Source organism: Ptychodera flava, assembly GCF_041260155.1.
Source record: "Ptychodera flava strain L36383 chromosome 3 unlocalized genomic scaffold, AS_Pfla_20210202 Scaffold_25__1_contigs__length_14229661_pilon, whole genome shotgun sequence".
Taxonomy (NCBI): domain Eukaryota; kingdom Metazoa; phylum Hemichordata; class Enteropneusta; family Ptychoderidae; genus Ptychodera; species Ptychodera flava.
In genome coordinates this window covers 9,206,278-9,494,635 of record NW_027248279.1, presented here as the reverse complement: position 1 = coordinate 9,494,635, position 288,358 = coordinate 9,206,278, and the positions used below count along the sequence as shown (strand labels likewise).

Here is a 288,358-nt window from a genome sequence, read left to right as displayed (position 1 = left end):
ACAGTTTCTTTTTCATGTTCGTATCATTGTTCGTTCTTTGAACATAGAAAGACAATAAACTTGATTTCATATTGGTGAACATTGTCATACCACATGAGGGTAGCCCCCTCTGTACTCTACCCTGACAATTCTCTTTTTTTGTCTTAATCTTTGAAAACAGAATACACGTGTCAACAATTTCCTTTCTGATCTTGCTCACAAGTGGTTTACATTTTTGATTGCCATATAACAGGAGCATCCCTGATTTAAACTCCCAAACTGTGCCTCGATGCCGACCCGTGCCTATTCACCATCCATATTACAACATGCATTACGTTACAATGCACATATAGTCTCCGCCAACAGAAAAAATCCTTTTAAGACCTGCAATTTAGTTTTTTGTGTTAGCAAACCATTACAGTTCTTAGCTTGTGTGATAACGCCTTTCCAAGAAACACATGGCGATTGCTACGAATTTAATGGGCCTTTATACCTCCCCATTCTTACCACAGAATCATGATTGCCACAGCCATTATTCACAGTTTTCATTTTGATTCAAGCACACAATGACATTTGACAAAAATGTATAACATTCAAGTTCAAGCGAAACAAGTATGACGGCAGGTATCAAAACTCGAAGGTAATCATTAATTTACACTGGAACTTGCCAGTAACTAAGCTGACAGTAAAATTAAAGGTCTGATATCATACCATAGGGTAGTTTTTCCAAGAAGATATACAAATTGTAATAGGTCCTGATGATTTATAAATAAAGTTTTCTCTTAAAGACGAAGATTTCTTTTCTTTCGGAAAGGGAAGTAATGAAAACAATGGAGACGATACTTAACAAAGATGATTATTGTCAGAAAAAGAATGAGCAAGAACTATTATTTACAATTGTTACACTGGAAGAAAGTCTGAATAGAGATAATTATATGAATAATCCACAAAGAATACAATATTTCTTGGTAGTTATTGTGATATGATACTACAAGGAAAAAGTACAGTCGATACACTTCGGAAACAAAACTGAGGCGATCGGTGCATATGCACAAAGAATGGCACGGAAACAGACGGGTCAATATGTATTAATTTGACCACGGGAAGAAATTATCTGCTGAATGTAAATGAGTATGGGACACAAAGCACCAGCTTAGACGATAAGGATTGCCAAGAAAACCAAAGGCATCATTTGTCTTTCCGTCAAGCTTTTGTCATCTTTTTTTCTGTGAGTCTGTCTGTCTGCCTGTGTGTCCGTCGGAGTTTAAGTCTCTCTTTGTCCGACTCTGCCGAAATTTCTGAAATATAACTGTATTTTTTTCAAAACATTATTCATAAAACTCACCTATAGTCGCGCCCACGAGGCTATTCACTTAATATATCTACCGCGAAACAGTATTAATCTTCTTAGTAAAGTACGCGAGTAAGACAGTTTTGACTCACAAAATTGTTTATCTTTCTAATATAACGATGCTAACCATGTTCATCCCAAAAATCATGAATTTCAAATCATTGGAATGATCGCTACAGGACTGCAATGTAAATTAGACTGACTACAACTGTAAGATTGGAGTAAAACTTTATATGTCACGTGACTAACATTCAAGGCCTCTATAACTCTTTCACATGATACCAGTAAGTGCATTCGAGGTCAATGAGGAAGGTCAATCGTCGTGAACTCTGAGGAAATCTTATAGCTGGTATAACAAGGTTTCTGAAGTAAGCTTTCCGTGTCCTTCCATAAAACATGACGTTGACAGGTTATAATGATCATGGAATTACTGCCGATGACGACGATACCTCACAAGTGTCATCGTAGTCGTTATAAACGATGGTACAGGTTGCTGTGCTAGCACATTGAAGCGCAAGAACAGATATCATTACTACTGCAACGTCAAACATCACCAATCTAGGGAATACTCGCAACGTCTTCAGAGTCTTTAATTCAACAAAGACTTTTCAGTGACACCAAAGCAAACTTCAACGAAAGCAACCATGCCAGCCAACAAGACGCATAGTCTGATAGTCATTGGAGGCGAGTCAGCTGGTTCGTCGGGTCTTATGCGCCGCTACACGTTCAACAAATGCAGTCGTCATTCACACAGCACTGAAGAAGACAGAAGCTTGCATATTGTACAAAGATCAGGTAATGGCGTATTTTATAGCATATCGAGTGCATAGCTTATTGGCTTAGAAAATACCTGCATTGCTGCAAGATTTTAAAAACTTGTTGAACCCTTGATCTTCTTGATCTACACAATATATCAATTTTCGATCAGTGATATCTGATAAATATTATGTCATGCATTGTTTGGTTCAATACAATCTGATTAAAATCAGATGTAGAGTACGGCGACGTCTCTGTACTTGCACGGTTTTCTCTTGCTGTCGCCTCTCACTACAGCAAGAGAATACCGCGCAAGTACAGAGACGTCGCTGTACTCTACATCTGATTTTAATCAGATTGGGTTCAATATTGACGCTATCATCCTTTCATTAATGCGAAAAGCACTGTTTTACTTCTAGAACGTCGGTTTCAACTGAAGGCAGACAATACAACCAGTATGGTGGAGTTCCGTGGCTTAAGGAAGTTCTGGATTACCAGATTCAAACTGTTCATGGTGTGGTTTACAGTTGACAACATCAAATCACTGGAAGTCGCCATAGAAACATGCATGGCCATCAAAAGACTCAAAGGTAGGCCATCTTTCCAACGTTTTTCCTGGTTAGTCCTTACTAAGTAAGATAAGTTTGCATGTTTGTAGTTCTGCGATAAGGCGACAAGAAAATATTCTTAAAATTCAAAAACTGATATCATCACTCGTTGATCCTGTAAGTTGTGGTGTGTGTTTTTGAGGAACACGTACAATACAATTGTGTCTGTATGATGAGTTTTAATTACTGAGTATTCAAGTGTTTGTGTGTGACAAAGACAATTTAAGGATACTTATTTGTTGTTTTACTTAGTTATTTCAATATTGCTATGAGGGCAAAGATACGTTTGAGAACGTCATAATTTGATTTCCTGAATACATCAAACCCGTAGAGGGTACACCTTGAATACCTAACACTACCTCCACGGAAGTTATGTTATACACACGCCTTACAATAGTATTGTACATGTCTTACCTTGTGCAACCACGTCAATATCGTGACCTCAAACATGAAAAAAATAACGACAAATTTCCCGTAATTTGGTTTACTACCAATCTGATTAAAATCAGATGTAGAGTACGGCAACGTCCATACTTAGGCGGTATTTTCTTGCTGGCGCCATTCGCTACTCGTGAGAGGCAACAACAAGAAAATACCGCCGTACTCTACATCTGATTTTAATCAGATTGGTTTACTAAAAACTACACGAAGGATGCCACATTAATTTCTTGCGTTACAAAAAGTATCGTTGCATTCTATGGTTCGTAAAGGATGGATAATATTGGGCGGTTAAGAGTTAGTTGTAGCAAGAGTTGAAAAGCCCGGCTCCTGTCGTACCTACCAAATTGACGATGTTATGGCCTTACCATGGCCGTACGTACCAAATTGACGATGTTATGGCCTTACCATGGCCGTACCTACCAAATTGACGATGTTATGGCCTTACCATGGCCGTACGTACCAAATTGACGATGTTATGGCCTTACCATGGCCGTACGTACCAAATTGACGATGTTATGGCCTTACCATGGCCGTACGTACCAAATTGACGATGTTATGGCCTTACCATGGCAGTACGTACCAAATTGACGATGTTATGGCCTTACCATGGCCGTACCTACCAAATTGACGATGTTATGGCCTTACCATGGCCGCGTTATCTACAGTTCAAAAACAATTTCTTTCTGGTTTATTCACAGGAAACAGACACTACAATATAATTTTTGGTTGGTAACCAAAGCAACAGTCCACGAAGGGAGATCACACCAAAAGATATGAAAGGATCATGGAAGGATAATAGACTGGTTTGAAACGAGCGCCCTCACTGAAAACAATATCACAGAGTTGCTTTTTAGATATTTTGAAGACAGCCTCTGTGACGATGACGTCATCGATACAAAGAAGAAGTCTTTAATTAAAAGACTTTCGCTTAAGGCAAAATACAACAAAACCAAACAAAGATACTACCATTCTCAAAGAGAAGATAATTTTTATTGCAACGTAGTACTTACTCGTAAACGATTTTGAATATGAATTAGTTAGCGTGATCAGTGAATACGTAAATTTTGACATAAATACACAGCCATAATTTTCCATGGAATGTGCAAAACACAAAGGCGAAATAAAAATGTACAAAGAACTATCTGATATCTAGTGCATCGCATATTAATGATATCCTATGAGTATATTTCTTGTGTGATTGTCACAAGAAATGTCTTGGGTGTCTTTGTTTGTTTGTTTGTTTGTTTGTTTGTTTGTTTTTTGTTTCTTTGTTTGTTTTTGTGACGTCTGTTACGACAGAAAAAGGCGGTGAAGCTGGCGATATTCTTTAAAATAAATTTATTAAAATGAAAATAAAGTCAAGTGAAATATAAAAACCACAAGGCACTTATCTTAGCTTGGACGGTATAAATCTATCAAATTACAGTCCCCACAAGAGGGAAGTCTCTGGCTGCAGACTTGATATTGGTCCGAACCTGGCAGAGTTCACAGAGCATAATTCTCAGCGTGGAAGTCTTGACGTGAATCCCAAATAGTCTAACTAAAAATCTGTACCTTCCTGTATTTATACTAAAGACGCTCCAGTGAACACAAGAACAACAATCTAGAATAATTACTGTTCTAAAAATATCTTCATTTGTAGTAAACATGACTTCCAGAAAGTTCTACATTTGACTAATTCAGCTGCAGGAGAACGACGTACATCTCACGTCCCTCGTATAAACAATGTGACAGATACTTGTATAAATCGTGTGACAGATATTTGTATATTCCCTGAACACTGTGGAAGAATTTGAGCATAATAATGTTGGCTGAGAATTTCTGATATCATATAAGGGTTGAGAAGAGTCAACTGAAGAGATATGCTTATTCATTGCAGCAACGCTCAGACTATTATCAGGAAAGCTGTGGCACAATGTATTCGAGATAATGTTTTACATTGCTGATTTGTCTCCTAATTAAGAACGTTATCCCTGAAGTAACACGTCAGTCGATGAGATTTCATGGTTCTGTCTCCTCGCACAACAGACTGTAGATAACCACTTGGACCATTCTAGGCTTTTGTTCGTTAAAGTGAGACAGTCGTCGGAACTACGCTCGAATGTCGTGTTGGACCCATACGACCAATGAAAACACTGCATCCAAGGTACGATGGTGATTGATGAAAGTTAAAACATGTTTGTCATAATCTACATCGTGTAATTTACTAGTAAATGTTTGCAGCTATAGTGATGAGGTCGTCTAGATATCGTGCACTAATATACTTTTTTTGTAAAAAAAAATAAGAAACTCGCACAGGCGCAGTTCAAATGACCGTTTTCCTTAATCTGGGGATGAAAATTCAGCAAGAACGCTGGCCATACTCTACAGTACTCAGGAGATGTGCATGCAACACGTGGCTGCACATTGTCAGCGCAGATTAGTACATTGTCACTTGTATAAATCAACGAAATAGGGACAAGTTACTGTCGGAAATATTATAGAATAAATGCAAGATTATAATGAGGATGCAAAAGATGTGAAAAGTTGAATAAGTCATTCATTTTACAATTCAGCATGTAGAAAACAATGCATAATATTGAGAGATAAAGATAGTGATAAAGATAGTGGCGACAAAGTGAAGGTACCTGATGAAGGTGATAGTTTTCTATCTGAGTTCCCCTTCCGTGAGGCGGTGTTTGCGACTTAAATGTTGCACTATGACCCAAAGCTGGTTTTATTAAAGGTTTGTGGGTAAACTTTTAAAGGGTTAAGGTGATTTGTTATAAATACCAATATGACTACAATAAGAATTAAATATGAAAGTTAACCAATTAAATCCCTGGTTGGTAAAACAACACAATGGTACGGTGACTTCTGACATTAACCGTGTATGATTCAAAAAGGAAGACTCTATCTGTAAGGTCAAAAGTTGATATAAGAAATCACTTTGGAATTGTATGACTTTGCCATGACAACACGACATGGTTATAATTATTGGCATTGCTATGGTTACCGCCACTTCGTCATCGTTTATAATCTATTTTTTCACTCTTCGAAATCTAGAATCCCTTTTGTCTTATAGATACGTCATGCAAAGTCCCGTCCAGTTCTCTTGAAATGTTTATAAAAGTGTAATTACCAGCCTCACATTGGTGGAAATATTTTTAAAAGAAGCAATATTTGACTAGTGTGAAATTAAAACTGGAATTTTCCGCCAGATGAGAGCTCGCGCACGATCCAAGAGCGTTATATTAGTAATATAGCACTGTTATTTTCGCATCTAGGCTAAGCAGCCGAACAAAGGTGGTATAATATAATATAATATAATATAATATAATATAATATAATATAATATAATATAATATAATATAATATAATATAATATAATATAATATAATATAATATAATATAATATAATATAATATAATATAATATAATATAATATAATATAATATAACAATATAATATATAATATAATATAATAATATAATATAATATATAAATATAATAATATAATAATATAATATAATATAATATAATATAATATAAATATAATATAATATAATATAATATAATATAATGTATATAATATAATATAATATAATATAATATAATATAATATAATATAATATAATATAATATAATATAATATAATATAATATAATATAATATAATATAATATAATATAATCTCTGACAATCGACAACACGGTCCAGTTGCACTTAGGTCAATAAACAGAGGTTATTACAAGCGTGTCATTGCGATCAGGTTTTCGTCTAACAGACGTCGAAATCCAAAGCGTACATGGTTTCTCTGTGATATCAGGTTTCTAAACCAAGAACACGGAAGGTAGCTTATGACGGAAAACTTGTTAATGATTTCACATGAAACCCGCTGATATTTTACGGATAATTAGTAATGTGTACGTGTGTACAATGTCATTTAAACTTTTAATGATGAAGTTTTTCTGATCTTGTTCATAAAATAAGCATAAATGTGATGATTGGACGAGCGTGCCTTTACGTACCATTCATCCTCTGTTCAGTGTCAAGTTAGTTTAAACTTTGTGTGGTAGCGACAGATCTTCAAGGACAGTAACGTGAAATATAATCATGGTAGGATAGCGTGTAAAGTTCAGGGAAGTAATATTTGAACTAATGGCAACATGGTCGCGTTAACATTTGTGTCATGTGATAATGGCCCTGCAAGAAATTTTATATAAACTGATTTGATAAAAGTAGTTGGTGATCGATTCGTAATGCCAAGTTCTGTATTCGAGTGCTTTATGAACTCTACAGCGTATAGAGGGATTGCAGTTAGAAAAACTGTAACAGATAAAGCTCGGTTATTGAGCCACTCTTTTTAAGATCGGGGGATTTAGCCAGGCGGTTTTCACTACAAAACACTTGTGCGATAAAGCATTAACTTGCAAAGTTTAGAAGACTACGACGTTTATGATGTGATGCGGACCACAAATCCTTAATACATATTACACTCAACGCTGAAATTTCATGAATTTTAATACTCATTCTCAAGGGGTACGATTTTTACCATGGCGCTTTTACAAGTCTAACCAACACTTTGAAATCCCATGCAGCTGTCCCTTGTTACGCTTCGATGCATGTCGCGGTATTCAAAGATTATAAAGGAAGTAAGCGGGCTTGTGGCGCAACGGATAACGCGTCTGACTACGGATCAGAAGATTCCAGGGTCGAATCCTGGCAAGTTCGGATATGCTCACGTTTTTTGACAAAAACCGCAATTTTTCTTCAATAAAAAAAAACATGGAGTCACCGACTTCAGAAGGCTTTCAATGAGGTGTCTCAATCAAGGTTCAGGCAATCAGTAATAATTTGGAAACACCAATGTTTCAGTACGAATTCACGTTTATATTTTTCACATAGTTTAAAATGTTGTATTCACTTTCCTATCATCTTCCCACACAAACTTCTGAAATAGCTATGCTGCTATCCCTGACACACAGTGTTAAATACTATATAGGTCATAGACAAGAATTGACCTAGTTAAGCGTTATTACATTATCGGCTGAAGGTTGCATCCCCTGGTCACGTTAACATATTCCCATGTGATGTATGCCCTTGTTTGAACAGAAACGAAGAACTCGATATCTGGGTTTGTTTTTTCAAGCTAAAAGAAGTAAGAAGGAAGGTTTCTAAACTGGCTGTGTCCCGTGATATGTTACCTTTTAACCCTTTGACTGGATAACAATAATGCCAAAATGAGCCGACGACTTATAGCACTACATTTCAGGAGAAAAAATACAAATAATTTTGACCGTATCCGGACCTAAATTGCCCAAGGGAGGCATAAGCTACTTTTGCTATGATTTGGGTACTTTGCATAAATTTACATATTGTGCATACTTGCTGTATTTAACTATCAAACACCACTGAATGTAGCAACTATTGTATTTATGCATCGTCTGAATATACGTCCTGGTCATTGAGATAACTAAGCTATAACAAGGATAATAGTTTATTTTGTGATAAGAGTAAAACCCTAATATTTCGTATTCAATATTTTTGACCAAAATTTATAAATCTCACACTTCAATGACTTTGATTTGGCATCCTATCTCTATGTCTATTATGATTATAGACTTATTCATATTTTTGTTTCTTTTTCTCATTGAAAATATCAATAGAGTGATATAATACAGTAATAATAATATTTTATTGCTTGCTTGTAAATATAGGATTTACATCACATTTGTGGCAATAAAAGTGTGATACAAAAATAAGTTCAAATTTTTCTCCAATAAAGATAAAGTAATACAGTATAATAATAGTAGCTGATAATAAATATAACTAGACATTTCTTTGTTTATATAAAATAAAAATATAATCTGCAAGTTGTTCATTAAAAGATAACTCTTGTTTTGTTAGTAGAGAAATAAGCTGATTTTCAGTTGTATCGTTTTGGAAATTGATTTTACTGAAAAAGTTCTTTCTTTGGACTTTGTATTTCTGACAGACTAATAAAAAGTGTGTTTCATCATCAATACTGTTGGTGTTACACTGATTGCAGTATATTTCAGTAATTGGGGTTTTTGGAACAGTGTGTCTCCCTTTTTCAATTGCTAGATCATGATTGCTAATGCGAAGTTTGGTGAGTAATTTTCCTTTTCTCACCTTGTGACGTGTTAAGTAGGGTTCTAATCTAAAATTATGTGTTTTTTGGGCGTACATTCTTAGTTTACTCTTTTCATCTGTGGTCACATTTTTCCAAAAGTGTTATTTAGCAGGACTAAAATGACAAATAAAACAAAGACTCACTGATCACTTTAAATGATGATGAAGTTGGATATCGACTTACTTTATGTGCATGTGATGTCCCTCACATTTAAAAAACGTCCTACAGTCTCTCTCTCTCTGAGTATTAATATTCAAGGGACTTTGTTTTTGATGACATTTTAGACCACGACACATTGTTTTTGGTAAAAGCCTGAGTAAACATACAAGCTGCCAATGTCTTCAGTTTGAACAATGATATAGAGACTCGTGGCACAGTATGCACAGTGCTGACCGTGACAACACTTAATTTAGGCTCAGTCAATAATACATGTGATATCGAAATTTTGCTCTTTCCCAAAGTGAACAATTCTAAATTAAGTTATATATTAATAAACGAAATAATGCTGCCACATTAAAGGGAGTAAATTTCAGGTAAATTTTGATTTGTATAGTTGATTCTAAAGATGGACATTATTTAAAGTTTCCTCGAGGGAAATCTGAAGAAATTTGAAATCCTTCTGATTCGTTGAGCGTGCTAAAACATTTTAAAGAATATGAGTTTTCATTGAGTTGGAGTAACATTTCACTTGCCTCAATAATATTTTTATTTGTCAGTGTGTAACAGGACAACGTCAACCAGTGAAGAGGATTCAGGTTTACATATCTGTATAGCCGAATTGTACGTGAATACCTGACGATGCTACTGCTTTCTAGGAAAAGAATCGACACGAATGAAAATATTATCATTATTGTATTCTGTCTTGTGGGCGCATATCTATCGGTGAATTTTGTCGGGGCAGCGGAGACGAATGTGGCGAGCCTCGTTTTCGGAGAGACTGTGCTGAGAAGGGAGCCAGATACTTTATCTATTCCAACGTTACCACCCTGGCGAGAAAAATTCATAGCAAGTATGGTTTCGTTAATCTTCAGTTTCTAAACTTCGCATAAATTAACATTACTAAAAGATGGATTTGCAATGTTCAGTGTTTTGGTAAGCTGGTATTACCACAGGTTCTTTTCATTACCAGCGATATTGAATCCTACAGACATCTAATAGAGTGGAATCCTTCTTTGAACGTGGCGCTGCAAGAGTTTGGTGTGGAGAACGCAATGCAGTATGGGTAGGTTGTTTACTACAGGTTTATACTTAATCGCTCACTTCTTATCGATTGGTTCTTGAAAAACGAACACATTCCTGTATTTATCACAGAGGCAGACGCATTTTGGGTCAACAATCCTTTGACATCACTATCTAAATCTCAGGATTTCGATATGATAGCCATGCATAACTGTGATGGCCTTAAACCATCCTACAACGTGACAGGCGGATTTCTATATCTGAATGTTACATCCGGGACACTCAAAGTTTGGGATGAACTCATCAAGCGGCTGCAATCAATTTTGGATCAATACAATTCAAACACTGAAGACATCAACCACAAGGGTTCAGAACAAATCTTACTCAGCCAAACGTACACGAAGATACGTACAACTTGAAGATACAATGGCTTCCAATTGAACAGTTTGTCGTCGGAACGTGGTATTCATGTATCGAGGTTCAGGCGAAGGCAAAACCTGTCATAATTTTGAACAATCACATACGCGGAAACGAAGCCAAGATTGAGCGTGCAAAGAAGTGCGGCCATTGGGCACTATCTGAAGACTACAACGTGTGCCTCGAAAGCGCGTGCACAAAATCAAAATATAAACTTAAACGTTTATGTGCTTACTTCGCCAATTTGAGCAACAAGTGTACTAACATGGATAGCGAATTATCGTTGATAATTATTTGTTCTGTAGATTCTGTTTTCAACTTTTGACAGGGGAAATTCTATTTTTGATTCTGAAAGGGCATAAATAATATTCACAAATCATTCTACAGTGTTGAGATGTGTAGGCTGGCCTTGATGTACTCACAAGGCTGACTTGCCACATGTCAGTCTTCACGGCGGCCAGAGAAAAGTGTTTCGTCCGATGTAGAATTCAATGAAAGGCAAGGGCAATTGATAAGGGGCCACTACTGTGACGTTTGAATATTTAATCGACATCTTCCATTATTGACACTTGTTCCAACATAAAATGTATTAGGAAAACCGGTGTAGAAATGCAATCAAGATCAATGAATGTTCTTGACACCGAACCAAGATAAGTGACATGTGTACCTAGCTGCATAAATAAGTATTGATATTAAAATGAATTTCTCAGTAGCCTTGACACAAATTACAAGTAAATGGTGGATTTATTGACCTGTGGCTGGAAGTTGAACGAATGGACTAACTGATTAGATGTATGATGAATTGATATTGAATTGATCTACCAGCAAACTGTTTATTTGTCTATATATCAACATCTTTTTCCGACATAAACCCACTTGTCCTATTATCACGAATGCAAAAAGCGCTTATCGGGCAGATTGTGAGGTCCTTTTGAACGAGGGCGCTGTTACACTCGTCCGAGGAAGATGGCTCCATTGTCTCAGATAGGAAGAAAGACGTGATTTTACAAAAAGAGACGGATATAGCCAATCATATATTTTCGCGAAATATCAAAAACCATATTTTGCTTATGAATATGTTTTGCGAATAAATTTCAAACTAAAGAAAGTTTTCTAAGGAAAATTAAGAGATGTTCGTAACTGCCTAATCAAAACTTTGAAGCCATCTCTCTCAGCTATTTTTTGGTCATGTTGAAGCTATCTGTTACACAATCAAATGGATTTAAGATTAAAACTCAAATTATTGATTACATTATCATTGTTCTTCAGAAACACTTGCAGTAAGAACGGTTTTGTACATAGGTTGAAATGTTATTAATTTGTATTCGGAATTTCATAAACTGAGCGAGAGTAAATGAAATATGTTCTATGCCTGTACACGTAACCAATTCAATAAACGAGTCTTTCGTACATATTATTCGAAGGCTAGTTTTCTTAATGCTTTTCAAAGATAGACAAAACGATTGCAAAATCTCATTGATGCATGTTCAGTGGTATATTATTACTGTTTACTGGCATGTCTTTCTCACTTTGATGTAATTTCATTGTAAGGTATAAAACAGTGTTTTTATCGGTTTTTCCATTTATTCCATCAATGCTACTGATCTTAAAATATTCATTAATGTCTTAAACTACCTTTAGCTCACACTTGTCATATTCGGGCCCAGTGTTTACAATTGTTCTGTTTTTCTGCATCGCACAGCATCAAACGATTACAGATCAAAATAACGACCCAAAAAAATGAGCAATTACGACGATGTCATGATTTTGATTTTACTAGAATGTTGTAAACAATTGTGAACAGAAAATATATTCAAAATGTATACTTAATTCAAAGCCTTTTCGTAATTTTTATGTATTCTGCACAGCATTGTAATTGAGGAAATTCTTGTGCTCGATGTCAATTTTAATTTTTTATTCTGATCAATTGTCATCATACATGTGATTTTTACACTATGAGAAATACTGACATTATTTGAATGAATAAAATTTAATAAAGATTATTTTTGCAAGAGATTTCGAATTAACTTGCTAACGGCTAAATTCCACAATTTGTTTGGTTGCCGACACTTCATGATTTACCGTAGAGCTTCACGCTTAAATATAAAATATCCTCCATGTTACAATCCTTTGGTAAATTTGCACTCTACTTGTGTCTATGAGCGGACGATACAACTTGTTATTCTAATGAGTCTGCGCAAAGCGATCTCTTCGGTACATCAGTAAATCATATCACTGGTCATTTGTAAAACCGTTAGAAAATACTATTTAATAACAAATGTCAAGGGAAACCATTCCTTTAGTGTGTGACTTTTAAAACGGATGCAAATGAAATGCTTCTAAGAAACTGAATATGTTGACACAAATATTAAAGAATCACATATGTTGACACAAATATTAGAGAATCACGTGACTGATACACCACTTCACAGAAATTCAGCTTTTCGTAAATTTGTTTGCAAAAGTATGGCGAAATAAAATGCAATCCACAAACTACCTTGCGATAAAAAATTAAAATCTGCTGCCTAATGAATACAATTGAATTGAATTGAGTTCATTGACAGTTAATTTTTATAGCTATATTCAATTAAATTTCGTCCAATGGGAACTTATCTTTTCGATGACGAATCAACAAAGAAGATTATTGTTTAATGGACAGAATATGTAGGAGTTATTTTGCTCGTCAACATGTAAGTGACTATTGTGTGACAGTACGTCCATCTTTAGCCAACACCTCACTCAGTAGGTAGCTTTCTTTACATGTAATGGTCAAAATCAATGAAATCACACATGATTTTTCCTAGAGTTCCTTGGGATTTGCCAGTAGTTGCCTATACGAAAAATAAAAAGCTTTAAAATCAGGATAGTTTAACTAAATTCACCAATCATGATGTTGCCGGAAGCCCCTTTTTTCATTATTTTTTGTCGGTTTCGTTGTTTAAAAGACAACAAACCAGACGCATATTTTGCTGTCTATCCTGTTCTACATTGACTTGCAATTGTAGACAGTGTCACCACGAATGTCTCCGTAACTGTGTATGTAGTGCAAACCAACCTTACATGTTTACATCCAATCGTGATCATGGTATAGCAAGAATGTATAGAGTACACGTCAGATTTGTTTTTTTTAAGAAGGAAGAATGCAGTCGAACGCCTTGTGCTACTTAGCGGTCTGCCTTACTTTTTCAGTATGGCTCTAATGAATCAAGCTACTGATATAGTGACGCTCAGTTTTCAAATGATTCAAAATTTGTCGCTTGCTTTCTACTTTTCGATTACGCGCTCCCTAGTACATCATGCACACATAATATGCTGACCATTGTCGCCAAATGTCAACAAGGAAAATTCCCCGTTTTTTTATTTTAACATTGCGTACACTGACTTAAATGTGCATACACGGTTCTGTGTCCTTATCAGCTTGATGTACATTATGTCTCAGTACGAAAGATTTCTGGAGCTATGAAAGTAATGTTACAGCGCTCTTTCTACCCCTTATATTACAAACGGATATGTGGCATACTACCTATTAAGAAAACAAGCTCATGCACCCACTTAATCTCAAGACACATACTTTTAATGTTGTTTTTTCTTGTTTGTTGCTCTAAGTTCTTCCGAAAAATATTTAAATACCTGAGGATAATTGTTTGGAGGAACGGGAACTTAATTATTGGGTTTGAAATTTAGCAAATTTACGATTTGCGGTCAATGGCCGATATAAAATCTGATCGACGTTCGAATATTAATTTATCCCATCAAGTTATATATCAATGAAAAGCCATGATCTTGGCTTTCTAAAATATAACGTTTATAGTATTTATTGTTTCTGTTTCCGTCGAGTGGTAAATATGTGACCCCCAGCCCATTGTTGAAATCCAAGATGGCGGCCAAGATGGCGGCCAAGATGGCGCCAAATGAACCCCATGGGGCAATATTTGATTTTTGGAACATCAAAATTCATTAACTATAGACCCTAAGGGTTACAAATATGTAGGTTAAAAAAATATCCATGGGGTGCATGGGAACCCTACCTGCGACCCGACTACATGTGGAGGTTGCCAAGAAATACAATTTTAACTGATGGCGCGCTAATAATAGGAAGAAAATGTTATGTTATAGCGTCGTCAATTTTGGAAATGACCGGACTGTTAATTCCCACTGTTGGACTTGTACTAGGGACATTAGTTGCCGTCTACCTTTCCAAATTTGCATTTGGCATCAATGTGAAATCTAGATATTTGATAATATATCATTATTAACACTAAGTTGAAATATTGTAGTATAAGAAGCCGTATGGCGCTCCTTAGCTGGTTAGTCTGCTGAGTAGGTCGATTTTCGGCTCGATCTACCGATCCCGTAGTCGATATGCCCACCACTACTACCTAAATACTCACAAGTTTGTGCAACAACTTGTCCAAGGATTTGTGAACCCATAGGACACATGGTTAATTTTCAGAGTGAGCAATGATGGTATACCTCAATTTTAATTAAAATGCTAGTTCGCTTCTCTCTATCAAGCATACTTTTCAAAATCATTTTAAATGGGAATTCAGATTTGTGAGCTTTTAGAGGTAATTTTCACATGTGTTAACAACAAGTCCAGAGATTTCTTTACACATGAGACGCATGGAAGCTCAAAAGTTGCACATAATATCATAAGTGCAAGTACTCTCAACCTTGGAAACTGCGTATGGGTCCCGCCAACGCTGCTTGCAGCTTTAATTGAGTTAGTTTCAGTGGATTCCGAGTGAAAAACCCCGTATCGCGTTCACCCAACTGATCCCTTGCATCCATTCATATTTTTTGTATGTAACGAGAACACAAATCATTGCGTTCACCCAACTCATACGTTAACAAACAAAGACTTGACCCAAGTCTAGGGTATATGCTAATGAAGAGAAATGTACTCTGAAAATTACATATCACATGAAACTTTTCTCTGAAACAATCGGACGTTCACTCTGTACTAATTACCTTCAGATATACCCTTCAAATGAAAGGAGCATGCAATGTCTACACAATTACACGAATTTATCTACATCTGCACGGCATCAATCCATGAACTATTGACCGATTGCGATATGCAATACAAATATCAATATCAAAGTAACCATAGGCTACACGCGCTTGCTCCTTCCCCATTTTATTTTTATTTATTGACTTGACACAAACATACTGAAAGTCGATGATTTAACTACAGAATAACGAAATTTATGGGGAAGTTTTTCTAATTTTGTCCATCTTACAAGTCACGAGTATTGTTTCAATCAACAAGTCATGAACCCGGATATCCTTGCTTATACCGGTACACACTGATGATGTCACGTTGAGTTGGGCTGCTGCGCCATCATGTCAGTCGTTATAACATCGTCCGTAATTGTGTTGTGCGGTGAGTACAGATTGTGCATTAGTGTGATTTTATAAACGACTGTCTGTTTTGTTTGTTTGAATATTATATATGGTAAGTCTACTTGAACTTGTCACAGGCTAAATTTACACAAATTGTACCCGTTTCTTGTTCGTCTCAGTGTACATGGAACTCTAGGTTATTGTAAGGTACAGTAAGGTACATGGGTGATATTATTTATTCTACAGATACGATTTCTCACTTCATGGTGAAATTCCATGATACGACTTTACAAATTGAGTAATCGATGAGTTACAGAGACGAGGCTAATTTTGTCGTACGCTCATAACATAATTTACCGACAAGCCCAATTGTTGACTTCTAGTATTAGCGTCACCAAAGTGTACTTATTGTTGTTAAAGATCTTCCCTTTAGGTCATCCTCACTGAGCAAAAATTTGAATGAGTTTTTTGTGTTGCCCCACATTGTAAATCATACTGTGTCATGACCGAACTTTGTACGCATATAATGTGGTGGAATATTCAAGTAGATTGATCCGATTCCCTTGGTATACCTACATGAGAAGACATCCGCGTTGAGAGTCAGACGATCAGGCAATACGCCTATTATATTGAAAAGTAAACAATTGTCCAAGAGCTGATATAGCTTTTTATTTCCGAATATTGATTAAGTAGTATGCATAAATTATATTAACCCTCAAACAGACACGATTTTAATATTTTCACAAGTCAAAGGCATCATTTTAATGCCCATAATTCCGGCCAAATTGTGCATTCTTATTGAAATAGTATCCCGTTCTTTAAACACAGGAGAGTTTCATTTTTAAAGACAACCGAAGAAATGGGTATGTTAGGGAGGTTCCCATCAGGACAACTTCGTTCAATTGTGTCTCAGCAAATATATACAAGCGTCGATTATCATGTCTTTGTAATATTTTGGACAATAAATTATCAAGAATCATTGCTTTTACCCAATCAATACTAAACACGCAATAGCAGATCAATTTTGCTAAATATTTAATTGATGTGACAATTCTGGTATTTCTGTAGTTGTTCTTCATTCGGACGCCCAAACGACTGTTGTCGGACTGACAGACACTGTCTATGTGAGCCCAGGAGAGCCTGCATCTTTCAACTGCACTGTTACCTTGGATACTAGTGGTGGTATTCAATCGATACAATGGGGAAGAAGCAGGGATGATGGAGGCATTTGGGACAACATAGCAGTTTGTTATAATTATGGAAGCTGTACTTTTACTAAAAACTATGGAAATGTGTATTCTTATGAAAGTAGCGGGCAGAACAATGATTTCTTCAAACTCACTGTAGACTCGGCAACATTGGATGAAGATGCACACTATGACTGCTGGCCTGCTACAGCAAGTAGTCCTGCAGCACCTCATGCAAGACTATATGTTTTATGTGAGTTCAGTGTCTGATTTTTTTTTATTTTGTAATTTCGAACAATATATTATTGCTCTCAACTCTGCCATTTTAACGAGATGTGTGCAGAATAGTTGTCTCAATGACTCAATTTAATTGTTGTCTGGCAGGATAAATCTATAATCACAACTGTTTACTTCCATGAAAGTCGATGTCTGTACATTCCCATCCACCCTGTTATATTGTAATTATATTTCAGATCAAGTGACAAGTGTTACCATCAATGAATCTGAGGATCCAAAAACCGTCGAAGCCGGTACTCCAGTGATCATTACATGCACAGCAACATCCGGGAACCCTCCAGCTGATCTATTGTGGACAATAGGAGACAATGACATCACACGTTTTAGTGACAACACAACGACAGAAACTGGAGACGACACCAGACTCTACGACACACAAAGTCGTCTTCTTTATTCATTCAATGCTTCTGATGACCAACAGTATCTGAAGTGTCAATCATTTCAACATGAAAGGTTTACACCAAGAAGTGCACAGATTTTGATGAATGTGGAACGTAAGTTGACATGTGCTTCTTGCATAGATTTTTATTTTGAAATCATTCTGCGTGACGTGAATAAACTCACAAGCATTTTTAATTCCTTATCTCCTAAACAATCGAAAAAATAGACAATATTTCATGACGTAAAGCGTCATTGTCTGAAGGCCGACAAAGTGTGTTTGCTTTGTTTTTTTTGTACAAATTTTGCTCATTCATAACTAAAGTTGTTTTTAAAATTTTTAAGCTCTGTCATTATGCATTATAAATTATTGTATATTTCTATTTCCGTTCATATCCGGATGGTAATTACGTGGTTGACCTTTACATGCCACTGGGAAACTATGTACAAGTCTGATCAATTAGAGTTCGAGCAAGCTTTGAGATGGGATATAAACAATCAAAGGCAGAAAAGGTATAAGCATAAACTGATACAAAGAAGCATGGCTTCCTGTTCCTCCATAAATAAATGACAATTCAAAATTTCAGATGCCCTGTAATCCACGCCATTGGTATTGAAAGCTGGAAAGGCAGCACAGTAACTGTGAAATGTGATGCGCGTGCTAATCCTGATGAGATTACATATTCCTGGGAAAGTGATGATGGTCAGACTGGAGGTAATTCCAGGACATGGACATTGACAGATGAAGATGAAGATGATGAAGTCACTGTGACTTGTAATGCAAGTAATGTGAAGGGAGAAACATCACTGACAGAAGTCGTGAAAAAAACATGTGAGTAATCATTTCTTCATAATCGGGGATCCCCAACCATGACAGGCTATTGTCCTTATGTTATATTAGCTTGAGAGATATCATGAATTATAACACACCACATGCTCATTCCGTGTCGCGATTCGCCAGAATACGTCACGTGACGAGAAAATAGATACGTCTAGTCCCCACCAGATCGACAAAAGTGACGTCAGAGGGTATTTTTTGAAAAGCTATTTCCCTAGGGAAATAGTTCTGCCCAAATTTGGAAAAGTGCCCGGTCACGTGACCGTAGTGTCGTCTGCAGCTTTGCAACAATGGCGGGTGACTAGAACGTGATGTGCGACTGGGCCCGGATAGGTGACGACACATTCTCTGAAACAGATTTTCCAACATTTTCCAACATTCCAACAGCGTAGGAAATTGAACAGCTCATCGACGGAAAAGATTAAAGTGCAACTAAGGATGTCGCTAGGTATGCTTAGCATATTTTTTGAAAGATAGTGGTACCACGTACAACTGAAACCGCTGTGGAAACATCGCCCAGTAAACTTTTCACAATGGATTGCTGCGGTGCAAAATATCAAAACACATTAAAAACTATGTAACAATACAACATGAGCATGTGGTGTGTTATAAAACACCTATAGCCTGGTCTTTATTCAGGCTATAGCGCTCGTCTATTACCCCTCGTGGCCGTGTGTTACCAGAAACACATCGCTATACCCCTCGGCCTACGGCCTCGGGGAATAGCGATCTGTTTCTGGTAACACACGGTCCCTCTGGGTAATAGACGAGCGCTATAGCCCTCATGACCCGGCAATAGGTGTTTACTATTACACACGAACTCAAAATACAGACAAAGGAAAATTATCAATGTTTAAGTGAGAGACATTCTAAGCACGATTCTTTAATTGTGTTGTGGTGCGCAGTTGCTTTTTTTAAAAAACTGTTAGATGTGTAATGTAAGACATTACCATTTCGTTCAGCTAATAAAGTGTTTCATGGCCTTTTAGCGAAGTCCTGATTGTCTAAAGTGAGGTACGTAAGGTTATTACATCAGCCTTACTCATGAAGGAGAACGTCACAATATCTTATTTTACTTTGTTCGTCCTTGGCAGATGTGTATTATTTAGGGTTGTTACACGAAGTTTGGGCGATACCGCGTTGTATTCGAGTGATGGGTCCAATGACGAGTTGCGCAGCAACAAGTCAAAATGCGGACACATCACGAGAATACGACGTGGTATCGCCCAAACTTCGTGTAATAACCCCTTTATCATACATGGATGCGGACGTACCGGACGTTCCGAAATTAGCGACGAAATCAACTGAAATCGACGTTGCTTGCTCATTGCTGTACTGTTAAAAAGTTGGTTGATAAGAGTAATGACAATCGTATCACTTCTTGTTATTATTCCGCTGTTGGGCCATTCCACTTCAAAGGAGGGTTTGTGGCACACTTTAAAGCGAACAATTTAATATTAAAATGTCGACACAGGTTTTCACACTTTGAAGAAGATTAATTTTCAGTTTGAAAATGGCGGTGGACGTAAAAAAATAGGCTTGGGTGTGTAAAATGAGTGTGTTGTCGTGTTTTGAAACATAAACTCATCCCTTCACGAAAGTTATGAGGCCGGCCAAAATCGGGTCAAAATACTCGCGCCGCGCCAACGTTCGATTTCAACTCGATCGAGCAGCTGAGAGCACAGAGCAAGCAGCTCTGCGACATCTATGAATGCACAGTGGATATAATAGCCGTACCAGTCAGTTTATCTCCAAGAATTATACATGTCCTCAGTCGTCAAATATGCCGAATTTACCATCTTAGAAAGGAATTTGTGAGCGGATTAGGGAAAACGTGAAGTGAGTTGCCTGTAAGCTGAAGCGTTGTAACTCGATTGTGATTTTGTTGCTGTACGAATAAAACATTTCAAAGGTATTGTCATCGTCTGCTCGTATATTTTCGTGACTGGCTTGCCTAAACAGACATTAACTTCTTTCACAACAACCTCAACGAAAGCTATTTCCCTAGTATCTTACATTGTCTCCGAAACCTGCACCGGTGCCACCGGACACGATGACCTGTGAATCTTACTGATATGACAGGTAAAAATCGGAAATAGAATATATGCACCTTGTCTGTCGCGAGTATTTTCAGTGCGGTTGGATTTTGTAGCTTATTTATGGCTTTAAACGATGTATCTCACCAATTAGATACTTAAACTCGTCAATATAGGGAACTTTTCCGAGTCGTATAGCAGTTCTGTCAACCCAGATCGTATTAATCTTCAGCAGCGCAGCGTACATGACATGAAAACACACCGTATAGGACTGGCCGTGCGTGAATGATGACAGGTGTTGGGGTTGCAAAACATACAAATTTTCAATGCGTTTGTTTGTTTGGTTTTGGTAAAACTGTACTTGTACCTAAGTGTCATGCCCATGGACTGACTGCAAACAACAAAAGTTTGGCCATAATCACATTCACAATGACGTTTCGGAGTGTCACAAGTCTATTCGCGCAGCAGTTTTACAAAATGTGCGTGAACATACCACGAAGGTCACACGTATGCGTAGTTGTAAGTAGTTCGATTACAGTGAAAATATTATTCGTATTTTCACTAGTTAAAAACTATCTACTGTTGATTGACCAATCAGAGTGCTCAATTCAGGGTGTTTTATCTGCTCGTAAAGCCTTGGTCACCAAATTCCAGAAACGAATGACAGCGCCATAGTAAAGTACTGTCCAATCAAAAGTGAACATGTCATATTCTGTAGACATCTGGTACGTTTTAATATTCAAATTTGGTAACACAGCGGAAACCAGCTGCAACACAAAATCTGCTGTGGTACAAACATAAACTAATGTGCCCTAGGGCATTTAAACTAATGTGCCCTAGGGCATTTATAGGATGTTCCATTACATTGGAAGGCTATTTCACAAATAAAAGTTTTAATTCATATTCTAAACATGTTACATTGACAAAGGGGATGGTTGACGTAATAATAATAATAATAATATTTATTTCTTTTAAAGCGCACTACACATACGTCTCAGTGCGCTTTACACATTTAAAATTGATAAAACACCAGCAAAGCATGACAAACTAAAATGTTAAAACAATCAAAATAGGCTAAAAACATAAATGGTTAAAAATGATGAAATTTCTGCAGAGTAAAAACAGTCAAAATACAAAACACATTATTAAAATTATACAGAGTAAGTAGCAGAAAACGTAAAATAAATCAAGCATCAGCGGTTCCGGTAAAATGGTGACCTTCCAAAACATTAGTAATAGTGCTTTGCAAAAAGGTGAGTCTTTAAAACGCGCTTAATACAGTCAACGGAGCTGGCATTACGAATATCAGGAGGCAATGAGTTCCATAGAGAAGGTGCGCAGACAGAGAAAGCTATATGCCTTGTTGAACATTCCACGCGGTGGCACGTAAACACATTGAAAACGAAAATATATCAGTTTAGTTCACACAGTCTAGTTAGGGGCGATAGTTTTTAAGTCGGATAAAACCCTCGTACTCGGGCTCTTCTGGTATATAAAGTCCAACCCTACGATAAAATGTCTCGGCCTGCGGCCTCGACATTTTATCGTTGCGTTTGACTTTAGCCTATATACCAGAAGAGCCCTCGTACTCGGGCTTTATCCTATACTTAAAATACCGATTCATACTAGTACCGTCTAAACAATAGGAGAATGGCAATACAGGCATAGCATGTATGATAATGATTGAATTGATTTCAAGCAACTTCTATTGCAATGTTCTTCATTAACTATACGGGTACCGAGCCATTTAAGATAAGAGGTGCATTTTACCAATATCGCAATTCTTGATGATGTCATATGAATAGTTTTGTTTATCTACGTACAAATCAGTGTGCGGTACCATTATTTGTGTCACCTCTCATCCAGGTCAGATTTTGTACAACCCAGATACTAGTACTGTAATTCATCCAGAAACTATAAAAGTAATGCTTTAGAGTAGAGTAGATTGTTTATAAAGCAGTGAAAAGTGTCCTACCATTAAAACAAGTCATTCAGTTCTTTTTTTCTGATAAACCGCAGGTATCTTTATAGTACGCACTATAGAGTGCCTGTTGGCATACATCATGTTAAGTATGCTTAGTTTTGCACTCTTAACAGATATCGGTTGAACTTCAATCTGATTTCCTTGGTGAGGTCATTGACCACTTCTTCTTTGTCAAACAGAAACTTTTATCAGTATAATGGTTATCCATATGTGCCTGCCAGGCTGCATTGTATGTATGTATGTATGTATGTATGTATGTATGTATGTATGTATGTATGTATGTATGTTTGTATGTATGTATGTATGTATGTATGTGTGTGTGTGTGGATGGATGGATGGATGGATGGATGGATGCATGCATGCATGCATGCATGCATGCATGCATGCATGTATGTATGTATGTATGTATGTATGTATGTATGTATGTATGTATGTATCTATGTATCTATGTATCTATCTATGTATCTATCTTTGTATGTATCTATGTGTCTTTGTATGTATCTATGTATGTGTTAACGTAAGTGGTTATGTGTGTGGGTATAAACTAGTGTATCTTGAACTGGTGTGCTTGATTTTTAAATAGTGTAATTGTGTACTAACCTTATAAAGGAATGCTTGAGTGCAAACGTTTTAATCGAAACATGAATTGAAATATTAACAGTAGATAATAAACGATCAGGTAAATTATAAATGAATTTGATTTGTCACATTCATTTTTCAATCGACCGCGGTTTGCATGTTTTATTACTGCTGCCTGCCAGGTAAAGCTTACAATACTCTTCCTTTATACTCATCATTGATGGAGAAATATGAAGCTCGTGTACACAGAGTCTTGCTTCTAATTGAATTGCCTTTTCACCCCACAAGAGAAATATGTCACTCGTTCTTAACGTTTATGTTCAATTTTCTTTGATATTTCAAAACTGCAGTGTATACCAAATGCTTAACTCTAACTGATTTGTTTACAGATATACCAACGGTAGCCAATGCGACGGAAAAACCCTATACCGGTAAGAAAACTGACGCTTAGCCGTCACAACCAGAAAGAATCCAGATATGATTCGATTAAGAGCAAGATAGCTTTCCTCCTGTTAATAAGTTGATAAGTATGTCATTACTTCAGAGAAAGAGGTTCTTGATCGTTAGAACTTGCGACCGATATCGCCTGTCTATTTGCCGAATATTTTTTTTTCATTTTGTTATGTTTAGTTCACAACTGCAACTACCACCCCACAAGAAATTTATGTCACTCGTTCTTAAAGTTTATGTTCAATTTTCTTTGATATTGCAAAACTGCAGTGTATACTGAATGCACATCTCTAACTGATTTGTTTACAGATATACCAACGGTAGCCAATGCGACGGGAAATCCCTATACCGGTAAGAAAATTGACGCTTAGCCGTTACAACCAGAAAGAATTCAGATATGATTCGATTAAGAGCAAGATAGCTTTCCTCCTGTTAATAAGTTTGATGAGTATGTTTAGTTCCCAACTGAAACTACCCGAAAATACTTTAAGGCTCATATATTTCATCTCACTAAAATACCTTTAATTTAAAAATTATGAGGCTAATATTCAGGAGTTGCCAACTCAACACCGAAGTCATTTTATAGTTTACCGTTGTTCAGAGGATTTTCAATGTTGTTTTACATTCAGGTCTTTCCACGGTGGCAGCAACTTCGGATTATCCGGTGACCTTGAAAACAGGTGAGAACAAATGTACTCAACTTTTCGCTAAATTTGTTTGATACAGGAAGGAGCTAAAGCAAAAGTCGATTTACATCTCAAAGTAAGTAAGAGACGGTATTAAGTGTTGACATTCATCCTGAACTGACAAAATGGAATGCTGACGGCCACCTTCTATTTTTCTGTTTTTCGAAATATGTAGTTTTTCCCCATCAGCCTTGTGAGTGCAGTAATACGTTGTCCATCGTCTTCGGCTGCCTATTTGCTATGACACTGGCACTACTCATCTTGACGCTCACCTTAATGTTTGTCAAAGGCCGTGACTTAAAAGCTCTATCGAAAAAGGTAAGGCTTAACTAACTAATTTTATGGCACAGTCTATATTGACAACATCGCAGTAACGGTTCAAGTATTGTACCTGGTACGGAAATCATTTAAACTAGGTCTTGTATTGGGTAAACGTTGTTCAAATTGCATTGAAGGGAAGTAAATCTTTAGGGAATTTTTTATATAGGTTTGAAAGAATTTAGTTTGATATCGGGATAAAGCATGTCATGCCTATAACATCAACGCGGTAGGTCCTAATTTATTTGCAATGTACAGGGTACATATTCCGAGTCACATTTGCAACAAAGATCGACTTATCAGTCGTCACCAACATTCTCTTCTTTCGGCAAAATAGTTGTATCTGGCAAGATAATCTTCCAATATAAGAAGTTACTTTTTTTAGTTTTACTTCAGGACGATCGCAGTGGTTTAAATATTGTGTCTAAAACTTTTCTATAATTCGATTTCCCTGCAGTCACACATTGGCAATACTAAGGAAGCCGAAGGTCCTGAGTATATCGACCTTGACATAGAGCCTACGCATGCAAGTCTTGAAGAAGATAAGAAGAGCAAAGACAATATGTATTTGAAGTTTGGAGATGTTATGCGGGAATTCCCTAGAAGTCGTCTTTACTTGAAGGACATTCTTTGTGAGGGACGTTTCAGTAAGACAATGACAGGGGAGGCCTGGTTTATTGGCGGGAAAGATGGAGTAAGTGACGTCATCGTGACAGTTGCCATAGGTAGGCAGAAAGAGATTGTTTTTTGATAAGCTCAATCTGCAAAAGGAACGAAAGGGATAAGTCCGTACCAATATGAATGAAAAATCGACATACACATGCAAAATATCTCAATAGGATAATATATTTTAAAACAATCGTATAATGTACTCTTTGACATCATTTTAATTTTGCAGAAGACAAAGGTGACTTCAAACGAGAAGTTGAGGTTATGGTGTCATCGTCCAAGTTGAAGGGAGTAGTGGAATACCTTGGATGTTGCATTACGGAAGGTGAGAAATAAGGATATGCAGCCCATTTCTAAACGTATTTATCACGTCATTTTTTAAAAATTTCAGTTTTACTCCCCGTCAATTTGAGACGTGTGCCATATTCTCACAATCCATAGTGCACCCATATGGTATGAATAAAGATTTGGTAGGTTTTCCTGCCTGTCATCAACTTTTTTAAGCTTCCACCAACCGTCTTTTTGCTGAGTGCTTGATGTTACGTCCACTGAGTGCATCACTTGCAATGTTGAGTCCAGTTTTCGACATCTTTCTCCCTAGGACTTTGGCACCTTGTTTTAGCAGTGGTGTGGCTGCACGGAAGAGGCCCCCTAAGATACCACCCAAGCGTATCTTGTCTGCACGGCTGCTCCCTGGAATGATGCTCCATTTCCCACCTGATCCAAATAAAACTTATTGTATGTGGCTCGGTTGCTTTCATAGAGTTTACGTCTATACGGCATGGTTCAGGCTACAATAGTGTAGGGCGCCGTTTTTTGAAGGCTAGTGTCACGATCAATTTCCCACCTTGAAATGACACTTTCTGACCCATGTCGTCTCTTATGTAGACTTCTACCGTATCAAATTCACGGTTTCTCAGGGGAAGAAAGTATGGCGTGTGGAAGGTGAATTGATCATCTGTCCATGGATCCCTTCCACATTTTCTATTCTCAACAGGGGTGCAAAGGTATCTCCTACCAACTGGGCGTCCACTAGGTTGCAATACACATACAGAAAAGAGAGGTTTCGAACACTGAACATCAAAGGTGCATCGTTCTTCTGCCTCAAGATGGTATTTGGATAAATCCCATGATTTCAGCCAGACCTTGTAGAAAGTAGAGGCTGGTACCCTCACTCACATCAACGGCTACTTTCCTAGACACTGGACGAAAGTCAACTCGATGTTGTCGGGTAAACCTTGCTCTCTCAGAGTGATCAGCATTGTTCTAAAACCATCATAGTATCCTGCAGGTATTTTGACAAGTCTTTGTCTATGATCCTGATTTGCGAATGCGAGCAGGTTTCTGTCCTCGACCACATTGTACCCAGAAAAAGGGTAGTGTATGTCCATCAATGCCACTTCCCAGTCGCCCCGCAAAGAAATGTGATTGGGTAATTTCACAGTGTAGCCTGTCACTGCATTGTCTGGGAAAACGTCAACGCATGCATTGCTTCGTAGCATCATGAAAAATGGATGTTCAGCCATGATGAAAGTTGGGGTCAGACTGTCACTGTCCGGACAGAGTCACCCCTCTTATAGTTTTGCCAGATCCCTTACTCAACTATTGAATTTGGATGGCCAACCATACCACTTGACCAGATATTCATATTTGCCCTTTCTCTTTCTTGTTTTGAGTACTTTTCTACTCTGAAGACGTCATCCTCTTTCTTGACGACTTTTTGTAGTTCTTGTTCATAGAAAGTACCTTCTAATTCCCCCTCATCAAAATCTTTCAGCTTGTAAAGAGGTGGTCGATCGGAGGTCCTTTTCGACACAGGAAGATTTCTTCTGTCCAATTTGGCAGTTAACCCTTCTTGAACATATGTTTAGTTTTGCAGATTCTCACCTGTTCTCCCACGGTTTCACGGTTTTCTGTTCATGGTCACTCTACAGAGATCCCACAACTCGTTTTCATTGGTCTTGTTGACAGACACTGGTTTTCTCTTGATGCTGCGGTGCCAAGTGTTGTTGTAAGATTGCATTAGCTAAGGAAGAACCGACAGGTAGCCTAGGGTATTGTTTCTGGTAAAGTACTTCCACATTTTAGTTTTCAGGGTATGATTGAAACGCTCAACCACAGAAGCTCTCGTTTCATTTCCGGTTGTGAAAAATTCAATGTCTTCACTCTTCAGAATATTCTGAAAAAGGTGGTCCACAAATTCTTTGCCTTGATCCGTTTGTAGTTTTTCTGGTTTTTGTCCAGTCTTCAAAATCTGTTGAAAAAGTGGTCCCTCTTTTGTCTTTCAAAGGAATGGCCCAGGCATTCTTGGATAAATGTCAATGCAGGTTAGGATGTATCGGAATCCTGAATTGTATTTTGCTAGTGAACTCACATCAGCAAGATCTGCTTGCCACTGTTGATCTATTCCACCTCACTGATTTGTGTAATGTCTACATGTCCTGATGTAGCATCCATTCTCTCACTTTTTGACGGGTGGTTGTTATTCCCTTCTCTTTTGCAGCACGGTAAACAGCATCGATTCCTCCAAAACTTGCAGAATGACTTGGATCATAATACACCTGGCTTAGGTGATCCAAGTCCATCAATTTGGCCTATCCAGAGAGGACAGCATCTTAGTCACGGGGTTTGTTGTTTGATTCTGCTGTTGTTGTATTGTATCTGGTAATTCATGTGGCACAAGTGCCGTCTTCTTGGCATGTTCACTTAAAAAGGAGACTTTCCAACACAGACAGCACAGCCCTAGGATGACTGAGAGAAATCCACCCTTTTGTACAGGTATCTTGGAGAGGACCGATGTAATCTTGATTCTCCGCTGTGTTGAAGAAATGCAGAAAGTAAACTTCGTGCAGTTCAGCCAGTTCAAACATGTCGGGAGGTTGAGCCAAAGCCACAGGGAGGAAATTGTAGGAGTCGATGAATTTAATGTTTAAACTGGGGATGGAAATCCACATGATTTTGGTTCCATTGATAATGAATTCATGTTGAACATTATTCTCATGGCAGTACTGCAAAATGAACTGACCATCGTATCCTTGAAGATTATATTGTGTGCTATGAAAGTGCCAGGGGAGTTTCCTTCAGAAAGTGCCCAATCACAAAATCCTTGTGTAGTATTAGGACCATGGAAAACTTGCTCTGAACAAGACTCTGACTGGACTATGCAAAAATTGGGAACATGGACTCCACTATCTTGGGTACATTCAAAGTCGAAGAAATAATACTTCATTTCTTCTTCACTATCTTCTTCATCTCCTTTTTGGACTTCAAAGTTAAACACAGCACCCTGATCATGACTGTTATCTACTCTGCCAGTGCTCTTCTTATTTTTCTTGCCAGTAGGCTGAATAAAACACAAGTGGTCGCTGTCTTCGTATTGTTTCAGACTCTGCAATATTTCTCACCACGATGATGTTCCTTCTTTTTACTTCTCTTTTCCCATTGATGGTTACACCACACAACTTGCATCGACGGATGACCTGACATACAGTGTTTTCAATGTGACGACTGGTTGCATCGAGATTGTTAAAACACTGTTGACCAAGTAAGTAACCTGGTGGAATACCTGCCAGAGTGATGAGTTCAGCTGAACGTCTTGTCTGTGCCTGCCGTCCCCTTCGTACTGAGTCCCATTCAGGATCACTGTTGCGATGAATGTGAGCAATTGCTGTCACTATTGCCCTAGCACAGCACAGTTCATAGGTGTTAGTGATGCGGATGACACTCCTCATCAATCGGAGTCGACGGGCAATGTTAACAGGTCTCCTTCTCCAATCCTTTCCTGCCCCTTGAGGTATGTGTACATGAATGAAGTTGATGTCAATATTTTCACCAAGAGTGAACTCTGCATACGTTTGCAGCACTCCTTCGATTTCATCCAATACCCTGTTGACTGTAAGCTCTTGCACAGGTGAAAAAGGTAACCAAATTTGTTAGGGGAGTGATGGACTTTCCAGTGTTATTCGCACATTGTCTCTTTCAGGGATACAGTTAGTCTGCTGTCAAGGATGCTTCGAAAGAGGTCTTGTAGAACTGACATGACTTGTATGAAGCCAATAACTGGTTTGATATCATTGAATTTGATTTCATAATCATGCGCTAAAGCATTGAATTTTTGTACTTGACGTTCTGGGATGCGTATGATTTGATAGTACTGAGCTCAAACATCTTCATCTGCTGGCGAGTCATCTGGTCGCATGTCATCTGTTGACTCCTGACCAATTTGACTTATTGGCTGTGATGGAGATGATGATGATGATGTAGTGGTGGTGGCACTTTGTGAAGAAGGAGGGCAAGCGTTATTTGAAATAAGAATCTGCCATTTTGCATTGAATTCTTGGGTATTTATGGGGTGGAGAATCCTTTGAATTTTCACAAACGTCAGTATTTAAGGGGAATGGGGAGTATATTGATTGAGTAGAGTTTGTAATTTGTCATTGGAACTTTGAGTGCCTAAATAATTACTGTCATAACTACTACTACTACTACTACTACTACTACTACTACTACTACTAATGTGTACACGTTGTGGTAGTGTGCTCCGAGTTTTCCTAGTTTTGAGCCTTCAGTGATTTCCGGACTTAGATCGTTGTCTGATCTGTTTTTGCTCCGGTTGTGGACTGCTGCTGTCAAATTTTTACGGATTCCCTCAGTGGTTTCCGTGTGCTGTTTCCCAGACCAAGATGGCCGCGCCATTCATTGACAATGGACACTTACCTACGTTTGCCGGTAACACGAGGAAACATGGTGTCAAGTGTGAATCCATGGAAGGAGTCTCTGTTGAAAGGTATCTACAAGCTATTTTATCGATTACTGGTCCACAGAATATCATTGCTGCTTCAAGAGTTTACGGTTCAGTTATCGTTTATTTCAACTCAGTTACCTGGGTGGAAAACGTGTGTGTCAATGGTTTTGAACTGAACGGCTACTCCATTCAAGTTGAACCTGTTGTGAAACCAGCGACAAAAGTCATTGTGTCAGGGGTTCCACAGTTTATTCCCAATCATGTGATTGAAACTGAACTTCTTACATTTGGTAAACTTGTCAGCAAAATCAAAACGATTCCTCTCGGATGCAAGAGTGAACAGTTAAAGCATGTAAGATCTTTCCGAAGACAAGCTCTAGTACTGATTGATGCTGACTTTCACGGTACATGGGAAGGACCTTTGACTGTAGAGTATGAAGGTAAAAGATACAGAATTTTTCTTTCAACCAAAGAAATGAAATGTTTCAAGTACGGCTAGTTTTCAATCGGATTCGAACCCACAACATACGGCATCAGTCGCCTAGCTGAGAGGCCACAGACAGAACCGCTCGGCTAAATCTCCACTCCCAAAAAAGAGTGGTTTCAAGTGCGGTCAAGAGGGACATGTTCAGCATGATTGTCAACAATGACCCCAAAACGAACCATCTGCTGCATTGCAAGAAAAAGACAATACCACTGTAATTAATGACGGTCAAATTGAAAGAGGTGTCAAAGTTCCGACCAACAAGGATGAATCTGCTCAACGTCCGATGGAACCAATCTGTGGTGATTCGTCGACTGTCTCCAATCAGGACAAAGTTGTTCAACAACGTGAAAATGAAAACACAACGATGGCTGATAATGTTGATGGTCATAACGTCGCGGACTTTTCTGGTGTAAACGTTATTGATACTCACAGTAGCTCGCAACAGCACAGTGATGGCCATGGTAATGAGGAACAAGAAAGTATAGTTTGTAATAACGAAACTGACATTGTTCAACGTGAACCGTCTTCAAAAGTTGATACAGAAACTGTCTTGAACACTGACAGAACGAACGACAACGGAATTTCAAAGGTAGATGATGTTACTGATGATGAGAGGGTACGAACCCCTCCATCGCCTTTCCCCACTTCTCCGGACCTGTGTTTTAGGCACGCTTTGGAATCCTCAGTTTCTTCTCCAGTCGCTTGTTCTTTCCCTGACTTTCTGTCTGATTTCGTTCCGGATTCTCAAGACTTTGCAGACAAGACCAATGCATCGATGGATATGGATTTGTCTACAGATGATTCTCAGAGCATCTCATTCTCACCGCTTTCTTCTCAACATATTGCTAGCCAGTCGACAGGAGACAGTTTGAAAGATTCAACGCCAAAGGAAACTGATGACAATGAATCTGTGCTGTCGGACATTTCAGATTCTTTGTTTTTCCAAGATGTATCGACTCAATCGATTGCAGACTTCTTGGAAAATACAAAGCATTCAAAGAAGTTTATTCAGGATTGTTTTGACTTTCATCCAAATTTGAAAGAGCTTGCGAAAATGTTGCTGGGATATCGCTTCTTCACAGCCTGTGAACAGTGCAACGAGAGCCCGCATCTACAAACTGGTTCGTAAAATCAAAGACTATGTCAGAACTACTGGTAGGTCAACTGCGATTGAGTCTTCACTTTAATTCACTTTCGTTATGTGGCAGCATCTTCTCTCAATCCTATTTACAGGCATGGCTCTGTCCTGTGTAACGCTTAATGTTCGTGGGTGTCGAGACTCGATGAAACGCTTCCAAGTTTTTGATTTTCTCAAGCATTCCAACCCGGCTTCTTGTTACCTTTTACAAGAAACTCACAGCATACCCAGTGATGAAAAAGTATGGCCTTTGATTTGGAGAGGACGTTGTATTTTGTCACATGGTTCAACAAACAGTGCAGGCATCGCTATTTTGTTTTCGCCTTCCTCTACAATTCACATCATTCGTACATCAGAACCAATTCCTGGACATTTACTGCACGTGCAAGCAAACGTTGATGGCAGCCTAGTCAACATTATTAATGTGTATGGACATACTACTTCCAATGAACGGTTGTGGTGTTTTACCAAGTTGAATGATCTGCTATCAAGTTTAGATGTTGATAGTGTAATTATCCTTACGTGGAGACTTTAATTGTACTCCGAATGAAGAATTGGATAGAGTCAATTGTAAGGAGTCTGACATGTGTGCAGTTCGCTATTTTACTAATTTAATCCACAAGCACAGGCTTGTTGACAGTTGGCGTCACTATCATGGGGACAACCGTAATTACACCTGGCACAGAAATGATAAAAAGGCTCGTCTTGACAGGATTTACGTCAACAAGTGGATGAAATCACGCATTACGATGGCTTCAATTCATCATTCTGCGCTCACGTTTTCTGACCATTCATTGGTAAAGTTAAAAGTAACTCAGAAAGAAGTCAAACATCGCAATCCAATATGGTGCCTCAATACAAGCATTTTAAAGCATGAGCTGTATAGAGAAATCATTACACATTTTTGGTCAAACTGGAGACAGCAGCAGAATCAATATTGTGATTTGTGGACATGGTGGGAAATTGGAAAATGGAAAATCAAACTTTTAACTCAGCAGTATTGTGCTTCGAACCAGTACAACCTGAAATGGGATAAATTGCGTTTAGAGAAGGAAATTCAAGAACTTGAGAAAAGTTTACATGAAGATAAAAGTGTCTTCGATGAAAACCAACAAAAGAAAAGTTCTCTGGCTCAGTTGGTAGACCTAGAGAGCAGAGGTGCAGCTGTACGATCTCGTCATCAATTACTTACTCACAGTGATGTTTCGAACAGTTTCTTCTTTTCCCTTGAGCGAGAGAGGGGAAGGTCAAAGCCCATTATTCACATGAAACGTGCTGACGGATCAATAACGGAAAATCCTGATGAAATTCGTGACATTTTTTACAATTTCTACAAGGATCTTTATTCTGCTGAAAATGTTGACTTTGATGCTCAGTCGGCAATTCTCGACAATTTGCCGCAATTAAATAAGGAAGATCGTGATTATCTTGATGGTGAAATTACACATGATGAACTTACCTTTGCTGTAAAACATTTTTCAACTGACCGTACTCCAGGAATGGATGGTTTGCCTAATGAATTTTACAAAACGTTTTGGTCTGTTATTGGTCAAGACCTTCATAAGGTATTCATTGAGTGTTTTCGTAATGATCAGCTTCCTATTTCTTGTCGGAGAGCAGTGCTAAGTCTTCACCCGAAAGCTGGAGACAACACTTTAGTCAAGAACTGGAGACCCATTAGCTTGTTATGTAGTGATTATAAAATTGTCACGAAAGCTCTCTCAATTCGTTTACGTAATGTTCTTTCCAAAATAATTCATGTTGATCAGTCCTGCTCTATTCCAAATCGCCACATATTTGACAATGTGAATTTATTACAGGATAGTATTTTCTATGCCAATGACACAAACTCACCTCTGGGAATTGTTGCTCTAAACCAGGAAAAGGCTTTTGACCGTGTCAGTCATGATTACCTTTTTAAAACTCTGAGCTCTTTTGGTTTTGGCCCCCACTTTATTAATTACATTAAAACACTCTATACAGATATTCAGTCAGTGTTAAAGATAAATAGTTCCATTACCGCTCCAATTTCAATTAATCGTGGGATTAGACAAGGTTGCTCACTTTCTGCTCAACTTTATGTGATTGCCTTCGAAACATTTTTAGATAAGATTAGGAATAACAGTATCATAAGAGGATTGGTAATACCAGAAGCTCCTAGTTGCAGTACCTGCCTTTCTGCATATGCCGATGACGTTGAAGTTTTTATTACTAGAGATGAAGATTTTAGTAATTTAAAGTCCACTCTTGAGTTATATGAAAATGCGTCTAATGCAAAACTGAAGTTAGCCCATTCTGCAGAGAGAAGAATATAAAAATATATAAACACTCTTATCCGCCGGGGAGGTGATCATTGATTTAGGTCATTTTTTCAATTACAGGTTCCAAAGTTCACTTTGACCTTTTTATCATTTTTTTGTTTACATTCTTTTTTTTTGCTGCTCGGCCGGGGAGCAGAAAGCAGTTCGCAGACTATACAACAAAGGTCATGCAGACATTTGCACCCAGCACAAGCTATGACTGTCAATCAAAAAAAATGTTACATTGTTTCTACATCTTTCGATCACGATCTCAGCCGTCGATTGCATTGATCACGCATCCAGCTAATGACACGAACAGTGACTCACACGGGCAGAGAGTGCATGCACCTTGCATGTCACGCATTGTTTACATGTTTTGAAATTAGTTACTGAGGAGAAATTCCAACATCGGTAATGTTGAATTTGATTCCTGTTTTCCCTCTCCAGTGAACAATATAATATTTTTTCAAGTGGAAGAAAATATCACAGAGCCTATGACTTATCTCTTACAGGATCAGGATCACAATTCGAGGGGACCCCGGCACCGGTTGTTGCCGTTGGTCGTCAACGTTCTCAAATCGTTAACAAAATGATTATTTTGACCAGATAGATTACAAAAGTTTTCAATTATTGTAGAATTTATTCATGTGATGACAAATATTAATTGTTATTCATACATTACGAGGATGAACCCCCCCCCCCATCAAAAAAATTGGTTTCTGACATGATGACGTAATTTCAAATTACCCCGACCGATAATAGGCAATCGAATCACTGGGACCAGCCACACCTCCAAAAGCCGGGTTGTCATGCAGACTGATGTAAAGGTTACTCACATCAAGATCGTCATTATGCGGAGCATGCAGGGTTTGACCATTGGCTTTACCATAGCATGGCTGCAAAGTCGACGCATTCTGTAGAGGTAAAAAACATTCAGAAATGATATGAGATATACTCCATAACCATGATGAACTGAAAGACAATTTAGAAAAAAAATTTTTAAAAATTGTATCACTTACGGTATAATCAAAGTACTGGTCAGCCCAACCAAACACCTCATTCAACTCAGAATTGGTTAAACACAAATCGTCCCACTCCTTATCATCCATGGTGGTTGACGGTGAAGCCACACCAACGGAGAATGGTCCAACAGTAGTCAGTGCGACATCAGGATCACCGAGGCTGACACACAAAAATGCGAAAATGGCCCTGGCATTGCCCCGCTACTTATAGTCTTGCCTCATTTGCATGAACCAATCAGAGTGTGTTGTGTTGACGTTGTATATTCTCATTTCGCCAGGGGTCCTTGAGGTTCAGGGGGTTCTTCGGGGCGGGGGCATCTAATCATGGACCAACTGCCAAATTTAGAGTCCACAAGTCTCGCGAGATTTTGTACTCTCGCATTTTGAGAGATGTTTGGACTATCCATCAGCCATTACTACTAATCGAAAATTGGCACTTTCAGATTTTACCACTGCAAAAATTACTTTTTGTTCCAGATCCAATGTATCTGATCACAGAGTACGCCCCTTATGGCACTTTGCTTCAAGTTATAGAAAACATCAAGGATGCCGACGCTTGGAAAAGAAAGGACCCTGACCTACTGACCTTTGCCCTGGATGTGGCTGAATGTCTGCAGACTCTTTCCGAGAATAAGGTACTATTGAACTATCACATGCCACCAGCATGGGAGCAATTCTAATTTAAAGTCTATGGATAGTTTTGGTTTGTTTTGTTTGGCTATCGGAGGCTACACAATTGTAATAATAATTTTTTTCAAGGTCAGTATGGCAAAATATTTTAAATATGAATCTTTATTACTATTAAATGTTGCTGCGTATCTCCAATGGCTACTGCTGATTTTGAAATATCCTTAATTTCACAACTGACATGTTTTCTATTTTCAGATCATTCACAGAGAGATTATGGCAAAGAATATCGTTGTTGACAGTCAGTGGAAGTGTAAACTCTCGTGTCTTGGTTCGTCAAGTGCAGTTCTTACTAATCAAAGATACAGACAAAAGATGAAGGTAACGCCGTCTGGAGCGTTATGATGCATTTCTCAGTCCATCTACATTCGTTACAGATTGTTCTTCTGATTCCATATAAATAGCTGCATTAAGGTATTGTACGCCTCGAAAGTGAAAGACTTAAATGTTTGCTCAAACTTTGCTGAATGAACTTTCAACCATTCTCTTAACAAATCAACAATAAAAATCGGGGGTCACCGTGGAAAGTTTGGAACTAGCGAAACAAATTATGCAACATTTTGCAATATTTGAAATTAAAAATGGCCGCCATTCCTGTGTTAACTCTATAGACAAAATATAAACTTTGGATTTTCGAAAAACTAAGCCGGTGAAAGTTTTTCTTTTTCCAAAAGCTTTAAAATGAGCCCCAACAGTGGAAGATCAGAACAGAATGTAGAAATTTGAGAGTCCGACTATCTGTCCCCGAGGTGCGTACTACCTTAAGCACCGTTCAGTGAGTTTTATTTGTTTTGTTGCTGATAGTAACGACTCTTTTTATTTACCTGTCGATGCTTCTGATGATAGTTATAATGACTTGGGGAATAAAATCAACATGACTAAGAAAAACATTGCATGTGCTAAGCTATTGTATAACTAAATATTAGCGTGAATTTTGTGTTTAAGCATAATGATCTCTTTAGAAGTGATTTTTCTCTATAAAAATGAGCGTGTGGTCAAGTGACTAATTTTCAAACGGACCAAGTATAGTTGGCTATATCCTTTGCTGTTTACAAACTCTTATCTCTATTTGCACAGGGACACTTACCTCTCCGGTGGATGGCGCCGGAAGTATTATCAGGAAACGTGTACACCACCGGAAGTGACATGTGGTCGTTTGGTGTACTTCTTTGGGAGGTATATTCGTTAGGTAAGTTGGCTTATCTCGTCAAATAATTTCAAAATATAGTATGTGGTATATTCCCTGAAATCAGTGATTTCCGTATCATAATTTATATGGACACAAAGAGCAGAAATTAAAAAAATATTTTAGACTCAAAGTGACAGCGCAAACATTCCGCGCTCAGAATAATATTCCGTATAATAGGTTCACGCATTTGTTCAGGAACCAGGATAGAAGTAGAGAATGACCACATCGTTGGTCTTGCCTTATTATATTGGCATCCATGCTCTATTGACAGTGTCTCTCGCGACATGTAATGAATTCCGAGCTAACTGAGAACTAAGAGACAAAGTTTAAAAATACAAAAACCATACAATATCCTGCAATAATGTGTAAATCAATGCAGATGAAGGCATCATTTTTGTAATGTGTTTTGTAGGTTGTACTCCTTATGAAACCCTGCTAGAAGATGACGTCAGAGATTTTGTTCAAGGTGGAAAGCGTTTAGGCATTCCGCAAGGATGCGCAGTAACCCTGTAAGTTAGAAGTCAAATGACATCGTATATATTTGTGCAAACAGGGCCATTTATATATGTTCTGTATGTTAGACATCACGTCCATCAATCGTTGGCTGTGGGTGAAACAAACGTGCCAAACGATTAAAATACTTGACATTGCGCAATGTATCTATCGCAGGGCATCAAATGATACCAAATACATTATTACTGAAGTGATTGCTTGCATTAACATCGCCTAACAAAGCATGTCCGTTGTTTGCAAAACACTCTGTAGTCTTACAAAAAATGTCTGTGTTCTTTGTACAGTTACCAAATTATGACGTCATGCTGGATCGAAATACCTGATGAAAGGTTAAAAGTCGATGACCTCATCAACAGCCTACGACAGTTTCAGGCAGAAGGCGGGAATAATATGATGAAAGAAATTAATCTGATTGATGTCGATATTTATGTAAAAATAACTTAACTGACTTAAGTTCAGAGATAATAGTTTCCATAGAGTTTTTGAATGATCGCACAGAGAAGTAATGATACATATGCCGATAAGATATCCAGCATCACATCAGCATTACACCGTAATAATCACTTCAACTTCAATTTTATATGCATAGATTATTAATTAATGTGTAGCACTAAAGAAAATATGTATACAGTATTGTTGTTATGATTTTTGTATGCATGTAGAATTTTACGTTACTATACTTTACTGTACTTTACTTTACTTTATTGCTCAACAACACACTCAAAGAGAGTGGTAAGGCAAAAATTACAAAACTCAGTTAACACTGGATGAAACTGCTGCTGGGGGAGGAACTAAAGTACAAGAAATAAATTTGGCAAGAGGTAGTTTATCTTTGCGAGTAAAGATATACATGAACTTTTCTCTGTCATTCACATCAAGAAAGCCTGGATTATACAAACTTGTGGATGAAAATAGAGTATCTCGATAAGTTCTGTATTTTGAACATTCTATTACAAAGTGAAATTCATCCTCAACTATAGACTTACAATACTTGCAGAATCTTTCATTTGCAGGAACTTTTGGAATTGACCTTCTACCCAATTCTATTTGTAGGTTGTGATCCGAAATCTTAGTTTTGTCAGCCACCTCCTATAGGTATTTGATCTTATATCTAGCAAGTAACTTTCAAATTCAAATTTTGTCTTAAATAGTCTGTAAGTTCGGAGCTTATTCCTCTGCATTCTACACTTCCGTGTATCATTATGAATGTTTCTCAGCCATGTTTGTTCATAAATTTTGCATAAACTATCATATACATTATTAACTGTGGAATTGATATTGCAAACACAAGACCATATATCACTCCCACTGTAAGAGTTCAAAATACTTTGTATATAATTAGATCAATCTGAATTCAACCTGGATGTATAAGCAGATCTCAGTAAGATGTCATCTGATAAAACCAATCTATGCCAGTATTTGAGCATGTGCTTTATCACCGTAAAGTGAATTGGATATCTACCCAGCTCTCCAACAACACCATCAGATGGTGCATATTTAGAGACTCCTAGGATAAATCTATAAAAGATATACTAACATCATTGAGAAAGTTACACTTGTCATTAATTTCATGTCCCCATATTTCGCAGCAATATGTCATAATAGGAACAATTAAACTATCAAGAGTGAAAATGCAATTTTTACAGAAAGTGAACCATTCTGAAGGCCCTTACAAAGGCTGATAAGAGCTTTCATTGCCTTCAATTTAAGATTGTGAAAATTACCTTTGAATTTACCATTTGGGTAATGACAAAACCAAGGTAACAGTACTCTTTCACTAAGTCAAGAGACACTCCATTGTAAGTGAGTGTAACTCCTTTTACAAGATGATTACTTTTGTTGAACACAATAACTTTCGTTTTCTTTATGTTAATAGATAATTTCCATTCACGACAAAAACTATGAACTGAAGTTTATCTAAGCAGCTTTGTAAGCCTGTTTCAAATTCTGAAACCAATAAACGATCATTGGCATACATTAGACAATTGATAAGGAGTTTACCAAGTTTGATAGGACAGTCCTGACTGGAACCAAATGTACTGGGAAGATCATTTATAAAAATATTTAACAAAGTTGGACTTAAATTACACCCTTAAATTGGAGTCAAATTCTTCAGTAAAGCAATTGTTACTTTTCACACAATACTTAATGTTGTCGTACATGGACTTAATTAAGCTATAAAAATTACCATTAATGCCGTATTTCTGTAATTTCGAAAGTAAACCTGTACGCCAAACCCTGTCATATGCTTTCTGAAAATCTACAAAACAACAATAAAGGTACCTACGACTGGGACTATAGCTTGACTGAGGAAATTTCGCATAGACATGCTGATCGATAGCAGAACGCAAAACAAGAAGATTATCTGAAAGAAAACAATTGCTATTAAGAATGTTTATAAGCCTATTATTCAACACAGAGGTAAACAGTTTTGCAAGGCAAGTATTTATAGAAATCCCTCTGTAATTTGACGGATCACATGTATCACCTGATTTGAACACACGGACCAAATATGCTTTTTTCCAAGCATTTCGAAATGTTCCTGATCTGAGGATGACATCGAATAATGAACACAATGGAGTAAGTTCAACTGCTCACGTAATCCTGTTAACACTGTCAACATTGGTTCTACTACCATCACACCTATCTCATCTGCGTGCAACATTGGTATGATCTTCGACAATAAACACATGTTCAGTCAGCACATCAGGCAAACTTGCAAATCAATCTACAGTCACCTCCGCCGGATTGGTTCTATACGACGCTATCTCAGTAACGAGACAATTCAAATTATCATACATGCAACATTATCTGCCAAACTCAACTACTACAACTCCCTTCTGTACCTTCCGGATAACACTATTTCTTTACTACAACGAGTGCAAACTGCTGCAGCCAAGATAATCACACGCACCAGGAAATTCACACCAATCACTCCAGTTCTGGCCCATCTCCATTGGTTACCAGTTCGTCTCAGGATTGACTACAAGATTTTGTTGTTAACGTTCAAAGCTATCCACAACCAAACGCCTGCATACATCAGTGATCTACTCCAGCCTTATATTCCCACACGCACACTGCGCTCCTCTACCAAGAAACTTTTAACTTGCACAACCTACAAAAACATAACCTATGGTGGCCGTGCCTTCTCTCACGCTGGCCCTAAACTATGGAATGCACTACCACTTGACATCAGAGAATCTACAAACTTAGAAACTTTCAAAAGAAAGCTGAAAACTCACATTTCACCAGAGCATACAGTGTGGCTTAACCATTGAGCGTCACAAAGCAAAACTTCTTTTGGATTTTGGCGCTATATAAACTAAAATTGCTGATTGATTGATTGATTGATTGATTCATACACAAATCACTTCAAGTACAAATAACAATAAACTGTTACTTACGTTTCATGCATTCCGCAATCTTCAGACAGAATTGAAAGGATTCTTAACCCAACACTCTTGTTTATATGTTTGGGACGTACCATTCTATTTGTAGGTGGTGTTAAAATTTGATAAATAATATTTGTTTTGGTGGCGACATTTTGAAACCAACTCCGAGCGTTTGTTGAACAGCGTGGATTTGTCAGCATTGATAAAACCAAAAAGAGATTGTTTCTGTTTTTTGGTTGTTTGTTTGGTTTTTTTTGTTTGTTTAGGGGTACATACTCATCAGTACAGCTATCCTTGATATCCCTGTTTACATGTCCGAAAATGTTAAAAAGAAAACGAAAGTATTATGTAACCAGTGAGAAAAGACAATAACTATTGCGTCAATAGTACCGAACAGTATTGGTAAAAAAGAAAGAAAAGAATAAAAAAAATAAAAGAAAACCGCGTCGCCGCATCACTTTTGCTGAATATCAAGGACCAGAAACAATTTTTGGTCTGTTACTAATTTGTGGCTTTTCTGGTGTGCAAACATTGCATAACGTGTTTACGTCAGAGTAGCCCGATGCTTTGCCAATAATTGACCATGAAATATCAAAGACGTGGTTCTTGCTTTTTAAGTTCCATACAAACTTTGACAAGTCTGTACTAATTTGTATTTCTCGTTACGGAACGATTGCATGTAGTTAGTATAGCGTGTCTTCAAAGTGTTATCAGTGAAGCTTATATAAACAGACAGACAGACAGACAAACGCACGCACACACACACACACACACACACACACACACACACACACACACACACACACACACACACACACACACACACATATATATATATATATATATATATATATATATATATATATATATATATATATATATATATATATATTATATATATAGCCTATCGGGGAATTTTACATTTGTGTCTATGCAATGTCAAATCCTCATCCATATGCTACAAAGATATGTCAAATACCAAAGATGGTGATATCAGTCGAAATTAAAACTCCGCAAGAACACATCATGTATCATTTCAAAATTAATGTATTGATTAAAAGACGTTTCCATAGTTTATTATTACTCAGAATTACTTGATCGTAAAATGGATTTTTCAGTATTTCCTATGCTTCGTGATTTTTTTCAAGATGAATTTCACAAGCAGTTACGTCATCTTTGCTACAAGCTAAATCCACAATCTATTTTTTAAGATTGAATCATTTACCTCACCTTCACACCTCATTGTCGTCTAAAGGTATCTGGACAGTTTTATGTAAGAAGCACGTGTTCATTTCTCCGAGTCTTTGTACAGGGAGTAAATCGATCAGTTGCATTTTGTCTGGAATTAAAAACTGTCATTTCTTGTGTTTGGATTACGGTCACCCAACAAACGGACCTTGTTCGGATAAGCATTTTCAATTCATTCAACTCGACAGTGTGTGCACATTCAACAAAGAGCGCCCTCATTGAATGAATCTATCAATCAGCCGATCAATCGGTTGTTGAGCTGAGAATTGAGTAAGCCACTCCAGTCGATCGGTTATAATCAGTGTATTAGTTGTCCGTCAGTAAGATAATGAGTCAATTTGTCAGCCATTTTCTAAGAAATTCAGTGAGCCATACAGTCAATCAGGTATTCCATGCCTATTTTTTATTAAATACTGATATTACAGACTACTAATGTTTGGAGGATCACGTGACAGATTCTGCTATAAGATTTACAAACAGTTCAGCAAACAGATCAGCTATGATCCATAAAATCTTTGGCGTTATATAGTACAATGCAAATCTGAATAAATTCCTTTTTTGAGAATTAAGCATATGCAAATAACGGTAACGCCAATTTTTGTCGCTTGCAATATGATTGTTAATATTATTTAAACCTTTTGCTGTAAATATTACGCAAATTAATCCGTGAAAAATGGTAACATAGTATGAGGTTTCATCATTTGTTTTAAAAGGACAAAATAATGAACACACGTCAGCCATGTCTTCCATGTAAGAATTCATGAAGTCAAAATATCTGAGACAAAATGCTATTTGCTCATTAAAGCGTGTTTATCATCTTGGAACTCGGTGTTTATTTCACTCCCCGATTCAGACATAACTTTTTTCCGAAATAATATTCCTCGGAAACTTCTAAATCGATCATGAGTTTGAATGTTGTTGAGCGACTGGTGGTTCTTGGTGGGAAAAGTGTCGGCAAATCGGCAATTCTGCGCCGTTATTTATTTCAAAAGGATACATTATATCCATCAAACACCATTGAAGATTTATTTCTGCATTTGGTGAAAAGGCCAGGTGAGATCAATTGTTTTTCCAAACTGCTATTTAAAGTTCGTGTAAATTTTTATTTTTGAAACTTTCACTCTAATTATCTCGTTTGCAAACAAACCCGCCACATTGAAAATAGGGGCTATAAACAAAAAATGTGATATTGAATGAGTTGAACCGAATGGTAGAAAATACATTCAAATAAAGTTGTGCTTTATGGTAGTATGCGTCTCGAAAACGAAAAACTTGAACTTTTGCTCAAACTTTGCTCAATGAAACTTTAAACCATTCTCTTACCAAATCAAGAATAAAAATTTGGGGTAACTGTTCAAAATTTTTACGAGAGGAACAAATTTCCTGATATTTGCAGAAAATTGGGAAAATAAAACTTTCGATTATTGAAAAAACTAAGATGGTGACAATTTTTATTACTCAATGAGCCACCGTAAATGGTAGATCAGAAAACAATAACAAAAATTGAGACTTCTAAAGGGGCATTATTCTACCTTAATGACGACACAGTTATCCCACTGAAATCACTGGCTTGGCGCTTTGACATTGAACTCATTCCAGAAGTTTCCAGAAACTCTACACTAAATACGCTCAACAAACATCTTAAAGTTTCAGACGCCATCATTCGAAGGTAACGTCTGTCACTCAAGGATGTACTTTTTTCTGCGAAACTAAAAATTTGACGACACGAAAACTAACGAACTTTCATAAGTTTTCTTAAACTGCTAAAAATAATTAAATAATGTAAACATACATTAACAATCACATCTATGGCGAGGTCTATTTTTCCGAGAAAGCTAAAAGTTTCCCTTTATTTCAAATTCTTACTGCAACCAAAAAGCTACAGAAAATCTCTTTTCAAACATATTAAATATTATTGTTTATTATCTCTATCAAGGCACAGGCCTAGACAAGAGTTAGTGTTTGGTGGACGTGTCACCTTTGTTTTCATTCTTAAATCTCCAAAACAACATTCACTTCGTTATGTTTTAGCTGAGTAAAGTTTAGATAACTTCGAAATCAATGCCACAACATTTGTACTCTGCTTCCAGTCTAATTCACATGCTGTGAACCATACAGTTAATTGCCAACAACTGAAAACGTAGTGGTTTACTTGTTTATCCTTGTTTTAATACTCAAAGCCACGTGATAATGAGATGTAATTCGGCGGCATCAGTCTTTTTACTGTTGAAAAGCGCCCTCACAACGATTTGTGTCAAGTATAAATCTTTCACACAGGTTGTTTTATATCTATAACAGAAAGGTGGTTCGGAGTCGAGATTGTTGAAACAGCTGGGAGTGAAGAATTTCTTTAAATGAAGAAATCCAGGATCAATAAATCGAAATATTTCATGATTGTTTTCGCACTGAATGGTTTGAAATCACTGGGCGACGCCATCGACGCATGCGCTCTGATTAAAAACCTCAAAGGTAAGATCGTATTTTTTGAACTCTGAATTATCAGTAATAAAATTGTAGCAGCACAGAAGACATCAGTTACAGCTGTCAAAGATGAATATTCAGAACCTTAATTATTAAATAAAGGTTTACATACCCTCTTAATTAGCTTGTTTGTATTTGTAATTTTGATCGATGAGTTACATGAATGCAAATTGTCTGTTGAAATTTTCACGTCACAAAATAAAGAGGTAAAAGACAGATATCTGTTGTGAAGACAAATTGAATTGTCTATTATTTCAAATGTTCTCAGTCTTGTGTGATCTCACATTGTCCAGACTGATACAAATATACATCATGTAGTATACATGTATATCCTTACATATCCATTTATCTCCAAGTACACATTTAGTGCAATATAGTTGTATGTTTGTATACACGCAAAGACTTGTATCAATAAGATGATTAAATAGAAGCCTATTATATCTGCGAACTAGTGTTACAAATAATAATTTGAGTCATCTCGAGAACTAGTTCACGTGACATAGAATATGAAAATGAATGCATCATTAGACAGTACATGGACGGTAACACCACAATATAAATAAAAAAGTTAATTTTAACATTATGAAAACAACCTTTACCTAAGACACTGTTGATAATCATAAATTTAGTAAAATCACCACAATTGGGGAGTTTTCCTGTTCCTCAACATTAGATAAACTTCAGAAAAAAGATAGGAAGTCTCGAATATTTTGCTGAAAACCGGCAGAAAGTCATGATGACATTATGTTCTATCTTGCAGGTAGCAGACGATACAGTGTCACTCTGGTCGGTAACAAAACAGACAGACCTGACAGAGTCGTCATGACTGAAGAAATTCATAGACTTAGGGGATCCATTATCGACAAGACCAGCGCCCTCAACGACGATAATGTGATAAAGCTTTTGGACACCGTCTTTGGGGAGATGAGTCGCAGCAACTACTATGACGACGGCAGCGCTGAAGATATCACAAGAAAGAAAAACAAACCACTTCTGAGAAAAATCTTCAGTTGTCGGCGAACATCAAACGAGTTTAAGAACTCTCTTCCTTCAGGAGCACCAAGCGTATATTATCTGCGTGCTAATAGGAGTAGAGATAACTCTGCCTATTTACCGACTAGTCGACGCACCGACCGATCTACATACATACATACATACATACATACATACATACATACATACATACATACATACATACATACATACGTACGTACATACATACGTACATACATACATACATACATACATACATACATACATACATACATACATACATACATACATACATACATACATACCCATCCACCTTGACCCTACATATCTACCAACCTGTTGATGCTGGTCTTGTGTATTTAATTCATATTTTATTTCGGAATAAATAAATGTTATTATTTGTATTTGTTCGTGCCAATATCAAAATAATTGTAAATAGAAGAAAGGTCATTGTACCTACAACACGAGCTGAACTTTTCGTAAATTATTGCATGGGTAGGAGAGGCGAAAAATCAAAATTGAACTGTGTCGAATTTTTAAGACCGAAATGGTATCTATATGTACATTGTAACCTGTCCTGCCCATACGTGTCCAACATATTATAACCAAATATATTACTTCCCAGCACTTTGCAATAATTTTTTTTTCTTGACATTACATATTTTTGACGTGACTGGTTTATTTTTGTCTCGAACTCGCTTTCAGCATGGTCGTTTCGTGCAAAACAGACACACACTCCCTCTCTCTCCCTCTCTCTCTCTCTCTCTCTCTCTCTCTCTCTCTCTCTCTCTCTCTCTCTCTGTTTTAGCTACTTTTCGGTAGCAATAAAAAGTTGTCCACACATCCAACATAGGACCTAACATTGAGTCTTTTTAAGCGGAGCAAGTATCGATAAGGACTTTAAAAGATTTTATTTTGTCATCTGTATTTCATCAACAGTTTGCTCCTCGCACTGACATTTCACTTTTGAGGTATAGAGATAGGATACATGCAAAAAAATTTAAAAACATGGAAAATTTAATTTCTCTTCCAATGAATTCACGGTTCAAGATCTGTTATTAATTTCCCATAGGCCACCACAAAAACAAAAGCGTTGAGTTAACAAATGTACTTAGAACATTCAGCGATTGTGATGTTTTTGGATTGTAAAAGAAATCTTATCGCAAGGATGGAAGCGATGCATTTACCGGTACGCATTCTTATCATGCTAAGGTTAAGCAAATGTTATTTGTTTGATTGTAAGTAAGTGGTTTTTGCAATGCATGATCAATTGTCTGCGTAATCCATTGTGACCAGATTTTACAATAATTGACCGTTGCTTTTAAAGGTTTGATAGTGATACTCAACAAAATCAGTGGTGGATAATAATTAGTCAGAAATGTTGGTTTTCTCGCGTCTAAATTTTCACGTAAAACTTGGTACACATTACCGGAGTTGAAGGTGTTTCTTTTTATGATTTGTTTAAGTATATTACAATCGCAACTAAACTGTCATTTTTACTGTCTTGAGTATGACGTACAGAAAAAATAGATCATTTTGCTTGAAAACTTGTAAGTATAAATACTGGCTTTTCTTGCATTGAATCTTACCGACAGTTTTTTTCATGTTCGTTTCACTGTTCATTCTCTCAATGTAGAAGGGCAATAAACTTGATTTAATATTCGTGAACATTGTCATAACACATGACGGTAGCCCCCTCTGTACTTACCTAGACAATTCTCTTGTTTTTGTCTTAATCTTTGAAAACAGAATACACGTGTCAACAATTTCCTTTCTGATCTTGCTCACAAGTGGTTTACATTTTTAATTGCTGTACAACAGGAACATCCCTGATTTAAACTCCCAAACTGTGCCTCGATGCCGACCTGTGCCTATATTCACCATCCATATTACAACATGCATTACGTTACAATGCACATAGTCTCCGCCAACAGAAAAAATCCTTTTAATACCTTGCAATTTAGTTTTTTGTGTTAGCAAACCATTACAGTTCTTAGCTTGTGTGATAACGCCTTTCCAAGAAACACATGGCGATTGCTACGAATTTAATGGGCCTTATACCTCCCCATTCTTACCACAGAATCATGATTGTTACAGCCATTATTCACAGTTTTCATTTTGATTCAAGCACACAATGACATTTGACAAAAAGTGTTTCACATTCAAGTTCAAGCGAAACAAGTATGAGGGCAGGTATCAAACTCAAAGGTAATCATTACTTTACTATGGAACGTGCTTGTAACTAAGCTGACAGTAAAATTAAAGGTCTGACATCATACCATAGGGAAGTGTTTTCCAAGAAGATATACAAATTGTAAGAGGTCCTGGTGATATATAAATAAAGTTTTCTCTTAAAGACGAAAATTTCTTTTTCTTTCGGAAAGACAAGTAATGAAAACGATAGAGACGATACTTAACAAAGATGATCAATGTCAGAAAAAGAATGGGCAAGAACTATAATTTACAATTGTTACACAGGAAGAAAGTCTGGATAGAGATAATAATATTAATAACCAACAAAGAATACAATATTTCTTGGTAGATATTGTGATATGATAAGAACTAAGGGGAAAGTACAGTCGATATACTTCGGAAACAAAACTGAGAAGATCGGTGCATATGCTCAAAGAATGACACGGAAACAGACGGGTCAATATGTATTAATTAAACCACGGGAAGAAATTATCTGCTGAATGTAAATGAGTATGGGACACAAAGCACCAGCTTAGACGATATGGATTGCCAAGAAAACCAAAGGCATCATTTGTCTTTCCGTCCAGCTTTTTGTCTTTTTGTCTATGGGCCTGTCTGTCTGTCTGTCAGTCTGTCTGTGAGTCTGTCTGTCTGTCTGTGTGTCCATCTGCGTTTAAGTCTCTCTTTGTCTGACTCTGCCGAAATTTCTTGAAATATAACTGTGTTTTTTTCAAAACACAATTCATAAAGGATACCCTGTAGTCACGTCCACGAGGCTATTTACTTAAAATATCTACTGCGAAATAGAATTAATCTTCTTTGTAAAGTACGCGTGTAAGAAAGTTTTGACTCAACAAAAAAATATTTATCTTTCTGATATAACGATGCTAATCATGTTCATCCCGAAAATCATGAATTTCAAATCATTGGAATGATGGCTACAGGAATTCAATTTAAATCGGACTGACTAACAAGATAAGATTGAAGTAAAACTTTATAAGTCACGTGCCTAACATTCAAGGCCTCTATAACTCTTTTACATGATACCAGTAAGTGCATTCGAGGTCACTGAGGAAGGTCAATCGTTGTGAACTCTGAGGAAATCTTATAGCTGGTATAACAAGGTTTCTGAAGTAAGCTTTCTGTGTCCTTCCACAAAACATGACGTTGACAGGTAATAATGATCATGGAATTACTGCCGATGACGACGATACCTCACAAGTGTCACCATAGTCGTTATAAACGATGATACAGGTTGCTGTGCTAACACATTGAAGCGCAAGAACAGATATCATTACTACTGCAACGTCAAACATCACCAATCTAGGGAATACTCGCAACGTCTTCAGAGCCCTTTAATTCAACAAAGACTTTTCAGTGACACCAAAGCAAACTTCAACGAAAGCAACCATGCCAGCCAACAAGACGCATAGTCTGATAGTCATAGGAGGCGAGTCAGCTGGTTCGTCGGGTCTTATGCGCCGCTACACGTTCAACAAATGCAGTCGTCATTCACACAGCACTGAAGAAGACAGAAGCTTGCATCTTGAGCAAAGATCAGGTAATGACGTTATATTTTATAGCATATCGAGTGCATAGCTTATTGGCTTGGAAAACACCTGCATTGCTGCAAGATTTTAAACAATTGTTGAACCCTTGACCTTCTTGATCGACACAATATATCAACAACATTGATCATTGCAATTTTCGATAGGTGATATCTGATAAATATTATGTCATGAATTGTTTGGTTCAATATTGACGCTATCATCCTTTCATTAATGCGAAAAGCACTGTTTTACTTCCAGAACGTCGGTTTCAACTGAAGGCAGACAATACAACCAGTATGGTGGAGTTCCGTGGGTTAAGGAAGTTCTGGATTACCAGATGCAAACTGTTCATGGTGTGGTTTACAGTTGACAACATCAAATCACTGGAAGTCGCCATAGAAACATGCATGGCCATCAAAAGACTCAAAGGTAGGCCATCTTTCCAACGTGTTTGCTGGTTAGTCCTTAAGATAAGTTTGCATGTTGGTAGTTCTGCGATAAGGCGACAAGAAAATGTTCTTAAAATTCAAAAACTGATATCATCACTCCTTGATCTTGTAAGTTGTGGTGTGTGTTTTTGAGGAACACGTACAATACAATTGTGTCTGTATGATGAGTTTTAAATTACTAAGTATTCAAGTCTTTGTGCGTGACAAAGACAATTCTAGGATACTTATTTGTTGTATTTTGTACTGTTGTTGTTTTACTTAGTTACTTCAATATTGTTATGAGGGCAAAGATACCTTTTAGAGCGACATAATTTGATTTCCTGAATACATCAAAGCCGTAGAGGATACACCTTGAATTCCTACCACTACCTCCACGGAAGTAATGTTATACACACGCCTTTACAATAGTATTGTACATGTCTTACCTTGTGCAACCACGTCAATATCGTGACCGCAAAAATGAAAAAATAACGACAATTTCCCGTAATTTGGTTTACTACCAATCTTATTAAAATCAGATGTAGAGTACGGCAACGTCTATACTTAGGCGGTATTTTCTTGCTGGCGCCATTCGCTACTCGTGAGAGGCGACAACAAGAAAATACCGCCGTACTCTACATCTGATTTTAATCAGATTGGTTTACTACAAACTACACGAAGGATGCCACCTTAATTTCTTGCGTTACAAATAATATCGTCGCATCTATGGTTTGTAAAGGATGGATAATATTGGGCAGTTCAGAGTTAGTTGTAACAAGAGTTGAAAAGCCCGGCTCCTGCCGTACGTACCAAATTGACGATGTTATGGCCTTACCATGGCCGTACGTACCAAATTGACGATGTTATGGCCTTACCATGGCCGTACCTACCAAATTGACGATGTTATGGCCTTACCATGGCCGTACGTACCAAATTGACGATGTTATGGCCTTACCATGGCCGTACGTACCAAATTGACGATGTTATGGCCTTACTATGGCCGTACGTACCAAATTGACGATGTTATGGCCTTACTATGGCCGTACGTACCAATTGACGATGTTATAACCTTACCATGGCCGTGGTACCAAATTGACGATGTTATGGCCTTACCATGGCCGTACGTACCAAATTGATGATGTTATGGCCTTACCATGGCCGTGCGTACCAAATTGACGATGTTATGGCCTTACCATGGCCGTACGTACCAAATTGACAATGTTATGGCCTTACCATGGCCGTACGTACCAAATTGACGATGTTATGGCCTTACCATGGCCGTACCTACCAAATTGACGATGTTATGGCCTTACCATGGCCGTACGTACCAAATTGACGATGTTATGGCCTTACCATGGCCGTACGTACCAAATTGACGATGTTATGGCCTTACTATGGCCGTACCTACCAAATTGACGATGTTATGGCCTTACCATGGCCGTACGTACCAAATTGACGATGTTATGGCCTTACTATGGCCGTACGTACCAAATTGACGATGTTATGGCCTTACTATGGCCGTACGTACCAAATTGACGATGTTATGGCCTTACTATGGCCGTACGTACCAAATTGACGATGTTATGGCCTTACTATGGCCGTACCTACCAAATTGACGATGTTATGGCCTTACCATGGCCGTACGTACCAAATTGACGATGTTATGGCCTTACCATGGCCGTACGTACCAAATTGACGATGTTATGGCCTTACCATGGCCGTACGTACCAAATTGACGATGTTATGGCCTTACCATGGCCGTACGTACCAAATTGACGATGTTATGGCCTTACCATGGCCGTACGTACCAAATTGACGATGTTATGGCCTTACCATGGCCGTACCTACCAAATTGACGATGTTATGGCCTTACCATGGCCGTACGTACCAAATTGACGATGTTATGGCCTTACCATGGCCGTACCTACCAAATTGACGATGTTATGGCCTTACCATGGCCGCGTTATCTACAGTTCAAAAACAATTTCTTTCTGGTTTATTCACAGGAAACAGACACTACAATATAATTCTGGTTGGTAACAAAAGCAACAGTCCATGCAGGGAGGTCACACCTGAAGATATGCAGAGGATCATGGGAAGGATAATAGACTGGTATCCATATCTTGAAACGAGCGCCCTCACTGAAAAAAATATCACAAAGTTGCTTTTAAGATATTTTGAAGACAGCCTCTGTGACGATGACGTCATCGATACAAAGAAGAAGTCTTTAATTAAAAGACTTTCGCTTAAGGCAAAATACAACAAAACCAAACAAAGATACTACCATTCTCAAAGAGAAGATAATTTTTATTGCAATGTAGTACTTACTCGTAAACGATTTTGAATATGAATTAGTTAGCGTGATCAGTGAATACGTAAATTTTGACATAAATACACAGCCATAATTTTCCATGCAATGTACAAAACACAAAGGCGAAATAAAAATGTACAAAGAACTATCTGGTATCTAGCGCATCGCATATTAATGATATCCCTTGAGTAGATTTCTTGTGTGATTGTCACAAGAAATGTCTTGAGTGTCTTCGTTTGTTTGTTTGTTTGTTTTTGTGACGTCTGTTACGACAGAAAAGGCGGTGAAGCTGGCTATATTCTTTAAAATAAATTCATTAAAATGAAAATTAAGTCAAGTGAAATATGAAAAACACAGGGCACTTATCTTAGCTGGGACGGTATAAAACTATCAAATTACAATCCCCACAAGAGGGAAGTCTCTGGCTGCAGGTTTGATATTGGTCCAAACCTTGCAGAGTTCACAGAGCATAATTCTCAGCGTGGAAGTCTTGACGTGAATCCCAAATAGTCTAACTAAAAATCTGTACCTTCCTGTATTTATACTAAAGACGCTCCAGTGAACACAAGAACAACAATCTAGAATAATTACTGTTCTAAAAATATCTTCATTTGTAGTAAACATGACTTCCAGAAAGTTCTATCTGGTTAAGGTAGAACGCACCTCGGGGACAGACATTCGGACTCTCAAACTTTTACAATTCTCTTCTGATATACCACATGTGGGGGTTCATTTTAAAGCTCTTGGGGAAAGAAAACTTTTAACCGGCTTAGTTTTTCTAAATTCGAATATTTTTATTTTTCTCCATAGAGTTAACACAGGGATGGCGGCCATTTTGAATTTCTAATATGGGTAAATCTTGGGTAATTTGTTTCTCTAGTACCAAAATTTGCACGGTGACCCCTATTTTTATTCTTGATTTTGAAAGAGAATGATTGAAAGATTCATTAAGGAAAGTTAGAGAAAAAGTTTAAGTCTTTCACTTTCGAGGTGCATACTACCTTAAGGAGGAGAACGACGTACATCTTACGTCCCTTGTATAAATCATGTGACAGATATTGTATATTCCGTGATCACTGTGGAAGAATTTGAGCATAATAATGTTGGCTGAGAATTTCTGATATCATATAAGGGTTGAGAAGAGTCAACTGAAGAGATATGCTTATTCATTGCAGCAACGCTCAGACTATTATCAGGAAAGCTGTGGCACAATGTATTAAAGATAATGTTTTACATTGCTGATTTGTCTCCTAATTAAGAAAGTAACACGTCAGTCGATGGAATTTCATGATTCTGTCTCCTCGCACAACAGACTGTAGCTAACCACTTGGACCATTCTAGCCTTTGTGTTCGTTAAAGTGACACAGTCGTCGGAACTGCGCTCAAATGTCATATGGGACCCATACGACCAATGTAAACACTGCATCCAAGGTACGATGGTAATTGATGAAAGTTAAAACATGTCTGTCATAATCTACATCGTATAATTTACCAGTAAATGTTGCAGCTATGATGATGAGGTCGTCTAGATATCGTGCACGAAATACATTTTTTGTAAATAAGAAACTCGCACAGGCGCAGTTCAAATGACCGTTTTCCTTTAATCTAGGGATGAAAATTCAGCAAGAACGCTGGCCATACTCTACAGTACTCAGAAGGTGTGCATGCAACACGTGGCTGCACCTTGTTAGCGAAGATTAGTACATTTTCACTTGTATAAATCAACGAAATGGGGACGAGTTACTGTCGGAAATATTACAGAATAAATGGTGAGGATGCGACAGATGTGAAAGGTTGAATACGTCATTCATTTTACAATTCAGCCTGTAGAAAACAATGAATAATATTGAGAGATAAAGATAGTGATAAAGATAGTGGCGACAGAGTGAAGGTACATGAAGGTAATAGTTTTTGATCTGAGTTCCCCTTCCGTGAGGCGGTGTTTGCGACTTAAATGTTGCACTATGACCCATAGCTGGTTTAATGAAAGGTTTAATTTAGTAAACTTTGAAACGGTTAAGGTGATTTATTATAAATACCAATGTGATTAAAATAAGAATTAAATAGAAAAATTAACCAATTAAATCCCTGGCACGGTGACTTCTGACATTAAGCGTATATGATTCAAAAAGGGAGACTATATGTAAGGTCAAAAGTTGATATAAGACATCACTTTGGAATTGTATGACTTTGCTATGACAACACCACTTGGTTATATTTACTAGCGATGCCATGGTTACCGCAACTTCGTCATCGTTTATAATCTATTTTTTCACTCTTCGAAATCTAGAATCCCTTTTGTCGTATAGATGCGTCATGCGAAGTCCCGTCTGGTTCTCTTGAAATGTTTCTAAGTAATTACCAGCCTCACATTGGTGGAAATATTTTTAAAAGGAGCAATATTTGACTAGGGGACGTACGGTATTCTAGAGTTAGACATATTCAATTGGATGTACCTTCAGCGTACCAAAGGATAACAAGGGAAAATATCAGCAAAGAGATGAACAGATAAAGACAGAGAATTCGACACATCATACAGATAAGCAGAAAGACAGACAGACAGACAGACAATGAGAAATCGTCTATCGTTTCTGAATATCGTTTCTGGATTATCTGCTATATTCCTGGCGAAACTTTTTAAATTTGTAAATTTTGTCATCGTTACTGCAACGTTGGTTTACAGAAACCATGAATATTGTGCTTCTGTTAAATTGTTGATGGCTGTACGGCAAGTCTATTCTCCAAGACATTCCGCTATTTCGTCTCAACCAAATATCCCTAGTTCTCACCATCACGTGACAGTATATTCACACTTAGTCACTGACGACGGATGACTTATCATAGCCATATACTTTTTTGCTTTCCTGTGGATATCATAGTTATATATGCCTTGCATTTTGTGTGAATAAATTTATTTGAGCAATATATAAAAAAGACGCTACAAGAACCGTGGCATATTGGCGATATACCACGGCTGGTATACGCGCGAGCTCTCAGCTTGAGCAAAAATCCGTTTTTGACGTTCCACGCCAGAATTTCAATATACTGTTATGATATAATAGCAATAAATCACACCCAGCGACTATATACCACTCGATTTGGACCATCTTCACTTCATATATGCACTCGCTATCACTCGTGCATATGTGTCGTGAACTGGTCAAAATCTCGTGGTATACCGTCGCTGGCTGTGCTTTATTGCTTAAATGCATTACTTATTTTCCGTTGTAAAATAATCGATTATTTTTTCATCAAATGAATCCAAATGTTGCACAGGTAGTAAAATTATCTGATTTTGTTTTTGTCATTTGAAAATTTTACTTTTCGGAGAAATGTTGAACTCTGGCAGCACAATTCAATTGACAACACAGTCCAATTGCACTTACGTCAATAAACAGAGGTTATTTCAAGCATGCCATGGCCATCAGGTTTTTGTCTAACAGACGTCGAAATCCAAAGCGTACGTGGTTTCTCTGTGATATCAGGTTTCTAAACCAAGAACACGGAACACAGCTTATGACAGAAACCGTTGTAATGATTTCACATGAAACCCGCCGATATTTTACGGATAATTAGTAGTGTGTACGTGTAACACATTACAATATCATTAAAACTTTTAATGATGAAGTTTTTCTGTTCTTGTTCATGAAAAAAGCATAAATGTGATGATTTGACGAGCGTGCCTTTACGTACCATTCATCCTCTGTTCAGTGTCAAGTTGGTTCAAATATTGTGTGGTAGCGACAGATCCAAGGACAGTAACGTGAAATACAATCCTGATAGGATAGTGTGTAAAGTTCAGGGAAGTAATATTTGAACTAATGACAACATAATTAACATTTGTGTCATGTGACAATGGCCCTGCAGGAGATTTGAAAGTCACTGATTTGATAAAAGTAGCTGGTGAGCGATTCGTAATAGCGAGTTGTGTGTGAGAGTGCTTCATGAACTCCACAGGGTATAGAGGGATTGCAGTCAGAAAAACTGATTTTTGATAGTTTGGTGAAGCAATTGATAAGATATCAATCTGGCATTTGTAAAGTCTCGTTACTGTTGATTTGTAAAAAATTTTGAAAGTCATTTCCATTGATTTGTTTTTGAAGATCTGCAGCAAATATGCAATATTTGCAGCAGTTACTATAAATTCTTATATTATGTGGAAAAGACATGAGGTAAACTTTTAAAGCTAAATTAGCTGTAACGTGTGTAAACTTTCCAGTTTTCCTTATTTTATGTTTGTGAAATGTGTTTTATTTGGTTGAGTCAAACAATCGTATCAAAATACTTCAATGCTCGGCGTGCCAGTATGTGAGTGTATATGGATGTAATGTCGAGTGAAATGTTAACAACAGAATCCACACGAGTTCGTTTGACAAGAATAATGATGTGTCTTGTGAACTATAAGTGGAAAGGTTCAATTTATAGAGTATACTGTCATTAAGAATCGTATAATTTATATTGAGCCAAAAGTGATAGTGAACTTTAATTTCTCGTGATGAGACGTGATTAGTCGGTGAATATCGAGTGGAATTTTGTCACAATGACAGACTATTATCCCATTCCCGCCCTAATCACAGAAGCCTCAGACTAGATCACAGACAGACCGTAGACAGACAACAAGCAGTCACATTTCTACCCGTCTATTGGCAGGCAGGTATACTATAAATTCAATTCAATTCAGTTTCAATTCAAAACCTTTATTGTCTGTTAATGAAACAAGTACAAATAGAAACTTTTTTCCGGGCGATACAAAGCCCCGACACACAGTTATTAAAGACATTGAAAGACACATACACACAATCTGTTAAAGGGACAAAGTCGGCCATTTTTCATGAATTTTGTTTGATACGAGATACTACTGATATTGTTTGACATGTTAAAATATAATGAATGGGTGACCATGCATATATTCGACCCCGGTTTTAGACACGATAATGAAACCATCGTGAAAATGAATTAAAGATCATGACGAATAATTCATTTTCGCAATGGTTTTATTCAATTTGTCTAAAACAGGGGTCGAATATATGCATGGTCACCCATTCATTCAGTATATTTCAACGTGTCAAACAATAAGTAGTATCTTGCATCAAACAAAATTCATGAAAAATGGCCGACTTTGTCCCTTTAATGTAAATGAATTACGTTGCACACAGACAAATGAAAGAGGTATTATTGAGATTAAAAAGACATGATAATTTAAGTGTCTTTTTTTTCTTCATTTAAAAATCTCTTAAGCTGTTTATAGCCTTAGATTTCTCATGATGTCTTCGTGCAGGTTCGTTTCTAAGCTACATGAAGCAAGCGATTTTCTAGTGAATTTCATTGCTGTGGACCTGTATCGACTGTTAGCTTGTTAGTTTGAGTAGATAACCATACGTCTAGCAATGCTTACTTCAGATTTTGCTGTAAGATTTATATCTTCTATGTTACATGAATTCCAGATACTTATCAAGGATATCACGGATACATGTGGTTTCCAACTTTTCATTTGCCAAGCCCCTCATCTTCACTCGAGATGGACTGCGAAGCACTGTCAGGTCTATTTTACACTCTGATCGAACAGCCGTTTGGTTTCACAGATTCGAAAAATTCCGCTTATAGCAAAATGCAAAATGTCATGGAGAAAAGCATTACATTTTATAATTGTATGTAAATAGGCTTCAAAAGAGGTCACTTAGGAAGGTATTTTAAAGAAACGTAAATTACTAATCTAGGTCGCATTTCATGCTTTGACCCAACACTTTACCAACAGGCTCTAAATTCAAAAGTGCATTCTGCTTGGGTATATTTACCTAAGGTCACCTTAGGTAAATAAACCGTGGTATTAGCGCCACAAGAGATTTAAACTTTCGCTCAACCTTTTCTGAGGAAAAATCAAATAATTATTTTGAAATCAAGAAAACATCAGAGGTCATCGTGCATTTGACAATACCGTCAATGCACCTCTGTGTACTTATAAGAGAGAATAATAGAATCTCACGCCCCAAAGGACCTGGGATCAGATTTCTCACACGAGTTGGGGATATTTTGTCTCACACGAGCCGCAGGCGAGTGTGAGACAAAATATCCCCAACGAGTGTGAGAAATATGATCCCAGGTCCTTGGTGTGTGAGATTCTTTTTCTCACATGACCACAAAATATTATCAAAAGTCGTGACAACTCTGTCGCCTGACGCTGTACTTTAACATGCTTACTTTGTAGTTCTGGTCCGTGTGCTACTCGTCGTGTCATTGGATAACATTTTGCGCGTGGAACAAAACAGACTGTTTATCATCCAATCAGAGCTTGTGTAATATTTACTGCAGAGTGTGGGACGATTTCTGAGAGTGTAGGTCATGGCACTGTCGATCCCGCACTCCCAGCGGCCAGGAATGTGAGAAAATTATTTTCCCTATTCTACAAGGAAGACGTAAAAATAAGTCTCAGGAGCCTCAAAACGACCCTGAAGAAGTGGTAGACTTGAAAAGTATTGTAAATATTTGAAAGTCTGAAAATCTTTCCCCATGCTACATACTGCTTTGAAACGAACACTTATCGTTTTTCTCCCTTAGATGTTGATATGAGACGTATCAGCCTCGTCGCATCATTGTTTTATTTACAATCCCAGTCCAGACAACAATTTCTGTCAATAACGATAACATTAGACGGTCCATTAGACCGGTCAATACCTCTGGTAAATACTGCTACAAACACTTGTGCGATAAAGCATTAACTTGCAAAGTTTAGAAGACTACGACGTTTATGATGTGATGCGGACCACAAATCCTTAATACATATTACACTCAACGCTGAAATTTCATGAATTTCAATACTAATTCTAAAGGGGTAAGATTTGTACCATGGCGCTTTTACAACTCTAACTAACACTTTGAAATCCCATGTAGCTGTCTCTTGTCACGCCTCCATGCATGTCACTGTGGTACCGTATTCAAAAATTATACCGCTTTCTTGTGACAGTTGGTAAGCGGGCTTGTGGCGCAACGGATAACGCGTCTGACTACGGATCAGAAGATTCCAAGTTCGAATCCTGGCAAGCTCGAAAACGCTCACCGTTTTGACAAAAATCTCAATATTTCTCCAATGAAATTACATGGAGTCACCGATTTCAGAAAGCTTTCAAGGTCTATCTCAATCATCCCAACAGGAAGGTTCAGGCAATCAGGAATAAGTTGGAAAACCCAATGTTTCAGTACGAATTCACGTTTATTTTCTTCACACAGTTTAGAATGTTGTGTTCACTTTCCTATCATCTGATGATCATCTTCCCACACGAAACTTCTGAAATAAATAATGCTATTATCACAGATCGACTCACAGTGTTCAATACTACATAGGTCATGGACAAGAATTGACCAGCTTACAGTGTAAGTGCTATCACATTATTGGCTGTAGGTTAGATACCTTGGTCACGTTTACTTGAATCACGTTTAAATGGTAACATATTTCCATGTGACGTATGCCCTTGTTTATACAGAAACGAAGGACGGCGCATGTCCAGGGTTGTTTTCAAATTCAAAGAAGTCAGATGAAAGGTTTCTACACTTGCTTATCAAATCAAAAGTTAAAAGGTAACATATCACGTGACAAATAATGCCACAAGAAGCCGACGAGTAATGACACTGTATGTTTCAGGAGAAACATGTCAAATAATATTGTGTATGCAAACCAGGACAGTAGGGAGGACCAAAGGGAGGCATAAGTTAGCTTTGCTAGGAGTTTTGTAATTTGCATAAATTTACATATTTTTGGATATTTGTTGCATTTAACTATCAAACAACAGCGAAAGTAGCAATCATTATACGTACGTATCCGATATATACGTATACGTCCTGGTCATTGTGAAAACTAAGCTATAACTTAACAATGATACAGTTTATGTGTGTGATATAAAGTATCCAATATTTTTGGCTAAAGTTTATAAAACTCAAACTTCAATGACTTTGATCTGGCATCCTATCTCTATTGGCTATTATGATTATAAACATATTCATCGCGATTTTTTGTTTTCTCTAATTCTGATTAGAATTCGTGATAAGGAAATTTCAAAACTAAGTAAAACAATAGTGGTTGTATAATCTTAGATTGAACTGATACGTTCAATATCTTGGTGTCCCTCACCAATTTTTAATTCTCAAAGTTGCTTTAGCATGTTATGCATGAAAATGTTCAAAGAATAATCCCTCATAACTATATTGATAAAAAAAGATTGTCAATATCAGAGTACAGGCACAACTTTTGAGTCCAATTTTCTAAATACCTACTTAGCTTAATACTTTTCTCTGGTTGGTTTTTCTTGAATAAATTACCTCAGGGTTTGGGCTTGGAATATGTATCGTATTAAAGTTTATATATTTCAAAAGAATTGTGCAACTCAACACCAGGTGTTATCACTATAATATTACCTACGTTGACCGACTTCATTTACCTCCATTTGTGATGAGATATGTCCTAAAGTTTGGACAGTTTCAAAGATAATAGCCAAGATCGCTGCTCATGGACGATTGTACCGTGTGCCATTGCTTGTGCATGCCGTATCTTGTAGAATCGTCAGCAGCTACTGTTCCCATACCATGGCATATGACCGTTCCTGAAATAAGTATGACAATTTAGAGAAAATGACTAGAATGTTAAGAATTTGCATTGTTAATTTGCATTGTTAATTTGCACTGCACGAACCCAATTTTACTGTAGCCGGTGAGTTTTACTTGTGGCGGCAATTACTGGCTAAACATATTGATCTGATTATTTTTATCTCTGCTTTCAATAAAAGTTTTGATCTTCAGGATGAGTTTATCGATCGGCGAAGTAAATTTTACGTTTCTGCCAAACATGTTCTCGCAAATGGTCGATTTTGTATCAATCATTTATTACTAGATAGAGTCCATTGCAGGGTATGGTTGATTACAATTGTGCTTCCCTAAAAGTGTTTCCAACAACCTTACATACAATGTTCAATATATTGAGCCACCGTAGTCCCGTAATGAAGGGACCGCGGCTTAATAGAAAATCAAATCCTGCGAAAATGTTGCACATAGGCACAGATTTCAATTCGTAAATGTACAGTGGTATCTAAAAAAAACGACCATTCACTGTGCAGTGACTAGAAAACCGAACAAACAAACAAACAGACAACACTCAAATCGTTGTCATTAGCCACATTGTCAGTGACTAGTTGGTTACTTCATTGGACAAAGTTGATGAACTACCTTCACAATGAGTTCGAGTTCGTTCCTTTTCCTTCAAGTCTCACCAGATTTGAAAGTTAACCCCATATATCAACTCTGTTTTTCATCTTACAAATGTGTGAAGTCATTATCATTGAAGACAAATCTTTTTTTTTGAAAAGATAAATTTATTTCCACATAGTCACAAATAAAACAAATCTACATAACTGTGAATGCATTAAAATTACAATGCGTCTTGTCTGGAGACAAAAAACATAGGGCCAAAGTCCCTGAAGCTACTATAGACATGGATACAAAATTAAGTATTTCCTGACTGTATGAAATTATCTCACTAAGGTCATCCTAGGGACATGTAAACCAAATATTAAAGCTGTCTGACCAGCGGTTTTGAAAAAACAAGCGACTCAACAGTTGACAGAGCTCTGCTGTGTTATGTAGAGAATAACCTTTTGTGACACATGTATTGATGAAGAAGGTGGATATCTTTGATAGCTCATTTCAGCATGGCCTGACCAAAAATGGAAAAAAATTCTGTAAAAATACAGATCTGCATATTTCATCAGACTATATTAGTCTATAACAGCAAATAAACGAGAGTCAATTACATTCTAATTAAAGTAAACAAGACTTGCTTAAATCAAGATTTACGTCATAAAAAAACAGCATATCTGTCAGGTTATAAAGAATCTTAAGCTGCTTATCTTTTAATATCAGTATTTTCATCCTATTAACCAAGCACATTTTAACTTTCAAATTAACATTGTAAGTAAGTTCTGTTGAATAAGTTGAGACTGTACATACTCAGAGAAAGCACACTGAAGAGACAAATGTTTGAAACTTAAGAAGTTCAAGGTCATCAAAAGCATTATAAGGAATCATGTTACACTTTCATTGCACTGTTTACACAGATTGCATAATTGCTATAAATAGCACGAGGAATCTTACAGCCCAGCTTTACCATAAAAACTCTATCACTTTGACCACTCTTTTAATTGACCACTCTATTTTTTTCTCAAAAAGTAATCTTACTTTATCCTTACCAAGTCAACCATAAATTGAAATTAGAACTTTCTCTATCTCTATTTATTTGACCACCCTATCATGACAAACTATTATGAGCAATTTCTTTTAGATAACATAAATGGTGGTTCAGAATATATCAACGTTGGGATTCAGGAAAGTTGCCTTTACATGTTTTAATCCTCAATTCACTATGAACTACCAAAAAAAGTTGAACTTTCTGATAATTCCACACTAAAATTATTTTGGCTTTGATGATTTCCTAATTAATTCAATTATTTAAAATCATATTAATTATTTTTTCCTGGGTGGATTGATAGGGTTATACAGTACAAGAATTACATACAATGTAAGTCAAACTTTGACCAAAAATGACAAAAAAATTCCTTAAAAATACACATTTGCATATTTCATCACAATTTGAACAAATCTAAGTTGGGTTATCCCTAGGGACCTGTATACCAAATAACAAAGCTGTCTGACCAGCGGTTATGAAGAAGAAGATTTTTTACCAAAAACACCTTTTTTGGCATTAATTTGCCTATTTTCAATAATATCAAAAAATTAAAAAAATAGTTTCTCAAAATCATATTTTTCATCTACACAACAAATATCAAATCAGTAAGTACTGCGGTTCTCAAGATATTTGAGTGGACGGACGCCTCACAAACGGACATACATACATACATACATACATACATACATACATACATACATACATACATACATACATACAGACTGACGACGGACGCCGGACGGATACCCATCCCAATAGCTTCTATAGACTATAGTCTATAGTAGCTAAAAACAACAATAATTACAAAGATCATCATATGAATGCATTCAGGATGCATTCTTCTCCTTCAAGTCTTACAAGGCTTGAAACTTTGTGATAAATCCTCAGTTTTGTTCGTCATCTTATAAGTGAAATACAATGTATTCATCCATGAGGAGAGATAACATTCAATTGCATGACATAGGATTGAAGGGAAACTTTAATCCCATCAAGAGTACCGAATTTCGAATATTCCAAACTGTATATTTTACAAAGGAAATAATTACAGTAAATAATGTCAGATGTTTGTATTATTATCATTTTCGATTCCTGCAATTGCTAATCTTTTGATATTGATATTATTATCAAAGATGTGTTTCTGACAAAGAAACAAATACATTTCTGCCAGATTTCTTTAACATATTTACACTCAAATAAGATGTGTTCCTGTGTTTCTTCTTGGCCACAAATATGACATTTCCCATCACTTAAATTGAAAGTTTTGGCCAAGCTTCCTGTGACTAGGCCTCGATGGAAAATCTTCCAATTTAAATCATTTACTGAATTGCTGACAATTCCTGTTGAATTAAGACGGCTGAATAGAGTAGCTTTGTAACTGTCAGTGAGACTTAGATTCTCAGCCCATTTTTGACCAATCTGACCTCTGACTGCATGCCATTTCTTATCAACTAATTTCCAATAAAGTGACTTGGTTTTGACATCACTTTTTGTCAGACCATAATTCTCTAAGTCTAAAATATCATAGTTTTCTTCATTTGGATGTTTGAAGTGATGATTTGTTTCCAGGAATCTGGAATAGCATGGAGGAGTGTTTCATACTCTGTCTTGATTTCCTCTTGCACATGTCTAATTGTACCTCCTCTAATTTTTGCAATTATTTCCCATGGTTGAAGCCAGTCATTTCTGTCATCATTCCAGATGTCTTTAAGCCTTAAAATTCTACTCTTTGACCATTTTTCATAAAAGAGGACACTTCCTTCATTCTTAATATTGTCATTATACCACAGAACTTCTCTAAGAAGATTCTGTTTTGATGTTGGTAGATTCACTCTTGTAAGTCTAAGTGACTTCCAGATATTCAACATATCCCCATACACCATGATTGGAATTCGGTTGTTGTCGACTTTGAAATTGAGATGGAGATAGCGATAATCACTATTCAGTTTATTGTCAAAATTCGCTATGAAATACTTTCATCAGCTAGCCCATTTAGGGGTCCCTTTATCTGGATTTTTTTCAAATGATTTCATAAGCCACTTTAATTGGAGTGCATTAATTTTTTCTTCAATGTCGACAACTTTTTTGCCACAGTAATCATATCTTTGAATGAAAATGCCCCTTTTTATAACTTCTCGTTTGCCTCTCCAAGTAAATTTCCATAATTTACTATTTGCTTCATTAATAATTTCCTTAGGTACGTGATCAAATGATGCCAGGTACCATAATTTTGATGCAGCCAGCATATTAGCTACAATTGCCCTGCCTTTAAAAGACAGATTTCTAGTATTCCAGATCTTAAGACAATTCGTAAATTTTCCATCAAAGTTTTCCAGTTTTCTCTAGATGTGTTACTGTTTCCAAACCCAACTCCCAAGATCTGTAAAACCTTGTTTGAAAAATCGATCCCTTCCACTGATCAGTGCGGTTTTTAAAACTCCCAGCCCATAAACCTTTGGATTTCTTTTTGTTCAGCTTTGCACCTGTTGCTTTTTCATATTTGTTGAACATTTTCAACGACTGAGTAATGCTTTTCAAATTTCTCAGTAAAGAGTCGTATCATCTGCAAAACTCTTAATTTTTTCTCTTGTTTGTCTGGTAGTATGAATCCTGATATGCTGTCATCTTTACGAATATTTTCAGCTAGCACTTCTGCTGCCATAATATACAGTAACGGTGATAAGGGGCACCCTTGTCTCACACCCTTATGAAGATGAATATTGCGAGAAAGAAAGCCATTACACTTAATTTTGCAAGTAGTATTATTATAAAGAATTTTTATCCACTTGATAAAGTCAGTGCCAAAGTTGAATTTGTCAAGGACTTGAAAAAGAAAATCTCTGTTTAACCTGTCAAAAGCTTTTGTTTGGTCAAGACTTATGACAATAAGAGGTTTATCAGTAAAATTAGCATAATTTAATAATATCTCTAGTAAAGACAATATTATCACCTATCTCTCGCCCGGGATGTATCCACACTGATCTAGGCTACATATTTTGCCAATTACCTTCCGCACCCTATTAGCAATTACTTTTGCAAGAATCTTATAGTCTACATTGAAGAGACTTATTGGTCTCCAATTGTTTAAGTCTGCCCTATCTCCCTTTTTATAGAGCAAAGAAACTAAACCAAGTTTCTGGCCATTCGTCAATTCCCCTGAATTAAAGCAAGCGTTAAATGTTTCAATTAGGTCAGACCCTAAAATATGCCAGAAGCATTTATAGAATTCCACTGAAAGGCCATCAGAACCTGGTGACTTGTTTTTGGCCATTGACTTTAAAGCGTTGAGAGCTTCTTCCTGTGTAATTTGACCTTCACAACATTGAAGACAAATCCCCATACCAAACTAATGTTAAAGCGCCCTCGAACGTATCCTTAAAGCACAATACTCGCTTTTGTTTTTTAAAATGACGGACTAACAATACACGCGGTTGGGCTTTCATAAAAGTTCAAAGTACATTGACCCCGTAACTTTGTGCGTATACTCTTATTTTCGGTCTGGTCAACCATATGGGACCGCTGCTTTCCCGCCTTCAGGCAGTTTAGCACTGGTGAAATAACCCTGACGAACTCTCGTCAAAGCCAAGCGGGTATATTACGGTTTGAAAGTCGACAGTCGGTTTATAGTGATACACTGACATTCGAAAGTTTCTGTCGTCAAACGTCACATACTAATTCAGTACTGATTTAGTATTTAACGAAATTATGGTATATAAATAACAAATTTGATACTAGTGTCGTCAAGAAAGCGGGTTGTGGCGCAACGGATAACGCGTCTGACTACGGATCAGAAGATTCCAGGTTCGAATCCTGGCAAGCTCGTAACACTGTATTTTGTCACTGGTATTGGTCGCATTGTACATTCCTACTGGTGACCTTGAACACCGTCCCTCCACAGTGCCTTAAACCTTTTCGTTGGGACAGTTGAAATAAGAAGATCCCGCAACTATCGACGGCAGTTTGAGATCTATGGAAAACCATGAAGCTACCACTATCTGGCACTATACCTAGGGTATAACGAAGCAAAAGCAGAATAAATCGTCTTTTGCTCACAAAAACCTTGCGATGGCATATTCCTTTTCATCTGACAGACATTAGCATTTTTTGCCAAACAAAACTACATAGTAACATGTGTCAAAGCTATTCAAGTAAATTTAGTAGCTGTCAGTTGCATGGATTGGGAGAAAGAAGCGGTGTTGTTTTCCACAGTACAATATTGCCCTTTAGCCAGCCTACGGTATAGTATACTATGTCAACAAGCTAGTAACACTAGGCATTGGGATATACCTTTAACCCATTCACCATCATGGTAGACCTCTACAAAGGAAAATTTGATATTACAGAACAAAAAATAACGGAGACTTTGTAGTATCAGAAATTATAGGTCTTCTCTCTTAAAGGAGAACTAAGTTTAACTCCGTGTTTTTCCTGTTACTGTTTAATGACAGGTTCAGAAACTTTATGAAGGAAATTGTCAATACCAGTTGTATTAACAAAACTACAATCATATCTTTATTTAACAAAAGAATGGACACTGAAAAGCAAAGAAAATGGGGCTTTTGCTTGTTCCAGTTACACCTGAAAAGGCCTGGAAGAGCTAGCTTGAAATGTTGTAGCTGAATCCGTTGTGCACCGTGAGAGGACCTTTAATTTCACCGTTTAAACCAAACCATCATCAAGTCGATTCAACCTGCAAACTTTGTGGAGATGGAGCAGAAGATAGGCTACATTTAGTGTGCCATTGTACCCATATGAACCACTTGAGAGATAAATATTTTCCACTTTTATGGATATCCTTGCTGCTAACAATTACCCAACACTCATTGGCTCCCTCAAATCATCCAACAAAGATATGCTCCTATTCAGTGTATTCATACTGGACGCTTCTCACTTCATTTCACCAAACCACATGGAAGTCATTTGCAAAGTTGAAGATATTTCCAGGCGCTACTTATTTGCATGTCACGTCCTACGCATGCGCACTTTGAGCAATACTGATAACCTTTTATTTACCTCATCAGAGGGTGCTCCTACATAACAGGAGGGATTTGTATCAACCAACCAACCACCAACCATGGCGCACATTATGATGACAAAATCTGCTTTTTGTTAAAATAGGCCACTGTATCAATGTGTTGTGGGCGCATGTGATGCGCTTACTCATGCTGAGTACTCGTAGGAAAAACAGCCTAAAGGATCAGGTTTTGTCATGCTTTGTAAAGGATGCAGATTTCATAATGATTAGTATGCTTTGCAGAACAGACTTTAAATTTGCAAACATGCAAATATATGACAGATATGTATCTCCGATATATTAAAGTTACGCGCACGAGGGGAGCGCCGAAAACGAACATGAATAATACAATTCGTGGCGGTTATGATGTTAATTCAAAATCACACGCCTCCCCCCCCCCCCCCCCGCATTGAGCATTTCAAAAACATGCCCCCATCGCCAAAGTCTTAAAGAGGGTGACCCCCCCCCCCTATTAATTCACTGCCCCAGGCTGAAGAAACTGAGCATTCTCTAAAGAAAGTCCATGAGAAATTTCTATGCCAGTATTTTGACCCGAAAGCTTTTAGAAGCGTTTCAATAGACCCTGTGAACACCGTAAAACATTTCCAGTTTTACTCAGTGTGAACATGTACAGTGTGAGAGTGTTATCTTAAATCTGACAGTCCCTGTCCAACGACTCAACATAGAAGTAGACGTGGATACAACACTGTCTCAGTCACAGTTACTCCATAGACTCTACAAAAGGACGGTCTATGGTTGCTCTGCCCAATATTAGGGTAGAGTAAACCACTGTCTTAATTTTATACAAGTACTTATGTTTGTCACTCCGAATTCGTCCTAGTGACCTCAATATCTTGTAATATATCTTGGCAGGGAGCCAATAGCTAAATGGGAAGATCACTATAATGCCATTTTCGCGCCATTTAGCTCAATGCATGGAATTAAGAACTTACGTCATAATGCACGGCAGATTTGCAAACAAAGAAAACAGCAATTGGCGCAGTCATCATCATTGAAACCCGTTCACATCTGAATGAAAGAGACTTCTACATATGACGCGTCCAAATATTTGTAAGTAGAAGGTTATGAGACTTTTGGGAGAAGCATGAGTTTAAAAGTTGAGAGGGAAGTTGAAATATGAGCGAAGCATATTTCCTCGTATCTTGTTGTAACGTTAATTTATGCTAGCCTGGTAATGACTTAATCATAAAAATTTTAAGCAACTGCAACAATGTTTTTTCCTACCAGTAAAACTTAAGAAAGAATCCCAGACCTCTAGCCCCTCATTGATAAATCCACAGGCACGAATTATTGTTGATATTATTATTTATTATTATTATTATTATTATATTATTATTATTAAAGCGAACACGTGCTACATGTACCTCTCAGTCCCTTTTACACTAATAAGAAAGGAAAATAGAAAGTATTTTTTTAACATCCATGGTAGTACTGAGTAAGATGGGTTTTCAATCCCTGTAAAGACTTGCTCCAAGAAACAAACAATAGCGTTAGAGCGTGGATGTATTTTTTTTTACATTCATGATTAGAGGTAGGCTTTGTGTAGACAGTTGGGTGAACGCATGGCCAGCTAGTAACTGCCGCCGAGAAAAGCCAAGCGATTGGGCACCAATCTAAAGCCTAATTAGCCAACAGTTCTAGCGTTGCGAGCTTCAGATGGCAGCAAATTTCACAGAGTACGCGAACAAACAGGAAAGGCTCGCCGGCTATATTTCTGATTCCATATTCGCCATGCGCCGGTATCAAATGAAAAGTACTAGTTGAGCGGAGATTGCCAGTCGAAACATACAACTCGATAAAATATATAAATTTTATTCGATGAATTGTATTTGGATTTTTTGGACCTGAAAAATTATATATTATTCACGTCAACTCCTCGTCCGGTTAATTATCGTTTGTGAGTGCAGCCTATTTTTTACACGAAGCTGTGCATGGTAATTTCATTATGAGGTGTTAATCGAGCGTGGGTTCAAGTTAGAGCGAGAATCTAATTACCCCCCCCCCCCCCCCCCAACAAGTATTTTGTTCTGTCACGGTGTGAATTGACGGGGAATAACATGAATAATGACGCTTAATTACAGCTATCAACGTAGACAGTGGATGAGTCATTTCAATATACAGCAACGACACAAAGTCTATAATACTGTGCCCGTGAAGCCAGGAGACTTATACAGATTTCTGAACTCCTGCTGTCTTATTGAGGTTTCGAAATTGCTGAACTTGGATTGCAGATAAGGAGGTAAGACCTGTATTAAACATCCATCAGTTAATATTGCAGATTCACAATTGCCGGTACGATTACTCGTCCTTCTTGGCGAGCTTTGCATTCACACAGACATATATATTTCTTCCCAGGAGAAAAAGCTTCGGAAAACAACAGAGTTTCATCTAGCCACTGTTTTTATTTATTTTCTGTTATTCATTTTCTGTTCCTTTTATTTCCCGAAATTCAAAAAACCAACCAAACGAAAATGATCACCGATAAATTTCAAATACTTTTCGACTACTCGCATTAACTGAGCATTTATATTTATTATTAAAAACCTTCCGACTGTCTGTGCAATGCCTTTGATATTATATATGTTATTATGAAATGCCATTAGTTATCATCATCAAGTTGAATACTGCTATGCCATGTATGGGCTGACGCAGTTTATGTTTATAGTGCTTGTTGCATGGATATACAATTACGTGTTGTAATATTTTGCCATGAGGAATTACTTTTGTGTCAGTTGATTTTGATTTTGCCAGTCGGTTGATAATCTCTGGTCTGGTATATTTTTCCCGGTTCGAACAAGTTATTTGAAAAACGGTATTAATGTACATGGTAGAAGTCTCGCTTCTATTGCTAGAAGGCCAGTCATATTGCGTACGAACTGCGTACCGTCCACTGTTATGAATAGATGGGCGCCCCCATGTGCCAGCAACTGCAAAGAAAACGTATAGGGAACAAATTGAAGCAAAAAGTTAAAATTCCCGTTTATTTCACAAGATTGTCCGATTTATTCTCAATGACTCAAAATTACACGTATTCATCAGTGCAAGCATTATTGGTGTTATTCCAGGGAGTAGGAACGCTCAGTCTAGGTTTGAATTAACCTGTATATTAACGGTCATTTCATGAACCCATTCACAAATTTAGGCTATTATATTTCTGACTTGGTAAAGAGCCTATTTTACAATATATCTTTGCTCAATGTTTTGATATCGCTAGGAATTTATTGTCTTGTCAAATAGCTGCCTAGTTACTTGGATTTATTTAGGGTAGTAATCGACACATTTTCACAATATACTCCACGTATGGATTTTATGAAGTAAAGTGAAGAGTTCATGATATTTCGTCATTGAATGACATCAGTCCGTTGTTACCGCGCGACTTGGCCTAAATTCTGAACATAATCTTAATTCCAAGGTAGTTGGGTCTTCTGTTTAAGTACATGTATACAATAATGGCATAAATATTATTTTCATCAACAATATTCGTGATTAAATTTATTAATACCACGTTATTATTACCAGTAACGTCTTGCCCCACGTGGCAAAAAGCCTCACAGGTACAAGCGGCTTTCGACAAATTGTTACACCCTTGCGTGCACATGCATGATATATGCAATATCTCAAACTCCAGTCTGTAAATAAAACTTGACAAATCAGTTTGATCAACTTGTCGATCAGGAAAACGACAAACTATTATTCGTTCCTTGGTTGTTCGCAGCACTGTTGAAAATTTACTAAGAGTGATGATATCACTCCTATGTCACGTGACGTTCAGAATCTTTATTTTTATAATACGGAGAACCATTATGTTTTGATAACTGACCTTTCAAATTGCTAGGAGACAGCGTATGGCGCCAAACAGGTTGCGAGATATGGATCGAATCCGGCAGTACTGTTTACATACAGAGAGACTTACATGTATCTATGTCGCGAAGCATTTCCACAAACCTTGAGTCCAAAGAAGCATTTGGAAAAATTAAATTACTGTGCTTGTGTGTGTAAACAATAGTCTCTGAAGCTTTCAAGTTTTTTTTGCTGTACCAACTTAGGGCATATTGTATTTACAACGACCATGTATAAATTAACCGCCGAAGCCCTTCAAGTGCACCATATATGGAGGTGTGGGAGTGGCCCAACAAATATTGCACCATGGGAATTTGCTGCCACTATATCGTAGGAGCAACACATGTTCGGTGTGACAGCTAACGTAACGATTTCAAATTTTTCGTTGTATTTTGTCAGCTTTTGGTCCATATTTAAAGGAGATCGCGTTTCCTGTAAAGGGTTATTTATATTGATTTTGAAAACAAGTATCAGAAATGGTTGCAAGGAAAATATCAGTGTATACAGCGATATTTTAATCACCTGGTCGACAGGTAAGTTTCAAATTTTTTAACGTTAGGCCAATCGGCCTGGGGTGTGTGCTTCTGATGCCGTTTCCGCAATGCAATGGCGGATAATTTTGCTCCTGTTGATCGAAGACAGCAACATGATAATTATCTTTATCATTTACATTAGAAATCAACACATAATTTTAAGTAAACGTGCTTTTATGATGAAACTACCACACACGCCAAGTTGACGGCCATAGATTGCACACCAGACTTCTGTTAAAGTTCGGGCTCGCTCGATGTTCTTGTTTAGCCATTATGATTGCAGATTTTTTTAGCCATATTAATATTGGACCAGGTTGTAGATTCGATTCAGGCTATTTTGTCGCCTGCCTGTGTCCCGCATACATGGTTTTACCATAAAATCCAAGTTTATGTATTTATAAAGTACATCAGACTACGGTCACGTAGCTCTGCGTGGCAGGGCCGTGTGTTACCGGCGTTATACGGCCTTGTGGAAGGCCGTATATGCCGGTAACACACAGCCCTGCCATGCAGAGCTAACGGTCACCAAGGCGTACTATGACCATGGTCAGGTGATTTGAGACTTAGTCTCGAAATCTTCATATACCAACACATTCATGCCACAGAGCATGGATGTTCTTGTGCAGGTAGGTACTGATAGATTGAGGTTGAGTGGTCGCAAAGTCTACATGAAGTAAGGCAACCTTTCTTTCTGTTACGCTAATTAGGGAGGATATCACCGTGTATTTTGACGAGGTATTATTCCTGGCAAAAGGGGGCTCTGCTTGACTGAAAATGTTGTTTGTAGAATGAACGGCAAAAGACATACAAGACAATGAAATTTGCATGGAGTGAATGTGTCTTTCACATTTTCAGAAATAAATATCACTTCATCGATAGTGGTATTCTTGCAGTAATTTGAAAGAAACAAACTGTCCTATGGTCTTTTTTCAATCCTCCAAAAAGATATACAATTAAAAACACAACTACTGCCACCAGCGCATTACTGCTAGTCCTAATCTTCCATTATCACTTGTATTCAGCCCCTCACAACTGTCTGTTACCCCTAAAAATAATGGTACAGCCTGCACCATGGATTTTGACTTGGTATTATTCTGTGGCAGCATACTTGACAAGTGCAATATAGATAAGCTTGTACTTAAAACCATTTATGCTATCTTAATATCCCCATATAGCTGTGGGTTCATAGCTGTGGTGTTTTTGGATGGGATTTCTGCCTTTACAGGCTGGTTTGACTTTTACATTTTAACCCTGCCCACCAGACCTAAAAGTCAAAACCAGCACGTAAAAGGCAGAAATCCCGTCTGAAAACACCACAGCTATGGACCCACAGCTAATCCCAATGGAACTTGGAAACTTAAGGAAGATCATTTTAAAACATACGAATAAATTTTAGGAAGTTTGTAATTTTACACTGACAGTTCTAAAATAGCCTTATTGAAATTTAGTTTTGCAGGAATGTAGCTCACAGAACACTGTAGTAGATGGACCGACAGACACAGGGTATGTAAATCCAGGAGTATCTGCATCATTTAACTGTACTGTTACCTGGAGTACTAGTGGACGTCCATCAATATTTTGGGAAGAAGTCGTGACGACGGTGCTACCTGGACTAATATTGCACAGTGTTATGACGATGGAATCTGTACATTTATTGCTGGCGCAGAAAATGAATACTCAGTTGAGACCACAGATCCTTACACCTTCTTTAAGTTGATGGTAACATCCCATCTCTCAGTGAGGATGGCCATTATGATTGCTGGCAGGGGGAAAATCCTGCTCCTGAAGCTCCGCATGCTAGATTGTATGTTTTAAGTAAGTACAGCACACTCACTATACCCATTTCAATACGATTAAAAGTACATGATAAAATAGAAGTACGGACTAATCTCTGAGATACCAAAGCCTATGTTATTTAAGGACATAGCCCAGTAAATTATGTTTTTTGTGAGTAACACATGTACAGAGTTGAATTTTGTGAGCACAATGTAAATATAGTAAAGCCTGTCTGAACTGAACCGTTCAGGGACTGGGGAAATGTTCAGTTTTGAGAGGTGTTTGGTGTAAACTTGATTTTTTTGGACTAAAGATGCTATAACATACCAAGCCAAGTGGGTGAAAATACGTCATGTTTGGCCTCAATACTGCTTTTTACTGACTTGGCTGATGGGGAAGTAATAGTCTTAACCCTTTTCGGTGAAAATCCGCTCAGAATTCGGTGTAGCCAGATTCTAAGCACTGGTGACCGTTATTCTACCAACTCGGTGGAAATCGGACCCTTTTTGGGTACCCTCTTTCCTGCCAAGTTGACGGCACTCAGTTTTGCTAGCCCCTCTGCGTTTAGGGGTCATCGAGGACAGGTTTTCTGACAAGGAACACCTTTTCCCCTCGAAATGGGTTTGCAGGGAGTTGATAGACAGGGACAGGTGCAGAAACCTGTCCGCCAGTCCCCACACCCGAGGGGGGTGGTTTTTTTTACCGCTTTTTAGCGGACTTGGCAGGATAGCATGGTGACGTTTTCTGGCGGAGTTGGACGTACTTGGCTGCCTGGCACTATAGAGATTGCTGCCGAACTTGACCAACTCGGCAATGCTAATCTAGAAGGCTACCTCTTGCAAACGACTTGGCAGATATGCCGATGGTGCGAGACGAAAGTCACTTATTCAGTTGTGCGTGACTGAAAATGAGAACGTATTTTTGACGGGACGGCTCGACTTGTTCCTCCGATGGAACGGATATGAACGACTCGGAAATACCATTACAAACTGGTGTCCGACGTACTAAGCTGGGCTTCAGCTCTGCAAGTTCAAGCCAGGCAACGTCCTTCACCGCCTTGGCCGTGCCATTCAATGGACGTAGCTTTGGATTTTTTATTTATTCCATCGTCCGAAGTATTGGCTCTGGTTTGCAGGCAAACGTATCCTCTTGCCGACGCATTGGTAACTACGTACGCTGTTTGCGTACAGAGAATTCAAAAGGTGACATAAGGTCAATATGCTACGGGGATACCACCTGCAGTTAGCAGGGACTGCTTTTGTTATGCAAACCAGCTAGCAGTACAATATGGCTGCCAGGCATGTGGACACGTCGATGGCTAGAACAATGGAAGCATATTGCGTTGCACCCGTGCATCGCAAAAGTGAACTGAAGACTTGGGTGTAGTGACTGGTTATCACTGGTTAGCTGCAGCCCAAGCCATGTCGGTACAAACCCGTACCTGACTGAGGACCACTTGATTAAGTCAGTAATGAACGGTAACACTCGTAAGCCAACTCCCAACTGAGCTGGCTAAACTATGTTGAGCTGTGCTTCAATGGCTCAGCCATGTCGTTAATACAACGGCAAAAACGTAGTTTTTGTGCTACACTGCCAGTCGTTTAAGTAGGGGGGTCACAGAAACAAAGGCAAATCATTACTTTAACTACTTCCATGTCCTTTAATAGAGATTTGAAAAAGAAATTGAAATGCCATTTAAATTATGTGGATTGGTTGTTGCGTTCTCAAGATATGTGGATTTGAAATTCTCAAATTTTAGCATATTTTCCGGCAAAAATCCACAAAAATAGCTATTTGAACAATTTTACAAGTTTAGAAGTCAATAAAAATACTAATGAAAATGTTAAAAACTTATTTCAGTTTGTTATTTTGTTGAAATGACTCATGTTTTCAGGAAAAAGAGTGTGAAAGGTAGGTCGCACTGATTTGGAGTGAATAAACAGACCTCAAAATCTGACAAAAGTCCAAAAATCACCCTCTGTCGTTGATTTGCATACAACGAAATTGTCAAAGTCCAGCACCAAAACAGAAAGACTGACTTTATAATACCTAGTTGTACAGTAAATTGGCCATTTGGCACACCTAGTAGGGAGTTTTTGGAGTAGAATTCATTTCTGGTATTACTTTTTGCATATTGTCACCGGAAATGTAAGTTACCATGGCGACGGTTGTCAAATAGAAGACATAACAACAGCAAACTTCACAGAAGTGCTATATAAATTGACATATGTTTGGGAAGTTTTGCCATGAGAAAGCAGGTATTCTAATCACACATGGATAAGATTTAGTGATTATCTCTTGCCGTGGCAACCGTCTAAGCCATACCATAGCAACAGTTGATTTTCAAACGTCCATAGCAACAGCAGACTTACGCAATGAAAACAACAATTTTATGAATATATAAAGGTTTTTAGGGATGCTGATTTCAATGATATTATCAGCTTACCTCAATCTACTCAAGAAAAGTTAATGTTTGCAAATACCCATAAAGAAGCCAAATCCTATAGCAACTATCAAACGTAACTATCAAAGCTGTGGGTTTCGCGCATTGTTTGTCAAGTTGAAGAAATTTTAGAGAGAGAGAGAGGAGAGAGAAATTGAGTGTGAGAGACAGACAGAGGGGAGAGAGTCAGACAGAAAGACAGAGAGACAGAGAAAGAAAAATGATTGGTATGATATTTGTGAAAGAAAACCTACAAGAACTTGATATATTGAAGGTTATATTTTATTAAATTTATGTAAGATAATATACAAGGACAAAACAAATTCAAAAAATTATTTTAATTAATAGCAATTGTTACATGATAATTGAGCAAAGTAAATATATTTTTAAAAATGCACACACATAAAAAAGAGAATGAAATTAATTTCAGTGTACCAGCTTCAGTATATTCCATAATTTATAATCTGAAAAGCAAAAAAAATATCATCAGAAAAACTTAACATAGATTCATAGAACATGCTTGTAAAAAATCAACCAAAAATCACAACACAAGTTTGAGTGAAGCCTGAAAAAAAATAAAACCAAGAGAACTGATAATCACTGCACACTGAAAGTTATACAAAATAAATTGATTACTAAAAATAGTAAAGCATAAAAAGATATTAAAAATTGTACACAGCAGTTTATCTAAAATAAAAACTGGGGAAATTGATAACTAAACGCAGAAAATCAGTTGCCGGTACTCGATATTCAAAATGTAGTAACAATTTACCCGTTACGGTTGAAGTCAGGGCAACGTGTATACATACAAACTTACGCCGCGTAAACCAAGCAGTAGCGGCTGACGAAATTTCTTGACAATATCTTTAATATTAACAGAAGACACTATTCGAAATTCAAAGTTTACAATGTAAAATGCTTACCCGGACGAACGCCGTCAGTTATCAGGCGGCGCGCGTCGTCTGAAGACAGCGATGTCACACTTCCGCATAGCTTGAGTACGATCGGCACATGCCATTTTGACCTCAATGCGTTGTAAGCCTGACGTTAGCATGTAATTCCGTGCGCCGCATTCGACCATACTACATTTAATTTATTATCATTTAAAAGCCCTAATTCTGAATTTTTTCATGATATAGCTGCTTTTTTACTTTCATATCGAACGATTTTTTGTAAAACGCATTTTATCTCATGCAATAATTACCGTAGACTTTTTCCTTAATAATTAGGCCATCCCAGTACAAATTTCTCTGTATTTCTGAATTGATCATAATTGATACAGTCAATTGAAACAAACAATACTAGTACGTTCATAAGTTTGAACTTTTAAAGTCAGATATCTTTATTTCCATTGAAAATACTGAAATGTAAGACAGTGAAAGTAACAATATAGACCTGCTTTTCATTATTTTGTTCTGTGCAGCAATGTTGTCCAGTTATATATAAAATACCAGGTATTATGGCAAGAAAATTAAGTTTGTTTCTCATACTCGGTTGCTGACAAAAAGATGCGGTGATGTGCTTTTTATATCATATTCAGGGTTTTTTTTTTGAGCTTTGATGTTACTATGATAGCAGTCCGATTACTACCCACTCAACATTGGGTCAAAAATATGACAACTTTGACCTCCTAAATACCATTTCCGTCCTGTTATTAATTTTAGGATAAACACAATAAAGTTTTGAAGGGTGTGGTAATAAGATTTCATACAGCTCGTCATTTATGAAACTGCTTTTGGGCAAAATTCACTGCCCTGTCCGAAAACTGTCACACTGAGTGTATCTAAAACTGCGTGCCGTCCATATTCGAATCATGTTACTGAATGAGATTTGAGTTACGGAAATGGTATGACCATTTTTAAAATTATTTTCAACTTCGATTTCAAACGTAGGTAGCTCTCTATGACGTTCAAATCTGCTGCACAGGGACAACTTCATCTTGTCGAGCTCACGTAGTTCAAAACAGTAAATGCTCTTTTTTGCGAAGACTCCAGCAATTTCGCAGTTTATGGCTTTTGGCAGCTGAAGCTACTTGATCTCTTTCTTTGTCTGATAAAGCTTACTGCCTGTAATGCCTTATTAAAGTTTCGGAGATCGGACCTCTTACTAGTTTAGTCATCGTCGATCGCAAGCAGTATCGACCGCTCCGTATCTGAATAACTGCCATGTGCCTTCTGCTTTGTGTCTGCCTTTCAAATGCATTGTCCAATAAAAGACGGCTTTCATGACAAAAGTGGTCCCAACATCAAAACCTGTGCATTACAAGTGCAGATACTTATCTATAGTTGATACAGCGTCATTGATTGGTCGAAGATTTTGGACAATGTCATTTTAGTAGAGGGACTTAGTTGTGTTCTATTGCGTGTAAAACCATGCAGTTTCCAGGCCAGGTTCGCGTTACCAACTCGGCAAAATGAAAAGTTTGGCATAAAAGCAATGTTTACATTTCCTTTGAACGTTTTTTCATAGTGGTTAGTGGTCAAATATCTTCGCAAAATGTACGAATACTAACTCTTATTTTTCGTAATCATCTGATTTTCTTCTGAAAATGTGAAAAAATGAGCGGCAGCGGAAACACAGTCAATAATCAAAATGTGTTTTTCAAAAAAGTAATAATAACATTACGTTTGATTTTTCTTCTATTTACATAAATCTGTAGGGTCAAGTGTCACACAGTGTCAATTAATACTCAAAGTTATTGGATAATACTATTACCACACTTTCTATTCGCGGTAATTCCTGTAACTCAGAGCTATTTTGCATTCGGTAGAATATTTCGACTGAATCACTCAGCCTTCATCAGCTGTTGTGTCATTGTGAATAGTAGGATGACGTAACCGGTCTGCTGACCGCAGGAGGGCATTGTAAACTGCTGGAATTTCCATCCCTTCATCCCTATTGAGGGCTGGCCGTTGTGCTTTGATTTCAATAGCCTCTTCCACTCTGCGTTTGATGCAATGATCTTCACATGAGATGATCTTGACATTGTCAGGATTGATTGAATGTCCTGTCTTCTTGCAGTTTTCATAAATTGCAGAGGTTTCTCGACTCTGATGTTCCGCGAGTCTCGTTCCTAGTTGTCTAGCAGTTTCCCCGATATAATCCTGGTTACAGACTTCACACTTAACACGATAAATTACACCACACTTTTTAGCTTTTCCGTTCTGTCTTTGACGTGGGTAAGTATTTGTCGCAAGGAGTTGAATGGCCTATGTTACATGTTGATGCCATGGGATTTAAAAGCCCTCTGTAACACTTCAGAAGTGCCTCTCACATACGGAATGCCTACATTGATGTTGACTTTCTTTGATTTGTCTGTGCCCTTGGTTCTATACTTCCTTGGGGGACACTGAACATCCACTCTGGGTATCCATTGGTCCTGAGAGCTCTCTTGACGTGTTCAACTTCTTTTTGCTTATCTTGTGTTTCTGTGACTATTGATTGAGCCCTGTGAAACAATGTCCTGACCACTGATCTTTTGTGTTCGAGATGATGATTGGATTTAAAATTGAGATATTGATCTGTGTGGGTAGGTTTTCTGTACACTGTAACTTTAGTGGAGCCATCATCATTGATGTGAATACACGTATCCAGAAACGGTAGTCTTCTGTCCTGTTCCTGTTCAGATGTAAATTTAATATGTGAATCTATGGAATTCAGATGTTGGGAAAATTCATCCACGTCAATTTCGCCTAGACGGGTGAATGTGTCATCAACATACCTGTACCATAATGATGGTGGGTTACATGCTGTTTCCAGGGCTCTCCTTTCAAAATGCTCCATGTACAAGTTGGCAACAATTGGAGAAACTGGAGAACCCATCGCCGCCCCTTGTTTTTGTTGGAAAAACTGGCCATCATAGATGAAATATGTACTATTCAGGCACAGGCGTAGTAGTTCTCAATTTGTTCCACACTCAGGTCACATCTGTCACTCAAGGTGTTATCCCTCTCTAACCTGTCTTTAATAACATGTAGGGCTTGGTCTACTGGAATGCTAGTAAATAGGGCTGACACATCATATGAGATTAGCTTCTGTCCTGGTGGAACCTCCAACCCTTTAATTTTTTGAACAAAGTCAGTGCTGTTAATGATGTGGTGTTCAGTTTTTCCAGCCAAAGGGCCGATGACAGTGGCTAGGTATTTTGCCGTACTATACATAACACCACCAATGCTGGAAACTATAGGGCGGAGAGGTGAATCCTTCTTGTGAATCTTCGGAAGGCCATACAATTTAGGCACTACCTCTGATGTAGGATACAATTTGTTGTACAATTTAGAGTCGATTTTATTGTCTTTCTTCCATCTCTTCAAGGTGTTGACTAACTTGTTTTTTACTCTTCTTGTGGGGTCATTTCTGAGTCTTACATACGTGGTCTCGTCGTTCACTAACCCGCTCATTTTAGATTTATATTCTTCTTTATTCAAAATAACAGTAGACCTACCCTTGTCTGCTGGTAAAATCACGATGTTACGGTCTCTAGACAACTGTGCGATGGCGTTCCTTTCTTCTGTTGTTATGTTACTCTTTGGGGGTTTACTATTCTTTAATATCTTTACAACATCTGCTCGTAAACTGTCCGCTTCCGACTTATCTTTCATTTGATTACACACAACTTCAGTAGATGCAACGATCTCTTGAACAGGCACAGACAGTGGAGTAACGCAGAAATTCATACCTTTTTGAAGTACGGTGATCTCGGCCGGTGATAACTGTCTATTTGAAAGATTGACAACCCACTTATCCGGATTGATGTGGGTGGTAAGGTAGTTCTCCCCGTTCCGGTCATCTCCATTCCGTTGGGCTACCAGATGGTCATACTTCTGTTGTTGGCGATATCTACACTCGGTGAACTGTTTTTCGTACGCATTGTCATAGGCCGTGCGAATTCTTTCCCATATTTCCGGTTCCAATTCCGTCACTAGCTGTGTCTTGATGTTCTCAATCTCTTCCTTAATCTTCTTCACTGTGAAGTTACACTGCCGTATTCGTTCATTCAATAAGCGTTTCTCAGCTCTGTGGATGATGACGTTTGCATTTGTGCCCTTAACGGTTGTCTTCAACTTTAGGCTGTTCGGCATAATATTACCATTGCAGCAACGGATGTTGAAATGTCTGTGGTTCGACCAACGGGCAAGTTTTACATGTAGTTTTTCGCCTCTCCTGACTTGATGTAGGGCTTCACGCCCAAGTTGGCGTAGGATACAACTAAAAATATTGTTTCCTTGCTCTGGAATCATATTCTATTCGCGGTAATTCGGTTACGTCATCGTACTATTCACAATGACACAACAGCTGATGAAGGCTGAGTGATTCAGTCGAAATATTCTACCGAATGCAAAAATAGCTCTGAGTTACAAGAATTACCGCGAATAGAATATGATTCCAGAGCAAGGAAACAATATTTTTAGTTGTATTACCACACTGTTATTTGGTTGGTATCCACCACCCACTGTATTGAAACTTATAGTAAGATTGAATATGTTACTAATTAAGCATGTACCCTATATTTACATTTAGTACTCTTGTGAAGTTGCCTATATTTGATTACTCTCATAAATTTTACCAAAAAATTGTCCCAAAATCCTATTTTAAAGGGACAAAGTCGGCCATTTTTCATGAATTTTGTTTGATAAGAGATACTACTTATATTGTTTGACATGTTGAAAGATACTGAATGAATGGGTGACCATGCATATATTCGACCCAGGTTTTAGACAAATTAAATGAAACCATGGCGAAAATGAATTAATGGTCATGACCATTAATTCATTTTCGCGATGGTTTCATGTATCGTGTCTAAAACTGGGGTGGAATATACGCTTTCAAAATGCAATAAATGAACAATTGAATGCGGCGGAAAATTCTATCAAAACAATTCTCCACGCTTGCGAATATGACGTGAAATTCGGTTTCGCCAGCCAAAGGTACAAGTTTTGCCGATTGATTGAAGCGTCTTGCCGTCGGGGGCAAAAAATCGCCATTCGCTCATTCTTGCCCTCCATATATCCAATCATAAAATATACAATGTATGTATTGTATTCTGTTGTTTGTTTGTTTACAGCTCCGACATGTATCAGCTGCTCTGATTCGATCGCTAAAATTTTTAACGCCAATTGCCTTTCACAAAGGCATCGTGAAGTTCATACCGTTGTCTATCCGGTTTTTACAAGGGATAATTACCGATACTAGATTATTTGTTTTTGTTCGAAAAAAGCAATGAAACACAGAGAAGTACGTTCGGTTGTTGTATCTCGATTCTAGTTGTGAATTTCCGCCTAAACGTGGTCTGTCTAGGAGAGCAGACAAGTCGATACTAACCGTGCCTAATATGCTATTCTTATGTGGACATGTGTGCATCGTATACATTGCTGGCACAGAGTCATTACTGATCCGATTTACGTGAACGGGCAAAGCCGACCTTCATTGAGCGTGGATTTTGTTTAACAAAGCAGACAGCGCTTGTAATATTCTTTTGGTCGAGCAATTCTCTGACAGGCGTAGCGCTAGTGGGAGGGAGAGTCTGCTGGTGAGAAACAGAGGGCTAGCGTCGGTTGGCCCTTGTTGTATGAGCGGATACGGGGCAGAGATTAGGGTGGCGTGGGACCGCTATTCGATGTAAGTGATCAGCATTGTGATGTCAGAGTGTACCAACCATGACCAAACTGAGGGTGTGGCCTAAGTTTAGCGAGTTGACCCCGAATTGACCCCGCACATAGAAATATAAAAATTAGCAGTCGGCACATACTTTTTTGTAGAAATTCTGTTGCAAGTGTAACATATTGCCACCCGGTAGCTAATAGCTCAGCAGTACATGTTGATTTCACCAGACCTTTAAAAGGGAGGGTGTTGTAAACACTGTATCCAAGGTATATTGATGAGTGATGGAAGTTAAAGATATTTTGTTGTAATGTACGTCATAAGATTTGAATGTTGCAGCTCTGTTGATAAGAGGCATTAAGAGATGACATCTAAGTGCATTGTTCGTAGCAAGAAAATCACCCAGGTACTGAGTTCTGATGACAGCCTTTCTCACAATGTAATAATCTATGATGATGTCAACTTTGTTGATGCATACAGGTATCTATTTTTCAGAAGTCCTTGCTACGTCATCTTATGTCCACTTTAATCTTTATAACCAAATTTGAACCGTTGAATTGAAATGTTTCAAAAAACCTGTTCTAACTCAATAATTCTGAAGTACCCCCCCCTAAAAAAAAAGAAAAGCAAGAAATTATTATGTTGCTGTGAGAAGCTTCAAATTTGAATATTTTTCTACCTCTGAAAACAGGAGTGACCTTGTGTAAAAAACTGTAATCACTAATATCAGTAGAAGAAAATTGGAAATGTTATAGACTTCTAAGCTCTTATGCCTAAAAAGCTACATGACATTTCGTTCAAATGTAGCATATTAATATGATAATTTTCCGACAGGTCTAGTCACCAGTGTGACAATCACTGGCTATAGCAAAGGACAGACGAAGACTGTTACAGCCGGTGATCCAGAGACATTTGAATGTGTTGCATTATCAGGGAACCCTCCAGCTGATCTTATATGGACAATAGGAAACAATGACATCACAAACTCCAGTGAAATCAGAGACATTTCAGAAACCGGAACTGACACCAGATTGTATGACACCACTGGAGCCCTTCTCTACAGATTCAATGCCTCTGACGACCAACAATATCTGAAGTGTCAGTCGTTTCAACATGACAGTTTGACACTAGTAGCTTGGCAGATCCTCATGGATGTTTTACGTAAGTATATGTCATAATTGTATAATTTTGTTATAGTAAATGTCAAGTGTATTGCCATGTAACTAATGCATACTAACTTAATACATAAGTTAGGCCCCTAGAGACTGGTCAGTTTCTTTGGCTTGGGGATTGTTTTTTGCAGAAATCAAAAAGTGGCTGACCCCCTACTTCCATCCTTTGAAAACAGGGTTAACACCCCTGAGCTAAGAGTGTCCTAATGAGGATGACATTTTTCTAATGTGTGTGTATTACGCAGATGTGGATTTTTTGCATATTTAAGAACAATAAAGCGTAAAACTAGGCAGAATTTGCATTAACAGAACCTATACAGTATATATACACACATACCGGTACAACATCAATACAATATACCGCATATGCCGTATATTACAATATAAATGAGAATATGTCAAGTATGTTTGGTAACTTTTACTCGAGTTTTACATATTCACGCAATTGTCCGGTAGATTTTGTTGACGGAAATTCGCTTAAAATGGTTAGTATCAAGTTTGGTCAAACTATCCATTGTGATTGGTTTGATGGAAATTGCGCCCAGTAAAGACAGTTTGTTTTTGTATCTGCAACAGTGCAAGTGAAAACTAACTGAATGATGCAATTCATGTCAGGTATGAATGATGCTTTTCAAAGCAAATGTTCAATGTACAAACATCGTGATATGAAAGATTGGTTTAGATGTGACAGATAATGATTATTTAAAAGAAGGATTTAGGAAAAAAGCCAAAAAAGGCATGAATTAATTAATTATTAATGTTTAGCATTAATTTAATATTCAGTTAAGTCTAATGACCGTATTTGGTACACCTTTTCACATGCAATGCACAGTGTCAATATTTGCAATTCCATTCGATTTTGATGTTAAATATGTGCTTTTTCATGATGTTTCAAAACAATAGATGCTCCTGTAATCCAGGCCATAGTTGCAGAAGCTGGGAAGGTAACACAGTTGTAGTGGAATGTCTGGCCACTGCCAATCCTGATGACATCACATATATCTGGGAGAGTGGTGATCAGACTGGAGACACCGGTAACTCCAACAAATGGACATTGATAGATGAAGATGGTGATGATGAAGTCACTGTGACGTGTAATGCAAGTAATAATGAAGGAGAAACATCACTGACAGAAGTCGTGAAAAAACCATGTGAGTACAATACAGTTCATTCTTTGTTGTTCGTTGGTGTCATACACTGAAATTACAATGTTTTCACCTGCCAACAAGAAGTGTGGATTGATGTAACTTGTCAGAAGAAAAACTCACAAAAGTGTCCCCAAAAACAAGGTAGCTGTGTTGAATACTTCTTGCTTGGCCATATCGTCTCGTTTTTTTCCATTCATCTTACATGTATCTAATATGAAACAAATTGGACCCTGGTCTGTGGCAATTATATATTTGTCTGTCACTCAAGAATCCATTCTCCATTGTGTTCATAAAGCCAGTCAACACTATTGACCAGTTTAACAGCACACTTCCCACAGCTATGGCTTTATTTATTGACATATGTGTCAAAAATGACAGCATTTTTGTTTATCATTCATATTGACTATTTTTGCATGTTGTCTTGTCTTGTCTAATATCTGTACATGGTTCTACTTGTAAGGTTGTGTGTTGTCTTTCTATCTCCCTTGACTTAACCCTAAAACAATCAACAATTTTTTTTCCAACTGACCCTTTTCTTCCCAGTTTTCCTTTGTGTTCAGTTTCCTGGTATGACACTAGGCCATGGGTCTTTGCCATTGTACACATTTCCCTCTTTTACCCAACACAATTCTTCACAGAATCACAGTTCAATTCATAACTTCCTGTAGTCAGTTTTCAAAGCATCTCAATGTCAACAAAAAAGATGACTCCATTAAGACAACCTATATCCTCACTTTATGTTCAGATGAATTTATCCAGATCAGAAAGAATGCAATTTAAGCTGGATTTAGCATCTGAGAGCACAAAATGTAAATTCAAATTATTGTGTCAATGAAGACAGCACCACTGGACACTTGCACACTTCAGATTATGTTCTGTACACATTAAATGCTGCATTGCACTGAATCACAAATGCAGTGACTCACCAATCAAATACACACTGAAATATCAGCCCAATGAAAATATCAATGAATTCTTCATAGCTTGTACCGGTACAGTTTACTGTAATATTCTAATACCAGACTATATATACACTTCTGATTCAAAAGGAGAATGGACTTTGTATATCAATCATAGCAACAGAATATTGCTAATATGATAAGAATGCAAGCATTGTGTAGTATTAATAACTGTACATTACAAAGTGCAAAAGAGATGAAATATTTGAATTTCAGAATTAATTTTGTGATTACCAATCTTGGTTACCATTATTTTGCATGTGAAGACCAATGCTTGATTGCAAAGTAAAAACAAATTGTTCATGTTGTATGGCTTCTTAAAATTGGCTTGATGGCTTCGTAATTTTATTTACGTTGTTGTTTAGGATTGTCTACTTAAACATGAAAAGTAATAATCAGGCAGACTTACTTGCAGTTTTGCATGAATACCTCAAGGTAGAGAAGAAAAGTTTAGAACTGTCTATGTTGATTAGAAATAGAGGAGATTGAATCATAAACACGCAGTGTTTTGAAATTCGTTAAGCTATGAAGACAAGTTTGAAATTCTTGAGCTATGAAGCCAAGTTTGAAATTTGTTGAGCTATGAAGCCAAGTTTGAAATTTGTTGAGCTATGAAGCCAAGTTTGAAATTTGTTGAGATCTGAAGGCAAGTTCCTTGAAATTTGTTGAGCTATGAAGCCAAGTTTGAAATTTGTTGAGCTATGAAGCCAAGTTTGAAATTTGTTGAGCTATGAAGGCAAGTTTGAAATTTCTTGAGCTATGAAGGCAAGTTTGAAATTTGTTGAGCTATGAAGGCAAGTTTGAAATTTGTTGAGCTATGAAGCCAAGTTTGAAATTCTTGAGCTATGAAGCCAAGTTTGAAATTTGTTGAGCTATGAAGCCAGTTTGAAATTTGTTGAGCTATGAATAAGCCAAGTTTGAAATTTGTTGAGCTATGGAGGCAAGTTTGAAATTTGTTGAGCTATGAAGGCAAGTTTGAAATTTGTTGAGCTATATATGAAGGCAAGTTTGAAATTTGTTGAGCTATGGAAGGCAATTGCTATTTGTTCACCAGGAAATTATAGTGAATTCCATTGTCTGTGAAATGTACAGGAAGTTGAGTCTTACTCTGAGTGGAATAACTCATCCTACTTCAATGAAAGAAGTGTGATTTCCTGTAATTTTAACATACTTATGTGCCTAGTAATTGCAACTATTATCTTCATTAATTAAAGTATGAAATCCATATCTCTGGTCAGGTAGAATTCCCTTTATTCATAGAGGTTGAGTCTGTATAATTGGGACTATAAATGCCAGGAGTTCTGGCAAATATTTTAAGTCATATGTTTCCTGTGACGTGATGTAATTGTATTGGACAGGTCAGGCATGTCCTAATTGTTGTCTATGCAAATGAGATATGGTAAACCAGGAGGTTAGGTTGGCTGTATATTGATTTGAAGTTGTGTTGGTGTGTTATAGTAGTTAAAATCTAGTAAAAATAGCCAGCATAGTTGAAGCAGCATATAACATTCTGGTGAAGACCTATATGGAATTGCCATATCCTTTAAAACTTCATCTTGACAAAATGTTGCCTTTATTTCCAGCTTTTTGATTTTGACAACAAATTTTCAATTTGCATGGTTGCAAAGGTATTTCATGTCAGCATTAAACATTAGCCATTCAGTAGAACCAACACCAGTGGAAATGTATTAATGTACTGCTTTCATATCGCTTAATGTGAAAAACTCTGACATTCAGCACCAAAAACACTGTGATAATTTCAACTTTGTAAGTCATAGGGTTGAATGACAACTAGGCTCTGTCTGTAAATTCTATGGTATCCTTGTAGATACCATTGTATGGATAAGTGTACAATGTGCACAGCAGTGGAGGCTGATGTGTGTCTGTGCTGACCCTGTTATCAAAGACGTCATCAAAACTAATTAACAATCAAGTAATGGGGTTAACCTTTCATTAAAATCACTGGTAATCAACTGTGAAATTCAACAGTGTTCAACAGACTGCAATAAACTCATGTTTGACTTTGTGGTTTTAGGTTCCCAGTATGGGTGTGGCTCCATGATTCTCATGAACTTTGTGTTTGTAAAATGAAGCTTTTAGGCTTTGTTCCTTGGTTTCAAACCAGTCAGGTATAAATTTCTTAAAAGTTAACGTTTGCTGTGACTGTGTGAATAACCAAGCTTAGGGTTAATTTTTGTGCCAAGTTGCTAGCTTCACCATGACATCATAATGTAACAGTTTATACAGAAAACAATAGTATCTGTGTGTTCATGGTAAATAAATAATGTTGTACAGACATTAGACACACTAAACAGTGAATATAACTCAAAGCTGATTCCACAAAACATAAATAGAATTCCTGCACGGTACTCATTCTGCCTAGCACGTACGGTGACAGTTACTGCAACACTTGATGCAAATAACTGCAAGGCTGTTGTTTGTTTGAGGTTTTGCCTGTGAGTGTATGGTATATGGATGGGACTGCGATACCCAGATTAAAACTTCGATCATACAGCATTGCAGCTATGATGCCATGTGCTCTATCAAATCTAATTTTATTGCACTTTAGAAACACTGTGTAAAACGTATCAACTTGTTGTTTCTGTAGCAGGATTGACAATGTTTTACTCAGTACATCTAGTTATTAAACATGATGTACACAGAGCCAAATTTAGTTGAATTGTAACATAGACCTTAAAAACGGAGATCTGTGTCGCCTTCAATGGAGTCCATACACCAGACATATACTGCCATTTGAAATATTGATAATCAAATTTTGTTATTGTTAACATGACAGTGATTACTATAACCACATAAATTAATATTCTCTTTATCGCAACTGACCATTTAATAAAAACCTGTCATGATAGCATTTTCATGATATCCACTATGGTATACTTACTGCATGAACATTTTACAGCAAAAAAGTCAGAAATTTGTAAAAATTCAATGTTGCAAAGTTTCAATGTCAATGTTGATTATCTTGTCTGTGTTACTGTCTTATAATATTATTCATCATAACCTGAATATTAATCAACCGTTTCTGAAAAATAACATGTATTTGAAAACAGACTGTAGTCTTTTAATCCATGTGCAAAACTTGCTAGTGTTTTCTCTGTATCGGTGACTTGTGTGGCACTATGACAGATTAGTGTGATATTTTGCTGATAATTCACAGGTTGATGTAATGATGAGACATTGTATGGTATGTTGTTGTTGTTGTTTTAGTGAAATCTGTACCAGGGCAGTATATGGTACCACTATCTATGTGATCCGTCTCCAATGTCTGACCTGGTACAACTACAAACCAGATATTGTAACTCTTTGATTAGTACCTGTCTGACCACAGTACCATAAAGTCAATTTAACCGAAAAGCTTTCTATATTTAGATCAAGAAGTGGGATGGGCTTCTGTACCCAGTCAAGTCAGATAAATAGCTTGGCATGTTCTTGCATACAACAACATCACAATTAATTCCGACATTTTGCATGCATTAACTGCAGAGACAATTGTACAATTGCCAACACTTGGTGAACTTTGCCCCCTGTTTGTTTGGCAGTCGTGTTTGCATGCATGCTAAACCATGCATATCCTGGTTGAATATTGATCTGATATCGTCGTTGTCAACAAAATATTTCAGCTGTTCATTCTGTTGCATTACCGGTAGTTCCATAAAGGATAGGATGTGTATCCCAGTCACTGCTAAATTGATTGCATGCATTGATGTACACTAGGAACACAACTTATTTTTTGAACAATTTGTGCTAAAATGCCAAACACAAAAACAAAATTGGCCTCAGGTGAGTTTGGAATGGTGCACCATTGTGAAATCAGCCAAGCTGATCAAGGCAAACAAAAGAGACGGTCGTTTCTGGTAATTTATTGATGAGGGTCACTTGTAGGCAGCAGTTGAATTCTCTTCAAAGAGTGACTATGCATTCTGTCTTGGGACAAATTGCCATAGACAGTCGAGAAAGGCTATCCATGTTTACGCACTTCAACTTGGCCATGAAGAAAGTTCAACAGGATGTTATATCATTATCTATAGATACGCTTAAACATATGAACTTGACTATAACACCAAATAGACTATCAAAGTTACTGTAGTACATTTTAGATACCAGTTTAACACAAAAGGAACACACTGGTCCTACCATCAACGTCATAGCTGACAAAACAGGTTGTATTGATCAAAGAATTATTCATAAGACCTTCAGCATTTACAATGAAATAAATTATTCATCACCATGGGATGGTTGTTGGTGGCAATTAATCAATGCTGTTATGTACAGATGAAGACAACTGTAGTACCTTTATTTTCTCCAAATCTCCCTGCCACCAACCCCTCCCCACCCATCCCAACAGCCCCTGTCACCACCCCCTACACATCCCACTTGCTAATATATATTATTGTAGATCCATCTCTGTTATTGAAAAATATAAGACTTTTACCAACCTTTGGTGGTGACAGGATATAATTTCTATATATATTGGAAGTTGGTAATGTCCCACTAGTTCTAGAGCAAATTTCTCGAAGTGTGGAGCAGAGATTTTTCCATGAGTTTATTCCATTGTAAAACCGTAATGGATACAAAAACTGTCCGTCATATGAAAATCCTGGATGAGTATGCAATTGCTGAGTATTTTGTTGACTGGAATTTTATCATTCCAAATTGAACACCATGACTGATACATGTTGCATGTGAGTACTTTTAATAACTTTTCAGACTGCCGTAGTTTGTAGAAATGGCTGCTCTACTAACAATAGCTGATATACTGACTAACCTGTGCCTAAGTAATTGTGTGTCAAAATGGCTGTCAGGTTTTCAGCATGTGGTTTTGGCTTCTTATGTTTTACTAATAAGACTTAGCAGCAAATCTAACAATATGCAACTTAGATTCCTTATACTCTGTTTGTTATGACACAGTTTTATCTGTTGTTCATATAGTTGAATGTTTTATATTCACAGTGAGTTATTTTTTATGTAGAAAAGATTCTGTATTCTTGATAAATAACAACAGCTATAGAGATGGAAAATAGGCGTTTCTCTAAAACTATCTCAAAAGGAAAATTTAATTGATATAAAGATTCATAAAGTCAACTAATTGCAGGACACATGTGAAATCAGTGCAATTGCAACGGCTCTCATGTCTTGAAAATTCTGGGTCTTAGGAAAATGTTGAAGTAGCATCATGTAAACAAAATAATACTGTATCATTACAATGACTAGCAACTAATACACAATGATTCTTTGCTTGGAAACGTCTAGGTAGCTGTGAGTATGGTGTAAAATATGAGAATAATTTTAATAATACAACATGGTAAGGCTGTACTTGAAAAGCATTAAAAACTGTATGATGAGAAATAATTATGATTTATTGTTATGAGTAATAAGTGCAACCACACCCTTGTCAGGCCAACACAGATATTATAATATGTACACATAATATCTGCACAAGATGTTAATAAGAAATTGTAACACCTTAGTCATACAAAAATCCACCTCTGCATTTTTAAAAATATGCATGATATCAAATATTGTGATTTTGTTTGTTAAATGCTGACAACCACACCCACTCAGAATGTGTAATTTTCGGTTTATGAATTCAGCTTCTGGCGTGGGTGTTCCTGCATGTCCAACTTTTATCGTACTGATATCTGTGTACGGTATGTTGACATGGTCCATCATGGTGTAGCAAAGCATTAAATACTGAGTATTCCCAACCACATAGAGGTAAGACGGTGATATCTGCTGACAAATATGTGTTTCCTGCATGCAATTATTATCACCCATCCTAGATGAATAATCATTAAAAAAATATGAAAGTAATTTGTTCACATCGAAATCACTAGAGTTTATGTATGCTGCCTGGCAACCATTTGTTTCCATGTCCTTATTACCCACAATGCACTTAGTGATGAAAATGAATTATGCAAATCAAGATGAATGTCTAATTAACAATCATTCAAATTGCAATAACTGTATGAATAGTCAACCTAATCAAAGTATTATATGTCCTCCAAATAGCTCATCACCATCATGTTAAGCCAGTACATCATTTGTAAAATTTGAACACATCATTACCGTATATTGACATTAGTGTCACATTTAAAATCTAGAGATGTCATTCAGTAATTATGTTTGTAAAATTACTATGGCAGCAATCTTAAGCTTTCTCTAAGCTGTGTTATGTGATTTTCTGCTAAAATGACAAGCCATGATGATAACAATTGCATTTAATTGCAAAAATTACAAATTGTTTGATGTAGGTTGCTGTGTTTTTTAAAGTAAACAACAAAATCTAATGGAAAATGACATGACATGGCTTAGCACATTGTGATGTCATGTTTAGAATTGCTAGATATAATGTCTAGAATTGCTAGATATAATGTCTAGAATTGCTAGATATAATGTTTAGAATTGCTAGTTATAATGTTTAGAATTGCTAGTTATAATTTTTTATTTACTTCCATTTCTCAGAACTGGAATGACGCAAGTCTGAGGAGCACACCATGCGTTACAAATCTGGCAAAAATTCTGTCCATCACCAAATACATTAATGAAATGAAATATTGATGATTACCTGGTTTCGCATGTGAAATTTCAAACAAACTCAGATGAGGTGTTTTTGAAACATAATTAACCCTTTGAACCCGGCTTGGACAAAAATTTCTGCATGATGTCTTAGGGTACCAAGGGGTCAGGGTGCAAAGGGTTAAAGGCCAGAGACTCTGTGGTTATAAATTGTGTCTCATTTAACAATTTATCCTTTAATGAAATATGTCTGAAATGATTGCAAAATTTAAACCAAACTGTAGCAGTGAATGTATCCAGCAAATTTTGTTTTAGAAGATATGTGAACATATGCATTTAATTCTTGATTGTGTAAACACTTTAGTGTATAGGAAGTATAATCAAATATGTATGTAGCCAGGTAATATGATAGTACCATGATCTCATTGGTCAATACCAACAGACATTACATCATCTTGGAAAAATTGAAGATGTAATTATGTACATTAAGGCTTTGTTTAGAACTGTGATTAGCTTTATTACTCGTTGGTTACAGAAGAGTTGAATTACAGGGCAGAACTAGCAAAATAGAAATAATGAAAATTAATGCCGAAATATTGCCCTGTTCATTTCACATTCATATTTCCATGTAATTCATGGGAGGGTGATGAGGAGGGTTGGGTGTAAGATCAATCTTAGCCATGTACGTGAAGTTCAGGATAATTCATTTTGTGTTTTGTTTGAAAATTTTTTTAAAAATTCAAAGTAAATCCTTTGGGTTAAAGATATATAGATAGATAGATCAGAGTTTGAGCATCATCTCTCAGGCCACGTTGTTGAATCTGCATACAGAAGTTCATACTTGAAAAATTGTAAATTGTACATCATGACATGTGATCAATAGTTGGGAACCCTACACAAGTGATTGTGTTGCAATCGTGTACAGAGTAAACAAACCATAAATTAGTATAAAATAGTTAAGCACATTGGCCACTTTGTTGAAACCATCTCAGAGGAATAGGAAAGATTTTGTAAAGGAGTGTAGTTTGGAGTCAAATCAAGTGTATTTGTTGTAAGGGCTTCTTATCAAGACTCAGTACTCAAGACTTTTATGATTTTATGATAAGAAATCACATAATCCTTTCTGAATGGTATTTTAATGTAAAATTTTGCTAGAAATCAGATATTTTGATATGAATGTTGATAACTGCAGTGTTTGCAAAGCAATTTATATTAACATTTGCAAATAATTTTAGCATCAGTTAAAGTAAATATAAACAGAGCTGTGTGTTCAACTCAAAAGAATATTTGACAGGTTGCAAGAATTGACACAGGTTATTTTCAACACCTAAGGGTTTTTTAGCTTCTATGCTTTGCAGTTCCATCCATGCCATCTGTTTTAACAATGGGTTGGTGTATGTTATTTACAAGAATGTAGTGAGCTAAGATTATATATGCAGGGTAAAGATTTCTATAGTATTATTGGTACTGATGTGTCAGTAGTTTAGAGTTTATCTTTGAATGTTCATGTCCAAGTTTTATTGTGGAGGCTGAGAAACATTCAAGATAAAATCTTTATTCATGAGAATGAAATATATACAGCATTGGAAGCAGCAACAGGGGTTTTATGGAGTGTGGTCAGAAATTAACTTTAAACATCAGCAAACAAAAATTTTGACAGTAATCGTACCTTTGCATAATAGATTATTCTAGTTGCACTATATCCAGGCAGTGTTGTTTTGGTAAATATCCAGTTTTTCTGCTTCCCTACTGATGACAATCACTTTTAAGTTTTTCATAAACTTATACTTTTTATCTTCTTTTTAAGGTAGTGTGCACCTTGAAAGTGAAAGACTTACATCTGTGCTCAAACTTTCCTCAAGGAAACATTCAACCATTCTTTTGACAAATGAAAAATAAAATTGGTAATGAAGAAATTGTTATAAGATTTACTGATATTTGAAAATCAATATGGCCACCATCCGAGTGTTAACTCTGTGTGAAAAACTACATTTTTTTGTGTTCAAAACACCTAAAGCTGAAAACTTCACATACATGTACGAAGGACTTCAAAATGGGTCCCCACAAGTGATAGATCAGAAAAGTATTGTAAAACTGAGATTCAAAATATCTGTCCCGGAGGTGCATTCTACCTTCAATCTATTTTTATATCGTAATGAAGATAATTCTATTTAATTTATAGATTAATGATTAATACAAACACTTTTAGACTTAGATGCACAAACCTTCTGAATATCCAAAATGGATACCAATTCAGTTTCCATCCAACAGTCTGTAAAAGCAAGATATAATGAGAGTAATACTTCTGTACATTTATGATTCACCATGCACATAAATGTAAAATGATATTTGTGTCAAGTTTCTGTCATCTCTGATAACTCTCTGTAATCTTGTTGTACAATACAATACTATAGCTCCTCATCTCAGTGTTGACATCAATAATTTATATTTCATATGTCAGGTTGTTCACCTGTGTACACATATCTGTTGTAAATAAAGTTTGTATGCGCTTTGTATAACATCTCCACACTGTGCTATTGTTGTTTTTAGCACACACATGTACATCAAAAAACGCAATACAAGTTCTGTCCATATTTCTGTGGTAAAAACTCTTCTTAACTCTTTTCCTGCCAGACATTGTCAATTTCTCATCTGCCGAGTCAGTAAAAAGTGGTATTGAACCAAAACTATATGTTGTTTCACACACTTGACTTGGTATGTTGTAGCAGCTTTTGTCTGTAAAAATCATCTTTACAGTATCTCTGTTTTCAGGGGACTTCCAACATTCAATTTTTTGTCTATTAAATGTAACATGTGTTACAGTTAGTGCTTCATTGGTCTTTGAGCAACTTGACCTGATACTGACATATGAACTTGGCAGGACAGGGGGATATACTTGTCAATGTTGTTTGACACAACTGAAAGATATAACTGACCATGCACTTGATATATGTAAAGCTAGAGGTTCTGAATGATAGATGTGTGTATTACAGGGAACTCTGATTGAATAATAGTAAACAAGTAAATAAAATAGAAAAAAATAGAAAAACAAGACAAACAAGAAAAAAACAATAAACAAAACAGTAAAAGAAAACAAACAAGCAAACAAACAAACGACTGACGGATCAATAGTGAGACTTCCATGAAATAGATCACATTCCCTGGATTGGAATGGTAGAACTGTATCTTCCAATACACTAACAGTGGGACAGTCCACTGTTTATGGATTGTTATTACACATGGTGATAGAGCTAGACAGAGTTTATTACAAGAGTTCCCGTCTGTGACAAACCTGTTATAGGACAATTATGTCAAACACTCAAACCTCAATGAGTTGCCAAACACTACATGTTTGAAAGGTCTTAATCAGAGAAATTGATCAAATACTATTGAATAACTCTTATACAATAGCTGTCAAGGCATAACCCAGTGGTCCAAGTCAGTGAACACACTGAAATTATACAGCAATGTACTTTCATAAATTGTAGTATTTATAGCAGGGTAATTTATAACAGTTGTTTCAGTGGAATTGCTTCTGCTTGTTAGAAATGTTTTATCACCAGTTGAGGCCTTTGAAACGTTTTGACCTCCTGCCCTTTAAAGCACAGAAATTGTTTGTTTCGGTTGGCTTGTTTTCCATTGACTGTTGTTTGTCCAGACATGTCTTGTTTCTTCAAGTGAGTTCAGACATGGCTAATGTGGTTTTTGATGTAAAGATTGAAAGTAGTTTAGCATAACCATGCATTAGAGCTTGTCCTTCAAGTTCAGAATTAAAAAATCATAACATTTAGAGAGGAACTGAAGCTCCAGTTATGTGCACAGTCATTGAGAATACAATGCAATATTCTGACACGTATTGAGTTCACATTAAATTTTCAAATTTTCAACATTATGAATTTAGGCATTCCACCAATGGTGAGTGGTGTATCAGAACATTTTAGGTTTTGAACAATTAAACTCTGTGTTTAAAGCAAAATACTGTTAATTACTTGATCCTAGCGATACTGATAAATTGCATAGGTCACACCTACTGACCTGTTTGCAATATACTTTCAGAGTTGCAATTTTCAGTGTTAGTTCCTTTGTCAGTCTGGTGTCTTTCTCTCAATGTACACATTTGATTCACTGGAACAAATTATTCTTTCAAAGTTAGGGATCAACAAAGTGTGGTTTATTTCCATGGACAAAGTCTTTACTCAATGAAAATCAGAAAACTTGCAAAAAGTTCTCTGTCTATGATCAACAGGTGGTGTCAAATACTGTGGGTAGATGTTCTAGACTTTATCTGGCTACAGAGCACACTGTAGCCAAGTACTGTTTTACACTGCTTATAGAAAGGTATTACAACAGCCTGTAAACAGACAGATTTGTCATGAAGGCATTGACGTGCCCTTCACCTGCCAACACCATATAAGGTAATAATAGGTGTGTTCCTGGTCATAACCTGCCTCACCCTGAATACATCAGTACCTGACTGTGTTTCCTGGACTCAAATTGTTCATTGTTGGAAATTAGCTTCAACTTCCTTAAATCTACTTGTTACTTTCACAATGAGTTTCCTGTGTGACTTACATACTGTCAGTGTCCTGTTTAAATAAGGGTGGTCATCATGACCTTTTCCTTGTTGTCATGGTGATAAGTAATTTACGTGGTTGTAAATTTTGACATCACTGCATGTCATGACACTGTAAACACATTTAGTGAATACAGTCAATGACATTGAGATCATAGTGTGAAATTCAAGGCACACCAATCTAATGAATCTTAAGTATCAGGTATTTGAACTTACAGAAAAGTGAACTGATCTAAGACTTAAACCACAGTTAGTGGGTACAGAGTAACTATGCTTTAACAGATATTTGACCTGTCTGGAATTGCAGTATATTAAGTAACTATCTGATGGCATGGATATTTTGTACTATATGTCTCAGGATACACAGCACTTGAATGCTACAATCAGTATAAATCATATTGTGGAGTTCTATACTTTCTCCAACATGGCTGTAAAGCAGTCACCACTAGCCGTACATCCAAGCCATCATTGCTAGACTGTGTGTCAATCACCTACAGCTAGTGTGTGCGTTGTATTGTCTCTGTTCATAGAACAACCCAACTGCTGCACACACTGTTATTTACACATTTGTCATAAAACCAGGTCAGCCATTGTCTGCGCTGTGTTAAGAGAAGCTTGCAGCATTCACACACTGTAACCAGGCTTTTTTATGGCTTCCATTGACCTCATCTATGCTCAACTCAGAGTATGTTGTGTCACCAACTGTGGATTTCTATTCCACAGCTCAAATCAAATCTCAAAATCGAAGATATACCTAATGACAGAAACATTCTTACTGCAACATAAGTCAAATTGTAATTTAGTTACAGGCAAACAAACACATAAATAATTGCAAACCAGAATTCCTAAAAAATTCAGATGAAAATTGCTCTTTCATGGAGACTTCCACAGCCTTTGTAAGTGATAATTTCACAGTGCCAATATGCCATATTAAATTTCCCACTGGCTCTACAGATCCATAGTCATCAACATTGACAATAGAGTTAATGATTAAACACTCACAGAATATAATTACAAATTAATCGAAGAGTGCTTGGCAGTGTACAGCTAATAATGATTCATATCAAACAATGTCTGGTATTTCTGAATTGTGTAATCAACACACAGATTTCATTCACATAATAATCTACTTATCAGTGTGGTCTTTTAAAACATTTTTATAGTCATTCTCTGTTTAATTAGTCTCATGATGACTTTGATTGGAATATTTGTATGAAATAAGGCAGCAATATCAGAGTACTATTGTATGAATTTTGGTTGCTTTTCCAAGGGTGCTGCTCTTTGACCAACATGGCGGTCAGTCAAATTTATAAAGACAGTGAAACTAAATGTCAGCTTCTAAAATTCCTTGTACTAATCCTTCAGTTCTCTCTGTGTAACTTGAGTTTCCCGGTCATTTTGATGGATTGTCATTGATAGAAGCAGGAAATATCCTGAATGTCAAACATGTAAATTATGTACAGCTTTATGTAATGAAAGATTGCAAAGTTCCTTTGAATTCCATAATTTTCATGGTGAAATGAATCACAACGTCAAGATGTGTTCAATTTTTGCCACAAGACACCAAGTCTTCTCAGCAGATCTGAGATCTAGGTCCAGGCAGGGTGGAGGGACCGTGGTCCAGGCCAGTCATTAGAAATTCAACACAAGTATCGATACATCCAGGGTAACAACAACAAAGTCAGTGACACACACAATACTGACATGGAAAAATAATCAATAATAAACCTTGTTCACACAGAAACAAGTTCATCAAGTCTCCATTTTTCAATTGTAAACACCAAGCTGCATTGATTATTTCAGACTTTGTATTGAAATCAGACAATGTTAAAACTTTGACAACCCTCTAATTCTTCTTAATGTCTCTACCACCACTTTCATTGTTTCTTGTCAACATTGTTTTATTTGAATACATATCTCATGATAGTCAGGATTACATAGGGTGGACATTATATTGGCATTGTATGGCAGACACATGTCTGTTGATAGAATTGTCTCATGTGCGATCATGTGAAATTCTTGGTAGATGATTCATTATGTCAGAGATTTCCTCTATGAAACTGAGAGTTGACAAAAATAACCATCTCAGTGATCAGAAATTTAAATTTAGTAACAGTTGGTGGTGATAAAAATATGCCACACATTTGGTATTTGATTGTCGTGGCAACCACAGTTTACTGGTATTTGTCTTTGACATTGGAAGAGTGCATAGATTGATCATAAAAATATCTCTCTTCCTCCAGCTAAAATGATGCAAATGTTTAAATAACCATTTACATAATGTTTCATTAATCTTAGCACTAGTCAGGGCCTCATTTCCTGTTTTACAGTTTAACATGATTGATAACATTTTCCCAAGCTATGTTTCAGCATCGATGTGATTGCTGGCTGTCTGGTTATTAATTTCCCAGAGATAGAACCAACTAGATGATATTACCATGGAGGTACCTCCATGATATTACATAGGTCTCTTCTTGCCCCTGTTTAACTTAATCTGTGTTTTAGAAACAAAAGATAGTAGTAATAGAATTCATGGCTTTCATTCAACTCTGCATGGTTTGATATTCAAGGGTTAGTTTGGTGAATGAAACCTGTAGGCATGATAACATCTCAGTTGTCCATTTTCTGTGCCATGGCAGATTCATTCTCAGACTGAATATCAGGAACTGAATCCAAAATTTATTTAGTAGAAAAGAAACGCTTTGTGTTGATAGGACCAGTATTGGATAAAATTACCAAAGACTGACGTTGGCAGCTGTTCAAATTTCCTGCCCTAGGTCAGAAAACTTCATTTGCATATCCATGCACCCATTCCAAATTTGTCATGTGGTTCTTTGTAAAACTCTATTCATTGTTCTCCTTCCGTGATTATCAGTAATTTCCTGTCCTGAATTTACATCTGTCTTTGGAAGTAAACTGTCTTTTGTTGGTCTGTACAGCTCTGTGTGTTCAGTAGTTCCTTGTAGTGGAATTTAACTCAATATAAAGACAATGAACCCAAGATTAATTTGCATAAAAAAATGCTGATTTGAACAGTTTTGAAAAAAGAGTGAAACACAAATATAAATTCAATTAAAATTTCAGAGAAATCAAATAGTATTTGAATTGTTATTTATCCTGGGTGTAATTAAAATTTTAGATTTTGTGTACCAATAGATCATTATATCTATCATGTGATATATCTTAATACTTGTATACAGCCGTCATCATAGTGCATTATTTTGACGCTGCCTTCTCAGAAAAGCCATGTCTGCCCTGATATGGTTTTGTTTACTCTGAAAGCTAATGAGTCATTGTTAGAGCATGGTACCGCAGATACCAGTGAATACATGAGTGATCTGACCGACTGCTGTCACGTCTGACCTCACATACGTCATCAGCATACACACCTTGATGAACTGATAAACCCCCCTTCACCTCTCCCTCTTTGAAAATTGAGGGCAGTATAACTGTAGCCAGAGCTTCTTTTGTTGCAGTGGGAGTTGTTTATGCAGAATGCTCAGTTGTTTATTGATTAACCGATGTGCAGGAAGTGTCATGCTGCTACACTGGGCATAGTTGTCATATGAAGCAACAATTAATTATATTTTATCATGAATCAATACAATGTAATTTGTAGTCTGGATAGAGGGTAAAAACTAGTTCAGTCTTTAAAAACCTTTGGTTTGCTTGTGCCAGGGATTGTGTCAATCTCAGTTCTGCTAGAGAGATTTAATCCAGTGTATCACTTCCACATTTGATTCTGTGGTGTTCAAACCACATTTTGCTGAATTTGACAACTTTCTGAGATGATCAAGATCACATTGTCTTTCAAAACTTGTAAATAACATATATCTAACCTACCAAAAGCAATTATTATGTAATCTTACTATTAATTTTATCAACCTTAAGTTTGAGATTCCACAGGGAGTGTGTTTCTGTAAAGTGGCTTGGCTTTGGAAGACATAAATTACCTCTCTGTAATATTTCTACAACAAGGGTTCTATACACTGATACGTTATAGCATGTACATCACAGATAAAATATTTGAAAAAGCATGTCTTTTGTTACACCGTTTCATGACCAGAATTTATTGATTATTAAATATCAGTAATTTTCAGTTTTTCACCATTTGAAATGTTGAACCATCAATAGATGTGATTTACCAAGGTCACTGCAAGGTCAGTACATGGATCAAGCAATCAAATGAGTGAGTTTATGTTTTGAAAGATTAGTAAAATTGATAGGTGAATGGTTTCAATGAATATGACAATATCAATAATTGATCAATGCCATATCCTATACTAGCAGTTATTGAATTTGAAATGGATGGATTTGATGTGCATATGGTGATTCTTTCCAATGTTATGGCTGGCATCCAATTTCAGATTTTAATTACATTGCACTTGAAACAACAGTTAAAGGTTAAATCAATCATGGCAGCTAAGGACATTACATAGTTTGTATGTCAGAGTTGCTATTATGACAATCATGGCAAGGCACAGAATGTGGCAAGTTGAACAGATAAGACTGTCTAGCTATAAATAAACAATGCCCTTTGCAATCATGACTTCTTTCTGGAAGTGTATGTCATTACGTAACATTAGTATGATGTTTGCTAATATTTTACACACGCTTTAATATTCTGTTTAATTAATAAATCAAGCACATAACTCACATATCATTATGTTTATTTTGTGTTTGTGTATGTTTTACTCAATTTTTAACAACATACAGCAAATCATGTATAAGATACTATTATTGCGCTAAGTCGACATGTATGTCCTTGAGACAAAATATTTATGAATTACAATTGCCCAATGGGTCAGTCCCTGTTGTCCAATGTATCAGTCCCTGTTGTTCAGGAAGCTGATCACAAATGTGAGAAATCAATTCAAGATAAGTCTGGAGTTCCTATGCTGTCACTTCGTTATGTCAGAACTTTGACAATCTCCACCGTGATTTCACAATTATATCTTGTCACTCAAGCCTGACATGAATGTTTGTCATCAGTTGGAAATGGTCAATCCTTAGAAAGCCATTTTGTTATGTCACTAATCGTCTCACACTTTACCATAGTGCATTGATATTTGTAGAAGCAGCATGTTCCAGCATGCACTGCTAAAGCCACTCTGTGTATATATTGCCACCACTATTGTGTAAAGTGTTTTGTCCAAAGAAACTATACACATGCTGAATTGACTCAAACGCCCCTTGTATTGGATACACAAGACTCTAAGTGGGTCTGTATGTACCCCCACTCCATGTCTAAACTGGCTGACCTTTTAGTGACTGCAAACAACTTTGCCAAATAAAGTATTCTATAATTCCTTTCTATCTTGATGCAAATCTTTCTGTTTAATTCACTCAACTTTCTAACAATATCATATACTAACCCTATTTCCTTGGGGTTCTTTGTGGAATGGGGCACTGTGATATTAGTGTCAATTATGACTGACAAATTTCACAGTACAAGCTTTGCACAACTTTCCTGTATATTTCAGTGTGTCCTTCATGAAGCCTGTCTTTTTCAAAGGAATTCTGATTACTAATGTTGAGTTGGAGAGAGAGAGAGAGAGAGAGAGAGAGAGAGAGAGAGAGAGAGAGAGAGAGAGAGAGAGAGAGAGAGAGAGAGAGAGAGAGAGAGAGAGAGAGAGAGAGAGAGAGAGAGACAGAGAGAGAGAGAGAGAGAGAGAGAGAGAGAGAGAGAGTGAATTTGCAAATCTTGAATACCATATTTAAAAAACAGAAGAATAAATGATAATGTAATTCAGGAAATGAATGCACAAGTTCAAGTTGATAGGTCACAGGTTGTATGTGTCTATATTGCTCTTGCATGCATGCTTTCAGTAATCGTGTTGAAAGGTGGCATGATGATGTCATGATGATGTCATCCCTGTGTAATATACCGTATAGCACCATGTGATAATTTATTTACATACACTGATCATATTATTTAAACTCTCATTGATTTGCATGGATCTCGAAATTGCATACTACAATTAAATGAAGGCACTCATTGTTACATATGCAGTTTCTAATCATCTGTATTGACAGTTTTACAATTATGCTACTTTCATTTCAATTTGATTCTATGCAAGATTGCAAATGCAAGTATCAAATTGATCTTGATTTAAATACCATTTAAAAAATCTGTAAACATTGCTGAAAATACTGTTGAAGAAATCTTATATCGTGAAGACACAGTATTATCCTCAAACTCTAATTGAAACATTTAGTAGGAAATACAAACAAAAAGATTTCAATTTTCCTAACACATCTGAGTATGTATTGTTATACTTTGAAGGATACAAGTGAAAAATAAATGAAATCCATTATGACTCTAAGCTTTATCTCTGTCAATTTACAAAGCAGTAATGACTAATTAAATACTGATATTAAAGTAATTGATATCAATGTGGTCATTTTGTGTTTTCTATGTTTTGTTCTGTTGCTGGAATACTGACATTGTTGGCTCTCTCTCAGCGTAGCAATTCTGCTTGTATTTTCACCAAACCATTGAAATCCATGGGTGTCATTGTTGGACATGTGAATTCACTGTGCAGACACAAGCTGTCATGTATTCAATGTGAAATATCACAGCTTTCAGTAGAAATTTTCTGAATCAACAACAACAGATTTTAGGTCCATAGGTTATCCACATTCAGCCTGACCCATGCATAGCAGTTTCATTCCATTGATAAATGTTTAATCATGAAATGTAACATTGTAGATCAACAGAATGATCCATACATTTGTATCTTTGAACAGTTACAGTCCAGTATCCAATATTGCCAGCAGTAAACCTCTTTTTTAGGAAATTCACAAATGTCTGCTTTTTCAACTTCATGAAAATTTTGTTTGAACATTGTTAAGTTACTCCGTGGTCATTTTGATACTACCAATAGTTAGCTTCAAAAGTAAACAGTTTGTGTTATCATGTCAAATTTGTGTAGATTTTTAATAGCTTTGAGAGAGTCAACAGCATCTATTGATTTTTTTTGTTTTGTTGAAGTTTCTTTATTTTTATTTTACTTTTAATGAGTTGTACAACTTGCTCATAGATTGAGAAAGTTCTTGCGATTCTCCTATTTCAAATTTCTTTTATCAAGGAGTCCACAAGATTGGATCTTGTCAGTGATAAAGTATACCTTTCTCAGTGTATTTCTGAAATCATAAAGTGGATTTTTGTTCTATTGTTGTGTTGTCTGTTTTGTTTTTCTTCTTTTAACAAGTTTTGTCTTGGAATTTTTTATTTGTTTTGATTCTGCAAGCATTTATATCCAATCTGCACCACACATTGTTTTGTTTACAGATGTGCCGACAGTAATGACTACCACGGATAATCCGTATACGGCAAATGAAGGTGATAAAGTTGAGCTCTCTTGTGAAACTGATGCTGAGCCTCCATTCCCAGATGGAATTATCTGGGAATGGTTAGAACAAGGGCAAGATGGTTTTGTCCCTGTTAACACATCTTCTGATATATATGAAATTACTCCAGAGAGTGGTGATGAAAAAGAAACAACACTAACGATATCTAGTGTCCAAATTATTCATGCCAACACCTACGTCTGCAAGCTTGGAGAGTCGGCCGTAAATATTTCAGTCATTGTTACAGGTCAGAGTTCAACTCTCAAATGAATTCTATAGATTATTAGTTTGGCTTTGGTTAAATTTTTTTGCATAGCAGTATTTGGAGTACCATCCATTAGATTGTAAAAGTCATATTTCATACGGCTTCCATTTTAAGTGGTAATGTAAACGCATGGTCCAAATTTCACCAATACAACAGCCCACAGTACAGCTTGACAGACCACCAATCCACTCAGATGATGTAATTATCATGTCATATCATATCATGCTTTGCTTTCACTTTTATCCTTGGTATCTTAATTTGTGTTCTCTTTTATTCCCTGTCTCTGTTAACTAACAAATTTCACTAACCCATAATCTAACCCTGGAAGACTTCTCAGTTTTTCTCCAGTAGCAGCCAAGCAGACAGCTTTCAAACAAAATTACGCATATTATTGACTTGTTTGACAGAAAGAAGGTGGCTTTCTCCATGGTTGATTATAGCAATCAATTTGATTGCTGGTTGTATAAAGTAGTAATCCTGATAGGCATTTATTATGTAAATGATCTAAATGGATTCATTTACAAATACCTCTGTCAAATTGATTTATGGATTAGTTTAGTGATTGATTGATTGATTGATTGATTGACTGATTGATCAGAGAAAAGTTTTTGTTTACTCCAGTGTTACATTGGATAGATCCAAGTCTGTGTGTAAAATAATAGCTGATAGATTGGCCATTGATTTGCTGAGTGAAGATGATAATTTCAGATTGTGTACCTGCTCATTAGCTTTATTTATTTATTTATTTATTTATTTTTTTATTGGGAAAACCTACGGGATCTAGTCCCATTTACAGGTTTCAAAAATAAACTCAAAACACAAAACTACGATTACAGACAAAACAACACAGAATAAATGGTTTACAAAAAGAACAAAACAAACAAAAAACAGAGACTAGAGCTTTTGTGACGCAAACAAGCAACAGTGGAATAGATAATTCAGTGGACCCAGTGTTATGCAGTCTTGCCTCAAGAATGAATACGTTGAACCTGGAGAAAGCATTGAAACTGTTTGAATGAATCTATTGCCATAAATGTACAAACTTATAATCATATCAACATGCATCGTAATCTCCCATCATGCATTGCCAGTGCCACACTTTGTAAAGTTAACCTGTGTAATTTAACAGAATTAAAGTCACAAGACAGTGTAAAGTCACAAGACAGCCTGTAAATGCTATGTAATTTCTATTATCCAATCCCAATCATAACTCTCAATATTACTGCTTATGTCCAAATGAAATTTGATGAGAACAGTGCTTTTCCAATGATGTGGTCCCATGAAATCTATGATTTGCAGAATTAGTAGTAAATGTTTGATATTTAGATAATTGAAGACTTGGTGAATACAGTTCTGGTGAAGATTTCCTGTGAGTTTCAAGACTTGGGAAAATAGATTGTATAAGACAAATTACTTCATCATTGTTGATTGGATAATAACATAGAAAGTAGCATTTCTCTAAACTTTATCTTAGAATTTAGAGTAGCTCAGATACTCCAAGGAAATATAAACCCCTCTCAGATGAATGACTAAACGAGATTTCAGGATTTAAGCAAAATCAGGATCAAAAATAAAAGTAGATTTTGAAGTTGATAGAATCTCTGCAAATACTTGAAACAGTCCAGTGTAGATTGACTGTGTATCTCAGAGTATTGACTTGATATTCAACGGATCGGCAAGGCGTTGATCATTGAAGTATTCGCATCATGGCAAACATTTATTGTCATGCTGTAGTGCCCACACACATGCATACCTACCCCTACCTTGGCCAGAGTGTGCTAGCCCCACCTGCATTACCCTTCCACAACAGCAGCAGACCATTCCATTGTTGGTTATGGGTATTCCAGGTGTCCATGTAGTGTGTACCAGTTCTGTAAATGATGTGTCACTTTCACTGTCATGTCTGCGTAGACATCAGTTCATATGTGATGTAGTGTTGTAACCTGCCCATCCCTGAACATTCTTGTGGAATCACCCATCCTTCCTTTAAAGTATTTGGATGATTCCATGGGAGAAAAGAATGAAGGGATGAGCAGCCTGTTGAAATGCTTTGGTGTCCTGTTTGCTGGGTTGCTGTGTTATTTTTATTTTTTTGCTTGTATATAATAATATTTGGTGTTTGGTGCATGTATTGCTTCTTCCTATGGCAAATAACTGGACTTTGCTAACTATATACTAACAATTATTAACGTTATTTTATAACAGCTTTTTCCAGAGTTTTAACCCTTTTCCTGCCAGGTCCATATTTCACCACCAGGTCAAGATGTTTAAAATTAATGAAACACAACGTATTCCATATGATTTATTTTAACATAATACTGTATATTTGAAGGCTGTTGAAAACGTGACTGTAAAGTTGACTTTTTTTGGACTAAAGATGCTATCACATACCAAACCAAGTGGGTGAAAATACGTCATGTTTTGGCTCAATACCGCTTTTTACTGACTTGGCTGATGGGGAAGTGATACAGTTATTACTGTCTGGCAGGAAAAGGGTTAATTTACTGTTTGATCATTTGAAAATCTGAATAAACCCAGTTGCAAGTTCTGTGTGTGTTTCTACTCTACCAGTAGTATAGCTTGGGTCTGTTCATCCATTTTACAATGCTGTAGTTTTGTTTTATCATGGATCAAAGTCAACACCAAAATGTTCACAATTGGACATTATTTGAACTCCTAGACACTGAAAAATTTCTGTAATTTTTTTGCTCTCATCGAAAAATTGATGTATTAATTGGTGTTGTCCAAATGTGTGTAGGGTTTGGCAGGACATATTTGTACATATACATGTATGTCAGGTACAAACTCTCTGTCCACATTGCCATAGCGTATTCTTGTTTTTCTGCACGCTAGTGTCGGAACCAATAACAAATATAAAAGGTGAGAGAGTAAACCTGTAGTGGAAGAATGGCCACGCTAAAACTGTTTCATCTTGATTGTTGTCCCTGTACACTCTGATGGAATGCGATAATGATATACCGGTATATAGCGTGGAACTTGCATCTTGGTTTGATCAGATTTTAAAGAATCACTTTTTTACCAGTGCTGCTTTTATTTTAAGTTACAGTTGATTTTTCAAAATTTGGCAACGAAACTTTTCAAAAGAAGTATGGAATCTGAACAAACAGGGAAAATGTTTGAAAAAGACTTGTTTTGTTGGAAAAGTTTCAAATAAGATATTGTTGTCCCTCATTCAGATTATTAAAATAAAGATGAAAATTACTGAAATAATAATATTTTTGCATAATGTATTGACAAGCAGTTTGTATATATTTTTGTCTTGCAATTTACAGCGGCAGTGGTTGGTACGTCAGGCTGTGATACAGGTTGTATCATTGGTATCAGTGTTGGCTGTTCAGTGGTTGTACTTCTTGTTGTTATCTTGGTACTCTGGTGGTGGCTTCGTAGAAGAAACGACGACAAAGAAGGTAGTTGTTGGAGAAAACGTATGTCCACAAAATTGTGGTTTAAACCCCGCTGTTTTCATTGCTTAAAGGCCTTAGAACTCCATCTCTTTGGATTTAGCTGAAAAGGAAATTCTTGTACAATTTTCTCATATTTGTTGAACCCAACTCATTAAATGAAATATCCATATACTATAACAATAATATTACAAGAATTTTCATTTGTGACGGAATGGGCAACCTAATTTACCAATTTTTGCTTTATTTAAAAATTCCCTGCCACTTTCAAAAACTGGTCACATCACAAAGAAACACCCAAGATACAACAGCCAAGTGATAAAACATTCAGTGATTTGAGTTGTTGTAATAGGATTGCTGTCTTACATGTGGAACATATTTGAGTGCAGCACATCTTGTTCAAAACAGCATATGGTTCCTGTGTGTCTAATATTTGAATAAAATCTTCTAATAGGTACATTTACAGGTATTTGTTAAAATTAACCCAAAAGTAGTTATTAAAAATACTACAAAAATTACAGCTTCTGGGCCTTTAAGCTTTGATGTATACGCTGTAAGTTGGGGTTCAAGGTTGCTCATGGCCATTGCTTGGCTGTGTCTACAGCTCTATAGCTGTGTCTACAGCTCTATAGCTGTGTCTACAGCTCTATAGCTGTGTCTACAGCTCTATAGCTGTTAAAAACAATTTAAGCTGCCAGAAAATTTTGAAGTAATCATGAAAGGAAAATAAAGAAAATCAACATAATATTCAACTTTTTATTCTTATTTGAGTGAAAAGATGACTTGTAGATCAAAACCAAATGAAATGACTCAGTGAAAAGATGACTTGTAGATCAAAACCAAATGAAATGACTCAATGAAAAGATGACTTGTAGATCACAACCAAATGAAATGACTCAATGAAAAGATGACTTGTAGATCAAAACCAAATGAAATGACTCAGTGAAAAGATGACTTGTAGATCAAAACCAAATGAAATGACTCAATGAAAAGATGACTTGTAGATCACAACCAAATGAAATGACTCAGTGAAAAGATGACTTGTAGATCAAAACCAAATGAAATGACTCAGTGAAAAGATGACTTGTAGATCACAACCAAATGAAATGACTCAGTGAAAAGATGACTTGTAGATCACAACCAAATGAAATGACTCAATGAAAAGATGACTTGTAGATCACAACCAAATGAAATGACTCAGTGAAAAGATGACTTGTAGATCACAACCAAATGAAATGACTCAGTGAAAAGATGACTTGTAGATCAAAACCAAATGAAATGACTCAATGAAAAGATGACTTGTAGATCAAAACCAAATGAAATGACTCAGTGAAAAGATGACTTGTAGATCAAAACCAAATGAAATGACTCAATGGAAAGATGACTTGTAGATCACAACCAATGAAATGACTCAATGAAAAGATGACTTGTAGATCAAAACCAAATGAAATGACTCAGTGAAAAGATGACTTGTAGATCAAAACCAAATGAAATGACTCAGTGAAAAGATGACTTGTAGATCAAAACCAAATGAAATGACTCAATGAAAAGTTGACTTGTAGATCACAACCAAATGAAATGACTCAATGAAAAGATGACTTGTAGATCACAACCAAATGAAATGACTCAATGAAAAGATGACTTGTAGATCACAACCAAATGAAATGACTCAATGAAAAGATGACTTGTAGATCAAAACCAAATGAAATGACTCAATGAAAAGATGACTTGTAGATCAAAACCAAATGAAATGACTCAGTGAAAAGATGACTTGTAGATCAAAACCAAATGAAATGACTCAATGAAAAGATGACTTGTAGATCAAAACCAAATGAAATGACTCAGTGAAAAGATGACTTGTAGATCAAAACCAAATGAAATGACTCAGTGAAAAGATGACTTGTAGATCAAAACCAATGAAATGACTCAATGAAAAGATGACTTGTAGATCAAAACCAAATGAAATGACTCAATGAAAAGATGACTTGTAGATCACAACCAAATGAAATGACTCAGTGAAAAGATGATGTAGATCAAAACCAATGAAATGACTCAATGAAAAGATGACTTGTAGATCAAAACCAAATGAAATGACTCAATGAAAAGATGACTTGTAGATCAAAACCAAATGAAATGACTCCATGAAAAGATGACTTGTAGATCACAACCAAGTGAAATGACTCAATGGAAAGATGACTTGTAGATCAAAACCAAATGAAATGACTCAGTGAAAAGATGACTTGTAGATCAAAACCAAATGAAATGACTCAATGAAAAGATGACTTGTAGATCAAAACCAAATGAAATGACTCAATGAAAAGATGACTTGTAGATCAAACCAAATGAAATGACTCAATGAAAAGATGACTTGTAGATCACAACCAAGTGAAATGACTCAATGGAAAGATGACTTGTAGATCAAAACCAAATGAAATGACTCAATGAAAAGATGACTTGTAGATCAAAACCAAATGAAATGACTCAATGAAAAGATGACTTGTAGATCAAAACCAAATGAAATGACTCAATGAAAAGATGACTTGTAGATCACAACCAAATGAAATGACTCAATGAAAAGATGACTTGTAGATCACAACCAAATGAAATGACTCAATGAAAAGATGACTTGTAGATCACAACCAAATGAAATGACTCGATGAAAAGATGACTTGTAGATCACAACCAAATGAAATGACTCAGTGAAAAGATGACTTGTAGATCACAACCAAATGAAATGACTCAATGAAAAGATGACTTGTAGATCACAACCAAATGAAATGACTCAATGAAAAGATGACTTGTAGATCACAACCAAATGAAATGACTCAGTGAAAAGATGACTTGTAGATCAAAACCAAATGAAATGACTCAGTGAAAAGATGACTTGTAGATCAAAACCAAATGAAATGACTCAATGAAAAGATGACTTGTAGATCAAAACCAAATGAAATGACTCAGTGAAAAGATGACTTGTAGATCAAAACCAAATGAAATGACTCAATGAAAAGATGACTTGTAGATCAAAACCAAATGAAATGACTCTGTGCTTGACAGTAGCTTAATTAGCATTGTTCAACAAAATTATAACCAGATCTCACATGTCAGCTATTTTATCATTTTTCAGTTTCATTAAATCAGGTGAACTTACTAAAATTTACTCAAATCATCAAAATGAAGTATATGTGTGACATCTAAAGTGAAGTTCCAAAATCTTAGAAATTATCCCAGGTTTGTAGTATTGAGTTCATTTTTCCTAATCTGCAAGCAGAGAAGTTTATAAAGAAGTTTAAAGAATCTTGCAGATCTTTTAATATTTCAGTCATTTTAATCAACTGTCTTCTTTCCTTTTCAGATGACTATACTAAGGCAGCTAGCAGCAACCACAGGTAAAATGTATATGCAGACCCACAGCCATGACTACCAGTGTATCCTCTAAGCCTATTTGGGGCACCATGACCCATCAAGGAAATTTTCAGTTAATAGGAAATTATACATTTTGACTCAAGAAAATTTCACAAGTTTTTTTCAATTGACTCAAAATTTTCCTGAAATCTCTTTTGTTAGAGGGTGCACTGATGAGTACACAGGGCATAAAGTGCCTTGTAGCAATATTTCTATCCAATCAGAGAAACCTAATTCAATGTGAAAGCAAACATGCATTGAGTGCCTTGTAGCAATATTTCAATCAAATCAGAGAAACCTAATTCATTGTGACAGCAAACATGCATTGAGTGCCTTGTAGCAATATTTCTATCCAATCAGAGAAACCTTATTCAATGTGACAGCAAACATGCATTGAGTGCCTTGTAGCAATATTTCTATCCAATCAGAGAAACCTTATTCAATGTGACAGCAAACCTGAGAATGCTGTCAATGAGTGTTTTTGATAAAAACATAAAAAGAGAGTCCTTGTACATGATGTAGCGTTACTTTTAACAGTACAGGACACACTTTGCTGTAAATACATGGATCACCAGTATCTGTAAACTGCCTGCAATGATGGAGTTTGGGAAGTGAAGCTATTCTGTTTGGCATTTATGTAAATTTAAAAAAATGTGTTTTTTAGTGTGACCATAAAGTAAAGCTAACTAACTTGTAAATTGTTTTCACTGTGAACCAGACCGAACACCCGTGATGCTCCAGCTGACGTTGAAATGACGACAGCCAGCGGCATGACGACTGCAGCGCCACCAAGTGATGATGTAGACAGCAGCAAGTATAGCGATCGTGGGTATGACGATAGGTATGATGATAGATATGCAAATAACCCACGTCATCGCTATGACGAACCACCTGAGGATTATAGATACAATGAACCACCAATAGATGAAGGGGACGGCTATCCAAATTACTCCAATCCCAGCTCACCAAACTATGACAGTTATGACAGACGACAGGTTGGCATCCAATTCCTTTTATTTTTGTCTTGGTGGTGGGATTTGTTTTTTCATTTCTGTTCAATTTTACGTTCGGGTATTTACTTTTCATGATTAATCAGTAAATTTGACATTTGTAGCTAACCCTCTCATCTTTCCTTTCATCTTGCTCCTCCCCCACATTGCACTGCTCAAAGTGGTATAGTCCTGTAGTCAAGTAGAGAGTTAAGACTGTACAACTTTTGAGCTATCGGGGAGTTTGATGATTAGACAGAAAGATGACAGAAATGCTACAATTTTTGTTTTGTGAAAGATTATGTTTCTCAATGATGTTGACTGTTTTCCATGAAAAGAACCTACCACCATCCCAGCATAAAAAAGACTCAACTTTTGCAAACAGAATTTTTAAATAATTGAACCACTACAGATACAGTATGTAAACATATGTTTAAACGTTTCCGGTGTATCTGGTTTGAAAGTGATAACTTCTACAAGTCCTGGTGTAAAATAACCATGGGGTGTAAATTTTGAGAAAAAGCCGTGTCCTCACACACACTTATGCACATCTCTCTGTAAGACAAATACAGACAAGCAGTACAGTGTGTTTCACCTAGGTACCGTAACTCAGCGTATGAGACGGACACAATCCATGTACAAAACACACGATTAGCATGGGTATCACAGACACATTTCAAAGCCACCGACTCGTCGATTAATTACACTAAACCAGCATAGGGCAGCCACTGACTGGATTGAGAGATAAACAGTTGACTAGACTTGATCTACAATGTAACTGTTTCTTTTACAATTTCAGCTAAGAGTTCAAGAGGTGAAGGTATTCTCAACAGAAATTATCTAAAAAGCCACACATTGTAGATCAAGTGTATCTCTCAGTCTAGACAGAGCGGCGGCCCCATGCTGGTTTACTGTAATTAATCAATGAGTCGGTGACTTTCAAATGTGTCGATACCTAAGCTGTTGTAGGTGAAATGTGTGCGTCTCATACGCGGAGTTGCGGTACCTAGGTGAAACGCACTGTAGATAGAACACAGTACACTAGAGACGTATAGGCAATGGCTTGACTGTATGGCATAGTACTGGTACACAATATAGTTAGAATAATTCATTAGCTCAGCATGTTAGTAATGAACTTAACACTAAATAAGATGACATTGTACAATGCCCATTAGTGACACCACAGTAACTCACAGTATACACAGTACAGTAACTTGCAGCACAGTATCTCACAGCACAGTAACTCAAAGCACATGACACTATGTGTATGAATGACACAGATCAGTGGGTAGTTAAAAGACAGACCCAATATCACAGCACCAAAGTTTAATTGCTTGCAGACTTAGGGCTGTCACAATGCTGTTGGTGCAGTTCTTAAAGGTCTGGTGAAATGGTCCCGTTCGTGTGACTGAATATCTTCCAGGGGGTCAATATTATTACACTCGCAACAGAATTGCAACCTAAAAGTACGCGCAAGTGTTAATTTTTTGATATTTCTATGCGCGGCTTTCATGGGGTCATTTTGCGACACTCAGGTCACGCCCATAGCGGGGATAATAGTTGGCCGTCTGTGACGTCACAGGTGTGTTCATTTACATCGAATAGCGGTCCAACGCCGCCTTATCTCTGCCCGGTATCCGCTAACAAAACAGCCAGGGTCAAGTGTTCGCGCTGCCCATTCGCCACGTTCGCCAATGTGAATCGAAATCCGAAGTGGCGAAAAAAAATCGATCCTAATTCGCCACAGCGGCGAAACTGATTTTTGTTTAAAAAATATGGTAAAATAAAGAAAAAACGTGGGTTTTTTAGTCTTTTGTTTAATCTGCGCTTCTCTCTCGGCGATTCGCAAAAACTGTGTCTACTTCCGTATTATTGCGTTCTTTCCGTCATACGTATTTGCAATCGAGCCAAGTCTCGCGAGAGATTTGACGTCATTCAGTCTAGTGTACAGCATGCATAAATGGCTCTCGCGAGAATTGAAACTTAGACACACGCAATCGAGCCCTCGCGATAAATTTGACGTCATTTTGTCTAGTGTACAGCGGGCATAGGGGCATAGGAACGCTCGCTCGCGAGAATTGAAACTTTTGCTATACATAGCAGACATACGCATTTTAATCGAGGCAACAAGGATCGGTGTTGCAGTTGATTTACATTGCGGTCTCGATGTTCTGTGTTGTGCATTTTAATCACAGTCTTCAACATTCCATGTTGCGGCCGATTTGCATCGCATCGCGGTCCTCGTGGCCCGGTATTCCCCGTTGTTCTTCAATTGCCGTCCCAACGACGCGTTCCGTGTTGCTGTCGATTTGTATCATGAAGGACTCTACCTCCATGATTTGTATCGCGATCTCTACGTTCCGTATTGTTGTTCGTTTTAATGGTAGTCTATTCAGTGTTGCTGTTCATGCAGCTGATTTGTAGATAGTGCATTTTAATCACGGTCCCATTTACGTTTTAAGTTACTGTCGATTTGCATTGCGTTCCCGACGTTCCGTGTTGAAGACAAGTGCATTTTAATGGCAGTCACAACGTTCAGTGTTGGTGTTCATGCTGTTGATTTGCATTGCGGTCCCAACCTTCTGTGTAGCGAGTAGCGAGGCAGGCTCAGCCGAGGGACCGTGGCCGATCGTACGAACCAGCAGAGACAAGCACATTATGGTTCAAACACTCAACACTTGACGGGAACTTGAAAAAGTTTACAGTTGAGCCGTTCATGTTCTTGCCGCTGTCACAGGCACCAAAAGAACAACGTAACGTTCTCCCATAGTGAAGGAGGACACTGTCCTGATCATGTAAGCGGAAACCCTAGAAGTTACCCCCGTAGGGAGCTTACGGAGGTGTGAAATACTTTAATTCCCGTTATGAGATACGGCGTCGGGCAAACTTCGGAAAGCCGAAAAAAAGTCGACTGGAGAGGCTCGGGGGACACGCCCACATTGCATTTTTCTTTTGCCATATTTCATAATCACGCGCGCTAAACGAAAAAAGAAATGAATGTAACTGTTTTATAGACCATCAACTGTATTTCTGTGATTTTGCAACATGGGCATTTCACCAGACCTTTAAGGTTACCCATAATTCAACATGATTGAGGACACAGGTATTGGAGTCTTGGGCGAACATTGTCTGTAGAAATTAAATTCAGATAGTTTGAATTATTTTGAGAATTTAGACTTGATGCTTCTCACATGTTTTAGAATGAACTACAAAATGCCTGCAGTGTTTTTGCTAAGGTTTGGGAACATTGGTAAATGATTTGGGAACCAACATTTCTACTGTCCCCTGATCTGATTGCATTGATATACCCAGGGGAACCCCGGTAAAATGACTGGGGAACCCCGGTAAATGTTACCAAGGTACCTGTCTTAACAAAAACACTGGACTGGCTTCTGGAGGCATTTTTGTGATAGTTGCAGCAGTTTGTAGTTGTTTATACAGAATGGAATGAAAATAGGGATATCAATGTATTTTTCTACAATATTGTTTGATGATTATTTTAATTTTAAAATATGAACTAATCCTGCAAAGTATAAGTCCGACTTCAAATATCTGTTGTTTCAAATCAAGGTGACTTGTGGGTAATATCTGTTGGTACTAATCAAGATTTTACATCGCTACAGTTTGCTAGATGAATGGTTTGCAGAACCATGACAAATATATCAGCAACAGACATAGTTTGTGTTTGGTGTCAATGACATTGACAACTGATTGGTTGTTTGGTACAGACCAAATTTGTCTGCACAGCTATACATGGTCACACAGATACTTGGAAGTGACTGAATTCTCCTATCTGATGATATTCAATATTCAAACACACATTGTATATTTTGCTGTAAACTGTTTTTGTTCATTGGTGTTATCAAGGTTGTCCATTGTCAAATACAAAAAACAGAATTTTGTTTCATTTTGAATTCATTGATGGCACTGGTGGATGTGATAGCCAGCTGTCATTATCACAAACAATCCATCTGTTTTGTGTTATATTGGTATCTACATTCAATCATTTATACACTCACATAGACATACTCTGATGGTCTAGATTTGACTGTTTCTGTAGGACGCCTATAGAAAGCATAATGACACTTACCATGCAGTGTTTCTCTCTTTTTTCAAAAAATAGAAATAATGATAAGAAAGGAAAATTTTGTTGATATGTTGGCAAGTGAAAACAATTTCCTAACTATGGCTTTACCTGTGATGTTTTGACCGGAGTTACCAGAAACACGTCAACACTGGTTTCATTTTTAGCCACGTAAAACAATCTGCTTATTAGTTCCCACGTAAATTAGCCTAGAATCCTATTCCGTCCGCTTGCCTCCGTACCTCTGACCCGGTTCGGAGGTACAGAGGCAAGCGGACGGAATAGGATTCTAGGCTACACGGAAATGTACCATATTAATATATCAGCTGCTTAGTTGCCATGGAAATGCCCTAAATTGATTCAACTATCAACTTTGTTAGTCAATTATCTCATCCAGCATAGATACACAGAAGTAAAGCTGGGCAGAACCACATGATGAAAAATGCAGCAATTTTAATTTAAATGACGTGTATTTCCATGTTTTACTTCCATATCATTCTAACATAAAATAATATCTATTTCCTACAAGTATTGATTTGACATGACATTCAATAGGCATATGAAATGATGAGATGCAAAATAGAAAACAAATTGTTTTAGCTGATTAAAATGCAATAGACAGAGAATTACAAAGTGTGAATTCTACAAGTACACGCGCAGAACTAAAAGTACATCATAGCATGTCCCTTTAATTGTACAATTCAGTAGTAAGAATATTGTTTTTTTCATGTTTATTTTGTAGATAGCATTGAGTAGACATAAACATGATGTGATTGACATGAATGCATTGTACTTCCTGCTTTCAATGTTGATTTATATCTTATGAAAATATATCTGATGTGTATCAGCCCAATCAACTACCTCATTGCTATTTGAATTCTGAGAAAATTAATTATTTATATTAAACTTTCAGTGTGGCATCACATGAGATACCAAAACACCGTACTCATGTAATATATGTCTTGAAAATTTCATTATATTTAACCCATTACCATCAAATAAGAAAATTAAACACCAACAATATCCTGTTCTATAATGAGATCAGTGAAATGATAGCAAATAATTACCAGAGTGTCTGTGTGTATGCATTGCATGTAGTGTGTCCTGCCCAAATGTATTTTAATTTTGGTTTAAATTTATCCACTGTGACTTGCATTAAAGCTAAAGAGAAGTGCAAATGAAAGCATTGCAGAAACTTGCTGTCTAATCTGGATTTCAAATCAGTGACATATATACGATCTTGTTTATTTTGGTAAATGTGTGTTTTTAATTCGTGTGTAGTGCAGTCTTGACACAGACAAAACATACACATGGTTGGTCTAACGTAGGTAGTGGCAGATAAAAGAACACTGAAATGAAACCAAGAAAAAGTTTCAGCAAAAATGGAATAAATATTTGTCTAGCTGTCAATTGTCAGTCATAATATCACTAATGTCATGTGTGTTTTAATGGCAGTGAATACATTGTTCATTGGTACACATTGTGTATTTGTGCTTTGCCAAAGAGATTATGACAGCTATAAGTACACTTGAATTCTAAAACTAGACATCAAAAATTCACAGATTTAATTCTAATGTAGTGTTTTTATGTGGTTTAGTTTTAACCTTGTCATTCACTTGAATTCAGTGATGTTTAGCTGTTAATACATTTCATTTAGTTTGTTTTGCTAGTTTGGTCATTGTCAAACCATAGAGTTTGCAAAGGTGCAATTCTGCATGGTCTTTCAATATCACACCATAGACGTAAATTAATGTTCTAAATTGTCTCTGGATCGGTAGTCGGGTCAGATTTGACCCAAGTGTAATGCCAGGACCAAGCCATGAATCAGTCCATTGTAACTCAGACTGGGTCACTATAAAGCTGGCCTTAGAAAATTTCAAACTGAGTGTCCAGTGAGTGGTGTGTTAGGGCAATGAGACAGTGGCATTGATTACAGTTGAGCTGTGGTCAGTGTTTTGTTAATGCTTGAATGCACACTGGATAGGTTTTGCATAGATTACACAACAACTCCTTTGATGGTTTCACCATACTTTGAATTACAAAGTCAACATGCAGTGAGTTTGACATCTCATGAATGGACTCTTTCCAACCTCATTTAGAGATCTGTCTTTACATGTGACCTTCAGAGAATTACAAAGATGTCTTGCCAGACAAAGTCTCCTTTCATCTTGGCCAGTTACCTACCACAACAAACCTGATCTGTTCAGCTGGTCTACACAATGAATTATTAATTTCTTTGGGGAATTAACAGGATGTCTGCTGTCTGAACTGTTCAAAATCAAGACAAGAAAAGCTATTTATACTCTTCCATCACATTTAGATAAAACCTTTTGTAACATCATCATGCAAATGCAAATCAAATGAGAAGAAATTGTAAATCATTGGTTTAATTGTTGTGTGGTATCTAGCCATCATTTCAAACTTAAAAAGTTAAAACTTCATAGCTTTAACTCAATGAAATTTGAAATTTGGGCTCAACATGCTGTACAACAGTGTATTACTAAATTAAATTTCGACCCGTGTTGGTCTCCTGCAATTACAAAGACTGAGAAAACAACACAAGGCCTGTACAATCAAGTCATAGCCCTATGGGGTTTATGGTCATGCACTACACATTTCAGATTGATTGTAATTCGTACAAACATTCCAATAAACTGTGAATTAAAAACTGAGGACTTTGGCACCAAACTAGTCTAGAAACTCTCTGTTGTCTTAGAGTACTGTACCTCAAGTAAGTATTTTGGTACCATACTCTGAAACTAGGGAGAGTTTCTAGATTGGCATCAAGTTTAAACTGGTTCCATATTATGGTCATCTCTACATGGTTGGTTTCTTTAAATGGGGTCTGTGGTGAATCCTTAAAAACATATTAAACCAGAAATGCTTTGTGGTGTATTGTGTTGTGCTGTCTATGCCACAGAAATCCACAGGGATAAACAGAATTATTGGATTTCTAATCTGCAGTATTTATAGCTTTACTGCATTATCCACTGAAAGAAACTGACAAGAAGTCCTTGAAATATTGTTTTCTTGGGCAAATGAGAACATGGGATTGTGTCACTAAGAATGATAAGGTACTTTGTGAAAGCTATGAGTAGGATAAATGCTTTCTTTGAAGACAAATGTTTGTTTCTTCTTTATTTAACTTTGTTTCAATGTGATGTCAATTTTTCCAATATCTGGCATGTTCAATCCTTGTTGGCCACAAACCATGGTGCGATTTCACTCCTGGTATTAAAATCATGTTAAAGTGTGTAGAACTGGATAATACTTGAAGTCCAGAGAATTGACAACAAAACACGACGAACACAAAGAAAGATGTGAGCAGGAAATGTCGACAAACCTTACGAAAACGGCAAAATAATGGCAATATATACTTACAAATTGAACAAAAATACAAATTGCATTTCTCTCAACTGAACTGTTGAGGGCGCATGTCATGCCAGGCATTGTACAGTGTGCCAACAAGGGGCTGTATCAGTTTCATCATATAAACCTAGTATGATATGACATTGTGTGGTATCAATTCTTTCATTGTTTTCTGTCTTTCTTTACAGCAATCACCTCAACTCCACTACGCTGATCTGGATCTAAACCCACAAGGTCAGAATTACCAGCCACCACCACGCGAACACACGGAATATACAACGATAACACCAACCATTGTCTAATTACAACTGTACACAGCTATCTCTACATTCCAAACAGTTCAAACACTTCAATCTGATTTCCACAAGGGTGAATACTTTGAAATTCCTGAGAACATGAAGAGGATTTGAACGTTACACCACAAAACATGAATAGATAAGTTGAGGATTTGAACGTAACACCACAAAACATGAATGGATAAGTTGAATACCGCTGATAAATGAGGACCAAATTAAGATAGCATTGATAAAATGTCCAATTGATGAAATTCTATCATTATTGCAGAAATGGTGATACTGAATTTCATGACTCAAATTTTATGAAAAAATTAATTTTCAGGCAATGATACTTTTATATCCTAACAAAAATAGTCAGTTTGTTCATGTGTAGAACTGTACATTAAAAAAAAAGTAAATTAAAAGGATGGAAAAGTGGGTAGAAAGTGATCCAAAAGATATCATGGGATATTTTGAAAGTTTTGATTTTTATGAAACAAAAATGGTTTCAATTGTAAAGTTACAATTGTGATAACTGTGACAATGATATTGCTTAAGATGATAATTACATGATAATGATAATAATGATAATAATGATAATAACTGTGATGATAATGATAATGATGATGGTGACGTTGATGCCTGGTGCACCAGAACTTTCAGACACTGTGACCTTTGACCTGTGTCTATCTTTTGGGACTCATCAAAGTAGTGCATGAGTGTCATTTTTCAAAATGTAACTCTTGTATCAAGTCAAGCAAATTTTTACCTTTTTTAACGGTAAAAGTAGGAAATTATGTCTGATAATAACACTTAATGTACAGCATTACTCATTGTACATATCTAAGAAAAAACAAAGATCATAAAAATTGTTTAAATATCTCAGTCAGTTTTTCTATTATTTTAGTTGTTCATTTGCTCATTAGATGAAATGTTGTATGTGTCTACTATCTCTGTAGCCTTTTAGAATCTACCATGCCGACTAAATTCAGTAAAAAGATCCAAAAATAAAGCAAAAAGCAAAAGATAAACCGTATATTTCTGTATAGCATATATGCACTGCCATGAAATGAAAGTTAAACCCAATAATGTGTAAAGCAATCAGATCTTGTCAACTATTATGATTTTAAATAATGTTTTTGTTTTAACATTGGTTGTCTATCTGCTGTTATAGCAAATCTCCCACCAATAAGTTGCCTCAATTTTTACTGAGCTCATCAATGTGGCATCTGTCTTCCCCGTAACATTAATAGAATGTGCCAAAGACCTCAGAAAACAAGCTCATTGTAAATTTGGAAAATGTCGGGGCTGTTTGTTGTGAGATCTTATGTCAGATTTGAAACTGAAGGCAATTTTCTTGCAAATGTTACAATAATGAAACTTTAATGTAAATGAAGTACAAAGACTTAATATCAAAATGATGTTGAGTTTAGATGTAGTAAAATTAAGTTGAAAATGTATAAAGATTTTTTTAAGTTGGTAACATTTAGTATTGAGGCAATCTTTGTAGACTACAATCCTGTGAGGTTCTTGTCATGTGTATGACAATCAACAGTGTAAGGTATGATACAAGACAAGTTTCTGGTATAATAACATACTGACAGATTTCAGGAAAAACCTTGAATATTTGATGTATATATGTGTACTAATTTGTGTCAACATAGGGAGTGAGCAGTACTAAAAATCCCTACAATTATGCTTGCTTGAAACTTAAATTTGTAATCGTTATAAGTTGCAAAATTATTCCCTATTGCTTCTCATATGGCATTTATTTTTATCTCTTGTTTTGTCTGTGTGAAAGTATTGTCTAGAACTTCACGAGCTGTACTTCACAATCTCAAAAATCTACACCTAACACTCCTGTTTGCTCAGAACACATTAAGATAAGAGAATTTTTTTTAAATATCAACATTTCCAACTGTAGAGGGCGTACTTTTCATGCTCAACTGTGCTGTTCCATCTTCATGAAGTCTACAGGGATTTTTAATTTACCAGAAACTTGTTACTAATATTAATCAGCAGCCATCAGCTTATACCAGCACTAACCAGCAACCATCAGCTTATACCAGCACTAACCAGCAACCATCAGCTTATACCAGCTTATACCAAAATAACCAGCAGCCATCAGCTTATACCAGCACTAACCAGCAACCATCAGCTTATACCAGCACTAACCAGCAACCATCAGCTTATACCAGCACTAACCAGCAACCATCAGCTTATACCAGCACTAACCAGCAACCTGTAAGTAACAAGTCTGACCAAAAAATTGGCTTGAATGTGAAAATTGTGAAATAGATAAAACTAATCAAACTGAACAATTGAATGAAGAGATTGTAACTAACTCTGTAGGTTTGGATAGGTTAATTGAAATGTAGAGAGTTTACCAATGAAGCCTTGTGTGGAAAGTGATTTTAGCTTAGATTTTAAAAATTTATTGATAAGAACTTTTTTCAAAAGTGCAGCTAGCACATTCAGTGTGGAAGGCAGTCTGTTATTTGTGTTGAAGTACCCCACTGTAGGTACACTTCAGAATATACCAATGACTTCAAATGCCAATAATGTGATTCAAAATAAAATGAAGTTGGGGGCTTCTTACAATTGTCTTCACTCTCATCGGCCAATGGCTTATCAGATGTGGATGGATGAGTCAAAGAGCCCTTTAACTCACTTGTAAAAGACACCTTTGTTCTTTGTAATGCCTTGTTAGTTTAGAGTGAGGGGGGGAGTGGGTGGAGAAGATGTTCATTTTTCCTCTCTGAGGTGTTGATTTCTCAGTGATAGTCAAAGTTTATCACTTATCCCTGGATATTAACTTCAAGTGAGATTAGAAAGTACATCTATTCTGATACTTGATATGCTGACTATGATGGATTCATAGAGAAGTATCAAGTAAAATTCTCTGTCCGTCATTTATCTGACAATGACATAAATATCCCAGGGATACGACACTACAGTCTGTCAGGGTGTCTCTGTGATACACACATGGTGTATAGCCTGCAGACAGTGGCCTTTGATGTAGTCTTTCTACACAGCAGACATTACACTGTATTGAGTCCGTAGCAATGGTGTTGTCAGCAATCCAAATATGTCATCTATTTTATATACATATGTAATATTGTTGTCCATCCTTTGAATCATTTTTCAAAGTATGGTAAAAAAATGAATGCAGTTGTCAATGTAATTTATATTGTTCATGACTGTTTTACTTTTTATAAAGTTTGAAATGAAATGTTAGCTGGGTGTGTTGTTCAGTAGCTTTTGCAGACAGTTTTTGATGTATACATCTGTCTTTTCAGTTGAATATATTAACTGTTCTTTACAATATCTACAGACATGATATTTGCATGCCTTGTTGCTTCAGCTAATAGTGACAGACAGTGTTTCTTTGTAATTCAATGTTGATTTGAATTAGTCTCATCGAATACAAAGTAGAAGACTTGAAAGAAAAATGTAATCAAAATAGTGTAAATAATGATGATGTAATTTTTGAGATGATTCAGATATCAAAGTCTGTATATTTGGCTGTCATTATTTTTCAATTTTTATTCTGTAAGTTTTTAACCTCCTTTGTTTCTTTCACAGTTATGAAAAGGAAGTTGTAAACTTCTGGAGTTGTTTTTTTAGCTATTTGGACATTTAAACTATTTTACAAACTTAATCTTTTGTTTTGAAATGTAGATTTAGAATAGTTTAGATTTTGTTCCTAGATACAGAATCATGGCATCATGTGAATTTCAACTGTTACCATGGTGAATATTGTTGCCATAGCGACATTCAGTTTGTGTGAGTTCCATAAGATTGCAATGCAGCATGGAGAGGTACCATCAGTCCAAGATTTTAACGAAATTTGAGGAAATGTAAGATTTAGTGCTCTCCATGTTCCCATTGCTAAGATTCTGACATCCATCTTCGTAACCCTCAATTCAGTTACAGTAGTATTTGCATCTCTTAAGTCACTACAATTTGATCTCTCTCAAGTTCAAGAAGAGGGCAGGAGAATACTTTACAAGTACCTTTGTAGATATTCTTAGAGTGTCAAACCCTTGAGCCATACTTTACTAGAGCAGACAATATTGAATTCAAATATTGTAAATATGGTTTGTATCCCGATGCAATGAACAGAAAAGTCACATAAGTTATGTATGACCCTTTGCCAGTTGACTGACCAGTATATATCAATTTAACCTCAAAATATTTCAAATATAAAGTACATGATGTATATCAATTTACTTTCTGTCATTTTATCCTGTAGAAAAATTACTCATATTCCCAGATTTCCTGACCTGTTTTTTAAATGAAACACTATTTTACAATATACTATAAGTATATGGCATTTCATCTATTTTATAAATGATTGTCAAATTCAAATAAAAAAATGACAAAATATCATGGTCATTGTCCGACTTATTATTGTTGTTTGTGTTCAGAGAGTAATTTCACTTTGCAGTCAAGTTGCAGCTATATCAACTATGTGTGTGGCTAGCTACCTCATTTGTATATTCATCAATTATATTACAACTTTGTCAATACCAGTGAATTTTGTAAAGTCTCACCCCCAGATTATTACTAATAATGTATCTGATAATTCACTTTTGTGGCCTAAGATGTTTTCTACATCTCTACAAATTCACTAGCATGGCAAAAAATATATGATAATAGCAATAATGTACCCCCTGCCGGTCCATAATGGACTCAAGCAAACTTTCCACTCTATGATGTACTGGCTTCATCTCGTACATTATAATGATGGTCCTGGAATAGGTAAATTGTTCAGATATTATCATTTTTTGCAAAAAGTATTACTTATTTACTTGGATATAATTACCCATTTTAATTGAATGATATGTCACTAATTGAAACCCAGAGTAAATATTACATAACAAGCAATTCTGAAGTTTTACTGGAAATTGAAAACTTTAAACCTCAGTGAAAATGGACCAGATACATCAATAGTTTTCATTGATTGGATCAAGGATGTCTGTACTTTTCATTGGTTAAAACAGACAATAGTTCACATTGTCATTGGTTGAGACTTGCGTTATTTTCTTTCGTTGGACCAGAGACCTCTATACTTTTCATTGGTTTCCACCCATATTGGAAAGAAGTTCAGACAGGGCACAAAAACAAAACACGCAAACAAACCATTCTCTGCACTTTGGATTGACAAGCGGTCATTCAGGGTCATTGACCTCAGAAGTACCGGTACACTGGAGTAAAAGAGTTTGAGGAATGCAAGGCTTTGCTGCTTTTGGTCCTGAATAATTTGGGGAATATGCCCAATGTTCTGTAGCTAAATGTCTTCTACAAAGAATATTAAACTTACTCTTTGACTGCATTAAAGCTTACCTATCTGTGGAGGCTTTCATCCAAAAATTTACCTGCCAGGTGGCTGTATGTCGGGAAAATGCCAATTCTAGGCTTGGATATCAGCTAAATTTACAAAGAAAGTTTATTTATTCAAATTTCAAAAAAATTCGGCCATTTTGGGACTTTTACCTACGGAGGCGGAGCTTTTTTTCCCTTCGGGGTACCCCAAAATGGCCTCACAGGACGGGTACCCCAAAATGCCCTCACAGGACGGGTACCCCAAAATGGCCTCACAGGACGGGTACCCCAAAATGCCCTCACAGGACTGAGTATTCACTTCTCAGTGCTTCCTTGAGAAGACATTTTTTTACACTAGTTCCTTGCCTCACTTTATACATTTGTAGGTGTATGAAACTTTTTATCACGTATCTTTTACATGTCAATCTCAAATTAAACAAGAATTTCTGCATGTCAGAAGGTAGACCTCAGGTGCAACTTAGCCTGCTGACTATGGATAACCAAAGTACTCCACATGACAGTGAAGTAACTAATCTCCACAAAGTTTCCACTGACATTGAATATCACATTGGCAGCTAAAACTGCTTTCTCACCAACCTTTCGAATCTGAATTTCAATTTGCAAGTTGGGAAAGCATTGCTCGGCTTAGAAAACTCAAAATCAGGTACTGCTTTCTTCACAGACTATCTTCCAGGGTAAGCAAAGTACTCCGCATGACAGGCAACAAAATCATGCCACACGACAGTGAACTAATCTCTATAAAGTTTCCACCGACACTGCAAAACACATACAGAGCTATTGATTTCTCATGAATCATTCACATCGATAGATCAGATTAAGCAAGTATTGCCCAGGCTAGGAAACCCCACAAACCCATTTCTAAGAAGCTGATATCCATATTGTAACCCTAAATTCAGTTATAGTAATTTTTGTACCGGGTATCTCTTCAGTCGTTACAATATTTCCTCTCTGAAGTGTAAGAAGGCGCGGAAGAATTCTTTACAAGCAAGTTTGTAGATGTTTTCGTAATGTCAAAGCTCCTCTGCTGTTTCATCTATATGTCATAAATCATTTTCAAATTCAAATAAAAAGAAAATACAAAATATCATGGTCATTCTCTGAGTAATTTCACTCATTCAGTGATGTACTGGTAAATTTATTTTCAAAAATTGCAGATACGATAACTGTGTGTCCAGCTGCCTCCTCATTTGTCAATCATGAATACATTACAGCTTTGTTAATACTAGTGAATGCTGTGCAGCCATCCCATAATATTACTGATATTGTATCTGATTATCCAGTACTGTGTCCCATAATGACTTTCACATCTAAAAACTCACTGGCATGACCAAAACTGTAAAGTATCAGCAATAACGTCCCCTTCCTGTCCAATAATGGACTCTAGCAAACTTTGTTGCAAAATATAGTGAACTTGGCTTCGATTTGTACATTATGTTGTGCAAACTTTCCTTTCATCTTTAATGGTCCAGGAGGGGGTAAATTGTTGAGTAATTATCATTTTGTGCAAAGCATTATACCACTAATTGCCCATTATCACTGGTGGATACGTCACTGATTGAATCTCTGGGAAAATATTCTGTAGTGTTATTTAAAAAAAATAGAAAACCCTAATCCCAAGTGAAAATGGACAAGACACATCAATAATTTCATTGGTTGGACCAGATTACATCAACAGTTTTCATTGGTTGGACCAGGTCCTACCTCTCCAATCACATCCAGAATTTTGAGCATATTGTTTTTTCAACATGTTGGACTTATCCACCACATTCAGGGATGTGCGTGAAAATGTGAAGGAAACCCATATCTAAAAAATTTGTCATATGATTGTAAAATTAAATGCAATCCATCTATATTTTAAATACAAGTCATGAGAATTTGCATCAAACACTGCATTTTAAGAAAGTACAGTGAAGGTAAATTTTGGTTGAACAGGTAGCCTCCAGAGGGCGCAATTCATTGAACTTCGAGCAAACCGTTTTCCAGTCAACACACACAAAAGCCACTTCAGGACAAATTCGAGACATCAGGAAATGAAGAGGGCCCCCTTGAAAAACTTTAAGATTTTGACTTTTCCAATTTTGTCATGAGAAATCTACTTGGGATAACTTCCCTACTATCTCATTGATCAGGAACTGCAATTGGTGGACACATAGAGACGTAATCATTCATTTTCAATCACTACTTAATTACGAAATCATGAAACAAGAAACCTTCCTGTGTTTGAAGTAAAGCAGTGTTAGTTGGTTATTTAAGGCTAACAAGTTTTTTTATGTGGATGAACTAGGGTCCACGTATTGTTGAAAAAGTCACATGACTGATGCCTGGTATCACTGTACAAGAGTTTCTATCCCTTTTAATCTTTCCACACATACATGAAATAATGAAAGCCTCATGTTTTCAGTGACATCACTAGAAATCTCAACATGGATATTGGGGTCACAAAGGTCAAATTATTTGTTGACAACACTAAAGGTTTAAAAGACCTACAGCAACAGAAGTTTTTGTCCATAGGTTAAAAGTCAAAGCAACTGTCTAGAGGTTAAAGGTCAAAAGCAATAGTTGTCAAGCGGTTAGAAGTCAAAGCAAATCCTTACCCAGAGGTTAAAGGTGAAAACAATTAACACTCATACAGTTGTTAGTAAAGTCAACTTTTATTTTAATCCTGAGTATAATGATGGACTGATACAACAAATCACTGAAGAGAGTCAAAGACAGGATATGGATTGGTTTCAAAAATCATAGCATTTTAATTATTTTTACTGAATAATCAACAAAGAATGTGACCAGGGCACTTGTGTCAAATGTAAAAGACTAGAGTGAGCCCACAGAGCGGGTCCCACAAAAACTGATGAACTCTTATACCATTATTCAGTTACATTTACGCTTTGATTTTCATTATCTACTACCTACCATCTTAAAACTATGATAATTATTTTCCAAAGATTTTTGAAGTCACAGTTAGAGATATTCAAATGGTAATGCTTACAGATTCTGCTAAGTACAGTGAAAATTTACAAGCCTTATACACGTTCACTGGGCATAACAATGGTTATGGGGAGGGGGCTTTGTTGAAACCAATAAATAAAAAGTCAATGCTAGGAATTCAAGAAAGAGAAGAGAGCTGATCTGTCATGGAAAGACAATATACTCTCATGAAAAATTTTGTGAAATTGAAAACTATAAATTTCACATCTGACACAGAACTGGCAGTTGCCATAGTATTTTTCAGCCTAGTTTCTGTACGGTTAGCTCCAATCCTGAATATTGGCAAGAACTAGACCAGAAATGTTGGAAGCAGTGAGCTGAATGGATAATTAAAACAATGCCCTCTCCCCTGCCACACATTGACACAGTGTTCAATTACTGAAGAGACCACAGTGGAACTGAGCCTGGCTTTTAAACACCAACTTACAACAATTGCGATTTCACCACCAATGTGACAAATAAAAAAATCATGAGTGCGCCCCCAAAGAATGGCACTGAGAGTTCCTTTGTTTCAATGTTAAAGTTCTACATTGCTGAAAACAGCCCAATTGACAAACACATTGATTTGGTAAACATTCAAATAGCAGAATTCTAGGACTGATATGGTCAGTATAAGATTCATATGTACTACTTACTACAGTGAGAATGCACACTACAAAAATAGAGAATTTTACAAACCATGACAAGTCACCTCCATTACCCAAACTATGTGAAAAAACAATGTTTTAATAAACAATCAAGAACTCTGAGGAAGATTGAAATGGCAAATTCATCACATACTTTTTGCAAAAAAAAGGCGATCAAGTCAATTCAAAAAAGTACAATTTTAAAGGTTTTGTTTGTCAGTTGCATCTAGTATGCATATCTTCTTTGCAAGCTAATTCCTTCAGTGCATTGACTGAAATTATTAGCTTCAATGAAAGATATTAGTTACTTGTACCACTCTTTCCAGCACCAGGCTAAAAATTGCTTTTGTTCTCATCCTTGCACATAACTTTAAATATGACTTGAAGATTACCAAACACACTTTGTAACCAGGAAATAAATATTGTTTTCATCCTAACTGCTTTCAACTCAAGGTTGACTGTTTGGGGAAAAAAACAAGCTATATTACTGCACCATCAAAAATCATATAGCAACAAGATACAATAGAAAATTTTTGGCCTGGTTTTTAAATAAATGAAAGGTTGGCTGTTTATGCATACTGGTTCGCAAAAGTTGAAAAGGAAATGAATTAAAAGATCCTTGCACACATTTGAAACGCACGACTTTTCCTTCAATGACAGTTGACTAACCTTCACCTTTGTTTCCCATTGACTGACCTTTCAAGGCCAAAGGTCAGAGGTTGGCACATTCCATTTTCAATCCACTCACAAAAAAGCCACAAACTGGAAGTTTGGCAGTGAAAAAAATGACGCATGGTTTTAAGCAAATTGATGGCAACTGTTAAACTACAAAACCAACTCATTTCTCTAATTTCTGCAACGACAAAAACAAAACTATAGAAGGTATCGTATGGTACACTGTAGTAATCTGACGCAATAGTTTTCAAAATATACAAAACAGTAAGAAAATGAACTCTTTGTCTCCCAATCATGATATTTTGACCCAGTCAAAATCTTGGCAGATATATTTGTATTTTCTCACCATGTCAAATTGGCATATGGATGGTGTATGACTTTGTCCTTGTACAATGCCATTTGACATTTCCATATCACACAGAACAGGACTTAAAAATATGCATGGATTTTGCTTACTTCGTCATGAATTTATATTTTTAGAAATCATCTGACACGACTTTGATGGGACTCTTCCCTCAGAGGGAAAAAAACAGCAAATTCATAACTAAAAGTTTCAAAAACAATCATGAAAATTTATTTTCTTTGCTAAAACAACATTACTCTTAAAAAAATTAATCACTTTCAACAAGCACAGATACTTAGTAAGTCAGCACATCAAGATGCATGATCAACCCCCTCTCCAATAATGGAACAATCCAGTTTCGTATTTATTAGACTACACCACCGATGCATTGAGGGAGGTTAGGTTCCCCTGAATCAAGAAGATAGATATCTACATTGGGATTGGTTTCAATCCCTTCCTTACAGAATGGTTTGTTCTGGATAAAGGCTGTTTCCATTCTGCAGCCAAGGGTGGAATATATTGTTTCATGTGATAAAAGATATGTTTCCTAAAATGACTCCTTAAAGAATTGTTCTGTGGTTCAAATTGCTTTACATCTCACTTCCCTATCGTAACAGATTTTCTTCAGTGCATCATAAACTGCTGAAGCTAAAAACATTTCTTTTTTTCTTGTTTTGGGAATAAAGCACTTAATTTCATCAAAAAAAACAAACATTCAATTTTATACTTATCTGTAAGACTTACTTTCAAAACTACTTTACAAACTCCAACGTGAACACTGATAAGATGCAAGTTTTTGTTTAAAGTTTTGACTACAGCTAAATTTTAAACACTGTTTACAGCTACATATTTCATGGACAGCATTGCCATTCAAAAACAGCCTCATATCCTACATTTAAATCAACAGATTACATTTGTTTCAAAAATTTAATTTTTGTATTTTTTTAATTTTTTTTCCGGATTTTCGTCAATAATCTCAACATGAGATGTGGGATAGAAGGAAAGAAAAATGTTTTGAACTTTCAGCCAACTTACGTGAGTGGGCTTCTGTAAAAGCCCCAGAGTGCTGATAATTTTCAGAGCCCTAAATACGACAGCCATTTTGTTTGGAATAAACCACTGTTACAGTGGGGTTGGTACACTAAAACAGATGTGCTTACTACTCTGTTAAAACATGCCCACAATTCATTTCAACTGGTACAAAACTACTCGCTACGAAATCAATATATACAAAATACAATGATTAAAAAAAAATATTTCAGTATGTGCAACAGGGAGTAATGGTGTCCCTCTCATTTGGCCTGCACATCCCTTCATTATGAATGGAATTGCCAAAACAGACCTATCCTATCAAATTGAGCACAACTACATTCATGCAGAAAGTATGGAGGTGATTGGTGCACGCCTTTGTGATATGCAAGATTTTGCAAAGATTTGGAAGAGACCAGACAATTATTACAGTGATTCTAAGTATTTGGTTTGCTATATATAGTGTTGGTTCAAAATTACGGCTCAACCACTTAGTTTGAAAACTATATGAAACGTGAGAACAGCACAGCATGCTCTGATCACCGTAGTCATGGCAACATGTCTTGTCTCAAATTGAAACTTGACAGCAAATAAACAGGCCATCATTCACAGAAAGACAATCTTCTTTGAAGTGAGGTGTTTTTCTTCTGTGTCATCTGTGAGGGCTCTCTCTCACTGACAACATATCCAGGATGCTATATCATCCCGACAGAAACCTCTCTTCACTAGTGCAGGGTCTAATCTACTCTACTCTACTGATAATATCAGCAAACTATTATCTAACTTGACATCATTTGCATTTTCTGGTGAACAGGCACACATGAAACATTGATATTCAGTGACAGATGAACACAAAAGCCAAATGTTTCTTGTTGAATAAACTAGACAGCAAGATTAACGATGAGAAACATGGGGTGTATTTTTGACTTTCTGACCATAATAACGGTCAGTTGGTGCAGTGTTGTGTGTATCTGTTACATGGAATTTCTTTCATCAGCTATTTTGTTCTCCTCTTCCGAGGAATAGAATGGGGTGGGAGAGTAGATGTTACACAGTGCTATAAAACAAAATAGAATGCCAACCGGCTTACAGACTGGTTGGCTGGCCTGGTCTCTGCGAAGTCCTTGCAAAATCTATGGTGGCATATTGTGTAGGTTCTTTGACTGGAGTGGCTGTGTCTTCCTTTGGTTTACCGTGATCAAGTTCAGCGTAGACCACTTCATCGTTTGTCTTCTTTCCCTGTTATTACAAAAAGGATTCAACCCAAAGTGTCCAAAAAAAAACAAACTACATCTTGTTTGTCCTTGTTCAGCCTCTCTTCAAGCCCATCACTTGGTACATTGATAGAACAAACACAGCCTTTCCTGTTAGCTTTACCGCTTTTAAAAAGACTGTTAACGAAAATAAACTTCAAGCCTAGTGTCAGTATCATTTGTTCAGCTGTCATCATTGTCAGACAACTTATGCAGATTTGAGCAGTTGATTTTGCAAATTTGCCAAACAAAAGCTTCATAATGAAATGATAGCGGCATAAAATCTGATATTTTGTGTCATTTTTTTCATATGAACTGGGGAAAGGCGTACGTTTTCTCCATTCAATGTTTTAAAAGTTTTTCCTCTACACAATGAAAGATGTAAGCACTGCCAGTTTACAAGCTATTTAAAAGCAATGGGCATTCCTGTTACAGGCAAATGTCCTGCTATAAGCCAATCAGCATTCCTGTTATTTAGCAATGTTTAATTATCAGCCAATCAGCATTTTTGTTACTTAGCGATGTTCAGTTATCAGCCAATCAGCATTCTTGTTACTGTGCACTGTTTGCGTTTTAGGACATCATGAAGCAGATAAAGATGGACAATTTGCAGTTTGATGAAGACACCATCGTGAAAACAGATGAAGTGAAATTCATTTGGGGCTTATTTAGATCATGAAAACAGGAATTGAATAGTTGAAAATGTCAACTCCTTGAACTGCTAGAAGATGTCCTAAAAGTTTATAAAAATGGTGATATTTGAAATTGTTTAAGAGTCAACAGCGTAGGAACTTACATTACCTTTGGTTATATCATTAGTTGGTTTATCCAAAAACTGTCAAGTAAAAGCTATCATGTATGTATGTACAAACACACATTGTTTTGAGGTAGCCCACTCCGGAAAGTTCACTGACCTGTAAGGGGTCAGTGCCCTTTTACAGAGCCAGAGAAATGAAAACCCCAACATAAGAAGTTAGAGAACGCTGGTGAATTTGCATTTCCAGTTCACAAAATGATAAAGCTGTTTGAAAAAAAAACTATAGAACTAGGGTGCAGGGACCTTGCAGGTAAGATGGAACAGACTGCATTCACCACATGGTTAACCTCAGAGTCTGGGCATGAAGTTAAAATTATCAGTGCTTAAAATTCTCAAAGCCTGCTACACAACTAATTAATTCTTTAAAAAAGTAATATTCAAGGAATAACATCGTCAAGTTAAAAATTCTGCAACCAAGTAAAGCAAGTCTTCAAGAAGATTGCTTTGGTTTTTGCAACATCAAAACACCACCATATAAGGTATCACCACTTCCAAATATGGTAATTCTGGATTGACCAGTATGGCAATTAATTAATACACTTCCATATATGGCATTCGTCTCATTGAAATTATGTTAAGAAGCAATTTATTTCAAAAAACTCTCTAGTATGGGCAATAACAGCCTAAAATTCCTTATATGGCAAACAACAGCCTAAAATTCCTTATATGGCAAACTCCATGCCCAAACATGGTATTCCATGGTCAAAGTTCTTGTTCAATTCAGCCGTCAAAATCTTCTTCGTAAGTCTTTGGTCCCCGTTTTATGTTTTATTCTGAAACTGAACTTCTTTTGTTTTTATTCTTGTGCAGGTTCGGTGGCAGGTTCTTTTGGTTCCTCGCTTACCTTCTCTTCTGTTGGTGATTTATCTTTGCTGTCAGAATCTTGCGGCTCTTCAATTTTGGTCTCCTCTGGAGCATCAGACTCTGTGATGAAAAAAACACAGACACAGAATTCAGCAATGAAATCCTATAGAACCAGCAATGAAATCCTTCAGAGGAACTATACAAAAGAACCAGCCACAAAATCCTGCGTGGGAACAAAGTTTGATATCCTGTATAGAAACTAGCATAAAAATCCTGCATAAGAACTAGCCTTGAAATCCTCTATAGGAACTTGCCTTGAAATCCTCTATAGGAACTAGCCTTGAAATCCTCTATAGGAACTAGCCTTGAAATCCTCTATAGGAACTAGCCTTGAAATCCTCTATAGGAACTAGCCTTGAAATCCTCTATAAGAACTAGCCTGGAAATCCTCTATAGGAACTAGCCTGGAAATCCTCTATAGGAACTAGCCTTGAAATCCTCTATAAGAACTAGCCTTGAAATCCTCTATAGGAACTAGCCTTGAAATCCTCTATAAGAACTAGCCTGGAAATCCTCTATAGGAACTAGCCTGGAAATCCTCTATAGGAACTAGCCTTGAAATCCTCTATAGGAACTAGCCTTGAAATCCTCTATAGGAACTAGCCTTGAAATCCTCTATAGGAACTAGCCTTGAAATCCTCTATAAGAACTAGCCTGGAAATCCTCTATAGGAACTAGCCTGGAAATCCTCTATAGGAACTAGCCTTGAAATCCTCTATAGGAACTAGCCTTGAAATCCTCTATAGGAACTAGCCTTGAAATCCTCTATAGGAACTAGCCTTGAAATCCTCTATAGGAACTAGCCTGGAAATCCTCTATAAGTAGCCTTGAAATCCTCTATAAGAACTAGCCTTGAAATCCTCTATAAGAACTAGCCTTGAAATCCTCTATAGGAACTAACCTTGAAATCCTCTATAGGAACTAGCCTTGAAATCCTCTATAGGAACTAGCCTGAAATCCTCTATAGGAACTAGCCTGGAAATCCTCTATAAGTAGCCTTGAAATCCTCTATAAGAACTAGCCTGGAAATCCTCTATAGGAACTAGCCTGGAAATCCTCTATAGGAACTAGCCTTGAAATCCTCTATAGGAACTAGCCTTGAAATCCTCTATAGGAACTAGCCTTGAAATCCTCTATAGGAACTAGCCTTGAAATCCTCTATAGGAACTAGCCTTGAAATCCTCTATAGGAACTAGCCTTGAAATCCTCTATAGGAACTAGCCTTGAAATCCTCTATAGGAACTAGCCTGAAATCCTCTATAAGAACTAGCCTTGAAATCCGCTATAGGAACTAGCCTTGAAATCCTCTATAGGAACTAACCTTGAAATCCTCTATAAGAACTAGCCTGGAAATCCTCTATAGGAACTAGCCTGGAAATCCTCTATAGGAACTAGCCTTGAAATCCTCTATAGGAACTAGCCTTGAAATCCTCTATAGGAACTAGCCTTGAAATCCTCGATAAGAACTAGCCTGGAAATCCTCTATAAAACTAGCCTTGATATCCTCTATAGGAACTAGCCTTGAAATCCTCTATAGGAAGTAGCCTTGAAATCCTCTATAGGAACTAGCCTGGAAATCCTCTATAGGAACTAGCCTTGAAATCCTCTATAGGAACTAACCTTGAAATCCTCGATAAGAACTAGCTGGAAATCCTCTATAAGAACTAGCCTGGAAATCCTCTATAGGAACTAGCCTTGAAATCCTCTATAGGAACTAACCTTGAAATCCTCTATAAGAACTAGCCTGGAAATCCTCTATAGGAACTAGCCTTGAAATCCTCTATAGGAACTAGCCTTGAAATCCTCTATAGGAACTAGCCTTGAAATCCTCTATAGGAACTAGCCTTGAAATCCTCTATAGGAACTAGCCTTGAAATCCTCTATAAGAACTAGCCTGGAAATCCTCTATAGGAACTAGCCTTGAAATCCTCTATAGGAACTAGCCACTAGTGACTGACTGACATTGATGTTGGCTATTGACATGGTATTGACAAAACCTTCATAAATTCACTTCTACAACAGATATAAATGTCATCTAATTGGAGGTATCCTATGTATTACTAGAGTTTGACAACAAAGGATAAAAACCGTGACAATCTTTGTACTTTACTTCCTATTAAGAAATGTAATCTTCTGCTGCTAATATCAAAGCACACCAAAAGGTAACTGAGAATAATCTAGAGAATTCATGATGGATAATTTGTCCTCAGCTCCCCAATGCATGTTCTTAAATATCCCTGTAAATATCAATTGGAGATATACAAACAAAGACGGTAATATGCACCACTGTACTACAGGAAAAACACTTGCAGTGACTTGGCTGAAGGAAACTTGAGAGATTTGTTTTTCAAATATATAAGAGACAAAATCCTGATTGCAGCAGTGTTTTTGCTAAGGTTTGGGAATATAAGTAAATGATTTGGGAACCCCGGTAGTATTTCTGCTTTCCCCTAATCAGTAATCTGATTGCATTGATATACCAAGGGGAACCCCAATAAAATGACTGGGGAACCCTGGTAACATTTACCGGGGTACCGCCCTCAGCAAAAACACTGTAACCCTGGTAACATCTACCTGCGTACCGCCCTCAGCAAAAACACTGTGCATATATTATTTGTGATTCTTTGTTGATATTTGCGTAGCAAACCAGTGCAAGACTGAAGAATGATGCCCCAACACTGAACTGCTTTTACTGACAGCCATGTTGCCAACAAGTTATCCATGATTTTCAAAAACATTTGTTGATCTGTTCTTAGCTCTATTTGCAGTTTGTCCATGCAGCCAGTACATGCATTGACAAGGGAAATATCAATCTGACAGAGGTGCATATAACCCGCAGCAAATACTCCCATAGATTCAAGACTGAGGCACATTAGTAGCTTGCTTTTAGGTTTTGCTTTCTGTCACTAAAACACGCCCATTGCCTACAAAAGTAGTTTAACCCAGTAACTCAAACAATGGGGACTGTACCAAAGCTAGAGGCAGACAGGGTTACATTTTAATGATGAATGTTAGAATACATGATCAAAGAAATGATAATGAATATTATTATTAAGAAAAACAAAGAAATATCTATGAACCAGAGAGTGAGACACATAACATATTAATAGCGAACAATGAAATTAGGTCTTTGCATCCCTACTTCAGAATGGTACGGCCTACAGAGACAAAGGCTGTACCAAATTTGTCATGAAGTCAGGGAGTTATATCCTGCAACTCAGGGTGTTATTATGGAGTGAGCTGTAAGACACGTGTAAATCAGCTTGTGATTGACAGTCAGTCAGTCTGTGCATGTTATGAGTGATGTTGTGCTCTGCCATTGTGTTATCACATCTGATACAGTGTTTGGACTGACAGTCATAATAACCGTACTGTCAGATTGCTGGAAATGAAAAGTTAGATACCTAAATCAGATACTAATACAGATGCTACAGGAGAGACAAATAGTACATTAGTATTGCAATATGTATTTTACTTCAAAAAAGGCAAGAAAAGATAGAGACATTGAGAGAACAGACACTTGTGTCCAGGTTGCAACAAGGTCAAGGCATATTTCTAAGAATACATGTCAAATTTGATTAATTTTCACTGTAACTGGGACCCCTCCCTTTTCTGCTTGGAGAACATTAGAAATAAGCTTATCATTTTTTGGATGACATGTGTCATGGATTTCAAGCACCTTAATATTGAGAGACATTGAAATATTGAAAATAAAGTGTGGGTATAAACTTTGAATGAAACATGACTGATCAGGTTTAAGCAGTGCTATGTACAAACCCTTAACACTCATTTAAATATAAAGAATATTTTCTGAAATAACGTAAATAGTATATTGTACGTTTTACATTTTTGGTGAAAAAAACTTACATCATAGATATGAGTTTGTGGGAATTAATTTCAAACCATACAAAGTTCTGCAGAGTAATGTAATGCTACTGTAATGCCATTCAGCAAAGAGAGCCCTCTCGTGTCCAAAATACCTTTATGCATGCCCACCTTGTGACAGGAAGGTAGAGTTAAATGTCAAAGGTGAAAGGTGAGAGGTCATTACAGAGATGACAAGACAGAGAAGGAATTTAAATTTAGAAGTATGAAGCTTTATTACCATTATGTTTGACCATAAAATGAAGTTTTATTTATCGTTAGATTAAAAACAGTGATGTCATCCAATACATTTTACAATGAGAAAATGCTGATGTCATGTTGTTGTGAAAAAGTGTGCCTGTATTTGGCAGATTTGCCCCTCAGACCATCTTTTTCATGTCAAAATAACCTATATGTGACAGTCATTTTATTTTTGCCAGAATTCATGACCTGGTTTGGACTTCTGTGTTACCTTGAGGTTGTCCGTTTATCATAAAGGGTGGTTCGTCGGGCCGAGGGGCATTCACATAAGTGGATTCTGGTTCGTCTGTGTTAAACAAAAGAAACAACAACAAGGAGTGGTTACATGAAAAAAGGTTGATGGAAGGGGATACCCAAACATGCTCAGAAAAACAGGCAGACTACAAGACGCACAGACAAGACATTTGGAGAGGGAAAACTAACATGCTGAGAAATATGAACACTTTTCCAGACATATAGACAAGACATTGGGAAGGGAGTACCAACATGCTGAATAATACAGGCAGACTAGAAGACAAACAGACATTTTACAAAGAAATAAAGTAAGACACTAAAGGATGTGCAATTTCATGGAAAAATAAATCAATAACAGAATTAATATTTGCTTGGAATGTAAAATTATATCCTAAGTCTTGACACTTTCAAAGAAAAGTATTTGGTGGACATGTTTTTAAAAGAAAATCTGACAGACTTGGCTATATAAACAAGAAAAATGACAAAGGGCAATAATTTTAGAGGTCATATGTTATACTACCATCATTAAAACTAACTTTTGAGCAGAACAAGGAAACAATAGTCCAGTGGTTTGTAATCCTCTTTGTCAATCAATTGTTGGTGTTGACAGATTTCTATGTCAAGTTGTCTGTCAACAATATTTTGGTGAAATTATAATTACTCTAATAATGTAACAGGAAGTCTTCATTTGTGTCTTGGAATAAAAGATTCCTACATGCTCAGTATAGAATTACTATCATATTGTTTGGTAAGAACAATTCCACAATTATTTTGAATCAGAAATGCAAAAGGCCTTTACAGATACCATTAACCCTCAGAGTGCCGTCATTTTTCCAAACCAAATTTTAATTCAACATCTTACCAATTTTCATGTTTTTTTCAATAATTTTTTAATATTTTGGACCAAATGGATGTCACTTTTCATTAGCTACAGTTTTTGATCAAAATTATTGAAAAACTTTGAAACAAAATGACTGGGTGACAAGAAGTGACTTTGGCACTCAAAGGGTTCAAATCACTAAGTGTTCCTAGAGTTAGTCAAACAGCAGAATAAGTCACTCTGACATGCTGGTTAGCGACAGCTTCAAACCATACAGACGATGGCAGGGTTTCTTCAACACTGCTTTCCATCACTCTTCACATTTGGTGCAAAAAAGGAAGATATTTTCCACCAAAAACCGCAATGAAATATTGCATAAGGTACTGCTGTCACTTCAAGGTACACTGCCATCAACGGGAATAAAAATTGATTTGAAACAAATATTTTTAAAATTCTGCTGGGGCATAAGTCAATAAATTTGGCAGAGAGTAAAATCTGTCACCAGCAGACAATATTTCATGTAACAGATTCTATGTGAAGGTGACTGCCTTGTGTAATTACATAATTTGTACTTGTCAAGGCTATGGCTGGATGTAACATTCATATTGTAGGAAGAGAAACTATAAACACATTGATTAAACAGCCGGGTTTGTCAACATTATGCAGTTATTGAGTTATGCGTACAGTACTGTTTGTTTGAAAGTTGATAAATATTGTGTATCTATCAAGAGGGCACTGTCAAGTCTTTAGACAATCATTGGTGTACCATGTTCTTAGAGATGAGTGACAACAGTGTGCCTTCAAGTTCAAGTGCAGATAATCTGTCCCTGATACAAAGTGAAAAGCCACACAGAGGGCTGATAACCACACTTGCATGCTGCTAGTTCTAAGACACACCCATCTGCTTTGTTGTTGCTTCTTGGATGTCCATGTCAGTTCCGTGGAAATGGTTGTCATGGAGACATCCATCAAAGTGCATGACATGACCATTTTGATGTCAAAGAGAAAGTCGCGAGATTGTATATCGCTACGGAAACAGTGTGTTTGGCATCAATTTGTAGCATGTGTGAAGTGAGATATTTTTGTTAGCGATGTGCATGAGAGATGTGCATGTTACTGGCATTAGTATTATCACATGACATAATAGATATTGTGATCAAAGTTCTATGATGCACTTAAACTTTTAAAATTTTCCAAAATTTCTTGAATCTTCTTGTTCACATCATGACATTTGGAATGAATCAAATACATTACGTCTAGATATAAACAACTTTAAAGTCAATTCTTTAATGATGGAAAACTTAAAATTAAGCTCAAAAGCCCAGTACAACAATGAATTTAACATGAAGTGACTTCTTATAAGAAATTTGAACATGAATCAAATGGATAATGTTTTTGGTATCATTAAGGGCCACCATTCTTTGCAGTGTGTTGTACTGTATCAGAATGGGTCTCCTGTTGTAATGAAAACAACTCCAGAGGGCGCTATACTCCACTTGGCACAAAAAACTGGGGCTATGGAAAAGCAACAGTTGCTCCAACATCCAAATAATAACTTTCAGACAGTACATGCTTTTGTCATAGAAATTTCCCCTCTCTTTTTCTAATTGTAGCATTGTTCATGACTCTTCTAGCTGAGATTACAGCTAGAAAGTCAATTCATGACTCTTCTAGCTGAGATTACAGCTAGAAAGTCAATTCATGACATCATTCTTACCTTTCTTGACATCGTCTTCAGGTGTTTGTTCACTTCCCTTCAAAGGCTGGGCTTCCTCTCCCTTGCCTTTGTTCTTCTTGTTCTTTTCATTTTCATCCAACGCAAACTCAGACACTCCTGTAACATACACAACATCAACATTCAACATTTTACTTTGACGGGCTTCAATACGCATGCATTTACAAACACCTTTCTTTGGCAACAGAAAGCTAGGGTAATTTATCAGGCACCCTAGGCTATTGCAAAAGCTAGGGTAATTTATCAGGCACCCTAGGCTATTGCAAAAGCAAAGAACATCACATCTGCAGTAGAAAACAACATCCCCCAAATATTTCATAATGGAAATAGCTGACATTGTAGCACTGAGCAACTAGCAATTGAATTCTGACTGGGATCTGATTCCGGCACTACAAACAAATCCTGGCAAAAAACCCACTACACTGCTGGAACTTCACAGAGGACTAAATCCAGTCTCAGTTTGTGACCATGAATTTCATTACTGAGACCACAAAATGTACAGTTGTACATGTCAAGATTTCACAACTGTAAGGATTTGTCAAGACAAAGTCTTAAATTTCAAAGCAAAGTTTTACACCAAAGCCAACTAATATCAGCTTCACAACTCTTATCCTTTGCACTGATAACATCTGACAACCAATACCTGGTGTTATCCTTTGCACTGATAACATCTGACAACCAATACCTGGTGTTATCTTTAAGGTAGTGACTGGGGTTCCTTTGTAAATTTTAGCGATTTTGTGATTATTTCATATTCTGAACCCCTGAAATATGATCTTTTTATTAGAGAAAACTGTGAGGTAACATTGTACTGGAAAATGTCTTAAATTTTAGTGAAAACACGGCCTTCTAACCACTGCGCGAGTTATTATTTTCTTTTTGTTTTAACGGTCCGGATTACTGTCAGCGTTATCGTTATACCTTGAGGAGATTATGTAAATTTTTACGCACGATGTTGCGCATGCGCGCACGTCTTCATAAGAGACGCTATCCAACATGGCTGATGACTGCCGGCAGTATAAGCAGTGCAGAAAACGCAAACGGGGGCCGAAGAAGCAAATGGAAAGCTGATGGACGCGATGTTGTGTGTTGGCCGCTACAGCTAACACACAGCATCGTACACAGGGCTAGCGAGAGAGTTGCCGACATCGACGGTTATTTACGAAAAGTGAATAAAAGACTGGCATTTTTGGAAGCGATCGAGTAGCTGAGGTCGGCAGGGATACGACTTGGGCCCAAGAACGCTGAATTTCGACAGTAATTTGGCTTTTTACGTCAAGTCCCAAAATGGATTTGAAGTCACCGACCCTACGTACGGGTCTTTGCAGGGTTGTGGTGAGCGAGGCGATTAGCTGTAGCGGAACACATAGCATCGTACGCGGGCTATAGATTACACTGCCGTCCAAAGAGAATCTATTTAATCTTCACTGGAAAATATGGTTCTATAACAGCAGCCCATATCTTGGACAGGTGCAGCCAACGAACAATGCAGTTTTAAAAAGGTCCTTACTATGATAAGATACATTGTGCATGACAAATAATGTGAACTGACTAAATTTAAGTCAAGAGGGTAATTAATTAGCTGTTCATAATTTGCCCTCCCACAGAAAATTTTTCGACTTACTCTCCCACTCTCAAACTTCATTTTTACCCACTCCCCACTTATTTTTGCCTGTTTCCCCTTCCCACTGTGAATTTTTGAAGCTCCCTCGCCCTGTGGCGAAAAAAAATTGCCAATTTCCCCTGCCCTGGAAACAATTCCCCTCAAAATATTTTTCGCCAAGCCCTGTCCCCAGGACAATCAACCGATATCCGCCCTGCCCTACAAAACAAACTAAAATTTGCTCCCCTACCACCTAAAAACATGTCCCCTGCCCTAGCAAAATTAAAATTTCCCCTGCCCTCAAAAATTGCTCCTGGAATAGCTTTTTCGATGAATAGCTCCGTTGGCTGCACCTGTCTTGGACTTAGTTTGTCCATGGATGTAGGAAGCATGGTTTTTCCAATTTGTCAATCCGACACTGTTATGTCGGTCTAGAGCACAGCAACCTACGCGAAACGTCGCTTCACGATCGTTGCCTGCCAATTTCTATCTGTGGTCAAGAGAGTGTCGCTGGGTGTCGCGATATGTCGCCGTTTCAATTTTACAATGAGTGAATCTGTCGAGTATCGCCTCAGTCGTTTATTTTAAGTCATGAAGAATCGCTTTTACGTGTAACTGAAGTTGATTTTGGTTTCATACTATACCGAGGCCATAATAGTACATGTCACAGTGGAAAGTGAAATTAATAGCGCACGAAAACCCGGTCATTTTTTATGGTGAGCAAAAGGACTGCAGCAGATCACATGTGAAAACCACAAAAACAAGTGCGACTTTCCTGCATTCCTTGAACTTCTCAACTACAGAATTTTTTAGAGCATCGAGAGTTGGTCGTCTCATCTCCGAAAGCAAGCAAGCAAGCAAGTGACGTCTTGTACTATAGGCACAAAATCGGCACTAAAATGAACTGGGCAACCATTTCACACTTGGTACGTGCATAAATTACGGGATGTGAGACCGGAAGTCGAGTGCTAGCGAGAGAGCGAGCGCGCGTCGTCGGCAGAACGCAGACCTGTAAACCATTCCGGCTGTATGATTTTTTTAAACTTTTCTCGTCTTGTAACCAGACTCTAACCGTTACCAAACAGTGTACAGTTAATACAATTATAAGCTAGATACGTATTTGACAAACAGATTATGCCCTGAATTATCTCTCTAGTGTTTATCGTGTAAATAGTACCCACCGCTTACGCTGACCAGCCTCACGTTTCTACGCACAATTTTCATCATTTTTAGGCGAACTAATGTTTAGGACTTGTCAGAAATTCTCTAACCTGATGCCCAATATTTAACCTAGACCCAAATCGAATAATTTTTTTGAAACGCACAAAAATCCGACTTTTTTCGGCGATTTTGTGTGAAAAATGGGACGTTTACACAAATCGTCGATTTTCTCAGTTCTGATTTTTGCTATGTATCCGCACCTTCAAATGAGTGTAAGTCGGCGACGCGTGGGCGGATTTCCCCGATTCTTCGCATGCTAACACTTCATCAATAGACCTGAAAAACCGTGTCTTAGATTTTTGATAAACCCCCTGAAGTGACGATAACTTGACAAACGTGAAACAAAAGCCGATAATTTATGCGAAAATCCGACAGTTCACACTTCGAAGGCTTACTGTGCAGAAACAACAGTGAATTTCAAAAATCCAAAACACGGTTTTTCCCCCTGTATATCCAGATGTCTAGTGCCGTTAACAGATCACTTAGGGGTGCTGCCAATTCTTACTTATACTCTTTTAAGTGAAAAAATTCAAAATCACATGTTTTTGACTTAAACAAACATACCAATGCATGTTTTGACAACTAAACAAAATTTTTACCTTCTTCAAATATAGACCTATTAGAAAATGTACCACATGTTGGTGTGAGACCCTGTTTTCTATGTGAAACTTTTGATTGAAATATGTGTCAACCAAACTGAGTCACTACCTTAAAGTAGAATGTACTGTGGTGACAGATTTTTGGACTAAAATTTTTGCAATTCTTTTCTGATCTACAACTTGAGGGGGTTCTATTTAGAGGTGTTGGACTAAGAAAATTTTCCATCATCTTAGTGTTTCAAAAACCAAAATTTATATTTTTCCTTATTGAATAAACACAAGGTTAGCACCAAGGGCTGTCAATTATAGCCGGTCACCGGCGGCAAATCGCCGTCTGACACAGGTCTTGCCGCCGCCTGTTTTCCCTATTCAAGGCCTGCAATATTAAATGATCTTTACACACGTTATGAATTCTTTCCTGTCCAAATTCTACCGTTGGCTGCGCTGTGCTACAGAGGCGCAGCCCCTAAGGCTCGTTGGTAGCCGATTTCTGATTGGTTTTAATCGGTACTGTCAAAAAGCTTTACGTGTTCTGATTGGTTTTTGGACGTACACGATCGATATGGCTACGAAAGTCGACAGCCTCGTTGGATTTATGGGTCAAAAAAAGACCCCCGAGAGGCTCACACTAGCTCTGGATATAAAAATAATGTCAATATTTGTAAATCATTTTATTTTCCTGATGAATTTCAGTGATCGGGGTTTCAATCCATCAATGGTATAGCATGCAATGCAGATTTCACGCCGCGTCTGAGCAAAATGCCATAGCATTACGCCTTACGTGTATTTAGCGACTGGAATTTTTGATTTGTTTTCCCGTTTGCAGATCGTGAACGCTCTTTACAATGAGTAAGAATCGTTTACTCAACGCAAAACAAACTTTGTGGGGATTGACATAATTTTTAGTGAGTTTTGACTACCACTGAATTTGTTTGCACCAAGCCGCCGTTCTATGAAATGTATTCATACGGTAGTACATGCTGTGTACTGTGATTGTTTCGAAGGCCCGAGTATTGAAGTTTGATAAATATTTTCCGACATCCGAAATCTTTCCTCAAAAGCAAATATCGGTATTCCGATCCTTCAAAATCATTACCAAGACCAACATTTTTTAATGTTTAGGGCAATCACAAAATTTAGCTAGGCTTGACTATATACTTTCGCGGTATCTTGCACGTACGTGCGGCGCGGCGGTAAACCATGTTTTGGATATGGATATAACATGTAGTTTGCTGCGAAACGAGCCCTACCACTCCTTGACGTGTTCTGCCTACGACTCCAATGACCAAGCTACCCGAGTGGCAGAGGCTACGGATTCGCAGCAAGCATGTAGTGAGCCTACCCACTTGGCAGGCGTGGGGTTTCGACAAAACTCTGACTATTGTGAGGGATATCAGAATAGATACTATGATAGTCATCAGAAGAAATATTTGATCGTTAACTTTAATGCGCAAGGATTTACTACGTAAATAAATCAACATACTCTCAATCTTGTCAACTGAGAGGCCGACGGACAACGAAGGCACGCAATTTCATTAGTGGATGTAAACTTGAGTATTGTAATTGTTTGTATGACGTAGCGTCTACTCAAATTGTCTCTGGTAATGGTCTCGTATTTACCCCATTACATTTGTAAATTTTCACACTGGAAATTCATAGCCGGTAACTCTGAGGAGAGGTCTTGAAACAGACAAAATAAAATTACAGCAGTATCAACCAGACGCAGATCGGAATTTTTTGTCGTGACGTTATGACATCAGTTTTACAGTGGGGACAAGATTTTTTTAGATTCTAATACGATTAGCTGTTTTGAATGGGAACGTATTACAATTATTGAATTACTTTCTGCAGATGTTGTTTCTTGAGAAATAGTTTCTGCAGGTGTAGTTTCTAAAGCTACATCTGAACACGGTCTTTTGTGGAGGGACCGTGATCTGAAGAAATAGTTTTTGCAGATGTAGTTTCTGAAGCTACTGTTTCATCAGCCTGAGAATCACACAATATTGAGGTATTGTCAGCTGGTACTGCTATACCGATACAAGTCTTGGGCTTAGATAAGTACTCCTGGCCAGTGATTCTGATTATGGTTCAGATTATGATCTTTATTAAGCAGGTTGTAATTCAACACAATTTGTAGGCAAATAATAATAATAACCTGGTGTATCAATAAACATATAAACTCTGTAATACTTGTTTGTCTTCCATAATTTATTTCACAAGATTCAATTTCATGTTACTCTTTATACTTCAGTTATAATAAACTTGACAGTAAATTGCCCTCAAAAGTGCCACCACAGGCCACCAATTGAAGATGAATAATTAGAAAAGCTTCAGCTTCACGAGGGGGGCACCCCCTCCTGGCCTCCCCCCGCGTGCGCTTGCGCGCACGCCTTGCTCCGCTTCGCTCCGCACAAGGCTGTACCCTCCTGTTCTTTCACTTGTACCCTTCTATTCTGAAAAACATTGACAGCCCTGAGCACCATTTTGAATTTCTAATGTCAGTAGATGTCCGGTAATTTATTTCTGGAATGCAAAACTTTGCACCATGAGCCCTGATTTTAATTCTTAATTTGGTGAAAGAAAGGTTGTAAGTTTCATTTAGAAAAGTCATTGACAATGACATAGTCCCCACTTGTAATAGGAGTATTAGTCTTGATGGGGCAGGGAAATGTGGTCATTAAGAAGTATCACTGGAGTGTATATGTTGAGATCTATGGGCACATAGGTCTATGTCGTTGTTCCCAATGTGAAACCCATGAGGCATGTCTAAGTTATGGTTCTAAATCGGGAAAAAAGATCAGACCTCTAGCTGTATTGGCCAGCCAAGAAATACATATGTGCATAATAAATGAGGTACAAGATGTGACATCTTAAGGTCTAATATCCTATCAAAATTGAAGGGTATAGAACTAGTGGTTACTGAGTTATGCATATATATGTATAATCAATGTCAAAGGTCATCAAGGTCACGTGGCATTGTGAAAAAAAAAATTGTATTGCTAATTAATCCCTATATGCCAAAAATCAGACCTCTAGCTCTATTTGCTTGCCAAGAATTAGATATGTGCAAAATTAATGACTTAAAGCGTGTGTTGTCATAAGGTCTCCCATCATACTAAATATAAAAGACATGGCACTTGTGGTTACTTATATTTATTGACATAAACATATATTTTAGGTAACAGGTCATCGAGGTTTTGTCAAAAAATTTCTATCCTATAGTTATCCCTATATACCAAAAATTAGACATCCAGCTCTACTGGCTTGCTCAGAATTAGATATGCACATAATTAATGAGGTACAGTATGTGGCGTCATAAGGTCTCCCATCATACCAAATACGAAGGGTGTAGCACTTGTGGTTACTGAGTTATGGACAAATATGTATATTCGAGGTCAAAGGTCATTGAGGTCAGGTAACATTTTGTCAAAAAAAATTGTATTGCTAAGTTATCCCTATATACTAAAAATCAGACCTCTAGCTCTATTGGCTCGCTCAAAATTATATATGTGTATAATTAATGAGGTACAATATGTGGCGTCCAGGGTTTACATGACGCGCATTTCTGCGTCCTTTACGCATAAAACCGGACGCAGGACCCCTCAAAAACTGAACTACGCGTCCCTTCGGACGCAGAAATATCTGTTGCTGGTGTATATTTTGTGAGCTGCTGAACACGCAAAACACATCCCAGTAAACCTTACCGACCCATACTTTAATGGAATGCTCCGTAGTGCATTGGCCTCCACTGTTTGATGACCAATGGTACCCGCGGAAACAATTTTACTACCGTAAAAAGTGACTTTCAAAATGTAAACTGATTCTTAATTGGTCGATTTCTTGTTTGCGGCGATCAACACATATTTATGCATCATGGCGGGTCGTGTCAAACACCCAAAACAAGCCGATCTGCGAAAGTTTTTCGGCGGCTGCGGCAACAAGCACGATGCCAGGTTTGGTCGAGGCCGAAACAGCAGCTACGCATGCGATACTGATACATCAGGTCCCCCGGCCAAGTCAGCAAAATTACGAACATTCAACAGAAGTTGGCTCGATAGATTTAAATGGCTTCGATATTCTGAAGAGCGAAACATCATGGAATGCGATGCATGTTTGAAAGCGAATGATACATGCCCGTTCACGGAAGGTTGTTCTAATTTTCAACATTCAACTCTCACTCGTCATCAGGACTCGAAAAGTCATCTCACAAGTGTTAAAATCCTAAGCGTGAGGTCACAATTTACTACTGCTCGCAAATCTGCAGAGGACCGGCAGTTGCAGGGTAAGAGTAAACGAACTCGAGGCGTACGCTGCACAATTACGTACTGTTTATCTGATCACTAAATGTGACCTTCCATGCAATGTATTCACTGACATTATGCATCAACAGAATCTTAACGGCTTAGACATTGAATATTACAAACGTCCTCAGATAGTTATGGAGTTTGAAGAGTGTATTCAACGTGTGATCGAGAAGTCCCTGATTGATAGCATACATGCAAGTGATTTCATCGGCCTATAATGTTGGATGAGACTTGTGACATAACCATTCATAAGAAACTTGCCATATATGTTCGATATATTCAGAATGGCGAGGCGAATGTTTATTTCCTCGGTAACCAGCAAATTACAGATGCCACTGCTGCAGGGATCGAAAATGCCTTGATTGAATTTTTGACTAGGAAAGAAATCTGTGACGTGGCCGTAGACAAAATATATGGACCAGGAACAGATGGGGCGGCCGTTTTGAACGGGTACGGGTTGGGTGCAAAATTCAAAGCCAGAAATCCCAACCTTGTTCAAGTGCATTGTGTTGCACATCGATTGAATCTTGCTGCTTCTCAAGCAGGCAGAGATATTGAATATTGCAAAGAATATCATAATATAATCCATTCATTGTATAAATACTTTAATGACTCTAGTGTGAGATATGACAAACTTAGAGAAATTCAAACTCTGTTGAATTGGAAGGCAAAACACATTACTCAGCCTACATCTGTTCGCTGGTTGTCGGTTGAATCAGCTGTCAAGATGATTTTCATCAGTTTTGAGCCAATTGCCTTGGCACTTGCAAGTGACAAAAAAGGGGGAAAGGCTGATCGGCTGTTGAAATTTGTCTCCAATTCATTGTTTCTGCTATTCACCCGCCTTATTGAATTATGTCCTTACTGTGATTGGAATTTGAGCCTTTTACATTTCACAAAGATTCTACTAAGGGCACATTGAATACAATGACTAATGATTCACACACTGTCAGAGAAGTCTTTAATGATTTGGGTGATGTTCCTGGCAATGGTCAGAAAAACACATACAAAAACATTCAAATCACTTACAATCAGCCACTCAGACAGAGGTTCTGTACTGTGAGAGAAATTATATCAACAAACTGCTGCATAATTTAGATAGCAGATTTCAAAATGATGAGATGAATATTCTGGAATGTTTTGATGTGATTCTCAACCCACACAGATATCCTGAAAATGTGGCCAACCTACCTGACTATGGGGTCAACCAGCTCGATCAACTGTTGAATCATTATACAATACACCAGGTATTGATGCTAATAGAGCTAGGGCACACTTTCTGTTTTACAAACACTTCACAAGATCTCATAGGGACGCACTGAATTTTGATATGTATATCAAGCTGTTGCTGACTGATTTTACAGAGGAGTATCCTGATTTTGCCATTCTTGCTAAAATTGCTCTTGTCATACCAGTGTCCTCTGCCCCATGTGAGAGGGGCTTTTCAGTACAAATGCCATCAAACAGAGGGCACAAAATACGTAGACTCAATCCTCAAAGGCTTAATAGACTAATGTTCATCAAACTGGTTGGCCCCATCATAGATGATTTTGACTTCATGAACACTGCTAGGTTATTTGCTGAAGGAGCTGTTGGCAGAGTGTGAACTCAAACCTACTGGACTTGCTAGGTGAATGCCATTTCAGAGTATGAAATTACTTACCTTCTTGTCAATTTGACAAATTTGAATACTTGTTCAAATTTCACAACATTGTGAACTTGTCATTAAAGTTATGAGATCATTATAGTGTTCTTTGAATTGATCAATGAGGGCCCTGAGCAGTATGAACTAGAATTTTCATGTAAGAATTATTTTAAGAAATGTGCAACCATTTGCCGTGTGTTATAACACTAATTGAACACAGTGAAGACCATGGCATGGATAAACAATAAAATATTCTTTCGAAATAAATTGGGACCCCCATATTTTGATGTAGGACTCCCATTTTCTAACACCAGGGGTCCCAGGGGCTCTCAAAAGTAAAAGTGATGTAAAACCCTGGGCGTCATAAGGTGTCCCACCATACCATACATGAAGGGTGTAGCACTTGTGGTTACTGAGTTATGGACAAATATGTATATTTGAGGTCAAAGGTCACCGAGGTCACGTGACATTTTGTAAAAAAAATTGAATTGCTAAGTTATCATATAGGAAGGGTGCAGCACTTGTGGTTACTGAGTTATGGACAAATATGTATATTTGAGGTCAAGGGTGCCCGAGGTCACGTGACAGTTTGTCAAAATATCTGAGATATCTGCGTGAACAGATGGACTCACGGATGGACGAACGACGGACATGACCCAATCTATAAGCCCCCTGGACTTCATCCGTGGGATGAGAAACTAAATTTTTATTTGTCTTGGCCTTATACATGGGAGTCAATGGAGAACTGCCTTATACATGGGAGTCAATGGAGAACTGACTTATACATGGGAGTCTATGGAGAACTGACTTATACATGGGAGTCTATGGAGGTGTAAACTAAAAAGTCCTCAAACACGGCCAAATTTGATCGCATTGTGAAACAAATTGACGTGCATCTGTATGGGGTAGGGTACTATCCTTGTGCAGAGTTTGAAAAAAATTGACCGGGGCATGTCTGAGATATCTGCATGAACGGACGGACAGACATGACCCAATCTTTAAGTCCCCCCCCACCCCACTTCGTCCGTGGGGACTAAAAAGTCTGAGCTAATGCTGAAGGCTCTCACTTTCAAGACACATATACTAGCTGAATGTGATTAAAAACACACTAACCTTTGTCATTCTCCTTGGGTTCATTCAGCGGAACCTCTTCATCTAAACGTCTAAAATGAAAATGAAAAATAAAAATTCAATGTCACATGTCAGTGAAGATTAAATACACCAACGTCTCTATAAACTGCCAGGCTTTGACAATCAACCCGGACGAAATTTAGAAAAGTAAAGAAATAATACAGCAAAATTATCTTTATATGCTGAATGATCACTATGATCAGAACAAACAATATGATTCAAATATTGAAATTTGTATTTGCTTTGTCTGGTTACATTAATTGCAATACAGAAATAATACAATTTGTGGCAACACAAACACACTGATTCAAGGATGATATACAATGACATACAGGTAGATACATAGATACTGACATACAGGTAGATACATAGATACTGACATACAGGTAGATACATAGATACTGACATACAGGTAGATACATAGATACTGACATACAGGTAGATACATAGATACTGACATACAGGTAGATACATAGATACTGACATACAGGTAGATACATAGATACTGACATACAGGTAGATACATAGATACTGACATACAGGTAGATACATAGATACTGACATACAGGTAGATACATAGATACTGACATACAGGTAGACACATAGATACTGACATACAGGTAGACACATAGATACTGACATACAGGTAGATACATAGATACTGACATACAGGTAGATACATAGATACTGACATACAGGTAGATACATAGATACTGACATACAGGTAGATACATAGATACTGACATACAGGTAGATACATAGATACTGACATACAGGTAGATACATAGATACTGACATACAGGTAGATACATAGATACTGACATACAGGTAGATACATAGATACTGACATACAGGTAGATACATAGATACTGACATACAGGTAGACACATAGATACTGACATACAGGTAGATACATAGATACTGACATACAGGTAGATACATAGATACTGACATACAGGTAGATACATAGATACTGACATACAGGTAGATACATAGATACTGACATACAGGTAGATACATAGATACTGACATACAGGTAGATACATAGATACTGACAGGTAGATACATAGATACTGACATACAGGTAGATACATAGATACTGACATATAGGTAGATACATAGATACTGACAGGTAGATACATAGATACTGACATACAGGTAGATACATAGATACTGACATACAGGTAGATACATACTGACATACAGGTAGATACATACATACTGACATACAGGTAGATACATAGATACTGACATACAGGTAGATACATAGATACTGACATACAGGTAGATACATAGATACTGACATACAGGTAGATACATAGATACTGACATACAGGTAGATACATAGATACTGACATACAGGTAGATACATAGATACTGACATACAGGTAGATACATAGATACTGACATACAGGTAGATACATACATACTGACATACAGGTAGATACATACATACTGACATACAGGTACTGACATACAGGTAGATACATAGATACTGACATACAGGTAGATACATAGATACTGACACACAGGTAGATACATACATAGTGACATACAGGTAGATACATACATACTGACATACAGGTAGATACATAGATACTGACATACAGGTAGATACATAGATACTGACATACAGGTAGATACATAGATACTGACATACAGGTAGATACATAGATACTGACATACAGGTAGATACATAGATACTGACATACAGGTAGATATGCACTGGCATATACATGCACTGAGTGACATACCAACATACACAAGGAATGACACAAATAGATACCCATTGACGTGCACACATACACACACACACACACTCACACACGGGCAATACATAAGTACTATCATACAGGAACACCAGAAATAATTGATTAAACACAAATTGTTACAGACCAGAAGAGGCAGAGAGAGACGGGGTACAGACAGAGACAGATTGACAGATCAAGATGAGATACAGACAGAGAGACGGAGTACAGATTAGACAGATGGTCAGAGAGAAAAGAGACAATGATACAGATAGATAAACATAGTCATGGGTACAGATAGACAGATAGACAATCAGACAGAGAGTTAAGCCACTGACAGATAGACAATCAGACAGAGAGAGTTACGGCACTGACAGACAGACTCAAACTTTGTTACTTACTGTGGAGCCTGTTCACCTGTTAAAAGAAAAATAAAGAAAAATATATATTTTGAATTTTGAATCTTTCAGTGATGAAATTATGGTGTTATTCACACAACACAAATCTGTTGTAGAGTTTTGTCCATACCATCCTTTTAGATTTAAAACTCGTTTGTAAAACTTAAATCATAAAAGCTTTCACAACAGTCACTTATGGTTTTACCATGCATGGAAAATAGTACTGGAAGTTAATATGCTATGGCTCAATTAATGAACAAATTATACTAACAGTAACACAGGGACAACATTTTATGATTTTAAGTTTGCATACAATTAATTTTTTTACCAAAACATTTTGCTGTTGAGTGTTCACTAATAATGGAAAAATACAGACTGGGTTGACAAGTAACCATGAATTGGAGTGTATGGCCTTCCTTTTTAACCGTGAATTGGACTGTGTGGCCTTGCTTTGTAACCATGAATTGAACTGTGTGGCCTTGCTTTGTAACCATGAATTGAACTGTGTGGCATTGCTTTGTAAATACAAATTGGACTGCGTGGCCTTGCTTTAAAATCATGAATTGGACTGTTGCCTTGCTTTGTAACCATGAATTGGACTGTTGCCTTGCTTTGTAACCATGAATTGGACTGTTGCCTTGCTTTGTAACCATGAATTGGACTGTGTGGCCTTGCTTTGTAACCATGAATTGGACTGTGTGGCCTTGCTTTGTAACCAAGAATTGGACTGTGTGGCCTTGCTTTGTAAACATGGATTGGACTGTGTGGCCTTGCTTTGTAACCATGAATTGGACTGCTGTCTTGCTTTGTAACCATGAACTGGACTGCTACCTTGCTTTGTAAGCATAAATTGGACCATGTGGCCTTGCTTTGTAACCTACCTTTCTGCGTGTTGTAACTGCTGCTTCTCTTTCTTCTGACCAAAACCAGGATAACAATACCCAAGATGATAATTAACAAGAGGATGACCACGACAACAGCTATGACCACAGTACTAGAACTGCTCCCACCTCTCTTGCCTGCACTTGGTGGCACTGCATGTATCCAGCAAATAGGAAATAAAATGAATTTGTTTGTCATACAGCATCAAATAAACTTCATTTAGGTAACATGGTGACAAAAACTATCTGACTTTGTGTCATTTTTCAAACAAACTTGACCTGATCATGGTGATGAACTTGGCAGGATAAGGGTTGAAACATATGACACCAAATTTTAATTTTGCTCAGAATACAACTATTGCGTCCATTACAGATCAGCTTGGTCGGTTGAAAACGACTGAAATGACCCATATGCATAGGGTAGTGACAACAACTTTTCACTCCGCGTGTGTAAACATAACATGGCCAAAACAGACTGGCTGTGAATTTCAGTATGACATCTTGGTACAGTCATGTTCCTAATACTTAAGTGGCAATTTTGGCAATATTTCTCCACCATAGTACACTATCATGGGATGATCTCGTACACATGGGAAAGCGTAATTTGTGGATGGCCAGACAGCTTTTTCTTTGCAGTTTGAATAGTTTTGTGTTTTATTGTAATTGATACATTGTGATTAAATAACTATGAAAATGAATTTTCATTGGCCATCATTTCCCGAGCCTGCCATCCAAGTACATCACTTCAGATAATGCTATTTTTGAAAGTTTGTCCCAACAAATTCGACTGCACTGTCGCCTTTTAATTTGCATAACAAAATCATAGTCTGTCCTTTCTTTGTCTAGCTTGGTTGACTGTATGAGCGTCGGTCATCTCACAGCAATCAACATCATGTCGCCCACTAAGTACTTTCATGTCCTAGGCTTTGGTAGTCCATGCCGGCTACCATTTCATGGGTTTTGGTAGCCCCAGAGAAAAGTTGGTAGTCTGTGGACGCGGGACTACCGCTAATTTCGAGCCCTGCCAATGATAACCTTTTGACACTAATTTCAGCAAATCACAGATTCACACCAAACCACACACCTGCTGTTTTAACTTCTTGCGTTGACGGTTCAGACTCTCCCTTGGTGTTCTTGGCAACAACAGATATCAGATAATCCACGTTAGGATCAAGACCAGTAAAAGTATGTGTAAAGACATCCCTTCCATCATCTTCAATTGTATCAGAAAGCCTCTCTGATGTCAATTTCTCATTTTCCAGTTTCACAATGAAAGTCTGCTTCTCTCCGCCATTGAATCCAGCTTTCCATGTCACTGTCAGGGAATGATGGGTTTCTTTGACATTCACATCAACTGGTGGTCCCGGAGCAGCTGCAAAATTCATCAAGAAATATTGAGAATTGAAATGGTTGCTGGGTAGGTGAAGACAATGGAATTATGGGGTCGTATTTGAACACAATGCGAGCAAATGGAAATGCTGGATGAATATGACTAAACTGTCATTGGTTCATTGATCAAAGGATTTGATAGACTGATCCATGGATATGATTGACTGATTTATGGATTTGATTGATTGGTCCACGGATTTGACTGACTGATTCATGGATTTTGATTAATCCATGGATTTGATTGACTGATTCATGGATTTGATTGACTGATTCATGGATTTGATTGACTGGTTCATGGATTTGATTGACTGGTTCATGGATTTTGATTAATCCATGGATTTGATTGACTGATTCATGGATTTGATTGACTGATCCATGGATTTGATTGACTGGTTCATGGATTTGGTATACCCTTTCACAAAGGACTATGCTTGCACAAATGTATAAGCAAACTGCATGGTGGGTTTTGTGCTGAGATTATCAGGAAATGCTATGCAAATGGTTGATATCAAATTTCAAAATATAATATTACAATACCAGTCATTTGTTTTTTCAACAGACTGCTTCATCTGCCATGGTAAAAACCCATTGTCAAAAAGTATTTTGCAAATACTTACTGATTGGTGACAGTTCAACTTTGACATTATCCATTCCAATGCCATTGTCAGCGTTGCACTCATAGGAAGCATAGTCTGCCTCAACGACATCACTGATGGTCAAAGTGTAGACGAAAACGCCATCTTCATATTTCTCCTCAATTGTGTACTTGTTCTCTTTGTTCTTAATCTCACCTCCCGTTGCATTTAGCCATTTGAACGTTGGATCAGGTTCAGCCGTTGCTTTGCATATCAGCTTAGCCTCGCTTCCAATCTCTGCAGCAACCATGTTATCATCCTTATCCATGATATCAGGTGCATCTGAAGGAGACAAGGAAATTACACCCAAATAAATTAACTGAAGATACATTCGGGTTAACCAAGTACACTGCCAAATATACTGTCAATACTTTATCAGCAAAGGAATATCCAAAACTATCTCCTTCATTGTTTAAGTCTTAGAGTAAGACACAGCTCAAACTTTCTGTCAGGAAATATTAAATCTTTTGAAATCAAAAATATAAATCAGGAGTCTTCATACAAATTTTGCATAACAGAAAAAAGCTATGACCCGCATTTCAAACAACTGAAATTCAAAATGGCCACAATCAATGTGTTAACTCTATGTGCAAATATCAAATTTTCAATATTCACAAAAATAAGCCGGTGAAAACTTAAGTTACTTCACCAGCTTCAAAATGAGCCCCCTACAAGTGCTAGCTTAGAAAAGCATTGTATAACTTTGAATGTCTGCATATCTGTCCCCTTACACATTTCCTACCTTAGGTAAACTTTCCGTGCATTTTCACTGAGGGTGATATCACATTTGCAAACATAATCTGTTGAGGTAAAACTAGAAGAGATTTACTTACAGTTAACTGAAACAACAATGGATGCTGAGCTTTTTCCCATAGTGCCATCATAGAAGGTGTTTGTGGCTGTACAGGTGTAATTTCCAGCATGTTCCCGAGACGCCACTCCACGATCCAACATCATCGATGTCTCTGTGAGAACAGTCATCTCACCAGCTTTGTTCACAAACTCCCACTTATACGAATTTGGTTTGGGTTCACTTTCAACAGAGCAGTTCAATACAATATTCTTATCACCTTCGCCGACAGGGACTGTGGGTCCATTGAGGGTTGCACTTGCCATAACTGTAAAAAAAAAACCCACAATATCAATTGATACAATGTTTCTCAGAAGTTTACGCTCTACATAAAATACAACAAACATTTAACATTACAGAAACAAATTCATTAAATCAAGTTTTACGCCAAGCCGTTTTCTAAAGACTTCACTACCAACATCAAATAAGGTCAATAATAACACTTCATATATGAAATTTCACAATACACATGGGATAAATTGACACCATAGAACCACTTCACAACTCTTACAAAAGACTAAAAAATTCTACATTTGTTTCTCAAACTCAGTGTCTTTAAAGTTAACAAGGTTTATATTTCATTGTGGTTGGCTTTTTGAGCTCACATGATAAAACTGGTGATATGAAAATGAGAAACACAGGAATGTTTACATGATAAGTTGCAGTTATGATTCTGACACTATCTGATTGAACGATTCTACAGATGTTCACCTTCTCTGCCAAAAGGGTGGGGAAAAATAGTGGCAGCCAGTGTGCGAAATTAAGAGAAAATAGCTTCAGGTCATAAGGGCCTGCACCAAGCCAAAGCTTCAGGTCCTTACAGAAAACCGCCGGTCCTCAATAAATGCAGTTGTTAACGACCGTTAAAGTCAACTTCTCCATCAATACTATGCTTTTGAATGTTGTAATCCTTAATTTTTCATGTCCTTTTATCAATAGAGTCAGTAAGTATTCAATCAAAAGGACTATTGTTCACATAGATTGCAGAATAGTGTAAGTGAATGATCATGAATCATTCAGTTCATGATGTGGAATCTGAAAAAATCACAGCCCTCATCTTCTCATTGTCATGCGCACACATTTATCAATTTTTTCCACCACGGGGGGGGGGGAACTATGGGACTAACAGGAGAATTTGACATATTTTTCTAGCCATGTCAAATCCCCGGCCACTCTCAGACTATAAAATGATGTCAAACACCCAGGGGCCGGGGAATACAGGCTCATACACTGGCTACATGTGACTGATGAAAGCGAGAAAATTTGTCTTTCATGACTTTCTGTGGGGAATGGTGTTCTCTACATTGCTGTGTACAAATGTACAATACATCAGCGCATATGATATTGTGATTTGAAAATGGTTGGCGAGCTGAAAATTCACTTCTGAAATTAGCCAACGCGACTGGTAGAAGAGTGAGTGAATAACTTAGTCCCTTGAAAACAGTCATAAAAGTATAAATAATGATATGCAAACATTGATCACTATGTCTTTTTTATTGTAATGTAAAACAGAAGGGAGAAAATACCTGTATGTATTTTGATATGACGTATGGATTACTTTCAATTTTTTTCAAAAAATAAATATGCTTAAATGTGGCCTCTGTTGCATTCATGAAGAAACAGATGAAGTCATACTTTTAATTAGAAGGACAAGTATCGTAACTTTTTCTCGATTATAGAAATTGCAGACAACATGAATGGCAAACGTCGCCACTCACGGAAATGAATGCATATTTTCTGATCGAAAAGTTTTGCCTGAGCGATTGCTAGGTCTCATCACCCTTTGAAAGCTTAAATTTGTTAAAATGACTCTTAAAAGTTTGACAGACACTCGATACTGCTGAAAACCATCGACACGATCAGTTAATGATACCGTAAAATCTTAAAAGACGTATTTTTTGCGACATTTAGGCCTACAGCCCAGGATGACGGTGAGTTTTGCATGCCTGTCGTAAAACCGTACATATCGAAACAATCTGAAGCCCTATACTCTCGGCCTCAGAGAGTATACACGACGGATCGTGCAACACGACAAAACTGTTATGTTAAGGCCGCTCTGTTTTATAAAATGTACACTTATTATCACGTCGATATATCGTGGTAACAGTCGGCCTTGTGAACTTTGGTTGAAGACCAACGAGCAAGCAAGATGTTCTAGCGGTCCACAAACAAACGCAGCGAAACGTGAACTTCACTGTCGACTGCAGGTAGCACAATTGGGCTGTCGTGTAACATCTAGTCCTTGTATCGGGCGTAGTTCAAAACCACAGAGGTAAAAAAATACCTCCATGTTCAAAACCAAAATTCAACAGCACTGTTCGTAGTAGATTTTTGTCTTAAACTCTTCTATGAACCGTTTATGTTTTGAACGCTTCAATGGAAAATCAAAGCAAAGAAAACGGAGTCAGTTTGATAAAATAATGAGCTGTATTAGTACATTTGTGTAATTGTAAATTCCGAACACTTAAAGTGTGAAATTAGTGAAGTGATACTGGGTGTTGTTATCATATGACACATATATGCTAACATTACCAGGGTTACACTCACTAGTCGAGTATTATTATAATATTATATCGCATTATTGCACCAGAAGCAATCAATTCCATTGCTAGAATCTGCATGCACGGACGTAATTCATACTGATCTGAATGTAATCAGCTGCACCGTGCTCTGCGCGTCGATCGGAGGGATTAGACTTCGTAAATGTAAAAAGTCGCAAGACAAAAAATTACCATGTTGCGACATTGTCACACCCCCCCACCGGTCTGGCGTACCATAGAGATCGAATTCCCCACTACCAGGACTCGAAGTGCGATCAATATCCCCTGTTGCCCCGCACTCCCACGGTGGAAAACATTGATAGGTGCATAAACATTCAAGTCTGAATCACATGATTCAGTGAGAGTCAGTCATCATCTGCATCTGTAGCAGGTCTTGACAGTGAAATTTTCATCATTTAGGCTATTTCAAATTTCAGTCGGTCATAAGGACTGACATGTTGCTAAAAACTTGCGACCCGACGAGAAATCTGTCGGTCTCGGACCGTCGGACCGACGTTAATTTCGCACACTGGTGGCAGCATGAAGATAATTTAGGAAATTCTGGAGATGGTGCAAAGCCAGTCTTCCTATGAGTCGCCACCATCAACATACGCGACATACACTAGTGTCTGTCAATATCTTGAAATAGTTTGCCTGGCTAATATACAGAAAGCAGCATCCAATCACTTACATTGTACAACAACTTGAGAGATACCATTGTCTTCATCATTAGTTGCAACTTCTCCATCATAAAATGTGTTGCTGGCCTCACATCTGTACTCGCCAGCATCATCTAAAGTGACGTCAGTCAGGGTCAGTGTTTCAGTTTCTGACAGTGCGTCTGTTCCAGGCAGTTTGATCCACTTGACTGTAGAGGGCGCTGGATCTGCTTCAACGTTACAGACCACATCTCTTGATTCACCTTCCTTCAGTGCAACAACAGCTGGTGTTTTAGCATCAGGTTTGTCTGTGGAGTAAAAAACGTTTTGAACTTTAAAAACTTTGTATGTGTGGCTGCAAGACTTGTACCTTCTGAAACTCACATTTTTTACAGGTTTCGCTTTTTCCTACCTAATTTGCATATTTTCAACTCTTAACATCTTCATTTGAACAATTCACATGTCCAACAAATAACACATCTGCATGCCAAATACTACAATTGTCGGCACTGTAATTCTACAGTTTTTGATGTGTATGGACACACACACACACACACACACAGACACTCAAACCTATAAGAATAGCTTATATTGGCACACATATATATTGCCATATGGGAACTAATGATATCATTTGTATAGGATAATGACAACAAGACTGTAGTGGCTCTGATTGCGGCAAGTATCTGATAGCTTATTGTGAAATATCAATAACACAACTGTGATACCGGTAACTACACAACGTTTTATCAGCTTTAACTTTTGTAATATTGTTCATCACTACTGTTCTCTCTGTCAAATACAGTCATATGTTCAACATCAGAAATTGCATCAGGATGGGCAGCGCCCTTGGAAGATAATATCTGATTGGTCGATTGTCACTATTCACAGCAACCTAGGGAGCCTATTTATACTATTCAAGTGTAACGGTAAGATACAGCCAACCAATTGGATAACAGCTTCTGAAATGCTGCATATTAGCCTAGAAATTTTGTCAGCCTGCATGCGTGTAATATTCAACCATTGTCCTGCCAAGTTCATATTTCATTGTCAGCTCAAGTTGGTTAAAACTAGTGAAGCATATGTTACATGTGTTGCATTTTAACAAACAATCAGACATTTGAAAGCCCTGAACACGAAAGGCTCTGAAATCTTGATGTTTAAAGATTAATGCCGCTACAACAGTCAAAGCCAAGTGGGTTAAAAAGATGTGTGGTTTTCCCTCAAACCACTTTTAGCTGTCTGGCAGGAAATGTGTTGAAGACCGTTTTTTTTACTAGGGTAAACATTCTTGATGAAGACTGAATTTTACTCCTAACTAGAATTCATTTGTCAACAGTAAGATTGCATATGTTACACAATGAGTAGTTTATTGGAAGAGCTGCTAATTTGTATTTTAACATGCTATTTGTATTTTAACATGCTACTAGTATTTCAACATGCTACTTTGTATTTCAACATGCTACTTTGTATTTTAACATGCTACTTTGACATGCTACTTTGTATTTTAACATGCTACTTTGTATTTTAACATGCTACTTTGTATTTTTACATGCTACTTTGTATTTCAACATGCTACTTTGTATTTTTACATGCTACTTTGTATTTTAACATGCTCCAGTACAGAGAAGAAAATTTTCTTGTTTTCTGATAATGAAATTATTAGAAGTTACAGCCAAAATACTTCCAAAATAATGGCACTGGCTTAATAACCTTTCCTTTTTCACTTACATTGCACCACAAATTCAGTGTTGGATTCTGCTTTGTCTTCAGAGCCATCATAGAAGACACTTTTTGCCTCACAAGTAAACCTTCCGTGGTCTTCCCTGGTGATCGCGTCAATCGTCAAGACTTCTCCCGTCTGGAAAACATCATTATGCCTTTTCCAGGTGAACTCTGAGACCGGTGGATTGGCTTCAGTGACTTTCTCACTGCAGTTGATAGACACAGCATCACCGACTTTGAATGTGTAGTTTTGAGGCAATGAAAGAACAGGCGGATCTGTGTGTAACGGAATAAAATTTGGAAAAATCATCAGTTTCTAATTTTTTCATGTCAGGTGATAAACAAAGGACTTAAAATACAATATGGCGTGATAAAAAAAATTAAAATACATCTTTAGCATAACTGGCTGCAAATGGCCTTGGCTCTTGCTACACATGTAAATGGCCCTGCCTCTTGCTATGGGTGTAAATGGCTCTGCCTATTGCTATGTGTGTACACCACATCAATTACAAATCAAACATCACAGATTTACAACACTGCAATGTTAATTTTGTTAATGAACTTATGCAGCAGCTGGTGATATTTCATATTCTGCGCAAGTCAATTATCAGCATCATTCTATAAAATTATATAAGGTGACTTGGGTCATAAGGAATCAATGATGTATTTACTTTGAATCATTCTACTTGACAATAGTGACACAGCAGTGTTCAGGAAAAAATAAGATTCTGTGATTGCTCAGTTTATTACATACACAAATGAAAGTTCAAATATCACTGCATTCAATTCTGTTGTCACTCAGAAATTATTTTCAAAGGTCAAATCAGTTCAATTATACAAAATCAATCAATCATCTGTTTCAGACTATTGTATTCAGTGTGGTGTTCAAGCCACTTAGATTATGTCAAACATCCGTCTTCTAATGTTGCATCTCTGACAACATTACAAATTTAACTTCAAAAGAACAAACAACAGGATGCATAGTTTTTGATGTTTAAAAAATAACCAATCTGTATGTTCAGGCCGTTGACTGCCTTTGAAGAGGTGAATTATCATAAGCACGTCCATAAATATTCAGAATTCTTTCTACTCAATTCAACCTAGATTCAATTTTGTAACCGCTTGACACAGAGATGGTTGTAAAATGGAATTTCTCGACACTAATCAGCTAGACTTTACTTGGCACATCTCCAGAACAAAACCTAGCCTAATCTCTGTTATGAACACAATTTTAAAACAAATGTAAATCGTAAAGTGTGGGCCAACTTATTCTTCTGGCTTTGCCATCACAAGACAAGATTAAAACTCTTACATTGTACTTCCAGCGTCACAGTTTCTTCTGATTTTCCAGTACTTCCATCAAAGAACACATTCTCAGCAGAACAGACATAGTCACCAGCCTGACTTCTCAGCACTGCAGGCATGTTTAGTGAGGAGCTGTCACCAACATCAGCGCCCTCTACAGTTGTACTCCAGGTGGGACCACTGCCCTCTATAGGTGGCTTGGCACGTACAACCATGCAGTCGGCAGAGAAACTCTTTCCCTCAAGCACTTTGCCGTCTTTGTTCTCGGGGTTGATATCAACTTTTATAACTGGTTTGTCTGTGATCAGAATGAAGAAGGTAAATTGTGTAATTGACACAAGCATGCTTTGTGAAAATAATGTGAAAACAAAATAACCACCCAGAACTTTCACAGTCTTTGTTGGATGAAAGACTACAGCCCTTAAATGATTACAAATATTGTGGAAATAGAAGTCGAAATATCTGTCCCACCAGGAAATTCTACCTCCATTCATCTGAGAATTCCTTGCAACAAATCGATATCGTCTGAATCTATGGCATCAAAGCAGGACCAATTAACATAAGCTACTTGATTACTTACACTGGACATCAAATGAGATAGTGTTTTCACATGATATCGGTTCTGCAAGCGTCTCGTGACGAAGTTCACAATCGTAGACAAGGTTAGAATCTGCATCAGCAAAGGTTGGTTCCCATACAAGTGGTGAATCCCCCGTCGACTCAGAATCTACGCCATCTCTGATCCAGGTCAGAGAACCAGGTGGAGCTCCGTCAGAAAGACAATTTAGTTTCTTGGTGTTGCCTTCAATAACTTGATAAAGACCTTCATTCTGAGTGCCATCTTCTACCGAACAGTCAAGGTCATCTGCAGACAAAGAAATAACAAATTCAGTTCCTGTTGAATTGACCTCACCAAATTTTGCATACTACAAAGTTCCTTTGAATCAACTGAAATGTAGCTGTATTTTACTCAAGGAAGCTAATAATTGTCAGTTGGTCTACGATTGGTCCAAATCAATGTTTAGATTTTACTGTTGTCTTGAAGGATAAACCAGATCATATTTTATGAGGTGCTAATCTTCAATTAGCAATTTCACTGTTGACAACCCAAAGAGGCATGTTAAACTTTGGGATTAATTCCCAGACACCACTTCTGATGTGTAAAATGCTGCTGACAAACGGCCCTTCAACTTTGTGAAAAAAATTGTGAATAAAACAGTGTTTACAACAAATTCTGATTTCATGAAAAGTTCATACTAAAATAATGAAAGTGAGAGTGTAAGAACAATACAGTCTACACATGTACAGGCTGTGTTGACAAACTGAATACTGTGTATCTCAACATAGTTTGGGCAATAGTACAAGAAAGTGTAGTTGACATTAAAAACAAAAATAGTGAAAAATCATCAAAAAGTTACTGCTTCTGGTCCTTTTATCATTCTAAATAAACAACAGTGAAATGAGTTCCATTTACAATTATTTCAAGAAAATACAAATAAATATTGAGTTGACAAACAAATGCATTGTTGTAGACATCTAGGCGTTATTTGTTTTCTTCCTGTAATTTATGTCATTATTATTTTTGGACAAATTTTATTAATACAAGCAGAGCTGCATAGAATTCTATTTCTGTGTTTTCAATGTTCATTATTCTCACATTTCTATTTTAGTTTTTTCCGCTAATCCATTGCATACATTCAGCATCCTTGTAGGGGACTGACTTAGTGTACACATATTTGCACCTGTTTCAGTCACCAAATTCTCTTTAGACTAATCTTGATATGTACAATGAAATAAAAATAAATACGATGGAGTGAGTCACAAACATTTTACGATAAAATGTCGTCCATCTTTGTAGAGTAGCATGGATAGGATGTACCTTGGGAGTTTTAGATAAAAGAATTAATTGATTGACAGATTGACCCATATCTAGCTGTCACTAAGAATTTTACTTTCAATAGATTACTTGGCTTTGCTCTTATGGTGAACTAATATTCCATGAATTATCTCGGGGAAAAAAATTCTGAAAATGTGATAAAAAGGACAATAAAATGCAGGCCTCTTGGCAAGGTAGTTTGTCACAGAATGCTTTCATTGGATGACCTAAATACAAGCTGTCCAGGTTTGACACAGGCATAGACAAGTCCGTTTACAGATGATGTGGATGATAATGCCATCTAACAGCACCCAGTGCAATACAAATTCTGCGTAAACAAAGCAATAAATCTGCTCTTTAAGTCTCTGGGCTTGCTAACATCAGTGAGTGAGACAGCATTGTGGATTTTGCACACAGTATTATAAGCAAGTCTTATGTGCCGTACATCAGGAAAGTGATACAAAACACTTTCAACCATCAGTTTTAGATATTTTCATTTTGTGAAATTCCAAGAAAACAAAAATGTGGATGCGGTTAGTACTGTGGAAATTCAGCTAGGTCTTTCCTGTTACTATGACAACAGAATAAATATCTTGCAGACAGAGCAATGCTCATTAAATAGTTGTTTTGACTACTTCCAATTTACAAGACTCTGATGAGACTGACATGAGAGGGCCTAACATTGCATAGAGTGACATCATCAGTGTGCAGTCACCCATAGTGATAAGAACAACTCATGGACATCAAATGTCATTATAGTATCTATGACAGGTATTTTTGTCAATTATGTAGCCACTACAGTTGTGTTTGAAATGCTTGTGAGTAAATTATGCGTTTTTATGCCTATCAGTGCAAACGTGATTCTGTGTGTATGCTGAATTTTTTACTTTTTCAATGGGATGATCTTTGGCAACAAATGACAACCACTCCAAAAACATCAAATGTTATAGTATTGTAACTGTGGTGTTTTAATATCCACTAAGAGGATAATGACAGCTTGCAAACCTTGCACACACAGCAAGACGGCAGTATCTTAGTACATATGCTATTTATTTGATAGGGGTTTTGCTGTATGAGAACATAGTAGCATTTACTGTATCAGGATCACATTACATATTCTAATTTCACTGAGCATGTACAGGGAGTGGCCATAAGGCGGATAGCATGGATGTTGCATAGCAACTGTGACTGAGGTACCAGATATATCATCAAAACCATGGCAACGCACTGGTAAAAGAAGGGTTGAAAAAGTATGGATCTCTCTATTTAAGAGATTTCCTATTTCCTAGTTTTATGTTTACTCTTCACTGATACTGAATGAAACACATTTCAAATCAACATTTTCCCAGTTTATTCAACATTTCCTACTGTCGTTTTACCAGGAAAAAGTCTGGAAAAAATACAAACATAAAATTGGGCAAAATGGTCATTTATCAATACAAAACTGCTTCACAAAATGAAACAATAATTTAATGTAGTCACAGTCATATTATGATCTAAATTTCAATGCAGTATTTTAAATATACAGCCATGCTAGAAATTCCTTATCAGAGAATGGCCCCAACTTTTTACGACATTTTAATGTTCCTGCCAGACCATAATAGGTTGGTTAATTCAAGCTTCTGAACTGACACAAATTACAACTATAGTAAGCATAAATCAAATCAGTCTGTCCTGAGTAATGTCAAATAGTCAATCATGTTTTGTGGATATGTCTAACTCTGCTACCTTTATTTTCTGTGTACTATCTAACGTCTTTTATTCTGTTGTAAAATATTGTCTTGCTTTTACTCTCCATGTCGTGTTGGAATGTCCTGTATTCAACTTGTTAAACACACCCTGTATCTGTATGATGTCCCATGTTATGGCTGAATATTGGATTTTAGTTTGAACTCTTTCAGATGTCATCGCATATTTTACACGATGTGTTTGCTTCAAAGACAAGGTAGCAGTTTAGATTCAAACATGAATATCTTTGATGGTATCAAAACATATCATTGGATTTTGGGTGGTGAAGTCATTTTATTTTTGCAAGAATTTCTCAATGCAACAACTGAGGCACACACATAGACTGAGTGTCCTTTGACTTGTGATATTTTCCATCCCTTGGCGTCCATACAGGAATTTCTGGAAATATATCCTTCCATCAGGCTATGCCAGTCAACATACTGCAAACAACTTTTCACAAGTCAAAGACAATGTTGAGTCAGTTTAACTTTGAGGTAAAATACAAGAATTTCACCCTTAGCCGTCTGCCAACTCATCCAGCTTCAGTGCAGACAGTACACATACTCGTTCACAACTCTTTGCTTGGAGACTCGGCGCCATATTTCACTCTTATTTTATTTTTAGAAGCAGACTGGCTTGCATCCTTGTCTAATTTTGATTCACTGCATGTGTGGTAACACCAAGGGCCGTGTCCTCCAGCTATGATTATCAGTCAATCATTTCAACCTGGGCATGTATCTTTCTCTGGTCTCAGTCAGAAAGCATAGCATCATGACACAGCGTTATCTACGAACTTATCCATGGAAACCAATTGAAAAGATATCTGTCATAACTTAGCTCTGAACAACTTTATTTTATCAGAGATAAGTACACAGTAATATGGATTATATAAAATCTTGGAAGAACCGGTTGTAACTTTTGAATGATTTCTTCCCAATTTACTACGGTACAAACAACATTTTTATCAAATTATGTTTTTTTGATCAAGTTGGTGGCACTTCTCAGTATTTGAACATTCTGGATATTCCTGAAGCCAATGGTATGAATGCATGATGAACTAACTGTCAAGAATACACAGTTATCACCACTGTCCCTTCTAAAGTGAGATGACTGAATTTTTTAGAAGACATCACCTACACAATGAAAGAAGTATTCTCAGGACTAGACACCTGGACAAGGGGTCATTGCAGAAACTGACCAACCTTGGTGGGTATTAAATGTTAGAATAAGGAATGACCACACAAGGGGACAAGATACTTCTTTGAGATTCAGGGGTTATCTCACAACTTGTTTTGGGCTGTTCAGGGGTCATCTCCAAACTTAACAGGAGCAACTGGGACAGCCATGGATTTGATACTGCCTGTCAACTACCTGTTTGTGACCATGATGTAAATAAATTTCTTGAAAAACTTTACAAACACTGGTGAGAGTGCAGTCATGACATAAAGAGGGACAGAAAAGAAAGGAAGCAATCATGTCACTGTGGATGTGTGTCTGACAAAACAAAAACAAGGACTGAGAGGTGAAGGCATGCATTGAGAGAAGGACAGGAACTGTGTCATCTGAAGGAAGACACAGCAATTGAAACAAACAATGTCACAGAAATAGCAACAACACTCAAAATATCTGTAACTGATACGATATTATTATAATTTAAAAATTGTCTTCCTGTTGGTATGAATGATACGCTGTAACGAATGACAAATCAAAACTACAACCCCTGATTAGTTTTCAAATAATTATCACTGCATCTTCCGGGTACCATGTTGAGCAGTTCAAATACAAAATAATATAAATTTGGGAAGTTCAGGGGCTAATGAAATGCATTAATATTCTGAAAAATCATTTCAATGCTGGGATATGCTGCTGTTAAATAGAAGACAATATTGGAGATTAGTTTATAAATACTCTTGAGTTTCAATAGTTTTCCACCAAATAATTTTTAAACATAGAGTCTCTTTGTTTGGACAGTTACCACTCTGAATCACTTCCTACACAAACTTGCTACAGCCCTGCCAACCCTCCTGTCACATTGGTTTAGTCCAATCCTGTTATGATACCTTGGGGAGGGAGGACGTGGAAAGCGGTTTCAGTTCACAAACATAAATAATCACACATAAACAAACAAAATCCCTACTTGAGTGTATAATTAACTTTGTGGCATCTACTTCATGATGTAAAATGTGGAAATTCATTCATTATCCGTGTTTTGTGGCATCTACTTCATGATGTAAAATGTGGAAATTCATTCATTATCCGTGTTTATATCCATCCACTTCCTTGACAACAGACTCCGACATTTTTAGACCTGCCACGCTATCAGAGTTCAGACATGGATAAAGTATGTCTGAACCCAAGACAACGTCTCAAGTAACACAACATGTGAAGGAGCTTGAAGATTTCACTTCACACTACTCACATGAATTCCAATAATTTCTACTTATCTCAGAATGCTACACTAGCAAAACACTAGTAAACGCTATCACCATTATGGACAATACAGTGCTTTCACCTGAATTGACCTGATGCAAGTTACAGAAATTCTCCAGACCAGAGTATGCAACAGCAATTACATTACTTTCAAATATTCCTTGTGTATCCAGGATAATCCCCTCAGGACAGAAATCTAGATAAATCTCTGCCATCTTTCAGCTGGCAGAGTTACTGACCTAGGGGATGTACTGGATACACTAGTACACAGGATAGAAATCTAGGTAAATCTCTGCCATCTTTCAGCTGGCAGAGTTACTGACCTAGGGGATGTACTGGATGCACTAGTACACAGGATAGAAATCTAGATAAATCTCTGCCATCTTTCAGCTGGCAGAGTTACTGACCTAGGGGATGTACTGGATGCACTAGTACACAGGATAGAAATCTAGATAAATCTCTGCCATCTTTCAGCTGGCAGAGTTACTGACCTAGGGGATGTACTGGATGCACTAGTACACAGGATAGAAATCTAGATAAATCTCTGCCGTCTTGCAGCTGGCAGAGTTACTGACCTAGGGGATGTACTGGATGCACTAGTACACAGGATAGAAATCTAGATAAATCTCTGCCATCTTTCAGCTGGCAGAGTTACTGACCTAGGGGATGTACTGGATGCACTAGTACACAGGATAGAAATCTAGATAAATCTCTGCCGTCTTTCAGCTGGCAGAGTTACTGACCTAGGGGATGTACTGGATACACTAGTACACAGGATAGAAATCTAGGTAAATCTCTGCCATCTTTCAGCTGGCAGAGTTACTGACCTAGGGGATGTACTGGATGCACTAGTACACAGCACATATTGCTTTGGGGTCTGGCCACATTTCAAGCAGGATGCACAGGGCAAATCTGGAGAGCTCTGATACTTGGTGTAAATTTCATATCTACGCAAGGAAAAAATGTTAATTGTAGCCTTTGCAGTGACTTCTTGTCTCGTGTTTGGAATTGAAAACATTCACTTGAATTTATCAATCTATGGAGTGGGGAGAGAATTCATCAATCTTTAGAGTCATGGACTGCCTAAGTTGAAACCTTTGAAACATGGTTCATTCCGGTATGAGCTTATCAGGATGGTCAAAGGGAAGTCTTTTTAAGGATTACTTCAGGAAGGATGTTAATTGGGAAACAGCTTCTTAAATCCTGAACTCTTGGAGAGATTAATATCGGACTGGGAAAGCTGAAACTCCAATATACATCTTCTACTTTAGCATTAAAGTCACACTGAGTTTCATTGCAGCGGATAATAAAATACTGCGGTGGCAGATATTAATTTGGACAAAACAAGATCTATTTTTGTCACATATTCAGATCTAGGTAACCTACAGATGTCAGGTTGGTTGCAGACAGACAAGTCAGCTGCTCAGAAACATCCAGCATGGATAAAGCATCTATGGAATGTTTTCAACAACTTTTTTTCCTGTATCATCTCTGTGACTTCCAACACCAAGTTTAACCTTTGCATCATCATGACTTAACCAAACTCTAATAATCTGCAAAACAGCATGTGTACACCTAGTTCAGGGAAAACTAGCATGTATCAGCCATACTTGGTAACCAACATACAGCATGGTCCATCACACTGGTGCCAATCCACTGACTTTAACAAACCTCTCCATGATTTCACAAGCAATATTATAGCAAAACTTGCATGATAGAACACTATGACTATAAATCAGGGCCTGAAAATTTCCCCTTCTATCCACTGCTCAAAGGACCAGGGACCTGTATTTTTTCATTGGTCCCAAAGTAAAATCCACTGGTTCACAAAAATGTGCACAACAATACATGAATGATTCATTTCTCTAACTCATGTTATATTTGCCAGGGATGTACATACAAAACAGACTTTGTCAATTTTTGTAATGCAAACACATTGGCAGATTTCTCAAGTTCTTGTTCAGTAATTTCATCTGTCCATTTGCTCTGGTCCACAGACTTTTGAGGGATAATTTTATACTGGTCCTTGGCAAATAAAATCACTGGTCCTGGACCTCAGACCAGTGTTATTTTCAAGCCCTGCAAATTATACCCTTCTCTTGAGGGTAGATATTATATTTAAATACAAATCTTTACAACATGTACACATAGTACGGGCTGGGGATATTGGTCATTATGATCCGATTTACTGTCCATATCCACTGTGGTCGTAATGATCTGATTTACTGTCCATATCCACCAGTTGATACATCAATTGGCAGCCGCCTCTCTTTTAATGAGGCAACAAAGTTCTAATCTGACACAATATGTAGAGCCAATAAACTGTACTACAGAATGACCTTATCATCTGGCCGGTGTGTATGGAATAACGCTGGCCATTCCTGGCATGTTGGATGTTGGAGTTGGATTACAGTGCGCTAGATGTGTTATTAGACACAAATTCCAGGCACATGTTACCCACAAGACCACAGAATCCAGCAAAGAAGGCTGTGAAACCATGAAATGCAAATATCCATTGAACTTCAAGCAAAGCTACCGCTACACCTTGAACTGTCTCTTCTTGGGATGTTTTTACACTGGAAGACAAATTTGTACTGAAAATCTTTAAACCATAATATTTGAGTATTTGTTTCCACCTGAAAAGTTATTTAAGCAAGTGCAAAAATGCATAAGTAGATGATTATTTGTGTAACCAAGATGGCTGTCAAAGATTTGCCTGGTTCAAGGATCTGTCAATCATCTTACTCCTTGAATGGAATGAGTGAAATTGAAATTTTTATGTTTAAAAAGTAGATTATTTACTATAAAAATTGTAGACAGGTAATGATTCTAATAATTTATTTACTTGTAGAGTATTTGTCAAATGCACACCCTAGGACAGATGGCTGCTCCTGTATGTCCCTGGACAAGAGGTCACAAGTTGAGCCATGCCAGAAAGATCTGAACCAAATCTTTTCATAACCTAATCATGTGTTCTCGTCTTTTGTAAAGGTGAACCCCTGCATGCCTAGCTTCACCACTAATCCCAGTGTTTGGTCTGCTGTGACCCTGTGAGGCTACAGCACCTATTGAAAATTACAACAACTCTCTGTTGATGCAAGGTGGGTTGTGTGTTTGTAAGACACATCTCACTGTCAAATCATCTAACTACACTGTGCACATGACCTGAGTGTAAGACCTGTTTTGCCTGGAGGCTACGACTACATACACCCTGGCTTGTTGTATAATCTTGAAATAGAATCAAGACAATGATGTTATTCTACTTTGGAGGACAGTACTACAAACAAACACACCTGACTAGAATATCAATGTAGGGAGAGGCAGACTGGTTTAGGGCGACCATTTTGAATTCACGTGCCAGCTGCCACAAACAGAGACGTACATTGTCTAGCAGAATTAAATCCACACACCGTCACAAAAGCAAGTGGACAGAGGCCAAGGCAAACACATGCAACGAGGAAAAAGCATTATTAGATTGTTAGAAACAGCATAGCTATAAAACTGCCAGAATAGATTGTCGGTAAAGCCTGTTTTGTAAAAACTAGTCATACATACAACATGGTAAACATGCCAATAGAAACGTATCATGGGATAAATGTCAGTCAGAGGCCTGGACAAGGAATTTCTCATTTCCTTTCACTTCTTGTGAACAATATTTGCATCAATTCAAAGACATTATACCACTGAAAAATTATCTTTGAAATGATCTAGTATCTCTTTACATTTATTACTATCAAAACATTTGTCACTAATTTGGTAGGGGGAGTTTTTAAAGATCTGTTTGCAAAATGAAAATGGAATGCGATGAAATGACGGTTTCTTAAACACTTGGTTGTGATACAGTAGGAGTTGTGGGAGTGGTCGTTGTTTAATAGACATCTAGGGTCCCCACACTTCTATTACGGCCTTTGAAATAAATGTTTTCACTTTGAAATGAGGAATGCCATATCAGCAGGCAGACAATTCACTATCCACTTTCAAATAAGTAGGACAAGTTTCAAGAAACATGCACTTTCATTTATTTTACATTTTTTTCACATTTTCTTACAGTTCAATAAAAAAATTTACAAAATAGCATTCCCTCCAGCATCTGATTCAATTTAAAATTCTGATGAAACACTGACTTTCTGTAAAAGTCATGTCACAACCAAACAGAGCTGTTGTTTTAACAATATCAATTTTGTGTAAATCAGCCAGTGTTTTACTCCTCAAAGGAATTCTACAAATCACTAATGCCTGCACAGAAGTGATAGCAAAGGGAAGGACAAGACAGCTAGGTTAGAATAAGATCAGAATAAGACGGTTGGATAGCCACACCCTTTACAACATGGAACATGCCATTTGAAAGCTCTGTCCTTGAGTTGTCAGACATATTATGTAACTTGTTTACAAAATTTTCATCAAATTATAACCGCAAAATTCATAAGGTGATTTCATCAGCAGTCCAGAAGTAGTTGAGTTTGCCTAATTTTCAACCACAAACTAAGATTTGATATCATTTATAGATGCTATATTCCCTATGGAAAACAATGACATTGGAAGAGATGAAAGCAAAACATTTTCTGATGTACATGAACCCTAGGATTAAGCTAAGAAAAAGGCTGCACGGATCTTGAATTTCATGGGAAAGGAGAAAGAAAGGATGGAATGATTGAAGAATGAATGAACAACTCGTCTGTAGAAGCCATTAAAATCCTAATTGAGATCAAATCAACCTAGGATGTGATTCAAAAGGCCTACAGCCCATCCCCCCACTGGCGATAATAGTTTTAACTTTGGCAAAAAATCCTGGTATTTTGTGACGTGAAAAGTGAGATTGTGGAATTAGCCAGTGGGGAGTCTGATTCTGCAATGGAGCTTACAATTCATAATTCACACTTCTTTCTAGCATTGATACTCACTACCTGTATATTATGATGTTACAATTCAATTTACAAGATAAATTACTGGTTGGATACTAGTATTTTTGGAAGCATTTATCAATAAATCTTGGTAAATTCCAATGGATCCTCTATCATACCACTACTAACCATTTTGCATTCATGAGAATGAAATTCTGAACTCCAGTGCCTCCATTGTTAGTTTGCTGGTTGTAAAAGTATTGTAGATATACATCATAGGATGCACATAAAAATATGGGTGAACATTTAATATTTTTTATTACCTTCTCAAACTCAAATAATTGTCAAGGTACAAAAACACAAATTTTTGGATCTTCTCATATCACAAACATAACGCGCAATATTGTGGTTATGTATGGATTGAAACCACTTATATTTCATCTATTGATAAATTCTTGCACTGCACCATAACTGTCTTGTCCTTTTTTTTTAATTGATTTCTAAATTATGTTTGATAAAGGAGTTTTTTCTCGTCCTTCCATCCTTGAATGGTAAAAATAGAACTTCACTTTCACCATGGAATATTCAGAATATTAAAAGTTGGACATATGGCAGCAATTTTTCCACCTGCTGGCTGTTTTAATTTTGCAAATTTTACCAGATGCGAATGTTACTGAGTCTTAGCAGGACAATTAATTACCGTTGTTTGTTTGAGAAGCAAGAACCATTAAAATTGTTAGAATTGCTGTATAGGCCTCAAAAATTTGCTAAGTAATTGTGACCTGGGGGGGGGGGGGCAAAAAGTAGTACAAGGATTACCGTACATAGAAATTGGAGCAAGTAACGAATTCTGCTATTTTTTAACAGTTTTGATTAAAAAATTTGGAACAAAAAAAAAGCAAATACGCTGAAGAACATTTTATTTGTTTTTCTGGCGAAATTGTGTTCATCATGGTGTCGTCATACTATACCCAAAATAAAGACTTACATGGGTGTATGATGGGATACAATCACTGACAGAGTAACATGATTGTGTCCAACTGCAAGAGTTGATATGGCCTATTGACCCCATGTTTGTTTGTTTTTCGCGGTCATTTATTTACATTTAAGTCTGAACAAGGTAAATTGATTTACCATTGAGTGTTGCTGTTACCAGGTCAAAGGTAATAACATTACTATGATTACAGTGGACAACTCCTCAGACTAGGGTGTGTGTATTGTATGGCATCAGACTTGGTTGAACTCTTTGAGTCCTGTAATTTTTTCCATCAAAATGTCAGTGTTACATTTTACCAATTTTTGTGAACTTTCTGTAATTTCCTTGATACTTTTGGACCAAATGCACATAACTTTTCAATGACTGTCAGTTTTGACCAAAATTTTGAGGAAAATCTTAAAAAAAATTGTCTAGATCTGAAACACATTGCTGGCTGTGTTATACTCTTATAAAGGCAACAAAAGTTGACTTTGGCTCTCAAAGGGTTTTAATAGGTTAAAACAAAGACAACTGACATACCTAACACAGAAAGGCTGCCGTGTTCCTCAAAGATAACTCCACCACCACTGTATTTACATTTCCATGCAGCAGCATCCTCATATTTTGCACTTTTGATTTTCATGGAAAAATCACCGCTTGCAGTATCTCCAGTAAGCTCACAGCATTCCTTGAACGCATCAGATTCGTATAGGTCAGGAATTGTTGCTATGCCCCTGTAGAGGTCTTCTTCGCCTTTGAGCCATGATACTGCTCCACCGCCCACATTTTCCAACACACAGTCAAAGATAACCTCATTCCCGACTTTTACAAGTGTGTCAACAGGATGGCTGATAAATTGAGCATCCTGTGAAAAGACTGTAACAAGAAGAAGTCATGTAGTTGACATTCAACTGAAAAATGAAAATTACTCAGCTAGCAAAAGTTGGTTGATGTATTACGATTACTTTTCACCCCAATGATGGATAAGTATTTGATGGCGTTGATAATTTCCACATACCATGTATTTGAACTGCACTTTCCGACCTGACTTTCTGATAACTTACCACACCTGACTTTCTGATAACTTACAAGACCTGACTTTCTGATAACTTACCAGACCTGACTTTCTGATAACTTACCAGACCTGACTTTCTGATAACTTACCAGACCTGACTTTCTGATAACTTACCAGACCTGACTTTCTGATAACTTACCAGACCTGACTTTCTGATAACTTACCAGACCTGACTTCCTGATAACTTACCAGGCCTGAATAACTTACCAGACCTGACTTTCTGATAACTTACCAGACCTGACTTTCTGATAACTTACCAGACCTGACTTTCTGATAACTTCCAAGAGCTACCCTAATACACAGGGACACAACCCTGATGGGGTTAGACTATGAATCATCTTGGTAATGCTATGTTCAAAACAAAGATAATTTATTTGGAGAGTGTTTTAAGGCAATCATAAAAGCTTGAATAATCTGGGATGGCGTAGTCATACACAATTAACGGAAGTAGGCAACATTATAATTAGGATCCTTTCCTTTATCAAGTTTAGGTGACACTGTTCAACACATTAGATCTCAAACAAGTCATCGTTGATGACACAGTCCCCACTTGTTAATGGGTACTTGATTACAGGTCCTCAGAGAGGATAGAGTCCTCTTCATTAAATCTGTGATAAAAATACTTTTGAAAAAATTCGCTGGATACATGTCTGAGTTATCGTTCAGGACATAAAAAAAAATCGTAATAAATGGCCACACGGCGGACCATATTGGATTGTATCACAAAACAAATTAACGTGCATATGTATGACATTAATCAATCTCCTAGCTTGTACCAACTTTTAATAAATTTGCTTGATACATGTCTGAGTTATGGTTCCAGACATGAAAAAAACGTAACAAAATGGCCACACCGCAGCCATATTGGATTGTATCACAAAACAAATCAATGTGCATGTGTATGACATAGGTCAATGTCCTTGTACCAACTTTGAATAAAGTCGGTTGAGATATGCCAGAGTTATGGCCCTGTACATGAAAAAATCATGACAAAATGGACGCACGGTGGCCATATTGGATCGTATCATAAACAAATTGATGTGCATGGCTATGATATTGGTCAATGTCCTTGTACCAATTTGAATAAAATCGGTTGAAACATGCCTGAGTAATGGCTCTGTACATGAAAAAATCGTAATGAGATGGCCGCTTGGCGGCCATATTGGATCATATCACAAAACAAATTGATGTGCATATGTATGACATAGGTCAATGTCCTTGTACCAACTTTGAATAAAACCGGTTGAGATATGCCTGAGTTATGGCTCTGTACATGAAAAAAATCGTAACAAAATGGCCGCACGGCGGCTATATTGGATTGTATCACAAAACAAATTGACGTGCATATCTATGACATTGGTCAATGTCCTTGTACCACTTTGAATAAAATCGGTTGAAACATGCCTGAGTAATGGCTCTGTACATGAAAAAAATCGTAATAAAATGGCCGCCTGGCGGCCATATTGGATCGTATCACAAAACAAATTGACGTGCATATGTATGACATAGGTCAATGTCCTTGTACCAACTTTGAATAAAATCAGTTGAGATATGCCTGAGTTATGGCTCTGTACATGAAAAAAATTGTAACAAAATGGCCTCACGGCAGCCATATTGGATCGTATCACAAAACAAATTGACGTGCATATCTATGACATGGGTCAATGTCCTTGTACCAACTTTGAATAAAATCGGTTGAAACATGCCTGAGTTACGGCTCTGTACATGAAAAAATCATAATAAAATGGCCGCCTGGCAGCCATATTGGATCGTATCACAAAACAAATTGACGTGCATCTGTATGACATATGAAGTAATCCTTGTACCAAGTTTGAATGAAATCGCTCCAGGCATCTCTGAGATATCTGCGTGAACGGACGGACGGACGCACGCACGGACACACGCACGGACATGACCAAACCTATAAGTCCCCCCGGACGGTGTCCGTGGGGACTAACAATACAAGATATCCAGGTAATTTGGATATTTCAAAAGCAAACAGTAATATTGCCACTATTGACAGGTACTGAACAGATGGCTTATCAAATAAATGAAATTTAGGAATTCAGTTTGATTTGTTGATGTATGGTCCATACTACTAAACTGGTAATAGCTAAGAATTATAGTTTTATTCCAAATAATAATTTTAACAGGATACCAAGTATCACTGACTACTTACCTACAATTGGTAGCAAACACAAGACAAGTATCTTCAGATTATCCATGCTGATATCTCTTATCTGAACAATCTGAAAATGGGAACAAAATTGAGATGTTACATTATGCTGGTAGAAATACTGGATTTAACCTGTTCACCCCCAAAATCCAAGTAAACAGATCCACAGTCATCATTGATAACAATGGGTTTGGGCTAAACCATTTTGATGAGATACATTGTGATGGTGGAAATACTGGATTTAACAAGACTGGGATGAGTTGAGAAAATTGACTTTACATTAACAAGTCTTATATCATTAATTATCAAACAAGACCAATGAAACTGTCATGTTGATAACAATTGATGCTGGAACAGGGACAGTGCAATCACATTCCGTCAAAGGAAAGTGACAATGAATCTATCATACTGTATCTTTGAAATTGTTCTGAATGATAAATAGAGCATATATACTGGATGATCATCGTGATTAATGTGCAAAAATAAATAATAAGAGTCCAAAAATCTTCACAAGATCTGCACAGCCGAATTTTGTTCTTTTGTAGCGATGTTTGTTACAAGCATTCATTCATAGACTGTCAATGTTTTGATGATAATGTATCAAATGTAAGGACCAGGTCTGTGGAAAATACAGTTTACAAATCCACAAAATATTTCTATAATACCATAGTTACTTTATTTAGAAACAGAAGTAGCATGGCTACACTGTGTTACTCAGTGGTGACTGGCACTGTGGTGAGTGATCCACAACATGAAATAGCTTACACAGCATGTACATCACCAAACCACTAAAACTGATACAACTTTCCCTGAGGAATATCTTCATTTCCTAACGCCTGTAATGATGCTTGGGAAATTTTAGCAAGCACCAAGGACCTAAACGACTCCAGACCAAACTGACAATCTAATGACTTGGAGAACTTTCCCTAAAGGAAATTACGCATGACTGCATTGTTGTAAGTAACTTCCTTGATGAAACCCTTCATTTCAAACTCATGAAATTATGCTTGGATCAAGGCCCATGGAACGGTGTCAGTCCAGGCCAAACTCATTGACACGCCAAAGTCTAAAGAAAATCCCCCATCCAAATATAAAGGTATTTACTCAGTACATGTACTGATAGAGGACTGGTGCAAAGAAATTCCTAAATTGACACACAGAGTGTTTGTGGTATTAGGATGTAACACTGTCCCTGAAACATTGTGTTACTTTCATCACAAGTTTGTGACAGATTGAAGTCTATTAGAAGAGAATTGAGATCATCAATACAAGGACAGACACGTCAATGTAATACATACTGACATCGCCAAGGTTAGTGATAGCTTCTTTAAACACAAGTCAACTTCTATGCTTCAACATTACCAAGTTTTTCTAAACTTCAAAGATATCTTTGATGTTAAAAATGAGGATGCAGCAAACAGTAAGAGTAATTGTGCTGAAGCAATTAACAGGTATATTGTGTGTAGCATCTTTTCATCTTAGCCATCCATATATGAAATTATTTAGGCTATTACTATTTATTTGCACAATTTTGATTTCATTTTAAAATTTCTGCTCAGAATTATGACAACAAGGAAACACTGAGCACAACGAGGCACACGTTGAGAGTCACTGAACATGTATTCTTCATTACAATGAGTCAGAGATGGAGTAATAAATCCCTAGATCTGATCTGTGTAACGTTGTTGGAATACTACATCCACAACCTATACCTCGTCATGGGAAAATGAACACCACACTATCAGTCCTTTACTGATAAATTTACACACTATGATCTCAGACAGATTTGTCTACGTTGTCATGTCAGCTTCCAAAGAAACATGGTTTAGTTTTTATCCCAGTTGCTATAAACAGCTGCATCTACTTGAATTGCAGCCAGACTTCCACATTGATAGTAACCTTGACAACAAAGATTTCACACACTTTCCATCCCATCTAATGGCTGTCTGTCTTTTCACTCTGCCTTGAAAAATGACAAGTGTTACAGTAATTCAAAACATGTTCTTCTCTATGCATATTAATATTTTATGAATGCATTTTGAAAGGCACAGAGTTGGAAATACATTAATCGATACGTAAATAAGATTTGATGAAGACTGCAAAGTGTCTTTGAATTTGCACTTGTCACTTACCCTCCCAGTGCACAGCATTGGTACAGCCTTTTTGTCCTCAATTGAGTGGGTAAAACCATTTAAACAGTATGGGGTGGAGGGTCTTTTTAGAACGTGCAGGCTTTGTTACTGTCTGTTTGCATTCAGATTTACGGATATGTATTGAGCTTGAAGTGATTGTTGGTGGTTCTATGTACATGTAAGATTCCATGTTGAAATATTTGTCGATGTAACTTAAATATACCAAAGATTTTTTTGCTTAGGATTATACCGATAACATTAAAACTTCACAGAATTTAACAAGTCAATAGATAGCTTTACAAGACTAGACCAGAGATTGATTTGCTTGTGATGACTTCTGTACAAAATGGTGACACATCTTGGCAGGTAAAATGTCCAGCAGTATATTGTGATGACAAATTTAGTTATATCTGACTCTGCCCTAGGCTAAATGTTAACAAGGGGTTCAGTTGAACTGTACTATTTTGTCCTGTAAGACTGGATCAAGACACTCATTGTTGAAAGTTCTGCCTGGACAATCACAAGACACTGCAGTATGTTGAACTCTGGTGAGAGAAAATTGAACTTTGTATGAACTTTCTATGTCACCTTACACCCTTCTTCATAAAGTGTAGTTGTTAGTTTTACTCCTACGCCTTGTTTCAGACTGTGAGTATGTGTGAATACAGCAGATACATTATCTGTACAGAAAACACTACTACAAACAATTTTATCTAAATTTGATAATTACTAGGACAATAGCTGTCACTCTTCATCAAATATGCAAAATTTTCATTCCACAAAATTGACGCCTTTCCTTTCTCTTCCCAAAGGACGATGGAAAACACACATAAAGTAGCAATTCTAACCAAAACAATATCATGATATATGGTATTGCAGACATATTAATTCTTCCAAACTAAAATTCAACTGATAGCACCATTACATGTTACACATTAAGGTAGCGGTAAAGGCTATTTTTGCACCAATTCTTTTCTCAGAGTTAATGTCAAGTTTCAAGTGTTAGAATCAAGATATTTAGTTCAAATTTTCAGGATAACTCCCTTAGTTAATACTTTCTCCAAAGAATATAAAAATTGTATATTTGTAGCCATGATTTTGAAATATGACACCAATCAATATTAAAATTTAATTTTTCATATTTTTTTACATCTTTGAATTTAATAATAAATTAATATTACCAAATTAGTTATAAATATGTTGACACTATTAATTGTAAGATTTGTACGGCAGGATTTGTAAATAAATTTGTTTTATGATTTTACATGGGTTTACATATCAAAAAATTATTAAAAATCTCTTTCAAATTTCAAAATGTGATTTTTCAAAAAGTACTTCAAATACAGGAAAATTGTGCCGTACAAATCTTATCTGTAACCTTGTTAATAGGCTGTAAAAATTCCATGTCCATATCTCATTTCAAAGGTTGGATTTAATTGGTATAAAATTATGTAGGAAAACTCTTATTCTGTCAAAATTGGTGAAAACAAGCTATATTTGCACCCCTCTTTTGAAGTCAAAGAGCAATCTTTTTGGTTAATCTCACTTTTGACACCTCTTTGACACTCAAAGAATCTAAAAATGCATTTATACTAGCAGTCACGCATTCTGGATGCAAGCACTGCCTTGTCAAACTTTCCTAAAAAACAGTAAAAAATGACTTTCCCTTTTCAAACATTTTTTAAAAGCTAGGGGACCTCTACCATAGTTAATACACTAAGGACTCCCCAACTTCCTCTTATTTGGTCAGTTTTTCAGAAGTTTCAATGGGCTATAACTCTGCAATGCCTTTGTGCCCAAATGTCTAGTTTTTTTTATTCCACAGAGACTGTTGACTACTTTTATGTTTTAATAGTTTTATTGAAGTTTATAACTGACGCTCTAGCCTTTACCGCTACATTAACCCTTTTAATGCCAAGTCCATATTTCACCATCAGGTCAAGATGGTTAAAACTACAACTAATGAAACACAACATATTCCATATGGTGTATTTTAACATAATACTGTACATTTGAAGGCTGTTGAAAACATGAAATACTGTAAACTTGATTTTTTTGGACTAAATATGCTAAACAGACCAAACCAAGTGGGTGAAAATACGTCATGTTTTGGCTCAATACTGCTTTTTACTGACTTGGCTGATGGGGAAGTGATACTGTCTGGCAGGAAAATGGTTAAAGTTGTATTGATAAGTTGAACAAGACACTGTACAGACAGGACAGAAATACTGGAAAATCAACCAAAGGTAACAGCTTTTGAAAAAGTTAAAATATTCTAGTATGGGGTATATTCTTCTAGTATGGGGTATATTCTTCTAGTATGGAGTATATTCTTCTAGTATGGGGTATATTCTTCTAGTATGGAGTATATTCTTCTAGTATGGGGTATATTCTTCTAGTATGGAGTATATTCAACATCAGATGAGGTCAAAGGAAGGTTACACATCCATTACGTTTATTCTCTCTATTCTCCGAAAATCTACATCTACATTGATTTGATCTGTTCCTGCACCTTGGATGTTATTGGTCTCATCAACTCTCTTACAGCCCTTCGCACATAGTGAGCTGGTCAAGCCAACAGCTATGCCAGCTCACTGAGCCAGGCTACACAAGCCACAGTGCGTAGGCAGCAAGGGGCTATGAGAGAGTCTATGGTCTGATGAACTGAATTGTAAAATGCTTCATCATTCACAAATAAATTTAGCTTTCACTTTTGTTTCCTCCCAGACTGTACAGCCAAGTGGTTGAAACATATTGACAGGATGCAGATTATAATATACCTTTGAGTGCCAGAGTAAAGTTTGGTTGCCTTTATTAAATATAACACAAATAATTTTTTTCACTTCCAGGCAATTTTTTTCAGATTTTCCCAAAATTTTAAACAAAAACTGTAGCCAATAAAAATTCATGTCCATTTGGTCCAAAAGTACAAAAAAATACACAAAAATTCATACAAATTGGAAAACATGAGCACAAAACTTTTGGTGGGAAAAATTACAACACTTAAAGGGTTAAGACAACTATTCTTAGTATTGAAACCAGTAACAACATTGGAAAGATACCTGTTTCTGGCAAATCAAGATTGTCTATTTTTAAACGTGCTCACCTGGATACCTTAAGTAGCAAACAAGCACATTTCCAGGAACTGCCAGGAAGGTATTCTCTCAGATTTTTCAAATTTGTTGAGATTCAAGTCAAAATGTCACATTCCAAGTTTGTATTGGACCATGGTGTAATTTGGTAGTTTCTGTAATGTGCTGTACATTATTTCAATACCTTCATTTTATTGAGATTTTAACACCTGAACAATTAAACAATTCCAACATAAATTATCAATACAGTTACAGACTGAGTTCTATATTCAAAAACACATTTTTATTGCTAAATCTTTTTTCATAGTCTTTTTTGATATCTGGTGGAACATCACCATGACGACAAGCTCACTTTTCAAGTAGTTTCACTCAAATATTTGTTAAATCCTGATCTGCGCATTCAAAATATGTTCAATGGTTTATCTTGATTGAAAACAACCAATAAAGACATCAAAAAATATGAGACATGTCATCAACATATGATTTTATTACAATTTTCTGAAGTCATAACATTTTGGTGAAATCATTCCACAGCTGTCATTCAGCAAAGCTGTTTAACATAAACTGTATGAGTTGTTTTTCTATCAGACAGCTGTAGATGTATTGTCCCATATTCTGATTCTATGTTCCATTTAGTAGATTGTAATTATTTTCTTCAACAATGATGGATCAGTCAGATAACCAAGCAAGCCATTATATTTATCTAATCAGGCCAGCCATGTGAACCTAAATGCATTTTGCAATGATTAGTGGAACTGGAAAGTTTTAGTGAGGAATGAACGACTTTATTGACACCATAAAGGAATTGTTACGTCCTTCCTGTAAAATTCCCTTCCCTCATTCAAGGCCATAGATCAAAACTACTAGGTTGTGTACATGTGTATTACACAAGGGGTCCAACATTCAATGAATTGTGTTTCTAAACACCCCTTGTGAATTTTATCTGTGGTACTCTAGGAATTATTAATTGGTAATCTGAACAATATGGAAATGTAGGTTTCAAATGTTAAATTTACAAGATTTGGCAGCTGACCAGAATTCATTCTTTTTAAGGTGTCTTAATTGAACTTACACAAGCTTTTCCATTATATCCATCTTTGCTGGCACAGTTTTTCACTCAAACCCTTACAAAGTAATCTGTATATTCCACAAGCACAGCCAGCAGTCCAGTATTTCAGTGTTACAAGGTGACCATATGCACACCCTGACTTGAAGTGGCATAAAATTCCGTACTTCGCCAGCATGGCATTAAATATGTGAAAGAGTGCGTTGCAATAAAATTTTAATTGCAGGACACAACGTGTTTCAACTCTGGCTCACCTCTGCACAAGGTGAAATTTCACATATAGCGAAAAATATTTATTCAGCTTTGCAGACAAAATATCAGACATTCATTTACATTTTTGCATTGGTTCCTATTCATGGTGATAACAGTCAATCACAAAGTATTATTTCATTTATCAGATTCTATCAGTGAGTCAGCATTGCAAACAAAACGAGTCGGGCATGTTATTTATATTCTGTCCGTGTTCAACGACTCAGACACTGAGACAGTACAATCTGAGGCCAATTTACAATCTCTCTTCAAACTCCCTCACAGAGAGCATTTTGTTGACAAATTTACAACATGAACATGACAAACTCCCCTTTGCAAACAGCTACATTATCTTTCTTATCTTGTCTTGTAGACAGGGGTTATGGACTGTGATACAATGCACACACAGCTTTACACTCTGCAAGTTTCTGAGAGGTGAAACAAGGAAATTTGAAGGTCAACACTTCACAGAGGTAGGATACTGTCCTTGAAGCAAAACAATAAATTGAATGAATACTTGACATGAATTTGGCTGTATAAATTCCATGTTAGATAGTGTTGAAGTTTGTGGGCATGCCTGTGTAATTGAACGCAAACTTTCCACAATAATACCAAGAGCTTGTTTGTCTTATGTAATGGAGGGAGATGATTGTCTTTCTGACCGCTGTGGTTTCAAGACAACCCAGTTCAATGGCAGTAAATACAGATTCCAAAGTCACACATGCAATGAAATCAATCATCAAATTGGTCAGTGACTGTTACCGATACTATTTCGTTTGAGTGGATTTTAACATGTTCTGTTGTCCAACAATGATCATTTAACATGACTGGATAGGCAAGCCATATTGTGTGCCTACACACTGGAGAGATGTTTGACAAAGCCATCTTGTCTGTCTGGATGTACAATACAACACATATTCTGTTGATTCAATGATTCCTACAAAAGACTGAGTGGGAGGTATAGAAACTGAAAAAACATTTCTTGCCCTGGTTGAGTAGGATGTGTCACTGGTACAGTACAGTCATAAATCCTAAAAGATAGACCTGTCTCCTTGCCGGTAAAGTTTAGCAAAAAACCAGCACTATAGTGCAAACATGTTATTCAGGTACAACAGAGGTTACTATTGGTCAAGTGACAGAGCATACAAACCCTGGCCAGACCGCAGCAATGGGGCTTTACAACAAAAGCCTAACACGGAGAGAGGTTACTCGGTGTGACAAAACTGGAACTACATGAATGAATTCAGTTGATGAGAGTTACCTGTTGAACTGGAGAGTGTATGTACACCACAAACTGGTTTGGCAGCACCAGCACTGACTCTAAACAAGTCAGGCTTGTTGTATGTTCATCTGTCTCACTCCAACTCACAGTGTAGGCAGTGTAGTCTAACTGACTTTCAATTCAATTCAATTCAAGCTTAACAATGTACAGTGACAGCATCACAGTAATTCACCTCAGATTTGCATATGAAAGGTTCAAGTAGGTGTAATTAGCATAATAAAAGGAGACGATAAAAAGTGTTGATTTTATCTGATTCCTTGATTTCATGGTCAAAATACTTGAGTACACATGTTCTGGTCATTATAGCAAGTTGTTTAAGTCTGATCTGTTGACAAATTGCCACAGTCTCTCTTGAAACAAGGTAGTAACTGAGACGAATGTAACACTTCTACTCCTGACATCTACTCAATGCACCACCCATTATTATTAGTCACCCTCCTCTGCTTGTAAGCATGCACCCACACTGCTGTGTGCGTACCACTGAGGGACAGGTGGGGGGAAATAAACAAAATATGCATTCCTGATGATATGTTATGTACACACTCATTTCACCCAATCATCACCAATGGATTTGATCAAATCTCATTTCCTACATCAACATTCCATCACAAATCAGGATAACAAAACTGAAACTGAGAGAGAAATTCTGACAAGAGAGTGTCCAGACACTTTACTGTAAGATTAGAAAAGAAAGACAAAACAACGCCAGTATCTATCGCATCTCATCCCAGAGCATTGAAAGACAAAACAACGCCAGTATCTATCGCATCTCGTCCCAGAGCATTGAAGTGGAGTGAATATTGAAGCGATTCCAAATAGGATTTGACCATAACTACTTGAAACTCTCAAAGTTTCACCCCAAAAATACACTGACTGATATTTAAAGATCTGTACACGGTTTTTATTATGCAGTGGAGTTTATCAGTTTGTCACTACTTGTAGTCTGTATATCCTTTACAGTTTCTATTTTTTCTATTGATAAGGGACACGCAATGGCACAGAAACTGGATACAATAATACACGTATCATATCTCTAGTTGTTACTGATAAATGAAATGGAATTTCAAATCAAATTGTCGTTAAACAATACATTGAAAAACCGATCATTCATATCCTGTGTTTGTTATTGCAAGTCAATGCATGCCAACAAAATACATGTTTAACAGTTTATTGAAACAGTCTTTGTACAAGTTCTTTATCTTATTTACTCCAATGAGTTATAAACCAACTTATTGGTTGAATTCAGTACAAAGTTTGATGAGTAACAATTCTGTCAAACAAAATTTGAAGTTGAAACAATTTTCTATTAGTTCAAATGGGACAAAATAAGATGCAATGGTTTTCATATCATCCTAGAAACAGATGACATAAGTACTAGACTATAGAAACTATAAAATAATCATTTATACGTCATATATGCTGACCAGATTTAGTTTATTGACAACTCTTCTTTCGTAGCTGAGAAAGACATGTTGTGCACCATCACAATTTTTTTCCAAAAATGGACATTTAATCAAAATGTCACATAAACAAGTAGATGTGATTATTGACATTGTCAATGTGTAGTTGTAAGAACAAGGTTAATTCCTCTTCTCATATAGCACAGGTCTATGCTAGCCACACCATCAGCCTTCATTGTAACTCTTACTTGAAATAAGTAAGTTTTAAGAAATTGACAATGTTTCAGTTTATAGAGTTTAAATAATTGAAGTTGGTGTTGCCATATGTATAACATGCAGAGCAAATGTTAGCCACTTTGCTATATCAGTGGAACTTGTTGGCTGGTATAGAGGGTCTTTGTTCACTGTATCAAAAATTACCTTTCTGCATATCAGAATTAGTTTTGCATTCCAATATTCATGTTCCATTCATACCAGACTCTATCCTATTTGTGGTTGAAATCAGTGTTTGTGATATTACCTGCGCGTACCATTGACAGTATATGAATACAGACACACAATTTGATGAAGTGTTGCGTTTACCCGGTATAATTTTAGTCTTGCCTTCTTTGTCAAAATGCCTGACACAACACTAGTCCATCATTTAAATTTTCCTCAGTCAATCATTCGATTTTCTCGTATCAGAGACTGACTTGAAGGTTTCACTGCGAAGTCTGTTTTGTGAACGAGCTAAAAAAGATAATTTAAGTGACACAGTAAACAACTCCATCACAACAAAATCAGTAAATTATTCACAACAAGACAGTGTGTGGGAATATGGAAGGTCTATACAATATTTTCTGGTACACAAAACATCCCACCACTGTCTCTCATTGACCTTTTCACCCCTAATGAATAGTGGTTTGACCCAGTTGCCACTGATAACTTTTAATTCAAATTTTTAAAAGTCTAACGATATTCAGGCGTGACATATCAAACAGACTTTTCAAAGCTAACTCCAAATTGTTAGAACTAAGGAACATAAAACGCTAAAGTCAGCTGGTCTGTCTCTCCATACTTTTTGGAATAGTACCCAGAAACTTGGCATGCCAAGATAAGGAACACTATCTAGACTAGATCATGACTGAATATGTTGAATAAACCACACGGTATTAGGGCTTGCATGACTTTCATCTGTACATGGCAGTCGTCTGTTCATGGGTATCCTAATAAATATGTGACATTATGCCACTATGACAGAGTCTATGAGCAGTCTTGCACAGCATGTGATCCATCGCCAAATTGCCAGCACTTACACTTGTCTGCATGATTGTTACAGACGGATATTCCACACAGTAGACTTCCGTCTATGGCTCAATATGGACATCAAAATGTAACAACGCCACTGAAGTAACATCAATTAGCTCAACATAATTCACAAATCATTCAAGTTAAACATCATTGTGTTCAAAATGGTTTTAACTCACATGATCAAAGTAGATTCTTCAAACATCAACGTGAAAGTCTGGAAACAGGAGATACTGTAAATGCACTCCAAACTCAAGGCTACCCAGGGAGGTGGTCGGAGTGGCAACGCTTTCCGCTTTCCACGTAGCACCACTGACTAGCCTCGCCCACTTACTAGAAGCAAATAATTTCACTCTCACATCATGATAAGCTAACCCTACACTTAGCTGTTAGCCTGGAACAGCGTGACTGGAATGCTAGAGCAGTTTTCCCATTCAATTTTCAAGACTCAGATAAAATGTGGGTCATCGTGTTTGCTTGAAGGGATAAAGCCGTGGTAAATGGCAGTTTATCAACTGTGTGTTTTTTGCCGTCAATGAACAGTGGTACTCAACAGTAGAATTTCCATGATTAATGGCTGGAAAAATTACCATGGTAACCAGAACATTGACCATTCAGCTACAGTCATACAATCAATACGGGATCTTTCAGTTTCCATCTAATTGTCAAAGTATTTCAGATCTACAAGCATTTTATGTCATATTTTCAAGGTAGCTAATTTCCAAGTTACACATAGAAAATATGAGATTTTGACATTCATGTTTAGTGTAATTGTTATGTTAGCAAGTGTGTACTGCAATGAAACTGATGACAAACTAAAATCTGAATGACCTGACTGGAGAGATGGATTTGATGATGAGATCTGAGTTACATGCAATGCATCCTGACATTTGCATACAAGTTTAACATGACAATGAACTATAAAAAGGCATTATTTTTTTGTCAAGCAGCAATGTAGATGTATCTCACTAATCACACTCTCAACAATGAAGTAAAAGTTACATGTATGTTTAAGTCTTTCACCCTGTTGAGATCCAACTTTGCCATAGAAAACGATGAGATTGGGTGAAACCATTGTGGTAAAAGGGTTAAGGCAATCTACATGTGTATGACCAAACAGACAGACAGATAAATACAAGGTCACAGAATAGGCCTGACAATTCAAACTGGAGATTATTCAGTTGAGCTTTCATACGTGTCAAAGTTCAACAGACAATGTCAAAGGTCAAGAGCACTGTTGTTCACATCACATTATACTAGTGCACGACAGCACAAAGTATACTTGGTACTAGTAGTATCATACAGTACATAGAATCACCACCAACTTCAAGATCAAGTGGTACACACAAGTTAAATTTGTTTGCAAACGTACAACAAAATGTGGGGTACGATTTAGCCTGCTTCCAACTTTACATCTCCAATTGGCAATATTTGCATGTAGAAGGCCACGGTAAGACACGCAATACTGAATTGGTCAGTCTGACATTTTGTGCATGGCTGACCAATAATGACACTGTGGACTGTCAGCAATGTGTCCAAGCAGATGGAATTTCATTATCCAAGCCATTAGACAAAACTGGCCCACCCCCTATCAACACCAGTGTACCATGGCAGGACAGAAAACAGGTTGCAGACTGAGTGATCTTTATGGTCTAATGATACTTAATTACTCAAATGACCTCATGCAGGTTTGTAACACAAACAAATAAACATCATAATTTACTAGTATCTGCTTGTTAATTGGATTATGACCACAGGACACCGTATCCATGACAAAATATACCCTAAAACACTTTGAATTACTAGCTACATGTTATTTTTAATGTTTCTCAAATTGTGACTAAAATTAGAAGGTTTTTAATTTAGCTGAAAATACATCCTAGCCATTGTAAATACAGGACAAAGTTAAAATAAGCCGAATCATAAATTAGCAAATCAACAGACATTGCTAAATTTGCCAAAAATTATGCTATCCAAAAAGACATGTTTTACAGGACTCTCCTACAATCCTAATCCTCCAAGTACAGCTACACCTCATAACACCCACAGACTCACTTTCATTTAAAATACGCTCAATTTTTATTGAACTAAAAAATTAACATACCTTTGACATGTTCCATTTAATTTGATATGTCATCTGTACAATACTCATTAACAGTATCAATATGGAGGATTTATTTTGCAGTGTCAAGTTACACTCACTGTTGCAAAGCATTTGCAAGGTGATTTTCTGATCTCTTTGGAGATGTCACGGGTGAAAATGACAAATTCTTCAAAATTTAAAATTGGAAAATGGAGGGTGAAGCTTGTCTCACATTTTTCACAAAAAGTAAAATGTCAGTAATACAAGTTATGCTTTTTAAAAGCGTCGTACAGACAAATTCATTTTCAATTTTCATTTTTATTTTAATCGGATGATAAAAATTTGGAAGTATAAGCTTGGCATTAAAGGAGAATTTCACCATGAAAAATAAAAGAAATTGCCCTTTGGCATGCTTTCATTAAGTTTGTGGATTATCGCAAGAAAGCATCAACTGCACTGACGACAATCACCTTTTCCACTTGTCCAATCCAATCAATGATGTGTGTTGTGCCGTGAAAATGTGACCTAGATAATCCCTCACAATGAAATAAAAGATGTAGTCAACGCAGTCTTTTCATGGAAAGCAAACCTCTGATGAAAACTGCACAAAAAAATACACATTTTTTCTGGAGAGGTAATTTTACCAAATTATTTTATGAAAATTTACCATTTTATTCATCAGACTAATACAATACCTAGTAACCTGTAGTCTCTTAGTAACCAACTGAAGATATTACAACAAATTTGACATCATACTTTCACACCAGTTTCACAGATGAAGAAATACAGATAATGATAAAAACACACAATCTGACTACATTCATCTCATCTTTCCCTTTATGTCAGAAAAACCCTTTATTGTACCTTAACCGTTCTCTCCTTTGGCTCTGCTGCAATTTTTATGCAAAACATACTCTCCGACATAAATAAACTTGTTGACAGTTGATGCAGGATTATTTTGTATGCTGGAAATATCCACTGTTGTCTCGGAATTATTGCTAATTCATTGTTCTGTGAAGTGATAGTGCCAGCAAAATAGAAATGGTGGACAGATACCAGTGTTGAGTTACCATACTACAGCTATTCTGTCATCCACTAATTAATACAAGCCATAAAACATATTTGCGCACACACACTGTCTGGAAAGTATTTCACAAATAGGACAATGGTAGGTTATTTTGAAAAAAGGCGACCTTGTGATAAGCTGGTTTGGAAATATTCAAATGCGTTGACAATGCCTTCTAGCAATGCCAGATAATGAACTCTATTATATCCAGGGTTCAGTGACATCGCACGGCAAAATTTCACAAAGGTCACTTGGAATTTGTCTGTAGAATTTTCCCATACTAGGGAGGCAGACATTTTTATTGACTGAGCTGCAGCAATCTCCAGCCATTGCTGGCCAATGGGTCTGAAACGACTGAGATGTGAATGTGGACGGCAGGGTCATGCATGTTGGAAATAAAGAGATGCTGTACACGTGTGCATACACGCTACCGAGTAGAAGCAGTGAAATACATCTAGCAAAGCTTAGAGTCACACTGATCATGTCACTGCAGTAATCTGTTCAAATAGAAACTTAATATAGGAGTACACTAAGATAATGTACAGCATAGCAGCACACATTTATTAACTGACAACAAGATATTTTTTCAGCATAGAAAATAATTCTGTGGAAATAAAGGGCACCCCCTCAATTGGCAATATTTTGAAATCCAAACCTGCACAACACGTGCAAAAAATAAACTCATGGCAAAAATTGTCGACAACAAACAAAACAGTCTCGCACTAAAATCTCAAACATTTACAAATCCGAAATTGATTCACTTGTATCCTTCCAATATTGATTTTCCTTTCCAGCATTGTCGGAACTAGTTTTTCCGTCTGCTTGAAAAGCCATTCCATTTGTTTTGGTCAAACGCAAAATTTGCCCATTCTGCTTGCTACTATTACTAGAATAAACTGTTTAATTTACCACTTTCAGTAAAGTTTTACTCAACAAACATCTGGACAAACAAAATTTACAAAGTCATCAGACTGACCACCCAGCAGCTTTCTGCGCAGGTCATTGAAAATTTTGTAATATAAATTATTTAAATATTGTGATATTTCTCTCCACAGATGTATGTAGAGACATGAATTCACTACATTGAAAGTCAATGCCATGATTCAACACAAAAAGCATGACTTACTGAACAGTATTCCGTGCCAGCAATCGGCTACAACGGAACGATGATGGATATTCCAGGGGGAAGTGCAGTGGTTCCTGTATCCAAAGGAGTGGATAGATATGCCACTGGCTACAAACACTGTGTACACATGGTGCACAAAACAGTCTATAAAAATCCACACATTAAATATGCATTCATGTGCTAGGGATGCCAATCATGATGAACTGCCATACCGTAATATTGCACAATTTGAATATTCAAATTTCCTCACTTAAACGGCCATTTGTACACAATGGAATCAGTAATGCTAACATTTATTTTTATCATACGGTTTCAAAAATTTATTCAAATTAATGTGGTCACTTGAAATTTACCATGATCAAACTCACTGTATATCTGGCTTTACACATTTCAGAAACCATTGCTTTAACTTGTTCTCTGTCAAGGAAACAGATTTCATGTAAGCACATCATTATTTTGTAGAAGTTTCTAATCTTGCTTGGTCAGTAGTTGAAACACTGCTCTTGTCAGTTATTGGTGTAAAAATTTATGATATTTCTCCAGGAAATCCTGCCACATGCATTGTTACAAGATAGTTTCCTAATGATGAAAATAGTTGCCAGACAACCCTTGATTTTACTGTGAATCATTTGCCTTCATTGAATTATCCCTCCTCAACTGCCAATGTGTTCTTACCAGCTAAACCCTATGGAACTTCAAGACCTGCGACTGCCCAAGAAACTTTTGAAGAGCAATAGGTTCACACAGTGTGATATTCAAAACAGGCCAAACAAGATAGATAGAATGGCTGTGTGATCATATCAGTCCGATCATAGAGACATTGCCAATTAGACTGCGAAAGCTGGGAATACATACACTACTTCTTAGAGACACACAGAAAGGACTGCATCCTTACTAATCCTTACTAGTATAGTAAGCTATATCTTATGAAATGCTGCACAATGTCAAAGACTAGCCATGAGAGTTGGACATGTTCCCTCATACACTGCATAGCTGACTGTATCAAGTCCAGTCAGCCCTTTTTAGTAATTATCTCATTACTAGCGAGCAAAAGCAATTCAACTTTCATCACATGACAGATATTTTTCAAATAATATTCATACTTTATAAATATTATATGCCTTGTGAACCGGTGACCAAAATGGTCCTTGGAGAGTTAGACAAAATGGGAATAGGTGGGCTCTCTGATGTTGCCATAGATACAAGGCAGCATTTTCAGAATAACAATCATTGTGTTACAGACACTGCCCTCTACAGGGTAAAGGCTGTAACATCAATCATGACTCGGTAAACGTGCAGTTTCTTGGAAAAAACAACTGTTTGATAAAATTCGGGTGAAAAAGCCAAATGTCACAACGTGAATAAGGCAGTTAAAATTTAATACTTAAAATCTGACGCAGGATGTGTGTAGTGTTTCTCTATAAGTTGTCAATATGACTCTTACATAAAGAGGTTATATTCATAAATTGTCATAAATTTGCTGAGCAGGAATGAAAATATCCTCCAAACTGCTATCACAAAGATTACACTGCAACACAGTAAAACAAAAATTTTGCCATCAATTATATATCATTGGAGCAGATAATCGCCAATTTGACTTACTTCCGTCATACTACATTGAGTCCTTCCACAGAGCATAATTTATGAACGTAAGCTCTGATAGTCTTCAACTCGTAAGGCAGACATGACATGAGATATTCTCATTAATTCAACCAGCAAGGGCATTGTCTCTGGCAAGTACTACCAACAATGTGAAATTATCTCCACTTGGTAAAAGTATCAGATTGCTAGAGTATCAATGAAACAAGTATTATAATTACACAGTGGAATGACTGGAAATATAATGCTTGAAAAATTGTTGTGAAAATGATCTCCCCTGGCATTTGAACACACCTTTCAGAATTTGTAGACAGCATGTCAATGTTTATCAGCCATAGGTCACAAGGTAATCTTGTCTGAAGGGTTGCCTCTTGCAGAATTTTTAAGCAAAATTTATGACTTTGACCTTTGACCCCGTTAACAAGTGGTTTGTTCATAGTTTGAAACATAACAACTGTTGATATACTATTATACTGATAAGAGGTTGGAATTCCTAGGAGTACACTAACTCCATTAATTCAAGCCACCCACTCACACATTAAATATTATTAGATTACCATAAACTGCAAATTTAAATCGCTAATGATACACCATTCAACTGTTCACGTCAACAATTTTCAATCAATTAAAAACACTTTTTAAAAGCTATCTTTTATTGATTTACTTTATCAAATAACCTTGTGAGTGCATAGGCAAATCAATATTGGTAACGAATTAAAAAAAAATTTGGAATTTAAAATTTGTGTGTACTCAAAGTATGAAATCATTGTCCACCATTTATTGTAGAGTGGCTAAACCTTTCAGTTGGGGCGGTGATTTATACATGTCCATATTTTGAAATATGGTTTTCTTGTGAGGGAATGCATTAGCCTAGGCCAAACCAGCGTGGGATGTACATGAATGCTGATGCATTGTCAGCAGAACACTGAACAATGAGATTTCAAATACAGATGATAATGCAAAAACACAAATTACGCAGTGTTATGCAACACATACATCACTACAGCAGATATTGTCACTTGGATTTACCTTTCAAATGGAAGGAACCATTTTGTGAGAAATGTCATTCCTCAACCCACCATAGACTGCAGAAATGACACTCATACTGATGAAACGGTCAATACAATGGAATCTACTGCATGCAGAGGCTTGAAGCATTTGACATACAGGCCACTGACCTTTGACCTCAAACAATCATCAGCAGACTGCAAACCAATCCTATGCTAACATTAGATAAAATTTTAACACTTCTACACCAAGCAGTAAAACAGGTCTTTAAATTAAAAATGTGACGGCATATGGGTATCATTAAATATTGTGTCTTGATATTAAACCACACTGAGTAACTTTTAAATTCCTTCCCGGGATAATTTCCATAACAGCAGCTGTTGTACATGTTGAATTGTGTCCTTTGATAGCTGGAAAGTATTTCTTTGGTATTTTTGCATTTAATTCCCTATTTCTTAACACTGATGCATCAGCCTGCGTGTTTATACAGGTGTGAATGGCAAAGCCTCAGAATTGCTATGCTCTAACTCACCATGGTTTATTTTTCTGATTCTACTGGTGGGCAGCCATCATACTTCAAATCTTAGTGGACAAACTGCCTCTTGTTCTGTTATCACAAGATTTTAACAACATAAGGGAAGGACACTGCAGTGTCTGAATTTTTTGCAACAAAAACTATACACAAAACTGATTACTGGTAATAAGTTTCTTTCAAATCATGTACTTGTGCCGTTGGACTTCTCATATGCACCAGACACAAGGTTTGGAAGGTTTTTCTAAATTTTTTATATTTTCAACAAATGTTCATTCCTCAATTCTCATAATACTTTGTACATGTTGTACAAATAGTATTTTAGAATTCCATCAGAAATTTTGGACGTCAATCAAAAAATAATACCTTGACTAAAATGCATTCCATAGATAGTGTTCACTGTCAAACAAAAATAATGTCAGTTTTATGAATTTAGTCGATAATCATCATTGCCGAAGTTAAAGCAATGCCTAAGGCCAGATAAATTCATACAGTGACAAGCAGTAACTGAAATAATATCAAACATTCAGGTGTAAATGAATTCAATGACAAACACAAATAATATCTTAGCTTGATGTCTAGGAATATTTTCATTAACAGATGTTTTCATTTGACCCATTCCTTGACCCCCCTCAGCAGCCAGTCTCCACCAAATTTAAAACAAATAACTTTCACATTGCTTTTCATTTGCACTTAAATTCAGTCTTATACAGTATACCATGGAATTCAGGACAATATGTTTCCACTAATGTGTCCTTATTGTCAGAGGATGTTACAATTGTTATGATGACTTGAGTTTCCTTAGGAGTTTCTCACAGACACACATTGAAAGAAGACGGAGTAAAATGTGTTAGGCTGTTAACAAACAGTGACACCATTCTCAGATTTGTTCAAGTTGTGGTTCTAATGTACAGCTGTTTTAAATTACTCACAAATACAGTGGATCTCTGTTGTAACTTAGGATTTGAAATTGAAGAGGAATCAGATGATAGCCTTACACTCACAAACTTTCTGACAAATTGATTCAAAATAGCTTTACATTTTTCTGCAATATATGCCGAGACGTCTAGCTCTCACTATGATAAGAATTCTTGTCCACAAACACATTCTCATCTAATTTATTGCTTTCCATAAAGTATATCTCAGAACTCCTGACATAATGAACCTAGTCATCAGTAAACTGCATGAAACATCTGCATTTATTGGCTGAGCCATGACATGAACCCTGGGACTTGATCTCCTGGGAATTCTCTAAGTGATAAAGATTCTGAGAAGATTTCCAGCATCTGGCTGAGGTTACAACAGAAACATGTCAATAGATGATAACAGACTCACATCTAAATTGTCTATTTCTTGACTGCAATATTTAATATTTCAAAAACAAATCCTACAGTGACCATGATTCATACATTTACAAAACCTTGTTTCTTCCTTGAAGCTTGCAATGATAATAATAAGCTCTCTTATGACTAAGTCTAAGATGACTAGAAAGCAGTCAAAACAAAAGACCCGGGAAGTTGTCATTCAGATCTGTCCCGGCTGTTCCAGAACTCATAAATTTTCCCCTGATGAATCTTCACATACAGAAACGTAACACACAGATGGAACACAGAAGGCATATTGATGAAGCATTGCTGACTATTCCATGGTCTATGGATGTCTTTGCATTGTCCATGCTACTTTCTGACAATAGTGTTCAACAAACCAGCAAAGTCATCAATATTTGATGACAAGATAAAGCTACATTGATTATTTATTCATAAGATTTCCCAAAGCAATAATTGGCAAGTATGTTTGTTTGAAACTGTCAGTCCATCCTAACTCTTACCTGATATTCTGTCAGCATGTTGTGTGTAGAGCTGTGACAAAAGACAACATTATGCAAAAGCATTTTTTTTTCCCAAGTTGTAAAATTTCATTCCTGCAAAAATTTCAAATCTAGTCAGTTTGAAATGTTTTCCTCAGTTACGCCTTATGTCACCATCAGGTAAAGTTGGTTAAAACCAGTGAAGCATAACATTTGAAGGCCTTTCTTTGAAGACATGCTTACATTATTTCAACAGATAAAAAAAGCTGCCACAACATACTAAACAAGTGAGAAATGTGTATGGCTCAGCTCTATGCTGTTTTCTCCTGATTTTGCAGATAAGGAGGTGATACTGTCTGGTAGGAAAGGATTAATAAGAAATTAGTTGAAAAAATACAAAGAAATAGTCATCATATATTGACAGCCATACCTTCATTTGTTTCAAAGCACAATGAAAATAAATATTTCACATAAATTTCACTATCCTTATATTCAGAGTCACCTCACACTAGGACAGCACTATTTATTGTTAGACTGTTAAGACAATACAATGGCATTAACTGTTATGTTAATTTATACTGCAAGATATGTGACATTTGATGACAAGGTACAGCACATAATTCACAGAAAATGGAAGCCTTACTCACATTAATGACATATAAGATTAATTTACAGTAGAATCGAAAACTGCGACCTCGTAGTACTCGTTTGCATGCTATAAATATTTGCAGTCGATCTCTCCAGTTGTGAGATGTAAAACCTGATCATTTACAGCTTGTTTTTGACGTGGGAGTTGCCACGGTGACATATTGGATAGCGGCAATTTACTGTTTCCTACAAGCTTCAATGATGTTAGCCAGTCCCCTGTGCATAATTCACAAACACTAAGCAGTTCAGAGTGAGACAAGACATGAATTTCAATCAACCAAATTACGTGTTCGTGACTAAGATGTCCTGTAGAAATCAATTTGACATAAGCAGACAACATGGACAGACGACGATGACGTAAGGTTTAATTGTTGCTCCACAATGTCATATATATAAGTATGTAAATACAAGTTGCCATGGAAACAGGCTATATTGATGGAAATGGCAGCAGATGTACTCCTTTACTACATCATTATCTGTGTTGAAATCAGTCTATGGTATGGTACATATGTATCTGTGTTGAAATCTGTCCATGGTAATGGTACATATGTATGGTATGTCACTTTCCTTTCACAGTCACATCAGTAGAAATGTGAACTAAATCTTAGGTCAGCTGTCCAGTGTTATATCTAGAGGTGATTGATAATATACCATGGACAATCCCATCGTCTATATTAACCCCTCCACCCCAATTACAATCTGCAAAGATACACTTGTATCAGTGAAAACAACACTGGCAATGCAGTCAATCTGATGTGTAATTACGAATCAAAAAACTACCAATCGCTGATCTGAATGTAAAAACCTATGCAATGGATTGAGGTCAATTATATTGCCCAGTCTAAGAATAGGTTGACATTCTCTCTCAAGAGTTTCTGCAAAGTGTCACCCCTACCTGAAACAAATGAAATATTCCTAAATTGTGACATATCATCCAAACCCTACTTGACATGCAAAATGGAATAATCATGTGTGATAGGTACTCTTCCCACCCCTTAAATAATAGTATGTTCTTACATAGCTCTGTAATTTATCATCTATTCCTGCAAATTACCCGTGGAATATAAAACAATATACAAACTAAATGTGTCAATTGTCTGTTGCACAACGTGTACTCATTTGGATATTGGCAAGTTGATTATAATATTCACACTTTTGCTCGACATCAAGCAATCTGAGGTGTGACACATGCTACACAAGATTATTTGACCTTTAAACAGTACTTGTGGCAAAATATAAAGAATTTTTAATTAAACCTTCTGACCAAATGTCTCTCCGAAGACATCAATGTTTGTTATGGAAAAAATAGGTTTAACTGCTAAATTCAGTGGGTAAAGGACGTAACCATGACAACTGTCCCCATCACAGACATACATGTACTTTAGCAAACACTTTGAAATCTTTATTACCTAATATTATTGGAAAGAAGGCAATAGAAATTAAATTTCAATTATTCACCATCAGAGATAAAATGTGAAATTTTACAACAGTCATCAAACATTACTGGCAGTCAAACACATAACATTGTGATATGACAGAGGAAAGAAAATATTCCAATTATTGAATAAAGCAACAGATGACAATACTAAATAGCAAAAATCCAGTACACCATACACAAATAAACATCACTTGTTGGTTTGCAGATTGATATACTGACACATTGAACTAATCAAAGAACAGGTTTGTCACCGCAAGTTTCAACTAAACGCTACAATCCTACATCACTATTTAAAAATCCAGTTTGAGTAAACAGAGGAGCAGATTGGGGTCAAGTATCTATAAATAGCACTTGAGTTTTACTATAAGCTCTACAACTTAGTACAGGCAATTGAGGTGTCTGATGTGGCTAAACATTTGGCCTTTTGGATTTGATGATTTATTCTAATACTCCCAGGGTTCATTGCAATACTACTGAGAATGACTGCATCTGAGTGAAATCAGTAGATATACAGATTATCAAAGTTGATAAAACGTTTACAAACACTGACAGGATAACACAGCATATCCAACTTAATTATTGACAAATATTTAGGATATATCCCAGGGACGGTGAATTTTCATTTATTTCTGTTTGAATTTTCTTTACACTTCAGTCAGGAATAAAATACCATATTTATATTAAATTGTCATATATCAGGGTTTTCTCCCGACTGTGCAATAGCGCAAATAGGGCATTTCAAGCCATTTTCTGCCCTTTAAAAGTTACTGACTGTGCGAAAATCGCGCACAAAACACAGCAAGCAAATACGCCTATATAATGGTGACCCAAGCGCATAGTATAGTGACCTGTGAATTTGCTATTGTCTCTGCCCCTAAAATGTCAAATCTGCCCCCAAATTTTGATGAGTGGGGAAGATATTGCTCCCTTCAGTGAACACGCAGAGAAAACACTGTATATATAGCTTTCTATTAGAATTTCACACAGTGATGAGACTGACATCATCCTGTATTGTGAAGGAAATTCCACATTTGAACACACTGGCATAAGGCATGTGACAAACACACCAAACCACAGTGTATGGTATAAATGCTGCCGAGCGATATGAATTTTCATTGTAATTTACAGAAAACCAGCCAATGGTAGATATCTGATGGCAATTAATTAATACAATGGTTACCGACATACACTACACTGAACATCACTGTTTTCTTAATCATTCATAAAATGATACAATTTTATCAACGACATTTTTTAAGGTCCTGTTTCACATGTTAAATATAATGAATTCCATTATCAGATAAACTGTGAAACAAATTTGTTCCCAGGAAAAGATTATTTTTGCTTCTGATATTTCCTAAAATGCATTCTTGACGTCAGCTACAGTAAGTGATCACTGTAGAAATGCCCATGGAGGAATTACAGGAAAATAACTTTCATTTGAAATAAGTAGGACATAAATCAATAATGATTGATTTCTCAATTATTGCATTAAATTACAGCTTTATTCGAATTCTTAATTTGATGGATAATTGTCATTACTAAAATAAACAGAGGGTTGGAAAATGACTACTGTGCAACAGCGCAATGGGTTGTAAAATGTGATAATTAATGAATGATATTTCATACCTTTTGAAGATCGATACTCAAACAACCATGTTTGACTTTCTTCGAAGGTCACTTTTTTGCACACCATTCTTATCTTACATACAGTGGTTATGTACTTTGAGAAGGCATGGCAAATTTTCAGTCAATTACTATTCAGTAACAACCTGACATTCAAAATTCATGGCATGGATGATCTGGGTAAGATATGCATTTGAACAATGATATTCCAGATGACAATACACACAATACAGGACTAAGGTTGGTTCAATGTGTATTACAAAGCTTACATAACAGATATACATACATCCAACAAAATCTACAACAAAGTTGCATCTCTGATAACGGACAAAGATGTCAAAGGTGAAATACATGCTATTTGCTCTGCGTTATGTAATTGTAATGTCTTATAAACCAGACTACCTTCTCCATTGGCTTGGTACACATTTGATAGTTTCTCAGAGGGGCCTGGTCTCATCTTTCTGTATGTTCCATTTGTAAAACTGCATTTAATTTCTTCAAGAATATTTTTTACAGAAATTCACATGGTGAAAAACAGCAAACAAGTGTAATTATTATCAAAATTGTGATATTTTGCATGAATAGATACTTGTAATGATGACACTTGCTGTGTTGATTGGTGGATACTTGACCTATGTAATCAACTACAAACTTACTGTTCTCCTTTGCCATGACAAAACCATGAATTCAGAGATGACATTTGGTGACACCAAGGTCTGAACTTGGACAAGGATAGTACACTTATTGTGTAACAATTTGAATTATTTGTTACCTCAGCACCACAAACATAGCTGGAATGCCATAGGACAGCTTGCCATACCTGATATGTAACACATAAGCATAAATTATCAGCAATCTCTAAATTTTTGACATGATATAACTTGGTAATAACTCATTGTTCAGTGTGTACTTTGGTTAATGACACCCACTGTATGGTTGCCTGCCCCTCTTACTACAGTAGTTTGCCACCCCTCATACAAATGGTATGGCCCACAATAAGTGAAACACAAGGATATACCCAACCTAGGCAGACTTTCTCTGATTGTCCTTCTTTGCATGTTGGCATTTAGTGTACTTCAAACTGTAGCTAGTATATCATTTTGAATTTTAAGGAATCACAAAGCACTTAAAATGTTACATGAACTAAGTAACATTCATAAAATGTTAGTTGCTCTGAATAATGATGAAGCAATGATGTTTTATTTTGAATTCCATTATTTCTGAATTACACCACACAACCTAATGGTATTATGATAACCATTTGATTTCTGTTCAACTATACTAACAGGAACTGGAGTTTATTACAGCCACAGAATATTTTATAAATCCATTTTTACATCAAATGTGGAAATGATGACTGGTAAAAGTTTGATCTTTGGCATTGCTTTCCTCTTTGTAAATGTAGAAAAAAACCCCAGAATGCTATAGAGTGGAAACTGATTTGAATCACTTCATGACACACTACATCATTATGCACTGGTTTTACAAGATAATGCAAAATCTTCATTTAGTCCACTACACTATGATCAACATATTCTAAAGGCAACCAATATACAGCCCTGGCAATATTTCCAATTCCACAGGCCACTAACAGCCCAAGTATAATTTTTAACGATGTAAAATTCATCACAGACATTAGAGAGAAGAAAAATACCTGAATGAATGCTGGCTGACCAGTAAGAAAGATTTCAAATGATGTAAAACCAAGCTGTTAAATGTCATACAGCTGTCCGCAGTAATGTCACATTTCAGTTATCCCAGTTTACAGATAGATGTAACAGCACACACCCAGAATTTTACCCAGATCTTTGTTCCCCCTACACAGTCCCCACGTCAGTAAATTTTTATCATAAACTGGTGACAATCTTTTCTGTAAAAAAACACCCACAGGTGCATACTCTGTGGCTCTCAATGGGTTAATGGATTTCACAGGTACTTGCAAACATATTCATAGATCCAGCTTCTTTAGTGTTTCCATCTCTCTACAGGACAGCTGTTTCAAACTTCACTCTGAAACTTTCTATCCACACTGGCTGATGCCATGGATATTTGCCTTTCTATCCACACTGGCCGATGCCATGGATATTTGCCTTTCTATCCACACTGGCCGATGCCATGGATATTTGCCTTTCTATCCACACTGGCCGATGCCATGGATATTTGCCTTTCTATCCACACTGGCCGATGCCATGGATATTTGCCTTTCTATCCACACTGGCCGATGCCATGGATATTTGCCTTTCTATCCACACTGGCCGATGTCATGGATGTTTGCCTTTCTATCCACACTGGCTGATGCCATGGATATTAGCCTTTCTATCCACACTGGCCGATGCCATGGATATTTGCCTTTCTATCCACACTGGCCGATGCCATGGATATTTGCCTTTCTATCCACACTGGCCGATGCCATGGATATTTGCCTTTCTATCCACACTGGCCAATGCCATGGATGTTTGCCTTTCTATCCACACTGGCCCATGCCATGGATATTTGCCTTTCTATCCACACTGGCCAATGCCATGGATGTTTGCCTTTCTATCCACACTGGCCGATGCCATGGATACTTGCCTTTCTATCCACACTGGCCAATGCCATGGATATTTGCCTTTCTATCCAGACTGGCCGATGCCATGGATATTTGCCTTTCTATCCACACTGGCCGATGCCATGGATACTTGCCTTTCTATCCACACTGGCCGATGCCATGGATACTTGCCTTTCTATCCACACTGGCCGATGCCATGGATGTTTGTTTGCCTTTCTATCCACACTGGCCAAGGCCATGGATATTTGCCTTTCTATCCACACTGGCCGATGCCATGGATACTTGCCTTGAAGTTTACTGTTCATTTATGGGGTTGGAGGACCTAAAAATGACCCGTGTTTCCATTCCTATGAAAAGGTGATAGCTTTGTGAAATAGTGGCTGTCTTTCACATAATACATTGGCAGCGGAACAAGTTCATTGTCCGATGTGAACAGGACAAATTTAACAGATGTGTTGCTGTCTGAATGCCTGGCTTTTGATAATTTATCAAGGAAATCTTAAGGTTGACTGACTGCCCTCAAATCAGTCTTTAACCCTTTCACCAACATGGTTTGGACCAAACTCATTGTTATTAATTAATTCTTTTCCTGCAGTATTGAGTTGAAATCACACAGATTTTCACCCATTTGTCTTGCTTTGTTATAGAAACTTAGATCACGTTTACAAAATCTGTTTTCAGAGGACTTCAAATGTTCAATTTTTTGTGAAATGCAACACATGGAACATGTTTTGCTTCAGTATTGGTAACCAACTTGACCTGATGGTGAAAAACTAACTCAGCAGATGGTGATTGTGAACCTGCTTTCCAGGGAATTGGATGAACTGTTAAATAAAAGCCACCAAATGAAACATACATCCTACATGAAAATGTCAAATTTGAAATTGCAAGTTTTTCCTTAAACTTTTCTGAATATAATTTTATATGTATGTACGTCTGCAGAGGAGAATTCTCAGATGTTCACTACCTCATGCTGTCGGTAGCAAATAAAATGACAATTTCTTTATTCCAACAAATAAAATGACAATTTCTTTATTCCCACAAATCAAAGAACACTGGTCTTGAACATTCTACAGAGAAAGAATAACGCCAATTTCTACAGAGAGAGAATAACGCCAATTTCTACAGCTTGTGACACATACAACTAGTATTTCAGTGGCCTTAGAAAACAAATGACTGTTTTTTTCACATGAATAGGCGCCATGGAATGGCAAGCTCATTATCTAGGTCTGCAATCATTTAGGATTTTCTACTCTGTAACGACTTCAATGGACGTGTCATTGTCTAAGGACCTTTTTGTTCAGAGTTGAAAAGATAAGGTGGTCTGCTTACAGAAAACAGTGACCATGTTAAGACAAAACACACTTTACAAAATTCAGAAACTCATTTCAAGCTCACTTCAATTTACATTTCCACAACTTTCATGTTCTACCTAAGTTTTCATAGAACTACTTAATCAATAACAAGAATTAACATCTATGTGGACGTATTAAGTCAGTAATAAAATTAATTTTAAAAACTGTTAAAATGATAAATTATATTTATGTTAAACAAGGGAAGTCTGCTGAAAGAAATGCCAAATATGGTTCAAGTATGTTTGTTTACTATCATAAAATCAAATTTACTTGGATCAGCTTTCAAGCACTTACAGAAAATGAAATTTAAATTCATCATTTGATCTCATTAAATAACACAGAGTGCATTGTCATCACAATAATTCTGGCACTGCCATATGGCAGCAACATTTTCCAATCTAGATTGCAAATGGCAAGGAAAAAATCAACATCTACCATTTCAAAGTGCCACAACATACTTGAAACTAGACTATCCTCTAAATTTTGTGGAATGAATATCAGGCATTTCCTTGGAAAACACTATTTCCATGGTTAGACAGCTTGGATCACAACTGAAAAATTTTCAATATTTTCTGCAGCTGTGATGTCCTAAATTTGTCCTCCTAATACGGTAGCCACCCTGTTTAATAGGCAGTTTCACAGTGTTTCTGTGCAACACTGCAAGCAATGAAATTAGCTGACCCCCTAACCCAGTGTCAAAAGGCAGCAATATATCACTGTAGCATGCCCACTGAAATGGGACTTGCATAATGTCCACAAGGACACCGAGGAGTTAATACTGACCATTCAGCCAATGAAATGACCTGTGTCATTGAACAGCTTACCACCAGTGCATACCTTTATTTCAATGACTTTTGAAGGGGAAGGTAGAACACCCTCCATCCAATACTCTCTCCCCCCCCCCCCCCCCCTCCTTTCCATTATCTGGGTGGGTACCACCGACACACAAGACGTAAATTCCTGCCACTATACCTGATTCTCAAAACACAGATATGATTTTGCAGAAGAGCCATGAGGTTCTCAACAGTGTTTACTCACTCAGATAAAATGTGCTGTCTCTTTGTTGCAGTGGCATATTCATACGGTAAACTGCAGGAACAAACATGGACTAACAAATAATATACAATGCAAATTAATTAATACAGTAATTTGCTAATTTGCCATCACAACCTAAAACCAAAATCTGTTCGGATCTCTACTCAGGGGTTGCAGGTAAATAAAGCTATTATAAACTGAACTTTCTCTCTCAGTCTGTCTTTCACAATTCACACTCTCAATTCCATTTCACTTGGCAAATCCACTCCTCTACTGAAAACCATGGCAACCAACTGAAGTTTGGTTCCACATGGAACAACCCTTAGTCAAAAGAGGGATACTGCACTCCTTAGTCAGTTTGAAAAGGGCACCATCAGATTTTAAATCAAACATTCCTCTCTAAAAGCTGACTTTTCTACATATTAGTCTTCCGCACACTCCTCACTGTCAAGGAATCGATATGTCACCCTTGCCAATTGTCAATATTAAATTCACTTCACATGCAATCAAAGTTACCACTGAAGCAAAGAACAATATTTTAAAAATCTGCAGTTTGAAACTTAAAAAAGGTCTTATATGTCATGCAAAAACATTGCCGGTACTCCATGTACGATTGTATTGGCACGTTGCCATCACTTAATATGGCTGGGAAGTACTCAACTACTGCAACAAAGTCTATAAACAGATATGCTTTCATAATAATCGGTATTATTTGTCATCTGATACGTAATAACTTATCGTTTGACTTTACTATACTTCATTATAACATTTTCACTGTAAAAAGTCCTACATTTCCTTTGTTCCTGCTCTGTAACTGTAAACAAAAAACATGCCTCATACGGCCAACCTGAGTTGCATCTGTCTATCATGTGATGAAATATGATAATTTACATCATGTCCAAAATTACTGAATTAAAATGTGTGAGATTTTCAATTTTGAAGTTCATTTTGGAATTTATAAAATTGTTTGCATTTCATGTAACTTATATCACATCAAATAAAAGTTGTTGGAAATGGTTTGAAAGACGGATGACTTTGCTGTACATCAGCTAAATTTTTTACCGAAATTAATCACACCTGGAGGTTGTAAGGTGTTACTGAAGACTAGAAAATTTGCACCATTGAATTTACAGTATGCTGAAATCAAATGATCATGATGAATGGAAAGCAACTAAGCTTTGCTATTAATGGAGAGGTAAATTATTATATCATTAAAACTCATTCATGAAAACATCTCAATTATCAGCTTTTGAGGAAAAAAAAACAAAGCTTTCATGAAGACCCACCATACCAACCACCAGCACCAAACCATGATTCAATTAACGCTTCTTTCACAAATGTTCTGCTTTCATGAACATTACAGACTGCAAGATGACCTAGCACATTGTCCAAACAGGGAACTTCATTCAATAAATAGACTTTATCTGTCCATGAAATCACTTACTCTGGAAGGTCAACCCATGAAGGTAAAAAGCTAAAACTTCAGAGAATGACAATGGGTTTCCTTTTCCATAATAGAACGCACAATAGGACAAAGTAGATATTATCATAAAGTATTAACATATCAAATTATCCTTGGGAAACAATAACTTGACAAAGAATGCCAGGAAAGCGTTGTGTGTTGATCACAATTAACACTTTTCAAAACTGCATTCTTATCACTATCCTTCAACTGAGTAAACATATTTTAAAATTCCCATTTAGTGATTAACAACACTAATCACTAGTATAATATATGCTGTTTTCAAAGATTTGTCTTTAGATAAAAATATCTTAAAAATAGGGTGTTGGAAGATGTGGATACCAACTTTGCTTGTTGACAGGCTTATATAGTGTATCATACCATGATCATTTAATAGATTGTAACGGCAGTAAATTCAAAATAAGACAGACTAGATATGTGCTGGCAGTAAATAAAGCTAGACAAACAGTATAGTCATCTGTTCAAGAGGTAGGTTATTTTCTGCTCTACAAATGAAATCTTTTTTTCTATGTTTGTCACATTGTCGATGGATAAACGAGGCACAAGTCGACTTGAAGATTTGTCCTAATACAGTCACATGATATCAAGCTATTTGGCACTTGAACTTTTTGAAAACATATGCGGTGCATAATAAATCAGCCTTTTTCCTAGTATGTCAGTCAAGTCTTGAAGCAAAATCCAAGTCTAGTTTATGCAGCAATGATACAAAGAGTTACGATTAAACTAACTCCTGATAATATCTCTCGTGTGAATTGCAAATGTGTTTTTCTTTGACATAAAGGCATGCACGAACCAGTAAACTGACTGTAGTGACAGCATTGTTCTTGCGGTTGAAAAGGCCAGTAAACTTCCGCACATATCCTCCCCCCCCCCCTTTTTAACTGAGACGCATAGCATTAGGTATGGAATTTTATGAATTGCCCTCTCTCAAATGTGAATGCATTACATAATGATACCAATTCGCAGGCCATCATCCTTTGTACAGGCTTAACCTGTGGTAATAAATTTAACATTATTACAGGTAAATGACTTTGGCAATTGTAAGTTACACTCCATTGTTCAGTAGCTACTTTCCCACAGCCAAGTTAGAGGACTGGTCTGTCTGAAGACTGGGTTCGACCTCAGATTTCAGCTTGCCACCTTACAATCAGACGAAGAGTCCGAGAAACGGCAACGAACAAACGAAATAAAATTCGTTTTCTTCCTTTCAAACAAGGCCATGCAATCTAATTCCTACAAAAAAAAGACGCGAGGTTTCTGCATATAATCAAATTTACATAAAGTAACCTTGTTGATGATAAAGCCAGTCAACGTCCCTGGTACAGCAGTCCTCATGAAGATTTTCACTTCACGGTACACGGGTCTACTAGCAAATGACTTCCACAATGCGATAATTGAGCTTGCATTCGAGAGCTACTGCTTTTTTTTGGCATGCAAAGCATGAAGTTTTTACCCTCTTTGCTAAATACAGCTACGTTTTGTTTGTTCCGTGGTGTAGAGTCGAAAACATCTACTTATAAATAAAAGACGATGACAATGCTAGCCGTTTTGATCAATAATAACCAAGCGTCGTCTCCTACACTGCAGCAGCGCTTGGCTTCAATCGAAACATTAAAAAAGTGATTGTCCGGCGAAGTAAAAACCATTTGCGCACAAAAAACTTGCTAACTAATAACAAATGCGTTGTTTGGGTCTCAACATCACACCTCGGTCATAGAGGTACCGAGGTAGGGACTTCATGAAGCCATGCACAGCAACGCGACGCGATTCAAAGCAATCAGTTGCACGCCAACAAACGTCGTCTTCCATAACCAACGCTTTCAAGACATCTTGCATATCAAACGAAAATTTCCATTCGTGAATAAAAACTGTCTTTCAAATAACAAAATATGCGCTTGCTGTAACTGATAACATTTCTGTTACTGAGATTTATCTGCTTACATGACTTTTCTCGCCGCGCACTTTTATTTTCACGTGTGCAACGTCTCCTTCATTGTCATGTAGATTTTTCTTGAGACGGGCTTCGACATAAGTCTCAATATTCTAAACAATTATGACATGTGCTCGATAAAAAGCGGCTCATCTTAACGTACCTGAGTAAATTACTCCTCGTAGGATTTAAATTTCCTCCAAAGTCAAACTTCTGTGGCAGTCCTGACTGCTGTCAACGATTGCCTGCAGTGGCTACCTCCCAGACAGCTTCAGCGAAGACTGACATGAAACGCCTAGATGACGAGTGCAGCGACAGCTTTGGCAACACGGCCTCACAGGAAGTGTGGCGGGAAAGTTGCCCAGTCATTAACGATTTTTTAATATGGCTGCCTATCGCCCAAAACTTGTTTCTTATACATTATTCAATTTCTTGAAAGACAAGAATTTCTGGGAGCGAAAAACAGAGATAAAAGACAAAATATTTTTGTTGCTGATCGAAGAACATGGCATTACATGGCATTACAAAAAATAATCTTCATAAAATAAGCTTATTTATTTTTAACAAAGGGCGAGACAAAAAATTTAACGTACGACATTTAATTATTCAGCGTTACAGAACACCTCATTAGTTTTATCAAACCAGATTCAACATCTCGCATACGTGTTGCTTCACAACCGATCTAACAAGGAACAACTGAGCCCTCCTTACCAACGGGGGCAAAGTCCTGTGTCAGAAAAATAAATTTATAGTCAAGCGGATCCCGTCATGTCAAATTGCGTATAATGAAAAACTTGGGTGGCCTTTATGGAGCCCTTTGCACACCGTGTTCTCACCGCTACTCTTAACACCCGTGATCCTTCACGATTTTATGCTTTGTCTCTGTCAAAACGGGAATCCTGGGAAGTAATCATTCGGGCGAACTGAGGTAAGTGTCGAAATTGGAAGTCACCCCCTTTGTTGATGGTAAATCCACTCGACTGACGGCTATTTGGATACAGCGCCGCGCCACACTCGTTCGTCTCTCGAAAACGACGCACATTTCAACGGCATTTCCTCGCATCTGGAGCATATAAGTCACTCAACAAGCCTAACAGTGCGATCTACAAGAACAACTGATCGAAAATCAACTATTTCTCGGAGCAGGTACTCTGAAACCAAACATGTTTATGAAATATAGCGTCTCGCTTATCACAGTGCTCGTGCTTGGAGGTGAGTGAATAATGCAAAAGTTCATCAGCACAGCTTACAGAGTCAACCAGTTGCCAAATGGAATTGTGCGCCACGCACCTTTTCAAGTGGCTTTATTTGTACATGCCTAACTTCCCAATTTTTACAGCATCCCTTTCTGCAGAAGGTACACTGTCCGCAGTGTTGACAGATCTTCACCGTAAAAATTCAAAAAAATAGGGGAGACGGTTGGATCGACCCTTGTCATATCGACTTGGTATCGATCACGACCACAGTTCAGGTTAGCTACGTTTGCAGTGATCAACTTTTTGTCTCCCTTTGCGATGAACCACTTCAACGCGAAGACATCAGGAGTATAATCACATTGTCTAGCTATGACATCAAAAGGGAAAAAAGGGGCTTCTAAAGCAAGTAATACCGCAAGATCGTTGTGAAATAACGTAAACTGAACACGACTGCGACTTAATGAATGCTTGTTATTGACACCATAACTGTCTGCAGGGGACATTTTTTTTTTAACTCTCAGAATTCATGACTACCCTTATGAACACAAATACATGTAATTTATCCAGACCTTGTGGCCATAACAATTATCTGCACGTTCCGTGTCCCGAATTTTGAATTATCATAACGCAGGCAGGACAGCCACCTTCAACGTGTTCAAGTCCGTCTATTATTCCAACGATCCCGTGATGAAATTTCAACAGCACATTCATGCATGTAATATTCCAGACAGCTGTATAGAAATGTTTACACGAGTGTGGACTTCTAATAATGTATAAGGTCACAAGTCGTACGAGGATTCTTATTTGAAAATATTGTCCGACATTTGATGGTAAAGAGACCTAAAACATAATTGACAATTTTTGTAGACTGGTAAGTGACTCGCTGTTTAATCTTATGTTGTAGCTGTTTAAAAATTTATAACCAATTCACATGATCTTTTCTTAGAGTTAAACCATTACGAGATGGAACTTTTACTTATTCTTTCAAGCACTTTAAAGCTTTGTAATCACATCTGAGGATGTTAGTTTCCTGTAGATAGCGATTTTTCACATATTAATTGCACACATCTACAGCATGTCTGGTTGAAGTGTGGATATTGATGTGTCATGTATGAATATAGAAATTTGTGTCTGATAAAATATGTACAGAGCAAACAGTTTGAAGAAATGATCAGTGGCACATGTTAATGAGTGCAAGCTTCTTAATTTTGGTCCATTCATAAGTCATTTAGGCAAATATTGCTGCATTGATGGTGTCAACTGTTCTCAGGGTTTTCCTATTGTTAATTCTTATGCATGAATGCAGTGGGTGTTTGCATTCCAATGTGACTTAAAATGTTTTATTCCATAATCAGTTGGTATTGAAGAAAATCTCAACATTTGCATTTCACTGCAACTAAATGTAGTATGTGCCTTGAAAGTGAAAGACTTAAATTTTTGCTCAGATTTTTTTTATGAAACTTTCAAACATTCTCTACCAAATAAGCTATAAAAATTTGGGGTCACTGTGCAAAAATTTGGAAGTAGAGAAAGAAATTACCTAACATTTTGCGATATTTAAAATTGGAAAAGGGCCACCATCCCTGTATTAACTCTATGATTAAAAAAAAAACCTAAGATGGTGGAAACTTTTCTTGCTCCAAGAGCGTTAAAATGAAGCCTCACAATTGGCAGATCAGAAAAGAATTGTAGAAATGTTCTACCTTATAATAAAAATGTTGTATACTGAACAACAAGCAGGTAAAATGAAGATTGACTTCATCCCAGCAGATTAAATGTGTCTCCCAGACGTCAAGTTAATATGAACAGATGTATGTATGATGATAAACTATCTCAGTAATTTGTCTGTCCCAGCATGCAGCAATGATACTGACTAAGCCATTTTGGTAACTTTGAAATTATAAGGGAATATCCCTAAAGGCACAAAGAATGTAATAAAGCCCTATGGTTGACAGTACATGGGTGTACACCGAAGTGAAACAGACTGTGCCCACAGGGTTTTTTTGTGTGTCAAAGGCTTGCCACTTTGTGGGTTTTTCTTTTGAATATGTTAAAACTAAGTAGCAACTTCCTTCAATTAGAAAAGTCCAGTTTATAGCCATCTTAAAAATATTATATTTTATTTGTGTCTTTTCATTTCATGACTACACAATGGGATGGCATCCATAATGTCCCCATGTTGATGTTTGGGTTTCCCATTTCTTATCAGCTAGGGATTCTCTGTTATGACATCTCCCATATAATGGCCGTTGGGCATTGCCTACTAATCTTCAGACACTAAGATGTTTCTTTTGACTGGGAGTCGCATTGCCATTTTCTCCAAGGCTTGGCTTTACCATGCCTTTTGAAAGTTGACCAGGGAAGACTTATGAATTGTCATACAGTGACAGATGTCCCCGTTTTGCAAATGAGGATAAAAATAAATACTCTAAATTTGGCAATCGCTCATGCTGTGCGTTATCATTTTTTTCGGTGGTTGCATTAGCGACAAAATGTTCTAATCTTGCTATCCTACAGAGACATACTGTCAGTTGTCCTTGCATTTTCCTCTTCAACTGCAGAGAAATCTTAGATAGTAAAATCTTAGAATGAGCTTTATAATGCGGCACAGATATCTCAAGCAGAACGCCACATTCTTGCAAAGACATAAATAGCAGATCTGCAAAACACTTAATCAACAGTATGCAAAGTATTTTTATTGAACAGGTCAGCACCAGCAATATCTTTTGATGTTTTCTGATGGTAAAATACTTGTTATTTGACAAGAGACTACATTGCAAGATTGCTTGTTATAGTTATTATAGTTATTAATAAATCTCCACATTTAGATATATTAGTTTCAATTTTCATCAGAAAAGAATTAAGAGCGAACTTACAATATCAGATGCAGCTTTAACTTATTTGCATAAGTTACTGGTCTCTTGTGAGACCATGTGGTAGTAGTTGGTTTGTGTACAAAAATCTACTTTATTGTAATGTACAAATATTACACAGGAAGAATCTAATTCTTTTTTAATAAATTGTTAGCTACTATAGACTAAAATCTACAGAAGCAATTGTTAAATTTTTGCTATGTTTTGCAGAGAAATAAGTTTGTATCTCTGGACAAGTAATGCTCAGTATGTTCATATGAGTATGGTGTATAGAATTTATTTGGCCTTATGATCCTGTGTTTTGATTGTCTGACCATAGCAGTGTTTTGTTACATTAGATGTTGCTGCAGTAAGTTTAGATGGATTCCCCAGTCATGTTTTGTGAGAATTCCACTGTGCTAACAACAGATAATTTACATATGTCACTCATAGTCGCACCCTTACAAAAGCACTTGCTCTGGGGTCTATGATGGTATCAATCACATATGTACATACAGCTATGTGTGACCCCATATGTGATTCAACAGTCCGGTCATCTGCTTACTGCTTTTTAAATTCTTCATGAAGGAACTCCGTAATTTTTCAACAATCATAAAAAATATGCCGTTTCGATTATGTAGTGCTTCATAATTTTGAAATTGAACAATATGGCAAAATTGTCACATAAATTGGAAATTTTAACATAGTTGTAGCAACAAATGTCTTAAGTCTCCATTTCAATAAAAATATTTCCAAACGATCAAATTATAGGCAATTTTCCATGCACATTGTTGTATTTAAACAAATGTATTCTTTGATTTTAATCTATGAGTTTGAGAATGAAATCATATCATCAGCTCTGCAGCATCTCAAAGTCAAACATTTTCATTTCACTCTTTCAAAGGAGATAACAACCACAGAGGTCAGAGCCATTGTTGCTTTAATGAGTTTCACAACAAAATTTATGACTTGAATCAGTGCTAATTAACAGCTTTTGTAGTCGGTCAGTGAAAAAGCAGTATGCAAAAATTGGAAGAGACAGAAATAACTACATTACTGTCTAATCTTGGTTATCTGGTCATTTTAGGAGTATAACTTGGTCGTGAATGTTAAGTATCATGATAAAATAGTCTTGTTGAATCAATGAAGCACATCAATACTCAGTCTTGTTGAACACTGCAGGACAAAACCATGTAGGTATGAAAGTGACAAGCATCTCATTAAGACAGACAATGGATAATCCTTCCATTACTCCTTTGAGAAATTAAGAGGGGGCAGTTGTTAAAGTCGGCATGCCATTATTAATTTATGCAGGCCAGGGAGAGATTTACAATAGCAAAGCTGTTTGGCTTAACAGGGAGACTTTTCAACTCTTGTTATCAGTTGCTTAAAATGCAAATGTGATAGGGCGTATTTTAAAAGTAAAAGCCATTGCCAGCATAATTTCATTGCTCAATGAATTATGTAACTCAGATTTAACTGCAATGACAAAAGCCTAAGACTTATGCTGGCTTTCCAGATAAGTTTGTAAAATGCTGCATCAGAGAACCCATGTAACAAGAATTTAGATAGAGACAAAGAACTATCTCTTTAGCTCCATGCTTTAACTCATTAATTATGTGCACAGACATTCTAAATGCCAGTATTTTGGATGTAAGTTTGAATCACAGTTTCACAAAAACAGATATGCCATTGTAACACCTACATTGACACATACAAACTGGGAGACAAACCTTTCCTATGACACTGGACACTGGTTTGTTCTATATTTCAGCATCAATTTTTAAGACCTTGTTGATTGTACTGAATAATGAAAGTGTGGAACTGAAACTTTGAATCATTTATTGTTCTGCTATATTTACTGTTAATCATACACTGCTGGGAAATCATATGATGTACAGATGTTAATGACTGTTGCCAAGATTTAACAATCTGACTCAAAGATACCATCTTTGCCTAAATTTGGCACTTGACTGTCGTTTATATCACAAGCTTTACTAAAAATAACTTAAACAATGAGTCATAATCCTTCAGTTTCTACAAAATCAGAATTTAATTACTCGTAATTCCTCTTTGTCTCAATGCTAGAAATGTAGATGTACCTTGGTGTACCAAGGATGTTTCCTGGTTGCTGATCAAATAGATTATTGCCATGGTCAAATGTTGTACCATGGTCAAATGATGCTCAGATTACGGCATACACAGTACAAGTCAGTTGATATCCTTATTTGGTTTGCCTCCATATTGCTGTGGCATTACCTACTTTGATACTCTGCTTTAAGTCGACTAACATTGTACAACTGGCCATCTTTAGTTTTGTGTAGACTAAGAAATTTCAATCAAGCAAATCAGAAAGTAATAAGTAAAGAACAAATTATCTTGTAAAAGAGTGTTCAGTCCCTGTTACAAGGTAACAACCATGGTGTGATGAACTGTAATGCATTGCTCAACTTCCCTTACTTTGTTTCAATCATGTCAGAAATTATCATATGCATAAACCAAAGAGAAGTAAAAATTCAGAGTTCATCAGTTGCACCCAAAACACATGATTGAAATGCTCCTGCCATACATTGAAAACAATAGCTATGTAAAGAAAGGAACAAAGTCAGGGCCTGAAAAATACGCTTGCCCGATGCCCGGGACAGACTGATTTCTAATACGGACAAGCGCAAAACTAGCCCTCACTTGCCCGCGGGCAGAAAGTTCAGAGTCAACTCAGTGTTTTGCCAAGAGTGCGATCTTTCGTCTTTTGACGCAAATTAGAAACAATGTCCCTTGAAAGTACCAGACATGGGTCACTCGGACGCACTCAAATCGGGACTTATTTTTTTCGTCTCAACCGAAACACTAAAGAAAAATCAGTTACTCTGTTACAGTTTGCGATTCATGGTCTGAGCAAGTCGATGTGCGTCCACTAGCCACTGGACCCTGGGGCAAATGCCGGGCCACGTACACTCCACTCATTTTACATGTAAAATGTAACGAGATAATAACCAAACAATGATGTTTGAAGCGGAAGCCTGGATTATTTTAAAAAGAACAACTAACTCTTCACCAAACAATTTGGACAGTGAAACAGTAATGCAAACTTTATTGACAACCTCCGTTACCCAACTAACGTGCTAGCACACAGTGTGCAAGCAGAATGAAATTTCTAGCCACACTGCACGGAGCATCAAACGGCACTATGTTAGTGTGATGGAAGCTCACAACTTTACCTAAAAATATCAGTAACTCCAAAATTTTGATGAAGCACTATATCCCTGTCTTTCAAAGTAGTATTTTGCCGTCAGAAATTTCTCCAGAAGGAGTCTCATGCCACTCTTCGATCGTACGCAGCAAGCTTGTGTAGGTCACCATGCTGAATTCCTTATATGGTCAAGACCCCCTATCTTGATTGTAGCGGACCTTAACAAAAGCCACCTAGCTTGTCAAAACCGTGGTATGGCAAGTTGCTATTGCTATTATGAAGAGAAAGGAGTTCCTCTCAGATTTTTAGTGTTTTCAACCTATTTTTTTTTGCAATTTCAATGAAAAAGAATCAGTCATTTGGGCAATTATAAAAAGGAAGTGAACTTTACAGTGGTAGTGAAAAAACCATGTTAAATGCCTTCATTAGACTATTGTCTTCAATCACTTCTGGTTTTGTAGTCATAAGTGTGATGAAACATCTTACTAGTATTTATTTCTGTTAAACACATCTAATGCAGTAACTTGCAAGAATTCTCATAAAAACTGAAGCATATTAAATTAATGTCATTATGGCAATGTACTTTTTTACAATTAAAAAAACTGTAAATACCACCAATTTGTCACAAATCATTGTAGGAGAGGTCCCACAATCTGGGTAAGAGCAGAATCATTTTTTTGGAAAATTTTCAGGGCAAGTGAGTTTCTGCTACGGACAAGTAGAAAAATAGAGGCTACTTGTCCGGGGACAAGTGGATAAAAATTAAATTTTTCAGGCCCTGAAAGTGCTATATTGTATTCAGTGTTCTCCCCAGGATCAAGCAAAAGCGTAGCGGCTAATTTGCATAATCATTTGCATATCATTAATTTATATTTGCATATGGATATAAGCTTGCACATGCACCCAGGCATTCATGTACACTCACAACAAAATGCAATGGTAACACACAAGTATGCAATTTGAACATCATGGAAACTCTTTATTACACTTAAATAAATCATCACACTGCACAGTATAGTACAATTGCAATTAAAATAGAAGATTCAAACAGTAACAGCAAGTTCAGATTGAAAGCAAGAAATGGTTCGTCTGGTTGGAGTTTCATTAATTAAATATTGCTAATAAAATTGTCAAAAATTGCCAACAATGAGGAAAATTCATAAGTTTAAGCTTTACACAATTAAAATGTAGAGTTTTATATCATTTTTGAACGACAAACACCGCGAATAATGTTTCATCACGGGGATCAATTTCAACCAGCCGACCCCCCCCCCCGCGTAACTACCACTGCCACTGAACATCGTCGTTCGATTCTTCATTTTAAAAATACCACAAAGATGATCACAAGACATGAACTAAGTACGACTAGAATCACTCGAAAATCAGGTGTAAAATCTTTCAGAGAACGTGTCAGAGTGGAACCACACGCGACGCCAGGATCAATGTCAACACGTTATAAACACGTCGGCCAACATGGCCGCCGCCATATTGGAATTTATGCAATTGCAATGTGAACTCGATCGCGATCGTGATCGTACTCGGACAAAAAAAAAGATCATCGTTGTAAAATCATAATCAACCTCACTAGTCAACTGCTTCTTTTGTTTCTTTTGCGGTCCATTTCGTTGATCGAAGCATGGGAATGTGATCAAAGGCCCCGCTAGTGCTACACCGCCTAACTCTGTGAATACTTGTCCTCGATGTATACGATATACCGAATGAAGGTCTTTGTTGGTCGTAATAGTCGTTGTAGAATGAAAACTTGTGAACCCAGCCGATTCTTCTATTGTTTTAACGTTCCTCTCAACACTTACGGACAAGTTATCGGACGCATACCATACTTCACACCTTCCACTCTTTCACCAGGTTGACAGTTGCTGTGAGCGCTAATGTGTAGACAATGCATGCAACAGCTGGTAGCTACGCAGAGCGCAAGCGTGTGAACTAAAGGATGGCGGGAATATTTCAAAGCGTAGCGGGGAGAGGCGAAAGCGTAGCGGGACCGCTACGCTAAAATGGCCTGGGGAGAACACTGGTATTTGAAAAAGAAATAATTTCTTTTGTTATTGTAATCCAGTAGTAGTCACAGATTATGGAGGTAGTTGGTGGAACTCTTGTCAGTATGTAGGTGTTGCTGTGAAGTCCATCTTCTGTTTGTTTCTACTTTCCACAACTCATAGTTCACTTTGTGACACAGCGGAAACTAATCCAAAGGTTGGCAATATCTGTTAATTGCTTATAACTTTGATAAATATGTCCCTTGGATAATTTTGCACCTATCAAAGGTCTTATTTACATTAGATAGATAGAGAGTAGTCATTATCATGTAGCAATATGAATATGGAATAGTCATTATCATGTAGCAATATGAATATGGAATAAGTGAAGTCATGAAAACAATGTTGAAATTCTATAATGTTGTTTTCACCCGATTGAATGATAAATGCATGCGGAACATATCACATAAAATGAAGTTTCCAATACAGAGTGAACAACGATGATTATGATAACCAGATTTGCATAAAATGTTGAAGTCATTGAATACAGCACTGCAGTGAGGACAGACTCTGAAAGTGGTACATCAAGATGTCTGTATACATGAAATATTCTGTCACACATATGTTGTGTGTGTTTTCAGTAAAAGTTAAAAATATCCTGGATGTGTAGTGACGCCCAGCATGATGCAATATCGTTGACTAAACATCAACTTGATACACACTATCACAATACATGTCTCAGATTTGAAACCACAGTACTCTAACCCACATACAAAGCCACAGTAACTATCAGGGGCTTTATCTGCCATGAGGATGTTGAGGATGTTGATATCAGTTTTCTCAGAGGTCACTACTTTACAGTAAACCTTTCTGCTGTTTCCCATGATAAAATTCCAACAGTCCCTGCTGTTGTATGAAATTGATATTGGAGAATAACTAGTGTGTTCTTTATACAGACCAGTGTGATACAATATTGATTTGAAGACAGTTTATTTTACTTTATTGATTCTTAGTGTGAAATAAATGAAGGGTCAATTACCTGGGACAGTGCTCAAACATTTTGTGATGTACTCCATTGAGTAACTGGTAGGAAACAGCTAATGAAACTCAGACAGTAAAAGCAACTATTCACAGTAAGAGAAGAACATTTTCTGCAAAGTATTGAGGTATTTGGCATTGATACCAGTACCCTTAATCTCAAATTATGTCCTCTACTCTTGTTGTGCAACAAACTATGTAAAAAAGGCCTTTTTTCCATTTGCATAATTATATTGTACATTATGAATAGCAAGGGCATAGGAAGACTTGACATTCAACAATGCATGTGAATGTTCCAACTTTATAAGTGGTGACAGGATTGGTGTGAGTAAAGCCATTGACTGTATAGTGTTGAATTCACAGTCCTCATTTCACAATTACCATTTCAACTATTGTCATTTTTTAGGGTCATTGCAAGACTTGTGTAACATGTGCTTGCTATGCTTGACCAAACTTCTAAATTCAAGTGTCAATTGACATGATGAAATAACTCATTTCAAGACCCACCAAGAAGTCTTAGTCACAGTACAGATATATAATTACTGAATACAATTGATACAAATATGTGGTTTGGCTACAACAGATGTTATGTAAGACAATAAACCCATCACTCCTAATGCTGCATAATGGTCAACCCCCATTAATTGAAATCAATGAGAATGAAACAGATTTGATAACTTTCAGGTCAAAGAAAACAACATCTAATGATTGTAAGTAGGTGATGTGATTCCAATCAATCAAATATGTAAATGAGGCTGAATCTACAGTAGAGTTATAAGCAATGGAAATGGCGTATATTCTCCCTTCAAAATTACAATTATTTTTTTATGAAACAATCCCATCATATATATATATCTTCCAATATGTACTTAAATAGATTCTAACGTGGGTTTTATCACAGGGGCTGTACTGAATCCTCTAGGGTAAAGATGAACCTTGAAAAACAGGGACGTTGCTTGAATTAGTGTCAGCTGTAAGACTTGCTGGGAAAGGAGTTGAATATAAATGCTGGCAATAAGGAGGCCAGGGTGTGGTTTTAGAATAAGGATTGACTGAATAACAAGTAACATATTTCATTCATGTTGTGGAATCTCTCTTGTTGATAGACATCTCAACTGTGTCTAGACTCTCTGTCTTTCAAGAAGCTTTGCTATCGCTAATGACGTCATTTTGTTCAAAATAGTGATTCACGGTACATTGAATGTCAAACATCTTTGCAGGTGAGCCCCTTCAGGTACTCACTGTCAGTGTCTTTAGCAAGTTAGGGGGTCCTGTAAATTGAAAGAGAGTGAATAGGCGTGAACCAAGCCATGTGATTAGAATCTTGCCGTGCTAAAATAGCAGGAGAATTGATATTTGAAGAACAAAAACTGATAAAATATAGCTTTAACTGAAATAAGTCTAAATGTTTGTTTTGAAATTATGACCCCAGACAAATTACAGTTTTCATTCATGTCCAGCATTACTCATTTTTGCCAAATATATATCTGAAGTATTCGGTTTAGAGGATATTCTCAGTCAAATATGGCTATAAATTTGATGTTACTGGACTGCAGGAGTTTGTTTGTCCCCCTCTGACCTTTGACACAGTTATGGTATAAATAAGTGCAGTACAGCCATGTGAATACTTGCCAGCATAGAGCATAGCTTTGTTTGAAAAACTTTACATATTAAAATGATCTTGAAATACTATACTTTTTCTTTGACAAGTTATATGAAAATAATTTGCATAGCACAAAGTTAAATTATATGGATTAGCAATGCAGAATGCATGTTTGTATTGTTTTGTTGAAAGAATGCGAAATTTAAGAAGACTGTGTTACATAGGAGTTCTGGTCGGGTGAAACTCAGCCATTGGAAATACAATTGCTGACAATATCTGACACACCTTACAAAGTCTGGCAAATATATAAATCTTCATTTATTGCTGGTAAGTATTATCAGAGGTTAAATACTTTGTGTTACTGAAGGTTGAGGTTCGAGGTGTCATTGAGGAATTTGTATTCATTTTAAATCTATTGTATGCAAATTAGAATCATAAGTCAGCTTTGAGGCTTTAGGGGATGTTGTATAAAACAGCAATGAGTAACCTGACAAAACTTTCAAGGGCAACATGTTTACAGAGAAGAAAACCTGAAAAATAAAACAGCTACAGGAAGAGATTACGAGGCATTTATTGTTCAGTTCAAGCTGGACTTTGCAGTGTGAAAGAGTGAAGGAATTACAGGTTTGAAACTGAATATTTGGTTATATCATGTGTCTATATAGATATGCTTCCTGTCCATTCAGCTAGGGCTTCATGTTTATCATGAAGATACAGATACATAAAATGAAAAAATGACACTTCAAATGACATTTACATACTGAATATCGCAAGAGAGAATCTGAAAATGTCGCATTGTGTTTCCAAATGATTTTTACATACATGGATCTAGGCCAAACAGAATTCATTATGTTAAATAGAATTTATATATTCATGTGACTCAACCAGAATATATCTACTATAGACTACAAGTCGTCATGGAGATTGATGAATAACATCCGTACCGGCAGTATTCACTGCAAGAAAGCATCACAAAGACAGATAAAGGATATTTCCACCCCTGTAGCAAGATACACCATTCATAGATCAGTAATTCTACAATAAAGATGCTCAAGGCAAGGACAAGACAAGCAGTAATTTCCTAACAGGAATGTTTCATCTGATAGTGTTGGAAATTTGTTTCCCTGCTCACACACAGCTACCATTGCCGGTGACCCACAGGTCACGTCTATTTAAATTGTTTTAATACCAGTGTTTTTACACCCATTCTTTTGTTTCACGTTCTATAAATTGTTAAATAATCATATTGCGCTGTTGGTCTGGGAGAAGTAAACAATGGTGTTTTAGCTGTTACACTGTGTTCTGTCAGTAATAGGTGTGGTTCTTCAATACAAGATACAAAAACACAACACGGAGAGTGATGAATTTCTAACTGCTGATCAATCTTTGTAAAGAATTATTCAGAAGTACAATCCCAATGATATTTTTTTTCTCGTTCATGTTTGAGTCATGGATTGGTATCTCTGCTGATTCAGATACAACAGCTGCATGTTTTGTCAGAAAAAATTCCCAAATAATAAGAATATTAGTTTTAATGTGTTTGGGAAGAGCCAAAATGGCGCAACATGCGAAGGCTGCATATCTCAGAGCTGAGAGCTGGGAAGCATTTTAAAATTCTGCATTGAATATCCTCAATAAGGTTACGTCTGAAGCTAGTGTGATAAATTACATGTAAGTATGCTGGTTGAATGCTAATGTGAACTGGTCAGACAGTTTGTTGTTTATGTGTAGCTCCACTTGAAGAAGGGCAGTTGGAAATTATGCAAAAGTGTGGACTTGAAAATATAAAACATTAATGACTGTTTAGGGGGTAAGGGGTAATAGGAGGGGGGAGTTACACTTTGCCACAACTTAATTTGCAGTGATGTAACTTTACAGCTGTCCAAAATCAATAAATTGAAGACAAACACAAGCAGACATCAGGGCAGTTCATCAAGCTTATTATGTAAACCACAACAGTGTTTCTTTTAGCGATTTGAAATTCTTTTTCCAGAAACAAACAAGACAAAAGTACATAATCTAATATGGATTAGGAATCACCATCAGTGTTAGAAATTACCAAGCTACAAAGTACCATGCATAAATATCTTGCATTTTACCAGCATTAGATCACACACTGGTAAAATTATTAACTGTTCATTTGAGAATAATTTGTGTAACCAGTGGATAGTATTACATTATCAAACAATGGTAGCTTGAAAGATGAGTCTGTTGACCTAATTCTGTCTGTTTGACTAAAAGTTGTTCTGACCATTAATTTTTGCTTAAAATAATCATGTTGCAGTTTGAAATAATGCTTGCTGATATTTTATGACATGAATTGTTACAATGAGGCTATTGCACAGTGTAATTACAGACAAGCGCAGTCAAATTAGTAATTGCGGTTCAACTTTTGGAATGGATCGAAAGTAATATAGCAAACACATGACCAATTCTAAGATATTTATAGATGGAATTTATCAGTTCATTCAAGCAAATCTGTATTTTTTGTCACATTGGCACAGCAATAGGTGTCTAGAAACAATTGAAAATGTCTTATTTTATTTTGTGGAGTGTCTTTATAAAGTATTGGTAAGTACATAGCAACTGACATGGTATCTATCCAGATTTGACACCGGTACTTGACACGGATGGAAATTGTACATAAAAAGGTGTCATTCCACTTGATATGTCTGTCTTTGGATTTATAAATCACTCCATTCACAATTGTATTCATGCAGTCTACATATCCCTGTAATTGTTCCAAGATAAACACAAAGCTTTAGTCGTCAAGGTAGTGGCATGAATTGGTGGAACACATATTACAAGTATTGTTGAACGCAATTTATACGGCTAATTTAGTGACCACAATTGCTTTAATTCCAAGGTAATGTTTTGTTCCAAGTTGCAAGATAAAAAAAGTTTTAAAAAAAAGATGGTCACAGAGAATGGTTTCCCACTGCTAGACATAATCCCACTGCAGAAATATTGTAGATTTTTTTAACATGTTTTATTGAACTGTACTGGAAGCCGACAAAGCCTGACATTGTAGAACACAATGCAGCCTTGATGTGAAGGATGCAATGTTTTCACTTTGCTCCTAAATTTGACATGTCTCTCCATTGTTGACTGTATCTTTACAAAGATTGGCCACAGTGCTTATCTACCGCTGGATGCTGAATTTTATTTTTAAAACGTAGACTGTTTGAAAACAGGAAGGCAATAAAAAGGGACAATTGATATTTTTTAATAGTTGACCCATGTTTTTGCAGAGTTGCTGAAAGATTTATGAGCATACATAAATTCAACTATCACTTCTACAAAACTTTCAGTATGATTATAATCATCAGCAATCTGTGACACTAGACATCCACGTGTGTCTGTGTCTCTTTGTCTGTCTGCATTTGTCTGTCTGTATGTGTATCTATGTGTGTGTGTGTGTAAAATAAAATGTTGATGTGTATGTATTGCATATTTAATCAAAAAATTCTGCACAGCTAATTTGAACAAAACAAGTCATTTTAATGATTTATAGCCATAGACTAAATATTAATAATTCTTAATGGCTATTGTCCTCTTTTGGATGGCAGCAATTAGGACTGAAATTAGCAATTATTCTTCTCTACTGATTGTGAAATGATGCAGAGTTTCAAATTAGAACAGTAATGAGAATGTTCATAGCACACAAACATTGCTAGACTTATTAACATTGTAGAGAATCTTCTCTGATGACCTTGGTCATATCCTTCAGAAAAAAATGTCACAAAAGAAGTTGAAATAGAGACAGTAATTGAGTTAGATTTCATCTGAAAAAATCATTTCCAATCACAAGACTGATGATGTGTAATGATATTCGACACAATTTTTCCATGTGAAGAGCAGTGTTTATCGGAACACATTTCTGATCAGAGAAATTGTTCTTATCTGAAAGACAGCAATTCCAAAAGGTATTAAGAGTAACATAGATTCACCAATTAATTCATTGAGGTCATTTTGTTAGTCATTGGTGTGTTGTGCTACCAGGTGGCAGGGTAGGTCAATTATTCAATTTATTGTCTTCGGTTTGTTGTACTACCAGGTGTCAAGATGCTATCTAAGATGTGTCAATTGGCAAATGGCATTCAACAATAATTAATAAGTTACATCAAGCACAGCATAATCCAACAACTATGAATCCTTAGCATTGTAGTCATACTTCAATTTCCAGCACTGTTATATAAGGCACAGTAACTGTAATGTCCGGGGACAATAAGGTGGTGGAAATTTTCTGACTTTTGTGGAAGTGATATTGTTTATACATCTAATACAGTCACTACAGCGTGATAATTTTCCACCCACAGAGTCAGCCAGCTTCCTTTGTTGGCTTGAGTCAGCTACTCCAGTTTGATACACGTGTCTTCCTGCTTGGCATTGGCTAAGTCTGGCTGCAGTGGACCTTAAATAGATGATAGACAGAGATAAGATACAAATTATACAGATGTTTACATATTGAACTGTCTGGTAGAGATAGAGAATCATGGATGATGAGGTCATTTTGAAAGTGTAGGTTATGTTTTACTGCATGGCTCGGTTTGATTTGGTTTTCACTGGTGTTTCAGTGAAAGGAATATTCTCAAATTTTGAATTCCAAATGATGTCAACATGTTGTTCCTCACATGTTTGCATCCTTGAATATTTACGTCATTTGTCACTCCAGAAAATGTAGATTGTTACCCTCTTAAAGGCACTGTTCGCGATCCCTGGGATCGCCTTTGTTCTAGTCTGTAAGAGGATTATTGAGGTGTGATAGCCTTTTGTTTTCCATCAAAATTGTAATCTAGTAAGTAAATTTTCTGATGAGACAATTTGGTACGAACACATGCCTTTAAGTCTTACAGTAGTTTAAGTAAGGTCAAATTGTTGTTAGTAGCAGTGACCTGACTTGGTAACAAGAACATGAAGGAGTCAGGTGTGAGATGTCATGTGTAATCTTATGCTGCATAATGGTGCCAGTAGTTAGTCTAGTATCTATGTCCATTGTACATTATACTTCTTTATCTTCCTGTCATCATTACACCGTTGCTGCAGTCAGTATTGTTTTAGGTTATAAGGGGATCCTGAGGAAGGTTGTGCAAAGGGGAGGGGGAGGGTCAATGACAAAGTAAGAAGTCACTCAGAATCATACAACAGTTGAAGGGGACAACAGCCTTTTTGCTCTAAATCTGTCATCAAGCACATGTAAATAACACCAAAGTCAATATTTTGGTTCTGTAGTTGACACCCTAAGACATAGGGATTTCATTCACAGTTACAAACCCATTACTAGGCTTTGTGGATAGAGTTTTCATGTCCTGTCAAATGCCATACCAATGCTTAGTGAAATCTAAGACTGGCTGTAATGGTTTCTGTATTAGTCAGTGAAATTCCATACTGTACTTGATATCCATTTGATGTCATGTTTAATTCTTTAATCATAACATGTTGAAGTTTAGGATGTGATTTATGAATGAACACCAACACCCATGTAACACTGTTTTGTTAACCTTTCATGAGAGAAAGACAACAATGGAACTGTTTTCAACCATAGACAGTGAAGCTGAATATTCCAGCACGTATTTCAAGATAGGTCTATTTCCGGTTTGTTTGTTCAGTGACAGATGAAGCTAAACAGCAAATGAAAGACATCCACCCACATCTATTTCACATGAAATAGATTTTCTAAAAGCAAAGTTGACCCAATTTTTACATTCCTCTGCAGTGACAAGTCTTTCACAAGGATGCCAAGTCACACACGGGTCTTTTGTACACACTCTACTTTCACCCATGTGTTCGCACACTATTAACAAATCCACCCACATTATTGACAATATTTCTTAAAGTTTACCATGTCCTCATAGTTTGGCGCAATCCATTGATTTCTCTACTATGCTTGGACTGTTCAGTGGCATCGATTTAGGTGTTTTGGTGGCATTCAAAAGTTCTGCATTACTTACAATACTGTTATATAGTCTAAAACTTTTAACCTGTCATCTAGGTTGTCCTTAATAATACTGATCTTAGAATGTTCTCTTTGTCCAACATTTCCACAAATTGCAGTAGTAGGCTGTGTCTGACTCCCAATAGTTTGATGTTTCTTGCCCTCAGAGTAAATGTGCATGTTTCTTGTGTCAGGTTTTCTCTAGTCAGATGAAGATCAGTTGCAAGTAGAAATTCCACACATTTAATATATGTATGGCTTTTTTGGTGGACACAACTTGACGCTTGTACACAAGTTTGTTCAAGATAGATAGCATTGTGTATTTGACAGGTTTCAAAGCGTGAGTGGTGTCCTTCAGTGGTTTGTGTGTGATGTGGCAGTGTGGTCAGTTGTAAAGGCTTGATTCAGGCAAGGACAGAGTGGATACCATCAAGGACAAGTTTGCATTCATAGATTAAACATCCACTTTAAACATAAACAGAATTGGAATGCAGAGAGACAGAGGAGAATCATCTTATTGTCTGCATGGAAACACTCAGTCTAGAATCTACCCATCATCTCCTGTGTTAATTCCAAACATTGTGGTTTGCATAGCCAGAAAACATTGGCTAGATTCTAGGCTAGGAAACAGCACCGTGCTATGGATGTTCAGTGTCTTTGGTAATTAGAACAAGCACACACACATTTATTAATAACACACCTATGGAAGGACAGGTGCAACAGAGAGTACAATACTTGTGTAAGGCTTCCCGAGAGTTTGGTTTTGTAGATCAAGTGGAGGATTGGCAGGCACGGTTCAATTTTGGTGGTAAAGTTTTCAGTTTAGGGCAGATAATATTTACTTAGGAAGCCCTTGAGGTCAGTAAAACTTTAAAAAACACAGGTAGTCTGCCACTGTGATCGATCAAGTTTCAAAAAATATGATACAGGATACATATTTATACAAGTACAGAACTGTGCAATTGGAAACTGTTCAACTGGTTTATTTGAAAGAAAGAATAGCTGTGTTAGAAGATTATTCATGGAGATACGTCTAGCAAAATCATGCAGAGCCTAAATGAAATAAAGCTTTGCCTTGCAATAATGGAACGGAACATAAATGACTGCTGTGATTGGTGTACCTAGTGTTTGCAGAGTGTGAATGATGTCTATGTGTTTGTCCAGCAAGGTCAGAGAGCACAGTGTTCAAAGGTCATGCATTCAGCTTTGCATGCCCTGTGTATTGACAGACTCAGTTATGTACCCTGTGCATTGACAATAATGTACCCTGTGCATTGACAGTAATGTTGATTTCATGGAAATCAAAGTGCCTGTGACTTACTCATCATTTTAACTCATAATATTACATACATATAAATTGAAATATTGTCTCCGTATACACTGCCAATCCAATTATACATATGTCCTTGATTTTTCACAATGATTTACAATCAAAATTATTCATACTAGCATTCTTAAGATGCATAATGTATTTGGCATTCTATAATTCCCATATCCGTAGGGTTGTAAAGAGTTTGATGAACTATTGAACTGTCAGGGCCTGTCATTTATAAATCTTGAGTACAAGACATATTACATATTTCTATCAGTCTTCATGTCACTGATAAAAACAGATGGTTCTAGGTATTCATCAACAGTGCCAATCTTGTCATCACATTCCATCATTTACAGAGAAGTATTTCATATCTCATTTGGTAGAGGAAATCCAAACCACTGGCAAATTAGATTTCTGCCAATCTCAGAGATTTGATCCGTGGCTTTGATCCGGGATAAATTTATTGAAAACAATTTCAAGCTCAAATCAGTGAATATAATATATTCCTGGCCACTTGTGTAGTAAAAACACAGTCTTGTGTTGCTCCTTTGTGATTTTCCATTCATGACTTTGATAGCTTTCAAGTACACATGCAACACGTCTTTTCTAACAGCCATCAGAAATCCTGGCCTTCCTCTTTTCTAACAGCCATCAGAAATCCTGGCCTTCCTCTCGGCCAGGCCAGCTCTCTGCTAAGCCGTGTGAGTACTTGCCCCTAGCAAAGAAATAAATTCAACACTGACAAGATTCTTTGATAACACTTCAGATGAAGGCCAGTACATTGTGAAAGACATGTTTGCCTTGAGTGTTCAAGGAAAATATGATGGTTTGGATTCAAATGATTCAACATAGCCACACTGATAACATCACTGAAAACCCTTGCAGACCAGACCATGTACTCAAACATCATGGTGGAAAGATTTGAATGGTGAAACTTAGCAAGATACTGATATAAATCTGCCAAATTTCAGACATAATCTCAACATTATTGTCAACAATGAACATCTCTTCTGGACCATCCCAGGCAATCTAGTTTGTTCCATTTGGCAATCTGAAGAATCATTCAAATTTAATGTTTCTGAAAAATGTAGCACCACAGTGTGAACTGTGTTGGATGAAAATATCTAAATTCTTTAGCGGGAAGAGCTAGAGTAAGCTGTAAATGAACAGTGAAGCTTTGACCTGAGTGAGATATAGTGGACTTGAGGGGAAATGCGCTAGTAAAATTACAGATGCTATGATATGCTTATAAGCAGTTATTGACTTTGAGCGATGTTTGCCAAGTTGACTCATTTAGTCCAAGGTTATTCAGAGGCACAATGAAAGGATGTCTTACTCTTACCTTCACAGATTAGCTTCAGTCACTAAGGGTTTGATGCATCTTTTAAAATGAAATTTTACCATGGGTATTAGATAAAAAAAAAGTAAAAAATTGTTTGTGTTATTTTCAAGGTATAGTATACATGTAGTAGAGTTAAATAATTATTTAGTCTATTAAACCTTCATTTCAATTTTACCTCTATACAATTCTTGATCAATGTGTTGGAAAATTATTGTCTCTTGTTTTCCAAGGTAAACAGGGTGTTGCCAGTAGATAAGAAATCATGAACCAATAAATGACCAAATTTAGTTTTCAATGACTGTTGACCAGTCAATGCATGGGACGTTTTTTCAGTTGTTGACAGTAAGACTACATAATGCATTTGATTTATTTGACTCTGATATGACAAACTATCATTAACAGAATACATTAATATAACATAAGTGTTTGACGGAAAGAAAAAATATTTCATGAGAAAAAGTCTTTCCTCAGGATTTCTGTATTTATGAAGATTACAAAGGTATTGTCCCAAACACAGTGATTATGTATGTGTTAAAATTATGGAAAAAAGCATACAGCATGGCTGTGATGTAGAACTCAATATCAGTGCATAAAAATAGCATCATATTATTGATTAGCCAGTGCTCACAAATACAGATTTACAGCCTGCAAAATTCCAAGTAGTAGAGTGTAACCAGGGGCCTGTCATTCTCTGTCTAATGGATTATACAGCAAAAGTGTCCGCGATCTGGATAACAATAACATTTTTTCACACCTTTTGTTAATGAACGGGTTTACATGTACAATATGAAAACATTGTTAAATAAGGATGTCAATCTTTGCTGTGTCTAATTTGAAATGTCAGGTTATCAACTGTGTTGTAATGCAATGCGTTGAACTAATTGTTTGTTCTTTGTAAGCCTGATTTTGCATTTACAATGACATAAGAGCTTTCCCCATTCAAAACCATCAAATTGAAACTGACATATGCTTTCATGTTTTGAAAGGCATTGGGGTGGCAAGTTTTTACTTGGAGGACATACATAGTGTTGCAATGTGAAATTACAGGAACTTTTGATTACTTGATGTCTAGAGGCCCTGACAGAGGTGGGCGTGAAGTGTTTCCACATTGTGAAGTAGTCAAACAGCTGTGAGCACCTTGCTGAATTCAAAGGTGAAAGGTTAAGGTGAACTGCATAGAACCGTAGCCGTATCCGTGATGGTTAAGGAAAAACTGCAAAGTAGTAATTTAGAGAAACTTAAGGGGCTATTGAGATGGAACACATGACCATTGCAGGCTGATATTCAATAATTGATGCGTCATCCTGCTTATTTCAATTTCTTGTTTCAATTCAGCTAATTCCTGAATTCTTTGAGGAAATACAGAAACTAGAAGAATGTTTTTCAGAAAGTGTGGCATATGATACCACAAATCTTTTAAACGAAATATAACATATAACCAGATACTTTAAATTTGTGTACTTTAAATTTGTGTTTGTCAAAAGAAAATAGAAAAGAAATTGTATTGATTTTAGGTCTACAAACCTATGTTTAATTCTTTGTTTGTCAAGGAAATACTTATATAATAAATGTATAAATGTTGATAAGTCTAGAAAGATATTGTCATCATTGTGTGCATGTTGGATGGGAAAGGGAGGGAGATAGACAGATAGACTGAGTATTTATACTGAGGCATTCTGGTACACTGACAAAACCACAGGAGGGCATTATGTCTCTTTAGGAAAGAGGGCAGTATGGTTGGTGAAGGAGGGCAGTATGGTTGGTGAAGGAAGGCAGTATGGTTGGTGAAGGTGGGCAGTATGGTTGGTGAAGGTGGGCAGTATGGTTGGTGAAGGAGGGCAGTATGGTTGGTGAAGGTGGGCAGTATGGTTGGTGAAGGTGGGCAGGATTGCTGGTCAGGGAAGGCAGTATGATTGGTGAAGGAGGGCAGTAAAGTGAACAGAAGTTCTCTGTATTTGTGGAATGTTGGTTTCATATACCAGCTGAAAGGTTGCATTGATCACTCACATAGAGATGATATAGACCAAATTAGAAGTTGTTCTCAATGGTGAATATCAGTGATTTACTGAAGCCTCCAAGACACAACTGTGAATTGTTTGAGTGTAGACACAGCAGTGAATTGTCTAAATGCATCCATGGCCCCTCGTCAAGCAAGGTGATAATTCCGTGACCTGCTTGCCTAAACAGTGACTGCATTGTATGAAGGAAAAGTGAAAGGGGTGTGGCCTTTTGATTGAAAACATGTGACAAGGGTCAGCAGAGGTCAAAAGGTGAACAATGGTCCTATGGTGTATTGTTAGTGGTGTGATGAAAGAAATCAGATTTAGATTAATGGATTAGATCCAGTGTGATGAAGTCATTTAATGATGTTTGACCCATTTTAAAAGCAGATATATTTGTTACCATCACATGACACTGATGTCACTATCATTTCAACTGTCATTTTATGTCCCAGTTTCTACCTGCAGACAACAATGGTGTTAAAGTTCTCCGGGCCATATTTATCCTCTCTTTAAAAGCCTTTCTATGTTAGTTTTTGTAACACATAGATATTACTTGGCTGATAGTCAAGTCGTCTGCTTTTGCTACAAACTCAAGAAGATTTCAGAATATAGAACAGATGTGGTAGGCAAGGTGGAATTACATGAAATTGATATGACTCAGGTCAACCATCATGATAATCATTATAGATAGTTGTGTTGCGATTGTGGTCCTTTTCAGTTCTAGTTTTGTTTCCAGAGTTGTAAGCTGCTAATTATGCAGGTTCATTATAAATTGTAAGTAACATTAGCAGTCTCATAATTGGTGTAGCAGATGTGGTAGCAGGGTTTCCAAATCATTTCTCTGTTTTCTCAGTTCCAAAAATAGAAGAGATATCCTTTATTAATATTGTCAGCAACCTTATTCCCAATGAATATTGTACAAGGCCCTATGGTCATTTTCATCTCAACATCCCAGCACAAGAATTTATCCAAAGTCGTTTTGGAAAAATAAGACAGAATTTGTGAGTAATGGATATTCTACTTGATTGATGTTGTTTTGTGTGTCAATGCATTTGGCTGTCAAGAATTCTAGGATATCATCGTGAGTGTTATCATGGAACTGCAGACAGGAATCTGTGCTAGCATTACAATGTGACAGGAATCTGTGCTAGCACTACAATGTGACAGGAATCTGTGCTAGCATTACAATGTGACAGGAATCTGTGCTAGCACTACAAGGTGACATTGGTGTTTGGTTCCATCATTGCAGAGGAACCAATACAAAACACGCACAGGAAATGAATGGCGTTGTTACTTGTGGTTACTGGGTAGTTTACTTTGCAGAGAGTGTTACACGGATGTGACATGCCTCACTGCAGATACAGAAAGCTGGATAGCAGGTTACATTTCTTGCCATTTGTTGAAGATTGTAGAGGAGTGGGTGGATGTTTGATGGAAAGGAATTGACCTATGTAGTAGTATGCAGTGTTTTAGTCCCCCAGTGGATTTATTCCTGTCCTAAATGAAAAATAGAATACATAATGTGGCCAAGATGATGTCAGAATTTACAATCTCAGTTGGGTTTCATTCTGTTTCAAAACAAATGACAGCTATCCATGTAAACTCTGTGGTGGAGCAAGACATGAACTGGAAAGAATTAGCTTCCTTGTGACATGGCTTTTTGGTTGAAAAAAAGCCAAGCATTGCGTCGGCGGTTTGTGAAGACATGTTCAAACAGAAGTGGCCTGAAAACAAAAGATATTGATTGTCTACTTGTACCAGCACTGAATGTGTTGTGTGCATATGCCCTGCAGCCATCAAGTCCCTATGTGACTTCATTGAAAAGGACTAGTCACCGTAAAAACAGACATTTTCTACCGTTGTTGTAAAAAAAGTACATTAAGAAAACCCTAGAGTCCATAAAACTGACAAAGCTGTATGAAGTCTTTGAAACACTTCAAATACACAACATCCTGATGTTTGTGTGTACCCGGTAGTATTTTATGAATATTACAGATCAACAATTGCAAACTTTCAAACAAGGCAGACTTATATAACAATTTGAATTCATAAGTCTCTAGGTAATCTGTTGGAAACTTTTTAAATCAGAGCCGGACACACACTTGGACTGTTAGACAGTTTCAAATGTTAACAAAGGTTTACTTCTGAAAATCATACTCTTATCAAAGTTCCGATAAACATCACAATTTGATGAATTTAATAATACTGAGGTATTTGCAACGCCATACAGCAGTGTTTTTTCACCAAACAAAAGTTTACAAAGTTGTTCTCTTCCGAGAGGTTTTTAGGGCAAGAATGAAATCAAGTTTAAGTCCTGAATTACGGTAGTGAATGAAATGACATCACAGAACTTTTGTTCGTTGTTTCTTTGTTGTCGAGATCTCAGTGAAAACAGGATGTTTGGTTTTGTACCATTTCCCACCATTCCTAGAAGTATCAGTACACTGAATAAAACCACCACTATGTAAGCTACCATGTCTCAACTGGAAGGTATTTCTGAAACAGTCAGGACCAACCAATCATTTTGTACATATTGGTTCAACTTCACAAGTGAAATGGATGTGTTTTGTTGGTTTCATGTAGTGCTCACACCCAATTTCCCATCAAGTTCACTTGTTCAACCATATCATTTGAAACAATAGGAACAGACCAAACAACATTGATGAATTAGCAGTGTTGGGACTCAAAACCCTGAAATAAATCCAAAGGGGCACACCTGCATGTCCATGGCAGCATATCCCACAGCTAGTCGCTATTGTTTCTTTTTCCAATCATGTGCACTCAAGCAAAGGCATTATCCAGACAGCTTACAATTTTCAAATTCAGATGAGCTGACGCTGTAATTTGCATAAACTGTTCTATTGATGGTTTCTGCCTATATTTGTCACATGGCCTTGGCAGTCCTTTGAGAAAAGTGTCCCCACATATCTTGCAGTATTCTGTGTCAAGGTCTTATGCAGAGTTCATCGTGATGTAGCTACCCTAGCTCTATCCACAGCTGTGCACTTACATTTTCTTCATTCATTGATTCATTCATTCATTCATTCCATTCAATCATTCCCTTTTTAATGCTCAAGTTTGTTTGTACGTTTCTTAGTCCATTCATTCACCAATTCATTCATTCATTCATTCATTCAGGAAGTGCAATTGGAAATTTGTCCCTTTTACAGAATCGTACAGAAGTGTTTGATGACTAGATCGAAAACATGCAGCCAAAGCAAAAAGGAGCCGTCCAGTGCTTTCAGTTCCATGTACACGCAGATAAAAGACAAGATGATTAGATCTAAGGAATGCCAATACTGAGGGGTAGATTTTGATGGTCAAGTCAGTTGGTTTGAGTTGTAATTCAGTGAAAACTGACTTACACACAATTCAGCAGTAATCACTATCAGTATACAGACTGAATGTGTGTTCATGGATGCCTCTTGTAAGGCGAGAATAAGAAATGATTGGCTATAAACAGTCTGAACAAGAAATGGAACGTCAGTTTAATGATAGGGAAAGTAAAATGACAATGTTTAGAGTTGAGCAATTCTATTGGTATAAGGCTGTGGCTAGGCATTGTACAGCCAATCCACTTGTCTGGTAAGTGTAGGATAAAATGTAAGCAGGACAAGCAAGCTAGACTGGATGTCTGTTGGACTTCTGTTGATCCATGAATCACTAAATACAGGGGCATGTCTACACTCACCCCTGCTATGATATCTTATCTTTTCTTTAAAACCAGCATTGTTTTCCAAAGAGAACAAGATTGGTGTTTTCATTCTGTGCATTCTTGACCATTAGAATATGTATTCACAGTGAGATATCGGTAACATTTACTGGTGTACGGTGTGTGGGTACCAATCTAAATTATACTGCTACCACTGAAAGCTCCATTTAAATTCCACTATTTTATTCTTGCCATGATCAAATTGTGTATTGTATTGTAATGATAATCCTAAACATGAAAAAAACTGGTCAATTTGTAACATGGTCCAGTACATAGTTGGTAGGCTGATTTCAAAAATCATTCCATATATTCCAGTTATTCTGAAAACCTTTCCACCATAGTAGTTTGTTTGTAGTTTCACTTTTCATTTCTGGCTCACTCAAGTCACATTTTCTCTTTCAAGTAATACAAACAATTAAGCACCATAATACTTTAGAAACCCCACACATATCCCCTCCCTTCGTTGCAGTACCCCTTTTTTACCTCTTGTCCCTCATTAACTAACACCTTTATTACCTCCCCCAAAGCCACACCCTATGCATGCCCCATGGGACAGTGTGATGTATTTCGATATTTGCCCATTGATGTGAAGTAGAGGCAAATATTCAAGACAATTACACAATATTGTAACGTAATTGTATTCTAAATCAAAACATCTGCAGCAACGTCCTTGAATGTCTGCATGTAATATCAATGATATTATAAGTAACTATTCATAAATATTGTGAAGAAAATATCAGAGTTTACTTATCATTACAGTAATTTATTTATTTATCAATCATAACACAGAGGGAGGTAAAATATTTCAGATTTTCCAGTCTTTGGTATCTGCAGGTAACAGAGGGTATAGGTGAAAATACCATACAACATAATGGAGTTCAGCCAAGGGTCAATGCAAATGTTTGGTGAAAAACAAAGTACAATTTGTGTGGCTGGCCAGCTGTTACAAAGAATGTTTTTGCTCCAGGGGTTACAGAAATCAACCAACACTTGGCTGGTCATGCACACACTGCGGGGGAAACCAGACACTGGTTGAATATTGAAACTTACAAATAACAGACTTCAAAATTCAAACTGATCAAGGATTGTATTTACTTCTGATATTGGTAACCGCATGCTGAACCTTGAAGCTTGGTAACAGAGAAGTTTGACCTTTTGGCATTTGTGGTATCCTAGCAACTTGGAACGGACGGATACCAATGATTGATAGAATTTGAAATGCTAACTTGAAGCTCACTTCAGTTTTATAAAGCAGTCTTCTTCACAAATCTTAAAATTCATTATCAGTAACTACTACCAGATACAGTTCAGGCGTTTGATGTGACTAAAACATTGCACTGAAAACCAGAATATATTTCTTGTCCTAAGTTCTTATCCCATCAAGAGCAGTAGATTGAAAGGATTCTGAATGTCCTTGAGTTGAAGATTTCCCAACCTACCGATTGACTAGACAGTAGACTGCCCCCTTCATATCACTTTCAAGTGTGTCAGACAGGTCAAAGGTCACATCCCATTGTCTGTCTTGGTTGGACATTTTCAATGAGTTCATACTTGCAGTACAGACAGACAGCTGGTAGATGGTAGATAATATTAGTTCCAAGGTTTTATTGTAAGGAAAGGAATTTTGGACAATTCTTGATAAAATGATTGATATGTATTTTGAAAGATTGCAAGAAGGGTTTCTGGTGGTTCCAATCTGACTAAGTTTAATAATATAACTATTGCTAAATGTTCTGGCCAGTTTTGTAACAATTACACTACCTGACAGATAAAATACATATACACTGGCCAGTTTTGTAACAATTACACTACCTGACAGATAAAATACATATACAGTAACATAGTAATGTTTGACTTCTTTGAATATAGTCTAAAACCTAGCTGTGGCTTTCAGGTTCCGTAAAGCCAAAGCCTGCACATACATGTAGAGTTAGATGTAGATGTGTTGTCAACATATTAAAGCAATGTGACTGTACATTCTGACTCCCTTTGCCAAGTGATTTGAACATTGGAATTCCTCTGTGGTGGGAACTTATCTTATCTGATAAATCTTGGGAATGTTACAACACACTTTACGAAATCCTCTGTAGCCGATTAAAATGCATACGTAACCAGGTATAATGGAATGGTGCTGTTGAAGATGTAAGTTATAAGAAGAGCTCTGCTGCATTTCAGCACATTTGATTCAACAAATACTAATAGTAGCTCAGGTACAAATAATCATCTTTGCATCTCTTCTGTTCAATTTGTAATGAAATGGTATGATCTTGCCATCTGTTTCAACTGTGCACACCAATTTGCATATATCTTACTCCTCAGCTTTCTTCAGCAATATCACAGAAGGGACAATTCTTTCTTCCCAAAGTTGTCAGTGTGCTCCGGAATTGATGAGGTTGAATGGCTGTCCACTGTGTCAGTGTGTTTTACAGGATACAAGTAGTGAACTGTGTATAATGATTGCTGACCAGTGCATTCACCATGTAATAAAACAACAAATAAAATCACTGATTTAACACTAAGAAAAACATGGAACTCTTTGTGCCTGATTTATACACCTCTGAAAAAGAAGGAAAAACTATTAGAAGCTGAAAGATTAGTGATTAGCGGTGATTCTTGCAAGCAAGATTTTTAATTTCCGTGGCCTGAATTTAACAGGGAGTAGTAGAGATACACGTCTGGACATGGATGTTAAAATCATGAAAAATTCATGACAAGATCCACGCCCTGATGAATATTTAATAGCTTTCTGGTGGTTAGTATAGGTTCAGTGCTGGGACAAGAGTTTTACATGTCTTAATAATGATTGCTTCCCAAATTAAATTAGCCATGCGGTGATAAGACTGTAAGAAGCCATTGAAAAGAAGACAAATGGATGTGGAAGTAATGACCCTTAACCTTATCACGGCTTGGAACCTTGCATTGTATAACCTCAATTTCAGTTGATGCCAGGTCTAATTGGATGTGAGAAAGAGATCTATGCAATGAACTGATTTGTAAGTGAATGGTGGTTACACTCTACATGACCCACACAGTGGCATGTTATTACATTGGAACATTATGGTCTGTAATGTTAGATTCAAATGTATCATTCTGTAATAATGATACTCAGAGCTCACTTCCTGTCCTGCTTACACCCCCACACACAAATTATGGAATCATCCGGCCTGTTGAAAGCACCAGGAGAAACCACAGAGCAGGGAATAAAACCTGGCAGTGCATTGAAAACAGCTTTCAGTGAAGTGATAGCATTTCCCCATGGTGCTTCCGCAGTGAACATCTAGATGGGATAGAGTGTAGTGATCAGCGTCAATTTATCAAACTATCAGTACTTTAATTTGATTTCACCAACATAAAAGAGGCACAGATCAAAATAATTACAGCAATGCAGAGTAATTGCTGAATTTCAACTGACGTAATCACAAACTTTGATTAAACAGAGCTGCCTGAACATCTAGCAGAAACAAATGAAAAAGTCAGGTGCTGTTCTCGCAGTAGGAAAGAATAAACAGACACACATACCACAGTGGACGTTGGAATGGACACGTACGACATTTGTTAGGATAATGGCTTATTTCACTTTTGGTGAAAAATTGACAGATATTTTCATAGATGTCCTTAGACATCCTTGGTTGGTATTTTCATGAAAAAGCAGCTAGATATATGTGAGTAGATTATGCCATCTAAGTAGATGATGATGTAATCATCATGCTGAACCTTGGGGAGGGGAGACATCGGTGATATCACAGCAATTTATGGGGGAGGGTAGGTACATGGAAATTGGAGGGGCACAAGATCACATAAATGTAATGTTCATAATTTACTGCTGACGATAGTCAAAATATCCACACAAGGTATGGGAGAAATGCGTTTTATTATTTTGTTGTGTAAAAGATATTATGTGAATTCATTAAACTTGTATACCCCTCATGATGGCCAGGTGTTGTGGTTTGGTCCGAGGTGAAAAACCTGGTATGCAAATTACGCTGTGATAATGGCAGGGTTTTTATTTGCCCAGGTCTGTCTGGCTTTGTCAGATAGGTATGTTGAAGGTCATTCTCAACGCTGAATTTCATCTGATTCTAACATTTTACAAATTTGTTTCCGTCAATTCTGTAAGCTTTAAGAACAAAAACATAATTTTTTTATTGAGCTAAAAGAGAAGAAATTCAGAAAAGCTTCACCAAAGAGTGACGTTTGATGGCTTCATGTAAAACAGAACTGCTTACCAATTTTAAAATGATGTATTTTGAGATGAAGGTTAACTACAGTTCATTGAACTGTGTAACTGTTACCATGGACACGGATCCCATCCAATCCTGATACCAGGACAGCAGTTGTTGTGTTCCACATCTGATATGTTACCTTTTGTGTAATACGGCATGATGTCATCAAGTACAAAGCTCTGGTACTGAAACAGATGCATTGATTGATAATGTGTGTATTTCATATATTATTTTTATGAATACAGATTTTTTTCACATAATAGATATTTTTCTGTGAACATATGGGTAGTATGTTCTGTTGGTTTAGTCACAAAATCTATGGCAAACCTTTTATGTTGTGTATAGGAGTCGTGATATATAATTGGAGTGGAGGGGGGGTTCTGCTAAAGTGAGGTTGCAGTGTTTGTGGGGTGTTTGTGTAGTTCAGTAATCATGGTTACAAATACATGTCACATGGTGTAAGTACTGTCTTCTATTGAAATCTGTAACCGTTTCCAGTCAAGACCGTAAAAGCCATATCCACAGCTCGATTGCATCACAGTAAATTCCTGTGTACATTCTAAACATAAGCAAATCCCCACCTCTGTATTATCATGTTGATTTCACCACTACACAAAGTCATTGCAGTCAGCTTATGGAGATGAACCCACACTGGATACATCCAATTATACTCCTATCTCCTCAAATCCCCTATCACCCTTTATGGTATAGCATTAAACCCCCCTCATTGAATATCCTGCAAGAACCCCACTGTATATGATTTAGTGTCTGTGTGGCTGTGGCAAGATACAAGACATGGTTGGTCTAGCCAATATCTCAGACTGACCCACCAAGCAGAAAGATACACAGACACTCCTTTCAAATCTGAACACTTGCAATTTGTATCATCAAAGTAACATGTCATTGAAACACAGTCTTGTGTTTTACCCAATTTTCAAACTCATAACTCAACATCTTAACAAGCTGGACTCAAAATAATTGAATATTGAGAATACAAACTGAAACTTATTTTAAAAAAACAGAGTTGTTTCCTGTCTGCTTTTCCTGCCAACCAGGTTTATAAATTATTCATTTCAATGAGTGAAACTATTACATTTTGAAATTTTATCCTGCCAGGCAACTTAATGCATTTCTACTGTTTAACAATCATCGTTAAAATTTATATAGTCAGCAAGTTATTGAATTACACAGCTGTCAGAACTCTAGGGTTTTCAGATAATGAACAGCTTTTATACAATTTCATAATATCTCATCCACTCTCCGCAATATTGTACATCACAAAGCATTGCATACAACATCCTGACAAGAATGGATCAAGGCTTCAACATGTGGCTTAGTGAATCTGGTATTTCTGAAAGTGACCAGCCCATTTGCCAGTCAACTGAGATTTGATAATACTTGATTCTGATAGCAAATTTTCTTGGAGCCAGGATCCCGTTTGTTTGCAGAGCACAAAAGTAAAAATAGAAATGTATTTTGATGCCATCATTTGTAAATTATTGCAGCCACGCCTACAATTTATGTTTGTATTGTAATCTCAGCCATGGTGTGTACATAATGAGTGTCAGATAATTCAATTGCAGACTGGTTTGGCTTTTGCAGTCAGATATGTCAGCCAGTATTCTTTGCTACACCTGTCATTCTCTACATATTCAGAATAAAGAAACCACACTATGATTCACCAACCTCTCATCACAGTGTCCTATTTTTAGTGATGAGTAGTTTTGTATATCAAGTAATGGCTTTGTCTTCCTTGGTCTGGAATGTGTCATTCCAATGCTGGGCCCAGGAAGCCCTAGATTTCGGTTTTTGATTAGCTGAGTAGGTAGGATGTTGAGGTTTGATCAGAAATGGTGCGTGTGAGGGCAAAAGATCATGGTGACACAGTTCCCCAGAACACAGAGAGTAAAGGACATTGCTGGTTAATAGCTCTTGATCCATGGAAGTGGGCCGCTATTACAAAGGTTGATCCATTGTCCATGTGTGAGTCACTATTAGGTCGCATAAACCATGGAATGACAAATAATTTTCATTGAGAGGAAAAATTGAGAGAAATCAGTTACTTAGGTGTTCTCAGAATATATTACCCTGCATAGTAACAGCCATTTTGATGAAGTGACACACATGAAGTTCAAGTTCATCTTTCTCATAGCAATAAAGGAAGTTCACTATCTAATCTTAGATCAACATCTTGAAGATTGAAAGCAATAGGAGAAATAGATCAGGCTCAACTTGAAATATAAATCTTTATTTATCGTTTGAATCTACAACGTTTTTAATCCATTTCTTGTCAATACATATATCTGCCTAACTGCATGATTTTTCAGTGCATTCAGAATTGAACTGCTTACAACTTTTGAATGTCAATCAAGTTTTTAGCTCCCATAGCCATATGTATATATGGCAATGGAAGCTATTCTTATAGGCTAGGGAAATGTCTGTATGTATGTATGTATGTATGTCTGTGTGTCTGTATGTCTGTATGTCTGTATGTCTGTATGTCTGTCCGTCAACATCAAAAACTCCAAAACCGCTGTACATTTCATCTTGATATTTGGTGTGTACATGGATGATGGGCTGTAGATGAGATTTTGTTCAAATGAAGTTGTCATTGCCAAAAATATGCAAATTAAGTGAAAAAATGTAAAAACAGTCAAATTGAAAAAACTCAATACCACTGAGCAGATTACATGAAAATTAGCATGTAAGTACTTTGGGCTGACATGAAATGATTGTGCACATCTTGGGTCAGTATCTTGGACTTGCTATTTTTCATGAATTTTTTTGTAATTTTCTCCCATTTTTGGTCAAAAAATCTCCTGCTCTGAAACCACAAGTCCGATTGATTTGAAACTTGGTATGGAAGTGCATAGGAGTGACCTGTCCCAAATTTGGGCAAATCGTGGTGAAATTTGCATATTTTTAGTTTACACGTCCATAGACTCCCATGTATAAGGCGGATCTCCATAGACTCCCATGTATAAGGCCACGAAAAATAAAAATTTAGTTTCTCATCGTATTCATATTGCAAAAGGATGCAGTGACACAATTTTTAGTCCCCACGGATGAAGTCCAGTGAGCTTATAGATTGGGTCATATCCATCTGTTCGTCCATCCGTGAGTCCATCCGTTCACGTATATATCTCTGATATTTTGACAAAATGTCATGTGACCTTGATGACCTTTGATCTCAAATATACATATTTGTCCATAACTCACTAACCACAAGTGCTACCACCCTTCATATATGGTATGATGGGACAGCTTATGACGCCACATATTGTACCTCATTAATTATGCGCATATCTAATTTTGAGCGAGCCAATAGAGCTAGAGGTCTGATTTTTGGTATATAGGGATAACTTAGCAATACAATTTTTTTGACAAAATGTCACGTGACCTCGGTGACCTTTGACCTCAAATATACATATTTGTCCATAACTCAGTAACCACAAGTGCTACACCCTTCAAGTATGGTATGATGGGACACCTTATGACGCCACATATTGTACCTCATTAATTATGCGCATATCTAATTTTGAGCGAGCCAATAGAGCTAGAGGTCTGATTTTTGGTATATAGGGATAACTTAGCAAACAATTTTTTTGACAAAATGTCACGTGACCTCGGTGACCTTTGACCTCAAATATACATATTTTTCCATAACTCGGTAACCACAAGTGCTACACCCTTCATGTTTGGTATGATTGGACACCTTATGAGGCCACATACTGTACCTCAATAATTATGCGCATATCTCATTCTGAGCGAGCCAATAGAGCTGGATGTCTGATTTTTGGTATATAGGGATAACTATAGGAGAGAAATTTTTTGACCAAATGTCATGTGACCTCGATGACCTTTTACCTAAAATATATGTTTATGTCAATAAATAAGTAACCACAAGTGCTATGTCCTTTGTATTTAGTAGGATGGGAGACCTTATGACAACACAGGCTTTACCTCATTAATTATGTACACATCTTATTCTGGGCAAGCGAATAGAGCTAGAGATCGGATTTTTTGGCATATAGGGATTAATTAGCAATATAATATTTTTTTTTTCAAAATGTCATGTGACCTCGATGACCTTTGACCTTGATTATACATATATATGCATATTTCAGTAACCACAAGTTCTATACCCTCCAATTTCGATAGGATATTAGACCTTAAGATGTCACATCTTGTACCTCATTTATAATGCGCATATGTATTTCTTGGCTGGCCAATACTGCTAGAGGTCAGATCTTTTTTCCCGATTTAGAACCATAACTTAGACATGCCTCATGTGTTTCAAATTGGGAACAACGACATAGACCTATGTGCCCATAGATCTCAACATATACACTCCAGTGATACTTCTTAATGACCACATTTTCCTGCCCCATCAAGACTAATACTCCTATTACAAGTGGGGACTATGTCATTGTAAATGACTTGTTGAGTTAATGGTTGTATCACAGTATTCGATATATCTAATTCTGTATTTTTTCCATTTATATTCTGAATAATTACATTAAACATATTTCACTGTCTCCAGTACATTTCATTTAAGTATTTTCACTTCATGCACTTTATCCCTTTCACATATGTTCAAATATCTGACCAGAGAACAAACACTAAATAGTCCAGGATGGGAGCTACAGTGTCATTGACGCTATTTTTTGATGTTGTATTTCAAGCAGTGTACTTTATGTACAGGTATCACTATGTCAGATATTTGCATTGCCATTCTATATAGATGGATAGGTGTAGTATAAGATTGCCATTCTATATAGATGGATAGGTGTAGTATAAGATTGCCATTCTATATTATATAGATGGATAGGTGTAGTATAAGATTGCCATTCTATATTATGAGGTTATTACGAAAATACCGCAAAGGATGCACGAGGACATTGGCGCAGCGTATCGCCCGACGCGAAGCGGAGGGCGATGCGAGGCGCCAATGTCCAAGTGCATCCTTTGCGGTATTTTCGTAATAACCTTATTATTATACATCTTACATTCCTGATCGGGGCATCAAAATGTCGGAGTAGTGACCGTTTTCGTGCAATGTCAACAATTTTTCTTCCGATTTTATCGCGCCAGTGTGGAACGCTACCTCGGACGCGCTTCTGCAAGTTTTGGAGTGTGTGCACTACACACATACGTACGCAATCTCCACACAGAGATTGAAGCGCAGTGGGGCAGCAGCGCGGCGTGGATAATTCGAACCAAGCTAGAGGGTCTCCGAGTCGTTGACCGCGCGCCCTCACCAATCTCTGCTGCAGGCAAATTTAAATATTCCAAACTCGGACTTCTTTCGATCCTGTGTGCGCCCAACTGGCTAAATAAATGTGGCGGAAATAGTAAACGGATGGAGCAATTCAGCTAGAGATTGCACTTTCCGCACACTGGTAAAAATAATACATTAATACACTAATAAAAATAATAAATAATCTGCTAAAACTTTGGCAGTCTCGTCTGCAAAGCTGACAGCCGTTGGGGCATACATTTGAATCATCAATTTACGTCCCTGTAACCGAGAGCAAGGTCTATGTTTTGCAGGTGTTCACGGAATAGAGGATCGATATTGAAACTAGTGTACTTTTCATTTATCTAATTTTTTGGTTCGAAGTATTATATATAAAAAAGACAGAAAATGTTATCATGGAAAACGTGCATTACCCAAAAAGTTGGTGAAAACAGTCGCCTGCGGCAGAGATTAGTGTGGCTACTGCTGAGACTCCCCAGCTATGTTATAATTTTCCACGGCGCTACAATCTCTGTACGGAGATTGATACGTACGTACAGAGCGCGCGCGAGACTTGTTCTGGCACTCGTCCAGGGGTCCCATGAAACCGTTCTACAGTGAACGCGCAGATACAGCCGCAGGGAATGGGGCGCCTTGAACCGTGCCGTACGGAACGGGCGCCAGTTCCGTACGGCTTTTTAGCGCACGCTAAATTCTATTGTTCTCGATGGTAGATGTATAATAATGATGGATAGGTGTAGTATAAGATTGCCATTCTATATAGATGGATAGGTGTAGTATAAGATTGCCATTCTAATAGATGGATAGGTGTAGCATAAGATTAAAGTCAGCAGCTTTGAAAGTGACATGAGTTATGCAAACACATTGACTGCTATTATGACACTGTACCGAGGTATGAGACATTGAATAAGTTCAACAGCATAGTTGTTTTGTGCTACTTACATGTACTCACAGTAACCTTTAACCTCATAAAGTTGTATAAATATATTCCCATGTCATCAACATAATGGATTTTAATGCAATTCCTTGGCTAGACAAGATCCTTGATAAATAATTCCAACAGTGGAAATCAACATAACAGACTGTTTCAGGTAATTGTATGCCATAGAACATTGAATCATTGTAACATCTCATAAACTGCCTGGTTCAGAAAGCGTCATGTGGTGGCGTTAGATTTTTCTGTCAATGTACAAAACAAGTAATCTATTTTCTGTTCAGAGACTGTTTGTGAAGAGCTTTCACCACAAATCCCACAAACATTGAATGGGATAAAGTTTGGCTTATGACGTCCCAGAGCCACGCTTTCTGATGACCCCAATGCCCCCTATCTTCTACAATGCTGTGCTATGGTTTCATGCCCAACTATTCTATCAAGAAAATAACAAAATACAGGAATACATGAAACCCCGGTTTTTGTTAAGTTAATATTTAACATTTTACAGTTTTCCTTGTTATAGCTTGTCCACTAAGATAAGAGATATTTTTAGATGTTGACAATATTCACAAATCTATCATGGTAAATGTGATGGTATGATATTGACAGGTATCTAGCAATTATGTGTTGAAACACAACCGACTATGTGCGTGTCTGCTTCTGAAATTGAACTTCATAAAATGAGAAACTATCAACATTATACTAGTCAATACTTTCCAGATATAATAATTTGCCACAAATCTTTTTACGGACCAGATTTATCTGGAACTTTCATAACACATCAGAGATGTACAGCCTTTCTCATGAAGAAGGAAAACCGATGTCCTCCAAATGTAAGCTTGCTTAACAACCTGTGAGCCAGACAAACAGGAATTTGTGATAAATTAATCAATAAGTAAGACATTTAAGACAGACAGTAGAATATTAATCACCACTTTTGAACTGTTTATTTGACAAGAATCCATGTAGCATGAAATTGTAATGCTTTCAATGTCATATAAATGCAAATGAACCAGATATGCAGTCTTGCATAAATTATGTTAAATTATTGATCTAAAATTGTTCAATGTCCTGGATTTGTGATGATGTGTCAGTTTTTCATTAGAACAGGTTAATATGATGTTGTGTTAGTTTAATAAAATCCATCATTGAATTACATTGAAGATGTATGTATTATTAATATCAACAAGCAGTGGCTGGCATAAAGTACCATTGATGGTTAATTGAACTGCATAAACTATCTTATTATTATATTATCATCACACTGGTTGCAAAAGTGGAAACAAAATTTGCAAACCTCGCAGTTTTCCAAGTGAATATTTCTTCTAGACGTTTTTCAGAGCATTGCTGTCATTCATTAGTACGCTGTCAAGGTCACATATGAAAATTATGCATTCCATGTTCTGTTGGTGGTACTGAAAACAAAACATGACCCAAATTCCGGCACTCTACAATCTGCTGTCCTTTCCCAGTTTTCTATTATTACTCTGCTTTGCCGTTCCCACAGAGTGAGGTCATGTGCTCTATCCGCCCAGTGAATTTGTAACATCCAATATAACCCCTTGGGTTGTTCTCTACTGAGGTGACATTGGATGGGTTGTTCTCTACTGAAGTGACATTGGATGGGTTGTTCTCTACTGAGGTGACATTGGATGGGTTGTTCTCTACTGAGGTGACATTGGATGGGTTGTTCTCTACTGAGGTGACATTGGATGGGTTGTTCTCTACTGAGGGGACATTGGATGGGTTGTTCTCTACTGAGGTGACATTGGATGGTTGTTCTCTACTGAGGTGACATTGGATGGTTGTTCTCTACTGAGGTGACATTGGATGGGTTGTTCTCTACTGAGGTGACATTTGATGGGTTGTTCTCTACTGAGGTGACATTTGATGGGTTGTTCTCTACTGAGGTGACATTGGATGGGTTGTTCTCTACTGAGGTGACATTGGATGGGTTGTTCTCTACTGAGGTGACATTGGATGGGTTGTTCTCTATTGAGGTGACATTGGATGGGTTGTTCTCTATTGAGGTGACATTGGATGGGTTTTCTCTACTGAGGTTACATTGGATGGGTTGTTCTCTACTGAGGTGACATCCGATGGACTGTTCTCTACTGAGGGGACATCCGATGGACTGTTCCCTGTTGTGGTATCAAGACAACCAGAGTAGGTTTATTGTTGTCTTCTGTAATAACCTAGTCACCTCATGTCCTTTAATGGTGCAGTTTAGGGTGAAAGACTGCAAGGAATGTGAAATTGTCCTTGAAAACAAAACGTCTGCAACCTTTCTAGGACTTACATGTACACACACCCACCAACATTTCATGGTACTGGAATAAAAGAAGCACAAGTCAGTGAATTTTATTGTGAAATCTTAACAACGGATTCAACAAAAATACAAGTAAACAGCAAGGGATTAGGCAAGATGTCAATGAGTTAATGTTTCAGTATTGCTAATTTTATTGGTTTTCAACATCATGTTTATTCCTCAATATGACCTGTAATAAACACAGTTTATCCAGTGAAAGCCTGGTAACGCCTATCTTGGCAAATAACATAACGTGATTTTCAAAATATCCAGAATATACAACAACAGCGCCATTACAGTGTAGATGGTTTCTTTATTGAAAGGTGCAATGAGAAAATTTCAAGACTTATTTAAATATTTGTTGGGAAAGTACAAAGTGAAGTTTGCAATTTTGCTGCAATGGTTTATTAAGGTGCCCTAGAGGGTTAAGTTATCCGTTTGAACTTTCAGAACATTTTGCTGATTGGAAAATGAAACATGATCTGCATGATAATGATGTGACGTCCTGCAGCGATGGTGTGGTTGTGTTGTAACAGGTGGTGGCAGTCTGTGTTTGGAGAAAAGGAGAAGATACAGAACCATTGTTTGCAAATTCATGCCAGTCAAAGAAATTCTGTGTATTTGAACACCTTTTTCTGTCCAAATTGTGACAATCTAGTCAAACATCAATGTGTGACATGTGATCTTGCAAGAATGGAAATTAAAATTCAGTTTCTCTGCCTTATACCTTGATTTCACTGCTACAGTCAGAATACCGTATCTAGAGCAAGGGTATTGTGTCGTTGAGCAGTGTCATGATAAAACTAGTACCACACAAATGAATTGTATCAGTGACTTCTATCATATTTGTCAGTGAGAATCTATTAGTAAAGAATAAAAGAATTTATTGCAGTGTTCTCAAGATGTAAATAATTCATTGTCGTGATATTGGTCTTAATCAGTAATTTTAAGCACTTAATAATAGGAAATTGTTTTATCAGAATCATGTTTGCCGTTCCTGAATACTTAAATGATATTAAATTTCTCAGCCCTAGGGCAGTGTAATTCTATGTATTCATGATTCTGGGTACTACAACAAAAATAAGCCATGTACCTGTAAGAAAAGAAAGCCATCTGTTGTATAGTTTATTTCAAATAAGTGTACCTCAGTGATGCTGAGATATTTCCCAAGAGGTGTTTTGTCCAGTTGGCTGTAAAAAGTGATGTACCAACCAGCATCAATCTTACAAAATGGGCTGTGTATCATCAGTCAAAAGCTTTGTGATTGGCTGCTAACTCTGAGCAGAGCAAGGTAGACACATTGATGCATTTCCCTGGCAGATACAAATTACAATGGAGCAATTTTAAATTACAGCATCTTTGATACCAATGTTACTAAAGGAAGGCAAGCTTTGACTGATCCTCATGATATCACTGTCAAATAATTTTCACAGAGTTAACCCTGTGCCTCGTCCATGGCCTCTTCAACAGTCAGAGTGCAACCAGCCTAATCAAATTTACTTGATTAAGTGTATATATAGGCCACCGCAATTATGTTTCTGTTACTTTCACGTTTTGACAAATATCTTTGTCCTGTAACACAGCCCTTTGATGTAGCTTTGTAGATACACTGAGTTCACGGTAATAATTTCCAAGGCTGATCAGCTTAGCTATCAGACATGGTTGTTAGAATACATGATGATGACCATTAAGCTATCAGACATGGTTGTTAGAATACATGATGATGACCATTATAGAGATAAATAGTCCACAATAGCAACAACGGTTGTTTCACTTCCTTGAGGGGCCCTGCATGTTGAGATCCATCAGAGCAGAGTGTGTAACAGAGCAAGGAAATAACACACAATTTCCTAAATCAATACCACTATGCATACTAGATCTGTTCTCATAAATGAGAAAACGACAGCTGCAATAAAAATGTCAACTCTCCAAGGAATTAAACCATCATAAGCATGATTGAATATTTAGATATTTGTTATGTATCAAATATTCTTGTGTTGAAGAAAGCTAGGGGCTGTCTGGAAATTGCAACAGTGCCCTCTTGTATCCAGTCATGGAGAGTAAGAATTCATTGTACACATTGGAAATATACAGTGCCTCACTCCATTTTACATTCCTAAAATTCAACACTCAAACACAAAAAATGTCTTTTATTTACCAATATGCACACACCAGCTTTCTTCAGTGACTATACCACCTTGGCAGCTAATTTAGAATACATTCAGTTAATATAGGGCACTAAAACCCCTAAAGATGGTGTGTTGTGGTTCGCAAAACCCTTAATTATCCAGAAAGATTTTAGACAACCATGCAACAATTTCTTGAAGTTACTGCTGACATTGTCAGGTGTGGAATATGACCTGGCAAAATCATCTAGTCTAGAGCCTCAACCTGCTGAAAATGCTAATGATTTGTGAAGTCTCTGTTGTGATTTTAATCCTCAAAGAAAGACTGGTAAAACACGACATCTGGAAAACTTAACAAAGGAAGATTGGAATCTAATGATGAATTTTGATTAGATGGAAGTAGCATAGATACTGTACATTGTTTTTTGTGTTATAATAATAAGGCTAGAGTAATTAAATTCTAGTTTTGTGTCCACTCAAAATGTTGAAAGCTCTTCAAAAAGACACATGGCAGTTGATTGTTTCCATGTAATATGATTGTCTATCAGAGAATCAAAGCACAAACTTGTCTTTCACCTGGGTAATTTACAATTCTGTATGACTTTCTGCAAATATACAAGCATTTTCAAAAAACATTTCACAGAAATATCTTTTGGCAGAAAGGCTATGCGGTTAAGTCCTATTCAAATACAGTGTTATTCCTAAAAACTCCAAAAAGCTACCCACGCAGAGATGCAAAACAAACAATTGAATTAGTTTGGCCTGATGTGAAAAGTAAGAATAACACTGTGAGTTCAAACTTATTGATTTGAAGTGATGTGCATTAGAGCGCTGCAATTGTTGAAATATAAATAGGGCAGTTATTGCCTGTGGCACATAAAGTACCTCTACCACACTACTGAGAGTTCTGACTTGATATGCAAATACACTATGTTATCACTCCAGGTTAGGTCAGTCATGGAAATAATTAAATTATGCCCGTTTTTGCATTATGATAATTGGAATGTTTTGTTTTGTTTTCAAAAATTCATTTCTGCTTTTCTATTCAACATGAAGAGGGTAGGAATAGTACTCCCTTGCAGTGTATCCATATTACTCCCTTGCAGTGTATCCATATAAACTATTCAACATGAAGAGGGTAGGAATAGTACTCCCTTGCAGTGTATCCATATAAAATATTCCATGAATGAGCTACTTTTCAATGGAAATATTTGGTTAGATAATACCAATGGGCGGAGAATTCAAAGGAACATATTTGGTGTGGTTAGATGTTTGAATTGAACTATGATCATTATGTCTTTGGTAAATAAGTTGGCCCCCAAGTGAAGGTCAAAATGTACAGACTGGCCTTGTAAGTCCCATAAATGACTTGACACATGTTTAACAAACTTGAAGATAGCACTAATAAAGTCCTCACATCTCACATTCTACAAATAGCTGTGCCATTTGTAGTGTTTCATCGACACAGCAGGATTGTGGGAGATTTCCTCAATGTTGCAAGCCATGCCCTGCTTTTCAAACACTAGAGAGGGTCCAATGGATACAAAATGTAAGTCCTACAGTGGGAGGACTTCTTGATAAAGAACAAATACATAGCCACAGATTCCTCAATAATGCAACCCCACCCTTCCAAATTTGGTGAATAGGCCTAGTCCAATTAGGGTTAGTTGGAGTTTGAAGTGCTGATAACATTGTCTGTCATTGTGTAAAATTTCATCAATGTGACAAGCTTTTCAAACTGATATTAAATGTAACAGTATATATCCACAGATTTCAACATTCCTCAATAATTCCCCCCCCCCCCCCCAAAAAAAAAAGTTCGTGAGTGGCAGAGTCCCATGCAGTTTGACTTGAACAGTTCACTTTGAATTCTGAGGCATTACCAGTGTCAGGGTACATCAGTCATTCATAGAGATCTCTGATATGAGATGAGAATTCTCCCTCAGTACCATCCCTGGATGAAAATACTTCTAAATGACCGTTTTCCCACCAAATTAGAGCCTGTCCTTGTAAATCAGGCAATACTAAACCACCCTGAACTGCTTGCACTTGCATAGACATCTCTTTATTGACAAGTGTTTTATATTCATGAATCTTTTGAAATGATTGATACATTGTGTTTAATGTTGTCGGAATCAGAGTCAGGGAAATGCCACAGAGAATGGTGTAATAAATCACCGTAGGGTTTCCTACAACTAAAGTAATAAAATGCAAAGTAAGGTTTTATGATGTCACGTACGCTTTACACAGGATTATTTCCAGGGAGTTGTCTGTGTTTTCTAAGCAAGTATCTTTCTTTCCCTCAAAATAAAAAATGAATAAAATGTACATCTCTCAGGGAACAGTTGTAGTAATTGTACTCTAATTGTACTCTAATTATTAAATCTTAAATGCTTGGTGTTTCAAGGGGGAAGTGATGAGTACATCCAGCCATCTCATCAAATATGTGTGCCCAATGCTGTCTACATTGATGGAATATGAGGTTATTACGAAAATACCGCAAAGGATGCACGAGGACATTGGCGCAGCGTATCGCCCGACGCGAAGCGGAGGGCGATGCGCGGCGCCAATGTCCGAGTGCATCCTTTGCGGTATTTTCGTAATAACCTTATTATTATACATCTTACATTCCTGATCGGGGCATCAAAATGTCGGAGTAGTGACCGTTTTCGTGCAATGTCAACAATTTTTCTTCCGATTTTATCGCGCCAGTGTGGAACGCTACCTCGGACGCGCTTCTGCAAGTTTTGGAGTGTGTGCACTACACACATACGTAAGTACAGAGCGCGCGCGAGACTTGTTCTGGCACTCGTCCAAGGGGTCCCTTGAAACTGTTCTACAGTGAACGCGCAGATACAGCCGCAGGGAATGGGGCGCCTTGAAACCGTACGTGTTACGGAACGGGCGCGAGTTCCGTACGGCTTTTTTAGCGCACGCTAAATTCTATTGTTCTCGATGGTAGATGTATAATAATTATTCATATCAGATGGGATGGGGAGACGAGTAGTTGTTCAGACATGATTATGTAACAGTCTGCATCAAGGATAATAACCAGGGTGTGTTGAAACAGCTGCCATGTCATCAAGTACCCTGCATCTTGTCCTCTCTGTGTCACTGCTCTGCATTTATCATCTTGCTATGAAATGACGTCTTTCCTCACTGTGTTTGCTTCTTGGTGTCTCTCATCTCTATCATCATTTCTATCATCATTTCTATCATCATTTCTATCATCATTTCTATCATCATTTCTCATCTTGAATAATGTGACATATCAATCCACCACAACCCATCATCCTCATATGATAATTATCCAATGCATAGAGGCCTCATTTCATCTGTATTTTTTATATGCTTTAGCCCCATCTACAACTGTGTACAAGACTGGGTATCTCCAACTATACCAGCTATTCCTATATGTGCTTGTCCCTGTGTCTATCCCCATCTACAACTGTGTACACTACCTGTACAGTATCTCCAAACAAACCAGTCTGTATGTTCTTGTCCCCGTGTCTAGCCCCATCTACAATTGTGTACACTACCTGTACAGTATCTCCAAACAAACCAGTCTGTATGTTCTTGTCCCCGTGTCTAGCCCCATCTACAACTGTGTACACTACCTGTACAGTATCTCCAAACAAACCAGTCTGTATGTTCTTGTCCCCGTGTCTAGCCCCATCTACAATTGTGTACACTACCTGTACAGTATCTCCAAACAAACCAGTCTGTATGTTCTTGTCCCCGTGTCTAGCCCCATCTACAACTGTGTACAACTACCTGTACAGTATCTCCAAACAAACCAGTCTGTATGTTCTTGTCCCCGTGTCTAGCCCCATCTACAACTGTGTACACTACCTGTACAGTATCTCCAAACAAACCAGTCTGTATGTTCTTGTCCCCGTGTCTAGCCCCATCTACAGCTGTGTACACTACCTGTACAGTATCTCCAAACAAACCAGTCTGTATGTTCTTGTCCCCATGTCTGTTCCTTGTGTCTGTCCCTCATACCCTGGTCTATCATTCTGGTACTATATGTGACTCTCATATACAGCTTTTAAAGTAGCAGACATCTGATAACTGAAAGGTGTTTTTTCACTTTCGTTCAGATGTTGTGAAGCCTTAATCCATTTCCTTTTACAATCTAGAGAAAAATTTGGGAGACCAACTTGACAAACTGAAAAATCACGTCGGTATTGGGGAAACAAATTACTGAAATTAATGAATATTTGATGTTAAAATGACTACCATTCCATAGGGTGACTCCAAGGGAAAAATAACTTTTCAATTTATTCATCAATAAGATGACAGAAACATGTCATTGTCAAGTTTCAATATGAACACACACAATGATACAGACCAGAAAAGTAAAATGTAAATGTGAAAAAAAGAAGAAGTCTATTGGCCCCATCTTCCATAATTAGGGTAATATTTGGTCTGTATTCACAATAAAATATACTTTGTGTTTTCTAGTCTGTCCCTTGTGCCTGTAGTTCATGTCAAAGCTGTATACACAAAATCAGTATTTATCTTCCAGTCATGGTTACCTAAATGTATATTAATATCTGGTAAAGTCAAATGAAAAGAACACTGATTATGCAATATAATATCCATGGTGAAAATAGTGACAGATTAATATCAGAATTCTGTAATGCAACATTATTTATACATATCCTTATTGGGAGACATGGTTGTATCTCAATAATGTCTGTCACCAATAATGATGTTCATGAACTCCCTAATTAAAAGACTGCTGGTAGTTTGTCGACTGACTAATGATCAGATGCAATGGGAAAAGCTACTGTATTTCAATTGCCAAACTGAACTGCACATATAGTTCCTCCAACAAAACACACACAAAATTGAGGCATTGCAATGTCACCTGTGTGACCTTTGACCTTGATGATATAACCTTTGACCTACCGACACTGTTAAAACCAGGGCCCAGTATTGGTAAATGTAGGTCCTGTTTACTACCATAGGTTAAGGCTTGATGGCATGTGGGTTGCCCTGGGTCAGATATCCTGCAGAGAATGTCCTTGTTAAATTTTCAGCTGTGTAGTTTGGCAACTCATTGCTCTGTGATCATATTCTAAATATGTAGGTAGTGTTTCACTTAGACACCACTTCCCTGTATGATTTGTGGTTTTCTGACAAGGATAAATTTGACTGAGACTGACTGTCTTGTCCGTTACGCTTTCGCAGTATTACCTAGTTGTGTATCACAGTGTGGTTACTGTCTGACACATTGAACAGAGCTGTGCAGTGTAGGTGATGTGATGACTCTAATCACTGATAGGTTGGTGGGGCGTGGTACCAGTATTTTACCCTCAATTTACATGTCTTGTCATTTTAAATATAAATGTAACAGATAATATGAAGGGTACTGCGTGAAATCCTGACTCAGAACAAATTGCGCTGGATAAGTTTTTGTAAGACAAGGCCATGTACTGCAGAGGGCCTCAGCTGCCTTACAGTAATGCTGCTATAATAATAGAACCCAATAAATATATTCAAGTGGTCAATAGCAATTGCAAAATGCAGAAGAGAGATGAAAAATATGGCAATAGGCAGTGAGCTACTGTTTCTTTCAAAGTTACTCATTAATTAATATGTGAGGATGTATTGCCATGAACAGATGATAGTTGATCTAGGATAGGGTGTTCTGTCATTGACATGATTTGACGGTAGGATAAATCTTGAAATCGTTGTTTAAGATGTTGTACTGTTGTGCTTGAGACTGTTGCTGTCCTTCAAACTTTTCTGTGATCAGGGATATTGCTATGATCCCTGTTAAAGAGTCAAAGGTCAGGGATCATAGGTCATCTGACAGCACCACCCAAGTCATTGGAGGGCAGTGTTAATGAATTGGGTTAAGATTTGAATTGTACACAGATTGGTTTTGACAGATCCAGCATGTGAAGGATGTTATTTTCCTGGAAGCTGAAGAGTTCATGGTACATAGCGAATACCAGACATTGAAGTGAAACACTGTATTGATCTGTGAAAAGGCTGTGTATTTACATTGATGTTATCGGCGACAGTGAGGGAAACTGCCGTGTTTTATTCAGATGTGCTATCATCATTGCATTGAAATAACTTTTATGCCATCATAACATGATATTGTAGAGTGTAGGACGGCATTTTAAGGAAGGGTAAATGTAAGGTTTACTTGTCAGACTTGTACATAATTCATACCTCACTAAGTTACCCACTTGAAGCTAGTGCAGATCTTGTTTACATTCACATGATTCAGTAATGTGATTGTAAAGCTGTAATTTCACATTTATCACACTTGACACGACAAGTAGCACAGTGGAATAACTCTTCACAGACAGAACATAAACAATTCCAACCCTCTAATGAAAGGCTGTGATACAGCAATCAATGCTACACAATCCTCTCAGTATGGTCAGAGTGGAATTGCCATGGCAACAGAGGAAAGCATTCCATATAGCATGGTGCCAAGTACTTTGTGAATGCCTTGCCAACATTGTGTTCATAGGTAGCCAATGAGGAGCCAACGAGGTGATTATTAAAATAGATTCCAATGAATTGTTTAAGTACTTATGAGTAACCACAAAAGTTACTTGGGTACAAACTGTGTAATTATCTCCACAGATATTTCAAGCAATATTGTTGAGGTTTTTGCCAAAGACATAGTAGACATTCATTCCATCCAGCTGTAAAGACTGGTCAATGTTATGACATGTGACCCATAATATGCACCGCTTATATCAAATTTATCTATTTTCAATATCAGTATTTTATGATCCTGCAAGTGTGAACTCATCCTGGCCTAAAAAAGTTTTAGGACCCCAGTTGAAAATGTTTAGTCTCAATGTCAAGCAAGAAATTTCCTGTTTTAAACCTCAAACGGTTTACATCAATGTAAGTTGACAAAATCACTGACACATTGTGAAACATGCCATGTTCTCCACAAAGCTTATGTCATATCAGTTTTGTACAGATTTTAAAATATTTAAGTCTTAGACTGGATAATGTATGTGCTGGGTTAATGTCATTCTAAATCCATTTATTGAGCTATTTAATACTGGAGATTTAGAGCGGTTAACTCCAGACAAAACAATCAGGATTAAACAGATCAACAATTTCAAATACTGTGATTCTGCATTTGTAATGGTGGTCAATTGAATGAGCAAATTTTTGTGTAATGTGGAAGATTTTCTTGCCAATGTTCTCTGCAAGTACGGCCTGTTTAAATTTCCTGTCACTTCTGTTCCACTTTTTTTTATACATGTCAATATTCTACAATAAACTGCTTGCAGTATATGTGCACAATATTATTATTATGATAGCTTTCTGTTTCATGATCTGAACAAGAAATCATTCTATCCACTTTGCAGAAAATTACATTGTGATACAGAGTTTAGTGTTTGAAAGAAGATGATAGTAGTTTTCTCAGGGTTCAAATTTGTCTTGAATAATGTGGCTTGATATGCATCTACAGGCAAAATATTTCTGACGACTCATTAACTAGGAACATAGGGCAAGGGAAGATCTTAATCTTTCAGTCTCTAGCTTGGCTTTGCTATGAAATTACAATGATTGGTTGTGGTCTGAAATCTCTCTCACTTGCCGACAGAATTTGAAACATGGCCAATGTAATAATCAAAGAAAAGTATTTGTAACTTCAGTGGCTGTATATGGAAGATGCTAAAGTTGTTCTGAGTTGGACCACTTGTGGTGGCGCCCTCTATAGATGTACAATTTTGTGGCATTACAGATTTCTCCCATTATAAGCCACATTTGTCTCAGTTGTCCCCACCTATCATTGTGATTTCAATTTTGTGTTTGTCTTGCTTTAGATTATGTAACAGGAAAGGAATCAAAAATGTCAATCAGATGAGTGTATTTTACAGAGATTCACAACCACATATCAATAGAAATACACAGGATGCCATTCATTCACTAGATTGACTATTCATAATCAGCAGGTACATGGCAGGTCAATGCTCTCTGCAGCTCAAACTTGGCAAACACATTACATATTCATGAAGCGTCACCTCATTAAATATTCAAAAGCATTTTGTCTACCGAGTTAAGGGGATCTACTCTCTGATGACATTCATAGCGTGGGTACAGATAGGAAAGTATTTGTGAGGTATACCGTATTGCCTTTGTTTGATTTTAAACATGTGAGGATGATGTCAGACTAGCCTGCCTTTCGTCAATTTTTTGAAATCTCTAAGGCCATCAGGTACTGTAGGTACCAACTTCCCTTTATAGCTTGACATCAGAGCAGCAACAAGTTGTGAAAGATATGTAATGATGAACAAGAAAAGTGTCCATATTTACAGTACAGCGTATGCCATCCTTCCTGTTTGTGAAATCAAGTTATCAAATAATGAAGTGTTTAGGACATTTAGAAATCATATATTGATGAAACCTGGAATAAGGCTTCATGGTCATTTTGCTTGCACAACTGAGGCAATGTCTGATTGTGATATTTTAACAAACAATATTTCCCAATTTTGAAAAATGAACGGAGCAACATCCTCCTAGAAATGTGAGGCCATGAATGCCTCAATGGTATTCAATGCTATAAATTCAGCAACAGACATCTGTCTAAAATACTCAGCCACACACACACACACACACACACACACACACACACACACACGCGCGCGCGCACTCTTGTATAGGTATATTTAAACTCTGGTCATTTCAGAACAGAAAACACAGCCCTTCCTAGTTTGCCCATGCAGTTTGTTCAAAGGACAATGTCACTATTGATTGGTTCTCATGAATGGATGTATTGTCAGTGATGGTTGGTCATTTCTTTGTCTGGCCACACAATACACTGAAAAGTAATGAGTTCAAAAAGAGAAAGACTGCCAAACCTTATCCCTGTGTGCATTGCAGGTTGGTGTTTGTTTTCATTAAATATTCATGAGTAACGACTCCTAGTCGCAAATCTACAAAACAAATGGTTTAATCAAATTCTTGTCTCATAAATCAAGTTTCTTTAATTATTTGAGTCAAAAATAACTAAAGTACCTCTTAGTTTGATATTTCAAATATGAACACATAGTTTGACTATCAAGGCAGTGTTGCTCATAACATAGCATTCATTCATAGATTCATTCAGTTTCATTATTTTGTTTTAAACCCAAGATCAGAATGTTTGTCTGGTTTACTACTTTATAAGCAGTTGTAAGTTGGGTAATCAAGAAATGTAAACTTACACAAATCACCTGATTTTCTGGCCTCTTTTTTTTCCAGATTTTTCACATTCAAATAAAAATTTAATCCAAATTTGTGACAATTTTCACGTTATGTTCTGTAAATACTATATGAAAAAAAGAGTAATTTTGTTTTGCGGTAAAAGTTTATACATTTTGAATAAGAGTCATTTACTGAGAGTCATTAGCCGCCCCCGAGTTTCAACAGGAGTTGCTGTTGCACAAAAATTATTCAGCAAAGCCAAGTACTATACCAGGTAAAATAGCACGGCCCACTGATGTCTGCCGTTGTTATACCCAATGAATGCATGGTAATGTCCCAATTCAGGCATTTCAAAGACAAAATGGTGTTGGTAAGGTGTAGCGCCCTCTCAAGTTTTATATAGAAATCTTTTGTTTTCAGAATAAGTATCTATCAATTTATTTTTGGGTATTCTTCAAGGAAGCTCCAGTAGAATTTGCTATTTTAATTTGCTATTTTCTCTACTTATACACAATGTATGTTTTAAGATTTCTTAACAGAGCTGATCATATAAATTGAAAGTAGTTTTGAAGAGATTTAACCTCTACCTTTTCATAGTCCTTCAGAATATATTATTTTGTTGAAGATGAAGTGTTTGTTTCCAACTTCCGAAAAAAAAAATGTCAAAATGTTACTTTTAAATGGAACAGTATCCATATCCCGCCGTAAGACCCGGCGGGTCTTATGTCAACCTTATTAGAAGTTTGTCAGGCTCATACCAGGAAATACATTGACACTCTGACAGGCTACTGCATAGGAGTAGGCACTACCTCTACTTGATAGATAGTTTACCATGGTCTACTCAGCAGACAAGATAAGTTTTATAACAAACATTCATGTAATTCCCACAGAATTTAGTTCACCCTGAGCAATGTGAAATGAATTAGACTCTTGTACGTAGCGTGGCAAATAATCACAAATCTGATTTTCTTTTCCTTTACAGTTTGTAGAGCAGCTGAATGGCGTACTACTCCAACAGATGGTCAGTATGAAGTAGGTTCAGAAGTCATTTTGAGCTGTGAATTAGATAATCTCAATATTAACTTGCCTCCGTCATGGGCGTTGTTGACAGAGGGCGCTGCCACAGCCACGACAATTACTGACGGTACCAACATTGCAACTGAATTTAATGATCTCGTAGAACTTGTGGGCGATCAGGTGAGACAATTGATGTTATCTTATAAGTACTTTATTTTGAATTTTCATTCTTTGTACAGTCTCTACTATGGTTTATCAACTCACAAAAATGAAGCTGACAAAATACCCTCTTTCAGATAGACTTGTTACCTGACCAAGTTCATATATTCATTATGTGCCCAAGCTACTATTTCATTCATTGAAATATTATGATGAGGAAACTGTCAAAAATTTTTTTCTTGCAAAACTTTTTATAAATCATGTCACCAATAAATGTTTAGCGAATCGTAGTTATTATAGATGTCACCTCTGATTGGCTTAGAGGATTTGGTTATGATGTGATGTCATCAGTTAGATGTGTAGAGGATGGCACTAATGATGTGATGTCATCAGTTAGATGTGTAGAGGATGGCATTAATGATGTGATGCTGTCCGTTAGATGTGTTGAGGATGGCACTAATGATGTGATGTCATCAGTTAGACGTGTAGAGGATATGGCTTGAATGATGTGATGTCATCAGTTAGATGTGTAGAGGATGGCACTAATGATGTGATGTCATCAGTTAGATGTGTAGAGGATGGCATTAATGATGTGATGTCATCAGTTAGATGTGTAGAGGATATGGCTTGAATGATGTTATGTCATCAGTTAGATGTGTAGAGGATGGCACTAATGATGTGATGTCATCAGTTAGATGTGTAGAGTATATGGCTTGAATGATGTGATGTCATCAGTTAGTGGTGTAGAGGATGGCACTAATGATGTGATGTCATCAGTTAGATGTGTAGAGGATATGGCTTGAATGATGTGATGTCATCAGTTAGATGTGTAGAGGATGGCACTAATGATGTGATGTCAGGGTTCGAATACCCGGTGGTCATGCGTCAAAAGACCACCAATCATCTCATTTTGACCACCAGATTCTATTTTGGGTGGTCAATCTTGACCACCAAGTTTTTTGAGGTCACAATAGTGCACTGCAGAGCTGTAAATCTTACATGCCTCTCACAGTTTATTGCTAGGAGTATCCAGAAACAATACATTGTCCTCAGAGATAGATATTTTAGCAGTTATCTAGTACACGTCTTGTCTGTTCAATCACAGTCCCCCCACTGTGGTTTAATGTCAGTCCTTCAACCCCACTCCACTCTACTCAAATGAGGTGTTCCTTTGGATAGACAATGTCTCTCTTTGTTTTACTGTTTACTGCTATGATTATTGTGATAAAATCTTTTAATGTTGAATAACATCTCCTAGCAAATTTTGTCTTGTCATTAAAGTGACACATACAAAACTTCATAATAGTCCAAAAAATGCAATAATTGTCATGTTATCAGCAGTAATTGTCTTTCTTTATTACACAGTAATTCTGTCAAAACTTAAAATCTGTAACTCAAGTCCTTTGCATATAACCAGTCAGTCAGTCACTCATGCATTAGTCAAGTTGGTCTGTAAATGACAGTGGATTTACTGGGCATCCAACATACCGGTACATGTAAACCAACTTAACATGTGTAGCAGCATGGTGAAATGGTTCCAAACAGCATGTACAGCCACTATTCACCCCCATGGACCCCAACCTCCACAAGATTTACACTCTGATATGACTGATTTTTTTTGACCACCAAATTTTGCAATTGACCACCAAAATTTGAATCTGGTGGTCAAACTTGACCACCGAACAAAAAAATAAATTTCAAACCCTGGATGTCATCAGTTAGATGTGTAGAGGATATGGCTTGAATGATGTGATGTCATCAGTTAGTGGTGTAGAGGATGGCACTAATGATGTGATGTCATCAGTTAGATGTGTAGAGGATATGGCTTGAAGATGTGATGTCATCAGTTAGATGTGTAGAGGATGGCACTAATGATGTGATGTCATCAGTTAGATGTGTAGATGATGGCACTAATGATGTGATGTCATCAGTTAAATGTGTAGAGGATATGGCATTAATGATGTGATGTTATCAGTTAGATGTGTAGAGGATATGGCACTAATGATGTGATGTCATCAGTCAGATGTGTAGAGGATGGCACTAATGATGTGATGTCATCATTAGATGTGTAGAGGATATGGCATTAATGATGTGATGTCATCAGTAAGATGTGTAGAGGATGGCACTAATGATGTGATGTCTTCAGTTAGATGTGTAGAGGATGGCATTAATGTGATGTCATCAGTTAGATGTGTAGAGGATGGCACTAATGATGTGATGTCATCAGTAGGATGTGTAGAGGATGGCACTAATGATGTGATGTCATCAGTTAGATGTGTAGAGGATGGCACTAATGATGTGATGTCATCAGTTAGATGTGTAGAGGATGGCACTAATGATGTGATGTCATCAGTTAGATGTGTAGAGGATGGCACTAATGATGTGATGTCATCAGTTAGATGTGTAGAGGATGGCACTAATGATGTTATGCCATCAGTTAGATGTGTAGAGGATGGCACTAATGATGTGATGTCATCAGTTAGATGTGTAGAGGATGGCACTAATGATGTGATGTCATCAGTTAGATGTGTAGAGGATGGCACTAATGATGTGATGTCATCAGTTAGATGTGTAGAGGATGGCACTAATGATGTGATGTCATCAGTTAGATGTGTAGAGGATGGCACTAATGATGTGATGTCATCAGTTAGATGTGTAGAGGATGGCACTAATGATGTGATGTCATCAGTTAGATGTGTAGAGGATGGCACTAATGATGTGATGTCATCAGTTAGATATGTAGAGGATGGCACTAATGGTGTGATGTCATCAGTTAGATGTGTAGAGGATGGCACTAATGATGTGATGTCATCAGTTAGATGTGTGGAGGATGGCATTAATGATGTGATGTCATCAGTTAGATGTGTAGAGGATAGCGCCAATGATGTGATGTCATCAGTTAGATGTGTAGAGGATTGCACTAATGATGTGATGTCATCAGTTAGATGTGTAGAGGATGGCACTAATGATGTGATGTCATCAGTTAGATGTGTAGAGGATGGCCCTAATGATATGATGTCATCAGTAAGATGTGTAGAGGATGGCACTAATGATCTCATACAGATTTACACTGACAACATGTTCATTTCAGAATAACGGAGAATGGAATTTGAAGATCAAGAGTATAAGCTTTGACCAACAAGGAGAATACATCATGCACTTCACTAGCATCAGATCCACAGAAACAGTCTGCCACTATTGGAGTTTGGGGTAAGTCTGAACAGATAGTAACTTATATAAAACAGAGTCCAATGACAGTCAGGTCAAGCCATTAAAGACCCATTAACTTTTATTCACCAGTTTGTCGGTCATTTTGTTCCGAGCATCACAGTCGTGAATTTTGTTTGTATAGTTGAATATTGTTCTTCTTCTTGTATTGATTGCCAAGTCCAGATTTGTTCAAAAGTCTGTTAGTGTAACATTATCAGTCTGGTGCAGACTCATACAAAGTACTACAAAACTAAACAAATAAAAATAAACACAGTGACTGACCTGTAGGGCTTTTTAACATTTAATGCTGTTTTTGACTTTCATGACTGTAACTGATGGATCTACACTGTAATTTTATGTTTAATCATTGCAGCCCCTGTGAAGTCTGTAGCACTGACTGGTGGAGAGGATAGTACAACGGTTGAAGTACCCAAACCTGATGAAACCTTCACGTACACCAGAACATGCAAAGTAGACAATGTTAAACCAGTTCCCAAGTTAACCTGGACATACTCTATCACATCTGATAATAATCTCAATGTCGCTGGTGAGCTACCAGAAGATTTTGTCATGGGACCTCTTCCCGATGATGACCTTCCGGAAGGTGGCATCAACAACATCAAGGTAGACACCACGTCTTCAGAAAATGGTGACAGTACTAGCAATGTAGCAAGTGTCCTCACTGTCAACTACACCTCCAGTTCAGATAACGATGGTAGCGCTTATCCAAACCTCAAATTGTAGCCACCTGCAAAGTCTCACAGGACCCATACGTTGGTGACACACTCACGATGGAAAGCAGCCAACTTACAGTAGACGTTACACCACGTAAGTACCATTTCTGTCTAAGCATCCGTAAGCACACTCTCATATCCCTGGTTTCAAGCATTGGAAACGTCCTCCTCATTGAAATCAGGACATTTCCATCGCTTTGAAGGGGTAAATTCTGTACTCTCACTCTCATTTCTTTCACTCAAACAACAGAAAGCTCTTGACGTCAAGACCGAAAATGTCAGGAATTCAGAAATGTAATTTAATTTAATTTACAAAAGTGTTCTTTCACTCACTCTCCAAATTTGATATCTTAGAGAGCTGTACCCATTTCCTGAGATACAGAGGACATTGGGTTGATCGGTGGCCAAAATTTCAAAAAATCTTTAAGTTTTCATGCATCAGAACAGAGTTTTCAAATAACAATAGTTAAGTTCTTTCTGTTCATCTTTTCTCAACTTCTATCACCTCAGGCAAACCAACCCTACTTCCTGCACAGTGGTATTGTCCAAAACATGAACTTACTGTGGCCATACCATTATGCAGTGAAAGTAGGGGAGGTAGATTTGTAAAGCAATTAAGGTCTTAGTGAGTCTCAGCATGTTGGTATTAACACAGTTCTTTTGTTTGCTTGAATTGTTGCAGATATTTCACCTACTAATGTGGTCTATTTAATTTACAGCGTTTCTGTCATTCTGTGTCTTGGTTTTTATTTCTGTAACTTTTCTATTGATATGATCAATGGTATGTTGATATGATCAATGGTATGTTGATAAGTAAGAGATGTGTACTTTGTTATCTGTTCATTTGATAAGCACTCAACACTGATATAACCATCCGTGACAAACATAGCAACTTTGTGACAGTCTTTCTGATTGGCTCCTGTTCCGTTGTGTTTTTACAACTGTCATTGTAATTGGCCATAGCTGTCTTTGTTACAACGAATTTGATAGGGTAAGAGCTAGACTTTGTGTCTTTCTTTAAAGTCATAATAATGAGTTTTGTCATGGTTTAAAGTAGTGTTTAATGTATTTTTCACAACAATTTCATTGCAAACAATGGCATCATTGGATTTCTAAAATGACTCAATATTGATACATGTACATTTGTCGGCCTTAGCTCCAATGTATGTTCTTATAGTAACAGTATTTGACACAGAATTAGTAAGGTGAATGACTTAGCTATTGAGAATGTATCATTACTACTTGCCTCATCAGTGTCTTTGTGACAGACAGGTACACATTACTGTTACTAGACTCACACCTGGTAGACAAATAGCCAGCCAAAAACGTTACCACTGCCTTCATAAATCAATTAAGCAGTCATGATAGGGAGCATTGTAAAATATATCGTAGTACACTGGAAACTTACCTGCATGCCTGACAGCAGGATGATGGAGCAAAATATTAGTCACATGGTTGCTTTGTGTTGTTAACAGATGATTATAAAAACAAAGGGGTATTTGTGTCAGTAAGGTATTGCATGTACAGTTTTTAAAATGTTAATTGTTTTCAGATGACGTCATATAATGCTGCATGAAAAGAAAGCATACACAAGATACCCTGTTCCTCTAGTTCAGTGGTTTGATCCTCCATACTAGTACTGATGGGTGAATCCACTTTACTAGGAAATTCAGGGGATGTTGTTCATACATGTAAATTAGATTTGTCATGCATAGAGTCTTTGCCATGCATGTTTTATAGCTGTTGTGACGTAAAACACAAACAGCAGTAAGGGTAAGGTGATATCAAAACACTGTCAAAGGTTTTTGCAAACAGCTGTAACAACAGGAAAGTTTCAATTAAGCTGATCTACACATTTCTTCTCATATGTTTTGAATTGTATGAAGGCATATTTCAGGTAGGTTACTTCAGAATATAAAAACTTCAGTTTATTAAAAGATACTCTAAAGTAATACACAGCATCATAAACTTTGAAAAATGTCTCAATATTTTGTATTTCTTTACCTGGTATGAATAATCAATGGAGACACTATTGTGACCACTCAAATTCAAAACATGATACAGAAAATCAGTATTTTCCTGTACAGCAATAGTGCCAATACATCACCAAATATTAACATCAAAACCTAACAGTGTTTTGAATTGCCACCTAAATGGAGAGACGCAAAGGAAAAAAATAAGAAGGAAAAATATCACTGAATAATAACATTTGACAGTAAGGACATCGTTACAGTTTATCATAATATCTTATTATATAGTGTAAGGATTGTATGTTTGTATTTTTTCTTTCTCTGTTTTAAATTAAATCCTCTTGACAGGCGTGATAACAACTCAAATGCCGAGAACTACTGGCTCTGCTACCACTGCAGCTCGTACTACTAAGGGTATGATTTGTCCATTGTGAAATAACAGGTCAACACTTGTGCACCTGTTGGAATATTAACGATCATTACTTTAGTGTTTTTGCTGGGGAATAGAAACAGGACAATTCTGCAATGGTCCACACGAAGGGTGGTTTCTTCCTGAAGTGAAATTCAGAAATATTTGATTGTCTCAACAGATGATGTTAGCCTGCCACTACACAACTAACACTTGTACCTACCAATGATATGTCAAATATCTTGTATTCAGAACCAAGATCTGTAAGCGTCTCACACTGTAAACCGTCTTCCATTTTCAATTTAAATTTTCACCCAGATCAGCTTCCATCTGTATTTCTTCATTAATTTGCCACTCACCAAATAATTGCACAGTGTCAAAAAAGTTCTCATAAAATCCGCCAGCTGTAAAACATACATACATACGCATTGCATGTTATCCATCTACAAAACATGTATCATGGAAATCTCATTCCAAATCCTATTCTGATCTTTATGAACATCTAAAAACAATTCCCTTAGAATATCCAAAATTTCCACACCCTCTCATTATCTCCCCTATTCACATGACCATCAGAAAAATGTGCTTTTACAACAACCAAACTACTTAAGTCTGGACTAGCATGTCACTTCACAGAGAATTTCAAATCTCTTTGATTGCTAATATCTGTTTTTGGCATGTCAATTAAGATATACCCCTGTCTATTTTATCAAAATTTCTTCTTCTATCTATGCAGTTGTGTACTTGTAACCTACATCATCGGTAATAACCTTATTTCCTGTCACAAAAGATGCATTCCTGTTTGACCATTCATTCTCTCCTCTTCCTCCCCCCCCCCCCCCCCAGTCATGTAACAAATGCAGTACAATATCTTCAGGCAAATGTTGAAAATGAGACATAAAACACCCTAAGTCAATCTGAGGAACTTCTGCTATGAAAAGAAACTATTTATTTTCCAATGCAAAGAATTCATACTGCTGCGACAGACACTTTGATAATCCTAACATGTAGCCTAAGTCAGTCCAATTTATGTTGGAATCAAATCTGCTGCATGTTGTAGAAAGTTTACAGGATTTAAACCGTGAGTGTTTACACCTGTGAAGTCAAAATGAAAAGCAAATACTCTTTGGAAAGTTGCTGAAATGTGTATTGCTTTCAAACAAAGCAATGTTTGGGGTTTAAATGTCAGAAATAAGGTAAGATTGATTTGATATCCCTCTAGCCATGCCAAGTATGGTCGGATAATTTCCACAGTTGCATAAGTGTTTCCATTTCATCATCACCATCATCATCATGTTTTGAGCTGCGGAACCATTGGGAGAGGTTACATGAGAAGTATGCCACGCTAACTGCGTCTAATCACAGCTGCTATTAGTGTTGCGTACTCACAGAATGACTTTACCCACTGCTCTGAAACAACTCAGTACAGTGGACACCATTGGGAAGAATTTTGTACCCACAATGGAGTATTGTTCCTGATTAGGGAAAGTCTGAGATGAAATCATAAACAAAACAGCCCATGAAGTTGCTTTAAGTGTCTGATGCCTGCCGTAACACCTTTGCCAATACCACAGTGATGTTTGTTTGTCAATGCAGTGCAGTCTTCAAAGCTCATCTTGTGGCACTCTTGCCACACACAGAAGAAAGCTAATCGCATCCAAAAAGACTTCTCAAGAAATGCCAAATTCCAACAGATAATATAGCTATAAGTGCACTTATTGGCTGAAGTTAGGACAACTCTTGAGGTATGCAGTGAGGGAAAGCCACACATGCTTGTTATTTTTGCCTTCCAAAGTAATCCACCATACCAAAGATATCTAACTTATCTTGTGGAGTTGCGTATCGATTAAAAAGGTTACAAACTACCTTGTTATTTGTCAGTGTTCTTTACACAGCAAATGGACAGCGTCACTGCTAACACCTTGTAAATGTCTCTTTGGCGACTACACACCGTTAACTTTGCAAGTCAAGTTAGTTTGTGACTTCTCAAACCTGGTTTCTCCCATTAATTGTTTGAACAAAATTCTGTGTCTTAAATGAAGTTTAATTCCACCTTCAATTGTCATTTTCCATTATGAGATTGCTGGGCTTTGAATGACAATGTAAGATCTAAGTTGTAACTATGTGTGGCTGTATCCCACTGACCATACCATGTAATTACATAATGATGTAAGAGCATTGCAGTGCTAATATTCTGGCAACTTCTGATACAAAGTATTTGTAATTTGCCTTGATAGTTGAATGAAATCATCTTGCTTAATTTCCTACCAGTTTGTTGCCGTGATATTTGTACAGTAACAGCATGGCAGTGAAAACCTTCCTGGGCTGTGATTAATATGAATGTCATCATCATGTAATCATGAATTGTCACATTCAGGGTGAACACGGTTTCATTTAGACTATTCATTTTAGGTGATATCTTTTCATAAACTATTAAATGTTGTCATGATCATCATCACTAACATAAACATTTGAAAAAAAATATTTACATGCTCTGTGACTGTCATCATATGATTACTCAAACTTTCCTGGGCAGGAACAATACTGATGTAACTACAACGAGGTTCATAGGAAAATATACTTTGACCTAAAATGTGCATAGAAACATAGATATATTCATGGTTAAACATTTTTTTTCACTTTCATGTTTGAAAAAAATGTAACTCTCAGGTGTACAGGACTATGGATAGTAGAAGTTCTTTACCCATAACACTTAAAGTCTTTGTCCAGCAAACACACCTCTGTGAGCACAGTCATGTAGAACTGTCTCTATAGTGATCTGCATATGTTAATGATGTACATCAGTGTCATTCCCATGTGATATGTGAATGATATGAACATGATCATCATGTGATACGTGAATGATAAGCAAATGGCATCATATGGTATGTCAGTCATCTTCACATGATGTGTGCATGATCATCACGCCGTGTGTGCATGATCATAACACCGTGTGTGCATGATCATCACACCGTGTGTGCATGATCATCACACCGTGTGTGCATGATCATAACACCGTGTGTGCATGATCATCACACCGTGTGTGCATGATCATCACCTGTGCATGATCATGATATCAACCACATATCACATGTACATAATATAGCGTGCACTTTGTTTACAATAAGTTCAACATGTGTTTTATTTTTGTATATGAGTAACTGTATATCAACCTATGAGCCTCTGTTGTTTCGGATATTTTTTTTGAATTTTGTTGAACAGTTTCCAAAGCGCCAGTTAATGTTTTCACCAAAAGTTCACAAGTGTAACACTTTCATTGTGTGCATGACGTATAACCATCACAAGACATTTTAAGGTCTGTCCAGTCAGGGTGACTTAAAAATAATTCTACTCACTGGGAAAGGAAAAACTAATGTGCCGGCATGTGAATATTAACCTCATGGTGCACCAACATGGCTGTTGATGGTTTGCAGAGTGATACTGTCGGACCACGGCAGCCATCTTGGATTAAGCAGTGAAGGGTCAAGCTGACACATTAAACAATCACATCATCTGCCCTATTTCATGATGGAGGAACTAAACCATGTGTTTATGTAACATTTGTACCTGGTTCTGGGATGGAAACTGTTTCTCAGTATCCGGAAACTGTGTCTTTTTAAGCCTTTTTGTCTCAAATGCATGTTGATTTGACAGGCAAAGAAGAAGGCAAACCTACAGAAGCACCAAAGGGGACAACTAAACCAGTGGATTCAACCAAAGGTCTGGGACTGATATTAATCATAACTCTGTGTGCCAATTCTCAGTCTGTATGTGTACGCCAATAACAAAGCATTCTACAAGTGTTTTGTTTTGCCGTCAGCTGTTGTCATTTCATTTCATCATGCCTTTTTTTTGCATCCCCCATACTATGCTCTTGTTGCATACAAGATATCCCTCCCCTCCCCCCTCCTCTTTTACCCTATCCAATCAAAACAGTAATGCCCAGTACTGTCGGAAAGAACATATTGAAAGAAACCATGTCAATGTCATGAAAATTGTAGAGGGGCCATAGAGTTAAGAATGCTAGAGGGGAGGAATACTGTGTATTGCTAGCATAATTGATGGATGTGCATGTGTAGAAAGATAAGTACTTTGCATGTGTACAGTATGTACAGTTATTGCTGAAAAATAAATGTCAGAAATTGTCAGCAATACTTTGTGTGCAGTATGACATTGGTAATATGATGTTGCCCTGTGTACGTTACCCTGCCCAGATGAAGTTTTTCCATGCCCATTTTGTTCAACCTTATGTCATGTCCTTTTGAGATAGATTTTCTTTCCATCCAATAAATGAATGTCACCGGCAATTTAAATGGTTTGTATCCATCGTTGTCCATTGTTTTGTGTTCATGAAAGTATTTCTTCATCATCTTGTGCCCAGAAACAATTCTCTCAGAGAACACAGAGACATAAATTTGACAACTGTATGTAGAAGTGACAAAGAAAAAAGATCTTGGTCTTATTCCATCTGAGTGACTGCAAAGTAGTCCTCTATGATCTGAATTCCATCTTTCAAAGAGGCAAGAATGAACAAGAATGAACAAATAACAATGTGCTTACTTCCGTTTTCTCATCTGGTGCCAGAATAAAATCACACAAAAACGTTTGCCTGCCATTTCATCGTAAAGAACACCGAGAGACCTTCCTAATATACCTTGTTTACAATGAGCATCCCTGTGGTTTGTGAACCCAACTTTTGTTCGGTGTCTGTACTGTAGGCATCGCATGATTCAAGCAAAGTTGTTGGCTGCCCCAGTTGTCATGTAGTTCCAGCCCAAAGTGTTTCAGAGTTGCAGTTGTATATTATTGTTGTCATTGCTTGCCTGCATAAGGCGTAGTTTTATCAAAGTTCAAGCTATTGCTCCTGGGCATCATGCGTAGTTTTAATGGAAATAGAGCCATCATTGCTTCCCTGCATTATGCGTAGTTGTAATGAACTTGGATGTCTTTTAGTTGACATAACACACAGAATGACAGTAAAACACAAACGATTCCTTCACGTTTGCAATTTTTAGTAAGCCTTCAATTTTTTAAATGGTGATCCAAAACCTTGCTTTTTTTTTTAAATTATCCTCATTAATATGGAAATCTGTAAGTTGAAATTCATTAATTGCACATATGCTAATGAAAATGATTGTAAATGAAATATTCTCTGCAGTAATCTAATTTTGATCGATCAATTTCTGAGGCATTAGGCTTTCCATGTAGACAAAGTTATTTTCATAAGTGTGTTATGCCAGCTATCTCCAATTATTATAGACATTCCTCTGCATTCTATTTTTCTGTCTCTTTGGTGGAGGTGTAGTTGATACAGGGAAGAGGTTATAACAGGCATAATATGTGCCATTTCTCTGTCTTTTCCATAAAGATGGTTTGTGGAAGAATAAGTGTCAAAGACAATCATCAAACTTCAAGAAACTACATGTCCATTGCATCTGTTTATACTTTCCTTGACAGTAGTCCCCTAAAACTTTTTTAAGGAATGTAATTTGCATTTAGAGATTTCAAACTATCATTTGCAGCCGTTGATCATATAAAACATCCTTTTCATACTTTAAATCCAGACAAATGATATTACCAACATAGACTTGTTTTACTTCTTCAAAAACTGGACTATAGATTTGTTGCCCTCTTGTGTACTCAAACACCAAACATGAGTTCCATAGATGATTAAAGTCTAGAATACCTGAGCCTTTTTACAGTTAATCAAGATATATCAGACGTTTTCTTCCTAAAATCATCTTTCTGTCATCTTTCTGTCAGTCATCCCTGTACCAAACTTTGAAACTTTCATCACTATCATGGGCTTTTCAGAATTCATTTCTAACTCTGCTAAGCTGCTGAAGACACAGGGCAAGCTATCCCACTTGCTTCCCAACCCTTATCTCTCTCCTGCTTTGCCGCAACTTTTTGCATTTGGAGAAAAAGACCGGAAAAAAGCATCAAAAAGGAAATGTTGGTTGTTTCGATTATGGCAAAATACACTTGAGTTTGGCCCCTGTAAAAGGAGAGTTTTTGTGTGGAAGATTGGGAAAATCATGGACAGTCAACTGTCTGTGTTGAAAGAATTCCTTTCTGTCTCAGCAGTGAATTCAAATGCAGTGTTGTCCACTGGATAGTCAAGCAGTATCATCAGGGTTTCTAAGGTTTATCAAAGGTTATGAAGGGAAGGCAGTATGGTTACATTTCATAACAAGTCAACAGTGGTCAGTGTGCAAAAGATGGCTTGCTGTTTGAAATAAGTCAAAATTGCACAGACTTTTCCAATTCAAGAACAACATCTGCACATTGTCCTGAACCAATTTTTCAGGATAATTATATACACAAAAAAATTTCCATGACTTTAAATGCTTATAGGTTGAAAATCCAATCTTCATAACAGTGACAATGTAACCCTGACAACAATATTGATTATCCAATGACATCACAGGATTGATTGTTTGTCTTTACACTGCTCCTCTTAAGCCTTTCACAAGCAGTCCCTGATCCAGAACTGGTTGTGCATGCCGTCAACAACATCATTGGATCTTTGCATCTGGTAATGCCAGTGAAAGGATTAAGGCAGCCCAGATCATAATTCCACCCATATTATCCTTATATATATTTTTTCTCCCGTTTTATCGAAACTAATTTTATAGAAGTGTCCAAAGAACCATTAAGTACTAAGATGCCATCCAAGGTAAATCAAGAAACACTAGCAACAGCAAAAGTTGTGTGTTATTTGTTTTGTAAAACGTTGAAGTGGTGTCACAACTTTTCATAGGTTATCACTTTTTTCCTGAGCTAAAAACATTAAGTATCACCTTTTAAAGAAGTAACATAATCCATTGCACTTAACCCATGTTGTTATCTCCAATACCTCAATCACCACATCCAAACATGGAGCCATGGTTCGCATTGAATGATGGGATATGTAGGATTCATAATGTCATTGCTGCCAAAAGCACTGGGAATATGTTTACAGAACATTTTTATTTCATAAGAAAACAGGTTGTCTTTTAATCTTTCAGCATCATTGCTATGGCACACAGAAGTTATCGTTCATAATAAGTATAATGCTGCAAAATAAGGGCATCAATAATACCATGCCCCTAAGTTGTATGAGCAAAATTTCGCTCTTTTGGCATCAATGACCTCATGACCCCAATATTTCCCATAATGCTTTGTAAAGATGGCTTCTTGCCTGGACTGAGTGATTGTTCCATGAAAGCATTCCTAATAAGGTATCATAAGCCTTGCTTCTTCTGTAGGAATTTTTCTGTAAATACAGTTGTTTAAATATTTCCAAGATTCAAGCTCTTGCTTTTTTTCAAAATTGCATTTTCTTTTAAGGTAGAGGTGTGTTTCTCTTGGCAAGGACCTGGAATGAAAGCAACTGTGATAAATGACTTGGACTGATCTTTACTGCACAATCTTTACAACTCTTTGCTGTCTTTTATTCCACCTGCACTAACAATTTTCTTCAGCCAAATTTGTACTTTTATATTTTTTCTTCTCAAAATCTCATCAACTTTAATATTTCAACTAACTTTCTTGTGTTTGAATCACCAGTAAGAGAACAAGAACGGCTGTACTTTTCTTTTTAGTCATTAAATCAGGGATAAAATGGAGCACTTAAAAGTAGTATAGAACTGCAAGGCAATGTTTTCTACATTGGATGCATGTTAAACACTTTTCTTTGAATACATGCACACAGTGTCTTGTCCATTCAAGGTGTCATTTCAATACATCACACAAAATGGCTAAACACAGCACACCATTGCGGTGATGGGTACTAACTTCCAGAAAGCCGACTTCGACCTCCGCATGTTTTTTTTTTTAAAAGAAGCAATGAGGCACTGAAAGCAACAATAGGCTGTCCAGTGCGGCCAATAAAAGCATTTTTAAAACTCTTAACCACCAAAAGTCATTTGCATGACCAGAGAATGGTTTCCCTCAACGTTGCCCTGCACAAGGTGACTGCATGGAATAGCCCGCATGAGTTATCTCCCATGTGCCAGAAAACGCATTCTTGTGTAGAATCCCTCTGTTTATTCTCAGTGTATCGATACGCTGCTGTGCAATCCCTCACAGTGTCCCTGCCAATTTACTGGCATGATGTACTCACACACATACTATGCACAACCATGGCCATTCATGGTCATTCATGGTCAACCATTGTTGTCTCTCAGACACCACACAAACCTAAACTCCGATGCATGGTCTGACTTTGCCTCTAACCGTAGTCTCCATAATGGTCTACTGACTATTAGAATGAATGCTTTATCTTGGCCAGACCATGGCACATTACTAATAAAAAAAACTGCTGATCTAATTAAATGATATAAAGAACTGAAGGACTCTGGGAAACTTGTTTCACTGTCTTTTTGTTGTGTGTGTACTTACATGTCACATATCCTACAAATCTCATATACTGTGGTGTTAACATGTCCAATAATTTAACAACGGTAATGATTGGTGATGTTGGATGTCCTGGCTCTTCAAAGTAGTATGGTCAGAAAGTCAAATGCCATGGTGGAAAGTTTGTGCAGTGTTCAGAGCTGTTTTCCTGTTGTCAGTATTCTGACATTTCATTTAGTTAGACAAAAGCATAATAGTTTTGTATCTTTGTCTGAATGATTTCATGTATTTCTTGTAATTGTCATGATATGTGAGAAATCGTAAAGCCACAATTTCCATCAAGAATTTCACAGAATTTCCATCAAGACATTTGTCTCATGACATTCCTGCAGACATGAAATAGTACCTTTCTGTTCATAATTTTCTGTGTATGTTGTACAGAAAACTGATTGAATAAAACTGAAAAAATTATGGAAATCTTTGATTTCATTTCTCCTATGCCTCCCATGCATGAACCACTTTGTCATTTATTATATGATCAAAAACCGAAATTAAAAACAACTGCAAAGTGAATTCACTTTAACATAGGACTTGTCAAATTTATTTATTTCAAAATAATATCAGAAATATGAGATCCTTCTAATAGTTAGAAATTGAATTAAACTTTCCAATTGATGTAAATATTATTAGCGTCATCTGGCTAATGTTCAAATTTTTCCAACTTCCCAAACACTTGCAACGAACAAAAAAGTATCTTTGTGAAGCTTATTTTGATTGTCAATACTCAAACACATGTTCAAATAAAAGTTTTATACAGTCATTTAGATCAAATGGAATTATCAAATTATAGCTGTATATGTCATTCATTCCAAAGAAAGAAATAATGATATCCTACCCAAACCCAGACACCTTTATTTAGTACAACTGGTCAAATAGGTGACCTACACAGCCACACTTTGGTACTTACACCATATCCTTTTTTGTCCTTTTTATCCATTTCTCTACATGTGTGATCAGATCCTGAGCCAAAGACGGACACCAGTAAGGGAGGATGCACATCCGGCTGTGTTGCAGGAATTGTGATAGCACTCCTTATCATTGCCGTAGGTGTCGTAGTTCTTGTCATTTTCTTCATGAGAAAGAGGAACGGCGCAAAGAAACTTGACAATAAAGAAAAGACCTCAAAAAACAAGAAGGGTAAATCAGTGTTTTGTACATGTATATGTATGTCCTTATTTGAGAGTTGATTCCTTCTGAAAGGCAGTGTGGTTTTGGTGGTGGTGGTGGTGGTGGTGCTAGTACTAGAATGCACCTAATGTATAGGGATCTTGCATAACCGCTGTTGGTTTGGATGGTGACTTTACCCTATTGCTTCTAGACATTGGTCCACATCCATCGTTTCAAGGTTTCAGTCGACCATAGTACATATACTGCCGATGTTCAAATCAATTTGCGTCATCAATGCTGAAAAGAAATTTCCTACAAACGTAACTGAATATTCAGTTTGTTTGTCATATTTGTTATTTTAGTCAGCAGACACCATCCAAATCATATTGACAGCCTAGTCTGAGACTGACTGTGTAAAGTTGAATGCTGTAGCTGCATGTTAACTCCTATTCAATGACCTAGTCTTGCATGTAAAAACTGACTCTATCCTTCCACGACCAAATTAGGCATTACCCATCCAAACACTTGCCCAAAGGCAATAGCCATGGAAGTCCATTAGTTCTAAAAGGGAAATGATTTTGAATGCTTTCATATCTGTCAGTGCAGGAAGAAAATTTAAGAAATTGGTCAAATTTTGCTAAAAATATTGTATTATATCAAACAATGACTGAGAACTTGCCAATCTGCAACAACAACAAGAAGATAATTTTGATGGCATGGCAGCATGATATTAATGTGTAATAATTGCATGACACAATGGCTATATGGTGACATATGCATAACTGCATGATGGAACCATACTGCAGAAAATTAACTTTAAAAGGCTGGTGAACCATACAGCTGCCCGTGAGTGGAATTCTAAATGAAGTTTGATAAAAGCCATTGATACACTTGGGCTTTGTATGTTTATGGGTATTGTCAGTTTTGTTGCTGTATTTTGCTGTAATGTTGTTTTCATACTGGTACTGTCTTACATCAATGGATTCTCTGAAATTACGTCAAATTATGGCCAATTTTCACCATTGGCTTTTATTAATATATCAACAATAATTCCTAAAGTGATGATCACTACCAAGAATGACAGTCTATATTTATGTCAGGAACCACTTGACAATTTTCAGAAAATAGCCACACATTTTTGTCAATGATCACCATGGCTGTTGAAGTCAACATGTATGTTCTGAGAATCTATCTGACCCTTTAATTAATCAGCATGCCTTGATACAAACTGTTAATCATTGTAATCCACAGCTATCTGTGTAGAATAATACCTGTCTATGAAAATGCATGCGTTGGCTACACCATGTAGATGCTGTAAATGTTTCTGAATGACATGTTTTTGCTTTAAAAGTATGATTACTAAAGTATGCCTGATCCTGTAGTTTGTGAGATTGACAGACTCTGTAGTTTGCCTATTTCTGTCTGTAAGATTGCCTGATTCTGTACATGGCTGTATGCATGATCCTGTAGTTTGCTAGTTTCTGTCTGTAAGATTGCATGATCCTGTAGAATGTTGTTCACCATTTCCTATTGATAATATTATCTGATACTCTAGATAGCTGTATGCAATCCTGTTGTTTGCCAGATTTTGTACATGAGATTGCATAATCCTGTAGACTGCAGTTCGCCATTTCCTGTCTGTAAGATTGCCTTGTGCTGTAGATAGCTGTATACATGATCCTGCAGATTTGTTTGCTAAATTCCTGTTTGATAAGTTGCCTAATATTGTACACTGCAACATGCACCAACCTTATGAAACTCTATAGTGGCCATAGAGTGTAGACAGCTTTAGCCTGCAGAATATCTTGATCCAAGACTGATTAAGCCTCTACAAACTGAGACTGCTTGTGCTAGAAGAATGCTTTGCTCTTCCAAGAATTTACCTAAAGTATCATATGTCCTGATTGCTCACCTTGTCATCGTGCTGCTGCAGAGTGTAAACCATTGCTTGCATTTATGCCGCGTAGGGTTGTTGCCGCCTATGAAATAATAGCAACTATTCAGTGACAGAAATGTACAATAAACTTAAAACAATAACTATGCAACCACCCTTGCTTTGACATGCATGTCAGTATCCCAGTGAAGTGCTGCAGTATGTAGTGCATTCATAAATTCAATATCAGTTGTGTTTATAAAGAATTGCTCCAACTTCATCAATATCTTGCCATGTTTCTCGTCAGCTACGAGCTTCACTTTTTCGACCTACCAATCCCCGAACTTCAAAGCACAATATTCCGTCCATCATTGTCTTTATTTTCAATCTCTGATAGTACATGTTACTTGTAATGCTCCCTGCATGTGATGCTTGCTCCCCGGTATTGCTGCCTTTGCTTTGTAAATGTTAATTGTTCAATCCATCACTACAAAAACTGTACTCTGCATTATGTACTCTTCTCATCCCTGCATCGAAAATCACACACATTTTGTGACAGTTATCGCAAAATGTGTTCCATTCTACATTCTCCAACTTTTGCCAATGTTAAGCTGAAGCTGCAAGCATGTCACTGCATAAGAATGGCAGAAACAGACCACTTCTGTTTTGTTGATATACCCAGTGATGCACTGTTGGTGATACATGTATATCCATTGAATACGTATTTGGCAGCATATATGATGATGGTGTAAACGTATATATCTCTACAAAATGACCTAGCAGATATATGATTCAACAAGACATTTTTTGTCTGTAGCTCTGTAAAAGCAGATATCATCAGGTGATAAAATCTTTGTCAATTCCAATTGACAGAAGTGTTTATGAAAAGCTTTATTTAATATTGACAATTTGCATCACACCATGTACTTGTCATATTGGATAAAACAAAACATCTCAGAAATGGTCTGCTTCTTGTAATGCTTCTTGTAAATGACAACTCCCTGTCGCAACCACAATAGCTTTCACTCATTACAACCAATCACCATTGCTTCTTTCAAAGTTTGGCAACAGCAGACATTGTTACGTTTGCTTTGCGTTGCATCATTGAAATTTCACTGAAAACCATTTTATTTTTTATATCAGACATACATGTACATGTTATCCTGTACCCTTTTCATCCACATAGGTGTCTATTTATTATTAACATTCATATTTCTTGTTTATTCTTCACAGTGGTACACCCCTATTTCTCTTGTTTAATGATTACATATAAAAATGCTGTTAAATTTCATGAAAATTTGACCATAGCTGCCTAAAGAGCAACATCAACAAGGATTGTATACAATATGGTTTATGTTAATATACATGCATATGCAGATTTTCCTATTCAAAGATTTGACTTTCATTTTTTTGACACCCCATTACAATCACTCAAACCAACAAGTTTTCTTTCTAAATTTGTTATTCCATACCAATGATAAAGTAGATAGACCTGAAAGCAGAACATACATATTACAATAATGAAATTTCATTTCAAAGTTGCTGTTTCCATGGGCTTTTTCTGGCAACAAATAAGTTTTTACGTTCTAAATTTTAGTCAGACGTTGTTGTAAGTTTTCAATCTTCCTTACAGCATCCCTGATATAGTTTACCTGTATTTTACTTCTTTCATGGTAAGGTGTATGCATCACTGTTTCACTTTTCCCATTGTACCTATCTCTCTTCAAATACCCTTTTTATCATCATATGCAGGTTTGTACGTTACTTTCCACATATCTATTCTTTGTGTCATGTTTTATTCTCATCCATTAGATCAATGCTTCTTTCGTGTGTTCTTTATATCTTTGCACTGCCCTCCCTCTTCCTGCCAAAGTTTGGTCATTCCCAATCATGTACTTTGCAAAAATGTTACTAGGCACTGGGGAAAATAGACTTTCAATTGGTTAAGCTGCCATTTAAGGATTCACATCATTGTACAATTGCTTGTAAAGACAATACATACTAGTATGTAATAGAGTGGAGAACAACAAACATTTGTAAGAGGTAGATAGTGCGAAGTCATACAATTTCAAATGAGTGTAGGAAGTTAAAAAAAAATTTCAGCATCTATCAGCTGCAGCCACCAAAGTGACATGACTAGGTGTATAGTGGTATTCTCAATCATGAAATAGTGTGTAAGGGCTGGCAAAGGTATTCATAGGCTCAAAGGGTGTAAGAAAGAACTGTTACACAACAAAAACTAGTAAGCCTTTGCTGTAGTCAGTTTTCTGTCAGCTATTTGCTAGTAAGTTGCTTGCTGGGTGGCTACTGAAATGCAGCTTTATTATAAGTAAAGTGGAAGATGACTTGTACACAATATACGGAGACACATATTGAACAAGTAATGCTGCTAACCCTCAAAGTTGCATTGTGGGACAATAAAGATGACGTTTTAAGAAAGAAACAAAAAAGCATTTGTAGGACAAATTTTTACATGTAACTGGTATCATTTGGAAGTTTCTCCATACTAGAAACTGCTAACAATGTGAATCCTTAAATGTCACCCTAAAGCATGAGATATGCATTATCAGGCAGGGAGTCAACTAGATAAGTGGTTGCAAACTTGTTGTTTCTTCTTCTTACAGAGCTATCCTGTTTATGGTTTTAGCTGTTTTCTCAGTCAAATTGTCACAACTATTAATAAGACAGTATTTCAACCATGTTTGTTCATCAACATTATGGATTCTTAGTTCTTACCTATACCTTGGCAACAACTATCCATGACCTGGTTCTAAAAGGATGTTGGATCATGCTATTTCTGAGGGCCTACATTTCTTATGAACTGCAGTCTACATGTAAGGGAAATGATGTTGGATGAGAAGATGTGTTTGTCCAAATTTGATTAACTGTACAACCCAAATTTACATTACCTTTATTGTCTTCTCTTTTTCAGATCCACCACCAGTCAATGTCTGAGTGACTCTGAGCAATCTAAGAATGTATTCTTGTTTTTGTTAGTTGTCAGTATCTGTTAAAATATCTGCTTGGTTTCGTAAGTTACAGTGTGGTGATAACATAGGGGGACTGAAAGCAGATGACCATATATGGAAAACCTACCAGCTTCATACCATCTACCAATAGATACAGGACTCAAGATGGCTACTCATTTACATGACCTTTGCCCTATTATTATGCTATTAACATTTGCAAGTCCATGATGCAGCATTGAGCATGGATGACATCCGACCCACAGATCATCGTGCTGTTGTATTCTATACACAATTGTTTCATAAATGCATTGTTCTCCATTTGTGCAAGAGCTAGAGCTTGTGTTCTTTTAAAAAATCAGTAGTTTCACTTCTGATTTTCAGTACCTATTATAACTGATCAAAATGGGTCAAAGGTCATGTTAGATCTCAATTTCATCTTTTCTGCACTACATTCTATTTACGCGTTATAACTGCCATCCTTAACTCTGGTCTCTTCCATCCCAACCAAAACTTCAGTGTAGTTTGCTTTGAGTCTTTCTTTCGTTTATACTGTTGTTTCACTGACCATAGTTTCTCAGAAATATTAACGCAACATCTGCCAAGTTAGTGAAGATGAAACTTAAGTTTAGTACCGTAAACTGTTTTTGTATTCTTTCTCAGTTTTAAGCTATAACACAGACACAAAGACTGATGTAAAACACGGATGGTAACCGTCAAAAGTTTTATAACATTCTGCACTCTGAAAGGAATTACTAATTTGTTCATTTCTAGCAAGTCTGTATTTTGTTCAATGAATCAATATCTCCTACTGCTTGTATAGATGCAAGTTAAGTTCCAGACACGATGTTAATTGACACAGAAAAAGATCAAAATAACTGAATGTTAGGACTGGCAACTTGGAATCAAACTCAGTTTCATCTGTATCTGATTCAGCTGTGTTGTTATACCCAGACAGCGTTTTTGCAAACTATTTTTAAAACAGTTGACAATAAGAATTTTCGCATTATGATGTTTTATAGCAGGACTATTTTCAAGCAAGGGTTGTTGATTTGAAAACAGCTATTTTCTCAGGTTTTGTTAATGTATTTCCATTCCACCGTATAACAGTGTGTTGATGTGTGCCTTACCTAGCAGACTAACTTCATGCACTGTATGTCATCACTCTAGATGAATCACTGAATACCTTATGATATCAAAGGAATGTCAACACTAGAGTCTTAAAGTTATAGATTCCAGATTATCACATTGGAATATATGATTTAGAGCTGGGATGGAAGAGGCAGGGTTTGTGGATATATTTTGTTTCTAGTTTTTTAGTTGATTTATCATGAATATGCTGATCTCTGCTCACAATCAAATTCTTATGTGATACAATCACAATTGCCAAACCTGGCAGAGTTGAGTTTCACAAAATGAATCATATGTCAACGCAAGCTTTAGTTTACGACAGTACTTTTGTAGAAAATGTAAAAGAAAGGAAATAGATATTTGTCATGAAAACTCGAGAAGCAGCGGCATTGTAGACAGAATGATTTGTTTCTCTTAATCAAGTCTACTTCCTCTTTTCTCTCTGTAAGAAATCAGCATATTTCATTTGGTAATAGAAAATGTTTATGCACTTGTAGATGATTTCCAAGTAGTATAAGTCAAATCCTGTCAGAGTTCATGTTTTCTTATTTCACTATTTACAATATTTGGCACTGGCTGACCAGCAGGGTATTTTCTTTGAATTTGTTTAGTCAGAAAGACATGTCCTCTTAGTACAGGAGAGCACATGCACCACAGCAGTGACTTCTGAAATGTTTAATGGTGTTTTTACCTGGGGGAGTCAAAGCTAAGGGGTTGAAGGCTATACTATGTTTGTGTTTATAAACCATGAAAAATGCGCTCATGTAGCAAATCAACGAACATATACACCAACAGATTATGTAGTGTTCAATTTTATCTGATATTCAAACTGTAGCTGATGGTTGCATGAATTTTTAAAAATATTGAGCATAATTGCCTGAGTAGTAAAGTTTTTTCTTATCTGTATATGAGCTTGTTGCTTGTTGCACATGTCTTAGTCATGACTTTTAGAGACTTGTCTAGAATTATGACATTTTTTGAATCGTAATACGGGGAGTATGTTATTGATAGTAATGTTGAGAAAATTCAAGGAACACACAGAATTGCAAATATTGGCAATTTTAAGAGTTCTGGTTTTTTCCTCTGAAGATAATTGTATTGATTTTTTTTTTACCTGTCAGTGACAACTGAATAAAAATTCTTGTTTCTGATAATGAGTTTAAAGTCAATTTCATGACTGATACACACTAGAGGAAAATCATTTTGTCTCAGCAAAAGTTATCAACCACTAGAAACGATGTAACTTATTCATAACAGCCATCAGATTGTCAATATGGGATTAGATGTTAGGAATTTGTCTGTTCTTTGGTTCAAATTGTTTCCCCCTTTTTTGTCACTATGACATTATAAACCACTGCAGATTTTCAAGGCAGGAAATACTCAGAAATCTTCATGATTTAAGAATTATTTCATTGAAAATAGTATTTTGTTGATAGTTTCTTTGACTGAGTTTTCACTTTCCTGAACTTCAAAAGAATCTTTCATCAGTTATGTTAATCGAGCAAGCTGTTTTCTGTGGCTCGTACTTTGTGAGAATTTGTTTTGTAAAAGGAAAATATCTTTTGATTGTTAAAATAAGTAAGGGTGTAATTATTGCGACAATTTAAACTTCTGTGGAGTGCTTCTAGATCTCCACAAAATCGATGTGTAGGTGTTAAATGCCACATACATGTGCAGTGCACCAGACTTTAAATTTAATGTTTTGTAGGGGTGAATGGATAATACAACTAGGTGATTGTTTGTGTATGAAGAACAACATATAACAATTACTATCCTTCCAAAAAAAAAAGTTTTCAAAATAAGATATTGTAATTTCAATTTTCCCACTGCTAGTTTTTTTAAGCTAGTCCTGTTCAACAATATAAGCCATGACCAGCATCTTCACAGATTTTCACTATTGACAAAAACGCATTACTGAAATATTTTTTCTTTAGTCATCTTATGAATCTCTTTAAGGTAGGTATATTTTAGGGACAAGATTTCTATGGGGCTAAGACATACTTGTCTGTGAAGATATGTTTGTGGAGTGTCAACATATCTTGAGCCATCATTAACATTAATCCTTTGCTTTCTGTATACAGATTTGCCTTCATTGTTATTCAGGAGTAGTTACCCCAAAATCCATCATGAATGAAACAGTCAAGGTTTTCTTGGCAAGAATCTAATTTCAGCTCTTCCTGAAACTGCCCTTTCAAACTGGAAATGACTGTGTTCATTTCCATTTCACTGTGATCAAGTAGAGATCATTTGAATTCCACGATAGATCATATCAAAATAGTAACAAAAACCAGTATGTCTTAGTTACACAGTAATCTTTATTGTAGAGAAATGATTTGAAGATTTGATATGGATACAAACGTAGGTAGTGATTGCTTTTTCTTCCCAGAGCATCCTGTAAATACAATATTCACAGAATTAGCTAAAGAATAATAGTGTGCCTGTACAATCTGTTACCGTAAGATCTTCAGAAACACCAGTTGTTGTTAGAAATAGTTGTAGATGTTTCTTGTAGAACAAGTTTGTCCATTGGGAGAGGAAGGGGGTTTTAGCTTTGAAATTTACTATGAATATGTCAATTTCGAAATGTGTTGCACTTAAAACTGTAACATACACGTTTTATGTGAACTGTAGTCCCTATTTCATATGATGTGGACTTATTCCTAGAGCAAATGACATGGATTTTACAAAGTAGTTCCATCAAGGTACCTAGTAATCGTAGCTTTGGATGTGTAGCTGACAAGATTTCATCAAAGCCGTTGTGCCATGTTTGTCCTGCATTGAAATGCATTACTAGGTTGGAAGAGTCCATTGATGTGGAATTGTACAAGTAACAGGATAAAGCCATAAAAGATGAAGTACTTGTTATCTTGTTAGAAGTATCATTGATGTTATCAAGTCATCAGATGGCATTGACGAATGTATCAATGAGAAATCTCTTCAACACTTTAGCTGGGCCGATTTCGTTCTCTATCAAACATATCAAAATTTCACAGGGACCGGTGTAATTGACATGAAAGAATGAAACTGCTAAATGTTGAGTACAGTGATTAAAAACCCTAGCATTGCAATATGAGTGATATATATCAACTGGACATGATTAGGTTATGTAGCTCTATTGCATATATCTGATGAAGAACATGCACCCGGTTAACCTTGTTGAATAAAATCAAACATACATTTTATGCATTTTTGATACTTTTAGTCAAGTAGCAAATCTTTCTCTTTGTTATGGCCAATATGTTATGTACTCATTTGTGTGGATGACAGTTTTTGTAAATCTGGAATTAAATTTAGTGACAGTTTCATTCTTGTTCTCATGTAGTTTGTATACAACATAAATAAAAGGTGGTGATCTTTTTGAAAAGTACTTAGTAGCGTTACTCTCTTTAATCTGCTGTTGTATTATAATTACATTTGTCCAAGTCATAAACAGTACAGTGGTTGCACAAAGTTGAATAGAATTGTCCGCTAGCTAGACAAAAGTTGCCAAGACATATTTCAGGGCTCGAAATTAGCGGTAGTCCTACGTCCACAGACTACCAACTTTTCCCTTGGGCTACCAAAATCCATGAAATGGTAGCCCACACTGACTACCAAAGACCGGGACATAAAATTCAGTCATTACTTGGCGTGCAATGTCAAATATCTAAACTAATGTACTTGAATGACAGGCACTGGAAGTGATGGTCAATCAAAACGCATTTTCATTGCATTTTGATCATAATGTATCAATCACGGGCAATATGCCTCCCTACGGAAACCCCTTGGTCTATTTTTAGCAATGCTACACAATGTCTAGTCTTCGATGTGCTGAGAAGGTCGTGGTCGTTCTCATGATGACTATCAAAACTTTCATACAACTCTGAGAATGAAACAGGTTGTGAATAGATCACCAAACTGTTGAGTGTCACTGTTGTCCATTGTTAGGCCAAAAAGAAAATCGTTTCTGGTCACCACGTGTGTCATTTCAGAACCTGCTCATCATGCACATCTTGGGTTACATACTAATCTGTACAGCTATCCTTGATATCCCTGTTTGCATGTCCAAAAATGCTAAACAGAAAATGGAAGTATTATGTAGCCAGTGGTTAAAGACAATAACTGTTGCATCAATAGTGCCAAACCAGCATTGTTAATAAAAAAAGGGAAAAAAAACGCGTCGCCACATCACTTTTGCTGAATGTCAAGGACCAGAAACTTTTTTTTTGGGGGGGGGGGAGGCTTATTCCTGTTTCCTTTTGGCACTAGGTGTGTAAGTATTCACATCAAATGACTAGAAAATTCACTTCATGGGGAGAATCTTGAAAAAGTTGCTTTATCTTGTCTGGTCAATGAAAAACAATATCCCTAAACTAAAATATGCATGGGCTACCAGCCATTGTCACTGGGCTACTAACTTCAGAAAAGGGTAGCCCAAGTGGACTACCAGGAGAAATAGTTAATTTCGAGCCCTGTATTTCCAGTACTGTCAAATTT

General features: G+C 36.9%; 9 protein-coding genes and 2 non-coding genes across 19 annotated transcripts; 8 read left to right on the top strand and 3 right to left on the bottom strand.

Moving 5' to 3' along the window:
* The first annotated feature begins 1,759 nt into the window (after positions 1–1,759).
* LOC139125538 (uncharacterized) lies at positions 1,760–4,106 on the top strand. The gene is made up of 3 exons (XM_070691603.1): positions 1,760–2,125; positions 2,506–2,676; positions 3,834–4,106. The coding sequence occupies exons 1-3, from the start codon at positions 1,975–1,977 to the stop codon at positions 3,866–3,868; spliced, it is 357 nt and encodes a 118-aa protein (XP_070547704.1). The 5' UTR covers positions 1,760–1,974; the 3' UTR covers positions 3,869–4,106.
* Positions 4,107–7,774: 3,668 nt separating this feature from the next.
* On the top strand, positions 7,775–7,847 carry Trnar-acg (transfer RNA arginine (anticodon ACG)). The gene has a single exon. It is a non-coding gene; the product is annotated as a tRNA-Arg (tRNA).
* Positions 7,848–16,189: 8,342 nt separating this feature from the next.
* On the top strand, positions 16,190–18,906 carry LOC139125497 (nephrin-like). The gene is made up of 4 exons (XM_070691561.1): positions 16,190–16,252; positions 17,281–17,652; positions 17,873–18,190; positions 18,662–18,906. Exons 1-4 carry the CDS (start codon positions 16,213–16,215, stop codon positions 18,670–18,672), a joined length of 741 nt encoding a protein of 246 aa, XP_070547662.1. The 5' UTR covers positions 16,190–16,212; the 3' UTR covers positions 18,673–18,906.
* Positions 18,907–24,271: 5,365 nt separating this feature from the next.
* On the top strand, positions 24,272–26,758 carry LOC139125401 (uncharacterized). Its single transcript, XM_070691488.1, has 6 exons — positions 24,272–24,312; positions 24,591–24,641; positions 24,823–24,965; positions 25,423–25,690; positions 25,864–25,959; positions 26,523–26,758. Exons 3-6 carry the CDS (start codon positions 24,888–24,890, stop codon positions 26,756–26,758), a joined length of 678 nt encoding a protein of 225 aa, XP_070547589.1. The 5' UTR covers positions 24,272–24,312; positions 24,591–24,641; positions 24,823–24,887.
* An 8,652-nt stretch (positions 26,759–35,410) lies between these two features.
* Positions 35,411–38,380, top strand: LOC139125400 (fibroblast growth factor receptor-like). The gene is made up of 6 exons (XM_070691487.1): positions 35,411–35,462; positions 35,803–35,960; positions 36,211–36,333; positions 37,090–37,201; positions 37,614–37,710; positions 37,999–38,380. Exons 1-6 carry the CDS (start codon positions 35,411–35,413, stop codon positions 38,156–38,158), a joined length of 702 nt encoding a protein of 233 aa, XP_070547588.1. The 3' UTR covers positions 38,159–38,380.
* A 20,900-nt stretch (positions 38,381–59,280) lies between these two features.
* Trnar-acg (transfer RNA arginine (anticodon ACG)) lies at positions 59,281–59,353 on the top strand. Its single transcript has one exon. It is a non-coding gene; the product is annotated as a tRNA-Arg (tRNA).
* A 20,091-nt stretch (positions 59,354–79,444) lies between these two features.
* LOC139125399 (uncharacterized) lies at positions 79,445–79,981 on the bottom strand. Its single transcript, XM_070691486.1, has one exon. It carries the CDS (start codon positions 79,979–79,981, stop codon positions 79,445–79,447), a length of 537 nt encoding a protein of 178 aa, XP_070547587.1.
* A 56-nt stretch (positions 79,982–80,037) lies between these two features.
* LOC139125398 (uncharacterized) lies at positions 80,038–81,240 on the bottom strand. The gene has a single exon (XM_070691485.1). It carries the CDS (start codon positions 81,238–81,240, stop codon positions 80,038–80,040), a length of 1,203 nt encoding a protein of 400 aa, XP_070547586.1.
* Positions 81,241–81,270: 30 nt separating this feature from the next.
* Positions 81,271–124,699, top strand: LOC139125397 (kin of IRRE-like protein 1). The gene is made up of 7 exons (XM_070691484.1): positions 81,271–81,292; positions 83,594–83,792; positions 84,835–85,082; positions 108,060–108,212; positions 111,541–111,574; positions 112,309–112,585; positions 120,221–124,699. Exons 1-7 carry the CDS (start codon positions 81,271–81,273, stop codon positions 120,332–120,334), a joined length of 1,047 nt encoding a protein of 348 aa, XP_070547585.1. The 3' UTR covers positions 120,335–124,699.
* Positions 124,700–128,288: 3,589 nt separating this feature from the next.
* Positions 128,289–211,059, bottom strand: LOC139125575 (nephrin-like). Of its 6 annotated transcripts, none has more exons than XM_070691671.1 (17): positions 210,853–211,059; positions 178,901–178,970; positions 176,187–176,522; positions 164,376–164,660; positions 163,803–164,093; positions 162,497–162,766; positions 160,798–161,073; positions 157,550–157,834; positions 156,699–156,998; positions 155,777–156,064; positions 154,693–154,845; positions 153,815–153,830; positions 151,648–151,697; positions 141,145–141,261; positions 138,585–138,659; positions 134,229–134,308; positions 128,289–132,553 (listed from the first exon to the last, which is right to left on the bottom strand). In XM_070691671.1, exons 2-17 carry the CDS (start codon positions 178,944–178,946, stop codon positions 132,401–132,403), a joined length of 3,021 nt encoding a protein of 1,006 aa, XP_070547772.1. In that variant the 5' UTR covers positions 178,947–178,970; positions 210,853–211,059; the 3' UTR covers positions 128,289–132,400. The 6 variants fall into 6 exon arrangements, with proteins under 6 accessions (XP_070547772.1, XP_070547774.1, XP_070547775.1 ...); XM_070691673.1 differs by lacking the exon at positions 210,853–211,059 and adding an exon at positions 193,681–193,798; XM_070691674.1 differs by lacking the exon at positions 210,853–211,059 and adding an exon at positions 189,585–189,746.
* A 533-nt stretch (positions 211,060–211,592) lies between these two features.
* On the top strand, positions 211,593–287,249 carry LOC139125576 (uncharacterized). Of its 4 annotated transcripts, none has more exons than XM_070691678.1 (8): positions 211,593–211,901; positions 261,889–262,103; positions 265,174–265,292; positions 265,666–266,120; positions 268,345–268,410; positions 272,060–272,125; positions 277,763–277,942; positions 282,718–287,249. In XM_070691678.1, the coding sequence occupies exons 4-8, from the start codon at positions 266,084–266,086 to the stop codon at positions 282,738–282,740; spliced, it is 372 nt and encodes a 123-aa protein (XP_070547779.1). In that variant the 5' UTR covers positions 211,593–211,901; positions 261,889–262,103; positions 265,174–265,292; positions 265,666–266,083; the 3' UTR covers positions 282,741–287,249. The 4 variants fall into 4 exon arrangements, with proteins under 4 accessions (XP_070547779.1, XP_070547781.1, XP_070547780.1 ...); XM_070691680.1 differs by having other exon boundaries at positions 211,620–211,901; positions 277,763–277,848; XM_070691679.1 differs by lacking the exon at positions 268,345–268,410 and having other exon boundaries at positions 211,628–211,901.
* The last annotated feature ends 1,109 nt before the right edge of the window (positions 287,250–288,358 follow it).

Bases quoted from the DNA above. Each gene is read 5' to 3' on its own strand.
- LOC139125575 (XM_070691671.1), bottom strand. From the start codon at position 178,946: ATGGATAATCTGAAGATACTTGTCTTGTGTTTGCTACCAATTGTAG. The intron at 164,094-164,375 runs GTAAGTAATCAA...TTCTGATCACAG, and splicing joins TATCTCATTTGATGTCCAGT to ACAAACCAGTTATAAAAGTT. The intron at 157,835-160,797 runs GTAAGTGATTGG...TTTTTTTTACAG, and splicing joins CTCTCAAGTTGTTGTACAAT to TTATGGCAAGTGCAACCCTC.
- LOC139125397 (XM_070691484.1), top strand. From the start codon at position 81,271: ATGTCTGTGGTTCGACCAACGG. The intron at 81,293-83,593 runs GCAAGTTTTACA...ATTTTCCGACAG, and splicing joins GTCTGTGGTTCGACCAACGG to GTCTAGTCACCAGTGTGACA. The intron at 112,586-120,220 runs GTTGGCATCCAA...CTTTCTTTACAG, and splicing joins ACAGTTATGACAGACGACAG to CAATCACCTCAACTCCACTA.
- LOC139125401 (XM_070691488.1), top strand. From the start codon at position 24,888: ATGACACTGGCACTACTCATCTTGACGCTCACCTTAATGTTTGTCAAA. The intron at 25,691-25,863 runs GTAGGCAGAAAG...TTAATTTTGCAG, and splicing joins CATCGTGACAGTTGCCATAG to AAGACAAAGGTGACTTCAAA. The intron at 25,960-26,522 runs GTGAGAAATAAG...TCTCTTATGTAG, and splicing joins TGGATGTTGCATTACGGAAG to ACTTCTACCGTATCAAATTC.
- LOC139125497 (XM_070691561.1), top strand. From the start codon at position 16,213: ATGTCAGTCGTTATAACATCGTCCGTAATTGTGTTGTGCG. The intron at 16,253-17,280 runs GTGAGTACAGAT...GTATTTCTGTAG, and splicing joins GTCCGTAATTGTGTTGTGCG to TTGTTCTTCATTCGGACGCC. The intron at 17,653-17,872 runs GTGAGTTCAGTG...ATTATATTTCAG, and splicing joins TGCAAGACTATATGTTTTAT to ATCAAGTGACAAGTGTTACC.
- LOC139125399 (XM_070691486.1), bottom strand. From the start codon at position 79,981: ATGGGTTCTCCAGTTTCTCCAATTGTTGCCAACTTGTACATGGAGCAT.
- LOC139125576 (XM_070691677.1), top strand. From the start codon at position 211,853: ATGTTTATGAAATATAGCGTCTCGCTTATCACAGTGCTCGTGCTTGGA. The intron at 211,902-261,888 runs GTGAGTGAATAA...TTTCCTTTACAG, and splicing joins CACAGTGCTCGTGCTTGGAG to TTTGTAGAGCAGCTGAATGG. The intron at 262,104-265,173 runs GTGAGACAATTG...TGTTCATTTCAG, and splicing joins TAGAACTTGTGGGCGATCAG to AATAACGGAGAATGGAATTT.
- LOC139125400 (XM_070691487.1), top strand. From the start codon at position 35,411: ATGGTGGTTGACGGTGAAGCCACACCAACGGAGAATGGTCCAACAGTA. The intron at 36,334-37,089 runs GTAACGCCGTCT...CTATTTGCACAG, and splicing joins GATACAGACAAAAGATGAAG to GGACACTTACCTCTCCGGTG. The intron at 37,711-37,998 runs GTAAGTTAGAAG...TTCTTTGTACAG, and splicing joins CAAGGATGCGCAGTAACCCT to TTACCAAATTATGACGTCAT.
- LOC139125538 (XM_070691603.1), top strand. From the start codon at position 1,975: ATGCCAGCCAACAAGACGCATAGTCTGATAGTCATTGGAGGCGAGTCA. The intron at 2,126-2,505 runs GTAATGGCGTAT...TTTTACTTCTAG, and splicing joins GCATATTGTACAAAGATCAG to AACGTCGGTTTCAACTGAAG. The intron at 2,677-3,833 runs GTAGGCCATCTT...GTTTATTCACAG, and splicing joins GGCCATCAAAAGACTCAAAG to GAAACAGACACTACAATATA.
- LOC139125398 (XM_070691485.1), bottom strand. From the start codon at position 81,240: ATGCCGAACAGCCTAAAGTTGAAGACAACCGTTAAGGGCACAAATGCA.